This window comes from Diospyros lotus, chromosome 11, assembly GCF_014633365.1.
Source record: "Diospyros lotus cultivar Yz01 chromosome 11, ASM1463336v1, whole genome shotgun sequence".
Taxonomy (NCBI): domain Eukaryota; kingdom Viridiplantae; phylum Streptophyta; class Magnoliopsida; order Ericales; family Ebenaceae; genus Diospyros; species Diospyros lotus.
This window is the reverse complement of record NC_068348.1, coordinates 32,207,085-32,422,272: the sequence shown is the minus strand read 5'-3', so window position 1 is coordinate 32,422,272 and position 215,188 is coordinate 32,207,085. Positions and strand designations below refer to the sequence as shown.

The window sequence follows — 215,188 nt, the reverse complement described above, 5'->3', positions numbered from 1 at the left end:
GATCAAGGTACTCCTCTTTCCAATCCTGATCAATACCGACGGCTAATTGGTAAGCTGTTATATGTTAATCTTACAAGGCCAGACATTAGTTATGCTGTGCAGCACTTGAGTCAATTCATGTCATCTCCTTGTCAGCCTCATTTTGATGCAGCTCTCCATGTTGTTAAATACCTTAAGGACACTGCTTCTCATGGTCTTTTTTATCCAGCTTCTACCAGCCTATCACTTTCAGCCTATTGTGATGCAGATTGGGCTTCTTGCAAATTTTCACGACGATCCTTAACAGGTTTTTGTGTTTTTCTGGGTGGTGCTCTGATTTCTTGGAAGACTAAGAAACAGCCTACGGTATCGCGGTCCTCTGCTGAAGCTGAATATCGCAGCATGGCATCCACTACTTGTGAGCTTGTTTGGATTTCTAATCTTCTCAAGGATCTAAATATTTCGGTTCCCTTGCCAATTACCCTTCATTGTGACAACCAAGCTGCTCTACACATCGCTGCCAATCCGGTTTTTCATGAGCGCACCAAACACCTTGATATTGATTGTCATCTTGTCCGCGATTATCTCAAACAAGGTTTTATAGCTCCACTCTTTGTTCCTTCTCAATTGCAGCTTGCGGATTTGTTCACCAAACCTTTGACAGCTACTCATCATCAATCTATGGTTGTCAAGTTGGGCTTGTGCTCTCCCCAATCTCCAACTTGAGGGGGGGCTCTTGGTTATACTGTTAGATTTATTTACATATATGTACAGTAGCAGCAGCAGTGTATGTAAATAGAAACGGATGTAGAGGATTAGTCATGTTATATATATATATTTTAGTAGGCATAAGTCTTGAACTGACGGATTATGATTTAGAGAAGTTTTATTCCATTTCTCTCTTCTCTGTTTTGAGCAGATTTATTTTTCCAGTTATTGATTTCTTCACAGATACTTAGAGTGACTTAACCATTGAAGACTATACCAAGTGATGGAGAATTGACTGATGCGACTTTTTCTCAAAGCTCAGCTAGCAACCATGAAATGTACTTAAAGCTACGTTTCATTGTACTTATAGAATTTGTATAAAAAAAATTTAAATAATTAATTTATTTAAAATTAAATTTTTAAAAAATATTGATTGAATGTGTTTGATTGATTTAATTTTTTACTTAAAAATTGCTATACTTTTTCAACTTTTGATATTTGATTGTTATTATTTTTCATAGAAATAGTTTTTTTTTTAACTTTTGATATTTGATTATCATTACTTTTCCTAAAAAATAAACATTTTTCATGAAAAGTGTACATTTTTTATCTTGAAATTTATCTATTTTTAGTATTAAATTTTATATTAATACAATATATATTAATAAATTATACATAATTATTTATCAAAATTTTATATTAATAATATATATATATTGATGCCCAACTAATAAAATTTTATCATTGATGTTCATAAATTATACATAATTCTTTATCAAAATTTTAGAATTATGTTTGTAAATTTAAAAAAAATAGAAACAAATATCAAGTAATCAGTATCTATTATTTAACAATGTATATAGTCTTAACTCCTCGCGTTGAAGTTGTCAATATCCAAATAAGTTATGCAAATAACATACATGTTACAAAATATATAAAAACTAGCATATACCCGTGCCTAAAGGCACGGTATAAATAATATTAAGATTAAAATATAATTATAATTTATACATATTATATTAAAAATTATGAAGAATTTGTAACAATTTTGCTTGTATTAAACACTCTACAAAACTCAAATAATAAACAAACATATAAAATTTATAATGCTCACCAATATATTGCAAATCAAAATATAAGAGTAAGTAAAAAAAAAAATTGTAAACACTAAACAAAAAATTAAAATTAAAATTATTGTATATACTTGTTAACATTTTATAATAAAAAGAAAAAAAATTACTAAATCTATATAATAAAGCATATCAGTAAGTGTTATACAATCTGAATATATTAAATTAAAAATTAAATATCAAACAATACATACCAACTGCAGCCGACTGCCATGGCCGCGACCGTGAATGGTCGAGAACCTTTGTATTCCCAAACCCTTGTACCTAAATTAAAAAATAGAATTAATAAAATAAAAAATAAATGAATACTTTTTAAATATTTTCACAAAAAAAAAAAAAAAAACAACTGGAAATGAGCCCGACCCACAAAACCCACCCATCAACAATTTTCAAACAACACCAACCAAGGGTTTAATTCAACCAAATCAATACTTATTTTACATTGTCTCACATAATGTAAATAATTTAAAAATAATTATTTTTACATCAATCAATCTAAAGGAGAAACTCAGCAAATGCTTACACCCGCGTCACCTCTTTGGCTGCCTCCCTTACGCTAAAACCCACTCATCAACAATGTCATTTCCCCCGTTCTCTCTCTTTTTCTTTTTTTTTTTCATATTTTATATTTTTTTTTCATTTTTTTCCATTTTTTCTTTTCTTTCTTTATTTTTTTTCCTTCCTATTTTCTTCTTCCTCCTACCCACGCCAGCTGCCTCCAACCGTCGATCGGGGGTTCCTCAAACACCCCATAATCGCCGATCTGGGGTGATGGGTCGACCGCTACCAGTGGCCAACCATTGCGAGCACTGTCGTTGCCCCCTATCGCCGCAAGCAGTATTTGCGTTCATTGCCCCCTGCCGCAAGTATATCGCACGAGTGTATGTGTGTATATGCGTATGTGTGTGTATATATATATATATATATGTATGCATATGTATATGCCTATGTGAGAGAGTGAGTGAGTGGCTTTGTGAGAGAGAGGGAAAGAGAGTAAGGGAGTGGAAGAGAGAGAAAAGTAAGCCAAGAAGTCTAATACATCTCAGCCATTCACCAATATTCAAAACTCATCTCAATCATAGGATTAAAATGCATCTCTAATACATTTTAGATATTTTCAAAAAATCGTTCTACTTTATTATATAAATAATTACCACACGTATTTATTTTTAACCAACAGAGACTTGTATAGGGATTGAAGAACACGATGCTAGGGGTTAGAAACTTGTCTTGAAACGACTAATTCTCGATTTGCACGCACTCCTGCTAGCTCGAAGCCTTCTTGGCTGCCACCCTATGTCTTGATTATATTTTCGAGCCTCTGACACATTCCTCGAGTCCCAAATTAATTTTCAAAAAGATACATATATATATATGCTATTGCTGAAACATTGTTGATTTTTTTTGTGTGGGAAGTTCTATGGATGCGTCAATATACAAATTTGTTATTGCTCATTGCTTGTTGGGTCTGTAGTATTTTTAGGGGATTTGTTGTTATTATAGTCATATTTGTACTGTTGTTCCAACAAGTAATCCCAAATGTCAAAATCACATAAATCATACAATATTGTGTTGCATGTGATGACCATGCGCTGATATTTTGGATAAAAGTCAAATAATTGCAATACACAAAATTAATTTAAATATTATTTTTTAAATAAACAAAATTAAATTTATGCAATAAAAAAAGAAAATGGCAATAATGCTTTCGATTAATTTTAAATAATTACATATAATTCTATTATTAAAAATCATTGACAATTAAAATACCAAACTTACGGCTAAGTAAAAGAAATTTGTATCACTTGATAATTTGGGAAGGAAAAATAGATAAAAAAAGTAAAAAAGTATAACCACCAACTTTAAACAGAACTTAAACCTAAACAAAATCTCAATTTATTCCAAAAAAAGTACAAAAATCAATTCGTCCATAACACAACAAAATCCATTTCATTTTTGAATTTTGGTAGTAAGATAATTTTTAAAGAATTAACTTAAATATCATTTTTTAGTAAACATGATTTTTTTATTGACATTTTAAATAATAATTCTTTAAAATTTCTTATTTTTTATTTAATATAATTTTTTATTGAATTTTAAAACACTATATTCATGTTCTAATTTTTAAAGTTAAAATTACTTTACTTTCGCAATTAAAGAAAAATTTGAGATTAATTTGATTTTGTTACTTAAAAATAAATTGAATTGTGCTTAGGTTATGGACTTATTGGCTTTTTAATTTCTTTACAGGTTAATTAAGATTTTGCTTGAGTTTATGAATTGATTAGGGTTAGTAGTTAAATTCTTTTTTTTTTTCTATTTTTTACTTTAAATTATTAATTGTCGTTACTTTTTTTTCACTTAAAGACTAAGTTTGATATTTTTTTTTTTCTTTTTTCTTCCTTCCTCCTCTTCTTCATGCGCACAGCCACCGCCGATCAGCGCCGCCTGGGCCTCCTCCGGCCACTGTTGCAGCCAGCCTCTCCACCGCCGACCGCCTTTGATCGCCACGAGCCACCGCGGCTGGTCCCTTGCATAATGTGGATGAGATGGCCTTAGCATTTTATGATAAGTGTGATTTGGGCGATTTTAAAGGCTAACTTTAAGAAAATTGGACTAATGATTTCAAGTCATCAGATTTGCTGATGAGGTCTATGCTTTTTCGGGCAAATTCCTTCATTTAGGCCTTAAAATTAGTAATTTTTCTATTTTAATAAATAATTGATTCCCTAATAACTTTCATTAGGGAGTGAATTTTTACATGTCGTTTTGAGAGATTTTTCTTATTTCTTACTGATTTTTAATTATGTAATAAAATATCAATCTTGCTTTTTTTGGTAAGATTCGAGATTTAGGGTTTTTGAATGTTTTCCAAATTATTGCCTATAAATTCTTTGTTATAGGAGATTTTGGATTCATTGATAAATTTTGAATAAAAATTTCTATTGAAGTTTTCCCTTAATTCTCTTCAATTTATTCGGTATTCTTTAAGAATCAACGAGTTATTGATTGAGTCCTATAATTTGGTATTCGTGAGTGAATCAACGGATTATTAGAGAGATTCTGCTACGTCACTGCATCTCCTGTGTATATGTGGTTGTGTGTATATGAAAGATGACTGCGTGTATATGAAAGATGGCCTATGTGTATATAGATATATATACATGTGGCTGTGTGTGTATATGAAAGATGATTGCGCTGTGGGTGTGTTTGGAAGGAAGATGGTTGCACTGTGCGTGGCTGTGGGCGGGAAAATTTTTAATCCCAGCCATCAATCCATCAGAAATTAATCTCAGCCATTGAAATGTCTCCTCTTTGAGACATTTTCAAAAATCATCCTATTTTATTATATAGATACACAAAAGTAAGTGTGTGAATTGCCTAGAAAATGTATTCTCTCCTCCCCCCACCTCGTGAGAATTTTTTTCCATCAAAAGTGAGAAAAGGTTATCACATGACCAAAAATTAGAATTTGTATTACTTAAAAAATAAAATCAATCAAACACCTTAAAAATTAGAATTTAAATAAAAATAAATATTTTTCATAAAACAATATGACCATTCAAACCACCCTTAGTCCATGTTCTAAATCTTCCACGTTTCCTCCTCATAGAACATCTGGACTCTCCTCTAATGAATACACTTGAGCTAGCATTATCCTTGTCTCGAAATCTTAAAACTACACTATGAGCTCCTATAGCTTTATTTCTTCCAATATATCCTTCTCACTTAACACGTTTACTTATCCAATCTGGTTGTAGATCCTTCACTTCCCAGGTCACTATAGGCCATCGCCCAACGTTCTTATTTCCTCTTTCCTAAGTAAAAAAAATGATGGACTTTTACTTAGCTATGCATTACTATATGCTTACCCATGCAAAATGGTACATTACAATATCACGAACCATATAAACTCGTATGTATATATATATAGATAACTTTATTGCAATAATCATTATTTCCTATGGTATTAGAAAACCAAGTCTAGCATCAACACAGTCACCAAATGAAAGGGACACTGGCGACCGTTCGCGACCGGTCGACAGCTCCTTACCATCTGTTGACAGTTGCTATGCTAAATAAGGCTCTCACCTCATTGCTTATTTCCCCTTAGCCTTGCACTTGGCCTACTATTTTCGTATTACATTTTTCCTCTTATTATAGACTAACCTATATTTTACATATATACTTAATCGTATGCATACGTACTCTCGATCCAAAATCCCAATTAGTTATTTCCATGAGTAATCTCACGAGCCACTCCTAGGATCCCAATCCTAGCTTTTCATTGATACAACTACGTGCTCGCCCTAGTAGTTCACTTTTGGGTACTATACTTCCCTCGAAATGTCATCATTTATTACCGAAATATCTCTGGCTCACATGCTTCACAAGTATCTACACTTCTAACTAATTACAGTTATACTATTCATATGTTGCATCCATTGTCCCATGATGATAGTTTAATGACATTCGCTTCCTCAAGTCCCCTTTCCCATGAGAAGGGTCCTTCCCTTTTTAAGGCCTCGAGAATTAACATAACACCCTTAGGTTGTACTTGCTCCAATACATACTAGTTAACCAAAATATAATCTATCCAATCCATCATCATGGCATATCATTCATTCACCTTGCCATACATGTACGATAATTTCTACACAACTAATATTCATGAATGGTCTTAGTTGTGACAAAACAGAGTTTTGGGTACATTTCGCTTCTACATTCAATACATTCCATTCATATTTCCATTACTACATATATTCAAACTAACGATCACAACTTTTTTGGTACAATACTGCTACTAAACAATGCTCTCTGCGTCCCCTTCAGCACGGGACGTGGCCTTATCTGCCTAACAATCTAAGTACCAATCGCTGCCTACACTTGATTCAGGTCCAGTAGCTTCCTTCCTCTGATAAGTCAGTCCCCATTCCACGGCCTCTGAAGGAATGTCCCCACAAATGGTCTTGCCTTCGGCTGAGTCATAAGCTAGGGTCTGACAAGGTTCCCATAGCTCAACTTGCTGCCTTACCACCCTCGCAAAATCATCAAAATGGAACCGAAGATGCACATCCAGCATCATGACTCTAGTAAGTTGTCCCATGCTTCATTCATGAACTTCTTTGTGAATAAGACCTGTTTCTCCGGAAGGCCCCACAGGGGTTCACGTGTACCCAACTAAAATATTGTTTCCACTCGGTCCAGATAACTCACCACGGGCTCATTCTCTCGTTGCCTTCCTCCACGCAAAAGAGTAACTCTTCCTCCCAGCGATGCCAAAGCAAATCTAGTTCCCAAGACTTGGCTCTAGCATCCACCATCTTGGTTCTCCAAAATCCATACTAAGGTGTTCCCAAAATCTGCATGTAAGGTCAAGTGTCAAATCCCCTACCAAAGTAGACCATTTCTCCCAAAGCACTATAATCGAAACACATACAATCATTACTAATACCCTTCTAGCCATTCCTATGCGATGACAAGAATACTTACATATATATATATGTGTGTATATAAGGGGGGTGTTCTACCCTTGCCCTCGAATCAGTGGCTTCCTGCCACGAGCACCAATTTTTCTCATTCCTAGCCATTTTTGGACATCATTCTAATACACTTCTAAATTTTGGACTACTAATCATAGTCCTAACTCTACCCATCACTCCTAGGTGTACAGAGACTCCATTTACTCCTAACTTACTCTCTGATACCAAAATTGTAAGGCCCACTTCCGAATACTCGAAAGAAGGTCATTACAGAGATGATATAGAACAAAACTGAACTCAACTCATTTCTTTTCTAGCAGCGAAAGTTTAAATAAGATTTAATTACATTCTCAACATCTCATAACTCTAGGCTCAAATACCATACAAAATAATAAGAGGCTCAAATGCCCATAACATAACAAATTCTCATTATTACAAACCTCACCAAATCACTAACTAGGATCTTTAAAGTTAGGACGTGTCTCCGTACACCACTATCCCTTGGCTGCAGTCCTATTGGACTCGCCCCCAATAACCGTCTTTCCTTTACCTGGAATGGAAAAGAAGATCAAGTGAGCCACAAGGCTCAGCAAGTTCGAGGAACAAGGAACAATATATAAGATCCAAGAATACGATGACACCAAAGAGAGTAATCAAGAACTCCACAATTATATACAAGATTCATAATTCGTGAATTTATCAATTCAACTTAATATATCATGTCACCATGTATCACTATGCAATTGTATATAAAATTCCAATATCATTATCAATTCCCACAGGCTCGCAAGCCATCATTCAATACATGCAAGAGTACATCATTTCATTACCAATATCAATTTTCCTAGCTCTCAAGTCATAAATCAATGCATGCGAAAGTGTATAAGTTTTATAAAACCTCACAAATAAATATGGAGCCAACCTGCCGGGCTATGGCCATCTCGTCCCGCGCCAGGTGCTCTAGGGTACCCTTTCCCTCCGCGCAAAATAATAGGTGCGCAAAGATAAATAATGTTGTACCACATAATATGATCATATTGAATGTGTGTGAAATGTGTCACACATTTACTTCCACATCTATATAAACATCATGAATTTCATCTCACAAACCGATGCCATAGTTATATATATATTTTATACCCATCTCACGATACTAAATAGTTTTTCCACTCATATCAAGTATGCACACGAAATATAATAATTTACTCATGAATCAGTTTAATCAATTTACTAATGAATTCTTTACAATTTATTTATATGCATACCAAACATTTATATATGTATAATTCTATACATATAATTCGAATTATTCAATTTAAGACATCAAAATCAGATAGAATATATTATAATATATATACATATAAATATAATTAAAGAAAAACCAGAAAAAGTCTTTTGTATAAAAAAAAGTTCCCCTTTACAAACATTATTAAGAGAAGGAATTATTTTATGTATATATATATATATATATATTATTTGGGTTGAACTTCAATATATATATTACTTGGGTTGAACTTCTATTCTTTACAGAGGCTGCGTGGGTGCTTTAACATGTGTATATATATATATCTATATATATATATAAATGATATTTAATTAGAGAAAGAAAGGGAAAACTTCTGGACTTTTAGCACCTTTATAATATAAATATATTAAAATAAAATAAGACCTAATAATCCTATTTTCTCTTGGGCTTTAATGCCTCAATTTCTCTCTCTACTGTGCACGTATATGAACCCATAAATGGGTGGATTGAATATGACTAGGGGGGATAGTCAAATGTAATAGTGAGGGGAAGAAACTTCCATCCGGCCACCCTTTCTCATTTATATACACAAGTATATATGGATATATATATAAATGGGCCAGCTGGGATGAGGAAACAGACGAACTGGATATGAGTATATATATAAATATACATAAGTGGGTCACCAGTAAGCTGAAACAGGGCAACGCATGGTGTTAAATATATATATGTAATAGATTCAAACAATACATAAGAGGTTTTTGGATAGCATGAATGTGTATATAAATATGGGTCACAGTTCACATAGGCACAATACATCGAACAACGTATATATGTGTATGTGTATATATATAGTCACTGGTTGCTCGGCTGGAACAGGGCATTTTAACAGAGTATGAATACATATATACATATAAGTGGGTCTCTGATTTCGGCTAATATAAGGACTCACCGAATAGGGTTATACATGAATATATAGAGATATACAAGTGGGTCACTCGGCTGGGCAACCATAGAGGCTGTTCGCATATATATCTATATGTATATAGGTGGGTTTAGCTTAGAACAGAACAAGATGGAGCCGGAGCATGTATATATATATATATATATAACATTTACTTACTTTACGGAAGAACAGACTCTTGAAAGAAATATAAGTGGCCATTCCAGAAATAAATTTAGGAGTAAATCAAGCCCCATTTCGATACATCAAAGGACAACAAGATGCTTAGGAGAAATTTCAAAAGAAAGAAAGAAATGCTATAACAAGAGGAAGAAGAAGATTAAATTACTTGCAGAGAGAGAAACATGTATATACTTAAATATATATATATATGGATATATTTGCAAACGTCCAGGAGACAACCAAGAGCTTGCCCAAGGATTTGATGAACACTAAAGAGAATGTGGGAAGGAGCTTGCCTGAGTCGATCCAACGAAAGAGAAGCAGCTGAGACTTTCCTTCGCAGTTCTAGTTGCCAACAGAAAATGGGAGAAGAAGGCAAGGAAGAAGAAAAGAAAGTGACGGCCAAATGAAATAGGAGACAACAATGGTACAGTATTAGGTGCACAGAAAAGAAGAAGGATAAAGTGAGAGAGAAGGCTGCAAGTTGCGCCTATTTTTAGAAATAGGCAGATCTGCCCTTCTAATGGACAACATTTTCTAGGGTATTTCAAGCATAGATGCTTTTATTATTATTATATATATTTTTTATATAAAACCTAAATTTCCTTTATCATTGGACTAAGGCCCAACTCAACAATTTATTGGCCTATCTAAAAGCCCATAACTCATCCACTAACTAAATTGAGTCCAAAACATTAGTTTCCTAAATTCTTAAAAATTAGACCCATACACTTAAATTCATGATCATATGCACCAAGAAAATTTCATATTAATCCAAAATCATATTATGCCATCAAAATAATTTATCATAATTTGTTAAAATACTTCGACCCACATTTAGATTGCCCTTGAGCTAAAATTAAATATTAAAAACACTTAGACCCAATTTAGGGTCACTACAGGATTGGTCCAAGCAAAATAAAAGATTTGAGAGACAAGGAGTTATGATTACATGGATGATTTGCAGAGTACCTGATCTCTGAGCTGAGCCTCGGTTGCAGTATTTGATTTCCACCAGAGAAGGCCTAACAAGACTGCAACTCCAACGGCTTGGACTAGTCTTAGCGTATCAAAGTACTCTCTGTATCTGTGTGAGTATGTCGATGTCTAACACAAAGGCGAGGCGACAGACGGGCCGGGACAACGGAGGCGACGAAGGAATCGACTACTGAGGGCGACGGCAACGACGACTCGTCGACGACGACCGGGGTTCGAAATAGGGTTTTTGGGTTAGGGTTTCGCTCTCTAGCTCTCTGAAATTGGGAAATTGATGAATGACGCGTGGATGAACCGACTAAGGGTCTAAGGTTGGGTGGGGGATTAATGCAAAACGACGTCGTTTCTAGATATACAAAACGACGTCGTTTCATACTTCGGTCGGTTAGATTTCTTCGGGTAAACGGACGAGAAAACCGAACCGCTAAACTGAACCGCTCAATCTCTATCCCTTTGAACCGAATCGGTCACTGCCAACCTAAATAATCGAACCGAACCGGCCGGTTCGATCGGTTTGGTTCGGCTGGTTCGGTTAAACCGATAGAATGCACACCCCTATCTCTCGCTGTGAAAAATGAGCCCATTCAAATAGGCTCCCAACCTTTCAAATGGGAGCTCTCTCTCTCTCTCTCTCTCTCTCTCTCTCTCTCTCTCTTTCTCTGTGTTAGGTGAAGCCTAGCCATTCAAATGGGAACTCTCTCATGGCATTATATCTCCTTCGAATGCCTCTTGAACCATTTGAATCATACTCACCTATATATATATACTTCATTCGAATGTCTCGTTGTTTCATTCGAAACCCCACTCATTATAGCTTAAGGCATATCCAAATGTTATAAGTATATTCGAATATGCTTAGCAAGTCCAAATATACATACATATATGTATCATATTTAAATACACTATGCCTGCATTGAATACCTTACCCAATATTGCTAAATGCATATCCGGATGTCATAGTCCATATTCAGTTAGCCCCCATCCATATCCAAATATTTATACATATATAACTGAATATATTATATTTGGATACTGATGCCCTAATTTGAATAATTCAAATTATATGTATAAAAAAATTATATATATAATTATCTGGTACGCATTCAAATAAATTGTAAAGAATTCATGAGCCTCTCAGAATTTGATTAAAATCAATTCTTGAATAAATCATTGTATCTCGTGTGCATACTTGATATGAGTGAAAAACTATCCAATATTATGAGATGGGCAGAAAATATATAAGTATGACAACAGCTTGAGAGATAAAATTTCGCGATGTTTATATATATATGGAAGTGAATGCATGACACATCATTAAGAATTTGACATCTTTGCACACATTCAGTATGATAATATTATGATGATTCATATTATTAATCTTTAAGCACCTACTATTTTGCACAAAGGGAAAGGGTACCCCAAAGCACCTGGCATAGGACGAGGTGGCCATAGCTTGACAAGTTGGCTCCATATTTATTTGTGAAATTCTATTTACATGATGCACTTTTACATGTGTTGGTTTATGCCCTGCAAGCCTAAGAGATTTGATACTGACATTGAATTTTATATGCACATTCATATAGTGGTATATGGTGGCATGATGATTTTAAATTGGAATTGATAAAGTCATAAACCATTAATCTTGTACATAACTATTAAGCATTTGATTACTCTTTTTGGTATCACCATGCTCTTGGATCCTATTCATTATCATTGTTTCTCGACTTGCTGAGTCTTGTGGCTCACTTGATCTTCTTTGCCATTTCAGGTAAGGGCAAAGCGATTATTGGGGGCGAGTCTAGTGGAACTAAGGCCTAGGGATAGTGGTGTACGGAGATACATCCTACCTTGAAGATCCTTAGTAGCATTTTGGTGAGGCTTGTAATGAAATGGTTTTTATTTTGTTAAGTCACACCAAAGCCTCTTATTTATTTTGTATGGCCTTCGAGCCTAGACTCATGAGATATTGAAAATGTAATTAAAGCTTAATTTAGTTTCTGCTGCTAATAATGAAATGAGTTATTTGTTTTAATATGGTTTGTTTTATATCATCATTGTAATGACCTTCTTTCGAATATCCTATACTAGTGGGAATATTCGAGAGTAAGCCCTTACAATTACCGTCATTATGCGATCTTCTACCGCTCATGTCCTCAATTCAACAGAGAAGGTAAATCATAGGTGAAGGTTTTGCCTCACTACGCATAGCAAAGAATCGAACCCATAACCAACTGGTGTGAATCCCAACTTATCATAACCCAACTACTTGACCTGTGCCTTGGGGCAACTATTTGCAGGTGCAAGCTTAGGATTTTGATTTAGTACAGTGAATTTAAATATAAAAAATATAATTTTAAAAATAAAATAATAATCATATTATTAAAATATAAAAAAATTATAATTATTCCTTACTACTTTTCATACTATAAATTGCAATTATTCAAAAAAGTTACCTTGATTATTTAAATTTTTAGACTTGTTATGACCACGAAAGGTTAGTCCTTACCGTAAAAAAAAATCGAACACAATCAATTGATACATTTAGACGAATTCAATAATCACATCGTGTTTGTTCTAACTATTTGAAGAGAATTATCTCAATATTTTGCTCCTGATTCATTAAGGTCTCATAGTTGTTTTGAGCTTGATTGTGTGTACTATTGGCATCTCCAACATGAACTTGAAGTTTATCTTTCTTTTTAAAATTATTGAACCCTTCTTTCACAAAAGAATCACCATCTCCTTGTTCCCTATTATTTATTTTAAAAAGATAACAGTATAAGCAAAATGCGACATCTTTGCTTATACTATATTCCAAGCAATCACCAAATTCATTAAACTAAACTGGAATAAACATTAAAAGAAGAGTAATTTTTAGTGGCCACTTTTAGTGATGGCCAAAAAAATATTTGTCACAAATACAACTATTAGTGATAACCATAAACTATTTGTCACTAAAAAGGCATGTTTAGTGGCGGCCGAAAAAATTGGCCACTAAAAAGCTCATTATTTGTGACGGCCATGACTTGTGACCACTAAAAGTATACTATTGTGACAGTCGGTCGTGACGGCCACTAAAAGTTTTGGGTGTTGTGGGTACCAATGATGTTTATTTTGTGAGGGCCAACATGAAGAGTTACTAAAAGAAGATTATTTGTGACAGCTATGTGTGGCGGCCACTAAAGGTGGAATAGTTGTGACACCAACATGGCGGCCACTAAAAGCTTAGAGATAGGAGTCCCTGCAGCAAGCTTCTTTGGGACGGCCGCCAACGATGGCCACTAAAGCTTCATTATTTGTGACGGCCATATGTGGTAGCCACTAAAAGTGGATCACATGAACAAAACAAGCAAGGTTACTTGTGAGGGTCAGTATGGGTGGCCACCAAAAGTACATTATTTGTGACGGCCACATATGGCGGCCACTCACTACAAGAAAAATATGTATTAGCGACGGATTTTAGTGACGGAATGATTCCGTCGCTAATTAGCGACGGAATAGTGATGGAATGTCCGTTGCTAAAATTAGCGACGGAATTAGAGACGAAAAATCCGTCACTAAATTTAGAGACGGAATTGGAGACGGAAAAATTCCGTCGCTAAATTCAGAGACGGAATTAGCGACGAAAAAATTTCGTCGCTAAATTCAGCGACAGAATTAGCGACGGATTCCGTCACTGAATAATTCTTATTAATTTTTATTAAATTTTTAATTTAGCGACAGACAATTCCATCGTTAAAATAAAAATATTAAATAATTAAAAAAATTAAAATAAAACTATAATTATTTAGTGACGGAAGGAATCCATCGCTAAATAATTTAAATAAAAAAATTAAAATTAAAATAATTTAGCCACGGAACTATTCCTTCGCTAAATCATTAATAAAATAAAATTAAATAGAATTATTTAGCGACGGATATTTCCGTCGCTAAATAATTAAAAAAATGCAAAATAAATTATAATTATTTAGCGACGGACTATTTCCATCGCTAAATAATTTAAATAAACAAATTCAAATTATAATAATTTGGCGATGGAACTATTCCGTCGCTAAATAATTAATAAAATAAAATTAAATTACAATTATTTAGCGACAAAAATATCCATCGCTAAATAATAAAAAATTAAATAAGAATGATTTAGCAACGGAACTGTTCCGTCACTAAATCATTAATAAAATAAAATTAAATAGAATTATTTAGCGACGGATATTTCCGTCACTAAATAATTAAAAAATGCAAAAAAATTATAATTATTTAGCAACGGACTATTTTCGTCGCTAAATAATTTAAATAAATAAATTAAAATCATAATAATTTAGCGACAGAACTATTCGGTCGCTAAATAATTAATAAAATTAAATTAAATTACAATTATTTAGCGACGGATATTTTCATCGCTAAATAATAAAAAAATTAAATAAGAATTATTTAGCGACTGAACATCTCTGTCGCTAAATAATTTAAAAAATTAAAATTAAAATAAATTAGCGACGGAGTATTTCTGTCGCTACATAATAAAAAATTAAATTAAAAATTAATTTATTTAGCAACGGAACAATTCCGTCGCTGAATAAATAATGAAATAAATTTAAAATTTGAATTATTCAGCGACGGAATTATTCCATCGCTGAATTATTTCAAAAATAAAATTAATTTTAAAATTATTTAGCGACGAAATAATTTCGTAGCTAAATAAATAAAAAATAAATTTAAAATTTAATTAAAATTAAATTTTGAAAAAAATTAAAAATTTAAATTTAAAATATTTTATAAATATAACTTCTGTGATATACAAAAACATGTCAAGCGTATCAATTTACTAAGAGTTAATAATTATTGTTAATAGAATAAAATTATCATTAATAATTAATGATAATTGTTGATTAAATTATTACCAAGAGTTAATAATTTTTAAAATTATTCTTAATAGTTAATGATAATTTTAACATGATAATATAAGTAAAAAAAGTTTTATATGTAATTCTTGATTATATAATAAAATAACATTAAACCTTATTGTATTTTTTTTATTTTTAAGAAAATTTTTGTGACAATCCTAAATCTTAGGATTATAACCTATAATTTTTCCTAATAACAAATAACGCTATTTTATATATCTCGTTTTTCATATGATTAGACATTTAAAATAATAACTATATTTAATAAGAATATTATATATAATTAGTGTTTTTAAAAGTAAAATGCGTAATGCAAAGTATTTTACATAGAGTATATGGAATTTAACTCCAATGAATTTACTTTGAAAATAAAAAAATATATGTAAAAAAATTATTGGAAACCTATAGGGAATTTTGATTTCATCACTTAAGTTAGGTGATTCTTTCCTGAATTTCTCCAAAATGCCTTTTCAAATCCACTTATGGTGTGTTTGATTGATTATATTTTCCATGAAAAATGCCACATAAATGAAAAAATTTCTATGTTGCATGTTTGATTACTTAACATTTTTCATAGAAAATTTTCATGGTATAATACATTGAACCATGTTTTAGCTCATTATTCATAAAAAAAAATGCAAATATGAGACATAAATTCTCTTTAATCACTTTTTAAAATAATATTCAATGACAATTTTTTAAAATTAGTTATCGTTCGATGGTGATAAGAGACACTAATGGTATGTTTGATTGGAATTGTTTTCCATAAAAAATATCACATTAATAAAAAAAAAATTCATACTTTCATGTTTGATTGCTTAATCACTTTTAATTAAACTTTTTAATTAATTAGAAAATATCAAATAATAGTAAAATATTATAATTTTTTCTACTATTATTTAAATTAAATTAAAATTTAAATGTGTCAGCGACGGAATAATTTGGTTGCAGGTTTGAAAATGAAAATCATATGAAATCAAATTATAACACTTAACTATTTTAGATAAATTTTATACAAACAATTCTTGTTTGAGTATTTAAATATATTATTTGATTATTTAATTAGGAAACCAAAAAGGTTAAAAATTCAATTGAGCATTAGATTGCATTACTCGAGTATAAATTAAAAAAACTATTGATAGTTATAGATAGTTGTCAATAAACATTTAAGGAATTACTTGATTTATTGATTGAATAACTAGATAGTTAATCAGTTAAATGGTACATTAGTTTAGTAACTATAGATTAAAATTAACGACTCTATACTTATATCATTAAATTTTTAAGAATTACTATTTTATATTATTTAATTAAAACAATAACTCTATAGTAGTTTATAATAAATATTTAATTAAGTTACAAAATTAATAAAACATGAAATTAGAAATTTAAATTCAAATAGGGATGGAATTTGAATCAATCAAGTAATTTCAAATTCCCCCCGCGCCTATTTAAGTCTCATCCCCCACCTCCCCTCCTCTGCCCTCCCTCTCTCCTTGCCTCACTTTCAATAAAAAAAAAAAAAACTTTTTGTTTAATTTTTTTTGTTGTAGTTTAATTTTCATTTGGAAGATACGAGCATCATTGCTTACTGTAAGGTATTTTTTTTTTTCATTTCTCTGTTCATTATATTTTTAGTATTTTATTATTTAAACTTTTAAATGTATCTTTGAATGTTTTTAGATGAAAAATATCTATGTTAGTTATAGATTATTTCGTTTTAACTGATATGTTAAACAAATAAAATGCTCGTACCATATTATTTTTAACTGTTAATTTGAACTGTTAACTTATAATAATTAGCTGTTATTTGATTAATATCTCTTTTATTTACTTTTCAATGATTAACGGGTATATTTTAATATCTTTGTTATTTATATTTATTGCATGTATATTATTATTTATTTTATATTTATATAGTGTCAACAAATTCTGTATATATTATTGTGTATTGTGTATATACTAGCGTATGTCCGTGTCTAAAGGCACGGTGTAAATAATATTAAGATTAATTTGATATCCTAATGAATATTTATAAAATAATAAGTATGTGTGTGTGTGCGCGCGTGCGTGTGTGTCATTTTGAGTTTTTGCTGGTATTAAATGCTCTACAAAAATTATTGTGCCATATTATTTAGAACTAGTGCATCACCCGTGCAATGCACGGATATTGCAAGAAAAAAAAAATCTTTAAAATAAAAATTACATAATTCAATAGTTATAATAAATTAACATCATAATAAAGAAGTATAAAATAAACAAAATAATCATATTGCAATCATGAGAAATGTACAAACATATAACAAAATTAGTTATTCAATTATTATTAAATATGTATGTTCTTTTTTGTTTGATCTTTTTTTATTTTTTGACATTTTTTATGCTTTTATTATAGTCTTTCTACTAATACATATGTGTGTCTTTAACAAAAAATTATATCTAACGTCTATAGTATTCGCGACTTGTTAGAGTAAGATTAACGTCTACCATTTTTAACACATTATTTTTATTTTGATGCACGAAACACTAAAAATGTGGCATGTTTTATTCTGAACTCTCAGTAGCAAGGTAGTTGATTACTCAGTATAAATGGTGATTTCTTGATTTATTTTATTAATTATTTGATTGAAGATGTTTTTCGTTCGTTATGATTTCAATATTGTGTATGTTATTAAATTATAACTTAATTATTATAAATTCTTGTGCAATATGCTGGAAAAAATAATTTGTGCAGTGAAAAAAAAAAAGAATGCAGATAAGAATGTAGGAACGTTAAACACCCACTATAAATTAGTGGACTAAAAAAATATACAAATAAATAGAAATGAAAGAACATAAAAAATGAGCAAATACATAAGTGTGAATCAGAAAAAAAAAAAGAAAAAAATTAAATAATAAAAGAAAACAAAAAACATGTAAATCAAACAAATTGCCTAGATATAAATCTAACAACAACAAAAAATATAAAAATAAAAAATTAGCAAACCAAGTTTACCTTGCATAAGAAATTATAACAAAAGCTAACAAATAAAATTTAGTAGCAATTAACAAAACAACCTGAAAAGTTTTATAGGAATAAATAATAACAAAAAAAAAACATTTTAATCCGAAACCAATTATATAAACTTTTTTCAATTATAAACCAATTATAAACTTTTATCCTCCTTCTTGATCATCGATTGAATCTTCTTAGTTGCATTAGTCAATAAATCGTCAAGGATAACCCTTTTGGCAAAACATCTTTCATAGTTTTTCAATGTATGTGTAACATCCTGCTCGAGCGATAGGAAGAACCGGAACAACTTACCCTGATGGACCTACACGAACTTCCCAGGAGGTCACCCATCCTTGGATTGTCCCAGGTCAAGCACGCTTAACTTGGGAGTTCTTTGCCAACATTCAACCCAAAAGGTATCCAGCTGGTGTTGTTTCCTTTCTTATACTATCCTCGATATATACTAACTTCTCTGGGCTCTCGGGGTATTACAGTATGTATAACTCACAACCTGACTTTGGTGACGTAGTAACTTCATCATTAGATGAAGAAATATAGAGTATAATGTTATTAATTAGTACTTATGTCATACAAATTAGGAACCTCCAAACTTATTTTACAAATATAAATATTAAATTCTAAAAATTGATAAAGTACATTTTCCTTTATAATTTCGGTCTTTTCAATTTTTCAATAAAGAGCAGACTCTTGCTGTTGAGAAATATGAGTATAACATGTTAGAACATGTTTTAGCACATAGTCATTCTTAACACATTGCAAACTTTAAAACCTTAAATACTATATTAACTTGACTTGCTTCTAGTATACACATGCACTTAGAGATCAAATTAGGGTTAATTACTAACTTTATCACACTAAAAACTTCACTATGTTTGCAAATAAAGTTAAAAAATAAAATTATAACATTTAAACTATATATAAAAGTATAACATTTAAAATTATAAAAAATAAATTTAAATTAATTAAGCTATATATAAAATAAAGATAATTTAAATAATCAATTAATTATATAAATAATAATAATCAAATTTTCAAAGTTGATTATCCATATATGACTTCACATATTCCTCCTGTCAATCAATTACTACATTCAAAATAGGTCAATTTTTTAAGAAAGAAACAAAAAAAAATGTTAAAAAATAAAATTATAACATTTAGTTACATATAAAATTATACCATTTACAATTATAAAAAAATAAATTTAGATTAATTAAGCTATATATAAAAAAAGATAATTTAAATAATTAATTAATAATATAAATGATAATAATCAAATTTTCAAAATTGATTATCGATACATGACTTCACATATTCCTCCTAACAATTAATTATCACATTCAAAACATGTCAAATTTTTTAAAAATTAACAAAAATAAAGTTAAAAAATAAAATTATAACATTTAAGTTATATATAAAATTATAACATTTAAAATAAAAAAAATAAATTTAAATTATATATATAATAAAGATAATTTAAATAATCAATTAATTATATAAATTATAATAATTAAATTTTCAAAATTGATTATCTATATATAATTTCACATCTTCTTCCAGACAATCAATTACTACATCCAAGATATGTAATGACCCTAAATTGGGTCTAGGTGTTTTAATATTTACTTTTAACTCAAGGGCATTCTAAATGTGGGTCAAAGTATTTTAACAATTTATTTTGATGGCATAAAATGATTTTGGATTAATATGAAATTTTCTTAGTGCATGTGATCATGAATTTAAGTGTATGGGTCTAATTTTTAAGAATTTAGGAAATTGATGTTTTGGGCTCTATTTAAATAGTTAAATGAGTTCATGGGTTTATTAGGTGGGTTAAATGAATTGTTGGGTTGGGCTTGGGCCCAATGATGACGGAGAATTGAATTCCATGTGAGCCAGAAAAAGGAAAAATGGAAATTTAAAATATGTGTCAAATATCAAGAATGTCCTAAAAAGATTCTTTGTAATGAGATAAAGGAGGGGCAAATCAGTCTTTTTTGGGGGGACAGTAGCAGCCTTCTCTTGCTGTGCCTTTTACTTTATGCTCAAACCATAACCCCATTTTTTCAGCGCCTATATAACCATGTGCCCCTACTGTTGCATTGCCTTTCTTCTTCATTGCTTGTTGTGTGTTCCCGTTGCTGGTTGAGTTTGCGCATTCCATCAGGCAAGTTCCTCTGTTTGCAGCTTTTTTTAAACTTCAGCAAGTTTTCTTATGCTATTGCTCCAAGTTGTTAATCTCCATTGTTAACCTTTGTTCCAAACTCGCTATATATATATATATATATAAGTATCAACATGTTGATTCATTATGGAGTTCTTATTCAGCCAGGAATGTCCCTATGTAAATATATATATATATATAAGTATACATAGAACGTTCTCTATCCCAGTGAGTTCCTTCTTCACCTATGCTTGTCCATATATATAAATCCATATATTGCGTTGTATGTAGTGAATGTTGGCTTGTGGATTATACATTCTGAATCATTGTGCTATGACTTTCCAGTTGGTTTTGGATCTCGTTGTGGTCTCCAATGGGGTCTCATTTCACCCTAAGTTTTCCTTCTGTGAATGGCAATTTTTTTTGGGTAGATAAAGATGCAAAGATTTGCTCATTTTTGTATCTATATAAGCTGGTTATCCAACACAATAACCGTAAGCTTGCTGAAACCATCAGGGTATAAACCCAGCCTGCTCCATTTACATATTCCCCCATGCCTTTTTGAATCTTATATATATATAAATATATACATATACAAACAGCCTCCATTGATGGCCCAGCCGAGTGACCCACATATATATTTGTATACATATACATACCAGTCAGCTCCACTGTTATCCCAGCTGAGTGACCCACATATACATCTATACACATATACATAACCGATTAGCTATCTTAGATTGCCCTGTTTCCGTTCCAGTCAACCCATCCTTTATGTGCTCATACACATGTTCATATGCGCGCAGTGTAGCCTCTCTCTCTCTCCCTCTCTGTTTTATTTAAATCCCTCCCCTGCACTCACTGTATGCGTAAGGCACTGAATGATACACATACATATATATATATGTTATATATGTTTAATATTCTCTGTAAGTTAAAAGTAAGTTTAAGAGCTCTTAAATAATATATATATATATATGTATATGTAGGTTTGCCATTCTCTGTGAGTTTAAAAAATCTAGCGTAAGGCACTTAAAATATATATATATATATATGTGTATATGTGTGTTGCTATTTTCTATAAGTTCAAGAGCACCCAAATAATATATATATATATGTATTTATGTATACACATTTAACACTCACGCACCCATTGTATATTGCCATGAGCATTGTTTAATTAGCTATTAAATGATTTTTGAATATGTCCAAATTTAGGGGAATTCATACCAATATTTTCCTTGCATTTTTAATAATTATTGGAATACGACCAATAAATTAAATGCCACTGTGTGTAAAGATTAATAGGGCTAATGTACTTGATGTGGCTCTTTTAGTTGCATGGGAACTCAAAATCATAAATTTGAAACTTTTTGTGGAGGTATATTTGTCATCAATACGTGATATTAAACCATGTGGATACTTTTTATGCATTTGAGAGCATGGCATCAAGGTCGGTAACCTTGCGTGATTTCATAAATGACATGTCAAAATATGATATATATATCATTGTTATTAAATTTTGTGCACCTATTATTTTGCGCGGAGGGAAGGGTACCCTAGAGCACCTGGCACGGGACGAGGTGGCCATAGCTCGGCAGGTTGGCTCCATATTGAATGGGAGTTTTTATTCTCTTGATGCACTTTGGCATATGTTGTTTAATAGCTTACGAGCCTACGAGATTTAATTCTGATACTTAATTTCATATGCACATTTGCGTAGTAATATATGGTGATGTGATGCATTTAAGTTGAAATTTATAAAGTCATAAATTACGAAGCTTGTATAAAATTGTGGAGTTCTTGATTCCTCTTTGGTGTCACCGTATTCTTGATTCTTGTTCGCTATTCATTGCTTCTCGAACTTGCTGAGCCTTGTGGCTCACTTGATCTTCCTTGCCATTCCAGGTAAAGGGAAGGCCGTTTTCGGGGGCGAGTCTAGTGGGACTAAGGCCCAGGGATAGGGGTGTACGGAGACGCATCCTAACTTGAAGATCCTATTTAGCATTTTGGTGAGGCTTGATGAAATGATTTTTATTTTGTTAGTTAACATTAGAGCCTCTTAATTATTTTATATGGCCTTCGAGCCCTAAACTTATGAGATATTGGAAGTGTAACTGAACCTTAATTTAGTTTCCGCTGCTAGTAATGAATTGAGTTGTTGTTTTATTTATGGTTTGTTCTATATCATCTCTGTGATGACCTCCTTTCGAATATCCTATGCTAGCGGGAATATTCGAGAGTGGGCCCTTACAAGATAAGTCAAAATTTTTAGAAAGCAACCAAAAAAAAATAATAATAATAACTATTAATTGAAAAACTTAACGTTTGGATCACTTCTAAAAAATTAAATTGTTACACAAAATCTGTTCACATTAACATGACTTTACATGTTCCTCCCTGTAATTAATCACCATATTCAAGGCAGGTCAAGTTTTTAAGAAAGTAAAAAAAATATATATATATATAATATTTAAGCTATATATAAATTTATAACATTTAAAATTATAAAAAATAAAGATAATTTAAATAATCAATTAATTATATAAATGATAATAATCAAAATTTTAAAATTAATTATCCATATGTCACTTCACATATTTCTCCTGCCAATAATAAAAATATAAAACATAATAAATTTTTCAAAAAAAATATGACAACATATGATAAATATAAATAGCCTATACAAAATATTTTTATTTAAAATTATAAAAAAATAAATTTAAATTAATTAAACTATATATATAAAAAATAAAGATAATTTAAATAATCATTTAATTATATAAATGATAATAATCAAATTTTTAAAATTAATTATCCATATGTGACTTTACATATTTTTCCTATTGATAATAAAAATATAAAACATAATAAATTTTTCAAAAAAAAAATATGAGAACATATGATAAATATAAATAGCCTATACAAAATACTAATTTTGTCAAAATAACTTAAACGATTTATTTAAAAAATAAATTTAAATTAATTAATTATATAAATTATAATAATCAAATTTTCAAAAGTGATTATCTATACATGATTTCACATATTTTTCCTGACAATTAATTATCACATTTAAGATAGGTTAAAATTTAAATAAAGTAACAAAAAAATTAAAATTAAAAAATAATAATTAACTGAAAAACTTAATGCTAGGATGACTTTCAAAAAATTAAGTTGTTACACAAAATTTGTTCACATTGGCAAACCAGAAATACGATTAAAATTAATTGATTGAAAACCGAAAACTCAGTTAAACTAATTAAATAAATGATAATAATCAATTAAGTTATATATAAAAATATAACATCTAAAATTAAAAAAAATAAATTAAATTAATTAAACTATATATAAAATAAAGATAATTTAAATAATCAATGAATTATATAAATAATAATAATCAAATTTTCAAAATTAATTATTCATACATGATTTTACATATTTCTCATAGAAAACTTAAAGTTAAAAAATAACTATTAATTGGAAATTTTAATACTGGGACGACTTCTAAAAAATTAAACTGTTACACAAAATTCCTTTACATTGACAAACCAGAAACACGGTTAAAATTAATTGGTTGAAAATAAGAAAATATGGTTAAATTAATTAAATAAATGATAATAATTTATTAAGTTACATATAAAATTATAATAAAATAAATTTAAATTAATTAAAAAATATATAAAATAAAGATAATTTAAATAATTAATTAATTATATAAATGATAATAATCAAATTTTTGAAATTGATTATTCATACATGATTTCACATATTTTTCCTTGCAATCAATTACCACATTCAAGACAAGACTGGTCAAATTTTTAAGAAAATAACAAAAAAAAAAGTTAAAAAAAAAATTATAACATTTAAAATTATAAAAAATAAATTTAAATTAATTGAACTATATATGAAATAAAGATAATTTAAATAATCAATTAATTATATAAATGACAATAATAAAATTTTTAAAATTGATTATCCATATATGACTTTACATATTCCTGCCATCAATCAATTATGACATTTAAGATAGGTCAAAATTTTAAGAAAGCAACAAAAAAAAAGTCAAAATAAAATTATAATATTTAAGTTCTATATAAAATTATAACATTTAAATTATAAAAATTAAATATGAATTAATTAAACTATATAAAAAATAAAGATAATTTAAATAATCAATTAATTATATAAATAATAATAATCAAAATTTCAAAATTAATTATCCATAATGACTACACATATTTTTGCTGTCAATAATAAAAATATAAAATATAATAAATTTTCAAAAAAATATAACAACATATTATAAATATAAATAGCATATACAAAATATTAATTTTGTCAAAATAACTTAAATGACTTATTTAAAATAATTTAATTTTGCCTAAATAACTAATTTAACATAACCTATCAACTAATTATTTTTCAAAATTAAGTAATAACATAAATATATAAAAGATTTGTAATTTTTTGTGCATGGTTTTGAAACTAATTAAGGATTTTAGAGTTTTGAGTGGTGGCTTTATTGAGAGAGAATGAGAAATAAATTATGGGAAATAAAATAAAAAATTAAATTTATTTTTTAAAAAAATTACTTGGCAATCGATATCCAATGGTATTATCTGATATCTCAAGATTTATCCCGATTTAAAAAAGTTTCATTTTTCTATAATTTATTTTAATTAAAATTTTATGTTAATATTTAAGAATTAATAATATAGATTAATTCTTGTCTCTTCATATACCATGCTTACACATTCTCCAAGCACTTTACAGCTAAAAAAAAATTATCTACAGATTCCAAGAATTACATATTTTTCACAAATTTAGACTTAATTAATGATCAACAAAAATTCTATTTTGGGTAAGAAAAAAAATAAACAAAACATAATAAAATATCAAAATAGAAACTGAAAATGGACGGAAAAAGGATTTGGCAGCTATTTTGTTATAATATATATATATATAGAGAGATATATTTTATGTTAATATTTAAGAATTAATAATATAGATTAATTCTTGTCTCTTCATATACCATGTTTACACATTCTCCAAGCACTTTACTGTTAAAAAAAATTACCTACAGATTCCAAGAATTACATGTTTTCCATAAATTTAGACTTAATTAATGATCTATAAAAATTCTATTTTGGGTAAGAAATAAAATAAACAAAACATAATAAAATATCAAAATAGAAACTGAAAATGGGCGGGAAAATGATTTGACGACTATTTTGTTATAATATATATATAGATTATATAGATATACCACATATATATGTATTGCGGTGGATTAATCCCACAGACGTACACAACACAAGGAGGAAGAATACGGAATAGGGGACGCTGGAAACTGGAAGAGGACGCACGCACTGTGCGCAATTGGAAGAATTAATCGGGCTATTGGATTTTTCCTTTTTAATAATTATATATATTATATATAATATATATGAGATCGACCGCAAGAGAAGATCTAATCTCCCTCCTCTGCCCTTGATCATTTCCTTCCTATAGTACAATTAATGCCTCTACACCTACATCCCCTCAATTGTCATTTCCATTCTTTCAATTGCCAAATTCGACTGACGGTCACTTGAAATTGGCAATTGAAAGAATGAAAATGACAATTGAGGGAATGTAGGTGCAAGGGCATTAATTGTGCTGCAAGAAGGAAATGATCAAGGGCAAAGGAGGGAGATTAGATCTCCCATTGCGGCCGATTTCATATATATTATATATAATTATTAAAAAAGAAAAAGCCGGCAAGCCAATTAATTCTTCCAATTGCGCACGGTGCGTGCGTCCTCTTCCAATTTCTAGCGTCCCCTATTCCGTATTCTTTCTCCTTGTATTATGTACGTCCGTGGGATTAATCCACCGCAATACATATATATGTGGTATATCTATATAATTCTATATAATATGGCACAATAATTTTTGTAGAGCATTTAATACCAGTAAAAACTCAAAATGACACACGCACGCGCACACACATACGTATTATTTTATAAATATTCATTAGGATATCAATTTAATCTTAATATTATTTACACCGTGCCTTTAGACACGGACATATGCTAGTATATACACAATACACAATAATATATACAGAATTTGTTGACACTATATAAATATAAAATAAATAATAATATACATGCAATAAATATAAATAATAAAGATATTAAAATATACCCGTTAATCATTGACAAGTAAATAAAAGAGATATTAATCAAATAACAGCTAATTATTATAAATTAACAGTTAAAAATGATATGGTACGGGTATTTTATTTGTTTAACATATCAGTTAAAACGACATAATATATAATTAACATAGATATTTTTTATCTAAAAACATTCAAAGATAGATTTAAAAGTTAAAATAACAAAATACTAAAACTATAATGAACAGAAAAAGGAAAAACAAATACCTTACAATAAGCAGTGATACTCGTATCTTCCAAATAAAAATTAAACTGCAACAAAAAAAATTAAATAAGATTTTTTTTTTTATTAAAAGTGAGGCAAGGAGAGAGGGAGGGCAGAGGAGGGGAGGCGAGGGACGAGACTTAAATAGGAGGGGGGTGGGGGGAGGGTGGGAAGGGATGAAAAATAATATTTAAATTTTAATAAAATAACATTTAAACTTTAATAGTTAAAAAGGAAATTAGAAATTTTTTTATTATGATGATTTAAGAATTAATTAAATTTTATATTATAAATTATTTGACTTTTGTAATTATTTATAGATAAATTAAAATTTTTATGTTATGTTAAAATGAGAAGTACAAATATAATGTTATAGATATTGTTATTCAATTAATTATTTATTAAATATAATTAGAAAATTAGAAATACAAATATAATGTTATATTATTTGGTTAAAAATTTTATTTTTTGAGTAAAAATGTAAAGAAGTGTATGTGTAAAGTGTAATAAAAAATTATATTTATTTTATTTTATTAGATAAAAATAAATTAAAAATTATTTTATTATAATAATTTTAAAATAAATTTAATTTAATTTGATAAATAAAACAATTTAAACAAAACATATTATAAAAAAAAGCCTTCAACCCCCAACTCCCCCCCCCCCCCCCCGACAGCGGCACACAGTAACCCCTCCTTTTCCCTTCCTATAAACCCACCCACTGCCCCTCTGACAGTTCCCTTTCCCTCCCCTCCCCCTTTTTCCCTTCCCCATAAACCCACCCATTGCCCCTCTGACATTTCCCTTTCCCATAACCAACCCCCCCCCCCCCCCCCCCCCCCCATTTCTCTTCCTCATAAATCTATTATTTCTTAAATATAATTATAAAATTAAAAATATAAATATAATATTATATTATATTATTTAATTAAAAATTTTATTTTTTTGATAAAAATATAAAAAAGTATATGTCTAAAGTGTAATAAAAAATTATATTTATTACACTTCAATAGTTATAAACTTCAATAGTTAAAAAGTAAATTAGAAATTATTTTTTTATGATGATTTAAGAATTAATTAAATTTTACATTATAGATTATTTGACTTTTGTAATTATTTATAGATAAATTAAAATTTTCATGTTATGTTAAAATGAGAAGCACAAATATAATGTTATAGATATTGTTATCCAGTTAATTATTTATTAAATATAATTATAAAATTAGAAATATAAATATAATGTTATATTATTTGGTTAAAAATTTTATTTTTTGAGTAAAAATGTGAAGAAGTGTATGTGTAAAATATAATAAGAAACTATATTTATTTTACTTTACTAGATAAAAATAAATTAAAAATTATTTTGTTATAATAATTTTGAAATAAATTAAATTTAGTTTAATAAATAAAAAAATATAAACAAAACATATTAAAGAAAAAAGCCCTCAACCCCCCCCTCTCCCCTTTTCTCTGTCATTTATTTCCCACGACAAGCAGTGCGGCCCCTCCCCCAATTTCCCTTCCCCATAAAGTCCTGACATTTCCCTTCCCCATAAATCAACCCACTTTCCCTAAATCAACCGCCCCCCTTGGACCACTCCCCCTTCCCCTCTGGGTGCCACGTGGCGGCCCATTTCTGGACAACCCCCATGCCCTTTCCCCAACGCGCCACGCGGTCGCCCCCCCCCCAAATATCACCCTCCACGGATGCGCCACACGACGCCCCACCCCCTTCCCCAACGCGTCACGTGGCGGCCCATTTCTGGACAACCCCCATGCCCCTTCCCCAACGCGCCACGCGGTCCCCCCCCCCCCCCAAATATCACCCTCCTCGGATGCGCCACACGACGCCCCACCCCCTTCCCCAATGCGCCACGTGGTCGCCCCCCCCCAAATATCCCCCTCCCCGGATGCGCCACGCGGCGCCCCACCCCCTTCCCTTCCCGACCCCCTCCAAAGCGCACGTGCCCGCCTCTTCTACCACGCCCCACCCGACGCGGCGCCTTTGACAGCGCCCCCCCCCCCCCAAAAAAAAAAATATTAATATGAATTCTCGCCCCCTCCTAGTGCCTTCTTTAAAAATCGCCCGCCCACACCTAATTTTACTACCCTTATTTTCTATATGTATCTCGCACATTCCCCCCCCCCTCTCTCTCTCTCTCGGCTGTGATTTTGATTTTCATTTGGCAAGAGATTTCGATTTTTTCATTGTGATTTTAGCCTTCATTGTGGTTTCGTGCTCATCCACAAGTATAATATCATCAATATTTAGAAGGTATTTTTCTTTCTTTATTTATACATTATATTTTTAATATTTTATCATTTTAATTGTTAAATGCATCTTTAAATATTTTGAGATAAAATTATAGATCTTAGTGTAGATTATTCGATTTCTTTTATATATTTAGAACTGTTAATTTAGACTGATTAAGTGTTACTTGATTAAATATTTTTGTTAGTTATTTGTTACACGTTAATTGTTAAAAAGAATAATAATAAGAAAAAACTATTACACGTTAGTAATGAGAAAAAATAATAATAACTGTTTATAATAATAATAATAATAATAATAATAATTGTTAACTGTAATGAAAAAAAATTAATAATGTTACACGTTATAAAATAACTGGTAATTGTAAAATATAGGATAAATTAACTGTTACACCTTACACGTTAATTGTTAATTGTAATAACTTTGTATATACAATTAAAAAAATAATAATGTTATTTCTGTTATTTATATAAAATATTATTTACATATAAAAATAAAATGAATATACGATTTATTTGTAAAAAGAATATTTTCTTTTCTAAAAGTGTAAAAAGAAATAAATTATATAATATAAATAATATTTAAAAGTAAAAATAATATTTAAAATTAAAAAATATAAAATAAAATTTAAATCTAATATTCAAAAAGAATCAAAATCTTTTAATTCATAAGGAAAAACTATTAGATGTCCACGTTTAAAAGGTAAATTTTGGTCAAATAAATAAAATAGAATATTTTATAAATAAAAAATATTATCTAAAAATGAATCCCCAAGCATGTATTCAAGCAAAATAGAAAACTAGAATGAACAATACTGAAAATAGAAAAAATGCAAGTAACTTAAAAGCAAAGTACTTAAAACATCATTATTCATCTTATTATTATTATTATTATTATTATTATATAGAGGGAGAGAGAGAGTAGAAAAATTTTGAGGACTATACTATTCCACAAGCAGTTACAGCAAAACAATCAGCCAGCCTAGTCCCTCATCGTTAGAACGTACTCCAAAAAGACCAAAACAATAGCTCTCCCAAAGGCCATTACTCCACCTTTTATGATGTCAAAATCTATCTTCCCTCCCAACTTTGAAAATAATTAATTGGCTAAATTCAACCAAACTCTCTTCCCCCATTAATTGGCTAAAAATAATTAATTTATAAAATATTTTTTTATAAATTAATAAAAAATAATATATAGAAATATTATTTAAAAATAATTTGGTAGTTACCTAAAAATATGTGCATTAGATAAAACATATAAAAATTATAATGAGTTAGTCTCAAAAAATTTGAATCCTAGTTGTAGAGGACATATTTACAGTACTTGTTAGGGTAATCTTTATATTATAGTGTAGGTAGTCTTGTTGGGTTTCAAATTTTGGAAACTTAAAAAAAAAAAGAAAATAGTTGATAACTTGTTACTTGATTACTATGAGTGCATTATATTTGTTTTTATGAGTGCATTATATTTGTTTTTATAAGATCAAATAAACAGTAAAATAATACTTTTTACTGTTTATTTATAATGATAACATGTTACTTGAATATATTATTAATGTACATTGTGATAGTATGATTGTGAATATTATTATGATAACTTGTTAATGTGTAATCTTGATAGGTTTCTCGTTTATAATGATAACTGTTTTATAATGATAACTGTTGTATATATATTATTGTGTATTATGATAATATTATTAATGATTTAAATGAGAAAGCATTCAAAAATATGTAAATTTAAGATAAAAAAATTATTATGTTAATTTTGTTTTGTGTAAATAAATATTATAAATATATAAAGATATTTTAAATAGTTATTTATTAAATACAAGTTTATAAAATAATATTTAAAAATTAATAATATTAATAAATAAATACCAAAATATAATTTATAAATAAATAAAATGTTGTATGTAGAAAATAATATTTAATAATAAATTATACTTATAAATAAATAAGAAATAATATATCAATAAATAAGAAATTATATTTAAAATTAAATTAAATATAATTTTTGTTACGATGAATCAAAAATGAATTATATTTAGCTAGATTGTCAATTATCGACAAATATACTAATAGGTTGCAAATATTATTGTAGTACTGAAGATGACTTTGTTTTTAGGTTTGTATTTTTGGGTTATATAGTACAGAATTTAAAATGGAAATACCGACGCATCGTAAGTGGATTGATAATAGATGCAATCTACGAAGGAGTGGCATCACTCGAGAATTTTACGAAGGTGTTGATGAGTTTATTCAATTTGCATCTACCCAAGAGAGTTTCATAAGATTAGGAGGAAAATTAAAGTGTCCTTGTACGAAATGTGAATGTTTGAGGTTCAAATCAGTCGATGAGGTGAAAAATAATATTTGCAAGTATGGATTCATGAAGAGTTATTATTACTGGATACATCATGGGGAAGAAGTGCCCGTTGTGGCTCCATCGGCTGTTGAAAATGAATATTATAGAGAAGACAATTTTAGGGATCAGTTTAATTCGTATGAACAGATGGTGTAACGCCCCGCTTTTTCAAGCGCGTTTTATAACTTGGGACAATTCCGGGACAATAAATTTTTTTCGTTCAAACACTAAACCTAAACCACATCATACCTCGAATCCGTCCCAGAATTCCCAATCATTTTTCTCGTAAGAGAATCACTATACACATCAAATGCGGAAGCAAAAATCGAAACCTGATATCTTAACGTTAATCATAAGTTCTTACATCTTTAACATTCCTCAAAACGTTCAAAATCTAAACTAGTAGAACTTAAATACAAGGGCTACGTAACATACATTTCATTCTTCATGCACTCCGATAAGTGCCATTTCATGCCTCAATTGTCCTCGTACCTGCTACAATCTTTACCTGGAACATTTGAATATTCCAGGGACAAATACCCAAGTTAGATGATGAATCATTTAAGTAAGGGTACATAATGCTATGTCATGTGTGTATGCAATGTCTTACCTCGTAAGTGTCAACTACACCCCTCATGCTACCTACCATTTTAGCGGCCCCCTCTTTCGAAGCCGAGGTGTATGGGTGCACCCTTGGTAAAGTAGCGGTGCCAGTTTGTACGCCCTACGGCCTCAAATGCGAGTGATCAATGATATCAACGTGTATTTATGCATTTCATAGTCATGTCATGGATGTAGTCTACGTGTGGGGTACATATCATAGCATGTCAATATGATGTAAACATTTTCGAGAAAACATAAACTAAACATTTTTCATAAAAACTAACTTTAATTGGGGAGTGCCACTTACCTTTTAGAGCTTATCGGGCTACCTCGATATCCGTGCCTCGCCTCGATTTGCATGCCAACCTCAAAATTTGCACGAATCTCTTCAACTTCAGCCTCAAAGCATCCTAATCACCATAATTATTTAAATAAACATTAAAATCTATTTTCCATAATTTCTGACATTTTCTATAATTTTCTCTCCATTTCTTCCTATTTTTCCTCAATAAATCCAAACTAAATATTTCTAAAATATTTTCTCAAATATTATTCTAAGACAATTCATAAAATAATATTTTGGAATTTCTAAAATTTTCTAGAGAATTTTACTCACCTTAACTTAGCATCTCCGGTTTCCTCGATATGCATGCCATATTCCTGAAAAGCGTGTCCGAGCCATTTTCTTCTCCAAAATCTCCGGGATATTACTAAAACATAATTTCCTATTTTCTATAATTTTTCCCATTATTTTCCTATTTTTTTTCTTTTTTTTCTTTTTTTTTTCCTCTTCTACTATTCATCATCTCCTTCCTCTGTTTTGCGCACAACCACCTTTCCTTCTTTTTTTCCTTTTCTTCTTTCTTTCTTCTCTTCTTTTCTTTTTCTTCTACTTCTTCTTCTTCTTCTTCTTCTTTCCTCTTCTTCTTCTCCTTTTCTTCTTTCTCCCGCTTCTTCGCACAGTGCTGCGCGCCTGCAACTCCATACCCGAGCCGCCTTCGCGGCTGCCCCGCTCGATGCTGGCCGCTATTTGCTCCCGGCGGCCCGAACGGCCGCGCCATCGCGGCCTGCTGCTATCGACCCGCGTCGCCACCAGCTTCCTTGAGCGTACACCTGCGTGCTGCCATGCTTGCTGCGTGTCTAGCCATTTTCAGTCATGCCTCCATTGCCTTGGCGGCCTGCTCGCACCATCACTGCGGCCTTCGGCCCCCTTCACGCATCCGCTGCCTCGATCGCCCCTGCCCGCGTGCTTGCTGCAAGCGGCCCCTGCGTTACGGCTATGGCCGCTCGAGTTGCTGCCATGGCCGCTGAAACATTGCTGGCCGTGGCTTCCAAGCTCTCTCGACCTCTCTCTTTCTCTCATTCGATCGCTTCAACTCTCTCGGTGAAGCTCTCGGCCGAGCTTTCTCCCTTGCATTAGTTCTTTCTCGGCCTCATTTCCTCTCGGCCAGCTCATGGAGCTCTCGGCCATGGCCGTATTCGGCCATCTCCCACTCTCTCACTCTGATCTCTCTCTCTATCTCTACCTCTCTGAACCCTCTTCCATCTCTCTCGAGCTCGAGCTCGAGCTTCCCCTGCCTTTCTCTTGGCCGAATGCATCCTATTTATAGGCGGGTTGCTGTATGAAATGTATCTATATATATGTGAATCACATTAATTGCTAACCCCTTAAATCTTGCCGCCATATCTTCTTCCCTAAATCTCGCTGCCACAATCTCCCCATTTCGCGGCCACAATCTTGGCCATTAAAGCTTAGAAGCTTCGCGAAGCCATTATAGTTGTAGAGCACACACAGCACATTTATATACATATATATAATCTTATATTATATAATAAAAATTATATTTTAAAATTCTAAAAATTCATTTCCATTTCACTTAAATAATTATCTAATTGTAACTATGCCCTTAATTATCGAATTTATTTGCATTACAATACTAAAAACGCAAGATTAATAATCCAATTCTTAGTTAAAAATGACGATTTTACCCCAGTGATCTTACCGGGCTATCGTTTCATCCCCAAACCACTGAAGGGTTGTTCATTATGCAAAACCGGAGCCCCCCTAGGGTTCCGTTGATTTTTCGGGAGTCTGCTACAACGATTCGGTTTTACAACCTAAATGGCAGTTGTATTTTAGCTGTACCGAAAACTGTTCCCGATTCGATTTCTTTCGATGCCATAAATCTTATCTCGGAACGGTCGTCAAGACCATATAATTTTCTTTAGACAATTTCACTCTGAGGCATTCCCTATAGTTGATTCGGTACCTGAAATTGCTATAAAATCCATTTTTCGATATTCTAAACTTATTAAAATTACGTGGCAGCGTCATACGAACATGGGGTATTACAGATGGTAATGGATGCGGCAGGGCCATCCAATATGCCATATACGATGCATGATACTGGAAGTGGAATTAGTTATCAGACTTACAATGTAGATGAAACACCGAATGAAAATGCACAAGCATTTTATGACATGTTGTCTGCTGCACAAGCTCCCTTGTATCCGAATTGCGAAGTAGAAAGTGAACTTTCTGCTGCAGTTAGGATGTTGAGTATTAAGTCCGATTATAACATGTCTGAAGGTTGTTATAATGAAATCATGTAATTTATGCATCAAACAATGCGAACTGATAATCATGTACCCACTAATCTTTATCATACTAAGAAGTTGGTTTCCCAACTTGGTCTTGGTTGTAAGAAGATTGATTATTGTTCAAATGGGTGTATGTTGTATTATAAAGATGACGAATCCAAGATGAGTTGTAAGTTTTGCTGTCATCCTCGTTCCAAACCAGTAAGAAGTGGGAAGGAAAAATTTAAACAAATTTCTTATAAAAAAAAATGTGGTATTTGCCTCTCATACCAAGATTGCAAAGAATATATGCTTCTACCATTACAGCTGCGAGCATGAGATGGCATCATGAAAGTCGAAGAGAGCCCGGTGTATTGTCTCACCCATCTGATGGGGAAGCATGGAAACATTTTGATCAGAATTATCTAAATTTCTCTGCCTATCCTAGAAATGTTAGGCTTGGTCTTTGTGCAGATGGGTTCACCCCGTATAGTCAATCAGGTCGCTCATATTCTTATTGGCCAGTCATTGTGACTCCATATAACTTGCCTCATGGATTGTATTTGAAAAGAGAGTTCCTTTTTTTGACTGCTATTATTCCAGCTCCATCAAATCCGAAAAATAAGATAGATGTGTTTTTACAACCTCTAATTGATGAACTGAAGTTGTTGTGGCAAGGAGTTTTAACTTATGATGTTTCAACAAAGACAAATTTTATGATGAAGGTTGCTTTATTATGGACCATCAATGATTTTCCTGCATATGGAATGTTATCTGGTTGGATGACAGCTGGTAAATTAGCATGTCCATATTGTATGAAAAAAACTAAAGCTTTCGTTCTAAAGTATGGTGGAGATACGTCATTTTTTGATTGTCACAGACAATTCTTGCCAATGGATCATGTATTTCGGAGAAATACCAATGCTTTTCGAAAAAACAAAGTTGAGAATTCTTCTCCACCATCTCGGTTAAATAGAGATAATGTTTTTCAAAGAGTCTGTAATTTTCCATCTATATTGGAGTTACAAGACTGTGGTATGCCTGGGTATGGTGTAGAACATAATTGGACCAAACAGAACATTTTTTGGGAATTACCATACTGGAAAGATAATATGATCCGGCACAACTTAGATGTAATGCACATTGAAAAAAATGTTTTTGACAATCTTTTTAATACAATAATGGATGTGAAGGGTAAAAGTAAAGACAATACAAAGGCCAGAATGGACTTGAAAGAATATTGTAGACGGAATGAACTTGAGCTAATAGACCGTAGTGGGGGTAAGTATTGGAAACCTAAGGCGCAATACATGTTCACAGGAGAGCAGAAGTTAAGTGTTTTGAAGTGGGTAAAAGAACTTAATCTCCCTGATGGATATGCTTCCAGATTGGGTAGATGTGTTGATATGAGAAATGCAAAGTTATTTGGGTTGAAAAGTCATGATTGTCATGTTCTCATGGAGAGATTACTTCCAATGGCATTTGCAGCATTACCAGATCGAATTTGGAATTTGGTTACTGAGTTATGTCAGTTTTTTAAAGACATTTGTTCAACAGTATTGAGGATTGAACACCTTGATGCCTTGGAACAAAATATACCCATAATTTTATGCAAATTAGAGCGTGTATTCCCTCCGGAATGGTTTAACCCAATGGAGCATCTGCCAATACATTTAGTTTACGAAGCAAAAGTGGAGGGACCAACAATACAGATGGATGTATCCCTTTGAAAGGTAATAACATTTGATAATGTTGTACCATGTTTATTTTAAAATAACTTAATTTTTTATATGTTGACAAGATCTTGGAATTATTTAGGTTTCTCAACACTTTAAAGAAGAAAGTCCGCAATAAAGCTCGTGTAGAAGGATCTATATGCGAGGCATATTTGATTGAGGAGACGTCTACGTTTGGTTCATATTATTTTAAACCAAATGTTCAATCAAGAAGAACGAGAGTTCCTCGAAATGATGATGGGAGAGATTCTTCATATCCACAAATTTCCATTTTCAATTATCCAGGCCGTACTGCTGGTCCAATGAAAACTAGGTGGATGGATGGAAAAGAGTTTCAAGCTGCCAAATTATATGTCTTGCTGAATACTCCAGAGGTCGAACCTTATATCGAATAAGAATTAAAATTTAAATGAATATATTTATAAGTTTATATTGAATTCATATTATTTAGTTAATACGTAACTTTAATTTTTTAGCATATACACCAACTTACTACGCGAGCTATCTTCAAATATCACCGACAAATAAATAGATGTTCAAATCGACGAACATTTTCCTACGTGGTTCCATCAGCATGTACGTTAATTCAATGTTAGTTAGGTTATTTTCTAAATTGAATTTGAGTATACAATATTAAGTGATTCAAACGTTGTATCAAGTGAATTTTAGCATGCAAGTTACGGATCCATTAATTCAGAACATAGGATGGGGACCGACTCCACATGTGCGACATTGGCTAATGTATTTTGTTAATGGATATAAATTTCATACCGTCGAATGGAGTAATAGTAGGTCTATCGAAAATTATGGTGTTTGCGTGCCTGGGACAGGAGTTGGATCTTCAGAAACATATTACTATGGAAAAATCATAGATATTATTGAATTTGAATATGCAGGCTTACTAATCAAAAGGGTAGTTCTATTTAAATGTGAATGGTATGATCTGAGTCCTCGGGGAACCAAAATTCATGATAAGTATGGTATTGTGGAGGTTCGATCGTCAAGAAAGTATAAGAAATATGATCCATTCATATTTTCCCAACAAGCTGAACAAGTTTATTACGCGTCGTATCCCGACACTTGCCATGCTAAACATGATTGGATGGTCGTTATTAAAACAAAGCCACGAGGTACAATAACTGCTCCCGAAGCCAACATGGAAGAACCCTTTCAAGAATATGAGATACTAGAATCGTCTCAAATAGATCAAAATTATAACTTTACAAGTACTTTACAAGATTTAGATGGTATAGTTGAGGAAATAGATGTTTCAGATGTCGCTTAGCAAGAAGAAGATGATGCAGAGGATGAATCTATATCAGAAGACGATGAAAAAGAGTTATTGTCTGATGACATAGATAGTGATGCTGAAATCATGGATGAATATGTTGAAGAAGATGATTAATTTATTTTTCAACTTGTAAATTAACTTGTATATGTTATGATATAATATTTTGTCTTTTTTAATGTTTGTGATTGTATGTTTTGTCAATTTTGTATTTTTCATGTGATTCTCGAAACAGATGTCAGGCCATTCTTCTCTCGGATCACGTAGAGGTAGGGGTAGTAGAGCTAGAGGTACCAATCGATCCTATAGGAGCACTCCTTCTCCGGATTTCAGTAGTGCTGGTTCACACTCTTCTCCTTCTGTGTCCACACATGCTGTTTCGTCTACTTCTTTATACCCTCATCCATCGCATCCACAGGGTTTCGTACCCATGACTCAGTTTCAACAGCCATATGGTGCGATGCCATTTCCTATAGGTTTTCCTATAGTTCTACCCACATCCCACCCATCCCAGACTGAACCACAATCTGCCCCTTTGCCTATGCTGACTTTTCATCCCTTTGGAGGATCATATCTATTCCCATTTATACCGACACCTCAAGCACATCATTCGTCCTTCTCTCCTGGACAGAATGTTGAGGCGACTCCATCTGAGTCAACAGAGACCGACCAAGTTGATGGACGAACAAATTTATCCTGTAATCAGAGTTGTGATCAGTGAGTATTTTATATATTGTTTTAAATTAAATGTTTGCAATTGTTAAACACATAAATGCATGGTTTTTTTTTTTATTAATATGCCTGGTTTTACAGTTTTATTCCTACTGTTGGCCCACCAGCTGATCAAACAAAGATTTGGAAGAGACGATATACTGAACCTTGGATTCATTGGGATGAAGTGCCAGAAATAACGCGACGGATGTGGTTGGAAGAATTTAGTGTAAGTATAATTGCAATTCTTAATTATATAAAAGTTTAAATTTATAATTTTATACATATTCATTCTTTTTTAACATGTTGTAGAAAAAGTACAAGTGGCAACCGGAGGAGAGTGATCGTATATGGATCACTTGGAATGCGTCAGGTCAAAAAAGTTTCCAAAACAGTTTGAACAAGATTAAAAGTGGTGCTAATACGGGTGCTTGGATGGATCCGGACGTGCAGAGGGCATTGCAAAAAAAGTGGAATGATGAGCAATACAAGAAAAGGGCTGAACAAAATAAAAAAAATCGCGCTTCTATGACTGGTGGGTCAATTCACACGGGCGGATCCATTCCTTTCACTGAGAGTCGAAGAAGGATGGTAATGTCTTACTTAAATGTAATTTTAAGAACTTATATGATGGTTTTTATTTTATCTTGTTTATTTTATACATTTGTCTTGTAGGCAAGGGAATTAAATCGCGAGCCTACTGAATTTGAACTTTTCAGAAAAATCCATACTCAGAAGGATGATTAAGGTCAAGAAGTGTGGGTTGATAACAGATCAAAAGGCGTTGCGGTAATTGAATTTATATAAATTATTAACTAAATTTAATGAAAAAATTATTACTTAAAAGTGTTGATGTTTTAATTTATGTAGGAGGTGTTTGAGAGATTAAATGCAGAGACATCTTCAGCATTTGTCGACAGTGATTTGCCTTCTTCACCTGCAGTCGACCAGCACCACTTCTTCTATCAGGCTGTATCTAGTAGGAACAAAAAGGGTCGTATTTACGGCCTCGGGTCTCAAGGTAAAGAGTCTTACCCGGGTGGATCTCGTAGCACCTCCAATAGTTCATGTGGTGGGTCCATGTCACATGATTTTGAACAAATGAATTTGAGGGTCACCTAGATAAATGAGGAGCTGTGCAACCAAAATCAAGAAATGAGACAGACAATCACCCATATGACTGTGGAGAATGCGGAGTTACGATAGTGGCAGCAAGAGATGGCGGCGTGGAAGGACCAAATGAATCAAATGATGGCGACAGTATTTAATCAATCTACATTTGCTGCTGGACCATCGACAGGCCCATCGAGTGGAGACCGAATTGATGATAATGAAGATGATGAAGGTGATGAGGATGATGAGGATAATGATAGTTAAGTGTAATCGAATATTTATGTATTTTATGTAAATTTCATTTTCTTTACTTGAATTTCATATTCCTTTCTTACATATTTATATGAATTTAAATTTAAAATATTTTATTTTTATTTTTATCTATAAATTAATTAATAAATTTTGAGAAAAAATAAATTGTTAATTATAAATAAATTAATTAGAATAAATACAAATATATAAATTATTAATTAAAATACACTAATTTTAAAATATACAAATTAATTAATTTAGTAAATTTTCAATACCGTTCATTCAATAAAATTTTATTTGTATATATTTTTTGTTAATTAATTAATAATTTTTATTTTTATTTTCTATTTATTTAATTAATCAGTGTTTAAAATATATAAATTAATAATTTAATTTAATAAAATAAACAACAATTTTAAATTTATTTAATAATAAATTTATTTTATATATATAATTTTTTATAAATTAATAAATAATAATTTTAAATAATAATTTTTATTTTTATTTTTTTATTTTCTAAATAATTAGCACGGGGCTGTTCCCGTGGCTGAATTAATTTTTATTTTTTAATTATTTTTAAATTATTTTTTATTTTTAAAATTTTTTAATTATTTTTTTGGAAATCAGCGACGGGCAAAGTGGTCGTCGCTGATTTCATTTTTTTATTTTAATTTTAACTGAATTAGCGACGAAATTGTCCGTCGCTAATTTTAGCAACGGTCTTTTCCGTCGCTGATTTAGCGACGGAAAGTTCCGCCGCTAATTTTAGCGGCGGAACTTTCCGTCGCTAATTCCATCGCTAAATTACTCGTCGCTAAATTTCAGCGACGCCACTTTTAGCGATGAATTTTTGTCTGTCACTAATTCTATCACAAATTAGTTTAGCGACGAAATTTTACGTTTTAGCGACGGATTTTTCCGTCGCTAAAACTTGCTTTTCTTGTAGTGAGTAAAGATGAAATATTTGTGACGGTCGAACATGGCGGCCACTAAAAGCTTGGAGCTGAAACAAGCTTATTTGTGACGGCCGCCAATGGTGGCCATTAAAACTTCATTATTTGTGACGGGGATGTATGGCAGCCACTAAAAGTGAATTATTTGTAATTGGGGGCAGGCAAGCAATCTTATTGACCAAAAGTATATTATTAGTGACGGCCATGGGTGGCGGCCACTAAAGGTGAATTATTTGTGACAATTGAACATGGCGGCTACTAAAAGTTTGGGGATGGAACCACTCAAACAAGCTTATTTGTGACGGGTGCCAATGGGGGCCACTAAAGGTTCATTATTTGTGACGGCCACAACTTGCGGTCACTAAAAGTATATTATCTGTGACGACTAGATGTGGCCGCCACTAAAAGTTTGGGAAAAGTGTTTTGAGTCATTATGCTTATTTGTGATGGTCGGGGTTTGTGGCCACTAAAAGATGACTATTTGTGACGGCATAATGTAGTAGCCACTAAAGGTGAATTTTTTATGACAACCGAACATGGCAGTCACTAAAAACTTTTGGCATAAGCACAATCGATCTGATTAGGGATATATAGGGATTTAATTAATACATTATATGTTTCATTAAATAATTAGCAGAATCTATACATATTAGCGTAACAAGTTATAATTATTTCCTGCTCTTTTGTTATTAAGAAAACCGACCGGGAGCGACGAGACGATGGCCAATTAATTTAATGGCTGCCTAAAAAAGTTGTGGGCAGTAACATTAATTAATTAATGGCAGCCAACTATCTTAACTATCTTAATTAATTAATTTAATGGCTGCCTAAAAAAGTGAGAGGCTGAACATGCACTTAAGATTCCGTTTTGAGAGACTGAACAGCCAATTATTTAAGATTTCATTAAATAATAATAATTATTATTTTTTTAATTTCTCTGAATTGGTTGAATGGGAAAAAAACCCATTCCACCCCTTGCGTACACTTTATATGTCTTAATGTAAGGGTACAATTGACTTTTTTGAGTAAAATATAAATCACAACATATTTATATTAATTAATTTTTTTCTACCCCTTATCTCCCTCCCTCATCTCTCCTGCATCCATTTCCCTCCATCTCCATCTCCCTCTGTCTCTTTCTCTCCTGCCTCATTCATTCCCCATCGCCTCCGTCTCCTTCAACGCAACATCTTGCCTCCATCTCCTTCTCCATCTCCGGCTCCGTCGTAGCCTCCTTGTTGCCTCAACGTTGTCGCTACTGCCGCCATATCCGCTACCTCAACGCCGCCATCGCATCCGATGCCTCAACACCATCGCCGTCTCCATCTCCACTGCAGCCTCCAGCTCCAGTAGGTCTATCTCTGATTTTGTTACAGTAGAGAACATATTCTGTATTTGGTGCTTAGAGAACCAACAAATGATTAAATTAATCTATTCTATTATCTTTTTTTTTCTCAATAAATGTGAACAGATTTTGTTTTTATTGTAAGTGTGTAAGTTGAACAGATTTTGTTTTTTATTTGTCCAACATTATTTTACCTAATAGTTATTTGTTAACATTATTGGTATCGGATTGTTATATGAAAATGATTTGTGAATTAGAATTTATTTAGTGGGAGCAGTGAAGTGGATGCAGGATGGAGAACGAGGTTCCCTTCCCTTGGCGTCTCCTTCATCTTTTCACTCTGACTAATGAGTAATAGGGCTTTTGATTTTTGTGGTTTTCTAATTTTTAGTGGATCAGCATGAGTGTTTTATATTTTATTTTATTTTATTATCTAAATCATTTATTTTATAACATAAAATATTTAGTACATATTTTATTAGTTTTAATAATTATGATCATTTTTTAAATTAAATAGAACAAAAATATTATTATTATTATTAGTTTTAATAATTATGATCATATGCAATATATACCTCTGCAGCCAACGATAAATGTGCTTCTTTTGCAATTGTTTTAGCTCACTGCACTTAGCCTTTAGAATCTCTAGCTATAATTCCACCAAACATTTTGCCTTTACTAGAGGATGCAACCACAGTCCTGCTTAGATTACTTGTGTTGCATGTTGCATAATGCTACATATTATCATGATTCCTCCCGTTTATCTATTGGTCCACCAAAATGAAACATTCATATGCCTCTTTGGGTAAAGGAATCCTTTCAAGCAACTAAAAAGTGGAAAGACTCACACTGATAGTAGCCCCAAAATCCAAAATATTAGAATTCAATCTAAATGCTTACACCAGAAGGTTGTTTCCATGTTGCGGTCTCATTTCATAACAGAATAGCGCTACATTGTGAGATCAAATACAATATCTAATGTTCACTGATGTCTGCATTAAGCCACTAAGCTCTTCATCAGTATGTTCAATTCCTACACTGTCTCTCACATAAGTGGTAGTTAAAAAGGAGAAGAAACTGTCTTCCAGCAGTGAACGAAGAAGAAAAATCTGGATAGGGCTTTACTTACCAAGAAAAAGAAAAAAAATAAATAGAGAAAAAATAAATGTGAACAGATTCAGGGTGAGAAGACCAACGCTCAGGTGGATAAACCTGTTTTTGAAAATAATAAGATGAAAAGTGTTGAGATAGTTAAGAAAAAGAAAGTGAGTCAGCATTTCAATTAGTGTCCCTAATTGAAATTGTTGATAATGCATCTAAAGTTATTCCTAATAAGCCACTCGAGGTGGGGTCATTGATGAAGAATCGTATTTATATATAACTAGTTATTATTTTGTTAGTGCGAGTATAACAGAAGTTATAATTAATATATTTAAATAAGGAAGGATTCATGCCCCTTTCTGGTAAAGACTCTTTCTGAGAATAAAGTTATGTGACTAACTCTATATATCTTGTTTTAGTACTATATATATTTTAATTAATAGCAACATGCTGTGAATTTATTATTATTATTTTACTATTATTAATTTCGATGGGATTGCTGTTGGTTTGTCACTTTGACATTGAGAAGGATGGGGAATTCAATCTCATTATGACACTGGGTTGTGGGGTGGGGAAGGAAACGAGATGGAAGTGGTGAGGTGAAAGGTCCACATGATTGCATGAGAGAGATATGGAGGAAAATGGAAAGGAAAAAGAGGGATGCTTCAGTTTCTTCTTATCCAAACAATGATACATGTTTAGGTGAAAAATCCCACTGTTGCTTTCAAGTAATTAAGATGGAATATTTTATATATATACATATGCATAAGATTCATCTTGTGTTGATACTTACTTGGTAGTAATATCCAACGGAGAGGAAAGCAAAACTGTTGGCCTAATTAAGCACCCCAAACATAGCTAACCAGTAACAGGAGGTTTGAGCTTGAGCAAAGGCATGCATGGGCTGGGCTGGTTCACTATTACCAGCCTACTAAACAAGGAAAGAGAAGAATAAGAGAAGGTGGAAACATTGGCTAGTGGCGATTGTCAAAAGCTCCGAAAGCATCATCATAATTAGTACCCTCTACCTGACAAACTGAGAAAGTACTGTGGTCAAACATTCTGTGTATACTATTATATATTTATATATAAATAGTATATATATATATGTATATAAACAGATGATAATTAATTAATTATATATTATCATAATATATATATAAACATATTGTGGATGATTCATTTAATTAGTTTCTTGCTTTTTCAGCTCAAAATTTTCTTTATTATCTTGCTATTATGGATGAGTACAAGAAATTAGACTGACTTTATTATTGATGTTTGTTAATCTAAATAGAGGTTCAATGTGCAATATGAAATAATTTCTTTGTTAATTTAATATTGTCACCCTTCTCATTTCCCTTGTAGTGTTGGTTTATTTTCAAATCGTTGCGTTATTTGGGATTGTATTTGCATTGCAAGAGGTATGTATCCCGTGAGTAATGGAGATTTTATCACTCCCTCTGGGTGGTGGGAGATCACTCTAATTTATAGGTATGGAATATTAGTGAATATATATATATGTGTGTGTGTGTACATTGACATTGTGTATGTACATATCCCGTGAGTGATGGGGATTTTATCACTCTCTCCGAGTGATGGGAGATCACCCTAATTTATAAGTATGGAATAGTAGTGAATATATATATATATATGTACATTGACATTATGTATGTACATACCCCGTGAGTGATGGGGATTTTATCACTCTCTTCGAGTGGTGAGAGATCACCCTAATTTATAGATATGGAATATTAAGTGAATATATATATATGTACATTGACATTGTGTATGTACATACCCCGTGAGTAATGGGGATTTTATCACTCCTTCCGGGTGGTAGGAGATCACCCTAATTTATGTGTTTATTTGTCCATTATGTTTAGACTATCTAATGGATGTTTAACAACTTTTATAAATTTTACGTTAAACTTGTATCTTGCATTTGTTGTAGTTTCCTTTATTAGTTTTTTGAATAGGAATATTAATTTTTTTATTAATATTTATTTTTAATTAGTGTGATGGATAGGAGTTGGATGCAATTGGATGACAGACTTTGTGACCAATACTTGAATGGAGTTAATGATTTCCTTGAATTCACATTCAGAAACCCATGCATAGATGGAAAAATTCGGTGTTCTTGTGTGCAATGCAACAATACATATTTTTTTGGTCAAGATGATGTCAAGTTTCATCTAGTTATGTATGGAATAGTTAAGAATTATGTTAATTGGGTACTACCACGGGGAAGATGTATTGGTTGAGATAGATATTAGTGATGAGGATGATGACAACAATAATGATAAGGATATGCGTCCTACGCTGGAAGAAGCCTTTGGGTTGCCAGGTGTTAATATTGATATGGGTCACGATTCATCTAACGAGAATGAGCCAAACTCAAGTGCAAATTTTTTTTATGAATTATTGCATGATGTCGAACAACCTCTATTTCCAGGATACACCCATGTGTCGAAGCTTTCATTTCTTGTGAAACTATTGCATTTGAAATGTTTAAGTGGGTGGAGTAACAATTCATTCAACATGCTACTTGAGATAATAAGATTTACATTTCCAGTGAGTGAAACTGTCCCATCTTCTTATTATGAAGCTAGGAAATTCATCCGAGATTTAGGACTCGATTATGAAAAGATAGATGCATGCCCAAATGATTGCATACTTTTTCGAAAAGAATAGGCAAATTGTCATGAATGTGTGAAATGTGGTGCTCCTAGGTGGAAGTCAGTGGTAGGAAAAAAAGATGTAACTGGAAAAAAGGTACCTACAAAAATCTTGAGGTATTTTCCATTGACCCCAAGAATTCAGAGGCTATATATGTCATCCAAAACAGCTTCAGATATGCGATGGCACGAAGATAAACATGTTAAGGATGGGTTATTCCGTCATCCAGCTGATTCTGAAGCTTGGAAAAAGTTAGATGAGCATTATCCTTCGTTTTCAATTGAACCTCATAATGTTAGACTTGGATTGGCAAGTGATGGATTTAATCCATTTGGCTCAATGAGCATTGCTCATAGTACATGGCCTGTGGTTGTAGTTCCATACAATTTGCCCCCTTGGATGTGCATGAAACAGCCTTATCTCATATTAACCTTACTTATTCTTAGTCCAAAAGCTCCTGGAAACCAGATTGATGTTTACTTGCAACCTTTGATTGAAGAATTGAAGGAGTTATGGGAGGCCGGTGTTCAAACGTATGATGCCTCAAAGAAATAAAATTTTCAGATGCATGCAGCTATTTTATGGACTATTAATGACTTTCATGCCTATGCAAATTTGTCTGGATATAGTACAAAGGGAAAGTGGGCTTGTCCTTGTTGCAACAAACACACCGAGTCTCATTGGCTAAGTTATGGAAAAAAAATTTGCTATATGGGCCACCGTCGGTTTTTACCTAAGAACCATAAATGGCGAAATAGTAAAGTTCATTTCAATGGGAAGGTGGAACGAAGGGACCGACCTCCACAACTTTCAATGGATATGATGTGTTTGAACAATTATGCATTGTTGAAAATGGAAAATGGGATAATTCTAATGATACTTGGCTAAAACATTGGAAGAAAAAAAGTATATTATTTGAGCTGTCTTATTGGAAAGAACTTTTGTTGCGTCACAATCTAGATGTTATGCACATTGAAAAAAATGTATGTGACAATGTCATTGGAACGATCATGCATATTCAAGGAAAATCGACAGATGGTAAGAAAGCTCGCATGGACTTGAAAGAGATGGGCATTAGAGAGACACTCCACCTACTTGGTGAAGATGATAAAATACCTCTTGCATGTTACATGTTGTCTTCAAAAGAAAAATTGATGTTGTGTGAATATTTGAAAGAAGTTAAAGTACCAGATGGTTATTCGTCGAATATCTCAAGGTGTGTTAATATCAAGGAGCGCAAAATCTTGTCCTTAAAGAGTCATGATTGGCACATTCTTATGCAACGATTACTCCCTCTTGCTATACGAGGCCTTCTCCCTAAGGATGTTTCTTGTGCATTGATTGAATTGAACAACTTTTTTCAAGAGATTTGTTCCAAAGTATTGAGGGTTGAAAGGTTAAATGAACTTGAGCTCAAATTGCTGAAACTCTTTGCAAATTAGAATGAATATTCCTTTCAACTTTTTTCAACATTATGGAACACTTGCCTATTCACTTACCTAGTGAAGCTAAGATTGTCAGCCCTGTCCAGTATCGTTGAATGTATCCAATTGAAAGGTTTGTACATGTTCTTATTCATACTAGTTTTTTTGGAAAAAAAAAATGCCTAATTTTGTTTTTTAGATATCTAAGTTATCAATTTCTTTGACAGGTATTTACGGACATTGAAATCTTATGTGCGTAATAATAGTCGTCCAGAGGGTTCAATTGCAGAGGGATATCTTGCAAAAGAATGCCTAAATTTTTGTTCTAGATACCTAAAAGGATGTGAAACAAAATTCAATCACGTTAAAAGAAATGCTAACGACGATGGTGTGAAAACAATTGGTGGATTATCTGTGTTTGCTCAAACATGTCGTGCTTTAGGAAAAGCGACTCAATGTGAGTTTGGAAGAGAGGAATGGTCCCAAGCTCGATTATATGTCCTTAAAAATTGTGATGAAATCCAATCATTCGTAGAGTAAGTGATAATTTTGACATATTTTACACCAATTAATTTATAACAATTATTTTTCCATGGAATTTCTCTTACCGCTTTTTGTGTGTAATTTAAAATAGAGAATACAAACAATTTGTGGTCCAATCTCTAGCCCATTCTCATCCTAGAAACGTAAAAAACATTCACAATGGAGAATTTCCAAGTTGGTTTGAGCATCAAGTAAGTATATTAAGATCCAATATGTATCATTTAAATGTTTTGTGGTTACATGTTCAATGCCATCCATTTGAACTATATTGTTATTTAACCCATTTCTCTTTAAATGGATAGGTGACACAAATGTATAATTTAGAAAATGGCAAAGTCACCAATCATTTGTTATCACTTGCTTGAGGGCTAAATCATAGTGCATTGTCATACAAAGGCTACATTGTTAATGATTTTCAGTTCCACACTCGAGATCGAGAGAAGGAATTGAAAACTCAAAATAGTGGAGTTTTCGTGAGAGGGGAAACTAATAGTTTTGCAACTGCGAAAGATGGTAACCCAACCCTTGGTAATATGGATTACTATGGCGTGTTAATGAATATTATTGAATTGCAATATCTTGGTGGTTTACGAGTAATACTATTCAAGTGTGATTGGAGAGATGTATGCAATAAAGGAAGAGGAATCAAGACATATAACTACGGGTTCACTTCCTTAAATTTTGATAGATCATTGCAGACTAATGAACCATTTATACTTGCTTGCCAAGCTGAACAGGTGTTTTATGTAAGAGAAATGGGGGAACCTAATTGGTATGTTGTTCAACAATCACAACCTCAGAACTTTTATGATATGGATGCCTATGAAGCCACTAGTGATGAACCATTTCAACAACATGATCTGTCAAACATTTGCCAATGTTCAACCCAAGATACAAATCTAAATGACTGTGAGTTTTCATGCCATAGAAGTGACATTCCACTAGAGATTGCATTTGAAGAAGGGACATCAAGACAACGAAGGAAAAGAATGTATCCTTCAGTTAAGGGAAAGAAAAAGACTAGAGGAAGAAGAAAACAAAAACCAGTTTTAAGTGATGATGATTGATTGTATATGTCTTTGTTGCTTAGTTTTGATATGTTTCTTTTTTTTTTCCTCTATTTTTCTAAAGCTTAGTGTATTTCAATGTTTCTTTTTTCTTTAGTCACTTTTTATATATAAGTCTATGTTGTAGCCAATGGAGGGTATAGCTGAAACCAACGAACAAACTCTCATCACACCACCTAATTTTGATCCATCTACAAGACAAAGTTGCACTGGTAAGAAATAATTAGCTATGTTTTAATAGTTTGGTTTTCTCATCTATAAAATGATAAACTAATTTTTAGTTTTTATTATCATATATTTATTGTATAGGATCATCATCATCTAATGCAAGAAAAAGAGGTTTAGGGAAAACAAAGAATAAAATACTAACATCTTTGGCTCCTGGTCAAAAATTGCCATTGGAATTCAATAATTATGGTCAAGCCATTGGATTAAATGCTAATGTGTTTGCAAGTCATATTGGCAAGATTGTTAAAGTATGTGAAGATGCACCAATTTCTTACAAGCGTTGGGAAGATGTTCCACAAGACAATAAGAATAAAATGCATTCTTATATACTGGTAAGATTAATAATTATTCTATATTATACTTATATGATATTGTATTAAATCGTTCTTCATGACTTATAACGTTTCAAATAACTTTTTCTTTTAACTTGTATAGGAGAAATTTGAATTTGAAGAAAACGAAGGCTGACTATTATTTTGTTTGTTCTAACAACTGTCGACCAAGGACAATGGAGACAATTTGTCACTTGGTTGAGCTCACATGAGTTTCAGGTATTCTATACCTTTTATTTTTTTTATGCACAAGTCATTTTAATTATTTAAAACATGATTATTCTATTTGGTCTTACATATAGGTTTCTTGTGCTCGTAATAAGTCTAATCAGTCAAAGCAAACAATGACTAAAACTACAGGCACTAGAAGTTTTGCTCGAATTAGAGCTGAACAAGTATAATTTAAGTCATTTATACATCTTTCTCATTAACAATTTTTTTTTTTTTGGTTGATTAACTTGTCTATTTAATATAGGATGAAATATTAGGACACGAACCGTCTGCATGGGAAAAGTTCAAGGTGACACACAAGAAAAAAGACGGGTCAATGGTTGATTCCACGTCAAAAGAAATAGTGGTAAATTTTATTTTAAGCAGTTTATGTTGTTATTGTGATATATATTTTAGTATTATGTTACAACATATCTATTTTATTTATTATCAAATTTCAGGACAAAATTCAATCTTTAGTAACCCAAAGAGTTGAAGAAGAACCTTCTCAAACTATTGATGAAAATGAAATTTTCTTTGAAGTAATGGGAAGAGAATGACATGGACGTGTTCGTGAGTTCATTACAGAATTAGAACAAATGTGACAACATAATAATGGTTTAAAAAATGAAATGCAACTTTTGAAAGAGAAAAATGAAGCGTTGTCGACAGAATTGGACCAAGTCAAAGAAAGACAATCAAGTTTTGAAGCTTTTATGGAAGATGTTAGGGCAGGAAGGATTAGAAATAACAATTGACTATAGACTTAATTGTTTGATTTCTTTTTTTGATGTAAAGTGCTAGATGTCTTTTTTTTATGACAATGTGATTGTAAATTGCTAGATATCTTTTTTTGATGACAATATAAATGTAAAGTGCTAGTCAATTATTAATTGACTAGAGTTGTTTTCTGAAATTTCTTGATGATTAGAATGGTGTTTATTTTGGATGCAATGTATTAAATTAATAGGGTTTAAAATATAGAAAAACAAGCCGTGGGAAAATTTTATAAAAATCACTTTTTGTGGCGGCCAACAAAAAGTGGTCACTAAAAATGTCTTTTTTTGTGGCAGCCATGACTCTCACTAAAAATATCTGTCAAACACTTTTTGTGGCAACCAATATAATGTGGTCGCTAAAAATTGTTCACTTTGTGGCGACCAACACTATTACTAAAACCATATCATTTGTGACAATCAACAAAGCCATCACAAAAAATTTATTACTTGTGATAACTGTGGTCGTCATTGAAAAGTCATTATTTGTGATGACCATGACCGTCACACAAAATGATATTAGTGGCGGAGGACTGTGCTTGTCACTAAAAACTTTTTTCTGACCATCACATTTGGCCGCCACTAAAAGGGTATTTTTAGTGACGACCAGCCAATAATTGCCACTAATACTATTTTGACAGACTTTTTAGTGACATCTTGTGGCAACCAATTTGACAACCACTAAAACTTTTAGTGACGAGTTTTTATGCTTTTAGTGACAGTCTTGGCCTCCACTAAAAATCTTGTTTCTTATAGTGAAATCGTCTTGATTTCGAGATTGACACTGACCTCTTTGCAAGTAGAGTCTTCTAATTTGATCTCGAAGATTGATATTGCAATCTATTATTAGAGTTCTTAGCTTAGGATCCATAAGAAGTTGTGCAACATCAATTTATTCAATACTTGTTTTGTTAATTTATTCATTTTCTTCAATATAAATTTTCTTCACACTTGCTTTCTTTGTTTTACAATTTTCTTTAATACTTTACTTTCTTTGCATCATCATTGTAAAAAAATAAAATTATGAGCAAATTGTAAAAAATATTGTGATAGTTACTACTAGGCCATTATATACTTATTTTCTTCAATACTTACTTTTTTTTATTTCTAATAATAAACTATAATATAACTTTCTTTATTTTTAGTAATGAACTATTGTTAAAAATAAATTAAAAAAAAATCTAGCCCAATTGTCCCCGCTGAGCCTCACGTCGCTCCGCCCATGACTATTTGGATATAAAATATTAGGAGTTAATTATCAATTTATTAATTTAAAAAATTCATACTTTCAAAATACTTTCCATTACTTGAAAAATTCACTAAAAATTATTTTCACAATAATGAATACTAATTATGAAAATACCAAGAGTTAGTTTTCTAAAAGGAAAACATTTTCTTATATGTTCCCTTATAGTGTGCTAATATTCTACTTAGAATCAAATAGCATTTTTTGGTTCATTTTGATACACAAAATACTATAATACTTAACAAGTATCAAAAATCCATTAGGGGTTTTAAACATACTAAAAATAGTTTTTACTAAAATTATGTTTTGTTAAACATGAAAATACACAATAGGTTGATTAGAGCAACTTGCAAGTTTTACTAAAAATTGGCTCAACAATCTCCTCATTTTTTATGATGACAAAAACATTATAATTTTATGAAAACATTTTTGCAAAATAACTCCCCCTATGTTTTGAACTAATAGATACCAATAAAACAAAAACCACAAAGATTGTTTTTGAAAAACATGAACCAAGGTTTTACAATGAAAAATCATTTGGAAAGACATTCCTCTCTCCCTTACAACTTACCTCCCCCTCACTACATATTTCTCCCTTTTTTTTGAAATCATCAAAAAGAGAAAAGCGTTAGTACAGAGAGAAATATAGGGAAAATAATAAAGCAATAAAGCGCAAGGGATTAGAGCATTGCAGAGTATAACAAATAAGTAGGAAACAACAGCTAAGCAATCCAAACATACACACTAACCAAGAGATAAATAAGATATCAATTAAAACAAGTGGCTAGAAAATTTTTTGTATGACTTTGATTTGAAATAAGAAAATGATACCAATTGTTGCATAAAAGAAATATCCTCTTGATACCATTTGTTGGAGAACAATGAAACAAAATGATATTAATTTATACCAATTGATAAAACAATGATGCTCTAGGATACCAAATGACTTTAAGCAACATTTTTAGGCATACTTATATTTAAAACATGATGGGAGATGAAAATTTGATCAAATAAACTCATTTTCTCCCGGAGGCTTCAGGAGAGTCGACTTCCAAAAACGGATAGTCGACTGCCAAATGAAAGTCGACTGTGAAACTTGCACAGTCAACTGCAACAATGCAATCCTGAAAGAATCTTCCTCCTTTTGAAACATAGGCCAAAAACAATTAACATAACATATACCAATATATTCTACAAGGCCTAAAACACACATAAATGAAACATTTAAGCACATAGAACACACAACACATTTAGACCATTTCAAAAATAATTCTTTTAGAAAATAGGGACTAAAATGACCAAAACCTCATTTTTCTTCCAAATGACCAATTTTTCTTGCATTGAATGACTCCAAAGAAAATATCTATCACAATAGGTCATGCAAGTTGGATCAACAATGGAAATGAGGGTTGTCTCACAAAATCCCAAAGAATTTCAAACATTTAAACATCATGGGATAAGACCTAAACTAAAGCATGAAGGATTTCATTAAGCCCAAATCTTTTATATGCCACGAGATGATTTTTCACATTTTAATGCATTTGGCAAACTTAGATTTCAAGCCATATTAATTTTAGAATAATTTAGGAATGAGGTGATTACCGAAAAACCAAACCTCTCCTATTCTCATTTATTCCATAGGCTTTCCATCCTATTTTTGAGAGTGAGGTCTAAACCATAGAACTCCTCACCTCTCTTGTGCCATGAGTCTCCACTTAAACAAATATAACATGTTTCCCATGTGGATCTCATGCACATTGGCACACATAAGGCTAAGTCTTAGCCTTGGGCACCCATCTAAAAATGGGACCTTTGGCTTTTGGCTCTTGAATGCCCTTTGCCTTGGTGTTGGACCCTTTAGGAGGATCCAAGGCTCTCATTTGTTGAACTACCCCTTTTGGCACCCAAATTTTGATTTCATTTCTCTTAGGGGGTTGGGGAGTCCATCTATATGGTTTCCAAGATTTCTTTTGATATTTTGGCTTTGGCTTTGGGGGATTAGAATTCTTTTTCACAATTAAGCTTGTCAAAGACTTCTCTATTGCACCCTTTTCTAAAGCGAGCTTGGAGTTTTGAGCTTTTAAGACCAATATTTCTTTCTCCAAGATGGGGAATTTTTCAAACATTTTATCATCCGTTTTTGCTTCATTTTTCTTGTTAAGCTTTTCTTTTAAAGACTCATTTTCTTCTTTGAACTCCACAATCTTTTCTTTTAAGATTTCTATTTCATTTTTCAAAGACTCATTCTCTTCTTCAAGATCTTCTTTCTCCTTAGCAAAATATTTCTTTGCATTCTTAAACTCCTTCTTAAGAGACTTAAATTTAGTAAATAATTCTTTAAATGCCTCTTGGAGTTCATCAACTCCTACATTCTCCTCTTCTTCATCCTCAAAGGCCATGAAGCACACTTGTGCCTCTTCTTTTTTGGATTGGGAAGATTCACTTCCATCCCATGCATTGAAAGCATGCATTTTTTGATATTTTGAATGTTTCTTCTTCTTCTTATATTTCTTTTCTTTCTCTTCTTTTGGACACTCTTTTTTATAATGCCCAACTTCTTGACAATTGTAGCAAATAGGAAGCGATTTCTTGTTATCCTTTCCTTACTTTTTCATTAAGCTCTTTAAAGTCTTTTCTAGGAGAATTACATCTTCATCATTTTCACTAGAAGACTCACTTTCACTACTAGTTAAAAATTTAGTTTTTAAAGCTATATTCTTTATCTTCTTTATGGGTTGTTTCATTTGATTAAGAACTAACTCATGGGTTAAGAGATTCCCAATGAGCTCTTCCATTTTCAAGACTCCAAGATCTTTGGCTTGAGTGATAGCGGTAACCATAGGTTGCCAATCTATGCTAAGTGACCTAAGTATTTTCTTTACTTGATCACTTTCAGGGATAACTTCGCTAAGCATCTTTAGAGAGTTAACCAATTTTTGAAATCTAACATTCATATCACTAATGGTCTCATTGGCTAACAATTTGAACCCTTCATATTGGGACATCAAAAGATTTATCCTAGTATCCTTAACTTGATCAATCCCTTCATACATAACTTCTAATTTTTTCCATATTTCATGAGATGTAGAGCATGAAGAGATTTGTTCATACTCACTAGGCAATATAGAACAAAATAATATATATTTGACCCTATGGTCCATTTCAAGATTATTTATATCTTCTTCACTCCAATCTTTTTCTTCTTCCTTAGATAATGTAAAACCATCCCTAACAAGTTTCCACAAAAGATAACTAATTGAAAAGATATAGGATTCCATCCTCATTTTCCAATAGTTATAATTGGTTCCATCAAAGAATGGGGGACGGGAGGGAGAAGTTCCCTCAATAATACCATTAGACACATATGAGGTCATTTTAAGATCTTATCCTAAGATTTGAGATTGATGATCACAAATATTGTAGGACTCGCTCTGATACCAATTGTTGGTCCCTTGACACACACAATGGCCACTCAAGAAGGGGGGTGAATTGAGTGATTAAAAACTTATTGAATCGATTATTTCCTTTTTAAAACTCTTGAGATTTTCTTATACACAAAATACACTTGTTATAAATATATATATTGTTTGGAAATGATAGCAATATAAGTACACAAATAACCACAATATAAACACAAGATATATAGTAGTTCGGTGTATCCAACACCTACTCCACTCTTGTAAGGTTAAACCGACACTTGAGGTTCCACTAAAACCACCACTAGGTTTCCACACAAGAGCACCTAGCAAACTTGTACACCCCGAGGTTTCCCCTTAGCTCACCCCGAAAACTATTACAACACAATAATACACCTAGATTACTTGGGCTCTAGGATGCCACTCACAATCCACAATCTAATACAAATAAATCAATCCTATGTCCAAGACACTTGGACTACAATGGATATCAATACAAGAATAATATACAAGGCAAGATGAAATGATACAAGTTACCAATAAGAAGAAAACTTATTCTTTGCCTTGAGCCTCCAATGGATAGATCTTTGAAGCTTCTTGGGCCTTGGATTGCTTCGATTGAGTGCTTGAGAGCTTAGGTGTGCTTTAGGAAGATAGGAAATTGTAGAGTATTAGCCTTCTTCAGATTTCTCCTCTTGATATTTATATTGGGGCTCCCAAAACGACCTGCAAAGGTTCTAAAAATCCGACCGTTAGAGTCTGGTAGTCGACTCCGCAACACCCATAGTCGACTCTTGCTGCCGACAGTCGACTCTCGCTCAACTCACAGTCGACTTTCTCACAGACAGTCGACTCTCATTGGCCTACAGTCGACTCGATAGTCGATTGGCCAAAACCCACTCTCGGCTACCTCGACTCTGCATAAACAATGCTCGGTTATGTCGACTGATGCACATCCACAGTCGACTTCCATATTGACTTACAGTCGACTGTCCCTCACTGGGAGTCGACTCTTAGTCCAGATTTCAGAAAAATAAGATTTGCTTTGATAATACAATACATAGCATAAATTCATTACAAGATATTTACATTCATTTAGTTTAAGTAAATGTCCACATTTTCTTTTATTTAAATTTTACCTTCCATTTACTTTAATACATAAATGCAAATAACAAAGTACCCCTCATTTGGATTTAATAAAAATATTTGAAAAATAAAAATCCAAATAGATAAGAAAGTAGATTTTGGGTTTTAGAACAAATTCCGATTTTGACGATTTTAGCACTTCCAAAATACATACTTTCTATTACTTGAAAAATTCACTAAAAATCATTTTCACAATAATGAATACTAGTTATGAAAATACCGGGAGTTAGTTTTCCAAAAGGAAAACATTTTCTTATATATTCCCTTATAGTGTGCTAATATTATACTTAGAATCAAATGGCATTTCTTGGTTCGTTTTGATACACAAAATACTATAATACTTAACAAGTATCAAAAATCCATTAGGGGTTTTAAACATACTAAAAATAGTTTTATTAAAATTATGTTTTGTTAAACATCAAAATACACAATAGGTTAATTGGAGCAACTTGGCTCAACAAAGTCGACTATTCTAAAGAAATGTTAACATGTTATAGTCATTGTCGACTGTTTTTGAACTAAAACAACTTGGATCGAGAGTATGTTGTCGACAGATTATAAAAATTGTCGCCTGATTTTTCTGAAAAAATAAAAGAAGTAGACTTTGTTATTTAGAAAGTCGACATATTTTAATTTCACAAAGACATATAAAACAAATTAAGGCATGAAAAAGTTGACATTTTTTACTTGTCCTGTTACAAGAAGTGTGTGATTTGAACAATAAACTTGACAAAATTTCAACACACACTCTTAAAAAAATATTTTTCAAGAGGCAAAAGATATTTTTATAGAATGTGCCTTAATTAAAATTTTGTACAACTTGATAAGTTTTTAGAAGAAAAATGGCACATTTTCCGATGAATTTTTCATTTGAAAATTTCATACATGTATCAACTATGTCATTTTCAAATTATAAAATTACCAAGTTTCATCATCAAAATTAATTACTTTAAAACATAACAACATAGTGGACTAGGTTCAACATAGAATTTTCCCTCTCTTATTGGTTAATGAGACAAGAATTTTAGAATGCTTCGAGAGGCATGAGTCAAGTATTATCTAAGGTTATACTTACGAGCTAGATTGCACAGAAATGAAAATGAGAAACATATACAATACAAAACAAAAAAAAGTTAGAAATGGAACTGTGGGAGAAATACTTAAACATAATAATAAAAAAAATAAGCACAAGTAAACATAAACACACGTTACTTTTGTCTTTAATGTGTTAGCCAAAACAACAGAGATAAAATTGCTCCTGCCTTTATCGTGGTCATAGAACATAAGAGTGTTTCTAATATTTTTTTAATATTTAGAAATAATTCCAAAACATTTTCAAAATTACGGAAACAACAAAAAAATATCTTTTTATTGTGTTTCTTGGCATTTCAAGATAGGAAACATTTAATAGTATTGTTTCTATGTTTTAGTATCAAAGCTCATGGGTCACACCACCCAAAAAAAAATAATAATAATGAAAATCAAACTTAAACCATCTTGAATAGAATTATATAAACTCTAAAGCCTCAAGAGATAAAATAAAAATAAAAAAGATAACCCTAACTTGCCTATTACTCTTTTCTTTTGCTTGATCCTTAAATCTAGGTGCCACTACAAGAAAATTTTTTTTTCGTAACAAGTTAGCGATGGAATAGCCGTCGCTAAATTTTAGCGACGAAAAGACCAATCGCTAAATAATTTTTAATATTTTTAAAAATTAATGACAAATATGCTTGTTAAATAATTTTGTTGATTTTAATTTTAAAATAAAATTTGAAATTTGAAATTTTATTAAATTTGTTAATTTAGCAATGGAATAATTCTGTCGCTAAAAGAAAATAAAATTAAAACTTAATTGAACATAATTTAGTGATGAAATAATTTTGTTGCTAAAAGAAATTAAAATTAAAACTTAATTTAAATATTTTTAGCTATGGAATAATTCCATCATTAAATGAAAAAAAATTAAATTAAAATTAAGATCTTCTAGCAATGGAATATAATCCCATCACTAAATGAGAAAAAAATTAAATTAAAATTTAATTTAAAATTATTTAGCGACAGATCAAATTCGTCGCTAAAATTAAAAATTAAATTATAAGTTTTAACAGCCAAATTATTCTATTGTTAAAATGTGAAATTCATTAAATATTTAAATTAAATTTAAAATCTCATTTGATAAAGAAAGTTTTTATATTTAAATGAAGAATTTACAAAAAATCAAATTAAATTCAAAATTAGCAACAGAATATTCCATGGTTAAGTTACAAAATTAATAAAAAATAAAATTACAAATTAAAATTAAATAGAGACTGAATTTTTCGACACTAATGTAGTAATTCATAAAACTTCCATTTGAATAAGCAATGAAATAAAATTAATAAATAACAAAATTAAAATTAATATCCATTTAAATTAACAACGGAATATTCTATCTGCATTCAAATACAAGACAAACAAAAAAGCCCATATTCAAATACAAGGCAAAAACCAATATATATATATATATATTTGAATATAAAACAAATACAAGTAAAACATATTCGGATATAAGACATAAAGAAGAAAACATATTTGGATACATGACACAAATATATATTTTCATATTTGGATTTCATGGAAGGCACTCGATTATTGTTTGTCTGTATAAAAATTATTAGTACAAATAAATTTAGAGTTACTTACAAAATTTATTAGATTTTGAAGATATTTTCTATTAAATATTTAGAATTATTTACTTACAAAATTATTTCTCTAATATATAAATTGTGAATCATTTTTTTCGCTAGTTTAACATTAATTTGGAGTCTAAAAATATTATTTTCATATATTTTTTGTTTATTTGGTATAAATATTAATTTATATAGTATTTTTGATATAATATTTTTTGTTTAGTATATTATTTTTATATGAATTAATTCTTCTATTTGAATAACATCTCAATTTCAATGACGGTTTCATTAGATACCTTACAACTAAAATTTCTCTTTTTTTGATCCAATTCCTCCACCACTATCTCGAACCCCATTTAAATTCAAGTATGTTACACTTTTTAATTAGTTATTAGGAGAACTCAAATACTTTCTTTTAGATTCAGGAAACAACTCTCAAAAATCTTCTTTCTTTTTGAAAGATACAGGAGTGAAAAATCAATCTATTGATATTGGAAGAGTTAAAGGACTCTTCCAATGTATTATTTATGAGTCTAATGAAATTCATAGATATAGGAAGAACTACTATGAAATAGAGATTTTTTCTTTAAATCATATTTTGATTGTTAATATGATATATAAAGACCGCTATTATAAAGAGTATTACACATTTGATCATGAAATATCGATTACTTGTTGAACCTTGTGAATTGTGTGAAAGTATGATACTTAAAATTCATGGTTTTATTTATCATTTATATATATATATTATTTTATGTTTATTATTGAGTATAATATATTATTTATATTTTATAACTTTTTTAAAAAATATTTGAAATGTATTTTTTAAAAATTTTAAAATAAATAAGGGAAAAAATTTGGGGGATTTGGGGGGGGGGGGTGTTAGGGACAAGCCCATCGCTAACCCCCAATCCACACGAATTCCCCCCGGGCCCCCTCCCACTGTTAGAAATCCCCCCCTTCCCTTTTTGAATCCCCCTCTCCTTCCTTTAAACTCTCTATCTCCCATTTTCCCCTTCGCCCCCTTTGCACTCTCTACCCCACTCTCAAAATTTTGTCTAATATTTTTTTGTTATAGAGTTTTCATTTAGAAGATATGAACATCGTCAAAATTAATAAGGTATTTTTTTATTTTTTTCTATGCATTATATTTTTAGTATTTTTTTATTTTAATTTTTAAATGAATCTTTGAATATTTTTTACATAAAAAATATCCACGTTAGTTATAAATTGTTTCATTTTAACTGATATGTTAAAACGAATAAAATAGTCAAACATATCATTTTTAGCTATTAATTTATAATAATTAGTTGTTACTAGATTAATATCTGTTAGTTACTTTTTAATGATTAACTGTTAATTTTAATTTTTTTTGTTATTTATATTTATTATATGTATATTATTGTTTATTTTATATTTATATAGTTGTATATTCTATATTGATGTATCAAGAAAATCAAGACAATACCTGATCAAAGGTAGGCCCTAATATGGCTAAAGGAAGAGAGAGCAAAGCATCACGAGGAAGGAGGAGAAGACCCACTCAGCATAATCGAGTGGGGGGCCACTCGGTTATGTCGAGTGGCTGCCCTAGCTCGGCATAACCAAGTGGGGGCCACCTGATTATGCGAGTGGGTACCCCAGCCTGGCTATGCTGAGTGAGGGTGCCCCAACTGTAATACCCGAGAATGATTTGAGGTCATAAATAATATTTGATGAAGGGCATAAATGGACTTTGTGGAAAATAAGACTATAGGGTACACTAACGCAACTTTGGACGATCGAATTAGTCAGAGGGAGTACCTTGGACCCTAGATAGCCAAGGAAAATGGTATAGTATCGACAAGTAATACGAGTTATGATTTTAGGCATCAAAAGAAGTTGGATCGGGAACGGTTCCCGGTACAGCTAAAAAAAAAGGCAATTGTGATTTAGGCTGAAATACCGAATTATCGTACGGGGCATCCGGGAAGTCAATGGAACCCCGAGGAAGTTCATATTTGGCATATAGAGTAACCCTTCAGTAGTTTTTGGAAGAAACAAAAGGGTTTGTAGCTAAAACGAAGATTCGGGCCTGAGTGCAGTTTTTTTCGAAATTGACAGAGGGAGATCGAAACGATATTTTTTCAGAATTTTAAAGAAAATGTTTTAGGATATTTCAAAGGGTTATAAAGGTCTTTAAAGAGAAGTTCAGTTTTTGAGCCAGGGGCAAAATCGTAATTTTTGAGGTTGGGGTAAAAGTGTAATTTACCTAAAAATTAGGGGCATTAGCGCAATTAGTCCATTTTTTAGGGACTAAAATGTAATTAAAAATTAGCTGGGGACCATGTTGAAAAGGGTCTAAGTGCAATTATCCAAAAGTTCGGGCCAAAGTGTAATTCTTGAAATCTTTTTACTAGGGGCATTTGGGAGATTCAGGAAAAAAGATTCATAAATGACTTTAGAGATAAGGATGAAGTCTTATGATGACGTTAGAGATAAGATGAAGGCTCATGATGACTTTAAGGATAAGATTTGTATAAGATTTGATTAGATAAGAAAAGATTTGATTTGGATAACAATGATTGCAGAAAATCTTAGAAGATTTTGGAATGATTACAAAAGATATTAGAAGATTTGGAATGATTATAGAAGATTTACAATGATTGCAGAGAATCTTAGAAGATTTTGAAATGATTGCAAAAGATATCAAAAGATTTGGAATGATTATAGAAAATATTAGAAGATTTGGAATGATTGGAAAAGATTTTGAAAGATTTGAAATGATTGCAGAATATATATTTCTTGGTGGCTAAGTTTCCTAAACATATAAATAGGGGCTCAAGGCTAAGGATTCTCTCATTTGAAGTTGTGATACATTTGTGCTAGACGAGAGTGCTTCGGGTTTAGTGGATAGAAGGTTTTTAAAGCATACGCGAGGCATCACACGCGTAGAGCACTTAGGCAGCGCATGAGGACTTGTAAGGAGGTGGTTTGGTTAAAAGACTTGAGGAGTTGCACGAAAATTGAGATTGGGCACAAGATTTGAAGTGTTCTGAGTTTCGTTCAAGGTGAGTGTTCTACCGAAAAACTTGGTTTTAAGTTGTGAGTGGTTCTCCTCCAAAACTTGATTTATTGTGAGTGTTCTACTAAAAAACTTGGTTTTAAGTTGTGAGTGTTTGCCCCCAAAACTTGATTTATTGTGCTTGTTGTATCTGAACATATGGTGATTTCATGCAAAATGGTTTTGTGCATTAAAATGGTAACTGGTGACGGTTGGATTTATGAGGGAGGTTTGTCCCTAAACGTTTTGAACTATGCATTGCATTTTATAAATGTTGTTTATACGATGCATTGAATTGTGAATTGTGGCATTGTCTTGAGTTTTATGTATACATATGGAATGTCAGCCTCGGATGTTATCTAGATAGTGTAGCCATAATTCTCCAAGGGCGTGACGGAATAATAGGGGTATTTAATGCTGGTGTGCATGTCAGGATAGCCGCCTTGGTTTCCGTGCCAGACCGTTTAGTCAGGAAAGTTGCACTAGGACGACTAAGTGGTCCATACCGTGTTGTTCATGTGGGATGTCAGCATAGGATGTTGTCTGGATAGTGTAGCCGTAATTCTCCAAGGGCGTGACGGAATAATAGGGGTATTTGATGTTATGTGTGCATGTCGTCAGGATAGCCGCCTTGATTTTCATGCCAGGTCGTTTAGCCAGGGAAGTTGCACTAGGATGACTAGGTGGTCCATGTGAAATTTTGGAGTTGGGATTGTATGGTGGTTCCTGGATGCTTAAGGTGGGAACGTATTCTGGTGAGATGCGTTGGCAGCCCCATTTAAGCTAGAATCGCGTCGCGTCGTCGTGTCGTCGAGTCGGTGTGGTGGCATAGCTTTTAGAGAGATTGCTCTTTTCCCGTGGTAGGGTTAAGCGCGTGGGAATTCTCTTGAGCTAGGGCTTACCGGGTATATTGGTTTATTTCATGTCTTGCATTATTCATGAAAAATGTGTTTTGAACTCTCACTTAGATGATTCATCATCTAATTTGGACTTTGTCCCTGGAATATTCAAACGTTTCAGGTGAAGGCAGCGGTGCAAAAGGGAAATGAATCGTCGAGGAGTGACGGCGATTAGCGGATAGTTTACATTATGTCTTTTTAGTTATGTTATTTACTTTTGAAAACGTCATGTAAACGTTGGTGCAACTTTATATATAAATAAAGTGGTTTCGGTTATGACCTGTTGAGGTTTTGATCTAGCTTCCGCATTTGTGTTGGTGAACCTGTCTTGATTTATTAATGGTTCATAGTTGATATACTGAGAAGGTGTAACAGGATCTTCGAGGAATGGTTTTTGTGATGGGTTTTTGTTTGAAAAAAAAAATTTATCCCCGGAATCTTACGTTACGTTAACGCTCCCAGGAATTGAGGTGTTACACCAGCTCGGCCTAACTGAGTAGGGGTCCACTTGGTTATGCCGAGCGGTCTCCCTCAGAGCATAATCGAGTGACCCCCTAGCTCGGCCATTTTCATGGCCCACTAGATTGCAACTGAGTGGATCCTCTCTCGTCATTAGGCGCCCAACCAGATGCGCTTTGAATTCCTTGAAATAGGCCACGAGATCCTCGGAGCGGGTCGCGAGATCCTCGCCGAGATTATCGCAAGGCCTCCCTCAACCTCCACTATAAATACAAGGTCTGTCTCCATCACAAGGGATGTACACTTGAGCTATTCGAGTACAATTTCACACTTTTTCTCGAGATCTGACTTAAGCATCAAAGAGTTTGCGCGGGGACACCTACCAACGTCCTAACGGTGCTCTCGTTTTGTAGGCCACTCGGTTGCCCCAGATCACTCGGTTATCCAAGGCCACTCAGTTGCCCCAGGTCACTCGGTTATCCAAAGCCACTCGGTTATCCAAGGCCACTCGGTTGTCCCAGGTCACTCGGTTATCCAAGGCCACTCGGTTGCCCTAGGCCACTCGGTTATCCAAAACCACTCGATTGCCCCCAGGTCACTCGGTTATTCAAGGCCACTCGGTTATCTTGGGTCACCTGATCATCAGCTCACTAGATCACCAGATCTACCAAATCCACCAAGTCATCAGCCCGCCAAATCATCAGCCCTATCAAACCATCAGCTCTGTTGGATCGCCAGATCTGCTTGACTGTCAGATCCAATTGCTTGTCAAGACTCTCATCATTGAAGGCATGATTCCCAAGACTTTTACATCTGCCCATAATTAAAAATAGATTGTTGTATTTTGGCAACAACATATATATATTATTGTGTATTATGGATATATTATTGATGATTTAAACAATAAATTATTATAAATAAGTAAACTAGAAATAAAAAATTATTATGTCAATTTTTTTCAATCAAATATTAATTATATATAAAAAATAAAATAAATATAAATTGATTTGTAAAAATTGTTTTTAAGTAGTATTTATTAAATATATTATAATGATTTTAAATAAAAAGTTCAGTATTTTAATTAGTTCTCATTTGTATTTTAAAATTAGAAGTACAAATATAATGTTATAAATATTGTTGGTGAGTTAGTTATTTATTAAATACAAATTTTAAAATTAGAAATGAATTCAATAAAAAAATTTATTTATTTGATATAAAATTTAAAATTATGTATGTTTGAAAGTGCAATAAAAAATAATTTTCATAAACTTCAATAGTTAAAAAATAAATTATAAATTATTTTTGTTATGACGATTTAAAAAGTAATTAGATTTAAGTAATGAGGGTAACAATTACAGGTGATGAACAAAATACAGATATCAGTAGTGATGATTGTTAATTGTAACCGAATATTTATGATTCATTGATTGAATTAATTAAGTTGAATTTTATATTTATTTTTGTTATCTTACATATTTATATGAATTTAAATTTAAAATATTTTAATATTTATTTTTGTCTCTAAATTAATGATTATATAAATAAATTTTTAATTTCTATTCAATTAATTAAAATAAATTGTTAATTATCATAAATTTATTTATATATATTTATATTAAATAAATATAAAAACTTACATTCAAATTTTAATTTATATAATTTATATTTTTTATATATTTTATTATTATTATTATTATTTTATTTCTTTTGAATCAACGATGGAAAAATTCTTCGTCGCTAAAATTTAAAGACGCCAATTTTAGTGACAAAATTTTTCATCGTTAAAAGCTGAATTTTTTGTAATATACTAACTTAATTATGGAAAGTTGCTTTGGGAACAAAAACCCCATACTTATAAGAGTTAAGAGGTAATTCTTATGGCCCTAATTTTCACCAAGATCAAAAGCTATTATTTATATGAATAATACTATTCATCTCCAGTAAAGGGGAGCGTCAGTGATGTGGTAGGTCATGTGAAAAATGTTTGGTTGAGAAAGATGAAAAGGCGGTCAAATAAAAAATAAATTTTGTTGAGCGCTATTTCATTTTTTCCAATCAAATATTTTTACATGAATTATCACATCACCGTTGTCCATCTCTACTAGAAATGAATAGTATCACTCTATTTGTATGCCTCCCATAATAAAAATCTATCCATCTGTTGGCCATTGCAAATGGGAATCAACAAAGCAATGGATCCATATTATATTATAAAACAATAATGAATGCAACCAAATAAAACATATGGGTACATTCAGATCAGTGGCTAAATTTCATTATTAATTTGTGGGCTATGGATTAGCACGAGCTGGTGATCTGTTCATGTGGATGATCGTCGTCAACTTCACCGACTTGAACAGTGTGTTGCTACTGGCTGCTGTCTTGCACTTGGTTCATGGGATTCATCACGCCCGTCGAAAGAATCAGAAACATTATCATTTCCATCTTCAGCCTGGTTCCAAGAGTTGCATATTGTTAGCAGCACCTCGGATGTTGTTTCTGAAAGTACGGGTAGAGAGGTCAGCTCTGTTGTTGATGAATCAAGTATCTAAACAGCGCAGCAATCTTGGTCCATGTCGAAGCATTGGGATCATCGAGCTGGTTCAAGAGAGACATGCTTGCGCTGGTGTACAAACACAGTGATAGGAAGGCCGAAAGGGAAGACAATCCAGTAATGAAGAACAATGCCCAGGCTCTGGAATCTGGGCAATTGCTCTTCCCATACAGGTTTTTCATAATTTTCACCATTTCCTCTCCTTGTGTCACGCTCAAGACTGCTCTTGAAACATCATGTACTGGGGAACCAATTGGAAGCAAAGCAACTCAAATTCAAGTCCAATACATAGAGCTAGATTTCTAGTTTTGCATGTTACTTTAGATTTCGAGTCCCAAATACTTCTTCCAACATCTATGGAGTTATATATCAAAAAACTCGTTTTGATGTAAGGATTATCTTCCAAAATTCTAGAAAAAATTGAAGTATTACAGTATGCCCCTCATTTTAAGTTGTGTACTGATGGAGGCCATGCAGTTGTTTGTTGTTGTGTTGTTAATTGCTTCGCCAATTGTAATGGGGGTGTTGATGGTTCAAAGGGTTCTAATGTTAGATTTCACTCTATTAGCATAACAGGTGTGGATTGGAATGGAAGGGAAACCTAGTGGAGAGTTTGCAAGAAAGAAAGCCTAGTGCTTTGTTGTTTGGATGGCTGAAAGAAACTGCATTAGCTAGGTTTGGGCCTAACCCTTCTTGAGATGACATGACCAGACCAACATGTGGAGATTGAGCTGAGCTTTGAGCACATTAAAAAAAGATTCATGATGAAATGATAAAAATTAAACATAAACAAGTGATGGTGGTATATTCTCTCTCTCTATATATATATACATATATATGATACAATTCCAATTTACATATGATACTTATAAGAGTTAAATGGACTGACTGAGAAAGCTGTTACAAGTTAGGAATTAAATAAATAAATCACCTATGATTCAATTAATTAGGGTTACCAAAATTCAATTTACATACTTGTTCTAATTAGTGCGATAGTCGACGATTTATCATTGTGGCTTCATCTTGATTACCACTCCCTTCAGTGGCTGTGGCAGCTACAAAAAGGAATTCAGAAGCTGGGTGATATTCTTCCTCTTCTGAAACACTTGTTCGGCTGGGCGGCTGAGGCCCAAAAGTATTTGGCGACGCCGCCAGCTGAATGCTCGCCGGAGATTCCCTCGGTCGAGGATCAGTGCCATTTCTTCCTTCTTCTCCTTCATCGTGCTCGCTCTCCTTCCTCCACAAAGCTCCCATTTCCAAGCTTAAGAAGACGGCCCCTATGCTCGTACATTAGCATTGCCACAAATATAAGGAGAGCAAACGAAGATGCCACTCCTACTATGGTGAAGAGCCCCCAAAAGCTACCAAATGTTAGGCTGCTGGAAGACACCATTGAGTCTGGGCAGTCTTTTAGCTTCGGCCATGCTGCTGATTCGATCTTCATCATTTTCCCTTCTTCCATCAGCTTCATGATTGCTGTTGATACATCAGACGCCAAACGGGACCCTTTTGGGAATGCCTAGTAATTAACAGTTCATTCATTAGTTTTTGGTGCATTACACAATATACAGTCACCTTTAGCAAGAAAACGCTTTTGGAGGAGGACCCGTAACTTTCGAGAAGGAAACTTACAGGTTCATAAAACCAAATAACATGATCGGGTTGAGTGATGATAGTGAACGTTAAAGAGAGAGAGAGAGAGAGAGAGAGAGCATACGAAGCCAAAGCCGCCGGCGGTCTTGAAAGTTGAGCCAACCATGGTGTACTTAGAGCAGTGCCTTTCGACAAACGGATTGAGGTAAGGGATTTCATCAAAAGCAGCGTCAATACTACGGTTTTGAAAAGCAGTAAACAAGTCTTCCATGGACTTGTACATCAGAAGCTGAGAATCACTGAAGCTCATCTGTTTCAAGCGCTCCTTAACGAATGAGCCCTTTGGGTAGCCCACAGTTTTGTTGTGGAGTATGAGATCTCGATAGTTGGAGACAGTAGGCTCGAGCTGCTGAACTGTAAGCATGGATGTCAAGCTGGCTGTGTAGCTTTGGATCAGAATCACCACCACCAAGCACCACACCATCACCACAAACCTAGCCAAGTTACTAACCAATTTCTCTTCTACATACAGAAGAAAAAAAAGGTAATCAAGAACAGTTCTGTTGGAGCTAATTCTTAACTTCGCAAGCCGCTTGCCAATATTACTGTAAATACGTACTAATTAAGAAAGATTACGTACTGTGAGCAATCGTCATTGCGGAGAAGGAGAACCAGAAGCTGGTGCCGACTTGACGGAGGCTAGGGCCGTTGAAATCTTCATTGATTTGATGTTCAAGAATCCAAATCACAAACCCAATGAAGACGAAGAAACAAACGCTTGCAACCCAGAGGTCCCAAGTCAGTGGCTTCAAGAACACCCATGCGTTCTTGTACTTCTTGTCTTTGAAAGGCACAATCATTTTTATCCCGGATTCAGTGTAGGGCAGTGTAAATTCCACATAAAGGGACCTGTTCACTGTAATCGTAATATCTGCAACGGCAGCATCATAATTCTGTTCAAAAATATACAAAATTATTTGTAAGAAGAAGGGGAAGGGAAGCTTCATAGACTCTTATAATCACACTCACACACCCAGTAGAATCACTGGTCATCCAACCGTTTACTTACTCAAATAATATATATATACATATTTATATATATATAGAGAGAGAGAGAGAGAGGGATAGGGGCAGAGAGAGAGAGAGATGAGAAAGTAGGAATTAGTACCCCATTAACAACTCCATGCAACAAGGCATCCATACCACCAACACTCTTTCCATCAGTTTTAAAGGGCACATCCACATAATTAAAAGAAACCTTATGAGGCAATTCTGCCATTGCAGCTTCAAAGACCATAATGCTGAACCCAGAGCGAGTAATTCTGTTAGTGTTTGGGTCTTTGGCCACCATTACAAAGTCACTGACACCATCCTTCACGGGGACTGCAATTCTCAGTGCATGCGCATTACCATGGTTTATAGGCACCAGATCTTGCGGATCTTCCACGGTATCACCTGGCCATATAATTGCTCTAAAATTGGCCTTGGATGTAGAGTGATTCCCCTCCAGTTTCCTTGTAATTCCACTCTCCTGTGTCCAAAATCCAATTGTTCTCTCCCTTTGGCCAGTTCCAATCACATTTACATACTCAAAAGCAGACGATTGATTACTCAGTTGCCCGTTGACAAGATGGAAATCTCCACTTAGGCCTCTGAATCTAACACTGGATAGAGCTTCGCAAAGATCCTTACCCCTTTGAGAGATTCCAATAGTTTCGAGGTCAGTTGAATTTAAACTGAGGTCGGGTTTTTGGAAAGCCAAGTCCACCGGCCCGACTTTCTCAACTGCCATTGCCAGTGCAGTGGCGGCGTCATAAGCCCAAAAACCAAAGATGTTTATATCAGAGTCCACAAATTTCTCCCCTCGGTAGTTTTGCTTCCAACGACTAATGAAATCTTCAAGCCTTTTGATGCTTGGGACATGTGGCCTTACACCAAGCACCCCTTGCATTGAGTTAATGACCCTTTGATCAATCAAATTCAAAGAATTGGCTATGCCATCGGTTATGATCCAAACGTATCCCTCGCTCATCATGCCGATCTCTTCTGCCTTGACAAATAGCCGAGAGGCAAGATCAGGAAACATATGCACTATAAAAACCCTATTCTTCATCTCCTTCAACCTCTTAAGCTCTGAAACAATTTGTTGATCTCTAGCAAGCGGGTGGATTCTGCTTTGAAGGAGAACATGAATGGTCTTCTCTTCCAAGGCATTGGTCATCGCCAGGATAACGCCTTTTCCATACTCATTATCCATGGAAATGATCACAACTTGGCTCCATTGAAAGGCCCGGATCAGATCGACTACGGCTCCTAATTGTGCAGTGTCATCTAGAGTGGCTCGGATAAAGTAGTCACCAGGAATGGAAGAAAGGGAAGGGCTTGTTGCAGAGAATGAAATAATGGGGACATGAGCTTCGTTTCCTAGATTTATTACGAAGGTTGATTGCATGGATGTCACTGGCCCAATGATGGCTTGAACTTGTACATTTTTCAGAAGGTCCAGGCCTGCATTTAAAAAGGTAAAAAGAATAGGTTCAGATTCAGGATAAAAACAAACTACAATCAAATATATAAACGAAGACAAAATTTTAATATAAAAAACTTAAATCGAAAAAATTAATAGTAGAAAAAATAAAATATTATTATGATGATATTGTTACAATAATAGTGATAAAACTACTATTAATTCTAAAGTATTAAGAATTTATTTATAAATTTACTATTTATCTATAGATGTATATAAAAAATGATTTAAACAAATTCATATTCTAATCAGAAGGTAAATCACCAAGAAGATAAATTTTAATTGTAAATAAAATTCTAATTACAGTAAAATTTAAAATTTTAATTATAATCAAATTTGAATTTTAAATCACAATTATAATAAACTCTACGTTAATATGAAATTCAAATATATATGAAATTATTTATAATTCTTTTTTCTAGCAAAATCACATAGAATTAATATCTCTTATGAATACCAATAAAATCTACGCAACAAGTCAATTAATATCTTCAGCTACACTCAAAATATAGTCAATAAGATCTGATTTAGCATATCTTTACTAACATTAATTATTCCACATTCACCAATGTACTTATACCATTTAAATCAAGAGTACTCGCATGATCTAAACCTATGTGTCAAATTGCTTGCATCTTCACCTGAAAAACTAATATTCTATTCTAACAATGGAATATCTATTTCAAGTTGTTATTGTCAAGATTAAATAATCCCAAATTATATCAAAAGATTGATAAAGAAAAGCCCAAACAAAAAAACAGACTAGCTAGGATAGTATATCCACAAGTCTCAGCAAGACAGATTTGGATTTGTCGAATTAGGTCTAAACAGATTGGTAGGTCAAATCTAGTCTAAATAGATCAGATATGGGCAGATTTGGGCTTGGATCTATGGAATCTGGGCAAATCAAGGCAACCGAAGCTCGAAAGGCTGACAACTATGGAGAACTCATCGGCAATGATGGTACGTGATTGCCAGAGAAAACAAAGGCTAACGCACAGAATCATCAGCAATCAAAGAAGAAAAATGGCAATCGAAAAGATAAACAGGCGACAACAATGACAGATAGCATATATAGGAGTTTTTAATTAACAATGGCAAAAGGTAAAAAGGTAGTTGATGGCGGAAACCACGAATGACATAAGGCCGACGATCAGCAACAACGAATGACAGTCAATGGCGAAAAAGCAAAGAAGGCCTACGATGGTAGTGTACAAGTGGCTGACAGTGGTTGATATAGCAGCAATGACAAGAAACTTTAAATTTGTCAAAATGTTTATAGTTTGATCCAACGCTTTGAAACTAATTTGTTAGGATTTATGATCGAAAATAAAATATAATCAAACCATTAAACATACAAACGAATATATAATTTTAATGTGGAAACCCAAATAAAAAAAAAACATAGGTAGAAAAAATAAAATATTATTATCATGATATTGTTACAATATTAATAGTGATATGGTTGTTACTAATTCTAGAGCATAGGGAATCTAGTTATAAATTTACTAGTCATCTATAAATGTAGACAAAAAAGAATTTAAGTAAATCTATACTTTAATCAGAAAATAAGTCACGAAAAAGATAAATCTTGATAAGTCTCCAAGAAAATAAATTTTCAATTATACATATGTCCCAATCACAATTAAATTTGAAATCCTAATCACAATTAAATTTAAAATTACAATCCCAATCACATTTAAATTGGAGGTCACACAAGATACAAGATTATAACTCCATGACCAAGCTCTAAGTTATACTTAAAGTGTAATTGGGATGGTTTTAAGTATGGATGTATACTTAAATTAGTCTTCATCTTGTAATTCAAGAAAAAAAAAATGATAGTCTTGATGTTTCACTCCAGCCTTTGCGGGAGAGTAATCGAGCCATGAAGACTCGAACTATAAACGTCGGGCTCACTAACATTATCATATCATCTACTATTATGTTATATTTTTATGGTTTGTGTATGATCCATAGCTAAGAATCTAAGACTGCATTCTCTTTACTATTTTCAAGTTATTTTTAATTTTTAATTTTCTAAAATAATAAAAACGCGTTTTCTTTACTATTTTTAAAAATACATTTTTGAAAACAAAAAAAAATTATAAAAAAAACTTAAAATAACAAAAAGTTGTTTTGAGTGTTTTCATCCAAAACTAAATCAAAATTCAAAACACATTTATTTATTTATTTATTCATATTTTATTATTATAATAGAAAAAATATTACAAAATTCATTAACTTTAAAATGTAGATATTTTTTTAATAATTTATAAACATTAAATATTTTTAATTTACTAAATAATCAAATTTATTGAATAAAATATAATTAAAAAATTATTTTTAAAATTTTAAGAAAATGCGTTTTCTAATTTTTTGCTTTGAGAAATAATTTTTTAAAATGATAAAAAGAACGCATTTTTAATTTTTTAAAAATAGACTATCAAAACAAAAAATTAAAAATAAATTTAAAACTTAAAATTAAAAATTAAAAATTAAAAAGTAAAAAGAACACGGCATAAAAGTTTCCAAGTAAAAATAAAGCTAAAATATTCTAGATTATTTAGCACGTTTCTAATGTTTTTTATTCTTTTTTTCTTTTCTTTTTTTCCATATGTGGACAACACAAGCCTTCAAGTCATGTTGACCAAACATTTTTATATTGTTATTCCTTGTTTGAATACCCCAATTCAACGAATATATGGGTTCCTATTTAGATCGGTTACTTTCCTGAGTGAACTGTAACATTTTGTCTAATTAAGGCGTTGACAAATGAAAAGAGAAATATATATATATATATATATATATACCCATGCTTCATTAATTATTCAACTAAAGAAAAACTTGGGTTTAGGGTTGTTGAAAAGGCCAAACTAGTAAGTGGAAGTGTTGAGAACTAGCAACAACTACTAATTAAGCCCTCTGGCAGAGAAGGAAACAGACAATTAATTAGGGACATTAATTGGAGACCCTTTTTGCCCCTACCTGTAATTCAAATCATTGTACGTAGTTTCTCTGATATATATATATCTTGTAATTAATTAACACTGATTGATCAGAAGAACAATGTCAAAAAGGTCCACTTACTATAGTTCTATACATGCGTATTGGCTGGCAGCCATTAAATATCAATAAAAAAGATAGTGTAATTCTTGCCTGCTAGGCGTTGGAAAATATGTTTCTCGGCAAAGTTTCCATTTCTCTATTCTATAGTCCCCCTGATTTTGTCCACGTCGGTAACATAAAATGATTATTATATTAGCCATGAAAGGACAAACAGAGAGGGAGAGCGAGAGAGAGAGAGAGAGAGAGAGCCTACTTGCTGCAGCTGCGCCAACGACGCTATCCTTGGAATCTCTGATGTTGAGTTGCAGCCTGGTTTTGTAATGGCTATGAGAGGAATAGAAATCAGAGAGAGCCATGGAGATGCAGCTCAAACCCATCTCGCCCACCGCATCATCCATATCAAGAACCACTCCGACGTTCACCGGAACTGCCGCGCTCTCCGCCGCCGCCGAGAACCAGCACCGGTCACTCGGAGGGAGACACACAAGCAAGAAAAATAGAGGGAAAACAAGAGTGAAACGCATTGCCCTCATCTTTGAAACCATGGAATCGTTTGAGAGTGAGAAAAAAGGAACAAAGATCTCAAAGATGCCCAATTACTAATTAGCAAGCTAGCAATCAGTTAGATAACGTACCGGCCACGTGGTTCTGGAAAGTCTAGTTTGATGGTACACAACTGCAAACAAACATTAATGATATACTCTCACAACCACATATTTATAATAAAAACAAGTGGATGGGCCTCACCGTATATATATATATATATAATTCACAACTAATCACGTTAAATGTATACTTATTTTGTATATCTTGGACTATATAAAGAAATATTATGATCAAAATATCTTGCGCCTCACATATGTCTCACGCACTTCTATGCACCTCATGAGGGACTTTTTTGTCATTGATACACCTTTGTGTATCCCAAGGTGTACCAATAGCATTTTCCATTCACAACATCCATTGACTTTGATTTCAGCTCCAAATACATACATACATACATATATACACAAAACGAGGTATGTGATTCTTGAAAACTTTTGATATCTTGGTATTTTGTAGATTGATATATGTGATTTGATATATAATTATGATTATCGATTAATATTATAATTTTAAATTACAGGTTAATATTTAGAGTAGCTAAATTGAAGTTGAATTAAAAATATATTTGTTGTGTTGTAATTTTAATTATGTTTTTATTTTGAAAATAATTAGACAAGTAATTTGATTATCCTTTTTATGATAAATGATATTATGCTTATTGTAATTTGTGAAATTATTATTATTTAATTATTATGTCAATATTATATTTGTTGATTATCAAATTATGTTCATTTAAGTATATTTACTGATTATTAAATTGATATTTATTTTTATTGTACATCAATTTATTAAATTTTTTTAAATAAAACTTTGATATATTTTACATCAAGTCTGAGCTCAGTCTCGAGCTCAAGCTCGTCAATCAAATTAACGAGCCAAGCTTGAGCTCAGACTATGCTAATCGAGCTCAAGCTCGAGCCAAACTTTTAGGCTCGACTCAAACTTGAGCTTGTGATAAAATTTGTCGAATTGAGCCAAGTTAAGCGAAAATTGGCTCAGTTTGGCTCATTTACACCTCTACCAATAGGTTGTGGGTTTGATTTCTTGTCCAGCGTAGTGAAACAAACCCTTCACCTGTAATTTAGCTTCTCTGCTAAAATTGAGAACACGAGCGATAAAGAACTGCACAAAGACACTAATCCCAAGACTTCGACCAAGACACCCTAAATAGGGGTCAGCTTTCGAATGTCAAATCTAAATTTGTGTTAAAAATCAAATTGAATTAATTAAATAAATTTTTAAATAAGATAAATCAAAAAAATTGAATTGAGTCAAAAGAAATTTAAAAATAAAATAAAATAAAAAATAAAAATAATAAAATGCAATAACAATCTTTTTGACATTTCGATTATTTCTATTATTTTGAATTTTTTTTATACGAAAATTAAATTAAACTGAAATAATCAAAATTATCAAATTTTGAAATTAAATTAAATTGATCTACAACTTGTACCGACCAAAACAAATAAGTTCGACCAATTCAATTTAATTATTTTGATTTAAGTAAAATGTTGTTCATTTTAATTAAATAAACAAGCCCATTTACTCGTACAATTAATATGGAACCTTTGATGAAATCGAACAACAATTAATGCTGAAAACCATGATATTATATAAATTAAGCATATCTAAACGTGCTTTCAAATCCCATTAGCAAGTAATGATTCTATCAAAGAAAACACTCCTCCCCCTGTCAATGAGATTGGATTGATCCACTCGTATATAGGGATTACAATTGCAATCAAAATCGTAGAAAATCGAATCGGTCAACATGATTAAAAATTATTTAACTAAGTAATCGTTTGATTTGGAGAAGAAATGAATAATGTTTCAATAAATATGATTTAATTATAATTTTCACTAAATCCAAACAAAAACTCGAATTGAATGTGTGGATAACTGAACCAAACCGAATCGAATATACATATATATAATATATATTTATTTATTTAATATATTATATATACATATAATATATATTGACTAATTTTACAAGTATTTTAACTAATACATTACAAATATAAAAAATATTTAACATTTATATAGCAATTAAAAAATAAAAATAAAACCTAATCTTAAATTATTTTGTTTTTATCAATCAAATAATTATTAAAAAATAACTAATTAAATATTTTAAAAAAAAAATAAAACCTGATGGGAGATTATGGATCGAACTAAAAAAATTGTGATTAAAATCAAAACTGAACCAAAATCGAATGGTTTGATTGTGATTTTTAATTTTTAAAATTAATGAGTAATGGTTTAGTTTTAGTTTTTGTAGTTAAAATTTGGTTTGTTTATAATTTTAGCAAAAACTAAAACTAAACCAAACCATTGTCAACCTACTCCTATACCTACAACCATATGAAACAAATATTTTTTTATGATATTTTTGTATTTATATTAATATATGAGTATCATCAAAAATATTATAATTAGGTATTTAAATAGCATTTTTGTATATTTAGGTTGTTCGTAATATATATTTTCAAAAAAAAAAAAGAAAAAGTCATAAGGACAAATATTTTTCATTATTATTTTCTCATTGGTAATAATATATATATATATATATATATAACAAGTTAGTATTCTTCTTACATTTCAATGTGACTAAATCAAGGTACTTTTACTTGGAAAATAAAAACAAAAATGGCCAAATCATATTTTTCTTCCCGTATTTTTATTTCTTTTATAATCATTCAAACTTTTTATTATTTTAATTATATAATTATATTTATATTTTGAATTCAATTTAATCTTATACTTTTACTTTTTTTTGTGTGACAACTTTAACATTTTTTTGTTTAGATTACACCCATATACCTACATTTTTGAATTAATTTAACCCATCTACTTTAATATGTAAAAAAATAAAAATTAAATTGATTCATTTTTTCTTTACATATAAAATTACAGGAGTTAAATTAGCTCATTTTCTTTTTACACATCAAAGTATTTTATTTCTTTTTTTATGCATCAAAATATAAAAATTAAATTGATTCAAAAATATAAATAGAGAAGTGTAATTGAAATAATAAAAAAATTTAGATTATCACAAGAAAAAAAGATTACAGACAGAGGTTAAAATGAGTCAAAAATATAAATATATAAATATAATTAAAATAATATAAAATTTATTTTATCATACCAAAAAAAATAAAAATATAAAAATTATATTGACTCAAAAATATAAATTCATAGTGTAATTAATAAGTAGAAATTTGAATAAATACACACAAAAAATATGAAAATATAAAGACAAAATATGAGTTTGTTCAGACAAAAATATTAATTCAACACTACAGTTTGACATTTAAAATGATATTGGATATTAACATATTATATTATGTATTATATCAATATAAATATACAATATATTAATACAAGATTATATGAAAAATATCAAAATAAAATATATAAAATTGAGGATTGATATATATATATATATATAATTGAATCATTCAAAGTCCATGGGCGGAGTGTCGTGCAAGTCTTTAGAAATGACTTCAGTCAACGTCCTTGCAAGTCCATACAATGCCAGCTTGCAAGCTGTGACGTGGAAGCTTCATGTGGATGTTTGGCCCTTCCCTTGGAAGCTATTCATCAAACTTCGGAGCCCAAGCCAACCGAAATGAATATTTGTACGAAAATGTTCCTGGGTGTGATAAATATCACCAAAAAAAAAAAAAACATAAAATTATGGGACAAATATATAGATTTGTCCCCTTTCCTTTGCTCAAGGTACCCTCTTTTCCTAGCCCACAAAAAATTAAAAAAAAAAAAAACAAAAAACAAAAACATCATTGGACACAGACAAAAATGGTTACCGAACTCAGGAGGACAATTTCTACTCATTTTTTGTGGCCCTCATCTGGGGCTGAACCAGGAACATTGGGTAAGCCGATGTAAAGAAGTTGCAAGTTCTACACCTTATTGTTTTGGAACTATGAAATTTTTGGTAAGAAACAATACTTTCTTGACACAGAAAGAATCATCAGAATTTACTCTGCTGCTGGCTGTAACGTAAGATTCCATGCGCATCTACAATGCCAGGAGGAAAAACAGGATCGGTTGCAGCTCTAACAGCAACCTGTGCAACAGCAGTAACATTGACAACGTGGGTGTGAACAGGGGACCAACAACAGGAACCTTATTCAGTGGTTTTGCATGTTGAAGAACCTGCAACAATTGTACCCAACACAAATTAATCAAATAAAACAGGAAATAGATCCATGAAAAACTGAGTCCACAATGAAGTTTGAATGAGAAGGGATCAAGGAAGTAGGAATATGCATTAGCAATCAATCACAAGAGAGATGAGAGGGACTTGAGCAGCGGCCTTCCCCAGATAAGTCATACTATGGGAATTGCAGCAATGATATATAAGCTGTGGTGGTAAGCAGACAGAGCAGAAGACATGGATCATTTTCACGTAATGTAATCAAATTACCATTTCCAGTGGAGAACCGAGTGGTAAATTCATGCTCCCAACACGGCAAGTTCCATAAATAAATCTAGGTCTAAGAATTACACCTGAAAGATGGGTGTTGTATTTGAGTAAAGCTTCAAAACGACAACGTTTTGGCAGGGCAGGAGGGTCTTTTTGGAAACCCCCAAGATTGCCCAAAACGGTAGCGTTTTGGGCCATGAGTGGAGGGCCAAAACGACAACCGCCTTGCCGTTTAACTTGGCGTGCTGCGCTTTGTCTTTTAGCCTGCCTCTTCCCCGATCGTCGATGCTCTACTTCACCTTTATACGATGCAATCTACAGCGCTTGTGTAACACTCGAGAATAATTTTGAGGATAAAAATGATATTTGATAAAGGGCATAATTAGAATTTTGAAAAAAATAAGACTATAGGGTACACTAACACAGCTTTGGACGACCGAATTAGTCAGAGGGAGTACCTCGGACCCTAGATAATTAAGAAAAATGGTATAGTATCATCGAGTAGAATAAACTATGATTTTTGGTGATGAAAGAAATGAGATCGGGAATAGTTTTCGATACAGCAAAAATACAGCTACCAATTAGGTCGTATTATCGAATTGTTATAGACGATGTCCAAAAAGTCAACGGAGAGTGTCAAGAACTAGTATTCGATGCGTAGAACAACCTTTAGGTGGTTTCAGGTTGAATCAAGCGGATTTGAGGCCAAATAAATCAGTTGGGCCTAAGTGTAATTTTCTAAAATTGCCCGAATGAGGTCTAAAAGGCAATTTTTCAAAAGTTTCAAGGAAGAAATGAAAAGTACTAATCTTGAGGGTCTTAGTGAGGATGTTAGAAAGACCAGGGGCTTAAGGTTAAGGGCCAAAATGCAAAAGAAAAATTTCAGGGGGCTAAAGAGTAATTTTCAGAAATTTCGCATGCACATGGCAGTCTGGCCGCGAGTTTTGGCCGGAAAATCCAGCCATTTGGCAGCCAAATCTTGTCAAGGGATGGCCGAGGTCAGTCCTGGTGGCGTGAAGGGGAAGAAATGGCCGAAAATCGGCCACGTGGGGGTCGTTTTTTTGCCTATAAATACTGAAGGTATTCAGTCGAGAATGAAGCACCAAATCGAGCTCGTTTTTGAATGATTTTTGGAACTTTGATAGAGGGCTTTTGGTCTCTAAGCATCAAGGATAATTTTGGGAGTGTTTTGAAGCATTTTGGTGAGCTTTAGAGGGGGTTTCGAGTTCGGCCGAGGGTTTGAGGCGGTCCGCCTAGCCGGACTTGTAACCGGCCATTTGGGCCATTTTCCGGTGGCCTTTCGGCCTGTTTTTTGTGGCATCGTGATCGATTCTCCAAGGGCTTTCGAATGGCACCAGTTTTGTGGCCATCGGAGCAGTCGCCGGCGACCGGCTCAAGGTAGAAGATGATCGGCGCATGACTGCCACGCGCCAGTTCAAACTAGTCAGTCACTCGCCCGCGCGTGAGGGCGCGTGAGGCCTCAGGTAATTTTGAATTTTTTTTATTATTTTAAGAAAAATAAATTATGAATTATGGTGGAAGAAAATTTGGAAAAATATTGGGTAAAATGGTCATTTTGTAATTTTCAAGATAAATAAAGCTTATGAAAAATAGGATGAGGTGTTGGAAAATTTTCAAAAAAATTTGGAAGTTAGGAATTATTTATTTATGAATTGTTGAGAAGAAAAATCGAGGAAAAACCTTGAGTAGGCATTTATTAGAATTTTTGAGGAGAAATATAAAGAAAATAGGAAGAATTATGGGAAAATTGGAAAAAATAGGTATTGATATGATTTTTGAACAAACGTAATGTTAGGGTATCGTTGAAGCTCAAGGTTAAATTATAAGAGCGTCGGGCACGAGAATCGAGGTCGGACACGCAAATCGAGGTGACTCGCACTCTTCAAGAAAAAGTTGAGTTGCAAGGTGAGTGTTCGCCCCCAAACTTTGTTTGCCTTGTGAGTGGTTCTACCCATAAAGACTTTAAGTGACATGTGAATGGTTTACTATGAATGTTCTTCCCTATGGCTTGGTTTATTATAGTTGTCCAAACAGTTATTTACACATGCATTGAATTTCGTACGGTAAATTGCATACATTGAGATGTTGATTTTTATGCATGTTATGATTTTTCGGCATTGGCCTGTTTTGTGTCGTCCATGTGGGGCGTGGGTTGGTAACCTGTGACGTAGCCCAGAGTGACAGCACTCGGGATGCGTACCTAGGATTAATGCTAGGTGACCCACTTGGGACGGGGCTGAGACGGACTTCACCCTACGGGACCCAACTGGCAGGGCTGAGAGTGGACACTACCCCGGTTGTTGGCTCAAGTGGCGGGGCTGCGAATGGACACCACCCCAGGTTCCTTTGAGCAATAGCATTAATGCCGAGGTGACGTCGATTCCGATGATAGTGCTGATGTGACACTCTTGGGGCTAGGGTTGCGTTGCGTTGGGTTTGGAATGCTTTTGAGTTGGAGCGTAAGGCCTAACAATGACAATGGAGTGATTCCCGGGTTCATATGTCAAGGTTGTCCCTCTTAAGCAGGATCGTTTTGCCAATGGGCCGAAGTGGTCGTGTCGCTTTTAGAGAGATTGCATTTTCCCCGATTAGGGTTAAGTGCTATGTGGGATTCTCTTAGGCTGGTGCATGTCGAGATTTATCGATTTTGTATATGATTTTTCATATCTGCATGAAAACATTTTTGAACTCTCACTTAGATGATTCAGCATCTAATTTGGACTATGTCCCTGGAATATTCAAACTTTCCAGGTGAAAGTAGTGGTGCCAAGGGAAAGAATGTCATCGAGATGTAGCTGCTATGTTTAGTTTTCGTAGGTTTTGTCTATGATTACGATGTTCAGAGGTTATGTAAATATTTGATATTTTCATGTGAAACATCGATTTGGTTATTATAAAGGAATTGTCGGTTATATATCATTGAGGTTTCGATCTTGCTTCCGCTGATGTGATTGTTAATACCTGTCTTAGTTTATTTATTATTAAATTTTGATATGCTAAGAAGGTACGATCGGGATTGACGGGAAACGATTATGATGATGGTATCGAGAGACTTATGTTGTGTGTTTGATGTTGAAGAAAAAAAATATATATATATGTATTCCCAAGATCTCGAGTTAACGCTCGTTGTGGGAAAACGGGGCGTTACAGCTTGAATCTCCTTTATATCTGCTACAGTCGCCTCGGGATGCGATGGAAGACGGCCTTCGATTATCTGCCTCAATTAGGGTTTGTTGATCATTCTCTGTTTTCATTCTTTCTGTATAGATGCTCTGTTTGTTTTTTCTCTCTAAGTTGTAAGCCTCTAATCTTAGCTTGTGGTTACGAGGCTGGATTAATTTTTGAGAGATTGTCTTGTATAGTGAGATCTGAGAGTGTTCTTTGTTTGTAATCGGTGGCTGTAAATGTTTTTATCCCTATAGTGCAGTGAACTTCCTTTGCCGGAGTTCAACGTTGACGTAGCCCTCTTTAATGGGTGAACCACGATAAATCGTTTGTGTTTATGTTTTTGATTCATTTTATGTTTCTGTGTATGATTCAGTCCATTTATTCATGTATGAAATCGATTTGGTTGTTTAAGTTAAAAAGGATTAATTTAGGGTTGAGTTCCGTCTCATCCCAACAAGGGGGGAGGAGGGTTAGGGCTTTTGTCCCCGAGTATATGAGATTATAACTCACTGGCTAATATACCCCTTCCCAGAACTCAAATTTTTGGCAAATGAGATGCCAACCAAAACTAGAACTAAGATATCCCTCTGTAACTGCTGAAAGGTACAAAAGTAAATAATACACTACATTTGATTGTTAAATTTTGCAAAATCACAAGCAACCAGCTGCAGATTGCTATTCTCAACAAGGAATACCTATAATACGAGTCATCATCGAAAAATATCCTTGAGAAAGAAAGCTCACCTCCATATGGAAATTTGGTTAGTAACTCTGTTTCAGAAGCTCTCTGCATCCCACATGATGAGGTGCAATAAAATCATAAGAAAGGAAATTTGGTTACAAGGACAGTCGCATTATCAAAGCGGGTACATTGAGAATATATGCTTATTCTTATCTGACATGTGATGTGAAGGTTTCCGTCAATATCACCTAAAGTAGAATATAGGCACACTTATTTGCAATTCACCTTACCTTGAAGGTTATGCAATATAAACTAGAAAGTAACACAATTCAAATTAAAGTTCAATTAAGCATGAGACATTCACCTCCATTCTGCTCAACTAGTACTAGATGATGATTGTAAACTCCAAATGCCCGACAACACCCAACTACAACTCTACATTGGGAACAAATCTCAAGTGAAGACTAATTTGTGATTCTTTCACCAAACATAAAAACAAGGACATCATGTCTGTTGTTTGTAATACCAAACATCCTAAGGCTATGATGATCATGTGGGCCACTTTTGTGTGGATACAACCCAATGTGCAGGTCACCAAATAGAGAAGCAAGCTCAAAGGGCCTTTGAGGAGGTAGGGCCAATTTTGGCCCAGCAGCTCAGGCCCAAATTGAAGCCCAGCTCGGCCAGCCCTCTCCCAGGTATATAATACTTATTTCTCGTTTTGTGATCTACTTCTTCTCTGGCCGTTTGCGACTCCGTCCAAAACCCTAGCTTATCCTCTCCTCCTATCTCGCCATTTCTATCTTCTCCGAAAGCCTGGTTCCTTTATCCTCCTTTGATGGATTTTTTACTGGTTTCGGTTTATCTCTTGATGGCTATAAAACCTATGTGGGTTCGATGGGACGATAGTGTGAAAAAGAAGAGAAACCTAGTTGAACTCGTTGGGTCTCTGTGTGAACCATTTCTGTGTGATCTTCTTGCTGTGTGCTGGTACCGAGCTGGGCCGATTGGACTTCGGTTTTGGGAGAGCTTCTCGTTGGTTCGCTGTAGGTGATGATATACAGATCTGAGCCTTGAATAAGCTGTAACCTTCATTGGTATTTTCTAAAAGGGAAGTTTAACTTTCTGTTCTTGTGTTTGTTGCTATCACTTGTGATTCGATTTGTTCGCTACTAACAGAAAGTGTTTTGGCTTTGTGCGAGATTATTTTCCCAACAATGTCAATTGGAATTCTTGCTATTAATGAATTAAAACAATGTTAGGCTGCGTTCAGATAGAGGGATTTCTAATTGCCAGGCAAAGTAAAAATAAAAACATTGAGCTGTTAGTAGTACCTTTCCTTCATAATATCCTTGTAGCAAGTAATTTAACCAGCCAAAGTCAGCAGCAGAAATATAGACAAATCTTTTCACACCTACAAAAAAGTGTGAAAGAAAAATACCAATTCAATGACTCTTTTCTTATATAATAATTGAACTTCTACTGAGGCTTTACCTCTCAGGATATCAGCAATCATGGGCAGAAGGGAAGGCGGAAGTGTCATCTTGAGATAAAGTTCGTCAGCATTCCAATACCTTTATCTGCAGCGCCTCCAATTGCATTGATATTTGCAGTTCCATTGATCTTGTACATATACGAATTGGAGCCAAAACCACCAACACAGGAGACCTGCAACAACCTACTCCAAATTAACCATCACTAGAAATGGAAAAAATGATATTTAACTTTCTCACATGCACAGCCTGGCATAAAGATAAAAACACTAGCCACTGAAATAATACAAGAGGAACTTCAGCCAGGATACTGATTCATGCTACAAAAGAAAGATGTTTGCATCATACAGAAAAAATTGCCGTTTAAGGGACTGAGGAAACTGAAAGCATTCTACACTGAACAAATGCAGGCCTACCCAAATTGCAATTACCAATAAATACCCACCAGGACTCCACCATTGTGCTTGCTATTTCATTTACTCACAGGCAACTAATTGCCCTTCATGAGGAAGTTTCTGTATATGATCTATAACCTAAATATCCTTCATAATCCTTCATTATTTGAAATCACTCTCCAAACCACATAAAAGATGCAATACAGCTTCAAATAAACATTATCCCACAAGATTTCCAACATTTTAATTTGAATCATACATGAAGCAAAAAGAAACATTTTCAATAGAAAGTAATACAATATATAGCCAGACAAATGCTTTGAATGTATTACAACCGGAAATATTTTCACCCTCACCCACGCTCCCATCCAGATTTAAGTAAACAACAGTATCCTTTTGGTGTTTTAATCTGTATCCTTAGTGCGGTAACATAAAATCTATAAACAACACCGTCATCCAATTCTGACAAACTGAAAAATTCAACACACCTAGAACCAGATGTCAAGCTAGTGAAAGACAATGCATATAGGAGGAGATCCATGAATTACAAGTGGATACTGTTTGATGTGGATGAGATGGCCTTAACATTTTATGACAAATGTGATTTGGGCGATTTTAAAGGCTAACTTTAAGGAAATCGGGCTAATGATTTCGAGTCATTAGCTTCTGACTTTGGCTGGTTAAATTCCTTCCATGAATCATCTGAAAGCAAGTTTCCTGACAAAAGGGAGAAGTAAACCAAGAAATACATCAAATAAGATAATATGTTGAACAAGAAGTAGAAGACAGAGAGATAATATGTTGTCTGAAAGACAGAAAAACTAAGAAATGTATTGCATAAGATAGCAAACCTTGATGCCAGACCACATTGTTGACCCATGTTCCATTGATAGATGGCCTACCAGACCTACAAGGGAAAAACAACCAATTACAAGAGCAAAATATCAGAGAACATAATAAATCTAATCTTGAGGGACACAGTAGAAAGCCAAATACCTAAAGCATTCTGGGAATGTAGGAAAATACCATTCTTCTATGTAATATGGTTTTGTCAGAAAGATTATCGGTAGAACATAACATAGGATAAGCATCAGGTTTAAGATGTCAGAACTCCATAGAGAATACAATAGACAGTAAGCTATTGCTAAGAGCAGTTTTTCTCTAAAATGAGAAGTGTCTGCAGGTCCAGATTACAAGGCTAAATAATCTCTTCATAAAATATAGACACCCATCTGAGGATAAGCTGCATAATTATTTGGAAGATAATACATGCTAAGGCTCGCAACAGAAAAACCCCGTTCTAATGCTTCTTTGCAAACATGTGAACCAACAAATTCGTTACCACCTATTACAACTAACAAGGATAGCAAACACTCGCTCAAGCCAAAATCACACACTGCTGAATAAACACAGATGGCCGAGAGTATACAAAAACATATAATTCAAACATAGCAGATATCAAAAAACAAAACATAACAAGAGGTAAGAGATTTATAGTGGTTCACCCCAAATCGGGGCTACGTCCACTTGAGCTCCAGTGAGAAGAGCTCACTGCAATATATGAATAAATTCGATTACACCCATACAAAGAACACAAGAACAGAACTGGACAAACCTAGTTCTCTAAAAACGCTCAAAAACCACTTAATACAGGTTAAGAGCTTACTTTAAACAAACTAGAGAACACAAAAGTATGAAAGGAGGATGAAGACTGTACAAGCATTTACAGAGAGAGAATAAAACCCTAACACAAAATGAAAGACTCTCGGCCACCCCCTCTCTCTTTTCTTCGTCTTCCGATGCCTTCACCAATCTTGACGCCGCGCGATAAATAAGGCAACTGGACGGCTGTAATGGAAAAACATAAAGGCAACAACAACGGTTGGGATGTGATCGTGCAACAAGATCTGCAGCAGGCAACAGACAAAATAAAGGGCTTGGGCCAAAAAGGAGGCTACCAAAATGGCCATCCAGTGGGCGCCTAAAGAGCAGCCCACGGTTGCCAAGTGACCTCCCATCATTTTGGCATCATTTGATGCTTCATAAAAAACAACAAACTCCATCTTAAAGCATCAAATGACTAGGAAACCAGATTTGTCATATGAGTGCAGCATGCTACAATTGTCACCCTCACTGCTCAAGATGGCTGAAGAATTAGCCATCTTCGATATGCAACAAGTTCAAGCAATGCTTAAACTTGGTTGCAGTCAATACCTTGGTGCCCATGTCAGCTGATGAAAGGAGGATGAAGACTGTAGAAGCATTTACAAAGAGAGAATAAAACCCTAACACAAAATGAAAGACTCTCGGCCACCCCCTCTTTTTTCTTCGTCTTCCGATGCCTTCACCAATCTCTAGGCCGCGAGATAAATAAGGCAACTGGACGGCTGCGATGGAAAAGCATAAAGGCAACAGCAACGGTTGGGATGTGATCATGCAACACGATCTACAGCAGGCTAACAGATAAAATAAAGGGCTTGGACCAAAAAGGAGGCTGCCAAAATGGCCATCCAGTGGGCGCCCAAAGAGCAGCCCACGATTGCCAAGTGACATCCCATCCTTTTGGCATTATTCGATTCTTCATAAAAAACAACAAACTCCACCTTGAAGCATCAAATGACTAGGAAACCAGATCTGTCATATGAGTGCAGCATGCTACAATTCTCACCCTTACTGCTCAAGATGGCTGAAGAATTAACCATCTTCGATATGCAACAAGTTCAAGCAATGCTTGAACTTGGTTGTAGTCAATACCTCGGTGCCCATGTTAGTTGGATTGTTGGCTATAAAAACTTTCTGGATACCCATAGTTCCATTGGCTATCATTTTCTTTACATAATGATATTTTACATCCACATGTTTGGTTCGATCATGATACACTGGATTTTTGGACAAATGGATGGCACTTTGGCTATCCAAGAAAACCACCACTTTGCTTTGAAGCAAGTGAATTTCCTTGAGAATACCTTGAAGCCATATAAATTCCTTGAAGGCATCAATTACAGCCATGTACTCTGCCTCAATAAAGGATAAGGAAACTAGTGGCTGCAGTTAAGACTTCCAGCTGATACAATTTCCACCCAAGGTAAAATAAAAGGCAGTGGTGGATGTCCTGGAATCTCTATCCCCTGCAAAATCAGAGTCAACATACCCAACAAGATCAAGTGTATCAAACATTTTCTTAAAATTTAAACCAACACCTACAAAACCATTTATGCACCTAAGCAAATGTTTTAAAGCATCTCAATGAGGTTTCCCAAGGTTTGACATGAATCGATTGAGTAAGGAAATTGAATATGCAAGGTTGGGCCTGGTACTTATCATTGAGTACATAATTGTTCCAATTACATTTTCATAAGGGACATTTTCCATTTCAACAATTTCAGGATTGGATGTGGGACACTGAGATTTAGATAAAATAAAATGTTCAACCAAGGGAACTGTAACAGTTTTACAATTTTGCATTCCAAATTTATAAATAGTCTTTACCAAATAATCATGCTGATGTATTTTGAGGCTATAGTTGCTTCTATTCCTCTCAATTTTCATTGCTAATATTTTCTTAGCAGGATCTAAGTCTTTCATATCAAAGGTTGTGTTTAGCATTCATTTTAACTCCTTAATCTTTAACTTAGACTTGCTAATTAGTAGGATATCATCTACGTACAACAGTAGATAAATAGGAATATCAGAGGGCATAAAGTAAAAGCAATTGTCATATTGACTTCTAACAAAACCAACCCTTAGAACAAAATTATCAAATTTTTTATACCATTGTCTAGGGTCCTGTTTTAAGCCATACAAGGATTTTTTCAACAAACAGATATGATCAAATTTATCTGAAACAACATAACTAGTAAGTTGAACCATGTAAATGTGTTCATCAAGGTCACCATGCAAAAATACAATTTTAACATCTAACTATTCAAGCTCTAAATCAAATTGAACAACAACTGTAAGCATCATGCGGATTGTTTTAAATTTAACTATAGGAGAAAATTTTCAGTATAGTCTATCCCCTCCCTTTGAGTAAACCCCTTAGCTACTAGTCTTGCCTTATATCTAATAGGGTCATTAGAATACATACCTTCTTTTAGTTTGAACAGCCACTTACACTGGATCAAGTTTTGATTTGCTAGACGAGGGACAAGAATCCAAGTTCTGTTGGCCATCAGGAAGGAAACTTCTTCGTCCATGGCTTGCTGCCATTTTTTACTATCCTTAAAGTTAACAGTCTCCTCATAAGAGGAAGGCTCACTGCTTCTCATTTCAACACCTGCTACCAAGGCACAATACACTAAATCTGAATAAGCATACCAAGCAGGAGGTCTTATAATCCTCTTGTTTTTATCTCGAGCAAGTTGGTAATCACCAAGATCATGCTGAGGGGAGTCATGTTGCTCCACCTCAATCTCATTTTCACCATTTTGTTCCTCATGATCAGTCTCATGATCAGAGGTCTGGTCTAAGTTTGATATGGGTTAGGGATCACCTTCCAGTTGAGGTTCTAGTATAACTTGAGCACCAGGTGGGTTATCATTTATAGCTGGGTGCTCCACTTCAATTTGAGTTCCTCTTAAGCTGATAAAATTATCTGTGTTACTATGTTGGTTTGTTTCTTCTGTTTTAGATACTTTGCAAGGGAAAATAGCTTTATTAAATATAACATCACGGCTAATAATAATTTTAACACTCTTAGACTGTCTTTCCCATAGCCTATATCCTTTAGTCCCTTCCTGATACCTAACAAATACACACTTTATGGATCTTGGTTCCAGGTTACCTTCAGATTGGTGAGCATAGGCTTCACAGCCAAAAATTCTTAGGTATTTTAAATTTAATTTTCTTCTGGTCCACTTTTCTTCAGAGCACTTAAAATTAAGGGCAGTAGAAGTACTTCGGTTTACTAGGTGTGAAGTTGTTTCCAATGCCTCTCCCTAGAAGGATTTAAGCATACTAGAAGTGAACAAAAGACACCTCACTTTTTCAATGAGGGTTTGGTTCATTCTTTCAGCTACCCCATTTTGTTGGGGTGTGTTTCTAACAGTTTTGTGCCTAAGTATACCCTAGGAATTGAAATATTTATCAAACTCTTTGTTACAGAATTCTAACCCATTATTTGTTCTAAGAGTTTTGATTTTCCTATCAACTTGATTCTCTACTAAGATCTTCCATGTTTTGAATTTCTCTAACATCTGATCTTTTGTTTTTAGCAGAAATATCCACACCTTCCTACTAAAGTCATCTACAATAGAGATGAAATACCTGTTACCATCATGAGTGGGAACCTGGGAAGGTCCCCACAAGTCTGCATGTAAGTACTCAAGGCATGCTTTCGCCAGGTGAGTTCCCTTATGGAAACTCATCCTGTGTTGCTTGCCTAGCACACATGGTTCACAAAAATCAAGGGACTCAGCAGACACTGAACCAAGGTATCCTTGGTTTGATAGTGTCTGCAAACCTTTCAGGCTCATGTGACCAAGTCTCAAGTGCCATAGCTCTCTCTTATTAGTATTAACATAGCATGCAGAGTTTGATTTAATAGAAGAGTGAAAACAACCATTCAAAACATATAAACCATTTTTCTTAGCACCATTTAGGACTAAATCTTCTCCTTTAAAAACATTCATAGAGCCATTTTCAGCTTTGTAAGAAAATACTAACTCATCAAGTCTATCGAGAGAAATCAAGTTTCTTTTAAGACCAGGTATATATCTTGCATCAATGAGTGTTCTTATTTTGTTATCATGCAACTTAAGAGTAATATCACCTATACCTTGAACACTACATGAATGGTTGTTACCAATATAAACTATTTCACTTTCCTTATTATTAAAGTTATGAAACCAAACAATATTAGGGCATATATGAAAAGAACAACCAGAGTCCATAATCCATTCATTTTTAACAGAACAATTAGATACATTAAGCACCTCAGCTAAACAGTTTAAACTACTAGCTGCTACAGTTACATTACCCCTTGTTTCTGTTTTCGTAAATAATCATAGCAATATTTCTTTATATGTCCATCTTTCCCACAGTGGTAATACTTCCATTTCCTTTGTTTTTGTTTTCCCTTCTTGTCTTTCCTTTTTCCCTTTTGCCCTGACCCATTAAATTGTTCAGCATTCCCTATATTATTTATTTTATCAGCATTTCCTTTTACAAACAAGTTGTTGCCCGTTTTCTTAGATGTGTTAAGTTCCAATTCCCTAGCCTTAATACCAGAAATAACAAGCTCCAGACTAGGGACTATACCAGTATAACGTAAAGCATGCTTTACAACACATAGTCATCAGGTAATGAGTTTAACAAAATCATAACTTCACTAGTATCATCTAATACCTGATCAGTACCTCTTAATAACAAAGTAAGTCTAGTAAATTCATCAATGTTTTCATCCATAGACTTAGAGGTATTCATCTTAAAATTAAACAACATGCCTTTTAAATATACCAAATTAGGAGCAGACATTACATAATACAATGATTCTAATCTATTCCAGAGATTAATGGGATTAGTCATACCGTCAACCTTACGGATAACAAAATCACTGAGGTGGAGGAATATCAAATTGAAAGCCTCATCTCTGATTTTATCTGTTCGAGCTAGTTGTTAAGGTGACCATTGATGGTCATTTGCCTCAAGTGCTATAATGTAGGATCATGAACGAGGATCAAAAGCATGCAACGAAAGCGTTTTAAAATAAAAACGATCCTCGTATTGGTTAGAGTCTAGGAGACTTACTTTTACGGCGGATTACCGGACGGAATGGAGCGATGGGAGCTTCTTCGCGTGGAGGAGACGACGGCTGTCCTGCTAGCCTTCGGCTCCGTCGCATCAGAACTCAAACGCCCCCTTTCGATCTTCCGGAGTATGACTCGAACTCGTGGCCTCTCTTCGGTGAAGGAGAATAAAAAACGACTTGGATGAAAAACAACTAAAGAGAGATATATATAGGGAGAACCCTAGGGTTAAAACCCTAGTGGGCCAAACCCTAATGGGCCAAGACCTTTTAATTAATTTTCTAATTGGGTTAGCCCAATTAATTAATTAAAACCCTAATGAACTATTATTTTATTTTAGCCCAATGGACCATTCTAAATAAAATAACTCTCTCTTAATGTAATTCATCCAACAAGCCAAATGTATTAAAAATACATGAGTTACATCGAGCTACCCCGGGGACCAAAAGACAAATTATTCACGGCTGCTAAAATGACCAAAATATCCCTGCTACCTAGTAGCTATATTTTTGTCATTCTAAGTGTTCCAACTATCACCATATGGTAACACTGACCCCACGAATAATTTTGCATATGCCATGCCTTTGACCTACTAGTGTAATGACGAAAATACCCCTCTGCGTAACACCCATCATTTAGAAAGGAATAATGTACTAACACCTTTCTAAATGACTTCTACCATCCTTAGATCACTAGTCCAATAATCCGTGACTACTCGAATGTACTTGCTTATCACTGGGAGCTACCCAGAAGCACACACTCTTAAGTCACGTTCCCAGGGCCCTGGATTATTCGATTATTCTTGGACAATCACAAGGGGGTGAATCACAGAAACTATCTTGTAATAGTCTGTCTTAGCTAATTAGAAACCATACTCCCAACTCAAAAAGATATTGATCTTTGATAGACCTCACTTACAATGAATCCAAGAATATAGATCTAGGTTCACTAGACCACCAACTAATACTCAAGTATTAGAGTACTCGTCCACGTAGTAGCAGTGATAGACTAGCTCCATGATAATTAGTACTTTGTCATTAGCTTCTATCACAAGTCCACTCTACGCATTCCAAATGCGCTTGTACAATTAGAGTAAACGGACTGTTTACTGGCTAAGGCAAGCCATCCTCCATTAGGATCTATTGCACAATGATCTTATCATGATAGAATGCCCAGTTCTATCAAAAGATCAAGAGTTATATTTTCTTGCTTATTAAGTACCCATGATTCATGCCTAACTGTGAAGAACGACCCATCACATGAATCACTTACTTAATAGCATGGACACCTTTCCAACAATTAAATGCAAATAATATATGTGCCATAAACTGAATAAAAGAAACATCATTACCATAAATTAAACAAAACGTGTCTTTAGGGCATACATTTCCAACATATAAGCACTTTGTGATGAGAGAGAAAAACTCTCATCTTCTTTTTTCGACTTCTGAAATCCCCCTTTCCATCGAATGTACCGATTTCAAATCGGGTTGATGTCATTTTCGTGTTGCACGAAAAATGTCTTAAAACCCTAGATTACTGACTAAGACTTGCACAGCAAACACCCGCTAACAAAGGCTCTTCAGAAAAACCCTAGGATTTAAACAAAACCTTCATAGAGAAAGAAAAGGAAACCTTAGATTTCGGGAAAAAGATTAGACACGATTTTGACTTAGAAAACCCTAGGACATGGACATTGAGCTCTGATACCACTGTTACAACTAACAAGGGATAGCAAACACTCGCTCAAGCCAAAATCACACATTGTTGAATAAACACAAATGGCCGAGAGTATACAAAAACATATAACTCAAACATAGCAGATATCAAAAAAAAAAAAACGTAAGAAGAGGCAAGAGATTTATAGTGGTTCACCCCAAATCGGGGATACATCCATTTGAGCTCCGGTGAGAAGAGCTCATTGCACTATATGAATAAATTCGATTACACCCATACAAAGAACACAAGAACAAAACTGGACGAACCTGGTTCTCTAAAAGTGCTCAAAAACCACTTAATACAGGTTAAGAGCTTACCTTAAACAAACCAGAGAACACAAAAGTATGAAAGAAGGATGAAGACTGTACACGTATTTACAAAGAGAGAATAAAACCCTAACACAAAATGAAAGACTCTCGGCCACCTCCTCTCTTTTCTTCGTCTTCCGATGCCTTCACCAATCTCAAGGTCACGCGATAAATAAGGCAACTGGATGACTACGATGAAAAAGCATAAAGGCAACAACAACGGTTGGGATGTGATCGTGCAACACGATCTGCAACAGGCTAACAGACAAAGTAAAGGGCTTGGGCTTGGGCCAAAAAGGAGGCTGCCAAAATGGCCATCCCACGATTGCAGCCATCCCAAAATGGCCATCCCAAAGAGCAGCCCACGATTGCTAAGTGACCTCCCATCCTTTTGGCATCATTTGATGCTTCATAAAAAACAACGCCACCCAACACAAGTAACTGTTTCAAAGTACATAAGGATCACAGTAAATTAAAGCAGAGACAAACAGGTAACAATTGCAAAATGAAACAATGGACACTTGCAATGACAACATTGAGCACCTGCTCTAACGGAGGTGCAGTTGAACTTATAGTTTCGCCTTCCTCAACCTTGAAGGGTTCATGTAGGTTTTATAATACAACCTATTACTTAGCTAAATAACAGATCAAGCGCAATAAACAAAATACAGAAATGAAAGAGTACAACCACAACTCACACACACCAAAATAACGACACAGCGAGATACGTGTTTAGATCAAAATAGATCCTACTCATAGTAGAGGCTCCACCTCTAGTCAATCCACTAGAAACTCAAAGTTACAATCGATTACAAGATCTCAAACGAAAGTAAAACGGTATTGCAAAAACAACAACTGAAAAAAAGAATCCAAAACAAGAACAAGTATAGATCTATTTAGACCAATCTCCTGATCAAGGTCTAGGATCTGTTCTTTCAGTATACCAATCTCTCACGTCTCAGGCGCTTAAACACAATAGAGATTAAAGCAACACCTTACTTACCAAACGATCTTACCATAGAAATAACCAATCGATCAAACGAGAGAAAGAAGGATTCATAGGAAGTGTCTAGCTTCAAAGAGGCGCCGATTTAGGGTTTCAGAAAATGAGCAAGAGAAAACAAAGGCATTTTGGAGATTAGGGCATCAGACTGCCCTTTTATAGCAACGTCGAATGGAATTGAAATTGGGTTGGGCCAGCAGCTGATTGCAGCATAGAAAGGCATATGGATCTGGGCTCAACCCACATAACCAAAAGCCCACACGATGTATATCAATAGAATATATGCAACATTTAAATTCAAATCAAATGAAAATAAAATGCAACTCAATTTCATATAAAAAATTATCCAATCAGATTGTATATCAAAATGCAAATGAAAAATCATTTAATCTATTTTGAAACACACAAAATAACAGTTGATCAACCTTAGTACTAGAATCTGTCGACAAAAATCTCCCATTTTTGGTTGCAGCCCCTGTACTGTTCCAAAGAAGAAAATAAGAAATCTAGAAATATACTTCTTCAAGAGAAAACAAACACTAAACCAATATTTTACACCATTAAAAATCTATGGGTAGCACAAACAGTTGAAAATTTAGAGGGTGAAAAGGGAGATTGAAAGAAAGAAGCATGTCCGCTGATTATCCAATCTCCCCACAACATCTATATGGACAAAATTATTTAACTTTTGAGTGCCCAAGACACACAGCTAGCTAACATCCTTGAAGGATTAAAGACAAAATTTCAAGGACATTGTACCATTCATTTCAATGCTAATTGGATTTTTGACTAAAGTAAACTAGTTAGTTTTAAGTGAACCATCAATATATAATTTGAAATTGGGAAATTTAATCAAATCTTCCCTTGACCAATCAAAAGGTTTGTCTGACCAATATTTTACACCATTAAAATCTATGGGCAACACAAACAGTTGAAAATTTAGAGGGTGAAAATGGAGAAATTGAAAGAAATAAGCATGTCGGCTGAATGTCCAATCTCCCCACAACATCTATATGGACAAAAGTATTCAACTTTTAAGTGACCAAGAGGCACAGCTAGCTAACATCCCTGAAGGATTAAATACAAAATTTTAAGGACATTGTACCATTCATTTCAATGCTGGTTGGATTTTTGACTAAAGTAAACTAGTTAGTTTTAAAGTGATCAAGCTTCAATATATAATTTGAAACTAGGAAATTTAATCAAATATTCCCTTGACCGATCAAAAGGTTTGTCCGACCTTTTGGAAAAGGCATATGTCAGAAAATAAATCAACCCCAAATTTAGACGATTTTTCTAGAGTAAGGTGATTCCAACAATAATTCTGCCTTCGTTCATGCAAAATTCTCTCTCAAGAGTAATTTTATTTATGTGTATGATATTAATGTACAAGAGCAAATTTATACATAAGGAAAAGATAAAAATATGCCATAACCTATCTATCTAATAACCCAACCTAAGCAAACAATAAGTCAAAAAAAATATACACTAAGAATCAATTTGATTGTTAACAGATTTGAATCTCAACACTCTCCCTCAAGTTAGAATAGATGTTGATAATTCCTAACTTGCTGACAAGTTTTGAAAATTGTGGCACACTCAATGATTTAGTGAAAATGTTGGCTAGCTAATTTAATGTCGATATATGATAAGTCTTGACTACCCGAGCTTGAACCTTTTCTCGAATAAGATGAAAATCAATTTCTATGTGTTTTGTTCATTCATGAAATACCGAATTGGATGTTATATATAGAGTAACCTGATTATCACAAAAAAGCTTAACCGGCTGTGAATTTTTATTCCAAGATCATGTAAAACGTATTGGAACCAAGTGATATCACAACAAATAGATGCCATGGAATGATATTCTGCCTCTGCACTTGAGCAGGAGACAGTAGCCTACTTTTTGGTTTTCTAAGAAATGAGGGAACTCCCAATAAAAACACAATAGCCAATGGTTATACTTTCATGTGTCTCGACATTGAGCCCAATTTGCATCACAAAAGGCAGTTAACTGTAATGAACTTGTGGATGGGAGAAAGATACCTTGTCTAGGTGTTTTCTTAATGTAGCGGAGAACTCGTTATGCCACTTCTAGGTGTGGAACTCGAGGCTTATTCATAAACTGAATGAGAATGTGAATAGGATAGATCAAGTCTGGCCTTGTGATGATTAAGTAAATATTGCCCAACAAGTCTTCGATAAGAGGAGGGATCTTCAATGTACTCGCCTTCTTTCTTACTAAGAGATAAATTCTGCTCCATTGGAGAATTGACGGCCTTTGCTGCTAAGTACCCCATGTCTTCTAAGATTTCATGTGCATATTTCCTTTGTGAAATAATGATTCCTTGTTTCGATCGAAATATCTGTATCCCAAGAAAATATTTCAAATTACCAAGATCCTTAAACTTAAATTATTGCATGAGATGGGCTTTGATTTTGTTAATTTCTAGAAGATTATTCCCTATCGGGATGATGTCATCCACATAGATAAGGAGGGTAGTAAAGGAAGTACCATGGTGTCAGACGAATAATGAGTTATCTAATTTGGATTGTATGAAGTCTGCAAGGATGAGGACTTTGGATAGTTTGATGAACCATTGACGAGAAGCTTGTTTAAGCCCATATAAAGACTTGTGAAGCTTGAATACACGTGTCTCCCTCTTTCATCCAAAACTAGGAGGTAATGACAAGTAGACATCTTCCTCTAAATCGCCATGGAGGAAGGCATTGTTGACGTCCAATTGCTAAAGGTGCCAATTCATGGAGGATGCAATGGCAAGAAACGAGTGAACAGAAACAAGTTTTTCAACAAGTGCAAAAGTTTCACGATAATTGTAGACCCATTTGCAACCGATGGGTTTCTTGTTGGAAGGCAAAGGTTGGAGAGACCAAGTGCCATTATCATGGAGAGCATGAAGTTCTTCGTCCATTGCAAGACACCATTGAGGATCTTTAACTACCTGGGTAAAGGAGGTAGGTTCTTGGACAATTGAAATGAAAGTGGTGAAAACATAATGGATAGGAGAAAGTCGAGCATAAGTAAGAATATGAGACAATGGATGAGGAATACCTGTGCATGCAGTCAACACTGAGTGAGATGACAGTAGGGAGCAAGTAGGAAAAGAAGCTTCTACATGGTACTGTTGAAGGTAGTTGGGTGCTCGTATGGGTCGTCGAAGTCGAGTTTTGGCTATAGGAGAAACGGGTGGTGTATCAAGCACTGTCGCAGTGGAAGGGTAAAAAAATGTGACATCTAGAACTGGCGATGCGGGAAGGATAAGATGCTTTGATGGTGTGGCAATGGGCAAAGATGGTGATGCATAAAAGAAGGTTAGGTGGGGAACGGGCTAAAGGTGAAGGTATTATGGGAGGCAGAGATGGCTGAATGACAAGTGGATTTGGATTAGCAGGCGTCGCGGTGGGAAAAATCGGATTTATAGAGCCCGCGACAGGAAGGATTGAGTGTGTTGGTGAAGTTGAGATGGGAGTAGTAGGAGCAGAAAGGAAAACATGTTCATGAAAAAGGACATCATGGGAAAGAAAAGTTTTTTCGGTGGCTAAATCGTAAACTTGATAACCTTTGGCGCCATAAGGATAGCCGAGAAAAATGCAACGGAGAGAACGAGCATCAAATTTGTTGGGTTTGTGGTGATGTGTAGAGACAAAACAAAGACAACCAAAAACACGTAAATGATCCTAAGTGGGCGGTTTGTGCAAAAAGTACCTTAAATGGGGTATGATTGATTAGATAAGTGGCGGTTAAGATAGCATTACCCCAAAAAATTTTGGGAAGGTTGGCTTAGAAAAGTAAAGCACGTGCTACATTGAGAAGATGTCGATATGTTTTCATTCAACAACACCATTTTGTTGTGGGGTTGAGACACAGCTAGTTTGGTGAAGAATCTATTTGGCATGATATGTGTTTGGAATAGCAAATTTAGGGCCATTGTCACTATGGATGATTTTGATACGATAATCAAATTAGGTTTCGACAAGATTTATAAAGGTAAGTAGACAATTTCAAGTCTCAGATTTGGTAAGCAAGAGGTAAACCCATGTGCATCAAGAAAAATCATCTATGATAGTAAGAAAATATTTTGCTCGTGAAGATAGGACATGGTAACCACCCTAAATGTCAACATGAATTAACTCAAAACAAGATTTTGTATTAATGGAACTGGAAGGAAAAGGTTGTCTAGTTTGTTTGGCAAGTGGACAGATAGAACAATCATTGAGTAGATTGGTTTTGATGGAGTCTGAACAAAAAGAGGTAGCCTATATGCATTTATTAAAGAGATGCCCAAGACATTAATGCCAAAGACGAGGATTGATGGAGAAGATGGTGGTAACAAAAACACGACACTCGGCATACTTTGACTCATCCAAGTAATAGAGTTCAGCTTGCTCAGTTCCCATCCCAATTGTCTTCCCTGAATGTTGGTCCTACACAAGGCAAAGGTTGTTGGTAAAGGTTGTATAACATGAAAAGGTTTGAGTTAATTTGGCCACAAATATCAAATTGAGTTTAAAGGAAGGAACACAAAGCACATTATAAAGAACCAATTTATTGGAAAATTAAATGGTTCCTATATATGTAACTTGAGCAAGAGCATGGTTTGGTAAATGGACGTAACAGTTGGTGACAAGTATACTACTAGCAAAAAAAAAAAAAAAAAGGAGGAAACAAACCATGTGATTTGTGGCTCCTATGTTAAAAATCCATCAAATGCCCTTACCATGTATTAGAAAGTGATGAGGTATACTTGAAAGGTTGCTCACTATTGACACTTAATTGGCAGCACTAACAGACTTTATTCGAGCAATGAGGTTAAGGAGGTCACGATATTGTTCAGCAGTGAGACTGTAAGAGGAAGGGGTCATTTCAATTTTCTCAGATTTTGAATCCGCATAATGAGCTCTAGAAAAATCGTTTGAGGGGTCGAGGCCTTTCTTATCCCCTTGAGTGTTTGCTTGCTTGAGCTTTCAACAAACATTGATGGTATGGCCTTTATAACCACAATGATCACACCTAAGATGTTGGCAACAATTTTCAGTGGTATATACAACAAGATTGCAATGATTGCATTTGAGATGTGAATTTATGTTAGGACTTCCATTAAACAAACTTATCAAAGAAGGAAAAAAGGAGGGGAAAAGTGAGAGGGGGGGGACCACAGGGGCAACCGAGTAAAATGACTCAAGGGTAAAAGAGTCATAAGTTAGTTAGAGGGGAATAATTAGGCATGTGGTTAGAACAAGTAAAGAAGTAGGTATAAAAGGGAGGAGAAAAAGAGAGAGAACCATTTGGAGAAATTGAAAGGATTCTTGGGAGATAAGACAACCCTCTCAAATTGTTTTTAAAACTCTTCAAAATGCATGGATCTTTAGGGCCTCCAAGAAATGGGCCAGAAAAATTATCTTCTAAAGGGTTTCTCACAAGGTTGTGTCGATAGTGAGCTAGAACCAAATACAAGTGACTGCTCAGGAACGTGTGTCACTGGCTCTAGAATGGATGTATCAATTAGGGGTTGATCACAATAAGCCTCGACCCTTCTCCTCCTTGTGGAAGTTGTAGAACGCTAGCGAGATAAAGATGGGCCACCTCCTCGAGTAAGCGTCAGATAAAGGTGGGCCACCTCCTCGAGTAAACGTCATACCTGCACAGTAAAATAAATAGGCATATACAATTAACACATGCCAATTAAAAAACTAACTAAATTGCTCAAAAAACTTAATCTTTCAGTATCAATATAACAATAACACATGCTAATCAAAAAAACAATTAAATTGCTACAAGAAAGAACAAAGTTACATTCATGGAAAGAAGAAACGATAATTTTTGAACTACAAACTAGTAGCTCACCTTCAATTTAGCTATCTCATGCTCCCTCTTTGCAAAACTTACAATGAATGTAACTTCCTTATGTTTTTATTTTTCTCTTGGCGCAACATGTTCAACACAACATCTGTGAGACAACAACCAACACTAACACTAGTTTCCAATTGAGATATTCAAACTACAAACAACACAACAAGAAATCACCAAAAACGTATATCAAGAGACGAAGGGAAAACAACACCGGCATTGGAGGCAGTCATCGTCGCCTCCAACCCCATGGTGGGAGACAGAAGCGATATGGGTTACCTCCAAACCCCGTAGTTTAGGGGTGGCCTTGACCACCTTTGAACCTTGGGGTTCAGAGGAATGGATCGCCTCTAAACTTTGTTGTTGGGAGGCAGTCGACATCGTCCCCAAACCACGAGGTTTAGAGGTGACCTCACCGCCTCCAAATGTCGGCATTCAAAATGCCTCTGAATCCTCATTTTGTTCCTTAACTTTTAAAATCGCATACCTAGTCGACTATGGGAGAGAGTGAGGTGACTCGGGTGACAAAGGACAAGAGAGAAAAAACGAGAGAAGATGACGACAATAGAGGGTCGGTGACAGATGGTGAGAGTGATGTGGTTGGGCGATGGTGTGAAAAGTAGGGTTTGATGTCAACAATGGTTGTGGCTATGCGTGCGGGGTGGTTATGCGGGATAAATGTGTGCGCGAAGGTATTTTTGGAATCTAAATGATTGCAAAAAGTAATAAGAGTGGTTACGAATAGTAAGTGTAAAATTTTAGTTAATTATGGCTGCGAAGAACAAAAACCATGGTTGCAAATAGAATTTCCCAAACCCTAATCTATACTTTTCTTGTAGCCCAAACAAACATTCTAAACTTACCCTCCACCACAAAGTAGAATCAGTTGATTAGAAATATTTTATACAAATCATATCTAAGATCATCTAATATAGGTCAACCTTATTTAGCTCAAAACTCAATAATCTCACGATTAGTAATAATTGAATATCCCACACATAATGAACAAACCCAAAAAGATCTTAAAAAAGTGGAAAGGCTGCTGACAAAAATAACTCAAACCTTCTTGTGAATTTGTAATTTAATCTAATCATTTGAATTTTGACAATTAGATCTAAATTGACTTAATTGAATATAATTTTATCCAACATATTAAATCGATTTAGAAGGCATATGTTTATGCTAAGTTAACATGACAGGTGTCATATAATAATATTATGAGTGATACTCGCATGTACACATAATTAAAAAAATAAAAATAAAAAAATAAACAGTCAACGGCTATGATGGCCAAAAGAGTTGGCGACTCCTCTACCATAGGCTATCGAAAGTAGAAACAACCCCCAACTTCCTAAAATTAACAACTAATCTCACCCTCATCTCTCCACCAAAACATTAACGCCACTATCAATCACGTCGTCACTTTCATGACGCCTCAAAACTATGCACCAAGGCTCTTCCACCTCCTTCACCTCCATTACTGGCAACCCTTCTAGTGCCCCATTGTCCTCATCCAATCCAAGCCCCACATTGAGGCCTCTATTCGTCTCCACCTCTCCCACCCTAGAGGAAACCAAGCTACTCCTTTTCTTAACCGCTTAGCCACCATAGCCGTTACTTCCAAATCTAGGATTTTGGCTTTCTTCAAAGCCCTATCCACCCTCAACGACGAGGCTTTCACAATCGCCGCCCTTGGCAAGGATGAAGAGCTTCTCGATGAGGCATTGGTCGGCGAACCCTACCATAATTTCGATCGAATCAAGGTCTTAATCCCTTCCATCCCCACCTCAGCCAATCTTGTGGAGTCACTAGGAGTGGGGCTAGGGTAGAGCGCGCTCCATTTGGTTCCTCTGGTGGTGGGTAGAGTGTGCTCTGTCCAAACTTCCTCCAGGAACTTGCCAAGAAGGGTTGGATGGCCTAGTCACACTAGCCAGAGTAGAATAGTCGAGAGTTGTTGTCGACTGTTTATTTTTTTTACTTATGTGTATACGTGGATTCTATAAATATTATTATTATATGTTACCTATCATTTTATATCAATATGAACATACTTCTTGTGAATTAATTTTACATGTTAGATAAAATTGCACTCAATTGAACTAATTTAAATTTAATTATCTAAATTAAAATGATTGAATTAAATTACAAATTAGTGAAAAGATTTAAATTGTTTTTGTCATTAACCCTAAAACAAAGGGAGCAGAATTAGGAATGTTTGAATGTCCACCATGTCGCACGAGACCAATCAAACTTGCACCTTGCCGTTGCTCTCAACTCCAAGTAACCTCCGAGAGACTCAAATTTCAAGCAAAAATGTTGCTGTCGCCGAAGCAGGATCGTGCCCTGAACCTTCGGAGAAGCACCCGCTCAAGCTCTCAAAGCTTTCACATGCCATTGTGACAGGTCACCTTGACCAAATCGACCATTATATGAGGCTGATTGATGTGTATTAAATGACAGGCTTCAAAGTTTCTTACGTGACATCCCCTGTCCAAGCATCCACTTCTCATTAGCAATTAAAAGAAAAATTATTCACTTTTACTTACCAGAGAGTGTTTATTTTTTAAAGATTTAACAAAAGAATTCTTTACCTAAAGATTCTCTTACATGTTTAGTCAGGACGATCCATGTGCCGGTTCAAGTGAGGTGGGTTTGCGGACCTAATTTTTTTATTTTACTAGCTAATTGTAAATAGTACAACTAATTTTGCTCGTTCTTTTTAAGTAAGGTTTGTATTTTTTTTATGGTTATGGCTATGGCTATGTCACAATATCAATACAATATCGTACCCTTAACATTAAGAGCTGTTGGACCATCCCAAAGATTTTCATTGATTTTGTCACGTAACCGATAACTTCACACCTTCTTCTTCATAGTTTACCTTGACCAAATCAACCAATGAAGCTTCGTAGAATAAATAACGATTTTCACCCCTTCACCAACCAAAATCCGCCATCTAGCCCAAAATTAATTAACTCCATCTAACACGGTTCAATGATATGAAATAACAGGGATTGATGGAGAATATTTTGTCTTTTTTGGTAAAACTACTCCCCGAAGTTTTTCTTGGTGGCATCAGTGTTGTTGTGGTGTGATACCCAACAAGTCCAAAGCGATGATGTTTTTTGGTCGGGTAAGTTGTCTATCATAGGCTTTGGCCCGAGATTGATAGAATGAAGAGAGATCTAACCCACAAATAGGCGGCCCAACAAGAAGATGGCCCAAACACACTTGTCTTGTTTTTTGGAGGAAAGCTGGGCTTAGCCTAGCTGCTCAAAACATGGACCGAGCCCACTGATTCAAGCCCATTACTTGCCTCCTATCTAAAAGCTCTGATTCAGCCCATACTCTATCTTATCTTGCCCTAGCTGATTGATGGAAGAGCTGCGACTTGGTCGCTGGCCGTTTGAAGCTCCAGGTTTGATTCTTCCTTATCCCTCATCCCCTTCTCATCTCTTCCGGATACCTAGGAGGCTGATCCTCATCTTGATGGCCTGCTATCTATTCTTCGAGGGTTATCTATATCTATCGAGTATACGAGAAGAGAAAGAAGGTGCGCAAAAAATCGGAGAAGAAAGATAGAGCCGAGAGTGAGAAGAGTGTTCCTTTAGTGGGGTTGTTTCGCATCCTTGTGTGGGTGTATCATTCTCGGTTGGGGTTTTTCGATAGAGGCAGATTTGGGTGTTGATCAAGGGGTTCTTGGGTTGTGCTTGGAACCGATTCTGAGTTGCCATTTGTGGGTGACGGACCGATCAACGCTGAGCCTTGAAAATCCATCTTCTTCTTCTCCATTGCCGAACAAACAGGGAGTTTTTTTATTGTTCTTTGATTTCAACTTTTGTTTTCTGCATTATTGCTTACTGTTTTGTGTGATTTTCTTTGCCCTAACGTTTTGGTTTCTTGTGGGTTTTGCGAGGATAAATCCCTACAAGTGTTTTAGACCATTTAAGATCAGAGCTTAAGTCTCGACTTCACTTGAATATTTAGATCTGCTTCAAACCAAACTTCAATCCCTGTACTCATCTAGTTTGGCCCATGGGTTGAAATTTAATTGTCTACTGGCACAGCCATGGCTCTATTAAGGGCACGAATTCTATGAAAAAGTTCATGTCACTTATTACATACAATTATTTTATTTTATTTTTTACATCAAGTCTAACTTGATTGTCATAGAATATATCAAAAAATTGAGCACTTCTATTGTAGGTTAAATAAGTTTTGGACAACCTCAAGCTCGAGGACAACTATTAGGTACACTCAATTTTGGACAAAATTGATGATGATTCAATCATCATCGGTAGCGAAAATATTATATTGCCTACGTAAGGCTTACAAGGGGTGGGGGATGGTCCCCCATGCTACCCTCATCAAATAACATAATTGTTATTTAACATGGGCAATTGGATATTTTTGTTACCTTCAGATGAGGGGTAGTTACAAAGTTTTAAAGAAAAATTTTATAATATTTATTTTTTATTAAATTTATTATCATCTTATAAATATTTACTTAAAATAGAGCCTGACTTAATTAAAGATGACTTACTCAATGTGCATATTCTAATCATTTTTAATTACTAGAGATATTTTGAACTCAAGAGAAAGGACAAAAATACCCTTCTTTGAAGGGAAGAGACAATTATTATGTCATCTATTATGCATAACTACGTATTGATTATTAGACTGAGTTAACTATTGAAGACTATACCAAGTGAGGGAGACTTGACTGATGCAACTTTTCATCAAACTCCCAGCCAGCAACCATGAAATGGACTTCGTCCGTATTGAGTCGACTTGAAAGACTTCAGCGATGCCAAAGAGAGATGATTTCATTTTTAAAGGAAAGAGATTTTGAACGCAGGGAAAAGGACAAAAATACCTTATGTCATCTATTATGATCATTACATATTGATTATACTGTATCTCGAATACTTAGACCGACTTAACTATTTAAGACTATACCAAGCGATGGAGACTTGATTGATGCGACTTTTTCCTCAAAGCTCCTAGCAAGCAACCATGAAATGGACTTCGTCCATATTCAGTCGGCTTGAAAGACTTCAGTGATACTAATGAGAGATGATTTGGCGTTTCAGTATCTTTCAAATATATAAGTGTATATATATATATATATATATCAATTGTGTCATTACGTCGCATTACAGTCATTGGTAGTGTCCTCCTTCAATTTCCAGCCAAACTGTACAACGACCCCATGCAGTCAGTTAACACCCTTCCTCTAGCTGCTGGTTTGGTTTCGGGATAAAATAACTATTTGGAATTAATGAGAGTCTCGTCTGTTGTGATTGTAGACCTCCTAAATCTCCACATTGGTATGATATTGTCCACTTTGGGCCTAAGCCCTCATGGATTTGCTTTTGGATATTACCCAAAAGGCCTCATTCCAATGGAGATATTGTCCACACTTTATATGCCCATGATCTTCCCCTTATCTAGCCGAAGTGGGACTTAGTTTGCACACCCAACAATCCTCCCCTCAAACAAAGGACCACATCATTGTGATATTTTTTTGAGTCTCTCCTTCAATGATTATCCATCTTGTCTGCTCCATCGAGATCAATTACTCATCTTCACCGTGGGCAGCCAACACGTCTATGAAGTTCTAGAGTACTCCCTGTCTCAAGAGCTTGCTCCAAATAGAGCCCAACTATGGATCCAATCGTGAGATTAACTGGGCCCACCACCTTTGTCTGGCATTTTTGAGAATTTCTTCCACACATTCTCCTGGCCAAGTCTGGGCCTGGGCTCTGATACCACTTGTTGTGATTGTAGACCTCCTAAATCTCCACATTGGTATAATATTGTCCACTTTGGGCCTAAGCCCTCATGGATTTGCTTTTGGATATTACCCAAAAGGCCTCATTCCAATGGAGATATTGTCCACACTTTATATGCCCATGATCTTCCCCTTATCTAGCCGATGTGGGACTTAGTTTGCACACCCAACATCGTCAATATTATGTTATCGTCTGGGAATCTTCATCGATGCAGGATACCCAGTCTCATCACCTTATAAATACACGACGCATACATGTAAGAAAACCTCTCCTCCTGTATGTAACACATCTCTCTTTAGAGCCAGGATCTATTCTTTCTCTGACCTACTGATAGTGTAACAATCCATCTACTCAGGACGTGTTATGTCTTAGAAAATTTAGGACTTATTTTTTTTATTCTAAATTACATTATTCCCGAAATTCTTTTAGACCTATCTAGTGCTTGACAAAATATTTATACACTAGAGATAAACACAAACTTATAAAGTGAAAGCTGAAATCGAACCTACTCATGGCATTACATGCATAAATAACTGAACATGACACTTATTAAAAAGTTGATACATAAATTTCTAAATATAAATTAACACATACATAACTCTTGAAATATTCATATCATAACATGGCACATCTGCTCGTTTCTTGACGACTCGCGTCTCTACACATCCTCGACCTTCGTACCATCACTACAAGTCCCGACTGGAACGTCGAATGTTCCAAGGGCAAAACCCAAGTTAGATGATAAACCATTTAAGTAAGGGTACATAATATTATATCATGTATGTATGCAATGTCTTACTCATCGTAAGTGTCAACTGCACCCCTCATGCTACCTACTATTCTTACGGACACCTCTTTCGAAGCCGGGGTGTCTAGAGGAACCCTTGGTAAAGTAGCAATGCCAGTTCGTACTCTGTACGGCCTCAATGCGTGTGATCAATGATATCATTGTGTACATATACATTTCATAACATGTCATGTGTGCAGTCTATGTGATGGGTACATACTAGAACATGTCAATATGATGTAAGCAATCCCAAGAATCGGGGTTTAGAAATAAACATTTATTACTTATAACAACCCAAGCATTTTTCATAAAACTAAGTTCAGTGGAAATACCACTTACTACTAAGTTGCCTCGAGAAGCGTGTCGACCTCGATAACCGTGTCGAGCGGCTATTTCTCAATCCTCTTGTCCCAAGAATTTCTAAAACATTAAATTTATTTTCATAATATAATTTACTATTTTTCTTATAATTTCTATAATTTCTCTTTATTTTCTAAGTCTTATTTCTTCAAAATTACTTAATAAATATCCAAACTTTCATATAATTCAATTTTTCTTTACTAATATTATTTAAATAATATTTCTAACCTTCTGGAATTTTCTTGAAATTTTTCAAATTAAATTCCTATTTTTCCTTTTCCATAATAGCAAAACTATTTAAATAAATAATTAATTTAGCATTTTCCAGAAAATTTTTCACAAAATAAGACATAAACAAAATTTTAGATTTTCTAAAATTATTTACAAAATTTAATCTATTTTATTTTTATTTTTTTATTTTCTTTTCTTTTCTTCCTAGCAGGCGCGTACAAGCCACGCGCTTTCTTCCTACTCGCGGGCTTGTGGCTGCACGCGCCCATTTGCTTCGTCTTCTCTAGCGACCCTATACGCTGCCGGCGATGCTGCTGGCCCCAAAGCTTCAAACGAAGCTTGCCTTCCCCTTAAACCCAACTTCCCGAACCCGAATATGGCCTTAGATTTGAGAAAAAACATAGCAAAATACCTCAATTTATGCGATGAAGTCTCGGCTTCAGTGGCTTGTGCGATTTTCCGGCGAGCTCGATTCTCCTTCTCCGCTGCTCCGTTGGCCACCAAACGCTCTAGAAACCTTGCCCACGACACAAAGACCAAGACCTCACTCATGACCAAGCTCTCAAACACTACCCCAATCGAGCGATCTATGAAGTAAAAGAAATCTGATGAAGGCCTTGCTCAAATTCGGCTATTTATAGCCAAAACTCGACGTGTCTTGTCCCATCACGATCGCCACGCATCCTGGATAGCCATTCCATCGTCCTTTGAAGCATTAAAAGTTTTCCTTACCTCTGGTGGCCGATTGCAGGCGCGACCAGAGCATGGCCGTGCGCCTACTCCAGATTTTTAGAGATTTTTTTTTTTATATACATATATATATATACATATACATATACACCTATACCTATTTACATACTTATACATATACCTATATACATACATATATACATATAACAGTAAGAAAATACATACTATTTATATAATTTCTAGTACATAAGCACTATTTATATAATTTCTAGTACATAAGCATATTTTAATTATACTATATATTTTATACTATGGTTTAAACTAAATAAATTAATTACATACAACTTAAAAAATAAATTTATACTTACCCTATTAATAAACACTTAAAATTCTAATAATTTCTTTAGGGTCTCAAAACACTAAATTTCGATTTATTATTTACGATATCTAAGGGTATTACAGATAGTCTATTATTTTATTTTCTTACTCACTCGAGCGTTAAAGTGCTTGCAAGTGTAAGTTGCCCCCTCGATAGATCGCTCGCTAGAGCCCATCCCTTACCGTTGCAGGCTCATTTCTAACCATCTTTTTTGTTAGAAAAGAACACACAACTAATATATAAATTTAAAATTTTGTTCTAGAATTGTTAATGGGGGGGTTTGATAATGAAAAAGAATATTTTAATTTTAAATCACCAATAAGTAAGTTTTGGTTACATTTTAAGTTATTAGAAGTTGAAAATACAAAAATTATTAGAAAGTGAATATAATTTCAAACTTTAAGTAAAAATACTAGTGTTAAACCCGTACGATGCACGAGAGATGCAATTACAATAGATTTATAAATTTAAAAATAAAAAACTAAACTTGGTATTTTAAATGACTCCAACAGGATTGATGATCACAAATTATTTTTTTCTTTTAATACTCGATCTTTCACCAAAATTTAAATTTAATTAATTATTTGCCATTCAATGTGTTAATGGAGAATATCTTTAATTCAATATATCATCATTCAATGTGTTAAAGAAAAATTAACACATTAAGTAGAATGTCATATTTTTTAACAATTAAGCATCATGTTGAGTATGAAAGTGATCCAAACAAATATTTTAATCTTAATTTGATTTTTTAAATATTTTCTTCAGAGTAATTTTTTAAATATTTAATAAAGTATGATAATTTAAACAAAACACAATAATATTTATATAAATTCAATATATAACAAAACAATTATTGTATTTTATAATTATATGGTAATACTAATTTGTTAATATGTTATATAATTATGAATATGTAAATATTAGAATTATAATAAGTTCGCGTTATATAATTCTAATCTAAGTTGACTTTTGCTAATATGTTATATAATTTATAATATATAAATATTATAATAAAAAAAACTATTACATAATTTATATTGAAACATCAAATCATTAATCATATTTTATCAAACCAAAAATATATTGGAACATAAAAGGTAATCTTGGGTCTAATGCAATTAAAGTGAAGTAGAATTAAAGTGTCATAACATAGATAAAGCCATCCTATATTAATTACCAAAAGATACCATGATAAAAAAAAATTAAAAAAATTAATTTTTTTTCTTACTGCACAATTTTTCTCACTTGTCATTCCACAAAATTTTTGGCACTTAGCATTATCTTTGCGAATGCCCTCTCTAATTATATCTTTAATAAAATTAAAAAAAAAATTTCAATTATAAGAGTATAAATAATTACATAATCAACTTTATACTTACTAAACAATTCATTTTCATCAATATCAACTACACTCAAAATATTAGCAAATAATCTAAAGATAAAATTTTGTATTGAAAAACTTTCATTCATAGCATTTACAACAGTAATCTTTGGCATAAAGTTTAGCTTGTACTTGTGACTTATAGTTTTGTATTTCATATTGTTGTATCCAAGTATAAAATTATACATAAAATATAATTATTTTTCACAAATCAATGTTTTGAAAGGCCGAACCAACAAATGCTTGATTGTTGCATGAATCCTTTCACCATATAAATTTGATAGCAAAATTGTTGAACCAACTTACTCATATTAATTAAGTTTTTATGATTAAAAAAAAGAGAATTTTTAATATACAAATTATAATATTTTTGGTGATTAACAAAAAAAGTATTTTTCTTAAATATATTAATTGTAATACCGAATTATTTTCTATTAATTTATAAAATATATTTTTTCATAGCATATGTATTACCAAAAATATTATTTTCTATTAAAAAAATTTAAATATTTTTTAAATTAATTTATAAAATATTTTCATAGCATATGCATTATTAAAAATATTATTTTCTATTAAAACTATTTTTTTAAATATATTTTTAAGATTAATTTATTAAATATTTTTTTATATCATATGTATTATCAAAAATATTATTTTCTATTAAAAATATTTTAGATTAATTTATATAATATTTTTATAGTATATGTAACTCAAAAAGGATTTTAACAACTAACTACACCTCCCATGATTTGATTCCACAATCTCAAGCTAGCCAAAGTCATCCCTTGCTAGCTAATCTATAAGTCCCTTTGATTATTTGAGTGTACATATTAAATTTAAGTTATACTAAACTTTTCCTTCTATAACGGTCAGATTTTTTACTATTGAAAAAAATGACTAAAATGCCTATAAATACTCTTCAAACTCATTTTTTGAGCATCCAAGTGCTTCAATTGCATATTCAAAGCACCCGAAAGCTCTTAAACGCTCTCAAGCAAAGCATCCAAGTAATCCAAGGCTCTTAAAGCATTATTGCACATCCACCGAAGAGGCACAAGACAAGAGAAGAAAAGTTCTTCAAGTTTTCTACGACAAATCCAAATTTCTCCATTTGAGGTTATAAATTTATTTATTTATTTAAATATTATTGTCTTATATAATTTGTTCTTAATTGCTTATTTGTGTACAAGTGTAGACAAATTATTTGTAACATTTAAATTACCATTATAGATTGTATAGATTTCCTAGAACCATTAAAATCTAGGTGGATCTAGTTTCCAAGATAAGTTAGTAAGAAAACCTTGGTATAGTAGTTGCTTAGAACCCATTATAATCTAGGTGTGTATCTAGTTTCCAAGGTAAGCTAGTGTGAAACCTTGGTGATTTTGATTTAATGAAACCCCAAGGGTGGTAAGATCTTGGAAGAGTGGATTAGGTGTGTGTGAAAATATCAAACCATTATAAATTATATTGTGTCTCATATTATTTATTCTTGTTATATTTTGTGGCTTGTATTAATTATTAATTTCAAAATGTATGTATTTAAATTCATGAATTGGGCCATTAGTAAAGTGGGCCTTGGCATTATATATATATATATATACATATGTGTATGATTTTGTGTGTGCAAAATTTGTGAATATAGAAAAAAAAAAAAAAAGAGATAAGAAAATGGAAAATATAGCAAATGTTAAAAGTGAGCTTAAGGATTTGTTGAGACCCTTTGAATTGGGTTAGTGAAATGGGCTTTGGGCCCATGTGTATGAAATGGTATGTATTAATAAGATGGGCTAAGTAAAGTAAGTGGGTTGATGGATTGGGCTTGAGCCCAATTGCCAAATTGTGTTTTTTAAAGTAAATGGAAATGTGAAATGCCCAAAAAGGGCTTGTGAGTTATGCGTGTGGATGGGAAAAGTGGAGGGAAAAAAGAGGATTGCATAATTGGGTTGATTAAGGAAAGGAAAAAATAATGAAAAATGTTGCAAATGTCCATTAGGGGCTTGGATATTTGTGTGTATGTGTGTTTTATGTGAGGAGTATATTGGTAAAAGCAAAGGGAAGAGTGGTTGGCAAGCCATTCCCTCCCCCTCACCTCTCCATGCCTTGTTTAATTCCTCATTTCTTCATCTCCCAATCTCTCTCTCTCATGAACCTCTTCTTCCTTCTCTTCATTTCTTTTCCTTGATATTTTCTCCATTTTCTTCTCTTGGGTGAAGCTTTAAGAAGGAGGATTTTCATATTTAAGAAGAGCAAGCTTCTTCTTCTTCAGTTCAAATATTTTTAAAAGGCAAGTTCTCCTTGCACTCTTAGTTTCTTTTGTGCAAGCTTGTCCTTCTTGTTTATTATGATGTCAAAATGCTTCATGACTTGTTATCTTCTCATGGTTAAAAGTATTGTTGGTATCAGTTGTATATTTTGTCATTTTTCCTTTGATCCGTATGTTACGTATTGTTATGTTAAGCCTTTATTGGGTCTTGTTAATGGTTTCTTTGGGGTTTGTTCACCCCATTCTTCCTTCAATGAATGGCATTGATGGGTTAGGAAGTTAGAATGGAAGTTTTGGAGTGTTGGGTGGCCATTTTGAGCGTTTTTTGTGGTTTTTTGGCCTTCTTTCATCGTTCTCGGCCAAGTCGACTTGTCCAGGAGGTTATGTCAACTCTTGCCAAGTCGACTCGATTTTGGGCAAGTCAACTCAGGCTAAGTCGACTCGGTTTTGCCCCGAGTCGACTCGGGTGCAACTTGACTACTCTGCGCATGTCTCACTGTTTCGGCCATAACTTTTGATGTAGAACTCGGATTTGTGATCCGTTTAAAGCGTCATAAACTAGACTTCGAGGGATTCAATTTTATATATAATATAATATATTTTGGTTATGATTTTAATGAGTTAAGGCTCTTCTTAATCCAAAGAAAGTAAAATATTTTTAAATGCTTCATTTGATATCCCTCAATCCCCTATAATGATAAAATATGGTTGAAGACACCTATATGTATATTCTTGGGGTTCATGAGATAAAATGTAATTGAATTGCATGAGGAAGAATGATGATAATCCTTTGGGAGGTTAATAAGAAGTGATCTTGGGTGGCATGTCCATGGTAACTCATGCTTGATGCATGACTATCATTATATGAATAATTTCCCTTAATCAATATGAAATGTGTGGAAGAAACAAGAGCTCTAATGGGAAATCAAATGAAGATGTATGAATGCCATTAATCATAGCATTGTTAGTAGTTGTGTTGCATGGCATTGTGTTTCTTTATTGCCTCACTTTGTGATGCTGGATCATGGGTTGCATTCATTGAGGGGTCATGCTTTGTATGTGATAGGAGCATGAGCATTGGCATAACAAGGTTGGCTGGTGAGTGCTGACTTGTGTATATTAGGTGAGCATATGCATTAGGGCATTCGTGTGTGTGGATTCTTACGTGGGCATAGCATGGCCTGATGCTTAGCTTATGGAGGCCTGGTCATCACATTAATGCTACAAGAGCCATTACATTCCTTATATGTTACATTGCATGGTTCCTTTGCACATGGTGGTGATTGTGGTGGAAATGGGCTTGTGCTTGTGGTGCGTAAGACTGTAGATGGAGGCCTACAACTAGTCCTGTGACACGTAAGACTGTGGGTGGAGGCCCACAGCAGTTGGATCTTGTGATGTGTAAGACTATGGGTGAAGGCTCACAGCAGCTTATGATCTTGATGAGATTGTGAGTGATGTGGCACATGATGGCAATGGTGATGGATGTGAGATGAGAGCCTTGGGCTCACGTTCTTATTTTGGTAGCCTGCCCTTGGCTACAGCAGGTTTGTATACAGAGTTTTGAGCCCCATTATGTGCATTTTCTTATGTGGGCCCCAATGACTATATGTGTGCATTATGTGTGTGATTGCACTCTCACCCTACAATTAAAATACAATAAAAACATAATAAATTTTTTATATTTTTTTCTTTATTTTGGTGAGAGATTTATACTCGTTAGTGTACGAGTGCAGTGGTAGTCCAAATTTAAATTTATATCTTTTAGATGAGTCCAAGTCGTCCACTGAGAGATTTATTTATGGCAAAAGAAAAAAAAAATGTCACACACACACACACGCATTTAGATGAATTGGCAACAAGATTTTTTTTTATGGATTTTTAGATAACAAATACTAGGAAATAAAGTAAGGCAGAAGTTGAAATAAACATTAAATATGTGAATATGAAATTGGGTAGCACTTGAGTTAAGACAATTTCGGGCACCAACCCGTTGATTCCCAAATTTTAGCAGACAAGGTTAGTAACATTAATTTAATTTCATATATGAGAGTTTGTTATTAAATGCAAATAGAGATGATGATAGTTCTAGTTTAAGCAATCCCCATATATGATATGCGGGATTCTAATTTAAGCAACTACCATAAATCCAATTACAATTAATACACAAAATAACTAAATTAATCATCCAGGTTTAGGTATGATAGCGTTTCCAATTCTAGTAACTCTAATATATGGCATGGAAGCTCTAAGTTAGGCTTACACTCCAATCCAAATCTAGTGATTTTTTAATAATTAATACACACTCATACTGAAAATTAAATTAATGTCACTCATTTAAAGCGCAGCTTTTTTTGGGAATAATTGGCGTTGAACATTATTCTTGCCTTAACCTAAGATTGGATTTAGTTACTCATCTCCATTTAAAAGATAATTGATAGGAATTTAAATAACAGAATTTAAATGACAGTAATTAAAATTGCAGAAATTTAAAGGTAGAAATTAACCGACCATTTAGGCGATGAATAATAAAGTAACAATAAATAACGTAAGAATTCAAGATAAAAAATAAATAAAGTAAGATCACAAGAGAAAATAAAAGAGAACAAAAGCAATTCTCAAAGAGAGAATTCTAAGAAACCAACTAAACTTTGATTTAAGAATAATAATCACCTTTACAAATGCAATCAAATGAGTTATTTATATCCCACAAGATGTAATACAAACCACACAATTTCAATTATTCAACTAAACATAATTATATCTAATGGACACTCACACACTTAAAATTAAATAGATTTTAGCTATAATACACACCTAATGTTAAATGAATTTTAACTAAAATACACACCTAATAAAGCACTCATAAAGTTAAATAGATTTTAACTAAAAAAACACACCTAATAAAGCACTCATAAAACAAATATTTAAAAAAAAAAAATCTACAATTGGGTTTTTGATCTTCATTAGGATTAAAAATAATGCTTAAACCTTCTCTAAATGATATCTTCCATGGGTTGCTCAAGTTGGGCCTTAATTCTTCATAGGCTTTAATTCTTTATGGGTTTTAATTCTTCATGGGTTTTAATTCCTCATGAGGTTTAATTCTTCATTCTTCAATCCAATTTGAGTCTCCAAGCTCACTTTCTTCATGTCTACAAACAAGCAATTGAGTGTTATTAAATTATATATTATGTATATATTATATGATATATTATATGGTATATTATATACTTATACATTATATAGATGTTCCACGCATACACTCCATTGAGTATATGTATTATGTTTTAATATACATATTATATTTACATGTTTATTATAATATATTATATTACTAGGGTATACCCGTGCCTAAAGGCACGGTGTAAATAATTTTGTAATAAAATATAATTATAATTTATACGTATTATGTTATAATAATTTTATTGGTATTAAACGCTCTACAAATAAAAATAAAATTAAAAAATAAAATAAATTCGTTTTGAATATTTGCATTTTTGAGTAACTTAATATTATAGATTAACTAATGTTACATTTTTAAGTATCAAAGATTTAACACCTAAAGATAAAAATATTAAATTTTGAATTAAACTTCCTACTTTGATACCATTATTTGAATAAAATTTTACACTAAAAACAGCATTTTATCATCAATGATTTTAAAAAAAAAATATTTCTTTTGGAATTGAATCATCCATATCAAATTCTAAATATCAAATTCTTATACATTAAAACTTATATTATTGGTATTTTTTTATTTAAAACTTACATGATATTTCAAAAAAAATTCAAAAACTTACACTGTTGATATTTAGAATATTTCAAAATTAAGTATTAAATGCTTTAAAAATTAAATTTAAAAAAAACTAAAAAAAAATTGAAAAAGACTCCCTGACCTTGTATAAAGATTTTTTTAAAAATTAAATTTTAAAAAGACTAAAAAAAATTGAAAAAAGACTCCCCAACCTTATATAAAGATTTTTTTTTAAAAATTAAATTTTAAAAAATTTTGGAGTTCCCGACTGTTGCTGGCCAAGGGCTTGAAGGGGCCCAAACAACAACCGATCGGGGCTCGCGAGTTAGGGGTTTGTCGAACCCCTGTTAGGGGTTCCTTGAACCCCTCATTGCTATCATTCCACCGGCCACAAACGACCTTCGCCCCCTCTTATACAGTCTCTCAGACAGTTTTCGTCTCTGGCTAGTCGCTCGCAATTCCTCGTCCCTACCCACCGTCGTCTTTCTCGTCCCCCTCGCTGTCGTCGCACCTGTCGCCCCCCACCAACAATTATCATTCCCACCCTCTCACCATCATCGCACCCGTAGGCCCCCCACTCGCCATCGACTCTCCCTTTCTCCACCATCGTCGCACTTACAGATGACGTGAGTGGGTGGGTCTGTGAGAGAAAGAAAAAAAAGAGGGAGGGAGGCAATGAGTAAAGGAGTAAGTGGGCAAGAACATCATTCATTTCATCCAATCTCAACTATTAATATGATTAAGATGGATAAATGAAAATATAATAGTTGATATTAATTCTTTTTTTCTCCCATGCCGCATTTAATTTTTCTGCCGCATTTAAAATTCATTGTCATTTAAATGTTTTTTTTTTATACATTTTATATATTTTTAAAAATCTTTCTCCCTTATAACATTTCTTATATATGTATGTATGTATGTATTACACTGATGCTGACAGTTGACCTATTTACCTACGCTCCTCATAGGCTTTGAAATTATAAATGAAATTGCATTACCCCAAATATTATTATTTAAACAAAAAAATTATACTTCTAAATAATAATAATATAGTAAACAAAAAAATTAATATAAATTATTATGTATTAAGGTTTACACTAACTTCACTATGTGGGTAGATATAAATTATTATGTATTAAGATTAACTTCAAAAGATTTTTCTCCAATTATAAAAAAATTATAGAAACCAAATATAATTTAATTCAAATAAAGGGGCAATTTATAAAATTTTAAAGTAAGCTCATGTATAAAGGCTTACCCTATGTGGGTAGATATAAATACAAAGATTGGAACATGGGGATGCGAGAAGCAGAGGTGTTTGGGAGGGGATAAAAGATGAAACAGTTAAATTTAATCGATTGATAGGGATATATTTAATTTATATATTTTTTAAAATTAATATAATAAATATATAATAAATAATATATTTAATCTATTGACAGTAAGCCTGTAAAAAAAATATAATTGTAATTAATATACATATAAATTATAATTATATTTTATTACAAAATTATTTACATCGTGCATATACCCTAGTGTATTAATAGATTTATAAATTTATTTTAATTAATTCAAATATTTTAATTAAAATTTTAAGAAATTTCTATAGTTCATAGCGCACATTGCACGCACCCCACTCGTATTGGAACTGCAAGCTTTGTCTAATCCAACAATCCTTCTTCAATTAGGGAGTGAGGTGAGACTTCATGCCTTATGTAGGGGTGGCAGAGGCGCATGAGTGCGCCTGGAGAAACTAAATGCGGCATGGGGCAGAAAAAAAAGAATGTATCTCTCTGATAAATGTGGCATGGGGCAGAAAAATTAAATGCGCATAGGAGAAAAAAAGAATTAATGTCAACCATTATATTTTCATTCATCGATCTTAATCATACAAATAAAATATATCTCTCTTATATATTTTACATATTTTAAATTATTCTTCCTCATTATATAGATTTTATCATGAATGTAGGAATGTGTTAAAATATTTTTCCCACCCTTTTCTGCTCCTAGTTGCAATTCATGTTATTGAGATTTTGAATATGCAGCTTCTAACCATACCAAAATCAATACAATCTGGACGAAATAAAAAAGTGAATTAATTGTCAAAATCTGCAATTACAGATTTTATTTACCCTCAATGGTTCAATAAAGACAAATAAAAGCACCATTTAAGTTCGAAAGGAGAATTATTTTTACTCAAAATAGCCCGATAGTCTAAAGATATTGTGTAAATAATATTAAGATTAAATATAACAATATTTCACTAATACAAATACTGTATACACTGAACACACGCACGCACACAGCAAGAAGTCCAAATTGTTCCCGGTTTGACTCAAGGATGTGTGGCGCTAACTTCTTTCCTATTTGCTCCAAGCCTCCAAATGCCTACAGCAAGAAGGCCAAAACCAAATACACAGAACACACTCCTCGCGGCCGTCGCACACATATACATGTATACACAGCACACACGCACACCCATTTACATATACACAGAACACACACAAACATACAACAAATATTAAGATTAAATATGCTACTCATACCAAAACAACGTGGTTACGTGGCAAACTTTGAATCCCATGAGCTCAATAGAGCTCACCAACCCCAACTGGATGCAAAACAAACAAACATAGCTCAATATAAGTTGGAGCAAAAAAGCGAAATTAGAGTGAGATTTCCATTAGAGATTCCATTCTCAGGGAACTTAAATAAAATTATCGAAATAGGTACAGGAAAAGAACAGAAAAGGAAACAGCAAAAACTTAGACACTACAAAGTAGATGCATACAAACTATGAAAGCCACATAACTGGTTGAGGGTTTGGAGTGCCAATTATCACAACTGAAGATTTTTCCCTTTCTTAACCCGCAATTTGTAATCAAGGAAACAGACCAAAAGACTCTATCCCAGATTATTCCCTCAGCAACTGATGTTTGGTGTGTATATACACATATATATACACAGCAAACATCACAAACACACACACACATACATATACACAACAAACATCACAAACATACACACACACACATACATATACACAACAAACATCACAAACACACACACACACACACATATATATACACAGCAAGGCTGCAACAGTGAATGGCGGAGGGAGGGGGGTGGGTTTGTGAGAGAGAGAGAGAGAGAGAGAGAGAGAGAGAGAGAGAGAGAGATAGAGAGAGAGAGAGAGGAAGAGAGAAAGGCCGTGAGTGAGGGGATGGGTCAGTGAGAGAGAGAGAGGCCACCGCCATCAGCTGTTCGCCGTTCGCCGCCGCGGGCGACCTCCCACGCTGCCGCATCTGACCACGCCTCCGACCGCCGCACCCAGTCGCTGCTTCAGGCTCCATCGCCGCTGCAATCGGCCCAACCGGCCACCGTTTGGCCATTGTGGATATCTATATGAGAGGGGCTGGAGAAGGGGATGGGTAGGAGGGAGAGAGACAGTGAGATGCTGCGTGTGTATATGTATATGAGATGGGCTGGAGAGGGGAATGGGTGGGAGGGAGAGAGAGAAAGCCAGAGGGAGAGAGACAATGAGATGCTGTTGGGCGGGAAAATGTTTAATCTCACCCATTGAAATGTTCAAAATAAATCTCAGCCATTGAAATGTCTATACATTTTGAGACATTTCAAAAACTGTCCTGCCATATTATATAGATAGATTATTATATATACATACATACATATATGCAAGCACGGCAGAGTGCTGCCTTGATTCTTTAATTTTTATACATACATACTACATCTATGAAGGAGAGAGAGAGTGACTGAGAAATCAAAACAAATTATATATACATACATACATATATGCAAGCACGGCAGAGTGCTGCCTTGCTTCTTTAATTTTTATACATACATATTACATCTATGAAGGAGAGAGAGAGTGACTGAGAAATCAAAACAAAACCCAGAATGAATTGACACTCTCAAGATTTGCAGCAGACTCACCACAAATATGGAGAGAGAGAGAGACCCAGAAATCTGAATCAGCTTGCAAGAGAACAAAATCCAGGAACCATGCTGCACAAAAAACCCACTGCGCTCTCCATCTACCTGAGACCAAATACAGACCCACATTATATAAATATAGACCCACATTATATTTTCTAGAAGAAGAAGAATATATACATACACAGTTGCGATATACATACAGTGACTTAAAGCTTTATGCGCGGCGGCAGACATAAATGAAGATCAGCAACCTTAGAGTAAAACAAATAGAATAACAAAAAAACAAATAACACAACATAACGAAAATGCACATACAAACACAAAATCTAAAGCTTTGATAAGAGCAGAAAATGCACAGTGAGTCGCGATGGATATACACAATGACTATGCACAGTTACTAAATATACATACAGTCGCGATGGAGAGAGAGATAAGAGATGAGAGAGACACACAGTGAATGAGAGATACACACTTTGAGCAGTGACTTTGAGTAGCGATGGAGCTTCATGCGCGGACAGCTTCGGCGAATAGTTGAGGGAGTGGGAGAGAGGGAAAAAGAGAAAGGGCAGTAGTGAGTGAGACCAAATGTGACTGAAAGAGTGGGAGACAGACAGAAAGAGAGAGGCAGCCGCCCACATGTCCATCAATCAGCCATCAAATTGGAGGAGGATTGTTGGGCGGGAAGAATTTTAATCTCAACCATCAAATACAGCAAAAAAATCCCAGCAATTGAAATGTCTCAAAAGTGAGACATTTTCAAAAACAGTTGTGTTTTATTATATAGATTGTAAGGAAAAAAGAGGACCGTTAATGTATGAATTCGATTTAATCAATTAGTAAAATTTAATTAAGGAATGTCAATTAAATAATGTTACATAAAATAATGGTATTTACTATTTATATATTAAAAATAATAAAATAGTTCAAATTGTAGAAATTAGCATATGTTTTAAAATATAAAACACAATATGAAAATATATTGTAAATATATTTGTATTAATATTATTAACAAATATAATATGTTTGTATTAATATTATTAATAAATACAATAAGTTTGTATTAAATTAAAATCAAAACTAATTATATAATACTTTTTTGTTAAAGAAAACAGTAAAAAATTATTGTATGTAGGTAAACAATATCCGTTGTTTTAATTTTGTTAGTAATACATAAAAACTAACACAAAATAGAATCACATGGGATAATTCGACACACTCCGTTACAAATTCTAACCAACAAAATCTCAAATGAAACTAAAAATCTCAAATGAAACTAAAAAAAAAATAACAAAAAATTTCAATTCCAAAAAAAGGTAGAGATTGGTATATTTATATGGGTGTATATATGTGTGTATATATATACACATAGATACAGGTAGAACGCACACACAAAACACACACATACATACACATAGTAAACATCACATACACACACAGAACACATGCATATACATAATATATACTTAGATACACGCAGAACACATGCACACAACATACACATATTTTTACTTTATCTAATTTGAATAACTCGTGCTTTACTTTATCTACCTTTAAATTTTTGTGTAAAAATATTTTTACACAAATTATAAGTGTAAGATAAAAAAACAAAAAAAAAAAAAAGTATCAAATAAAAAAAGCGGCCGGGGAGAGGGCATCCCTCCCCGGCCACCCCCTTCCCCTGGTTCCAGACCCAGAAACATGGCTGGCGGCTGCATGTACATCTATATATAGACAGATTGAGAGAGAGAGATGCAATGAAGAGAGAGAAATGGGGGCGACGACGGTGGGCGGCGATGCAGGGGCTTTGAGAGACAGAGAGAGAAGGGGAGACGGGCAGGGAGGGAGTGCGTTGGGCAGAGAGGGAGGATGAAAGAAGAAAATCTATTTACATATACACATACACAAAACACACACATACACCCATTTACATATATATACACACAGCTATTTACACAGAACACACACACCTATTTACATACACACACATACACCCATTTACACAGAACACACACACCCATACATATACATAGACACAAAACACAAAACACACATACATATATTACATATATATGCGCACACACATATATATGTATATGCAGAACACACACAGACACATACATACGGCGGAGGCGAGGAGGATACGATGGAGCTCGAGTCGGCGGCGATGGAGCTTGAGGCGATGGCGGCGTAGATGCAGCTTGACGCGACGAAGCTTCAGGGAGTGGGAATGAGAGAGTCAGTAAGGGGCGGCAGCTTGGCAGGAGGCGACGGCGAAAGCTGTGCGGCGGGGGGCAACGGCTATTGAACGGCTGCCGGTGGGGCGACAGGGGGGGCTGCGATGGCATGGGTGGGTGGGTGGGTGGGTGACTGTGAGAGAGAGAAAGAGAGATGGAGAGAGAGCGGCTGGGCAGAGATGGAGTGTGAGAGGGAAGGGAGGGTTGGCCAGCATGGGTGTTAGCGGGGGATGTGATGGTTTTTGGGGGGAAAAATATATCCTCAAAATTGATCTAAGCCATTGAACTTTTTGAAAATTAATCTCAGCCACTGAAAAAATGTCTCCCTCACATTTGTCTATAAATTTCAAAAACCATCCTCCCTTATTATATAGATATATATATATATATTACACATAACTATTCATTTAAACCAATTTAAAATCAAAACGGGGATTATAATTATAACAAAATTTTATAAAATTAACCACTAATCGGTGTGCATCCATGCATTGATGTTATGACTGGGTATCGTGCGATATAACTATATGGCGTTGATTGTGTGTCATCTATACTTTTGGGACTGGTGTATGTCCATATGTGGTATGATATGAATGATCTTCAGGGAAGTCTGGTCATATCTAGTTTTCATGGTTTATAAACACTTGCCGAGCCTTATGGCTCAATTTGAAAATGTATTTCTATAGAAAGTAAGAAATTATATTCTTGGGAGATGAGGTTATCAAGCGTAGAAGGCATGGATTCAAGTGAGGTTTAGTTGTCGGGATTGTGATTTTCTTTGACTCTGAATTGTTCATGCCTTCATTTATTATCCTATTGACGTTTCTTTTTGCTATATGCTTGCTGAGTCTTGTGGCTCACCCTTGCTTCTTTGTCATTCCAGGTAAGTGGAAGATAATTAGTTGGGGCAAGTCTTGGATAGATGTGTACAGAGATGTCCCAGTCTCGAAGATCCATGGGTGTAGTTTGAGGGCATGATTAGAGGGTTTTATATTGACGCCCTTAAATTTTAAAAATGTGCGGGTTGTAAACCCGAGTGTATGATGTAAAGAATGGTGTATAATATTTATTTTGGCTCCTATTGATAGTGAGAAAATATGGGCGTAAAAAGAATTTTTGGCAAAATGTTAAGTGATGTTTGTATCTATATCAATCTTGTATGGACCTTCTCAAGAATTTCCTATGGTAGCGGGTAATTCGAGAGCGAGCCCTAACAATTATATTTATCAAATATATATTCTTAAATAATTATTAATCAAGAATATTCATTAAAAGGGAGAAAAAATTTAAACATTCAATTCATCCCTCTTGAGTGGCCATACCTTAAGGTAGGGCTGGCAATGAGCTAAACTACTCGTGAGCTGGCTCAAGACTCGACTCGAAAATTGGCTCAATAAGCTAGCCCATGATACAATTCACCCCTGTTTGCATTTTCCTTAATTTATATTTTACTTTCATTTACTTTAATACATAAATGTAAATAAGAAAGTACCCCTATTTGGATTCAATAAAAATATTAAAAAAATCAAAATCTATAAAAATAAAAAGTTAGAATTTTAGTTTTAGTACAAATCCACGAATTTGCAATTTTACCACCATCGAAATACATAGTTTTCGTTTCTTAAAAAATTCATTAAAAATCATTTTTACAACAATGAATGCTAGTTATCAAATTACTGGGAGTTAGTTTTTCAAAATGAAGACATTTTCAAAATATGTTCTATTTGGTCCATTGCCTTAGAAAAATTTCAGGTTTATGTTTGGTTAGCAATTTCGCGTGGTGTGGTCATTTGATTGCATGGGGACTAATCATGAATTTGAGCTATGAGCACGAATGCAAGTAAATGCATACTATAACTGGTTAAATGAAATCACAATAATCATATGATGGGAAGAATAGTTATTAAATTTATAATACTCCTCAGCTGGTGAATCGATATTTAATATTAAATGGAATCTCTCAAAGAAGTATTCTTGTGTGGTAAATTACATCAAGCATTTTTGTGTCATAAATTACATCTTGAATGTGGTAAACATTATGAAGTAAGATATGTTGAATTTATCTGATGATGGGAAAATACCCGGTATGGGTAAGTGATGTTAACAGCCTGAATATCACAGAATCAAGAATTTAAATACATGTGGTTGAAAAATGCATACATGATGCATACATGTATAGGTTTCATATATATATATATATATATATGTTTTGCACACCTATTATTTTGCGCGGAGGGAGAAAGGGTACCCTAGAGCACCTGGCATGGGACAAGGTGGCCATAGCCCGACAGGTTGATTCCATATTTATTGTCAGGTTTTGTCTATGTGATACACTTTGGCATGTGTTGGTTTATGGCTTGCGAGCCTATGAGATTTGATTCTGATATTAAATTTATATGCACATTTGCATAATAGTACATGGTGACATGATACGTTTAACTTGGAATTGATCAAGTCTTAAATTGTGATACTTGTATACATCAGTCGAGTTCTAGAGTACTCTCTTTGGTGTCACCTTATTCTTGGTTCATGATCATTGTTTATTATCCTAGAACTTGCTGAGCCTTGTGGCTTACTTGATCTTCTTTACCATTCCAGGTAAAGGGAAAACTATTATTGGGGGCGAGTCTAGTGGAACTAAGGCCTAAAGATAGTGGTGTACGGGAACGCGTCATAACTTGAAGATCTTGTTAGCATTTTGGTGAGACTTGAGATGAGATGAGTCTTATTTTGTTAGTTAACATTAGAGTCTCTTATCTATTTTGTATGGCCATTGAGCCCAAACTCTTGAGCTATCGGAAGTGTAATTGGACTTAAACACAGTTTCCACTGCTAATGAATGAAATGAGTTGTTTGTTTAATTGTGGTTTGTTCTATATCATCTCTGTGATGACCTCCTTTCAAATATCCTATGCTAGCGGGAATATTCGAGAGTGTGCCCTTACAAGCATGCTCAACTAGGATCATCCATACACATACATAAGAAACAACAGCAGAAGCATAATACATCCTATGCATGCATAAAAAGAGAACCGATCACAAGGTTACATGGCATAAAGATTCACATATACAAAAAACATGCCAAGCATTCAAAAGCTAAATGTCTATGGCACAACACTACAAGGTACACAACCAAAACAAGATCTACTAGGATTGCCCTGTACACCACCTATCGACAAAGCTCAAAGACTGCTAGCCTCGCCCCCATACTTAGCCTTGCCCTTACCTGGAATGAAGAGAAGCAAGAGTGAGTCACAAGACTCAGCAAGCATATAAGAAATGAAAGGCTGATAAGAGTATGGAAACTAATGAGTAATCCGCACCCCACGTGCTATAACCATACATCACATGTCCATGAATCACATGACAGATATACAAAAAAGTAGCATAATAAAATATGCACATACTGGTCCTTGGGGCCCTCATAAGACACTCGGCACTCAAGTCCCTACTACCAACCTATCATTGCCCTGAAAGATAATGTAAGAATCTCCAAAGTTGAAACTCGGATCAACACGTACAAATCTGAAAATGCAAGCTGAATCCTTAAATCTGGTACACCAGCCAAAACTGCAAGAATCGAGCCAAAGCTCACTCGACATGCTAGAACGTCCGAAAAACATCACAACACACACACATGGCGCTAGTAACCATGCAATGCACAGATATAATGCAGTGGCATAATGAGCATAAACGATCATACATAGCCCCCATAAGCTATGCATCAAGCCCTGCTCGCCCATATAAGAAATCACATACAATGCAATGCTCATGTAATGCAGAGTCATAATGAGCACAAATGATGATATATGCAACAATATGCCCATGGCCAAACACACCAGTCACATGAACCCCGATATATGCATATCCCAAGCCCATGCATGCATATGAACTAACAAGATACTGGTAATAAGAGAGACACATGCAAATACTCTTGGCCACAACAACCTCTAACAAGAACCTACCCACAGGTTCCTAGCTTCATTCCACAAAAGAATAGGAGAGAAAACTAACTCTCAATTGAAACAAGAACAAGACCCAGTTTACTATTCAAGCCAAGTTACTATTCATGACCCGGCACTGTTCATTGACCCGGTTACTGTTCATTGACCCTTATCCCGACTAATCATGGTTTTAACCGTATAAGGACAACAATAATTTATCAAACAATTATTGAGGATTGAAGGAATAAAATAGTAAACAAAATAATAATGGTAATAATAATAGTAGTATTAATAATAATAACAATAACAATAATAATATTAGCTATTATTAAAATCCCCCCAACCCTTGCACTCACGGCCAAAGGCCATCTTCTGTAGCCTAACACTCAACATTTAATACTAAGTATGAATATATATATATATACACACTCTAGTTTATCATTATTATATTAGAACACACACACAGTGATCAATTCATCCCTTGCACTTAAGGCCAAAGGCCGCTTAGTCTTCCTCACATACTCAAATACTCACTGTGCACTTGGACCTATATATAAACTTACGCATGGTGATATGCACACCCAGTAACCTCTCGGCCAAGGGCCTTCTCCTATGGCATCAAACCTTGAACACACACACAAGGAACTCCTCGGCTCACGGTCTCCCTCCTGCTCGCTGCACACACACGCATGGTTATATATATATATATATATCGGCACCCACGGACACCCATATGCCCTTACAACAAGCTCCCTTGTTGCACAGCCCACCTGCTACGATACATATATACATATCCACGCTACATTTATCCAGCAGCAGGTTATTAACCAGGCTATCAGCAAGCCATTACCGAAGCAACGAAACAAAAAAAAAGAGAAACAACAAGAGAAAGATGAAGGCTGCATACTCACGGCTGGACCAGCACACCCGCATATATATATATATATATACACTCCGAACACACACTCATAGATAAATACCAGCAACCCAAGGAGAAGAAATGGGGGAAGAAGCTTGCATAATCAATGAAGGAGAAAAAGAAGGAAAGGGAACGGGAATGCTTGCAAAGGAGAAGAAAAGCTTGCAAGGGAGAAGTGATACTTGCAAGGGAGAAGATATACTTGCCTGATTCGCGAAGAAGAAGACCCAAAAGCTGCCAAACTCTTCTCCTTCTTCCTCTGATTTCTTCTTCCTACTGTTCTCGGCCAAACTCACTGCCCAAACTCCCTTCTCTCAATAATCACTCTATTATATAGCTGGGAGACAAGCGTGCCCGAACACGTTAAAAGCCCCCACCAAAACTCTAAAGCCAAGAAAATGGCTCTGCAACTCGCTTCCAGAAGACCGCACTTGCTGGATTTAAGAAGATATCCAAATGGCCCAACCCGGATCCGGATTTGAAAGGGTTTAATGAAAAACGGAGGGTTCTGGACAGATTCGACATGCTTTCGAATTTCGGGTATAACTCACTTGTCCGAGCTCCGATTGAGCTGATTAAAAATGATATGGAAATACAAGAGACATATCTACAACTTTCATTATTTAAGTTTTGAGAGAACCGGGCTTAATCACAGTCGAAATTTAGCTTCAAAGAGGAGACAGAATGCTGGAACGCAGCATTTACGAAATTATGGGCAGCTCCGACACATCTTAGTAATTTAGCCATAACTCTCTCATATGAGCTCCAATTTGGGTGATTCAAGATGATATGGAAAACTAAGAGAAATGGATACAACTTTCATGCTTTGCATTTTCAGAGATTCGGGTTGAATAAGGGTCAAAATGAGATTGCAATACAAACATTGCACACTAGAAAAATAGGCCATCCGAATCACACACACACCCAATTCGAATCACTCTCCTCGGATCAATCAACCTCAATTCTCACAAGATTTCATCCAATTTAGCCTTGATTCCAATCACTCAGTATCCTATTCCGATACCAATTAAATTCACTCCGATACTCCCAAACATATACGCAACACTTAATTAATAAACACCAAAAATAACATATTATACTTCAATACTAACCAATTCTACCTCAAAGCACGACACAACCCTAATTATCTAAATTCGGGTCATTACACCTGCCCATTCTCACTCTCTCCCCCAATTTTTGTCTCTCTCTCTCTCCCTCCCTCTTTCACTATCTCTCTCACATTCTCTCTGTCAAACCTGTCGCCCAAAAAGCACCGTCCGCCGCCCGTCACTCCCCTCCCCTCGTCGCAACCACCGCCACCAACATCTTCAGCAGTCGCCCCCCCCCCCCCCCGGCGCCATGAGCATTGGTCGTCGTCGCCCCTTCACACCTGTTGCGCCCCCCCACAGCCACAAGCACAAACTATTGTCACCCCCCCTAGGCGACCTCCCTGCCATTCGCACCACCAACACAGATCTTTGTTGCCCCCGCCGTTCTCACTGCATGTTTCGCCCCCCACCCGCCGACCCCTCCGACCAGCCACGGCTGCCCGAAGGGTTTCCCCCTACTGCCATTTGTCCCACCCACTGCCATTCGTTGTTGCTATAATAAAAGAACATACAGAAATGCTTATTTTGGTGTTGAAGAGTGAAACCAACCAATGGATGACCTGTTTCTTTTTTCATTTTTGTGTAGTCAATCACTGTATAAGAAATCTATTTTGACATCAAGCCCATACTGCTTGTTGCTAGAACTTAACTGTTAGCTAGAGAAGCCGATGTTTGCATCATGACACAGGAAACTAAGTGTTTATGCGCGGATGTTGAAAAAGTAACTTGGTGGTTTTTATTTTATTTTTTTGTATTTTTTTTAATTAGCACTTAGATTTATTACCTAAATAGGTTTCAGATTTCTTTCTGTTCAAGTTTGTTTCAAAGAGAACTCTTAACAGAAATATACTTCTTCGTATAATGCTCTGGGAGGCATGTTTCAACATGTGTCCGTTCAGTTCCATATATTAAGAATTTAGTCATCTTTAGAAATGATGCAAGACAGGCCGTAGTTGTTGCTAGAATATGTTAGGAATCAAAAGTTTATTTGTCAGCCATACACTTGTACATGAATTTTAAAGAGAAATGTGCTCACTTGTTTACAAGGTGATCGACCAAATTTCCCAGTAAAAAAATCTAAGAGCCAATTCAACTCACTACAAGAAATACATTATTTAGCGACAGAATTAGTGATGGATTTACAGCGGGACAAAATCTGTCACTAATTAGCGACGGAAGCCCGTCACTACCTTTAGCAATAGAATTAGCGAAGGAAAATTCAATCACTAAATATTTTTTATATTTTTAATAAATTTAAAAATTTAGCAACGAGAATGCATCCGTCACAAAAAAAGAAAATAATAAATTTAAAATAAAAAAATTTAGCAATGGGAATCCATTCGTAGCAAAAAATTTATAAAAAAATAAATTTAAAATTAAAAATTAGCGACGAGGTTCCAGTCACTAAAAAGAACCAAAAATTAATTTAAAATTAAAAATTAGCGACGAGAATACATTCGTCGTAAAAAATTAAAAAAATAAATTTAAATACAAAACTTTAGCGACGGGATTGCATCCGTCGCAAAAAACAGAAAAAAAATAAATATAAAATTAAAAATTAGCGACGAGATACAAATCGCTAAAAAAGAACAAATAAAATTAATTTAAAATTAAAAAAGTAGTTAGAAAGGGTAAAAATAAATAAAAAATAAAAAACTTTAGTGACAGAAATGCATCCATCACAAAAAAAAACTTAAAAATTAAAAGTGGCTAAAAAAATAAATAAAAAATAAAAAATAAAAACCTTTTGTGACGGGGATGCACCCGTGGCTAAAACACGCAAAATAAATAAATTAAAACTATTAAATTTTAGCGACAAGTGCAACCAAGTAGCTAAAAAGGAAAATTATTATATTTAATATTTATTCTTTAGCGATGGGCAGCAACCGTAGCTAAAAAAACAAAAATATTATATTTAAAATTAATTCTTGAGCAATGGGTTATACCTGTCAAAAAAAAAAAAATTCAAATTTTGCGATGGCTTATACCCATCGCTAAAGAGAATAAAATTAAATTAAAAATTTAATGTAAAATTAAAATTAATATTAATTAATTCACAAAAATTAATAAAATATGAAATTACAAATTAAAATAAAAATAAGAACAAAATTTTTTGCTATTAATATAATAATTTATAAATTTCTATTTAAATTAGTAATAAAATAAAATTAATATTTATTTCCCTCTACTAAAGTTTATATTAAAATTAATATTCATTAAATAAGTTTTGAAAATTTTAAAGCGTAAATATAATTTTTTAAAGTTTAAAAAAAATGTTATAAATATAATTTAGACACTTTAACAACCAAAGACACTTTCAGATCGGTTGATTCGCGTGCCCATATAAAGGTTCTTAGGGTTTGGAGGTTAACAATTCGATTCCAAGACGCAACACTTTGAATTATTGTTGGGATTAATATCTCAGCGCTATCACGCAGCGTGTTCATAAGGGAAAGGTAGGGGTTGGCACGCGTTTAGTTTTGGGGAATGCACTGAATTTAGTAACGAAATTCGTTGCTAGAAAAAATATGAAAATTAAAAACTTTAGCAATAGAATAAATCTGTCGCGACAAAAAATAAAAAATAAAATAAAAAAATTGTAATTTCAAACCTTAATTTTTACACTTTAAAAAATATGTAAAAAATTGAAAAAATTTATAAAATGTGAAATCATTTTAGTAATTAAATTTATATTTTTGACTTAATTTATTTAAATATATATTTTTAATTGTAATAACTGAAATTTTTCGTTATTTTGATTACATCTATGTACTTGTATTTTTCTTCTTCTTTTTTACACATTAAAGTAAAATGGTTAAATTAAATTAAAAATATAGATATAAATATAAATTTAACTTAAAAATATAAATAAATAAGTGTAATTAAAAAACAAAAAATCAAAATCACTGTACAAAAAAATGTAATAGTACATAAATAAAAATCTGGATATGCTCCATATACGCATACATTTTTTAAAGATATTAATCTTCATTATTGAGTAATATATTATCCTTTAGCGAATACCCATCTTTTTAAATAAATAATATGAAAATAGAATAAAAATAATATCCATGATGTTTTGATAATACGTTTCACTTGTTTTAAATTTCATCATTAACTATATAATGTCACGCTATATAATTCAGGAACTTAGTAATGTTGCTGAAATTAAAGTTTAATAAAATTTTAATGTGAAATTTATAAAATATTTAAATTAAATTTAAAATTTGATTTGAAAATACAAATTTTCATAGTTAAATATATAATTTATAAAAATTTCAATTAAATTAAAATTAGTGAGGGAATATTCCATTTTTAAGTTGTAAATTAATAAAACATGAAATTACAAATTTAATTCAGAATGAGTTTTCAAACATATTTTGAAAATAAGTTTGAAAAATATTGGGGTGCAAATGTAATTCTCGAAATTTTAAACAAAAATACAATAAAAACATTTTATGTGCATAATAAATAAATGAGACATTCAGATCAGCTGGTCGCGCATGCGCGTGTAAGTTTTTGAAGGTTGGAAGGTATAGGGTTCAATCATTGGAAAAAGCAAGAAAGACTCGCTCACTAGAAAAATAATAATTCCCGAAGTAGGTACATATTTTTATTAATAGTGGAGTAGGAAGTGCACATTAACGGATACATAATTTTAATTGTAATATCATATATACTAAAAAATATATATTGAATTAGGTAACTATAGTTTTGACTATGCTACACACTAATTAATTGTATAATTGAGATGAATAATAATTTTTGATAATATTTTAGGTATTTTTAGTGAAAAATATTAAAGCAAGACTACAAATCTTTTTTGCTACTATATAATATCTATATTGTTTTACTTATTTGAACAATAATATAAAATTTTATTCTTTAATCAATGAAATGATATTCAACTTTATCTCAAAGAGAGCATTTTTAAATAGATGATTATTCATTTTATTTTTCTCTTAAGAGACTTATCATATCCACAATATAGGCTTTCTAGCAATAATGCTAGATGATACAACCTCCTACAATATATACTTGTAAGGCCTATAGCACATGCTATTACTAAGTAATACAAAAAAAAAAATGCTTCAATCAAAAGAGATAATTAATATGAGAATTAAACTTCTCGGTTATAATATTTCTCAATTGATTGATGGCTTAGAAAATAAATAATAATAATGAATGCAACAATAACATGAGAAAAATTGCGTCAATTTAAAGCATGAGAGATAAAATATAAGAACTCATAAGTTAAAACACTTGAATACTTGTAATGAATGTTCTCTAATCCCATAATTAATTAACGTTGCACCATCCAAGTATTTATAGTTAATGGTTGAGCTACATTTAAAAGAATAAGGTATAAATAATGACTCTTTAGTGTTTTATTTCTATTACTTTTTTTTCTTTATTTTTTTATCTCTTATACTTATTTTTTTTAATTAATGTGAAGTTGTAAAATCAAATTTCTATAAAAGAACTATATTAATTTTATTAGTTAAAAAATATATATTAATTTTAAAAAATATATATTAATTTCAAAAAAATTATTTTCTAGAGACAAACAATCACTCGACACTAATTCTCCATCTGCAATGGGTGATTGTCTATCGTAGATGATTGTTAATTTTAGTTTCCTTTCAAAAGACTTATCATTTTTAGTTTACAAAATATATATAATTTAAAATTATAAATTAATTAGTAAAATATTTTATAAAATTATTATTATTTATAACATAAACATTATCAATCATTTAAAAAATAAAAATTACATTTTTATCTCTTCTTCTAGAATTAATAATAAATTTACAAATTCTTAAAAATATTTTATTTATTTTTCAATCATTATTCTTTAAATACTTTTCATTGATTTATTTTTATTATTTTTTTTTCATTTTTCTTCTCTCTTGATTGTAAAATATTTTTTTCCTGATTAGTTTAATGTTGTAAAATTAAATAACTATAAATTAATTATATTTTAAAGTAGTTACAAAATATATATTTATTTTAAAAATAATATATTAATTTAAATTAATTAATTCAATTAATTTTAATTTAAATAATGTATTTTTAGTTTAAAAAATAAAAAATACTTCAGCGACGGGCAGGTGCCCGTCGCTGATTCGGGGCACTGCCGACCTCTATGGCCAATGCGACAGTGCCCTAGAATTAGCGACGAGCACCTGTCTATCGCTAATTCTGGTGAGCAACAGGCAGCCCCCCCTTCCTCTCCTTGACACTTGCCCCCCTCCCCCTCCCATTTAAAGCCTCCCATCCCCCGTCGTTCCCCTCCATCTCTTCTCTGCAATTTCTTCCTCACTGTTTTGCTCCTAAATTCATTTCTTCTCTTCATTGTTTTGCTCTTGTCTAACTCTCATTAAAATCAAGAAAGTGATTTTAGTTTGGTGTGATTTACATAGGAAGCTTATCAAGTATTGAAGGTATTTTTTATTTTTAGTTGTTAATTATTTGATATTTAAATTACAATATTGAATGTTTCTTACATAATAGATATTATTTGATTAATTGTTAAGTAACAAATAGTTGTTTATTATTTGATTAATATATTTGTTCAATGATTAATTGTTAATGTTAATATTTTTGTTATTTATATTTATTACAATATTGAATACAAAGGAAGAAATTGATTAACTTTTAATGTTAATATTTATTATAATATTGATTAACTGTTATTTATTAATGTTAATATTTGTTAAGTAATAAATATAATCTTTTTATTTATATTTATTTCTATTAAGTAGTAAATTAGAATATTGAATATTTATTATTGTTTATTTTATATTTATATTGTTATATATTATATATATTATTATATATTATGTATAAATTATTATTATGTATTATGTGATTTAAATAAAAAACATTAAATTCAAAACAATAATGTAGGCGCCCCTAACTAGGGACCCACAACAAGATGACATAAAACTCAAAACCTATTAAAACATTACACATCCTCCTTGATAACGGAAGTCACACTCATACATTCTTACTCATAGACAAACACAATAGTGTCCAATGCTTACAAAAAATAAAAGTAACTCAATATTACACACCACATCAGGGTCCATAAACCCACCATATCCCCTCAGGGGTACAACCTGAAACATAAACAAGCATAATTTAATACTATACACCACAAAACACCCCCCAAGGACATTTGATCGAGATGGCTCTATACACATCGCTACCCCATGGATCCTGTTTCACTTGGCTCGCCTTTTACTTTAGCCTTATCCTTACCTAGAATGATGCAAGCAAACATGAGTCACAAGGCCCAGCAAGTATAACTAAAAGAAAACGAGCATAAAAGTCATGGATATCGAGAAGTAAAAGAGACATAAATGCCATTTAAGGTACTTTCACATGATAAAATGATGATACATGCATCCATACTCATATGTAGTACTTTATAGAACTATAAACATGGGACCGAAGTCCATAACGTAAACTTAGGACCGGAGTCTAACTTTGAGCTCAATACTTTCTCTACAGATATATCCTACGGAGTCGTTCGCTGCGCGCATCATGAGTCCTTTACATATTTTTAAAAACCATTTTCATGTATATGCTTCATGCATTATCATAACATGCATATTCGTAACAACTTCCCATATATAACTGACATGCAATTAACAGAGGAATATGCACAATAGGGCAATATTCATGCAAGACAACATCAAACCCTTGCATGTCCACAATAAAACATCATTCTCAAGGAAAGATAGGGTGATACAAAACCCTATTTGAGATTCAATAGGTATAAATGTAAATCATGGAATAATTTACTAGAAAAAGGGAAATAACTTGTAAAATAGGAAAATGACTTGCAATTTAAAACATAAGAGGTAAGATCTTACAATAACAAGAGATAGAGAATGGAACTTGCAATTTAAATCATAAACTTGAGAAAAGAGGAACTAAACTTGTAAAATAGGAGAAGAACTTGTAAAATAGTAATAAGAACTTACAAACATGAACTTGAGAAGAGGGAGAAACTGAACTTGCATATTAATAAGAAAACTGAAACCTTGCCTCTTAAATGAAACAAAGATGAAGAAGATCTTGCCTTTAAATGACTGATTCTCGTCTTTATGGCACTCTCACTCAAGCTGCCAATAACACAATAGCGTAACGTCAACACACTAAAAATTCCCTTACTACAAAAACTCCTCCTCAAGTTCACAACCACTCCTTTATTTTCTACCTACAATTGCACACCCATACTCCCTATTTATACTTCAATTGTTACCTTCATTTTAATGCAACTCCACTAAATTATTCTTTGCAAATTCACCACTTAATTCTCTGTAAAGCCCATCAATTTATTCTCTGCTATGCCTATTATTAGAAAATATCATCATTAGTTTTATTCCCCCAAGTTCCCATAAAATTGTATTAAAATTAGAGATGATAGTGGTTGTGATGGACAAGGGCAGGGGGCAGCCCAACAGCTGCCACCTGGTGCGGCCAGGAGGGTCGCGTGGCCGCGCGCATGGCATGCGCACAGCCATCCCGCGCACATAGGTGCCATGTGGTGCCTCAAAATGGCGTCATTTGGCGCCTTGCTGGGAGCAAAATCCCAGCTAATTTTTATTTCCCCCCTCCCCCAGCGACTCGAACCTGTGCCTTCTACCAGGAAGCCCTCACACACAATTGCTGAGCTGGCTGCCACCTTTGATTAATATATCACCTAATTTATTCTTAAGGTGATTTTCTTCCCTCCAAGTTCCATTATTTCACTTACACCCCAATTGTCCCAAAATCCACTAATTTAATTCACTTCATTACTTCCATAATTGCTTCCAATTAATTTAATTTATTGCCTTAATTCCTCATTTCCTCAAAACATTAGAAATAACTATCTTCTTTAAAATCTCCAAATATTCAATAGTAACCTCAAATACCATAAATAATTAATTTCTCTGAAGTGTTCAAATAATAACCTCAAATAATTATAAATACATTATTTTAATTCCAACAACATACCAAATTTAATATAAACTTCACATAACTCAATAAACCACCCTAAAATCCATGAATTAAATATTTTTCTTAAATACTCTAATATTCAATAATCACTTCAGATTCCGAAATTAAAAATTGCTAATTATCTTAAATTTTGGGATGTTACAAATAAGCAGTTAAAAGAATTAGCAAGTGTGTTCAGTGTAAGGGGGGGCAGGAAATTAAATACAACGGGGGAGGGGGGGTTGGGTGAGATTACTAACTGTGCCTTTTGTACGTTAAGAGTTTTCAAAATGAGATGCCCTTTATACGTTAGATTTTAGATTATGAAGATGAGAAATGAATAAAAGTAGGTAGATGATATTTTACATAAAAACAAATTGTAAATAAAAAAATATAAGAGTTTTTTGTAATTATTATTTTTAATATAAAAAATAATTATTCAATCTAAACATAGATATAAATTTTATAATGATTTTAAACAAATTTAAAAAAATTAAAATTTTTGAGTAAAAATCTTTCACTAGTTAAAGAGGAATTTTTTTTGTTTCTAAGTTAAAAAAAAAAAATTCATTTTTAATTTCTTTGTGGTTGAAACTACGTTTTTTCAATATTTTCTAATATATCCTAAAATATTTTTAAAATTATAGAAATGACTCAAAAACTTTTTTGGGGTGCCCCAAAAATGTTTTTGAGCATCAAAATTGAAACCTTACTCATTATATAAATCAAGTTTGTAACGACTAAGCAAGATTTTGTAATACCCTAAGACATCATGAATAATAATCACAATTTTGGTATTTAGACCCTAGAGAAATTATTAGAATTTTAGTGTTATCGGTAAGTTTAATAGGGTAAGATATATTTATTTGTACTATAATTAAATTTGTTTAGTTTAATCATAGTTGAATACATTGCATAAATATATAGTTTAAAAAATGGTTAAAAAAATAATAATACTAGAAATTATTTATTGGGATTTTTTTTTACTGATATAGGTATATTATATATGATATAGTTATACGTATGTATATATGTATATTATATATGTATATATGCATATTAAAAAAGGCAGAAAATCAGCAAAAAAATCGGAGCAGGCGCGCGGCCATGCTCTGGTCGAGCCTACAAATGGTTATCAAAGGAAAGGGGGGCCATTAATGCTGAAATGGTCGTCAAGATGACCTTCTAGGACACGTGGGTGTTGTGATGGGATAAAACACGTCAAGTTTTGGCTATAAATAGCCAAGTTCGAGCGAGGCCCATCATCAGAATTTTTTACTTCATAGATCGAGCGTTTGGGGCAACGTTTGAGAGCTTGGTGAGTGGGGTTCCAATCCTTACATCGTGGGCAAGGTTTCTGGAGCATTTGGTGGCCAACGGAACAGCGGAGAAGGAGAATCGAGCCTCGCTGGAAAATCGCGACTTCGCCGGAGCTGAGACTTCATCAACCAAATCGAGGTACTTTTAGTTGTTATTTTTTTTTTTTTTTTATTTCTAAGGCCATATTCGGGTTCGGAGGGGTCGAAAATAGGGGGAAGGGAAGCTTCTTTGGAAGCTTGGAGGCTCGATAGCATTGCCGGCGGCGAAGCAGCCGCCGAAAAAGATGGACCAGTCGGGCCCGTGGTTGCATGCACCCGTGAGCAGGAAGAAGGCGCGTGGCCTGCACACGCCCGCCAGGGAAAAAAATAAAGAAAATAAGAAAAAGAAAAAGAAAATAAAAAAAATTGCAAAAATTTTCAGAAAATCTAGAATTTCGTTTATATCTTATTTTGTGAAAAAATTTCTAGAAAATGCTAAATTAATTATTTATTTAAGTAATTTTGTTATTATGGAAATAAGGAAAAAATAGGAATTTAATTTGGAAAATTTCAAGAAAATTCCAGAAGGCTAGAAATATTATTTAAAGAATATTAGTAAAAAGAAATTGGGTTATATGAAAGTTTAGATATTTATTATGAAATTTTGAGGAAATAAGACTTAGAAATAAAGAGAAATTATAGAAATTATGAGAAAATAGTAAATTAACATTTTGAAATAAATTTAATGTTTTAGGAATCCTTGGAGCACGAGGATTAGGAAATATCTCGTCTTTCGAGAATGACACGCTTTTCGAGGCAACTTAAATTGTGGAAGGTAAGTGCACTATTGCAATATTAGTAACAACAACAACAACAACAACATATCCAGCCTTTATCCCACTATGTGGGGTTGGCTACATGAATTCTAGACTTCCATGTATTTCTATCTTTTGTCACATCTTCATTGAGATCCATACACTTCATATCAAACTTTAATGTCTCCCCCAAAGTCTTCTTAGGTCTGCCTCTACCTCTTTTTTTGATTAATTGTTCCATTTCATCAACTCTCCTCACAGGAGCGTCTCTTGGTCTCCTTCTCACATGACCAAACCATCTTAGTCTAGTCTCTCTCATCTTCTCCTCTATTGGCACTACTCTTATCTTATTATGAATAACTTCATTTCTAATTTTATCTTTTCTTGTATGGCCGCACATCCATCTTAACATCCTCATCTCCGCTACACTCGTCTTTTGCTCATGTTGGTATTTAACTGCCCAACATTCTGAGCCGTACAACAAAACTGGTCTTATAGCTGTCTTATAGAATTTTCCTTTCAATTTTAATGGGATTTTACCATCACATAACACCCCCGATGCATTTCTCCATTTTAGCCAACCTGCCTTAATTCTATGTGTGACATCCTCGTGAATTTCTCCATCTTTTTGAATCACTGATCCCAAATATCGAAAATGGTCTTTTCTTTGTAAGATTTGGTCTTCCAATTTTATTATAGCATCCTCCACTCTTGCATTCTTACTAAATTTACATTCCATATATTCTGTTTTCTTTCTACTTAATTTAAATACCTTAGATTCTAAATTGTTTCTCCATAACTCAAGCTTAGTGTTCACTCCTTCTTTTGTTTCATCCACCAACATTATGTCGTCTGCAAATAGCATACACCATGACACCTCTGTCTGAATATCTTTAGTGAGTTCATCTATTACTAAAGCAAATAAGTATGGACTTAGTGCAGAACCTTGATGCAATCCTATTGTAATTTTAAACGGTTCAGTATCCCCTCCACATGTTCTGACCCTTGTCTCTGCACCATGATACATGTCCTTAAGGGCTTGTATATAGGCTATTCGGACTCCTTTCTTCTCTAAAACCCTCCATAATACTTCTCTAGGGACCCTATCATAGGCCTTTTCTAGATCTATAAACACCATATGTAGGTCCTTCTGATGATCCCGATACCTTTCCATTAGGCACCTCAGTAGGTATATAGCTTCCATTGTTGACCTACCGAGCATGAAACCAAACTGATTTTCTGAGACCTCTGTTTCTTTTCTGAGTTTCTGCTCTATTACTCTCTCCCAGAGTTTCATGGTATGGCTCATTAACTTAATTCCTCTGTAATTTTCACAGTTTTGAACATCTCCTTTGTTCTTATATATAGGGACCAAAGTACTCTTCCTCCACTCATCTGGCATCTTTTTTGATTTAAGAATCGCGTTAAATAATTTCGTTAGCCAGGAGATACCCTCTTCTCCCATGCATTTCCATGCTTCTATTGGTATATTATCCAGTCCTACCGCCTTATGATTTTTCATCTTTTTTAATGCTTGCCTTATTTCATTTGGACTTATGCGTCGATAAAATGTATAGTCCACGTTCCCTTCGGAGTTACTAAGATGTCCCAACCTAACTCTTGTGTCGCCATCATCATTGAATAATTTTGTGAAATACTCCTTCCATCTCTCCTTAATCGCTCCCTCATTCACTAATACATTTTGATTTTCATCTTTTATGCATTTCACTTGATTTAAATCCCTTATTTTTCTTTCTCTTGCTTTAGCTAATTTATATATATCTCTTTCTCCATCTTTTGTATCAAGTCATTTATATAGATTCTCGTATACTTTTGACCTTGCTTCACTAACAGCTTTTTTTGCTGCCTTTTTTGATTCTTTATAATTTTTTTGATTTTCTTCATTGTTGCACTGATATACAGCCTTATAGCAATTTTTCTTATTTTTAATTTTCAATTGCACTTCTTCATTCCACCACCAAGACTCCTTAAGGTTAGGGGCTCTACCATTTGTCTCTCCAAGCACTACCTTTGCTGTGTTTCTCAAGGCATTAGCCATTTCTCTCCACATTTGGTTTGTCTGTCCTTCTCCATTCCATTCTCTTCTACCCCTTAATTTTTATTTGAAGATTAGTTGTTTCTCCCCTTTTAAATCCCACCACCTGATTCTTGGATTTTGTTTTATGTGATTTTTTCTCTTCCAATTTCTTACTTGGACGTCAAGTACTAAAAGTCTATGTTGAGTAGTCAAACACTCTCCCGGTATCACCTTACAATCCCTACAACATACCCGGTCCCCTTGTCTCATGAGAAAGTAATCTATTTGGGTGCTTGATGTGACATTTTTATATGTGATTAAGTGTTCATCCCATTTTTTGAACCTAGTATTGGTTATGATGAGCCCATATGCCATTGCAAAATCTAGAATGGACTTACCCTCATTATTAATTTTCCCGAATCCATACCCTCCATGTACCTCTCTATAGTTGTTTCCGTCTCTACCCACGTGACCATTTAAGTCACCTCCTATAATCACTTTCTCTCCCCTTGGTATCATTTGTATGAGTCCCTCTAGGTCCTCCTAGAATTTTGCTTTTATCTCCTCACCTAACCCCGCTTGTGGTGCATATGTACTAAAGATATTCATAGTCATTCTTCCTAAAATAACCTTCACCATAATAATCCTATCCCTTATTCTCTTTACATCCACTACCTCATCTACTAAGTTTTTATCCATAATGATCCCCACTCCATTTTTTGCTCGATCATTTCCTGTGTACCATATTTTATATCCATTTTCTGACAAAGTTTTTGCTTTTTTCCCTACCCATCTCGTCTCTTGAAGGCACATAATATTAATCTTTCTTCTAATCATCACATCTACCACTTCCATAGCTTTGCCTGTTAATGTTCCTATGTTCCATGACCAAATCCTTAATCTATGATTTTGTTTTTAGCTTTGACTTTGAATTTGCTTTTGTTTTTTATTTTGATTTTGTTTTTGGTTTTGGTTTTGATTGTGATTTTGTTTTTGATTTTGATTTTGATGTTGGACTAACTTCTTTACCCACATCTATCCAAGCAAATGCGGGAACCCTTGCTCATTTTTCACTACATCCGGGCGCCGATGCAGCGGCCCTAGCTCACTTAACACTACACGCGGGCAGTGTAGCGCGTCACTATGAAGGGTTACGCCCACGCCCAAACGTTTTTTCATAATTTGTCTAGAGTTCATATTTTGGATCCGACTAAGTTTTACGTTGGCTGTCGGCTACCTAACACAACCCTCCTCCTTTATCCGGGCTTAGGACCCGCAGTGGATAACATCCCCAGGCGGAGTTCATTGCAAGATTAGTACGGTTATAAATATTTATGTTTACACCCGATCTTCGGGAATGCTTCATCAAATTGACATGCCCTGATATGTATACATCACGTAGACTACATACATGACCCTGGAATATTCAACGTTCCAGTCAGGACTTGTAGTAACGGTACGGAAGTCGAAGATGTGTAACGATGCAAGACTTCAAGGAATGAACAAGTGTACCATGTTATGTTGTAGTACGAATATTTCAAGTATTATGTATGTTTTAAATTATCTTTAGAGACTTATGTATCAATTTTGTAATAAGTGCCATGTTCAGTTATCTATGTGTGAAATGCTATGATCAGGTTTGATTTCAGCTTCCGCTTTATAAGATTTTATTTATCTCTAGTGTATAAATTATTTCGTCAAACACTAGATAGGTCTAAGGGAATTTCGGGGTGATGTAGCGTGGAAAAAAAAAGTTCCTAAATTCCCTAAGACATAACACGCCCTGAGTAGGTGGGGTGTTATAGATTTCATACAAAATCTTTGACCGAAATTTCTAGATTTTTAGTAAAAAAAAATTTATCTTTATCACAAAGTAGCTAGCTAGTATATCACAAGGGAAAAGAAAAAAATAAAGAAAAATCATGATTTTGACCAGACTTTCCATATATATATAGTCATGAAAAGTAATAAATGTTCTAAAAATATTATTTTCATATTTATGAACATATATTTATATATATCATCTAAACAAATTTTTTTATAAATAATATATGTATATATTGACACAGAGAACGAAAAATAAGAATAGGAGTTTTAATTTTTAATAATATATGTATATTATGTGATTTTGTTTAGTTTTTAAGTCCTTGATTAAGCCTGAAAGTTTAACCAATATTAATTGGGCAAATTAGAATTAAAGAGAAATCAAAACATTAAACATTAGAATTAAAATTAAAACATTAAATGAGGTGGATTCTTGAATGTTTTAATTTTAAATTTATCATGTGATTTAATTTGTAACTCAAAAATGATTTAATTTGTGATGTGATCATTCAATTCAATGCTCCAGCCTCTGGCATGGCAAGCACCGGAATCAAACATGGATTATTCCATGTTAATCCCACTATAATTGCAATTGCCTGCACAAAATTCATACATTAATTTATGTTTGGCATTAGGTGTGGAGTTGCATTTATGTTTAGCATGTTGACTGTGAGGGTTATGAGGTATCCATTAGACCGAGAGATGCTATGGCACACACCAAGAGGGGGGATGAATTGGATATTTTAAAAATCTTGATAGAACTTGAAAACCTTTTGACCCAATTGAGGTTTTAGTGATTTAAAACATAGAACATATGAAATGACAAATGTAAAGCAAGAAGAATAAATAACACAAATGATTTATAGTGGTTCGACTTAAACCAAGCCTAATCCTCTACCTTAGCTCCTACTAAGGATTTTGCAAACAATCCACTAAAAACCCCCTACTTAAACCAAGTAGGTCCTCTAGTCCAAGACTAGGAATTACAACATCTTGCTTGTACAAGCAAGCCCTCTAGCACCTAGCTAGGAAATACAAAACCTCCCACTCAAAATGGGCCCTCTAGCTACACAAGCTAGGAAGCATAAGAAATATAGAATATGAGAGAATCTAAGAGATGAATCTCTTAGTTACAATGTCTCTCAAGATTAAACAAGGCTTGAATGAATGTATTAACAATAATAGAACAAATAGTCGATAGAAGCCTCAAATAGTAGATAGATCAAACCAGCATAGTCGACTATTTTTAGATATATTCAACAGTACTAAACCACATAGTCGACTATCCACAGACATAGTCAACAAAACATAAACACATAGTCGACTATTCTTTTTATAAAAACTGAAACGATAAATGATAACATGAAAAAGAATATTTTGAATCATAAAATTCTTTAACATTGAAATCTCAAAACTTTATTTCCTCATCAAAATACAATTGTTTTTCATCATCAAAAATTATATCAAATGCAAAACATCAATCTCCCCCTTTTTGATGATGACAAAACATTTTATGAAATACCCAAAAGTCTCCCCCTTTTTGTCATAAATCAAAAAGGATATATTTGAAAGAATTTTAACACAAGATTAGGAGGGGATTGGGCAAAACATCAATGGGGTAAGAGTACATTTGAGAAAAGATAAATTTTTACAAACTCCCCCTTAATAACACATATCAAAAAGATTAATACTCCCTCTTTTTGGAACATACTGAGAGCATAAATAAAATAGGCTCCCCCTTAAACCAAATCCTCATAGAAATCATTCATCAATTTAAGCATATATTCAGAGGCAAGCATTCATTGGCAAGAGTAAAATGTCAATATTTATCCATATTTTAGAAACTTGAAAGCAAACATCCAAGACTTGCAAAGATAAGCATACATATATCAAAAGATTTGTTCTCCCCCTTGATTAAAGCATAAAATTTGAAAATCATTTTAACATTATAACTCCCCCTTAATTTTAGAAACCAATATAAGTTTTCAACAAAATCATAAAGCCTCACTTATAACTCAAGATCATCAAAACTTATAAACACAGAGAGTTTAGGGAAAAAAATATACCACCAATGATGAAATTAATAAAAATATTTCTTATACTTGGTTAGCAATACATCATTTGGGGTTGAATTTCCTTTTCATCCCCCTTTCTTTCATGCTTGATTCATCCGCAAAGATTTCACTTTAAATTTCATTTGGATGTCAAGCAACCTGCAAACATAACTCATCCACAAGCTTTTGGTGCCCAAACCACTTTGGGTTCACCATTGTTAGCATAGAGCTCCTCCTTAGGAACCCAAATTTGTTTAAGCTTATGTGGGTTATTTCTTACAAAGCATTTGTTTCTAAAATGATACCAATAGCTAGGGTGTGAAGCAAAAGATTTTTGTTTCCTTTTTATGAAAATTGTTTGCTTCTTATCCTTATGCACATTCATCTTAAAATGAGATTTTTTTAGGCATCAAAACAAGCTTGGATTCTTTAGGATTTGCATGAGAAACATTTGAAGGCTTAGTTCCCTTGGGAATCCATTTCATCTTAGGTCCATAATATGATTCCCTTTTTAAAGGACAATTGTATGCAATGTGACCTAATTTACAACAGTAAAAGCATTTAATTTCATGATAGGTGTGTAAATGTGAGCTCTTGACTTTTGCTCTTTGACTATTAAAATTTTGAACACCTAGTTCATGATCACATGAATTTGTAATCTTCTCTTTTAAACTGAATTTCTCATTTAATGCACTATTTGAGGATTTCAATTCAAATTCTTCCAAAATATTTTTCTTTAACAATTCTTTATTAGAAGTAATCAAATATTCATTCTTAGATTTTAAAACTTCCAATTCTTTTGACAATAAATCTAATTTCTTTTGAACAGTTTTATTTTTCAAACATAGCTTTTCAAAATTTTCATATAAATCATTTAAAGCATTCAATAACTCTTCATTTGAAAAATTATTCTCATTGTCATCATTATAAGCATACGAAGAACTAGACACATGATCAATATCAATAACAAGAGTAGAAGTAGAGGTTACCTCCTCTTATTCATTTACCATGAAACACATGTTTGAGCTTTCTTCACTAGAGGCACGGGAACATCCTTTCTCCTCTATTTGTTGATGATTTAATCAATTTTCAACCTGTGAATTTTCATCAACTTGCTCACAACATTTGTTAAAAATATATAATGAATCAAGAGTACTCAATATCTCTTTAGCACTAGAGCACTTAGAAACCTTAACATAAATATCATCACTTAGGGCATGCTATAAAATATGCATAGCTCTAATATTTAAAGAAAAATTCATTTTATCACGATCATCCCATTCCATCTTTGGTTTTAAAACAAAACCCTTTTTCACTATATACCACAAATAACAATCGATGGATGTCATGAATACACAAATTCTTTTTCTTCAAAAATCATAGAATGAGCTATCAAAATAAGGTGCCACATTTATAGGATAACCTTCTTTTAGAGCCATGGATCTCTCCTCAGGTTGTTAGACCTTGAAATAAGGAGTTAGGCTCTGATACCAGTTGTTAGACCGAGAGATGCTATGGCACACATCAAGAGGGGGGGTGAATTGGATATTTTAAAAATCTTGATAGAACTTGAAAACTTTTTGACCCAATTGAGGTTTTAGTGATTTAAAACATAGAACATATGAAATGACAAATGTAAAGCAAGAAGAATAAATAACACAAATGATTTATAGTGGTTCGGCTTAAATCAAGCCTAATCCACTACCTTAGCTCCCACTAAGGATTTTGCAAACAATCCACTAAAAACCCCTACTTAAACCAAGTAGGTTCTCTAGTCCAAGACTAAGAATTACAACCTCTTGCCTATACAAGCAAGCCCTCTAGCATCTAGCTAGGAAATACAAAACCTCCCACTCAAAATGGGCCCTCTAGCTACACAAGTTAGGAAGCATAAGAAATATAGAATATGAGAGAATCTAAGAGATGAATCTCTTAGTTACAATGTCTCTCAAGATTAAACGAGGCTTGAATGAATGTATTAACAATAATAGAACAAAGCCTTGGAGAGAAAAGTATAACAATGAAAGCACAGAACACTGTAAGCTTCGAATAAAATGATTTGTAATATTTAGATCATCTCGTTTACATCCATTAGCCAACTCTTGATCTTGCTTGAATTGTATATATAGGCTTCTCAAAAGATTGAAGAGAAATGTAGCCGTTTGTGACCGTTGGGATTTGAAAAACTAGCCCTTGTAAGCTTTCTGCAAAAGAGATAGTCAACAGAAAAAATGCATAGTCGACAGACAAGAAGGTATAGTCGACTATCTTATAACACAAATTTTCATAGTCGACAAATACATAAACATAGTCAACAGATGCAAAAATATAAAGAAGATTTTGAATTTTATGAACAAAAATAGTCGACAGATGAAAAGCCATAGTCGACTATCCTTACATGATAGTCAACAGACGCAAAAATAGTCGACAGAAGCCTCAAATAGTCGACAGATCAAACCAGCATAGTCGATTATTTTCAGACATAGTCGACAGCACTAAACCACATAGTTGACTATCCATAGACATAGTCAACAGAACATAAACACATAGTCGACTATTCTTTTTATAAAAACTGAAACGATAAATGATAACATGAAAAAGAATATTTTGAATCATAAAATTCTTTAACATTGAAATCTCATAACTTTATTTCATCATCAAAATACAATTGTTTTTTATCATCAAAAATTATATCAAATGCAAAACATCAATCTCCCCCTTTTTGATGATAACAAAACATTTTATGAAATACCCAAAAGTCTCCCCCTTTTGTCATAAATCAAAATGGATATATTTGAAAGAATTTTAACACAAGATTAGGAGGGGATTGGGCAAAACATCAATGGGGTAAGTACATTTGAGAAAAGATAAATTTTTACAAAATCCCCCTTACTAACACATATCAAAAAGATTAATACTCCCCCTTTTTGGAACATACTGAGAGCATAAATAAAAGAGGCTCCCCCTTAAACCAAATCCTCATACAAATCATTCATCAATTTAAGCATATATTCAGAGGCAAGCATTCATTGGCAAGAGTAAAATGTCAATATTTATCCATATTTTAGAAACTCGAAAGTAAACATCCAAGACTTGCCAAATCAATTTGGTTGTTAAATAATTTTTGTAGGGCCAAATCAATATTTTCTTAATTAATTTAGATATTTTGACTTTAATTTTAATTAAAATAAATATTCACAAAATAAAAATTTGTGTATTAGTTTTGTTGTTAAGAATATAGCCTAATTTTTTAACTGAATTTTTTATTAAATCTCTTATTATAAATTATAAGAACTTAATTTTTAATTTTATTAATTATATATTATAAATTAAAAATATTAAATATATGTTTTTTAATTTTTTTAATAATAAATGAGTGGGTATCAAGATTTAAGTAGGGTTTAACTCTAGGTTTAATGAAGACTAATCTTAACAAAATTATACAATAATACATAATTGAAATAAATAAAAACTTGTGGTCTAGTCTAGTTTAATTGTAAAAAATGATTAGTTTAGCGATAAATAATATGTTTAAATATAACAGTTGAATGTCGATAATATTGTTGTTGGGTTAGTTATTTATTTAATACAATTTAAAAATTATAACTACAAATATAATGTTATTATTTGGTTAAAATTTTTGTTACTTGGTAAAAAATTTAAAGTAGTATATGTCTGAAAGTGCAATTAAAAATTACGTTGGTCTATAGTACTAAAAGATGGTTTTGTGAATTTTTAGGATAGTTTTTTTCGTCATACATATTATTTAATTTAAAATGAAAATTCCATCGCATCGTAAGTGGATTGATAATAGGTGTAACCCAAGAAGGGGCGGGATTACTAGAGAATTTTATGAAGGTGTGAACGAGTTCATTCAATTTGCATCTACTTAAGAAAGTTTTATAAGACTAAAAGGAAAGTTAAAATGCCCTTGTAAGAAATGCGAGCGTCTAAGATTTAAATCAGTCAATGAAATGAAATGAGATATTTGCAAACATTGATTCATGAAAGGTTATTATTATTGGACGCATCATGGTGAAGAAGTGCCTGTTGTGCCTCCTTCGGTTGTTGAAAATGAATATTATAGAAAAGACAATTTTAGCAGTTTAATTCCTATGAACAAATGGTAATGGATGCGGCTGAGCCATCGAATACGCCATATATAATGCAAGATACTGGTAGTGGAAGTGGTTATCAGAGTTACAATGTAGATAAAGCACCAAATGAAAATACACAAGCATTTTATGACATGTTGTCTACTGCATAAGCTCTATTTTATCCAAACTGTGAAGTAGAAAGTGAACTTTCTGTTGTAGTTAGTGTAACACCCCAAATTTTTCAAGCGTGTTATAACTTAGGATTTTGGGAATATAAAAAATTTTCATACATCACACAAATTCTCAAAAACCCTAATTTTCACCTTCTCAGCTTAACAAACCCAATATTAAATAGCTAAGAAAGTTTTTAAAATTTCAAATGCGGAAGCTAGATCAAACCTGATATGGTTCACAACCATAATGCTTTATTTATCATAAATAAAATCATTCAAGACGTCTACAAAATGTTTACAAGGACATCATCTCTCGTAAGTGATAACTGAATGCCTTAAACATATCCAAGACATACATAGGTTCACACATAAATAAACATATTCTAAACATGCTACAAACAGTAAATTAAGCTTATTCTTCCGCTACCTCATTTCCCTTTGAGCCACTTATCGAACCTGGAACGTTTGAATATTCCAGGGATATAGTCCAATTAGAAGATGAATCTTCTAGTGAGAAACTCCAAAACAGTTTATATCAATGCATGAACAAATATAAAACATATGAGGAAAATAACGAGAACTATTCTGAAGTGCCTCGTGAACATGTCAACCTCCTCCAATAAGAGCTTTCTCAATAGCGCACTCATAGCGCCTCTCAGGAGGTCCCTAACCATGTCACCTTGGCCCGACCTCATAAAACTCATGCAAGCACCACATCCGTTATCCCTTAGGCTCACAGTCTTCCCCATGAGAGCTTTCTCGATGGCGCATGCATAGCGCCTCTCGGGGGATATCCAACTTTTGCTCTCGGCCAACAACAAATAGGTACAACAGTATAGCCACATGAATTTTATAAATGCAACAGTTAAAAAGCCAACAGCATATATTTTTAAGAAATATACAGTTCATATACGAAACATGATTTCACGTAAGAGAACAATAAGAGTTTACGTACAAGAACATCACAAAATACGTCTCATGTAATAGAAGTCTCTCGTAAGAGTAAAAAATAGGATTTGGAGTATAGGAGTCTCACATTGTTGGTTTATCTCTTGGACGGTACGATTTCACTGCAAATGGCCTAGGTTTATGTAGAAAACACGTATTTCGGTAAACCTAAATTCAAATATTTTTATATAGGGTTGAGGGGCATTAAAGTAGGGACAAAACTAGAAAAGTTGAAGAAAAATGGGCCCCTCACGCGCCCTGAAAAGGTGGGCCACGCGCCTTCACGCGCAGCCACTTTCTAGCGCGTGTAACTCACGCTCTACACAGTAATTTCGGACAGCTTCGCCTCGATTTGGTATTTCAGACATAACTTCCTCATTTTAACTCCGATTCAACCCTCGTTTGAACCTACACAACCTTCTCTTCCCCCTTTACAGGATTATAAAAAAAATGGACTTACCTCCCTTTTTTTGTGACTGATTTTGGCGAATTTCGGCGAAGACCCACAACTCCGACAAGGCTCTTTCTCTGCTGCTTTCTTCCCGCCTTCTTACAGAACTTCCTCCCCTCTCTTTAGAGAAAGCTCCTCCACTTAGAATGCCTCAACTCTCAAACTTCCTTGGAATGATTTGAGATCAACTCATGGCCTATATTTATAGATTTCTTGAACCAATCATATTATGCCACTTGTCACAAGCTTAGCCATGGACTCCAAAGACTCAAACCTATAATTGAATGGTTTTTCAAATCCAAAGCTAGAATGAATTTAACTTTTGAAATCTAAGCTAATACCTCAAACTTCTTCCAAATGACATTTTGTCCCTTATTTCAAGTTCTCAACTTTAATATTTTACCACATGAGCTCCTAATTTCATCCTTATTTCATTTGGATAATTCTCTAATTACAATTACACCCTAAAACATCAAATTTATTGAGATACTTAAAACCTCAAAATTAATAACTCAAAGTTACTTGATATGTACGATTTTCGGGAAACCCTTATGTTTAAAAAGAGAGTTTCTTTTTCTCACTGCTATTATTCCAGGTCCATCAAACCCGAAAAACAAGATAGATGTGTTCTTATAGCTTCTAATTAATGAACTTAAATTATTGTGATACGAAGGTGTTTTGACTTATGATATATCAACAAAAAATAATTTTTTCATGAAGATTGCTCTATTGTGGACCGTCAATGATTTTCCTGCATATGGAATGTTATCTGGTTGGATGACATCATGTAGATTAGCGTGTCCATATTGTATGGAGAAAACTAAAGCTTTCAACCTCAAGTATGGTGGCAAGATGTCATTTTTTTACTGTCACAGACAATTCTTGCCTATTGATCACACATTCCAGAGAAATACATGTGCATTTAGAAAAAACAGAGTTGACAATTCTTCTCCACCACCACGGTTAACTGAAGATACCGTTTTTCAGATAGTGTAATTTTTCATCTATCCTCCAGCTACAAGACTATGCGATGCTTGGGTATGGTGTTGATCACAATTGGACAAAACAAAGTATTTTCTAGGAATTGTCATATTGGAAAGATAATCTAATCTGACATAACTTAGATGTCATGCATATTGAGAAAAATATTTTTAATAATCTTTTCAATACAATAATGGATTTGAAGGGTAAAACTAAAGATAATACCTATGCTAGAATGGACCTTAAAGAATATTGTATGCGGAAAGAACTTGAACTAATAAACCGTGGTGGGGGTAAATATTAGAAACCTAAGGCGCAATACATGTTCACAAGAGAACAAAAGTTAAGTGTTTTTACGTGGATAAAAGAACTTATGCTCCCTGATGGATATGCTTCCAGATTAGGAAAGTGCGTTGATATGAGAAACGCAAAGTTATTTGGGTTAAAAAGTCATGATTGTCATGTTCTCATAAAGCGATTACTTCCAACAGCATTTGCAGCATTACCAGATCAAATTTGGAATCCGGTCACTGAGTTATGACAGTTTTTCAAAGACATTTTCTCAACTGTATTGAGGATTGAACACCTAGATATCATGGAACAAAATATACCCATTATTTTATGCAAATTAGAGCATGTATTTCCTCACGGATGGTTTAACCCAATGGAGCATCTCCCAATGCACTTAGTTTACGAAGCAAAGGTGGGGGGACCAGTACAATACAGATGGATGTATCCGTTTGAAAGGTACGTATGATATAATTTGAATCGTTTATTTTTACAGATAATAAAATTCTTCTATATTGAGGATATTTTCGAATGATTTAGATTCCTCAACACTTTAAAGAAAAAGGTCCGCAATAAATCTCGTGTAGAATGATTTATATGTGAGGCATATTTAATTGAGGAGACGTCCACATTTGGTTCATATTATTTTGCATCAAATGTTCTATCAAGAAGAACGAGAGTCCTTCGAAATGACAATATGGGAGATTCTTCATATCCACAAATTTTCGTGTTCAATTATCCAGATTGTGCTGCGAGAGCAAGGAAAATCAGGTGGATGGATGGGAAAGAGTTTGAAGCCGCCAAATTATATGTCTTGTTGAATACTTTGGAAGTCGAACCTTATATCGAGTAATAATTAAAATTTAAACGAATATATTTATAAGTTCGTACTTGGTTCATATTATTTGCTTGATACATCGTATAAAGTTTTCAGCATGTACACCAATTTATTGCATCAGCTATCTTCAAATATCACAGACGCAGAAATAGACAAACAAATCGAGGAACATTTTCCTAAGTGATTCCATCATCAAGTATGTTACTTCATACTAGATTATTTTTTAATTGAATTTTAAAAATGCATTAAGTGATTCAAACATTTTCTTAGGTTAATTCGAATACTAAAGTTGTTACAGATCCATTAATTCAGAACATAGGATGGGAACTGACTCCAAACGTGCGGTATTGGCCAATGTATTTCGTTAATAGATATAAATTCCATACTGTTGAATGGAGTAATAATAGATTTACTAAAAAGTGATTCAAATTATATCCGAATTTATATTCAAATTATACCGTCGGATATAAATTCCATATTGGCCAATGTATTAAGTGATTCAAACATTTTAAGTTCTCTAATTCACTCTTTAATTTTTTATTTTTTTCTTTATGATTTTTCTTGATTGTTTTTACTTCTTTCTTAATAGATATATATTTTATATATACTTCTTCGTATGTTTTTTGTAATTCTTCTAATTCTAAGTTATCTTCCTCTTCTTCTATAGCCATAAAGCATACATGTGCCTTTTCCTTGTTAGATTGGAATGACTCACTAGAATTATCCATATCCCATGTAGGAATGGCATTTCTCTTTGATTTCTTGGCTCTTTTTTCTTCCTTCTTCTTTTTCTTTTTCTCCTCACATTTGAATGCTAATGTTTTCTTTTCATTATACTCTTTAGCATCTTCATACATTTTCCTTAGCATTCTAAAAATATTTGAGACTTTTTTGAACCATCCATTCAAATTACTAATTTTCTCACTAAGCCATAACTTATATCTTTGATATTGAGACATAAGAAAACTCATTTTAGAATTATTGGTTCCTTCATGAATTCTCTCTAATTCTTTTCATAATTCATGAGATGTAAAGTATGAAGACAATTTTTCACACTCACTAGGCATTAAAGAACTAAGAATTAAATATCTTGCCCTATAGTCCATTTCTATTTTTCTTTGGTCTTCCTTTGACCATTCTTCCTCATATTGAGAGGATAGATCAAATCCATCCCTAACAAGTCTCCATAAAAGATAGCTTATGGAAATGATATAGGATTACATCCTAATCTTCCAAAAAGCATAATCTTTTCTATTGAGCATTGGAGGACTAGAGGGGATTGAAACATCACCTAAGGATTGGCTAAAATAGGAGACCATTATAAGATCTTATCATAAGATTTGAGATTTGAGATTGATAATCACAAATATTTTAGGACCCACTCTGATACCAATTGTTGGTCCATTAGGGTATGATCACTCAAAAGCGGGGGTGAATTGAGTAATTAAAATTTTTCTCAATTTTAATAAATATTCTCGATTAATGATTAATATATATTTGATAAATATAATAAATTATATTTGAGATTAATAATAAATGTAATCCACAAGATATAACAAAAATAAATACAATGAGTCACAAGACAATTTATAGTTGTTCGGTGTCTTCACATACACCTAGTCCACTCTCCCAAGATCTAACCACCATTAGGGTTCCACTAAATCAAAATCACCAAGGTTTCCAAACTAACTCACCTTGAAAACTAGATACACACCTAAATTACAATAAATTTTAGGCAACCACTACACCAAGATTTTCTCCCTAACTTACATTGGAAACTAGATTCACCTAGATTTTAACGGATCTAGAAAACCTATACAATCCTCAATAATAATTTAAATGTTTACAAATAATTTGTCCACATTTAGACACAAATAAGCAATTAAGAACAAATTATATAAGGAAATAATATTTAAATAAATAAATAAATTTGTAACCTCAAATGGAGAAGGTCGGATTTGTTGTAGAAGACTTGAAGAACTTTTCTCCTCTTGTCTTGTGGCTCTTTGATGGATGAACAATGAATCTTTGAGAGCCTTGGAATGATTGAAAATTAATTAGCTTGAGAGCTTTTAGGAGCATTGGATGTGCAATATGTGCAATGGATAGTCAAAAAATGAGTTTAGAGGGTATTTATAAACATTTTAGCCACTGAAGAAATGATTAATATGAAGTTTAAAATTCAAAAAATGTTTAACCTTTCTCAAATGATAAGAAAACATGTCTCACCTTTAATTTAAAATAAATTTACTTTTTGCATGAGAAATCAAGATTTGAAAATTCAAATATAAGCTTTTGAGACATAAATGATTAAAACAAGAAACATGTCTAAAAGCAATCTCCTTTAATTCAAAATAAATTTACTTTTTGCATGAGTAAGAGAAAACATGTTTAAAGTCAATTCTCTTTAATTCAAAATAAAATTATTTTTTGTATGACAAAGAGAAAACATGTCTAAAAGTAATTTTCCTTTAATTCAAAATAAATATACTTTTTGTATAAGTAATAAAAGCGTTTATCAATAAATAAAATTTCAAACATAAACTTTTGAGACATAAATGATCAAAAGAATGAGACATGTTTAAAGACAATTCTCTTTTAATTCAAAATAAATTTACTCTTTGTATCCACTTTTAATTCAAAATAAATTTATTTTTTTATATGAGAAAGAAATACATTTATATCATAAAAATATTTTGTTAATCATCAAAACTTAATTAATATGAACAAGTTGGCTCAACAGTGATGAATTTGTAGAAGAAGATATATTTATGAATATATGTGAATTCAAATATATATGTTACGATATAATATCTTTTGTATTTTTGAATGTCTGTGACCTTGTACATTTTACCGTGTTTTTATGTTTCATGTAATTCTCAAAAATAGATGTCAGGACATTCATCTCCCGAACCAAGCAAGGGTAGGGGTAGAAGACGACGTCGATCCTATAAGGACATACCTTCTCCAGATCCTAGTAGTACTGGTTCACATTCTTCTCCTTCTGTCTCCATACATGTTGTTTTGTCTACTCCTTTATATCCTCAGTCATCGCACCCACATGTTTTCGTTCCCATGCCTCAGTTCCAACAACCATTTCCCTCTATGCCATATCATATGGGTTATACTACAGTCCCACCCACTTAAGATTGTACCACATTCTGTCCCATATCCTGAGTCTACTTTTCATCCCCTAGGAAGTTCATACCCATACTCATTTATGTCGACACCACATGCACGTCCTTCGACATCTTTTCCTGCGCAAAATGTTGAGCCGACTCCATCTGAGCCAATTAATACCGATCAAGCTGATTACCGAGTAGAGTTATCCTGCAATCAGAATTGTAATCAGTGAGTATTTTATATATATTATTTTTAATTAATTATTTGTGATTGTTATATACAGAAATGCAATTTCTTACTTGATAAATATTGGTTTTATAGTTTTTTCCCTGAGGTTGGCCCACCAGGTGTACAATCAAATATTTGGAAGAGACGGTACACTGAAGCTTGGCTTCATTGGAATGACGTGCCTTAATTAACACGACAGATGTGGCTGGATGAATTTAGCGTAAGTCTAATTGCAATTCTTAATTATAGAAAGTTTCAATTTAAAATTTTATACATATTTATTCATTTTTAATTTCTTGTAGAATGAGTTTAAGTGGAAACCCAATGAGAGTGATCGTATATGGATCACTTGGAATAAATCTGGTCGGAGAAGTTTCAGAAATAATTTGAACAAAATTAAAGGAGGTGCAGATAAGGGCAAGTGGATGGATCCGATGGTGCGGCGAACATTGCAAGCCAAGTAGGATGAAGACGAATACAATAAGCGAGTAGAACAAAATAAAAAGAATCGCACCTCCAAGACTGGTGGGTCAGTCCACACAGGCGGATCCATTCCTTTCACAGAAAACTGAAGAAGAATGGTAATTAGTTTTTCTACTTAAATGTAAATTTTATAAATTTATATAATTATTTTTTATTTACTTCATATATTTGTTATGCATGTAAGGGAATTAGATCGCAAGCCCAATGAATTTGAGATTTTTATGAGAATCACACTCGGAAGGATGATCAAGGACAAGAAGTGTGGGCTGATAATAGATCAAAGGCCGTCGTGATAATTGTATTTTGTACAATTTAATTAACATTGCAATTTAATAAAAAAAAATTAATTGACAACGTTAATATTTTAATTTATATATATATGAGGCGTTCGAGAGATTAAGTGCAGAGGCATCTTCAGCTGAAAGTAGCGAGTCATCCTCTCCACCTACAATCGACGAACGTCAGATTTTTTATCAAGCTATCTCTAGTAGGAACAAGAAGGGTCGTGTCTGCGGTCTCGACTCTCAAGGTAGGTAGTCCTTCCCAGTTGAATCCGATAGCAATTCCAGTGGTTCATATGAGTTGTCGTCGGAATTAGAACAAATGAGATTGAGGGTCACCCAGATAAACGAGGAGTTACATTCCGCTCGAACCTAGGTGGTCGAGGTGCAAAATCAACTGCATTCACCCAGACTCGGATAGACGGGGAGTTGCATTCTACTCCGACCGAGATAATAGAGATGAGAAATGAGAATATGCAGCTGCATCAGTGGAAGCAACAGATAATGACATGGTAGGAGCAATAAATAGACAAATGATGGCGTTACAACAACCTGGCCCGTCTTATCAGTAACATGGACCGTTAATTCAACCAGGACCGAGTAATCAATTTTTTTATAAAGAGGAATAAAATGATGATGATTGTAATGATAATGATTGTAACTGAATATTTATGAATTAATCGGTTTGACTTACAAATTCAGTTTTGTTATTTTATAAATTTATATGAATTTTTCTAATTTTAAAATTAATATATTTTTAATTTCTATTTAATTAATTAAAAAATGTTAATTATCATCAATTTCATTTATATATAAATTTTATTTTAAATAAATATAAAATATAAAAAAAATTGAATAATAATTAAATATGAATTTTTTTATATATAAATTCTTTATAATTTTATTTTTGATTTACATTTAAAAAATTTATTTTTATTTTATCTTTTAAATTTATTTATTTAGAAAATAATTTTTTTTATTTTGTTTTTTTAACATTTAAAAAAATTATATAAATTTTAATAATTTTATTTTTTATTTACGTTTAAATTCTTTTTTTAATTTTACAAAAATTAGCCGGGTCTCCTACCCGTCGCTGAATTTATAATATTTTTTTTTACGTTTAAATTTTTTTTTTTATTTTACAAAAATTAGCGACGGGGACGGTCTCATTGCTAATCAGCGAAGGTGGTTTACCCGTCGCTCATTAGCGACGATAAGAGGGCTGTCGTTGATTAGCGACAGGTCCCTTACCCGTTGCTAATTCCATCGCAAAACGCCTCGGCCACTATTTCCCATCGCTAAAAAATTTACCCACGAATTTTGATGTTTTAACAACGAAAATTTCTGTCACTAAAACTCTGATTTCACTACAAGAAAAATCATATTTAGCGATGAAATTTAGAGACAGAATTATTTCGTCGCTAATTAGTAAAGGAATTTCAGTCGCTAATTTTTTTAAATACTTTTTTTAATTTAGCGACGGAAAACCAATCACTAAATTTAGCGATGGAATTCACGACAAAAATTTCGTCACTAAATTTTAATTTTTTTATTTAAATTTATTTTATTTTTTAGTGAATTTTTTATTTAATTTTTTTATTTTTTAGCGACAGAGTAGACCCCGTCGTTAAATTTTTATTATTTTATTTCATTTTTTTACTTTTCAGCGACGGGGATGACAACGACGCTAAATTTTAATTTTTTTATTTAATTTTTTATTTTTTAGCGAATTTGAATTTTTTTTATTTTTTTTATTTTTCAGCGACAAGAGTTACCCCGTCGCAAAATTTTAATTTTTTATTTAATTTTTTTATTTTTAATGACGAGATTGGCCCCGTCACTAAATTTTAATTTTCTTATTTAATTTTTTTTATTTTTAGCAACGATGATGACCCCGCGCTAAATTTTATTTTTTTATTTAATTTTTTTATTTTTTAGTGAATTTCAATTTTTTTATTTATTTTTTTTTATTTTTCAGCGACGGGAGTAACCCCGTTCTTAAATTTTAATTTTTTTTATTTTTTAACGATGGGGTTCGGCCCATCGCTAAAGTTTAACTTTTTTAATTTAATTTTTTTTATTTTTTAGCTAATTTAAATTTTTTTTTTAATTTTTCAGCGACGGGAGTAACCCCGTCGCAATTTCAACAACGAGAGTAACCCCGTCGCTAAATTTTAATTTTTTATTTAATTTTTTAGTGACGAGGCTGTCGCTAAAAAATAAAAAATAAAAAAAATTTCAAATTCATTAAAAAATAAAAAATTAAAGTTTAACGATGAGATCATTCCTGTCGCTAAAAAGTAAGAAAATAAATAAATAAAAAATTAAAATTTAGTGACGAGTCACTCTTGTCTCTAAAAAATAAAAAATTCAAATTTAGCGACAAGGTATTTTCCATCGCTAAAAATTTTAAAAAATTAAATGAAAAATTTTAATTTAGCGACGAGGTCAACTCGTCGCTAAAAAAAAAAATTAAATAAAGAATTAAAATTTAGCAACGGGTCAACCCGTCACTAAAAAATAAAAATATAAGTAAAAAATTAAAAAATTTACATTTAAACATATCACAATAATTTTTACTAACATTAATGTTAGTAAAAATTAAACTGATAATTTTTTAAATATATTAAAATTAAAACATAATTTTTCACTATTAATATAATAATTAATAAAGTCTTATTTAAATTAATAACAAAATAAAATTAAAATTAATATTCATTTCCTTTTACTAACATTAAATATTAAAATTAATATCATTAAATAAGTTTGAGAAATTTTGGTGTATAAATATAATTCTGAAATATTTGAAAGAGAATAATATAAATATATTTTATGTACATTAATGAACAAGCAGACTTCCAGATCGGCTGGCTCGCGCGCGAAATTTGGTTATGAGAGGTTGGGAGTTCGAATCTGGTTGAGAGCATGAGATAATTGTTGAGGGTATTATCCCAGCGCTACCACGTGGCACACATGAGGGGTGGCTGGGGCCTAACGCGCGTTAATTTTAAATTCTGGGATTGAAATTAGCGACAAAATTGACTGTCGCTAAAAACTAAAAAATTAATTAATTAATTAATTAAAATTTAGCGACGTGGTCTACCCGATCGTTAAAAAGAGGGCTAAAAAATAAAAAAAATTAAATAAAAAATTTTAATTTAGCGACGGGCTCAACCCCATCATTACAAAATAAAAAAAAATTAAATAAAAAAATTAAAATTTAGAAACGGGACCTGTCACTAAAAAATTAAAAAATAAATAATAAAAAAATCAAATTTAGCGACGAGGTCAACCCCGTCGCTAAAAAATTAAATAAAAAATTAAAATTTAATGACGGGGTCAACCCCATCGCTAATTCTGTCGCTAATTAGCGACGAGTACAACCCTCGTGGCTAACCCCATCGCTAAATTTCAGTGACGCCCTTTTTAACGACGAAAAGGTACCCGTCACTAAATCCGTTACTAAATTTTTTAGTGACGAAATTTTTCGTTACTAAAGTTTTAGTGACGAAATTTTTCGTCACTAAAACGTTAATTTTTTGTAGTGTTTTTTGTAGTGATTCCTATTTAGTTTTGAAATTTTGGGCTTTGTTTGGGATAGAGTCAAAGAAATGGAAATAACTGGAATGGAGTGCGAAATGATACATGTTTCTCCTCGTTATGAAATGAATAAAAATGGATGGAATTGAAGGGTAATATACAATAACTGACTATTAATACTCTTTAGTGAAAAGATAAGATGAGAGTCAACGATAAATTTTAACTCCTAAAAAAATTATTGAGGCACACACAAAATTAATTTCTTCATTCATTTTCATTTCATCCATTCTCCAATTTAGCGAGGCAAAAAATAGGGCTTGGAAGAAAACTACATTACTATATTGTCTCTCCCATACATGTTCTGAGGTACTCCAGTCTAGACAGAACAAGTCACCATATGATCATCATCCCTCAAAACAATTGTTAATTTACAAGGCAGATGAGAAATATTTAATTTACAGAAGCCCAAAAAACCTCATCTTTTTGTTAGAAGCCACTATTAAGCAGCTCCAAAAGCAAAAAACCTCAACCTTTTGTTAGAAGCCACTATTCAGCAGCTCCAGCTCGGCCTCTTTTCCTTTTCTTTAGCAGTCATTTCTCTGCTAACATCTTCAGTTTTTGCTCTTTTTGGGCTTTTGCTTTCTCCTCAAATCCATCCTCCATCATTTTCATTGTTGCCACACGTTTGGCCATGTAAACCTGTACATCACACCGAAAAAGAAAGGGCTCTATCTCAAACTTGAATGTTGCTAAAAATGGTTTTAACTACACTTGTTGTACATAGAGACAAGCTGACCCTCTGGGTTCCAGGTGTAGAAGCTGTAGAACACTAATTAATTGGCAGAATGTATTAGCCCAACAATAGAGGCAGAGAAGGAGGCATTGGCTGCAGCTTTAATAGCTGGGGACAATGGAGATGGTGGTCGTTGATGGCGGTTGCTGGAGAAGGCAACGCGACGGAGGAGGCGATAAGGATTCGACGGCTGCTAGACAAGATGACGCCCGCGGCGGAGGCAAGAAGAATCTGACGGTTGCTAGAGACGCGACAGCAAAGGTGAGGTGAAGAGAGGGGGAAGGAGAGAGAGAGAGTGAAAGAGAGAGGTTTAGAGAGAGAAAAGAATATGTGGGTCTCACAATTTGGGCGGGGATTCAAAAGAATTGAGCATTGAGCCTTCAATTTATCACAACAATTTGATTAAAATTTCGCGAGTAGATGATATTGTCAACTAAATTGTCAGTCATATTGGTCATGTAGCATTACCCTTTCAGGATATGAAACATTTAATGGTATCATTTAAGTGTTTCCCTATATCAAATTCAAAGCTCATGGGTCACATCACCAAAAATAAATAAATAAAAATCACACTTAAATAATCTTAGATCGAATTCTACAATTCCAATTTACATATGATACTTACAAGAGTTAAATGGACTGACTGAGAAAGCTGTTACAAGTTAGGAATTAAATAAATAAATAAATCACCTATGATTCAATTAATTAGGGTTACCAAAATTCAATTTACATACTTGTTCTAATTAGTACGATAGTCGACGACTTATCATTGTGGCTTCATCTTGATTACCACTCCCTTCAGTAGCTGGGTGGTATTCTTCCTCTTCTGAAACACTTGTTCGGCTGGGCGGCGGAGGCCCAAAAGTATTTGGCGACGACGCCAGCTGAATGCTAGCCGGAGATTCCTCCGGTCGAGGATCAGTGCCATTTCCTCCTTCTTCTTCTTCATCATGCTCGCTCTCCTTCCTCCACAAAGCTCCCATTTCCAAGCTTAGGAAGAAGCCCCTATGCTCGTACATTAGCATTGCCACAAATATAAGGAGAGCAAACGAAGATGCCACTCCTACTATGGCGAAGAGCCCCCAAAAGCTACCAAATGTTAGGCTGCTGGAAGACACCATCGAGTCTGGGCAGTCTTTTAGCTTCGGCCATGATGCTAATTCGATCTCCATCATTTTCCCTTCTTCCATGAGCTTCATGATTGCTGTTGATACATCAGACGCCAAACGGGACCCTTTTGGGAATGCCTAGTAATTAACAGTTCATTCATTAGTTTTTGGTGCATTACTCAATATACAGTCACCTTTAGCAAGACAACGCTTTTGGACAAGGACCCGTAACTTTCGAGAAGGAAACTTATAGGTTCATAAAACCAAATAACATGATTGGGTTGAGTGATGATAGTGAACGTTAGAGAGAGAGAGAGAGAGAGAGCATACGAAGCCAAAGCCGGCGGTCTTCAAAGTTGAGCCAACCATGGTGTACTTAGAGCAGTGCCTTTCGACAAACAGTTTGAGGTAAGGGATTTCATCAAAAGCAGCGTCAATACTACGGTTTTGAAAAGCAGTAAACAAGTCTTCCATGGACTTGTACATCCGAAGCTGAGAATCACTGAAGTTCATCCGTTTCAAGCGCTCCCTAACGAATGAGCCTTTTGGGTAGCCCACAGTTTTGTTGTGGAGTATGAGGTCTCGATAGTGGGAGACAGTAGGCTCGAGCTGCTGAACTGTAAGCATGGATGTCAAGCTGGCTGTGTAGCTTTGGGTCAGAATCAGCACCACAAAGCACCACACCATCACCACAAACCTAGCCAAGTTACTAACCACTTTCTCTTCTACATACAAAAGAAAAAAAAAAAGTAATCAGGAACAGTTCTGTTAGAGCTAATTCTTAACTTCGCAAGCCGCTTGCCAATATTACTGTAAATACGTACTAATTAAGAAAGATTACGTACTGTGAGCAATCGTCATTGCGGAGAAGGAGAACCAGAAGCTGGTGCCGACTTGACGGAGGCTAGGGCCGTTGAAATCTTCATTGATTTGATGTTCAAGAATCCAAATCACAAACCCAATGAAGACGAAGAAACAAACGCTTGCAACCCAGAGGTCCCAAGTCAGTGGCTTCAAGAACACCCATGCGTTCTTGTACTTCTTGTCTTTGAAAGGCACAATCATTTTTATCCCGGATTCAGTGTAGGGCAGTGTAAATTCCACATAAAGGGACCTGTTCACTGTAATCGTAATATCTGCAACGGCAGCATCATAATTCTGTTCAAAAATATACAAAATTATTTGTAAGAAGAAGGGGAAGGGAAGCTTCAAAGACTCTTATAATCACACTCACGCCCCCAGTAGAATCAGTGTACTGGTCATCCAACCGTTTACTTACTCAAATTATATATATATATACACACATTTATATAGAGAGAGAGAGATCAGGGAGAGGGGGAGAGAGAGAGAGAGATATGAGAAAGTAGGAATTAGTACCCCATTAACAATTCCATTCAACAAGGCATCCATACCACCAGCACTCTTTCCATCAGGCTTTTTAAAGGGCACATCCACATAATCAAAAGAAACATTATAAGGCAATTCTGCCAATGCAGCTTCAAAGACCATAATGCTGAACCCGGAGTGAATAGCTCTGTTAGTGTTTGGGTTGGCCACCCTTACAAAGTCACTGACACCATCCTTCACGGGGACTGCAATTCTCAGCGCATTACCATGGTTTATAGGCACTAGATCTTGCGGATCTTCCACGGTATCACCTGGCCATATAATTGCTCTAAAATTGGCCTTGGATGTAGAGTGATTCCCCTCCAGTTTCCTTGTAATTCCACTCTCCTGTGTCCAAAATCCAATTGTTCTCTCCCTTTGGCCAGTTCCAATCACATTTACATACTCAAAAGCAGACGATTGATTACTCAGTTGCCCGTTGACAAGATGGAAATCTCCACTTAGGCCTCTGAATCTAACACTGGATAGAGCTTCGCAAAGATCCTTACCCCTTTGAGAGATTCCAATAGTTTCGAGGTCAGTTGAATTTAAACTGAGGTCGGGTTTTTGGAAAGCCAAGTCCACCGGCCCGACTTTCTCAACTGCCATTGCCAGTGCAGTGGCAGCGTCATAAGCCCAAAAACCAAAGATGTTTATATCAGAGTCCACAAATTTCTCCCCTCGGTAGTGTTGCTTCCAACGACTAATGAAATCTTCAAGCCTTTTGATGCTTGGGACATGTGGCCTTACACCAAGCACCCCTTGCATTGAGTTAATGACCCGTTGATCAATCAAATTCAAGGAATTGGCTATGCCATCGGTTATGATCCAAACGTATCCCTCGCTCATCATGCCGATCTCTTCTGCCTTAACAAATAGCCGAGAGGCAAGATCAGGAAACATATGCACTATAAAAACCCTATTCTTCATCTCCTTCAACCTCTTAAGCTCTGAAACAATTTGTTCATCTCTAGCAAGCGGGTGGATTCTGCTTTGAAGGAGAACATGAATGGCCTTCTCTTCCAAGGCATTGGTCATCGCCAGGATAACGCCTTTTCCATACTCATTATCCATGGAAATGATCACAACTTGGCTCCATTGAAAGGCCCGGATCAGATCGACTACGGCTCCTAATTGTGCAGTGTCATCCAGAGTGGCTCGGATAAAGTAGTCACCAGGAATGGAAGAAAGGGAAGGGCTTGTTGCAGAAAATGAAATAATGGGGACATGAGCTTCGTTTCCTAGATTTATTACGAATGTTGATTGCACGGATGTCACTGGCCCAATGATGGCTTGAACTTGTACATTTTTCAGAAGGTCCAGGCCTGCGTTTAAAAAGGTAAAAAGAATACGTTCAGATTCAGGATAAAAACAAACTATAATCAAGACACAAACGAACATAAAATTTTAATATAAAAAATTTAAATTAAAAAATTTAATGATAGAAAAAATAAAATATTATTATGATGATATTGCTACAATAATAGTGATATAACTGCTATTAATTCTAAAGTATTGAGAATTTATTTATAAATCTACTACTCATTTATAGATGTATATAAAAAATGATTTAAACAAATTCATATTCTAATCAGAAGATGAGTCACGAAAAAGATAAATCTTCAATTATAGATAATTTCAATTAATAGCTAATAGCTACGGACAACTCATCAACGATGATGGTACGTGATTGCCAGATAAGACAAAGGCAAACGAAACAGAATCATCGATAATCAAAGAAGAAAAATGGCAATCAAAAAGATAAACAGGGGACAATAACAATGATAGATAGCATATATAAGGGTTGTCCTTAATAGTGATGAAAGGCAAAAAGGCAGTTGATGGCAAAAACCACGAATGACATAAAGGGCCGACAATATATTAGCAATAACGAACGACGATCAATGGTAATGGCGAAGAAACAAAAAAGGTCAACGATGGTAGTGTAACACCCCACTTTCTTAAGGCATTAGATAACGTAAGATTTCGGGGATATATTTTTTTCTAACAGAAACTCAACACATAAATCGCTTCCCGACAATCTCATTACACCTTTTCAATATATCAACTTGGAATCATTAATAAACTAAAACAAGTAAATCATCTCAAATGCGGAAGCTAGATCAAAATCTTAAATGGTATATAACCGCAACCATTTCATTCATGACTTAAAGGTCGAACCATCATTTTACATGACATCATCAAAATATACAACATAATTAAAAACGATATACTATAAACCATCTATTAATCGCTGTCACTCCTTAGCAATTTCTTTTCCTTTTATATCGCTGCTTTCACCTGGAACGTTTGAATATTCCAGGGACATAGTCCAAATTAGATGATGAATCATCTAAGTGAGAGTTCAAAACACATTATCATGAATGTATGCAAAACATGAACAAATTGACACAACCCGACAAGCCCTAACCCAAGAGAATCCCTCACAGCGCTTAACCTAATCACAGGAAAAGAGCAATCTCTCTAAAGGCAACATTATCACACCGATACATTGACACAACACAGTCCTAACTTAAGAGGAACAAAGTCAACACATCTCCCCGACACCTCAGGAATAATCGTTACCACTCTCATCCCAAGAGGGTCAACATCAACGCAGGAAGCTGACTCACCACAATTACATCAGGGATTATGTTCTAACTCAAAAGCATTCCGAAAACATTACCTATTCCCAACTCATATCTCACATGGGCAATGAGTCATCCTAGTGTAACTTCCATGGCCATACGGCCATGCACGGAACCCTAGGCAACTATCCCGATATGCACACCAACACAAGATTCCCCTAAACGTTATTCTAGCAATACCCTTGGAGAATTACGGTTACACTATCCAAACAACATCCCACGTGAACAACACAAAACGCATGACAATGCCACATATTACAACTCAATGTATCATATAAACAACATTTTATGAACATCATTTATTGCGTAAAATACAATGCACATGTATAAAACATTTTGGGGACGAACCTCCCACATGAAATCAACCGTCATCGGTTACCGTTCGCATGCAACAAAACTATATTTCCTGAAATCATGACACATTTAGGTAGAACAAATACCAAGTTTTTAAGGTAAGAACATTCACCTCGAACGTATTCAAAATGCCTTGATTCTCGTGCACAACCTCGATTTGCGTGCCAAACCTCAAACACCCGTACCTATACTCAACCTCGATCCACAACACTAAACACCATATTTATTTAAAGGAACATCAAAATTTATTTTTCCTTAATTTTTCATAATTTTCTCTATTTTGCTTCTAGTTTTCACCTCGATAATTCTAAAATAATTATCTTTTCAAATATTTTCTCAAATTTTTCAACACGATAAATTCTAAAATAATTTTAAAAAAATATTAAAATTAGTTTCAAAAATTACCACTAACCCATGTGCCCTCACGTGCCAAGTGCGTGTCTGCGAGTGAATGGTGGCGTGTGCAGCTCACGTGCAGATCTTCTTCCTCGTTTCTGGCTGCTGGCGACTACTCCGATGCCCGATCTGATCACACCCCCTTGAAGGTCTCCCTCAGTCGATCCTAACGGCACCCTTGGTTGCCCGAAACCTCACTGAAAAAGGCCTCAAAAGGCCAGTTGCAGGTCCAACCTTCCCGTCCACCTCGTGTTTTCCGACCAAGCTTCGAACAGCTTCAAACCTTGATGAAAACCCTCCAAAATCTTTAGAATTCCTCCCCTTGATGTAAGGATCAAAAGCCTTTAACCAATCCTTCAAAAACGCTCCAAAACTCAGCCAATTTGTGTGTCAAAATTCGAAACCCTTGGCCTTTTTTATAGCAAAATTTAGCCACAACTCGGCTAATCAGAGGCCAAGACTTGGCCTCCAAGCTTCCCCGCACCCAATACGACCTTCCTTAGCCCTCCCTTAGTCGTCCCATCGCCAGAAACGGCAGCAAGAAAGTCGGTCGTTGACTTTGCAGATTTCACACCTATTTTTCCTTTATTACACTTCAACCTCCAACTAATTTTCAATCTCAATTTTCCCTTTTCCTTGAAGCCCCTGATCTTTCGAATAACACCACTAAGGCCCACAAGTTTTGTACTCTTCATTTCATCCTCAAAATTTTTGAAAAATTATCTTTTTGACCTCCCTCGGGCAAAATTGATAAATTACACTTAAGCCCAATGATTGATTTGACCTTAAGTCCTTTCATTTCAATCCAAAATCGCTTAAGCGTTGTTCTATATATAAAATCTAGGTCCTCAGAGTATTCCGTTGACTTTTTGGAAGTCTCTTACGTTGAGTCGATTTTTCAGACTGATCTACAACTGTCCTAAAAATCGTTCCCGATCCAACTTCTTTTTACACCTAAAATCATGTCTCGAATCACTCGTCGATACTATATTATTTTTCTTAAACATCTAGAGTCTGGGGCACTACCTACGGTCAATTCGATCACTCAAAACTGTGATAATGTACCCTATAACCCCATTCTTCCGAAAATTCTATTTATACCCTTCGTAAAATCTCATTTATAACCTCAAGAATTTCTTAGGTATTACAAATAGTGTACAAGTGGTTGACGGTGGTCAATAGCGACAACGACAAGAAACCCTAGGTGATGAAAAAGATGAAGGGTTTCAGATCCAACGACTGGAATTTGCCAAAATGCTTGTAGTTTGATCCAACGGCTCTGATACTAGCTTGTTAGAATTTATGATCAAAAACAAAATACAATCAAACCATCAAACACACAAACAAATATAGAATTTTAAAGTGAAAAACTCGAATAAAAAAAATTAAGGTAGAAAAAATAAAATATCATTATGATGATATTACTACAATAATAGTGATATAGCTACTACTAATTCAAGAGTATAGGGAATCTAGTTATAAATTTATCACTAATTTATAAATATATACAAAAAAGAATTTAAGCAAATCTATATTCTAATCATAAAATGAGTCACGAAGAAGATTAATCTTGATGAGTCTCCAAGAAGATAAATCTTCAATTATATATGTATCACAATCACAATTAAATTTAAAATCTCAATCACAATTAAATTTGAAGCTATAATCATAGTCAAATTTAAATTACGGGTCAACTCCATGACTAAGCTCTAAGTTATACTTCTGTAAAGTGTAATTTGGATGATTTTAAGTATGGATGTAAGTTAAATTCGTCTTCATCTTGTAGTTCAGGAAAAAAAAATAGTCTTGATTGTGTTGGATCCATAGCTAAGAACCTAAAAGTTTCCGAGTAAAAATAAACCCAAAATATTCTAGATTATTTAGCACGTTTCTAATGTTTTTTATTCTTTTTTCTTTTTTTTTTCCATATTTGGACAACACAAGCCTTCAAGTCATGTTGACCAGCCATTTTTATATTGTTAGTCCTTGTTTGGATACCCCAATTCAACGAATATATGGGTTCCTATTTAGATCTGTTACTTTCCTGGCTGAACTGTAACATTTTGTCTAATTAAGGCATTGATAAAATAAAAATAATAAATATATATATATATATAAGGCTTTGCTATGTTGCCCACTAACAAGCAACATAACATTTGCCCGACAATGAGGGGGGCGTGGGCCAGAAAAATGCTATATTACCCAACAATGAACAATGTAGCATTGCTTTATATATATATATATATATACCCATGCTTCATTAATTATTCAACTAAAGAAAAACTTGGGTTTAGGGTTGTTGAAAAGGCCAAACAAGTAAGTGGAAGTGTTGAGAACTAGCAATAACTACTAATTAAGCCCTCTGGCAGAGAAGGAAACAGACAATTAATTAGGGACATTAATTGGAGACTCTTTTTGCCCCGACCTGTAATTCAAATCATTGTATGTAGTTTCTCTGATATATATATATATATATATCTTGTAATTAATTAACACTGATTGATCAGAAGAACAATGTCAAAAAGGTAAACTTACTATAGTTCTATACATACGTATTGGCTGGCAGCCATTAAATATCAATCAAAAAGATAGTGTAATTCTTGCCTGCTAGGCGTTGAAAAATATGGTATCTTGGCAAAGTTTCCATTTCTCTATTCTATAGGCCCCCTGATTTTGTCCACGTCGGTAACATAAAATGATTATTATATTAGCCATGAAAGGACAGACAGAGAGGGAGAGAGAGCGAGCGAGAGAGAGCCTACTTGCTGCAGCTGCGCCAACGACGCTATCCTTGGAATCTCTGACGTTGAGTTGCAGCCTGGTTTTGTAATGGCTACGAGAGGAATAGAAATCAGAGAGAGCCATGGAGATGCAGCTCAAACCCATCTCGCCCACCGCATCATCCATATCAAGAACCACTCCGACGTTCACCGGAACTGCCGCGCTCTCCGCCGCCGCCGAGAACCAGCACCGGCAACTCGGAGGGAGACACACAAGCAAGAAAAATAGAGGGAAAACAAGTGGGAAACGCATTGCCCTCATCTTTGAAACCATGGAATCGTTTGAGAGTGAGTAAAAAGGAATAAAGATCGCAAAGATGCCCAATTACTAGCAAGCTAGCAATCAGTTAGATACCGGCCATGTGGTTCTGGGAATTCTTGTTTGATGGTACGCAACTGCAAACAAACAAGCAATACTGATATACCCTCACAACCACACATATATTTATAATAATAAAAACAAGTGGGTGGGCCTCACCGTATATTGTATATATAGATATAATTCACAACATCCATTGACTTTGCTTTCAGCTGCAAATACATATATGTGTGTGTATGAAGTTATTTATATATATATGTGCGTAGCAGCCTCTGTATCAAGTTGACTAAGAACACAGGACTTCGACGAAGATACCCTAAATAGGGGTCAGCTTTCCAATGCCAAAATCGATTAAATTGAATTTGTGTTAAAAATTAAATGGAATCAATTAAATAGATTCTTATATTAAATAAATTAAAAAAATTAAACTGACTCAAAAGAAATAAAAAAAATTAAAAAAATCAAAATAATAAAATACAAAGTTTTTTGACATTTCAATCGATTTGGTTATTTTGATATTTTTTAATATGAAAAATGAACGGAATTAGAATAGTTAAAATTATCAAAACTAAAAATTGAATTGAACTTATCTATGGCTTTTACTGAACTAAACATGCAATTTCAATCAATTAATTCTATCATTTTAATTTAATTAAAATACTGCTCACCCCTAATCCTAAGAAACAGGCTGGTACAATTATGGAACCTTTGATGAGATCAAACACCAATTAATGTTGAAAACCATGATATTATATAAAGTAAGCATATGTAAGAGTATCAAAACATGTTTTCAAATCCCTTAGTAAGTAATGATTCTATTAAAGAAAACACTCCTCTCTTATCAATTGTGGCGGAGTCAAGAAAGTATTTTAGTCTGGACCAAATTATAATTTTAGTCCTGACCAAATTATAAAAATTATAATTATTTATAATAATATATACAAAAAAATCAGCTCAGGCCAAGACCTCAGCTGGCCAAAACGTGGCTCCACCACTGTCTATCAATGAGATTGGAGTGATCCCCTCCTATACCTACAACTATAACTATATGAAATAGAAATTTTTTATGATATTTTTGTATTAATGTATTATGTATTTTTATTAATATATGAGTATCGCCAAAAATGTTATAACTAAGTGTCTAAATAGTATTTTTGTATATTTAAGTTGTTTGTAATATATATTTTTTTTTTTTAAAAAAGAAAGGAAAAGTCATAAGGACAAATATTTTTCATATTTTTTTTCTATTGGTAATAATATATATATATATAAACCAAATTAGTATTCTTCTTACATTTCAATGTGACTAAATCAATATATTTGTATTTTTAAATTAATTTAATTTTATACTTTTACCTTTTCTTCATATGACAATTCTAACTTTTCATTATTTCTCTCTACTTTGATGTGTAAAAAATTAAAAGTTAAATTGACCCATCTTCTTTTTACACATCAAAGTACAAGAATTAAATTAATTTAAAAATAATTATCACATAAAAAAATTAAAGTACAAGAATTAAATTAACTCAAAAATACAAGTTTATAAATATAATTAAAATAACAAAAAATTTAGATTATCATATGAAAAAAATTAATATATAAAAATTATATTAACTTGAAAACACAAACTCGTGATGTAATTAAAACAAGTAAAAATTTGAGTAGGCACATAAAAAAATATAAAAAATATATATATAAAATTGAGGATTAATATATATATATATATATATATAATTGAATCATTCAAAGTCCATTGCGGAGTGGCTTGCAGTCTTTCGAACATAGTTTGAATGACTGAGTCAAACGTCCCTGAAAGTCCATACAAAGCCAGCTTGCAAGCTGTGACGTGGAAGCTTCCTGTGGCTGTTTGGCCCTTCCCTTGGAAGTTATTCATCTAACTTGGGAGCCCAAACCAACCGAAATGAATATTTGTACGAAAATGTTCCTTCAATATTAGGGTTGATGATAAATATCACCAAAAATATTATAATAGAGCATCAAAATAACACTTTTATTTTATAAAAACTACAACGAAACTAAAGAATGGGATTGCCATAAATTCATTCAAGTCTTTGAGAGTCAGACAGTGGACGATTTTGATTTCGAAAATTTTAAGTACAAGAAAAAAAAACACGCCACCTTGAGATTTTGATCTCGAAAATTGTACTTGCAAAAGAATGAAGCAGGATTACATCTCTTACTTTGACTTTCAACACTCAAGTTAGTAAAAGAAATAGGTATAACTCTATAAAAATGAGAGTTAAAAAGTAAATTACAGTTAGAAATTATATCTAGTAATTAAGAAATCTCTACCTTTTATAAAGTAATTAGAGATGAAGTACTTGAAGTGAATTTCAAGATCTCTAAACTCTTTTATCTCCATTGATTATGAGAAAAATTCTTAAAACTAATAAGAATGGGTCAAATCTCCCCATCTAGGCCAAAGTCTTCTAACACATACCTTAGCTAAGAAGAATTTGAATCCAAGTCTTCATCTTAACCACTAACACATATCTTACCTAAGATTTGTCTCTTAAATTTGATTGGAAGAAATGAGACTTGTCATCCCTTTTGCATAGAGTTGGCAAATGGGTCGGGTAGCCCATGGGTTTACTCGGCTCGATATTGTAGCAAACGGGTTAGTTCGGCCATGTCCCAAGAATGCAGGCCAGTGCTTTGTGGCTTGCAACTCGGGCCACCAAAATGGCCTGATCCAACCCGACAAATCTCATTCTTATTACAAGCCCTCAAATGCTCTGCTCGCAAACCCATGACCCAACCATTTTTGCCCGTATATTAAGGGCTATATTGGGCCCCCATTTCCCATTACCCCACTTAATCCGCCTTTCTTGGGAGTCAAATTCGGTCCAACCCATGAAATGGCTGGACCAAGTAATAATCAGTAATCTTCTCCTCCTTTTCTTTTAATATAACCACGAAATGTCCCGCAAGAAACGAGACTTGTCATCCCTTTTGCAAGAAGCCACTTTGGTTTGGCAGCTTGGAATTTTATTTAATCAGTAGTCTTCTTTTTCTTTTCTTCTAATATAACCTAATTATTATACTCACTTCATTCAAGTCTTGAATATTCTACAAAGGCCAAGGATCTTGCCTAGTCGTCAAGTTGGTGGAATGCTAAAATTCAAATTCTGTCGGCTTGGACTTATACACAAACCCATTGAATAATAATAATAATAATAATAATAAGCCTCTTGTGGGCCGGACATTACATATTTGATTCATGCTAGTCAAGGTCATGGATTTTACAATGCAAGATAAGTTGGAACAACGAATTGTATCTATTGTCAATATATAACCTAATCAATCCTGCGTGTTAAATAAATCAAACATTAAATAGTCCACAAGATCGGAACCATGCATGGTGTTAGTTGTTTTCCTTTGCAGTGAAAGTCAAGAACTGGATTCCAAATCCATGTCAAAAAATGAAGAAAAAAATATATGCTCCAATTAACAATCCTGTACCCAGTAAAAGTCGCAACCAAAAAGTTTAATTTCCTGGAGAATTAGCACCCAAATCTAACCACCCTATGCGTGAAGGGCTACAAAGGGCATTAGTTGCATGAGGGTCACCCCCATGATGAAGCTTTTTGAGGCCTAAAAGTTCCGCCTAATTAATGGAACCCTTGGCATTTGGATCATAATTCACCCATATGTCTAATGGCCAAAATACCTACCCCCCTTCCTAATTTATATTTTTGTTTTTATATTTTTATATTTTTTTTTGTTATTTCAATTACATTTATCAATATAATTTTTAAATTTATTTAATCTATATATTTTTAACTCTTTTTTTTATGTGACAAGCCAAACTTTTCGTTATTTCAAATACACTTCAAATCAATTTAACACCTATACTTTCATGTGAAAAACTAAAATAAAATAACAAAATACATGTCATTCACGTCAAAATATAAAAATTAAATTAACTCAAAAAATTTTAAATCCAAAGATATAATCGAAATAATAAAAAAATTAAATTACTATACAAAAAAAATATCAAAATATAAAAATTAAATTGATTTGAAAATACAAATCTAAAAATAAAATTAAAATAACAAAATATTCGAGTGAACATAAAAAAAAATAACATAAAATTACGGAACAAATATATAGATTTGGCCCCTATCCTCTGCTCAAGGTACCCTCTTTTCCTAGCCCACAAAAAATTAAAAAAAAAAAAAAACAAAAACAAAAACATCATTGGACACAGACAAAAATGGTTACCGAACTCAGGAGGACAATTTCTACTCATTTTTTGTGGCCCTCAACTGGGGCTGAACCAGGAACATTGGGTAAGCCGATGTAAAGAAGTTGCAAGTTCTACACCTTATTGTTTTGGAAGTATGAAATTTTTGGTAAGAAACAATACTTTCTTGACACACAAAGAATCATCAGAATTTACTCTGCTGCTGGCTGTAACGTAAGATTCCATGCACATCTACAATGCCAGGAGGAAAAACAGGATCGGTTGCAGCTCTAACAGCAACCTTTGCAACTGCAGTAACATTGACGGGTGGTGTGAACAGGGGACCAACAACAGGAACCTTATTCAGTGGTTTGGCATGTTGAAGAACCTGCAACAATTGTACCCAACACAAATTAAGCAAATAAAACAGGAAATAGATCCATGAAAAACTAAGTCCTCAATGAAGTTTTGAATGAGAAAGGATCAAGGAAGTAGGAATATGCATTAGCAATCAATCACAAGAGAGATGAGAGGGACTTGAGCAGCGGCCTTCCTCAGATAAGTCATACTAAGGGAATTGCAGCAATGATATATAAGCTGTGGTGGTAAGCAGACAGAGCAGAAGACATGGATCATTTTCACGTAATGTAATCAAATTACCATTTCTAGTGGAGAACCTATGACGCCAAGTGGTAAATTCATGCTCCCAACACGGCGAGTTCCATAAATAAATCCAGGTCTGAGAATTACACCTGAAAGAGGGGGAAGGAGGGTTACGGATTTTGTCCCCGAGTATATGAGATTATAACTCACTGGCTAATATACCCCTTCCCAGAACTCAAATTTTTGGCAAATGAGATGCCAAAACTAGAACTAAGATATCCCACTATAACTGCTGAAAGGTACAAAAGTAAATAATACACTACATTTGATTGTTAAATTTTGCAATATCACAAGCAACCAGCTGCAGATTGCTATTCTCAATAAGGAATACCTATAATACAAGTCATCATCGAAAAATATCCTAGAGAAAGAAAGCTCACCTCCATAAGGAAATTTGGTTTGTAACTCTGTTTCAGCTGCTCTCTGCATCCCACATGATGAGGTGCAATAAAATCATAAGAAAGGAAATTTGGTTACAAGGACAGTCGCATTATCAAAGCGGGTACATTGAGAATATATGCTTATTCTTATCTCACATATGATGTAAAGGTTTCTGTCAATATCACCTAAAGTAGAATATAGGCGCACTTATTTGCAATTCACCCTACCTTGAAGGTTATGCAATATAAACTAGAAAGTTACACAATTCAAATAAAAGTTCAATTAAGCATGAGACATTCACCTCCATTCTGCTCAACTAGTACTAGATGATGATTGTAACCTCCAAATGCCCAACAACACCCAACTAGAACTCTACATTGGGAACCAATCTCAAGTGAAGACTAATTTGTGATTCTTTCACCCAACATAAAAACAAGGGCATCGTGTCAATTGGAATTGTTGCTATTAATGAATTAAAACAATGTTAGGCTGCGTTCAGATAGAGGGATTTCTAATTGCCAGGCAAAGTAAAAATAAAAACATTGAGCTGTAAGTAGTACCTTTCCTTCATAATATCCTTGTAGCAAGTAATTTAACCAGCCAAAGTCAGCAGCAGAAATATAGACAAATCTTTTCACTCCTACAAAAAAGTGTGGAAGAAAAATACCAATTCAATGACTCTTTTCTTACATAATAAGTGAACTTCTCCTGAGGCTTTACCTCTCAGGATATCAGCAATCATGGGAAGAAGGGAAGGAGGAAGTGTCATCTTGAGATAAAGTTCTTCAGCATTCCAGTACCTTTATCTGCAGCGGCTCTAATTGCATTGATATTTGCAGTTCCATTGATCTTGTACATATACGAATTGGAGCCAAAACCACCAACACAGGAAACCTGCAACAACCTACTCCAAATTAACCATCACTAGAAATGGAAAAAATGATATTTAACTTTCTCACATGCACAGCCTGGCATAAAGATAAAAACACTAGCCACTGAAATAATACAAGAGGAACTTCAGCCAGGATACTGATTCATGCTACAAAAGAAAGACGTTTGCATCATACAGAAAAAATTGCTGCTTAAGGGACTGAGGAAACTGAAAGCATTCTACACTGAACAAATGCAGGCCTACCCAAACTGCAATTACCAATAAATACCCACCAGGACTCCACCATTGTGCTTGCTATTTCATTTACTCATAGGCAACTAATTACCCTTCATGAGGAAGTTTCTGTATATGATCTATAACCTAAATATCCTTCATAATCCTTCATTATTTGAAATCACTCTCCAAACCACATAAAAGATGCAATACAGCTCCAAATAAACATTATTCCACAAGATTTCCAACATTTTAATTTGACTCATACATGAAGCAAAAAAGAAACATTTTCAATAGAAAGTAATACAATATATAGCAAGACAAATGCTTTGAATGTATTATATCCAGAAATATTTTCATCCTCACCCACACTCCCATCCAGATTTAAGTAAACAACAGTATCCTTTTGGTGTTTTAATCTGTATCCTTAGTGTGGTAACATAAAATCTATAAACAACAATGCCATCCAATTCTGACAAACTGAAAAATTCAACACACCTAGAACCAGATGTCAAGCTAGTGAAAGACAATGCATATAGGAGGAGATCCATGAATTACAAGTGGATACTGTTATTATTCGTCTCTATTTTCTCTTCGAGATGAAACATTAATTAAGATCCTTTTCTAAGTAAAACAATATTCAGAGGTTAAGATGCAACATACAACAGAAGTAACTCCAGAAAATGCTTCCTTCCATGAATCATCTGAAAACAAGTTTCCTGACAAAAGGGAGAAGTAAACCAAGAAATGCATCAAATAAGATAATGTGTTGAACAAGAAGTAGAAGACAGAGAGATAATATGTCGTCTGAAAGACAGAAAAACTAAGAAATGTATTGCATAAGATAGCAAACCTTGATGCCAGACCACATTGTTGACCCATGGTCCATTGATAGATGGCCTACCAGACCTACAAGGGAAAAACAACCAATTACAAGAGCAAAATATCAGAGAACATAATAAATCTAATCTTGAGGCACACAGTAGAAAGCCAAATACCTAAAGCATTCTGGGAATGTAGGAAAATACCATTCTTCTATGTAATATAGTTTTCTCAAAAAGATTATTGGTAGAACAAAACATAGGATAAGCATCAGGTTTAAGATGTCAGAACTCCATAGAGAATACAATAGACAGTAAGCTATTGCTAAGAGCAGTTTTTCTCTAAACTGAGAAGTGTCTGCAGGTCCAGATTACAAGGCCAAATAATCTATTCATAAAATATAGACACCCATCTGAGGATAAGCTGCATAATTATTTGGAAGATAATACCTGCTAAGGCTCGCAACAGAAAAACCCCGTTCTAATGCTTCTTTGCAAACATGTGAACCAACAAATCCGTTACCACCCAACACAAGTAACTGTTTCAAAGTACATAAGGATCACAGTAAATTAAAGCACAGACAAACATGTAACAATTGCAAAATAAAACAGACACTTGCAATAACAACATTGAGCACCTGCTCTGTTGGAGGTGGAGTTGAACTTATAGTTTCGCCTTCCTCAACCTTGAAGGGTTCATCAACCTTAGTACAAGAATCTGTCGACAGAAATCTCCCATTTTTGGCTGCAGCCCTTGTACTGTTCCAAAGAAGAAAATAAGAAATCTAGAAATATACTCCTTCAGGAGAAAACAAACACAAAACCAATATTTTTGTAATGACCCGTTAGTGGGTCCAGGTGTTATGGGTATTTTAGTTTGCACATTAGAGTTGTTGCCTTTATTAATTAATTATTGAAAATATTATATGCATTGGTAATGGGGTAAATTAATAAAAATAATATTTTTGTGGGAAAATAAATGTAGGTGGATCAATGTCTTTGTGAGTATAAATAAAGTGTGTGGAAAAGCCTCAAAGTTGTGGGCTAAATGGGTTTGGGCCTTATTTGAATTAGACCATTGAAAAATAATTAAAATTTAAGTGTAAATGAATTGGGTTGAATCCAAATCTCAAGAAAAGTCCATTGGGCCTTAGTTGGATTGGGCCATATATTTTGACTTGGGCTTGGGCCATGGGCATAGAGAATGATATCTTAATTAAAAAGAAAAAAGATTAAGAAAATGGCAAAATGACCAAAATGGGTAAGAGATATTTGAATTGTGTGTGTTAGTATGAGGGGTAAATTAGGAAAAACCAAAAGGGAGATGGATTGGAGGGAGTTGGGAGACAAGTCTCCCCCATTTCCCCCTCCTTTTCTTCTTTCTTACTTTCTTGTTCCCTTCTCTTTCTCTTCTCCTCTCCCAATTCTCTCTTCTTCCTCCATTGTTCTTCTTCATTGGAGCTTCAAGTGGAGAATTTCCAATTTGAAAGGGTGTCTTCATCTCTTTGGATTTGCAACCATCTAAGGCAAGTTTTCTTCCTTCTTGTTTCATATGCAAGATCTTCTTCTTCTTCTCCTTATGATTGTGTAACCTCTTCTTCTCTTGTTTATCTTTTAATGCAAGTTCTTCAACCTTGTTTCCATCTTAGAAGGCTTGGTTCCTTCAATTTTAAGTTGTTGCTCTTAAATTCTTATTTTCGGATTCACTAACCATACCATGTTCTTTGACCCATAACTCCTTGTGGTTATATCCAAATTGAGATCCATTTGTTGGGTTGTAAACTAGACATCTTAAGCTTCATTTTAGACACAAGAATCAAATTTTTTGACTAAGATTTGAGCCCGTGATAGCCTTGTAAATCCCTGCTAAGATCTGAAAATTTTACTGCTTTCGAGTAAACTGACCTTGTTGTACTCTTTAGGGTATAACTTTCTGTGGTTATATCTGATTCAAGATCCGTTTGTTTCTGTGTAAACTAGACTCAATAATCTTCGTTTGGTAAAATTTTTAGAATTTTTGGCTACGTTTTGAGCCTACAGTATCCTTGTTAATTCTTGCCCAAAATCTGGAAATTTTCTGCTCTGTTTTTGGATAATCCGTTCTTGCTTCAGTTTTTGGGGTATAACGCTCTATGGTTATTATCCAAATTGTGATATGTTTATTTTTCTATAAACTAGACATCATAGGCTTCGATTCGGTATAAGATTTGAAATTTTTGATTATGATTTGTACCCATAACAACCTTGTTGAATTCTATCTAGAATTCTATAAATTACTGTTACGAATTCTGCCTTGTTTCAGTTTTTGTGGAATATCTCCTTGTGGTTATTTCCGATTTCAAATCCAGTTGTTATTCCAGAAACTATACTCATTAGGCTTTGATTTGGTATATCGTTTGTGGTATTTGACCAAATATTGAGCCCGGATTGGATTTTTGAAAATATGCTTGAAATCTGAAAATTTATGAAAAATGTTGTTATTCAATTCTTCCTATGTAGTCTATCCTTCCTATGTTTAAAATTATGATTTTTGTATAGTTCTTCCATTTTTTTTGAATTATTCTTGATAACCCTCATTTTTTTGATAAAAGGGTTTTATTGTCCTTATTTCGATAAATCTTGCAATATTAATTGGTTTTCTTGATGAACATTGCTAAAATCTAAATAGGGTTTTGTGTCACCCTACATTTCTTAAGGAATGACATTTCTTGATTAGGGTCTAGTGTCATGCAAGATTTGGTGTTTCTTGCATGTATAAATTTTGATTCCTTGTGGTTATTATTGGGGTAAAAATATACCGTAAATATTGGTCGGACATTTCTATAAGTATGAGTAAATAAATGCATTAAAATTTGCCATGTGATCATAAGATAGTGCACACCTTAATTTATGTAATTGTGCATGATAAGCATGATTTGAGATTTTTCTTAATCATTGAGGATTGATATGAAATTGGGATATGCATATGTGATGCATGATTATACTTATTTGCACACCTATTATTTTGCGTGGCGGCTATGTCCGTGGGTGAGAAAGGATATCCTATGAGCACTTACGCAGGTGAGGTGGCCATCAACCCGGTAGGCGTGGCTCAAATTGTTATTACTTGTTGATGTATTTTCATGATGTATATATATTCATGTATGGATATATATTGGTTGTGGGAGCCTTGGAAATTATGTGGAAAAAAAAATTCCTTACTGTTGGTGCATGTGCATAAGCATGGAAATGACTACATGATATGTATAATAATCATAGCATGAGAAATTGATGTAAATGGAAAACTTATGAGTTGTGTTATACGGATATCTTCTCATAGAGTTGTTGTTTACTCTATCTTGATTATACATGCCTTTGATTCTATATCTCCATGCTTTATAAATATACTTGCTGAACCTTGTGGCTCACCTTGTTTACTCTCATGTCATTCCAGGTAAATGTAAAGCAGTGGTTGAGGGCGAGCCCAGTGGGGCTAAAGCCCAGGGTTAGAGGTGTATAGAAACCTTCCAAACTAAATGGTCCATGTTAGTGTTTGTGATGAGGGCAAGTGTGAGAAAATTTTATGTTGTAAAATTTGTTAGTGCCCTTGTATTTCATTTTGTGTAGACTATGGTCCAAGATGTTGTAAACCTTTATGTTAGCTTCCGCTGAATTTATCTAAGGATAGTATTATGGTGTTGTATGTTATTGTTCTATATCACACTTGTGATGACCTCCTTTTGGATATCCTATGCTAGCGGGACTATCCGGAAGTGGGCCACTACAATTTTACACCATTAAAATCTATGGGCAGCACAAACAGTTGAAAATTCAGAGGGTGAAAAGGGAGAAATTGAAAGAAAGAAGCATGTGCGCTGAATGTCCAATCTCCCCCACAACATCTATATGAACAAAAGTATTAAACTTTTGAGTGCCCAAGACGCACAGCTAGCTAACATCCCTGAAGGATTAAAGACAAAATTTCAAGGACATTGTACCATTCATTTCAATGCTGGTTGGATTTTTTACTAAAGTAAACTAGTTAGTTTTAAGTGAAGCTTCAATATATAATTTGAAACTGGGAAATTTAATCAAATCTTCCCTTGACCAATCAAAAGGTTTGTCTGACCTTCTGGAAAAGGCATATGTCAGAAAACTACAAACCACCCCCCCCCCCCCCCCCCCCCAATTCTAAGCCCTGATAGACTCAGTTGAAGCTTGCTTTAGAGGTCAGGCCCGATTTTTTGACATTTCAATGAACAACAGATTAAAAGAGCATAGTCAGAGAACTAACAGCAACAGGACATAGGAACCTTCTCCTTCCACATTATATTAAGAAAAGACAGGCCTGTTGCACAGCATAAGCGATTGTGCCCTTCAGGCAGCAATATCAACTTAGTGGCCGGAACTATATCTTATCAAATAAAAATTCATCTGTGGTCACACAAAGGTCTAAAGCTCTAATGATTAAATGAAGAAACAAATCAACAAAACAAACAACCCCAGATTTAGAGGATTTTTCTAGAGTAAGGTGATTCCAACAATAATTCTGCCTTCATTCAATTCCCCATTTCCATTCAAAACAATCTAGGGAGAAGACTTTGTTCCCACCTAACTAAAACAACCTGCTGATATCGCCAGAAAACCAAAGGCATCATTTAGTAGCTACTTCGTTACAATATCTTGTACATGGGCAAACCCCACGAGCAACAAAACCATCTGGTTCAATCCGTCTACTTGTGGGAAAAGTTGCCTGCGGCACCCCAATGTCCAAATTATAGCTCGATGGCCGTAAGGGAATTCTAACATAACTAAACAAAAAGGTTGAAGGATACAGAATTGTCTTTGCTTGGGCATTAAGGTGAAGAAAGACTCCACTAGAGCGAGCCCAATAGATCATCTTTGCCAGGTTAAAGTGAATCTCAATTTTCACATATCACGACTCCTATAGGATTTGTGGAAAACAAAACAAAACAAAAACAAAAGAACAACAAACACGACAGAATCCCCAAATTCATGTTTTTTCCTAAAATTAATAGGCAACATTTCCATAATGCAGCGCGAAAACCTTACTTTCACAGGCGCAAACAATGCGAAGAGAAAATTATTCGGATCCCAGTTAATAAACATAAATCGATCCATAAGTTCAGTGGTCTAATTACATAGACGGGGTGAAAAATCGACGAGATCCTTCGTTTCACAACAGTCCGAAGAAGTACTGGTAAAGAAAATTACGAGGAACATTTAGCCAAATAATGGGCAGAAAATCGCTTCGTTCTCTTTCCGTTTTACTTCATTTCAGACAACCAAATGGATGATTGAAGGGAACAAAGTTCGAGAAACACAAATTAGGGTAAACTTACCATAATCTTGAAAGATCAACTCTGGAGTAAATCAAACGAGACATGATCTCCCCCGAATCAAACAGAACTCCACGCATAGACGGCCACTACCCCAAGTAGCAGTTCCTCAAAACGAAGCGTCCATCAATTCTTCACTTTATATGTCAGAGAGAGAGAGAGAGAGAGAGCACTTGGCGCGTAATGGAAGCGCCAGCAATGGAGCAGATGTGGCTCACCCTCAACCCGTGAGAGCAATCAGACTGCCTGCCAATAAACCCTTTTTTAATCTTCGCATGTTTTCTCAATTTATTTTTTATTATTTCTTTAATTTCATAAAACCGATTAAGTTAGAACATATTTCGAAATTTACAATAAAAAATTAAAGCAGTTAAAAATAAAGAAATATACCATTCTTCTAATCATAATAAAGAATAAAATGTATAAATATTAAAACGAGATCTCCATCAATATTACATTCTAAGACTATCTAAATAAAATATTTTTCGTAATATTTAGGGTGTCAAAACCTATTCATGATTCAAATTTTCACAAAACATGTAAGATGACTAAAAATAGAAAAGTAAAAAATACATTGATAAGGTACAAAAAAATACATATTAGACGCATATTCATCGGTAAAGATGAAAATGAGAAATTAAGCAAATTATTCGACGAACTACAAAAGATAAGACGTGATGAGAAGAATCGAGACAACAGAAAGAGATATTTATAATAAAAATTACCAAAAAAAATGGTTTGATATTTTATTTTCTTAAAAAAAATTAAAATGAAAATTCTGAATTTAGTATTTCCATTTTTTATGAATTATTTTTTCTTAAAATTTTAAAAATAGATAGAGAAAATTGAGATCTCAATGTAAACTATGTTGGAGCGCCCAAGATCATGCTTTCCTGGCAAGGCTAGGCCCATGACATAACCTTGGAGCAGGCCCAGCCCAAAGACTTTTTGGGCTGGCTATTGGCCGGTCAAGGTCTTGGTAGATACAGGCCATGCTCTCTCAGCCCGCATCTAATAAAGGACCGATGCGATCGCCTGGAGGCTGTAATAAAGGAGAGGGTTGATTTCCTTAATTTAGACTTTGACGGTCGGTCAAGTCAATAGAGAATAGGAGCAACGAATATATAGTAAACAATATGAGTAAAGTGATTTTACTTAGGTAGGTTAAGTCAAGATATTTATTCAGAATTATTTAAAATTCTTGAGCTCAGTTAGTTTGGACTGACAGAAAATTCGTTGGGTCAAATTAAAATAATAACAATTTTGTTTGATAAGCGACAAATTCTTTGGGATTGAATTTAAGAGTGAAATCCGACTTTGGGATCAAAAATGAAATCTCCCATCTTTAAGGGTTCTTGTAGCTCAGTCCTGTGATTTCTGCAGAGAGATAAATCACAAAATTCAATAATAAGAATCGAACACGAGATCTGTAACCAGCTATATAACAGCAAGAATTCAGGACTCTTTAGGACCAACACATGTATGGTCCCAACTACTGAACTAAGCCTATGGGGGCATGAAATCCGGCTTATCTCTTAGGACATATGTCGATGCTATTGATTGGGATAGGGACACATGGCAAGTTACAATTTGTCGCTTTTAGGGAAACTTTAGTAATTTTATTTTTTTGGGTATTTCCCATTTATGGATCTTGGTTAAAAAAAATAAAAATTAACTACGTCAATATAAAATTTAAATTCATGATCTTTAAATAATAATTAATATCTCAATCAGCTATTACCTCTACATCAAGTCTCATTTTATTTAAAATTTTGTATAAAAAAATAAAAAATAAAATGTTATTGTTAAATACAATCTAAGCTACACGAAAATAGAAACAAAAAATAAATACGAATGAAACAAAAATAGAGAAACGACTTTTTTAAAAGAAAAGAAACGAAATGAGGGAAAAGGAGTAAATAAAAAAAATAAAGAGGTATTTTGGTAAAAATAATTTTTAATATAAAAAATTATAAAAAATAGTTACTTAATCTAAAAATAAACATAAATTAAATAATGCATTCAAATAAATTTAAGAGATAAATTTTGAAAAAAATTAAAAAAATTGAGTTACTTTTGGCCTCTAAGTAGGTTAGAGATGAAATTTTTTCCATTTCTAATCTCTTCGTAATTGAAAACTCATTTTAAAATTAGAAACGTGTTTTTAATATTTTTTAATATTACAAAACAATCTTAAAATATTTTTGAAATAGCAAAAAAGGATCGAAACATCTTTTTGAACTTTTTTGGTGTTTCAGGTATAACGAAACAGCACTCCAAAACGATTTTGTACATCATAGAACACCATCAATAAGCTTTGATTAAAAATGCTAAAGTAAAAAATGTTTAATCACTCTTTTTTCAGATCAAGATGCTTACCTAATAAAGCAAACCATATATATATATATATATATATATGCCAACCAAAGACAGAGATGCATTCATTATTGATATTTGCAAAGGTTCAAGAATTTGAATATAGTACCTTGAAATTCAGAGCCCATCGATGCCAACCGAATTTTATTCCTTTCCTTGTGGGTGAAGTCTCATCTCATGCCAAACTCTTGCAACCTATACATACAAACATATATATATATATGAGAATGTTATGTGTTGGAAGAAAGGCACCAAAGTAATGGAGAATTTTTAACACTTTGGAACAAAGGAAAAGTTAAAAGCCTCTACTTCCAAGTGTTTACAGTGGACAGGAACTAAGATGAGTACCAGAGCATATATATTAGGAAAGCCTCCTCAATTTGTCACAACCCCCCCCCCCCCCCCCCCCCAACACACATACACACATATATGGGTTAACATTTATGTATATACATCTTTGGATGACGGAGACAATTTATCACATGCATTCAAAAATTTAGATACTGAAAGATCATGGGTTCTATTTTATTTTTATATAAAATTATATATACAATTAATTGTGTCTTTTTGAGGAGTCAAACCCTAAATTTCGCCTCACAATAAATATGTCCATTCACTTGAAACTTGAAACAAGTGATTTGTGAGTTTTAAAAAATGTAAAATAAGTGCAAAAGGATTATTGTGATCGAAAAACTTCTCAAATTCTTCGTATTGTAAAAATATATATATATAGATAAAAATTTATATATCCTTTTATATTGTATTTATAAGTGTATGTTCAACTTTAAAATCATATTGATGTTTTCAATTAATCGTCCAATATAGTTTTGCTTTGACTTACAAATATATCTTCTTTTTTAACTTGTATTGAAGTGAGATTTATCCCGAGTAAGGAAATCAACATAGATTATGAACAAAGGAGTCACTTTTTTTATTTAATGAAAACCTTTTTTAGGACATAAATTATTTAGTCACTTATCTTTAAATCGAAACTGACAATAACAAACATAAAATTATGTCATGGAGGATAAATAGCTATTGATCGAGGATAAATACATCTGTCAAAATCAAAGGCGACATGTGGCCTTCACCACACCTCTCTCACGGAGATTAGTGAAAAATTGGGATCTAGAGTTGTTTGAAAAAGTATGAGCCAAACCTCAACTAAGGCCATACTCATGAAAAAATTATTTGATTTCTGAATTGAACTATATAAATTTAAAATTTTAAAAATAAAAAGAATTAAAACCTTAGCTCATTATTTAAAATTCGAATGAGGAGTTAATAGTAAAAACTCATTTTGAAAGGCAAAAACGTGGTACCAATAGAAGTTAGTTTGGGATCCAACTCCTAAGGAATATCAGCCACCTTATCCAGAGCACATGCACGGTTGGAAAGGAGCTTAATTAAGTATGAAGTCATGGATTCACCCAAGTTACCAAGTGGGAGCGACAGCTGCTGTATCTCCCAGCTGCAACTCTCATTTCTTCTGTTGTGACAATAGATTCCATTAATTAATGGCCAATCTATAACATATGTAGCAACAATTAAAGTGATAATTCATCCCCATCTCCTAACTTCTAAATTCTAAATCTTAATTTTAACGTATAAACAAATCCTAAGAATCGCACTAACGATTTACTAATAAGGGTTTAAGAATTTGAAATATTGCGAAATTGTGAGTTTGATTCTGTCTCTGTGAAGAACTAGACAATTGAATTTATTTATTCTAGAGGTCAGGCTCGAGCTTCAGCTCATAGAGAATCTATTTGTACACTTAGGCCTTAAGACAAATCTTGAGTTTTAGAGAAAGATAGACGATCCAAATCAAAAGTTGTCTATATATAATTAAAAATTTCTCGAATTTCCTACATAACCAAAAAAATCAACACATAAATCCGTCAAAACTAATTAAAATCTATTGATTTTACAATGCACAAAAATTGGTCCATGTTAATTATTTTTATTGAATTATTAAATAATTCATTTTTTCTTAAAGAAAATGAACTACCAACTTGATCAATTAAAAAATGTATATATATTATATTTTGATGTTGTTAGGAACTAAAATTTGGAATACCAAGCGTTAGACTCGTGCAAGAATAGAGTTTATGTTCTTCTATGTTAGACTCTAATGATTAAATTAGTACTCAATCTTTAAGAGAAAAAAATAGTAAAGAAACTTGTAAGTTTAAAAATATATTAGTATATGCATGTCTTTCGAGAACTGTAACATTTATATAGTTTTTGAGAGCCAAATCCTTAGCAAAATTTTCCTCTGTAATTAGTAAGGTATAATAATCAGTTAGACTAACCTGCATGCAAATTTTAAATCAAGTAAAAAGATATTCAAAGTGTGAACCATTTTTTTAATAAAATAATAAGAGTGTGACACATGAAACCCTCTAATAGAGGACCCTCCATGTATTTATTTGTTGATTAAGCTACCAAGTTTGTTAATTTGTATTGTATGTGCATATATACTAAATATTAATTAAGAAAAAGAAAGTGACTTTAGATTGTTTGTTGGGGTTGGCAAGGAGAATATTAGTTAATTGGAAGAACATTTCGATCTCAAGTGATTCCACAGTACTGTGGAATAAGAATGTCTGTTGACGTGAGCAAGCAAATTAATTAGAAAAGAATTAATCAAATATAGAACTAATTAACTGAACAATAAAGTGAGATAATTAAAAGCTATGATACAAAGAAATGTTTCGGGTGTGTTATTTCGGCATTTTCAAAATGTTTCCTATATCAAAATATCGAGAAACACAAAAAGAAATGTTTTTGGACTGTTTTTACAATTTTAAAAATATTTTTAGTTCATTTTATAATATTAGAAAATTATATAAACAGCGTTTCTAATTTGAAAATGCGTATCTGTTCACGAATAGGTTAAAGATGAAAATTCTCCTATATTATATGATATAAAAATATAGGGGAATTTTTTATATTATAATATATATATAATATAAAAATATTATATAAAATATCAAAATTATATATTATATATTAATTTTTTATATTAAAAATTATATTTACAAAAAGACTCCTATATTTTTTTTATTTACACAATTCTCCATGTTTCCATTAATTTCTTACTTTTTGAAAAAATATCGTTTTCCTATTTTTATTTTGTATCGTATTTTTTTTTTTTTTTATACAATTTAGATCAAAAGGCAATACAAGAGTTGTTTTGTAATTAAGGGTTATCTAAGAGACATTTAAGGACATAGATGTCCGATAAAATTATTAAATTAGCTACTAATTACTCTTAAGATGACGCGCGCACTATTTAAAGAACGACATATATATAAATTAAATTAAAGGTGACGTGAGAACTAATCTCAAATTTTTTTCAGAAAAAATACTTAGAATGCATCTGAATTATCATATGTAGTCACATTTCTCTTTAATCACTAAGAGCATGATCATCAAGATGATTTAATAATAGGTTAATTTGGCGTTACTCTAGACCATATCTCAAGGTCACATCTAATGGTCCCTAAAAAAATTATGTAGTCATCCCAAATTAAATTCTATAAGCACTAAATTCTTAGAGGTACAAGAAGCTTTTAAGTCTTACTATATATACTCGTTACTCTTTCAATACTATATAGTAACTTGATTGTCGAAGTTTATTTTGGAAGATAAAAGTGTCGTGTTGCAGGAACTAGAGAGGTAATATATTGAAACATATGTAATTAGTAATTAACATGCATGGCGTGCATGCAACTACGTGTAGCAATTTTACTGGGGAATCTCCGAAATTCAAAGCTAGCTTACAGTAGCCGTCATCGGCAAGCCAAGCCTCCACTAGCATTTATAGATTCAAAGAGAACATTTGATCTCTTCCAAGTCTTAGAATTACAATTATTTCTAATTAATTGTAACCACATGATATAAGTAAATGCATTATTATATATATATATATAACTCTTGTTCAGGGTTTTTTGTGTTTTTAGAATAATTTTTAATAATCAAATTAATACTCAAAATATAATTATTTTTCTCGAACACAATAATAAATTTATTAAGTGAAATTGTCATCCTCAAGTCTCTCCGAATCTATAAGAAATAGAACGATTAAAGAGCGTCAGGAGCAAATCTAGAAATTTATGTAGGGAGACTAAAAAAAATTTTTGAGATGTAAAACTGTACATCACAGATTTTTGGGGTGAGTTAAAAAAAATTGAACTAATTTATTATTAAAATTTATTTTTTATATTAACAAATTAATTTTTTAATACAAAAAAATAATTTTGATTGTGGGCTACTTAGGGCAATTCACATGTAAATCCACCATTGGAGAGCGCAAAAATACATTTCTTTTGGAATGAAGGCTCATCTATTTATAGAGAAGTATGCAACTTTATCAAATCTCCTAAAACTTTCTCCAGTTATGTTTATCTTGAGATTTTGAGATTCACTAAAATTAGAATTCTTATGAATAATATTTATCTTAACATTAAAATTAGGATCTTTATAAATAATATTTATTTTTTTCGTAAAATTTTTATAGAGATTTTTGAATGTCAAAATTATTTTATTTGTGTTTTTTTTTTTTTTTTGATACCTCTCCTTCCATACTAGGAAAAAATTACACCTTCGTAAATTAAAAGAAAAAAATTAAACTTTTAACCTTTTTTGTTTTTTAGAGTCTTTGCCTCTAACACACAGAGACGCACATAGATATGTAGATTAATACAAATAAGTTTTTATTAATATATATGGGGTACTGTTATATTGTTTATTGTCGGATAACATAACAGTTGTCCGACTGAGAGAGAGAGGGTGGGCCCATGCATGTGACGTGGGCCCCATATGCATGGGGCCCACCCATTCTCTTTCACAGTTGGGCAACTGCTATGTTGCCCAACGATGGACAACATAAGAGTTGCCTATATTTGTTTAAACTGAAAGACCATATCTATCAATTTCTTAATGGAAGGAGCCAAACATTCCCTTCCATAGATGTAACACAGTGGAAGTTTGGAATCAAATCTCTCCTTGTTTATATGGTATTTAGAGGATCAAATCTACTTTAATTCCTCCTATCCCACTCTTCATATTAGCCAAAATGTCACCAACTCCTCTCTCACTCTCTCTAGATATTGATTAATATATATAAGTAAAAAAAAGAATTGACCTAACTAATTCTCATTGCCCTATGTAAATCGTTTCGTTTACACTAGTCAGACAAAATTTCACCATGAGATAAGCAAAACCCACGATGACTATAAAGGACAAACAATCTTTATATAAAATCTACCACGTAGTATGATGAAGAGAACATTGCATTAATCACACACGACGTGCAAGGCCAAAGAGACCCTACCAAACATCGTGGTGGGCTTTGCTCCCAAAAATTCAGTTGAAAAATGTTTTCTACATGGTGCCAATGATATTTAAACTTATAACAAAAAACTCTAAAATCACAATAAAAATAAATTTTTAATAATTCTAGAAGAATTTTCAAGCGATAATACCCAGAACCCATAAATCATAGACTCAAATAATTATGAATTAACTATCTTACATAGATGATGATTCTCACTTTGAGCACTTAATATCCCTAGAAAATTACACTCCACTTGCTAAACACAGGATTTGCCCATCAAAGTTCATGCATGAAAGGTCAGGTGATGGAGAAAGGAATAGGGAATATTGGCAATTGTTAGGCTGATTAGAAGAGATGCTATACGCTTGCTTTTGCGCCCCCCCCCCCCAAAATGGATATCCATTGACTTTAGTGCTAGCTGATGCCAAATTAATTATTAATGTGATTTATTAACGTGACATAAGGAATAATTCGTCAAAATTTACGAATGCCATTAAAATGGTCACAAATGAATGTACAAATGGCATTTTCAATTACAATTTATCATATATATATCTTGCATTTTTAAAAATTAACAGAAGTGAAGCACTATATATATGGTCGCAAAGTGTTCCACTAGATAAAGATTCATTTGAATTTATTTATTAAGATAAACGAAAGGAAGAGGGGGTATTGCCGGCAATTTTTAAAACTTGACTTGTGAACGAATTAAGTTTGAGATTAGTAAAACTCGGAACGTTAAATCTTGCAAACATATTTAATTAAAGACTCGTGAATACTAATTGATTTAATTAGATGTTCGTAAATATATTCGAATAGAAGTTCACGAATAGCTCGTAAATAAGTTTATTTATAAATATATTAATATATTTATTTATAATTTTATAAATATATTATTTAATATAAAATTATTAAATTTTAAATTATTATAATAATATAATTAAATTAAATATATTTAGACTTTAATAAGTTATGACGATCCATAGTCGAACTCATGTCAAGCTCGAGCCTAGAAATTGACTCATGGAGCCAAGGATAAGCTCAACGAAACAAAGCTCACTCCTGTTCAATTACAAAGCTAGCTATATATACATTAATTAATTTTGCAAAGCTTTCATTCTGCAAGTACTAATAATTGCTAACGTAACATAATAAATTTTTATATTTATTTATTAAAATAATAATATTCATTTCTCATATTAATACAATATTTGAGAAAGGATAAAAATTTTGTGTAAGTAAAAAATATTTAATATAACGGTGTTATATCGTAGTAATGGTGTTCATTTTGTCCGAATTGGACTGGCTCGGCCTTAGACTAGATTGAGCTTGGTACCAGACTTTTCAAAAGTCCATTGAAATGTAAAAAACTTTGTTGTTTTTGCACTTTGTTATTTTAGTTTTTTAATTTTTTTATTTTTTCAATAGGTTTTGTTTTTTTAATTTTTCAATTTTTTAATTTGTTTGGTTTGAAAATATATTTGATCAATTCAATTTAGTCTTTAACATTAGGGGTGTGCATTCGATTATAACTTAACCGAACTACCCCATTTTGTCTAATCGAATCGAACTGTTATTATGGATATAACTAAACCGAATCGAACTAACTTACTACACTAATCGAAATAATTGAAACCGAATTAATTGATTTGGAGTTTGAACTAATCGAATCGAAAATCAAACCGAAATAACTTATTTGGATTTTAAACTAACCGAACCAAAAATTAAACCGAAAAATAATCCAAAAATAGAATTAAATACATCTTGATTGGGAAAATGAATGTCTAGATTTGGCCCGTGCAATGTAGCCTCTTATAGTTTGATGTAGTTCTATTTCACATTATAACAAAACCACTGGGAGGATGGATGATGTATCTATAGGTTAAACAAATAGCAAAACCAAATCTGAAATCAAATCACAAAACACAAAACAGAAATACACTTACAAATTAAAACAGAAACGACGACATCGCAAAGCCAACGAACCAAATCATAAAGCCAAGTCAAAGCATCAACGAACCAAATCACACGACGATGGTGAAACGTGAAGGGTTGGGTGTTGGACTTGGGTGGAGAAGAAGCCGACGGTGAAGTATGAAGGGCTTGAAGGCGTTTGGGTTTGACAACGATGGCGAGGTGAGGGTTAGCCACCAAAGACCGAGGGCTAGGGTTGTGGGTTGATGCTTCGACGACGACAACGAGTGAGGAGGGTTGGGTGTTGGGTCGGGTAGGGGAGAAACCGACGACAAAGGCGTTCGGCTCGACGGCGATACGAAGGTTGACGACGGGTAGGGGGTTTGTGAGGCGATCTCTCGGCTCAGGTAGGCTATCGGGTGTGAATCACACCGTGACTCATTAATGCGTAAGTGAAAAGAATGAAAAAGAAAGGAATGGACAGAATGGGCGGTAGCAGCAGCATGGGTCGCTTTTGTTGGGTGCGGGTCGATTTGGTTTTGTGGGTATTTTTGTCCAAACAACAGAACCGAACCGATTATCCGAAATTTTTGTAAAAAATTAATCGAATCCGAACTACCCATCATGGATAACTGAATCGAATCAGTCGGTTCGATTCAATTTAATCAGTTAAACCGATTTTCTACTCACCCCTATTTAACACAAGTTCAATTTATTTAATTTGAGCAATTCGATAATTGAACTAACCAAATATTCACACCTAAACACCATATTAGATTCCACTCACCCTTGGAGTGAATTGAAATTTAAACACTTTCTTCATAATTGATGAAATAAATTATTTTAATTTTTAAACTTTTATAACATCCATCTCTAATTGTCATCAATCCATAATCTAAATACATGATAATGAATGCATATTCTTTTGAAAAGAATAAAAAATTTATTAAAATTGAAGAAATTATATCATAATATAAGTTTTTAATCATGAATACGTGACAAAATATGATCATTATGCAGCCAAACACGACTCTAAAACACCCTACCAGTTGGACCCACAAACATTCCCATGAAGACATCATCCTGATACAGAGGATCACAGTTCCCTACCTCCAACAGTCCTGAAGTAACCCCTGTTTATCAGCTGCTCAAGCTCCGTGATCTAGCTAATTCAAATAAAGCTCTCTCTCTCTCTCTCTCTCTCTCTCTCCCCCTCCTTTCCTCTTATAAATAGCCATCTCCTCATTCCCCAGCTTCTCAAACCCAAACACCAATCCTCTCTAAGCCTCACCCACCTGTCCCTGAAGAAACACAAGAGAATTTGGAGATAGGAAGGAACTGAAAAAGAGATTCAATGGAGGAAACCAGAGCCGGTGGTTTCTCTAACCCTTCACTGCCAACAACGACAACAACTAGTGTTACAGCGGCCGGAAAGGGGACAGTTCCACCACCGCTGGCGGCGGCGACTACGGTGCAAAGCTCGCCGTGGCACTCTCCGGTGCCGTACCTCTTCGGCGGCCTGGCGGCGATGCTGGGTCTGATTGCCTTCGCCCTCTTGATCCTGGCCTGCTCGTACTGGAAGCTCGCTGGCCATTTGGAGAATGGGGAAACTCGTGATGAAGGTGAGGAGAGAGATCTGGAGGGTGGCCATGATAACCCGGAAGTTTGCCCCGGGAAGGCATTGCCGGAGTTTGAAGAGAAGATACTGGTGATAATGGCCGGCGATGTGAAGCCAACTTTTCTTGCCACGCCGGCCATGTCAATCAGCAAAGCTTCCTCGTTTCCTAATGCTAGAGAAGACAAGGCCCAAGTGGCTGAGAAGCCCAAAACAGAGGTGGGTCTTCATGATCAAACTGCCGCCGCCCCAGCCGCCGCCGGAAGTTCAAGAGAAAATACAGATTGTCCAGAGAACCAAGAGCGAAGCCAATGAGCTAGCTATGTTTTAACAATTTTTTAGAGAGAAGATTAAAGATAAGGGTTTTCTGTTTGTTAATTAATTTAACAAAGAGAAATTTATTCACCATATTCGAATTCAAGAAATTTATAAATATATATATATTTATAATATGCATCTGCCAAAGTGCATAAATCGTTATGGTAATTTGGAAAATGTTGAGGAGAGAATAAAGCAAAGGAGAGGAGGATTGCATATATTCTTAACAGCCCACGATGGTTCTTGATGTGACCGCCGGCGACACAGGTCCCGCCACTGTCTCCGGCGGACACTTGAAGAAAGAGGTGGAGAGGGAGAGGGCTCTGAGGTAATCTATTCTGTGAATTTTATTGGGATTTATGCAGAGTTAACAGGGATACGTGGCTGAATAAGAGGGTTTCTGGGTTGGGGAAGCAACGTGTAAAAAGTTATGCTGTTCAGCCGGTGGCGGTGGCGGTGGCGGGTGTTCCGTGTGCTGATGGATGGTATGCGGCAATGCGAAACCCGCCGAGCTAATTAATGCAACTGTGCGTCTCATTTACTTACTTCTATCCATCTGGTCTCTCTCTACTCATAGCTATACCCAGCAGACTTGCTAGCTAGCTAGTGTGCTTCCCAAGGAGCTGTTCCATTGCAACCAACTCCCAATTAGTGAATAAATTATAGGCAATTAGTATTTATAGTGGCATAGGGTCACCATCTATTCTATTTTACAAGCAAAAATAATACCTTGAAATTATGAAACCTTAATGAATTCTTAAAATACTATTCATATATTTTGTTTTGACTTAATAATTTTACCATTATATCAAATCGTTCCTTCATTTGGACTTTGCCTAAAAGAAGTAAAACTTCAATCATGGCTACCAATTGTCAAAAATATTTTATTTTTTAACTTATTCATGCATAATATATGTAACACCTCTACTAGTGTAAATATATATATATATAGGTTGCCAACCTTGGAGAGTAAGGCTTGTAATTGAATGGAGGTAGGTGGGTAGGTAGGTGGTTGTACTCAAATGCCCCAATTCTCCCGCATTGCATCCTAAGTTAATTTCTTATTGGGACCTGGGGGTTCTTAATTAAGTGAGATGTCCAATTCTGATTAACCTAACAAATATGTTAAAAACTAAATAATAAATATTCAATATTAAAACTAACACTTAAATAAATTTAAGAACCCACTAAATTTCTCAAACTTTCCCACACTGTAGTTAATTGGTATTTTAAAATTTTGAATCTTATTGTGAGTGGTTGCCTTTCCAAGAGCAATAAGGGTCAAGGCCACATATATAATTGACAAAGTGGGACATTAAGCAAGAAATGAGGACCCAAATGCATGTCTCATCACTACTGTGGACCCCAATGCAATTCTTGTGTGTGTGGGTGTACATATACTTCTAATCACTTGCTACCTTATTTTCTTTTCTTTTTTATGCTTGTTTGGATTACTAGAAAGTAGATTACAAGGAGGAAAAGCAATAGAGGAAAAGAAAAAGATGAAAGGAAAACATTTTGATTCTTCCTAAGTTATGCACATTCCCCCACTCGTGCAAAATGATAAGATTGATTCCTATCTCAACTTACTCAATTAGTTAACGAAAATATTATTTTGATACTCGTAACATTTTTTAATGGTATTTATATATTGACATATTATTTACTATTTATAATAAACTAATATTAGAAAACAGACACAAAGCATTAAGAAGTATACTATCCATAATAAATCAACTTTTGTTTAAGAGATTAACACCTAGTTTGGAATTAAGGAAACTATTAAGAGTAAACATTGATATTCTAATTAACTAATTAATATATAGGTCAATCATTGATCTCCTTTTGGAATGCTAATGCTAGTGTTATGGCGGTAGATAATCATAAAGAGCTATCCAATATGAGTGGAGTTTTACAGTGATAGTATTTGCATGTCTTTGCTCAAAGTACAACAAAAGGATAAAATAGCAGTCAAAAAGGAAAATCAAAAACATTATATTGGTTTGCAAGCCTTGAGTGAAATGAGCTTTATTTCACTCAATTCCAAACCACCTGAACCCCACCATAAAGATGAGGCACTACAATGGCAAGAGCTCTATTATTGAGTCAAAGTTGAAAGCCACATTTCAAGGGAAGTGGGTTATTGCAAGGGATCTTTAATTTGAAAGCTCATCACTACCTCCTCAATTCACCCTTCAAGTAGTGAAACAATCTTAAGTTCCAACATTTTGTTGGATCCACTTATGTGATTTCTTAATTAGAATAGTATCTCCTAATTATAGGGCGATATATTTCGTTTAAAATTTATTATTAGCAACGCTAGAGAGATGAGATTTCTTCCTACCTTTCTCACCTAATTTGACAAATAGAATGGGCTAGTTTAAGGGTGGTAGAGAACCCAAAAATCTTCACAATAGTTTCAAATATTTTGTGAATGAAGTTTAAATACATAAGTTATAACTATGCCACAATAACTATCTCTAGAAAACTAGGATCAAGAGAGTAATTGTCTCCCCAAAGAGAGAATCTATTGTTGGTCGTTTATTCTGTTTCATGTTGTCTGTGTATATTAGAATATGTGTAAATTTTTTCATAAAAGAATCAGTATTTATCTCTTAAAGATTGTGACCTCTTGTGCATGCTATTGTTTCTAAACTAAAGGGGACATTCAGTCCACAATTTTCTTTAAACTATATTACCTGATTTTTTTTTAAAAAAAAATCTCTTCATGATCTCCTCCTCTCTCTCGACGTTTTCTTCCCTATTTCTTCTTCTTTACTATTGTTTTTTTTTTTTTTTGCTATTTAAATAAGGAGAAGTGGTAGTTTCTGATAAATAAAAAAAACAACATTCAAAGGAAAAAATTATTCTATCAACTGACAAATTTCTAATTGTTTCTAATATTTTGAAAAATCAGAAGGTGTTTGTATTCCGGCCTTATTCAGTGTAAGAGACAGATGTGATTCTGGGTTGTTTTATCCCGAGGGCGATAGAGGTATCATACTACTTGCACAATCTTAGGAAAAGTCGTGAAACTTCTTAAAAAAAATGATTTTGTCTACACGACTCAACTCAAGATTTTTTTTTATAACTTCGTTTTTTTTAATTTTTGCTACAACAATGTCTTTTGAACCTGTAACATTGATCAATATTGAGGTGCCAAATCTATCAATGTGAGCTCTTAGAAAGAGTAACCTGTTATTTTTAGAGTAACTTTCATTCGTTGAGGGATGGCCCTTCCACTTCGACACCATTGGATCACTAAGGCTGATTTTCACCTTGCTGGATGGGTGTGTCTTATAGTCAAGCTTCCTTCTGCCTACAGAGTCGATCTCTGGTTGGCTCAAAGAAATCTCTGCAAACCTTTGTTACCTTTGGGGAGGCCTACATCTTGAAAAATTTGTCTATTTGAGACAGTAAATCCTAACACAATGTGACATCTTACTGGCCAAAATAGTTGAACAAATTTACCATTATTGCATAACTAACATTACAAGAAAAAAGGGATTTAGCAACGGATTTTTAGCGACGGATAATTTCGTCGCTATTTTGTGAAGGAATTGCGATGCATTACAAAAAAAAAAATTAGAGAATTAACGACGGGTTTTTGCGACGGAAAAAAATTCTGTCGCTAAAAAAATAAAGTAAAAAATTTTTTTTTTTAGCGACGAAAACAATAATTCGTTGCTAATTTTAGTGACATAATTTTTTTCTATTACTAATTTTAGAGATGGAAAATAAATTCTGTCGCAAAATTTAAAAATAAAAAATTAATTTTAATATTAATTTAAATAATTAAAATAAAATTTTAAATTTAAATTTTTTATTATTAAAATTTAGTGACGGAAATAGATTTTAGTGCTAAATTTTATAATAAAAAATTTAAAATTAAAATTAATTTAAATAACAAAAAAATTAAAAAATTAAAGTTAGCCCGCTTTAATTTTTTAATTTTTAATTTTTTTATTCAATTAATTTATAAATATTTAAATTTGGGATGAATATTAAAATATATAAATATTTCAATTTTATAAAAAATTAAATATACATTTAAACATGAGATGAATATAAAAAAATTAATTTATAAAATTTAAATAAATATATTAATATTAAAAATCATAATATTACTAAATTCTAACTACATCAATTAATATATTTCATGTGTATAAAATAAAAAATATATTAAATATATAATAATTAATTATTTGTAATATTTATTAAATGTGTACAAAATGTAAACAGACACTACATTTAAAAAATAAATAAAAAATTTAAAAATCATAATATTATTGAAATTTTTTTATTTTAAATTTTAGAAATCATAAAATTGAAACAATATTGTGAGACTACATTATATAAAAAGGAGTCTATGAGCTATTTGTCAATCTCTTTTTCTTTATAAATAGGAGAATTTTTCGCTAATCTAAAAAATTTAAAAACTATAATATATGGATGACATTGTGTCTTATACTCGATAACAATATCATATGGCATTATCTAATTTATAAACATTGTAACACAATTAAATGTATAATTAAGTCATTCATAATAAACAACTAGAGAAGTGACATGTGTTGATTAGGATAACAAAGTATCAAGATAAGTTTGGAATAGTTTTCGGACGAAGATATGAAATGATTTTCCCCTTTAATAGTTATACTATAAAAAAATTATAAGGGTTAATTTTTATTTTTAAAGTTTAAGTGTTATGTATAAAATATTAATGTTGGCCAAGAAAAAAATAAATATATATCTTTATTATTTGTGCTCTTTAATTTTGTCTCTGAGTTATAGATGAAATTTAGCAATTTAAAATTCGTTTAGTATAATTTTTATTTATAGAAAAAAATTAATTTTTTAAGATAACAAACTATTAATAAATAATTTAATATATCAAATTAATTTATTATAATTATTAGATTTATAATATAATTAAATTTTTAGATAATTACAATAAGATTTTATTTAAATTATTTAATAATAAAATTTTATTTAAATTACATTATTTTTATCAATTAAATAATTCTTTCTATTATTTTTATAAATTATATTATTTTTTATTTAATTAATAAATATTAAAAAAATTAAATCCAATAGGCAAGAAACTCCCCACCTCTTTTTTAACCAAATCTCCCTCTTTCCCCCAAAAATCCCTAAGTCTCCCCTCCCCCTAAATCTCTAACCCTTTTTGGCTTCTTGCCCTCGCCCCCGCTTTCGCTCGCTGCTTCGCCTTCACCCGCTCTTGCTCGCTGCTTCGCCCTCACTCGATTTCGCCTCTCGCTTGCAGCCTCGCTCTCGCTAGCGACCTTGCCCTCGCCTTCGTTGTCTCGCCATCGCTCTCGCTCATGGCCTCGCCCTCGCTGTCTCGCCAACACTCTCTCGCTCTCACTTGCTGTATCGCCCTCGCCTCTCGCTGCTAGTCCTTGCCTCTCGCTACTCGCCCTTGTTTCTCGCTCGCGGCTTGCCCTCGTCTCTCGCTTGCTCGCTCTGTCGCCCTTGCTTGCTACCCCTCGCCCTAGCCCACGTCTCTAGCTTGCAACCCCTCGCTTTCGCCAAGGTTAAATTATTTTTTTTATTTTTTGGATATTTATTTTACTTTTTATTTTTAAAATTTGTTTGCAACTCATGTTAAATTTAAGTAAATTTGAAGTGTTTTCAGTATTAATTTATTTTTTTTGTTTAATTTCTTTTTTATTTTTCTTTCTTTCCAAGCCAAAAAGAAAGAAATTATTTATTTCTTTTATATGTTCTTTTGTTTCTTTTATATGTTTTTGTTTATGTTATTTCATTAAAAAATTATTTATTATGTTGTTTGCTGATTATATATTTTTTATGTTTCTTTTTTTTGTGTGTGTTATTTTATTTATTTATATATTTTATTTGTTTTCAGTAAATTATTAGAAATGTTTGTTAGGATTCTAATTTTATTCTGTTTTTGATTATATTTAAAGTTTAAATATTTAAGTATTAATTAATTATCTTCTTTTTTAATAATTTTAAGTTTGTCAGTTGTAGTGTAAATATTTTTTATTTTTTAATTATTATTATTATTTTATATTTTTACTTTTTTATTTATAAAATAGCGACGAAATATTCTCTCGCTAAAATAAATTTTAATTTTTTTTAAAAAAATAGTCACGAAAATTTTCATCGCTAAATTTTAAACGAAAATTTTCTGTCACTAAATTGGCGACGGATCTGTCTCAAAATTTTTTTATGATTTCTTCAATAACGAAAAAAGTCCATCATTAATCTGTCGTTAAAATCCAAAATTCTCGTAGTGTAATTCTATTCGGTAAGCAACAAACTGATCATAATTCAAACAAGTTGATCAAATGGCATGGCATGGCATGATCTGACAGATAAAGATGGACGAAATGGAAGTAGCTGCCTGGAGGAATGGTTTTGACACTTTACTAGCGCATTCCATTTCTGCCAAAACACAAGTGTTGATTGGCCTGGCCCCAGTTGCATTGGCTAAAAAAGGACGTTGATATGGGGGCTGTGTTTCACTGTGAGTTTGTGACTGTTGGAATGAATGTCAATGCTCTTGACATGATGAATCATCATCTTTTGAAGCTAGATTAGAGACAGCTGGTGGTGGTGGGTGGGCTGGCTAGCTAGCTAGCTAGTTTATGGAGGTGTGTACGTTCATCTCATCTACAATGCTTTATTTCATCAAAATAATGAAAAGATGGAGAAGCCCACAGAATTGACAGATTTCAGTCTTTCGGAATATGCAAGCGTAGTACTGCTTCTATCCCTGTCGTCATCAAAAACAAAGAATCTAATCAATCCCAATGCATGTAGTGGAGAGGTCCACATCAACCAGTGTGTGATGGTTTTGAATTCCCAAATCCAAATGCCACTTTGTTATACCCACTTGTAACACTTTTATATTATCGTATTTTATTTGTAGTGTGTGAGAAAATGAATTTATGTCTAAAGATAAGGTTAAACTGAGTAAAGAAGCTCATGATCCATCTATGATTTGAGCGAGACATTTAAATGAGAGACTAAACCAAGAGACAGGTCCATGAGTGATCTATCTTGAGAGACTAAGGCTGAAAGTGAGTGATTTCACTTAAAAGAGTCTTTATAAATGACTTCAAAAGACACTTTCAAAAATTTATAAATTACTTGACTACTATTATTCAAGAAATTTTTTGATATTTTTATCTACAAATTTGAAAGAAAACTCAAAATATTCACTAAATGATGCAATTCTTTAATTACTCTCATCTCTATAAATAAGAGAGTCACTTTTTTTGTTCAGGTATACTCGCAATCTTATTGAAACTATAATTTTACTTTGAATAAAAAACTGAATTAAGTATCAAAGAGTTTGTGAGTGACTTCGCTCGCACTTCCTAATCGATTTATTCTTTGCAAGTCTTTCAAAAACTCCACAAAACACTTTCTTATATAAAAAAATTAATTTATTACGTCGTAACAAGAATAACACTTTTATTGATTAGACACATAACATAATATATTAATACAAAAGTATCTAATCAAGTGTTATTCTTAAGCAATCAAGTAACATTTTCATTTTAAATTTTGATATTCTTCTATTCAAACAAAATTCTTTATATATACACTTAAATTCTTTTTACAAAAGAGATAAAGAGTTTAGATTTTAAGCAACATTGTATAGAATAAGCAAGGCCAACCACTCCCTTCCCGCCCCATTCATTAAAATAGAATTTGCAAAACTAGTTTCAGCTGTCATTCTTTCTCACACTTGTCATTTATAAGATCAATAGTGCCCTATGCTAGACTTTAATTACAACATTATCATCACCCTTATACTCAAAAATATCCATGTTGGGTGACCAAATAGGTCACTAAGAGGGAAGCATTTTGGACACGCATACACACATATACATACACATGGGACATGGATATAGATATCTCTACATACTCACACATACATACATGTGCATATATTCATGATTTATTGGCCAAATTTATATTTTTATCATTATGTTTTAATATTTTTTGTGTGTGTCAACTCGAATTTTTCATTATTTTGATTATACCTCTGGATCTATATTTTCGAATTAATTTAATTCTTATATTTTGACTATTTTTTTTAAATGATAACCCAAACTTTTTATTGTTTCGATTACACCAATGAATCTGTATTTCGAATTAATTTAATTCTTATATTTTGACGTGAACAGAGTGTAGCGAATAATTTTTTATCTCACTTTATTTTTTTTTGTTTTTACACATAAGAGTATAAGAATTAAATTGACTTGAAATTACAAATTCAATGATGTAATCGAAATAACGAAAAAAGTTTGAGTTATCACATAAAAAAAAAGGTCAAAATAGATTAGTTAAATTGACTCAAAAATTAAATTCAGCGTATAATTAAAATAACAAAAAAAATTGAATGATCATACCAAAAAAAAGTAAAAATATATGTGTGCGATATATATGTATAGATTAGATAGAGATATAATAAATATAGATATTGAGAGATTGAAAATTACAAGACAGCAAGGCATTTTGAGAAAACTGATTAAAATGTCAGTGTTCTCTAGAATCTTCTTCCAAGAAAATCCAGCCAAACTTAGATACTGGACTCTTCTATTTGTAACACTAGGATCAGTATCTTATAATATTAATTGGAAATTCCAGAAATAGCCCTTTAACTATGGTTGCCTGGCTCTAGTGACATTGCAGTTGGAAGCCCTAATTGTGCAATTTAGGGTCACTCACATGGACGCAGGCCCCCCCCCACCCAACACTAAAGTTGGCCCAGTGTACAAGTGCAGTCTCGCTTTCAATTTAAATGCTAGCCAACACAGAAGTTGACACCCCTTCTTCACTATACTCATCCAATTGATATAAATATTGCTGCCATATTTGTTGCAATCCAATGAAATTACATACTATATTGCACGCATGCCAGTAAAAGTTTGATTTATCTGAATTAATTCAACTGAATCAATTGAATTTGTCAGTTGTATTTGATTTTTTTCTTATATTGGTTTAATCCGATTAATTTTTCTTAAAAGTTAGATTTTCAATTTAATTTTTTGGTTGGAATAACTAAATCAACTGAATTGATCGAATTTTAAAACAATGTTATTTTGATGTTTACAAAACGACGTTTTTTTTTTCGATTTTGTATATTTTTTATTTATTACTTCGATTTATCGATCGGTTTCGGTTCGATTTTTTTAATTATCGATTAGTTTGATTTTTTAGTTAATTAGTCGGTTCGGTTCGATTTTACTTCACAGTTCAATTTAATCAGTTAGTAGATTTTGGTCGGTTTAGTCATCAAACCGACTATTTCCACTCTACATAGCCCATAAATATAAAAAAAATTATAAAAGTACATGAATATCTTGCTGGGTGTTCATCCATCTTATTAAATTTCATAATCAATTTTGATTTTATCCTTTGGCTAGATTGCATGGAAATGAATATAATATCAAATGGAAAATGAAAAGACAACAATTTTAAAATAAAGTAGAAAATAGAAATGCAAAGAAAACTCCTAAATGAAAACAAAAATATAGGAGACTATTTTGTAAATATAATTTTTAATATATGAAATTATAAAAAATAACTAATCAATCAAATATAAACATAAATTCAATTATCTCTTCAAGTAAATATAAATATACGTTATTTTTATCTCTAACGTCATTGTTGGGATAGTAAAAATGAAATTACTTCTATTTTTAACATAGTTGTAAGACATAAATGCATTTTTAAATATTACAAAATGGTCTAACCACGTTTTTTTTTGGGGGCGGGGGGGGGGGGGGGGGGTGTTTTTGGACATTTTGAGAATTTTTCAAAATTTTCCTTGCCGAGTAATTTGAGCAAGTTTTGAAAGTAACGGGCTGTGGGTTCAAAAGAATACCAAACCGGCCGGGTCGAGTCCATGGCCTGCAAAGAATATTATAAAATGGGTCGGACTGCACTCTTGGGCTGTTGGGTCACAAATGAAATGACAAAACTGGGGCTCACAAATTGATAATTTACACTTTTGGAAACTGGGCAAATAAACTTGGTCGATTTTAAGTGAAAATAAAATTTAAAATTTTGCACTAGTAATTTCAACTGAAAATTAATAAATAAATAAATGTAAGAACATTAATGGGCTCCAACTTTGTTTCGGCCCATGATGGTTTTGAGTGGTATCGGCCCATTAGGGAACCGATTGCTCAATATTTTCTGAGGCCTATTAAATTAATCTATTCCCAATATATTTTTGTAAAGTAATATCATGTGCAAGAAATCATTGTACGAAATTTGGTGCGAGTTTAAATATATAAACTAAATGATCTATAAATTTTATTATTACATATAAAGTGTATTATAACAATAATTCTTGACGAGACCCATCATTTTAAAGATGATATTACTATTTTAACATTAATAAACATGGTAACAAATATTAATCAGACATTTATTATGTGTTTTTAACGTTGATAAATTTAAAAATACATTCGATTGTAAATACTATTTTTGTTTAATATTGTTTTGTTGGAATATAACAATTAAATTTATATATTCTAGAAAAATAACTTAACAAATCCTTGCGCAAGAAAATGGGGAGTAAGGTATGTGCCGGCAATGAGTGTTAGTAAGCGCACGACAAGATGATGACTTGATCCACTTGTCTGAGAGAGTATGATTCTCATGGTCAAGCTTGATCAATTCTCAAGAGAGCTAAAAGGATGCCCTAGTCTTCGAATGGCTGGTCTTCAACAGACTTCTTCCTCGAAGACTTGGGTTTCTAGATGGCTTGGCTCTAAGAAAGTTGGGAGAGTCTTTAGAAGGTGCTATGCCTTGAGGTTTTCAATGAGTCTGCAACACAGGCATAATGAGAAGGCACGTGAGGAACTCTCTCACGCTAGCTCTCCGATATCAAAGTCAAATAATGTCATGCTGTAGAATGAAGTATAAATGTATGTTGTATGAGGCTTCGGATGAGTCTCTAGATGAGTGTCCTCAAATAAGTTTGGATCTGAACTGTTAGGTCTAAATCTTCAGGTGCTAGATTTGGATCTACATGACACGAACTCGAGGGGTATTTATAAGCTTCGATGGTTAGGGCACGTGGCAAGTTGAGATGGCCCAACTCTTTGGACGAAAAGGCTGCAGATAAGGTTGGAGGGCCTGATGGTACCTTTAAAGATGAGATGCCTCGGAAGAGAATCCTTCGGATAAGACTCTCCCTGAAGACCTCAAAGACTCTTCGAGATAAAGAGGTTGACCCGAAAAAACTCTTCGAGATGAGTCTTGAGCTTTAAGGCTTAAAAAAATGGCTACCCCAAAGACTCTTTGGAGTTATCAAGAGACTTTTTCTCGAAAGACTCTTCCGAGTTTTCAATCTTCTTGGATACTTAAATTTTAGTTTGATTTTTCTAGGGTATCCCATAACAAGTATTGTTGTTATAATGTAAGACAAGACAATGGAGTACAATAAATACTTAATTGATTCACCTACTTGGTCCTTATTATTATTCTTGATGGAAAATGAGAGAAAGAGAAAGGTGGACATATCGCTTTTAAAAATTTATTTTTTATTTAATAAAATATTGTAATGTCTGAAACTTTATAAAATATTATTTTATGATTATGGGATCAATCATCACACACTGTATTGGGATCTTGATTCTAGGATCCATACTTTGAAGTTGGCACCTCAGGAATTACACTTACAAGATAAACACGTTGTTTTAAGATCTCAACCTCAAGAGTCGCATATGCAAAGGTGTGCAGAAAGGTCTCTTGATTTGGCCTTCGATGTTCAAGTTAATAAAGAAAAAAATATAAGTATGGGGTTGAATTGAAAGTAAACTCAGATTAGATGTTGTACCTAAAAATGAATCTCTACCTTTTATAAGACAATTGAGAAGTACTCATAATGGGCACTGAGATTCTTAAGCTCCTATCTTGTTGGTTTAGGGAGGATTCTCAAACCTAATGAGAATGAGATTGAATCTTTCCCCTTTTACCAAGAATCTTTTGGGATTTAGATTTAAGTTCTCATTCTGACTAATATGTGTCATCTATGTATGCTTAAGATATATACATGTGCCAAGTTTAGACTAAAGAGACATTTCAATAATTTTGTGATATCATATCAGTATAATATATTAATACATAAAGTGTCAATTAAAAATATCAATAAAAATTATAACTAAAGTGTGGTCACCTGCAAATTAAAAAAAATATATATATATTTTAAATGAGGGACCATTGAAGAATAATATAATATTTTATGTTTATTATCAAACAAAAATAATAAAATAAATATTTAATTAAATTTAAATTAATAAACTGTGACAAAACGTGATAATGATAAAAGAGGACAACTCAGGACCCCGCACGGGATGGCAGCATCCGCGTGGGGCCCACTCCCAACTCTCTCCATGTCTCCATTATTATCAGGCTGCTCCTTCCTTCCTTCTCTCCTTGCTTGCTTTCACGTCTTTTTATAGAATTTGAAAAGGCCAAGCCAGCGATCAGCCCAGCCCAGGCGGCCCCCCCACCCCCACCCACCACCCCCACCTCACCTGCCCCCACCGTTACCACCCCATCCTATACGACAGCCCTCCATTCTTCCCTACTCCCCCACCTATTATGCCTACCCGCACCCGCGCGCGCACATATATATCCTCCTGAAAAAAAATAACAAATCTCATATTTTTACCATTATATTTTTATAATTATTTAAATTTTTAATTATTTCAATTAACATATATTTTTGAGTAAATTTAAATTTTATATTTTAATATTTTTTATATAATAATCTATTTTTTTGTTATTTTAATTACATATCTGTATGTGTATTTTTGACTTAATTTAATTTTTATATTTTAATATATAAAAAAAATAAAGTAAATTAATTTAATTAAACTTATTTTTTTAACTCATCAAAATATAAGAGTTAAATTGACTCAAAAATACTAAGTATATAAATATAATTAAAATAATAAAAAATAGATAAATATATAAAAAAAACTTAAAAATACAAGTACAAAAATATAAAATTAACCCTTTAAAAATGCTTTCCAATTACATCTATATATATAAAATATTAATATAAAATGTTGTTGTCAAACAGTACTTCCGATCCCCATATTCACCACAAATGACACCCATAGATAACATGAGTTCATGTCAATAATTTTGTTGATGAGTTTAAGATATTGAATTTAAGTTTCATGAAATTTAAACAAGTTTTATAGATCTCTCGTCTTTATAAGTTAAGTTTATAAAGGGGTTAATGAATTGTTACTTAGTATTAAAATCTAACAAGAAGTCTTGTCGATGTCATGAACTCATGGACAACCCATAAGTGCAATATGTTGGGTAGGTAGTGCTTCGCATTAGCGGTCCAAAGCCTCTCATGGGGTGGGGCAAAGGCCACGATCGGCTTACAAATATTTGTGACCCGGGAGTCATTTTGGTAATTTTTTAATAATATAAATAATATTAAAAATTATTTAATTTTTATTTTACTTATTTTTGAAATACAAAATCATTGGTTAAATTTTTGTATTCAAGTTCAACAGATTTTTTTTTTCAATCGATAATATAGACAAAAAGAAAAGATCTAAAAAAATAAGAATTAAATAAGAAAGAAATGTGAAGATTCTACGATTAGGTTTTGTAAATTACAAAATTATCATTTTTTTATTTTTTTCTTTAATATCCAAATCAATGCAAATTTTTCAGACAAAATTTTTGCCATCCAAAAAATTATTTTATCAAATTATCCTCCTAAAATAACGTCAAATTTTATTTTATTTTATTACTTTGTTACTTTATACATCATTATTCATTACCTAACATTAAAAAGTGATACGTAGACTTGAAGAGTTGGAGGCGTTTTCATCTAAATAACATTTTACTATTTATTACTTAATATTGAAAAATAATCCACAAAATTGGAGAATGATGGGTTACTCGTCCAAATAAAATAACAAAATAAATAGGACATAAATTCAAATAAAAATTTACATAAAATAGAATTAATAATTTTATATCTTAAAAATTAAAAATATATACACATATATTTTTATTAATAAGTGATTTTGGGGGCCCTCCATGGGCCCAGGCTAGCAAAGGGCAAGACTAATTTTCGGCTACACTAAAATCTTTTTAACATCCAACTTACTCGTTTAATTACTTAACAAAAAAAAGAAATAATATCTCTAGAAAGAGGTGTCGTGGCTTTGAATCGACTAAAAAATCTATTCAAATCGAGTTGATTTTTTATTTCCTTTTTTAGCTAGATTCAAGTTCAAATAGAATTTTTTTTTTCTTTTTTATTCTTTTTGTAGCTAATTGACATTGTAGGGTATAGTATAGGTTCCTCACAATTGTAGGGACTTTGAACAAAACCTATCGACCCATAGAATCTTCTAACATTGTCAAAGCTACCTTGTACTAATATAAATATTCCATCCAATTTTTTCTTCTCATCTTTAGTGTGATAGGCTTTTTCATATATGATGTGTCAAAAGCAAAAGAGTATGACCCACAAAAATTAGTTTCAACCATAAACAAGTTTAAAGAAGGGCAAAGGATAAAACGAAAAATTATAAAAAATTAAAAAATCCCTCTTATAAGTTTCCGAAGATTTTTCGAATGCAATTTCGATCGAAAAATGCTACTAACTTCTGAAACTAGTGTTTTGAAAGGAAGAACAAATAATCCTAATGTGATACTCTCTTCTTTTAACTTTTAACCTATATAAATAGGACTGCCTCTTCATTCGTCAAGTATATAAGAACTTTTACACAAGTTATCTGAATAATTCTTTATTTTTCAATTGAGATTGATTTAGATATCGAAGGACTTGCGCGATAGACACCCCCCCATACACCTAAATATTTTCTGTCTTGCAATATCTTAAAAACTTATAGATAATTTTTTTGTAATTATAAATTTATTATTATATCTCGACGATAATAATATATCTGAGACACCTTTATAATATTGATATACTAAAATATTATATTTAATATAATATTAATATTAATATATTTGTGTATCATTTAATCTAAAATTAGATGAACAAATCCACTTTAAAGGTGCCTTTGATTGCAAGCTTGAAACTTGCATGAAAAGAAAATAAGTTTTAAACAATTCAATTGCCTGAAATGATTTGCATGAAAATTATTAATTAATGGTATTTGATTGGTTTAATTTTCTACATAAAATTTGTTATACTTTTTTAACTTTTGGTGTTTGATTGCTACTATTTTTTTTATGAAATTAGTCATCTTTACATAAGATACATGCAAAATATTTTCTTTGAAAAAAAAAGTAAACAAAAACTCTATGCGAACAAAATATCAATTAAAAGGTAAAAGTAAATATTGAAAACAGAGGGATAAAGCAAAATGCAAAACCAGAAAACGAAGGGTGTCGATCGTCAATTGGAAGGTGGCCGAAAACCAGAAAAGAAGGGCAAAAAGCTTATCATGGATGAAGATGAAGATGAATGACAGTCTAGAAATTGGAATCAGAGGTCGACTTTAGCGGAGATGGCGACGAACACGAAAGGGAAGAGCCGGTGGACGAAGACCAAGATCAAAAACCTTATTGTGGAAGAAAATGAAGATGCGTCAACGGTGTGGAATTAGGAATCGAAGATGGTCTTTTGTGGAGATAGAGACGAACACGAAGTCGGAGCTCATCTTTGGTGGTGGATGGCGACGAACAGAAAAGGGACAAAGCCAATGTCGAATGGGAGAGAAAACCCCTAGAGAAATTGGCAATGCGCGATGAAATTTGGGTGGACAGAAAGTGTTAGACAATGCGCGATACGTGAATTCTCAAAAAAATTAAAACAACTCCTCATAAAAAAATCATTTCCAAGGCGAAAAGCTTATCGTGGATGAAGATGAAGATGAACGATGGTTTAAAAATCAGAATCAGAGGTCGACTTTAGCGGAGATGGCGACGAACACGAAAGGGAAGGGCCGATGGACGAAGACCAAGATCAAAAACCTTATCGTGGAAGAAAACGAAGATGCGTCAACGGTGTGGAATTCGGAATCGAAGATGGTCTTTTGTGGAGATAGAGACGAACACGAAGTCGGAGCTCGTCTTTGGTGGTGGATGGCGACGAACAGAAAAGAGACAAAGCCAATGCCGAATGGGAGAGAAAAACCTTAGAGAAATTGGCAATGTGCGATGAAATTTGGGTGGACAAAAAGTGTTAGATAATGCGCGATACGTGAATTCTCAAAAAAATTAAAACGACTCCTCATAAAAAAAATCATTTCCAGCGAAAGTGAGAACTTGACTAAAAGTTAGAAAATAATTTATCTAAAAAAATTAATAAATCAAGCGTCTTAAAAATTAAAATTTAGGTAAAAAATGACGATTTTTTATGAAAAAATGGCAATCAAATGCAATAGTGCCAAATTCATTATAGCTTTGAGAAAATGTTCCATTAAGCGTATAATACTAGACGTTCCGGGTCTAGTTGTAAGCGTTTTATTTGGCTAAGAGGATTCTACGTGGCACGCGTTCATTGGTCGTTCCCCAGATATCCTCTATCCAGTCGATAGAAGGAAAGCGATACTCAGAGAGAGAGAGAGAGAGAGAGTGTGAAGAGGGGCTAAGAGCGGGGGACGGTGTTGACTACAATCCATTACCTAAAACACACGCAGAAGCTGCTTCTATACAGTTCTAGAGAGAAATAGAAAGAGAGAGAGAGAGAATGGGTGGAGATACATGGACTGTCGCGGCCAAGCTCTGCGACTCTTGCAAATCGGCGACGGCGACGCTGTTCTGCCGCGCCGACACGGCCTTCCTCTGCGTCGGCTGCGACGCCAAGATCCACGCCGTGAACAAACTGGCGTCAAGGCACGCGCGGGTCTGGATGTGCGAGGTGTGCGAGCAGGCCCCGGCCAGCGTCACCTGTAAGGCCGACGCTGCAGCTCTCTGCGCCACCTGCGACCGCGACATCCACTCCGCCAATCCCCTGGCCCGTCGTCACGAGCGCCTTCCGGTCACGCCGTTCTACGACTGTCCGATCAAGTCCCCCACCGCGCATGGAGGCGGCGAGGACCGCTGCTTCTCGGACCTCAACGGCGGCGAGGCCGCGGAGGAGGAGGCCGAGGCCGCGTCCTGGCTGCTTCCGAACCCTAAGGTCATGGAGAGTCCCGATCTGAAGCCGGCTGAGTATCTGTTCTCCGATGTTGATACGTATCTTGATCTTGACATCATGGCCGGAGATCAGAAGCCACATCAACATCAGCAACACTACAGCTCAGCTACCGACGGGGTTGTGCCGGTGCGGAGCAAGAACGTTCATCAGCCTCCCTCCTTGGTGGACGGTCTACCTTGCTATGACCTCGACTACACTGGATCCAAGCCTTTTCTCTACAACTTCAGCTCCCAATCTCTCAGCCAAAGTGTATGCTACCATTTCTCATCTCCAATCTTTCTCGTCCATCTTTGACTTCCTGGAAAGTAAAAATTCAGTGAATATTATTTTGTTTTTCGCTTGTTTCAGTCGCCAAATTGTTGGAATTTTAGTTGGAGATAAAAGTTGAAAAATTGTGAATCCTTAATTTCCGCACGCGAGTTTGATTACATGATTCGTTAACCAGTATCTTATTGGACTGTCAAATATTTCAGTATTTTTCCTCGCAAAAAAAAGTGGGTGTTAGATCTGAGCTGCTTACAATACATTCACGGTGTCTGATTACAGGTGTCGTCGTCGTCTCTGGAAGTAGGAGTGGTGCCAGACCACAACGCCATGGCGGACGTTTCAACCACCACCATCGGACAGCGGACCGCAACCGACACCGTGGCTGTCTCAGGGATCGACAGGGAAGCGAGGGTGTTGAGGTACAGAGAGAAGCGGAAGAACCGAAAGTTCGAGAAAACAATCCGATACGCTTCGAGGAAGGCCTATGCCGAGACGAGGCCCCGAATCAAAGGCCGTTTCGCGAAGCGCACGGACGTCGAGATCGACGGCATGTTCAACAACTCTCCGGTGGCCTTGGTCGCTGCCGACGCAGGATACGGCGTCGTCCCGTCGTTTTAAAGTAATCCTTACTGTTCTTGTCATTACTGTTGTCCCTTCTGTGTTTTTTTTTCCTGTTTTTGCCATATTAAATTATGTGTATATATACTCGTAACCGTTAATTTTGTAGAAGCTCTCTACTCTCTTCCCGACTCTGTTTAAGTGTAATCAGATGTGTTTTTGCCATCTCTTGTGGGCTGTTTAAGTAATCACAGTTTTGGAAGTGAAAAGAAGACGGATCTCGACTTGATCTGGGTCACTATTTTCCTGGGATAATCTTCTGGGAGGGTATCAGAATCTGGAAGACAATTGGTTGGTGGGATTTGATTAGAGAAGGATTAGCCGCTAAAAGTGCTAAATATAAAATACTGGGGGGGGGTTGATGAACTATTAATTAAATAGGGTTTTATTGTTCCATTTTGCTTTTTAGGGAAAGAAAGCTCAAAGCTGTGTATTTTTTAATAATTATTTGTTGTGCCTCGAGATGATGGCATTGCATCTGGATTTGGGTCCACGGATAGGCTCGGGCACATGGAGACAGACAGTTCATCTGGTCTGGACTTGAGAATAATAAAACATGGGACTGTTTGTTATCCTCACGACCCCTACCCACATTAGGCATTAGGTTAGGTATGACTAAAGGGTAGCTCTCTCTTTAGGTATGACTAAAAGGTGACTCTCTCTCTCTCTCTCTCTTTCTCGAACATCTCACGTTAGTTGGGTTTCAAAGTTTAGTGAGGCTACCAGACTTTTTTTGGAGACGCTAACTACCGATGGAGTTGAAGATTGCCAATGTAGTAGGGTGGATGGACTTTTGGTTTAATTGTCCTATATTGATAAATATAGTTAGTTTGAGGTGTTCCCTAAAAGATTTGGGTAACAAAGTAAAAACATATGTTTGGTCATTAATAAGAACAGAGAATCATTTGATCACCTTAGGTGGCTTCAGCGGTCAGCTGGGGGCTCGGAGGAGGTGAGCTAGCCTGGTTTTTAGGTTCGAATCCTATCCTAACGCACACAATCACTGATGGATAATATTCAGACTTATCTGTTTGACACTATAAGGGTGTGGTGGCGGGGTGTCCGGATGGGACTGTCATCCCAAAAAAATCATTTGATCAAACATATGCTTCATATATATTACGATATTTATGAGTTTTATTATCGATATCTAATATCCTTATAAGTAAAGCATTGATGATGTCAAATAAGTTAATGTACCATGAATTATTGGGTCTCTGCAGTAAAGTGATTCAAATATGTTTTGTCAAGCATGCTTTGAAGTCTCCTCTTCTTTCTTTCTTTATTTATTTATTTATTTATTTATTTTTTTTTTATCAAAAGGTGAAATTCCTCCCCGTTTGTCCTTTTCTTGGTCAATATGGCAGTTAAAGGTGGGGAAATCTGTGAGTTTCAGAGTTGATACAAGGGAAATCTCTTTCTACCTAAAAGTCTACTTTTTCCCGGTCCTTTGAAGCAAGCTCAGAGCAGGACACGGAATTGAAAATGGGAGGGTGAAGGAAGGATCAATAGTTTGCTCGGAATTTACATATATTAAATAAAATAAAATAAATACAAGATATTTTATCATTTACATATAAAAATAAAAAATAATAAATTTCACAAATAATATTGTTATTATAATTTAGAAACTTATTAACATATTACTAGTACTATTAGAAGAAGTCCATATAACAAATATAAAAGTAAAAGATTAAATATTTAAATTACAACTTAACAAGTACAAAAAATTGTTCATTGGTCAACCATGATCAAATTACATGCTATACATATTATTACAAATATTTTCATCGTATTCTATTTGTTTATTTTTAATAATTTGAACCGCCAAACTTATATATAATATCCAAAGAGTTGGCATCAATTAGATATTATAAATTATTATTATTATTATTATCTTTTTCTACTAACAATTAAAAATTGAAAAAGAAGAAGAAGAAGAAGATTTTGTTATCTTCAGTAGCGATCGACCCCTAATTTTTTTGGTTCCAAATATCAGGACTAATAACACTTACAAGAACATTATACAACTTGACAAGCATCACTACCAAAAGTCTTATCAAATGAGAAATTTCAAATGGTGGATCCTTGCAAGTCTAGACAAGCAGATACCAAAGCATAGACACAATTCGATCTCCAACCATTTCTTTCAAAATCTTTGATTAAACCCTTTCTAACTCATGCCATGCCTCTAAAAAGTTTATAATATACTTGACAAGCATGCTTGTAAATGCAAAAATGAAAATACAAGTATTAACTCCCAAACTAAATGACTAGCGCGCTTGCCATGTGCTTGCATTTAAGATGAAGTGATCACCTCTCCTTCCCATAAAGAGTTATAGATGACATTTGCTATGCTCATGGCACATTGCGCAATTAGGAGTCATCAAGCATCTAGAGGTAGGAGATCATAGAATTAGAAGATAAAGCAGAGTAGTTATATATATTTAAGCTATTATTTTTACAATTATATAAAAGTAAAATGTTATTTTTATGAGTATATAATAATAACAAAATATTATTTTACTGTTATGTAATAGTAGTAACTATTATAAATATAATTACTAAAATAAACCTATATAAAATTATACCCAAGTATACCCAGATAATCAAGCAATTCTATTAAAATTATCTTATTTTTCTCTCTATCTACTTTATGTTTTTTTCCCTTCTCTCTATTTTTTTTTTCTTCTAAATTCCCTCATTTCTCTCTATTCTCTTCTTCCCTATGTTTTTTCCCCTGTCTTCTCTACATTTTCTCATTTATCCCTTTCCTTTCTCTTTTTCATGATTATCAACTAGAAATCCTAAAATTCAAAACCTACGATTCCAACAGTTGACTGGCTATATAGCTTTTACAGGAGAATGTCCATACGCATTCAACATCTTAAATGAGAGCATTACAATCAGCAAATGAAACTGAAACACCAATGGAACATATAAACCAATATACAACATTTGAATTAGAAACTAGAGGCTCTATCAATTCAAGGATGCACATCAAGTTTCTGGCAGCTACACAACCTCAAATACAGTTCAGTCCTATAGGCTTGCAGTATGTAAATGCACATTAACAGCCCACAAGTTCATTTCGTGTTTCCCAAGTTAGTAAGGTGCAGTTATGAGATTCCAAGGGAGAAGAGGTTATTAACCGGATACATCAACAGAAGAGGTCCCCTGGTTCTCCAAGAAGCGGACCACAACAATTGTAATGTTATCTCCACTGCCCCTCTGGTTTGCTTCCTGCATCAGGCGCTTTGCTGCATCCTCGGGCTCTTCGATAGGTTTAACCATTGCAACCGCCTCCTGAGAAGAATAATATATCATTACACAGCTCAAGAATCGGAATCTGAAAATGAAAGCCCCATGCTCGACTTAAAATGGCACAGCACAAACAAGAAATAGACATCTCGAAAAATCAGTTTGATTTCATGCTTGGTAGGTCAACAATGAAAGCTATATACCTACTGAAGCGCCTAATAAAAAGGTATTGAGATCATCAGAAGGACCTGCATATAGTGTTTATGGATCTAAAAAAGCCCTATGATAAGGTCCCAAGAGAAGTATTATGGAGAATTTTAGACAAGAAAGAAATATGAATAGCTTATATACAAGCCTTAAGGACATGTATTATGGTGAAGAGACAATGGTCAGAACATGCGGAGGGGATACTGAACCGTTTAAAATTACAATGGGACTGCATCAAGATTCTGCACCAAATTTATACTTATTTGCTTTAGTAATGAATGAACTTACTAAACACATTCAGACAGAGATGCCATGGTGTATGCTATTTGCAGATGACATAGTGTTGGTGGATGAAACAAAAGAGAGAGTGAACACTAAGCTTGAGTTGTAGAGAAACAATTTAAAATCTAAGGGATTTAAATTAAGTAGAAGGAAAACAAAATATATAGAATGTAAATTTAATAAGAATGCAAGAGTGGAGGATCTTAAAATAAAATTGAAAGATCAAATCATACAAAGAAAAGACCATTTTCAATATTTGGGATCAGTGATTCAAAAAGATGGAGAAATTCACGAAGATGTCACGGATAGAATTAAGGCATGTTGGCTAAAATGAAGAAATGCATCGGGAGTGTTATGTGATAGTAAAATCCCATTAAGAATGTTGGGCAGTCAAATACCAGCATGAGTAAAAG

The 215,188-nt window shown here is 33.3% G+C and overlaps 7 protein-coding genes, 1 long non-coding RNA gene and 1 pseudogene across 13 annotated transcripts in view; 4 read left to right on the top strand and 5 right to left on the bottom strand.

Moving 5' to 3' along the window:
* Positions 1-29,219: 29,219 nt before the first annotated feature.
* On the top strand, positions 29,220-40,180 carry LOC127813050 (uncharacterized). 5 transcript variants are annotated; one of them, XM_052353760.1, is made up of 6 exons: positions 29,260-29,449; positions 38,256-38,737; positions 38,834-38,960; positions 39,044-39,322; positions 39,407-39,520; positions 39,602-40,180. In XM_052353760.1, the coding sequence occupies exons 2-5, from the start codon at positions 38,256-38,258 to the stop codon at positions 39,476-39,478; spliced, it is 960 nt and encodes a 319-aa protein (XP_052209720.1). In that variant the 5' UTR covers positions 29,260-29,449; the 3' UTR covers positions 39,479-39,520; positions 39,602-40,180. The 5 variants fall into 5 exon arrangements, 2 of the variants coding, with proteins under 2 accessions (XP_052209720.1, XP_052209721.1); XM_052353761.1 differs by lacking the exon at positions 29,260-29,449 and having other exon boundaries at positions 34,197-38,737; positions 39,451-39,520; XR_008026044.1 differs by lacking the exons at positions 39,044-39,322; positions 39,407-39,520; positions 39,602-40,180 and having other exon boundaries at positions 29,220-29,449; positions 34,746-38,737.
* Positions 40,181-41,373: 1,193 nt separating this feature from the next.
* Positions 41,374-50,784, top strand: LOC127813521 (uncharacterized). Its single transcript, XR_008026113.1, has 4 exons — positions 41,374-49,765; positions 49,869-49,984; positions 50,241-50,342; positions 50,437-50,784. It is a non-coding gene; the product is annotated as an uncharacterized LOC127813521 (long non-coding RNA).
* Positions 50,785-66,989: 16,205 nt separating this feature from the next.
* LOC127813080 (glutamate receptor 2.7-like) lies at positions 66,990-74,046 on the bottom strand. Its single transcript, XM_052353814.1, has 5 exons — positions 73,629-74,046; positions 68,948-70,287; positions 68,420-68,732; positions 67,904-68,301; positions 66,990-67,705 (listed from the first exon to the last, which is right to left on the bottom strand). The coding sequence occupies exons 1-5, from the start codon at positions 73,918-73,920 to the stop codon at positions 67,403-67,405; spliced, it is 2,646 nt and encodes an 881-aa protein (XP_052209774.1). The 5' UTR covers positions 73,921-74,046; the 3' UTR covers positions 66,990-67,402.
* A 3,726-nt stretch (positions 74,047-77,772) lies between these two features.
* On the bottom strand, positions 77,773-181,638 carry LOC127813081 (uncharacterized protein At1g32220, chloroplastic-like). Of its 2 annotated transcripts, XR_008026063.1 has the most exons (11): positions 181,407-181,638; positions 176,703-176,823; positions 176,515-176,603; positions 176,097-176,152; positions 175,907-175,962; positions 174,939-175,032; positions 174,699-174,778; positions 174,138-174,180; positions 173,755-173,846; positions 173,235-173,482; positions 77,773-77,910 (listed from the first exon to the last, which is right to left on the bottom strand). XR_008026063.1 is itself a non-coding variant. In XM_052353815.1 (10 exons), exons 1-10 carry the CDS (start codon positions 181,481-181,483, stop codon positions 173,300-173,302), a joined length of 891 nt encoding a protein of 296 aa, XP_052209775.1. In that variant the 5' UTR covers positions 181,484-181,638; the 3' UTR covers positions 173,126-173,299. The 2 variants fall into 2 exon arrangements, 1 of the variants encoding a protein (XP_052209775.1); XM_052353815.1 differs by lacking the exon at positions 77,773-77,910 and having other exon boundaries at positions 173,126-173,482.
* On the bottom strand, positions 77,920-96,266 carry LOC127812850 (uncharacterized protein At1g32220, chloroplastic-like; annotated as a pseudogene).
* LOC127813079 (glutamate receptor 2.7-like) lies at positions 160,469-168,980 on the bottom strand. The gene is made up of 5 exons (XM_052353813.1): positions 168,551-168,980; positions 162,382-163,715; positions 161,850-162,162; positions 161,335-161,729; positions 160,469-161,142 (listed from the first exon to the last, which is right to left on the bottom strand). Exons 1-5 carry the CDS (start codon positions 168,840-168,842, stop codon positions 160,639-160,641), a joined length of 2,838 nt encoding a protein of 945 aa, XP_052209773.1. The 5' UTR covers positions 168,843-168,980; the 3' UTR covers positions 160,469-160,638.
* Positions 181,639-192,171: 10,533 nt separating the features above from the next.
* LOC127813351 (protein GLUTAMINE DUMPER 2-like) lies at positions 192,172-193,495 on the top strand. Its single transcript, XM_052354288.1, has one exon. The coding sequence runs from the start codon at positions 192,392-192,394 to the stop codon at positions 192,965-192,967; it is 576 nt and encodes a 191-aa protein (XP_052210248.1). The 5' UTR covers positions 192,172-192,391; the 3' UTR covers positions 192,968-193,495.
* Positions 193,496-209,597: 16,102 nt separating this feature from the next.
* LOC127813686 (zinc finger protein CONSTANS-LIKE 4) lies at positions 209,598-211,190 on the top strand. Its single transcript, XM_052354796.1, has 2 exons — positions 209,598-210,389; positions 210,687-211,190. Exons 1-2 carry the CDS (start codon positions 209,691-209,693, stop codon positions 211,023-211,025), a joined length of 1,038 nt encoding a protein of 345 aa, XP_052210756.1. The 5' UTR covers positions 209,598-209,690; the 3' UTR covers positions 211,026-211,190.
* A 2,749-nt stretch (positions 211,191-213,939) lies between these two features.
* The window catches only part of LOC127813393 (probable protein phosphatase 2C 59), a 6,870-nt gene continuing 5,621 nt past the window's right edge, over positions 213,940-215,188 (bottom strand). Inside the window, exon 10 of the mRNA XM_052354341.1 lies at positions 213,940-214,331. Coding sequence (XP_052210301.1) covers positions 214,173-214,331 — 159 coding nt within the window. The 3' untranslated portion in view covers positions 213,940-214,172. The remainder of the gene's footprint in view (positions 214,332-215,188) is intronic.

What these genes read in the sequence shown, in the direction of transcription:
- LOC127813050 (XM_052353760.1), top strand. Translation starts at nt 38,256, where the DNA reads ATGTCAGGCCATTCTTCTCTCGGATCACGTAGAGGTAGGGGTAGTAGA. An exon ending in TGTAATCAGAGTTGTGATCA is followed by an intron (nt 38,738 to 38,833) that starts GTGAGTATTTTA and finishes CTGGTTTTACAG; the next exon opens with TTTTATTCCTACTGTTGGCC. An exon ending in TGTGGTTGGAAGAATTTAGT is followed by an intron (nt 38,961 to 39,043) that starts GTAAGTATAATT and finishes AACATGTTGTAG; the next exon opens with AAAAAGTACAAGTGGCAACC.
- LOC127813080 (XM_052353814.1), bottom strand. Translation starts at nt 73,920, where the DNA reads ATGGTTTCAAAGATGAGGGCAATGCGTTTCACTCTTGTTTTCCCTCTA. An exon ending in TGCATGGAGTTGTTAATGGG is followed by an intron (nt 68,733 to 68,947) that starts GTACTAATTCCT and finishes ATTTTTGAACAG; the next exon opens with AATTATGATGCTGCCGTTGC. An exon ending in CCGCCGGCGGCTTTGGCTTC is followed by an intron (nt 67,706 to 67,903) that starts GTATGCTCTCTC and finishes GTTAATTACTAG; the next exon opens with GCATTCCCAAAAGGGTCCCG.
- LOC127813079 (XM_052353813.1), bottom strand. Translation starts at nt 168,842, where the DNA reads ATGGTTTCAAAGATGAGGGCAATGCGTTTCCCACTTGTTTTCCCTCTA. An exon ending in CGTTGGCGCAGCTGCAGCAA is followed by an intron (nt 163,716 to 168,550) that starts GTAGGCTCTCTC and finishes TTTTAAACGCAG; the next exon opens with GCCTGGACCTTCTGAAAAAT. An exon ending in CGCAATGACGATTGCTCACA is followed by an intron (nt 161,730 to 161,849) that starts GTACGTAATCTT and finishes TTTTGTATGTAG; the next exon opens with AAGAGAAAGTGGTTAGTAAC.
- LOC127813081 (XM_052353815.1), bottom strand. Translation starts at nt 181,483, where the DNA reads ATGCGTGGAGTTCTGTTTGATTCGGGGGAGATCATGTCTCGTTTGATT. An exon ending in GTTGATCTTTCAAGATTATG is followed by an intron (nt 176,824 to 181,406) that starts GTAAGTTTACCC and finishes TCTTTGGAACAG; the next exon opens with TACAAGGGCTGCAGCCAAAA. An exon ending in AAGGATATTATGAAGGAAAG is followed by an intron (nt 174,181 to 174,698) that starts GTACTACTTACA and finishes TGTGGGATGCAG; the next exon opens with AGAGCAGCTGAAACAGAGTT.
- LOC127813351 (XM_052354288.1), top strand. Translation starts at nt 192,392, where the DNA reads ATGGAGGAAACCAGAGCCGGTGGTTTCTCTAACCCTTCACTGCCAACA.
- LOC127813686 (XM_052354796.1), top strand. Translation starts at nt 209,691, where the DNA reads ATGGGTGGAGATACATGGACTGTCGCGGCCAAGCTCTGCGACTCTTGC. An exon ending in CCCAATCTCTCAGCCAAAGT is followed by an intron (nt 210,390 to 210,686) that starts GTATGCTACCAT and finishes GTCTGATTACAG; the next exon opens with GTGTCGTCGTCGTCTCTGGA.